We start from the raw sequence: 288,358 nt of genomic DNA, 5'->3' as shown, positions 1-288,358 counted from the left end.
ACCTGCCAGATGTGCCATTATTCTTTTCATCTTTTGAGGCAGATGCATTTTCTTTTCCCAGTGATAGGTTCTACCCTGTTTCCTGACCTCTTTCACACTTACTGTCATTTTATACTGATTTTCTGATGTCCATATCTGGTTAGATACTGCCTTTCCTAATTCATTTGTATATTAATCTTTGTCAATCTGCCCAATACTTAAAAAGCCCATCCTGATTCTGTTTCCCTCCAAGATCACAGAATGTGCTATTTATGCATCCACATTCTATTCTGTTACAAGCATCTGATCTTCACTGCTGTTATAAACCCCTTCAAACTGACTTCTGACCTTGCTGCTAGCTGAAACCACTCTTACCAAATTACCTAATGATTCTCTTAGACAACTGTTCATCCTCCTATCGCAGTCAGTTTTGATCTTATTAAATAATGCCATCTCTCTGTGTCTTTGGCTCCATTCTTTCCACATAAATCCTAACTCAGTCCTTTATCCTTGGAAGATGGGCATGATTTAATCAGGGTTTCCCTCTTGGGCTCCCTTTACTACCTGATTTTTTCAGATACCATCTTGTCTGTCAAGCTAGTTAGATGGGTGTTATGTTTGACTCAGACCTCTTCAGATTATCATAACGATGCTTTATCTACATATTTCAGATTCCTATCTTCATAGCAGATCTTAAATATAGTGCTTGATCCCACATTTGGTGAAGTTCTCTTACAGTTTATCTACGCAGTGTATTAAAGAAAGCATGAATTCTAAGGGCCTAGCAAGATATCTATATAGATTTTAGCTAGACACTTCTGGTAGTATTCAAAGAAAAATATTTCATGCAAAATAGCACATATGAATGGATTGTGGGACTTTTTAAGGATGCATGAGTATAATGCAATTTATATAGGGCTTGGGATAAGAGATGGAAAAGTTGCAGTAAGTAAACTGATCTCAGGAAGTCTTCTTCATAATAAGACTTGTATTTCACCATCAGTGTTTTTTTTTGAACTTTTTTCTTGCCTTTCAGCTGCAGTCAGCATGTGAAGTAGACATTGCTACAATATTGTTTAGCCACCATTTCAATTATCACTGAATTTAGTTTGATGCTACCGTACATAGTTGCACAACAGAGGAAACTTAAGGATGAATCCTTTGCTCTGAGTTTCTGTATTTTGACAGATACTAGTCAATATTGTAGCTCTGGATTTGTGTTGCCACATTAAATGTGCAGTAAAAAAAATCGCTCTCCCTGTAAGGCAGACAGGATCCTGAAAATTTACATGTTGTTCACCTGGTATGCTTTCACTGCATCGCAAGATTAAATACGCATCCGAGGCTGACAAATAAGCCTAGATATATCAACATTTATGCCCGTTACGTACTAAGAAATGTAAAACATTTTCAACCCAATGAAGATTCTGAAACGTAAGTAAATGTTCAGAACTAATTTCACTGTGTCATGGTCTAAGCTTATGTGTATGAATTTCTGGAATAGACAGTTGGCTGTATGAAAGACATAGAGAGAGTAAAGATAAAGAGAAGGACAGATTATTCAGCTTCCAAACTGTTTTTATTTTGAAAACCTGTTTTCATTTAAAAAAAGTATGTAAGTATTTGCGATAGGATTTGTGGCAGTACTGATCTGCAGATTACCTGGTATAGTACAGCAAAGCAGAGGTGACACAGTCCTATTGCACTCCTCACAGTGACAGAGGTTGAAGCGTTGTGTGAGTAAGGGCTACTTCAACACTTAAATAGTGTTGAGAAACTATTTCAAAACTCTGTAGTAGAATTTACTGTAATCATACCAGCAATGCATTGATATACATTAATATAACAAAGATACAAAAATGCACTGGCTATTAAAAATGCTTGCTGATATATTTAGTCTATGCACGGAGTAGTGGTATACTGAAAGCCTTCATTCAGTGTAGTAGTATAGCTGTGGCCAGAGGATTGCAGTAATTTTGCATAGCTGTAGAACGGCTTGCAGACCTTAACAACTTTTAGCAAGGTGGAATCTGAACTGGTTACATGAAGATGAAAGCTCTTATGGTCTGTTATTGATTCCTGATTCTCTTTTGTCTCTCTTCTTCTCTCTTGCTTTCAGAGCCCCAGACAGTTACTGTTAAAAATCTCCACTACATTAGTAACAAAACTAATATCAAAAGCATTATAAGGAGGTTTCAAGGTTAAAATTCAGTATCTATTCCTGTTTCTTAGCAGAGAGTGTGTATTTGAGAACTATTGGTGATAGGGCATAGTTGGACTGGACGATCTTGTAGGTTTTTTCCAACCTTGGTGTTTCTGTGATTTTAAGATTATTTCCACATTTATGAACACAGTCAAGTGTTTAATTCAATTAAAGAATAGTTTGTAACTCTACAGCATGAAAAGTCATGTAAGACCCCAAAAGCTCTGAAAATTGGCTCCAGATCCACTTAGCTCATGCAGCAGACAATTAAATAAAATGGAAAGGGCAGTCAGTGGCAAAAATTCTATGCAACACTAAACTGTAGACACAGAGTTAGCCAACCAGGAGTTACACAGGCCCCAACTGAATCCCTTCTCTACTGTCACAGAGGGCAATATTGGTAGTAGGTGGATGGTTGGACTAGGTGATCTTAGAGGTCTTTTCCAAACTTTGTGATTCGATGGCACACACCATGAAAACCTGTGCTGTTCCCACTTTGCTACTTGAAAGTCTTATGAAATGTGCATGTTGATGAAAAAAAACAGTGACCTCTTTTCAGGAGAGAGCTGTCTCTGTAGCTACCCATAAGGATTTAAAAATGAGACTGCAGTTAGGTGATTATTAATCATTAGACTGTGTTGATCATTGTTAGCAAATATCCACCATCAGAGTAGTGTTCACATATTGGATTTTATGCTCAGATCTGTCACTGTCAGCACTGCGTTATCTTTTAACATCTTTGATTCTCATTTTTTTAATCTGCATAATGAGTGTGTTATAGTAGTGAGGCAGTGTATCCCATCTTACACATGGTGCAGCGACGCCAGGCTGCGTGCTCAGGTGCAGGCAGGCAGAGATTGGTTCTGCATGCTGCCCAAGCTGGCTGGCTGGGAGCCAGGTCTGGCCGATGGCTCCTAAAGCTGAGTTAGCATAATCTTCTGTCTGAGCTAATTAATCCCTGACTGAATCTGTGTTGTAGCTGGCCAGGTTGGAGCATGAGCAGAAGAGCTAGGATCTGTTACATCCTTGGAAACGCATAAATAAGTCCAGAAGGAGAGCTGGGTGGCAAAACAAATCATCTCGGTGAAAACAGGTTGGCAGCTCTCATTCCGCAGATCCCAAATTGCATAAACTCCCACAGCTTCTGTTGTATTGGCAGGGGCGTCCGCTTTCCAGCTCCTTGTGTGGGGTCACGCGGGGTGCCTCGCTGCACAGTGTAATGCCCTCTGTGCTCTGTGTGTCTGGCGGCGTTCTGCTGGAGGAGATCTCTGGCTGCTGCGGAGAGAACAGGATGTGTCCCTGAGTGTTTGTAACACCCCTTGGAATTCTGCAGATGAGATTTGGAACACGCATGCAGAGTGTTGTTCTTACAGTGATATTCTGAGGGAGTATTGAATGTATTCAGGAGGATGAATTTAAGCTGTCGTGCCGTGGCTGGATTCTGTCTAGGTACAGTCGGAACAGAACCAGGAACCATAATGAGAATCTGTGTTTGAACAAGGAGTTTGAAACTGCTTTTTAAAAGATCTGAAAATGTGTTTTTCACTCCCCTGATCTGAATTTGGCAGCAGTGTAGTCCCTGGGGGCTGCCATTTCAATGATAGCTCCAACAGGAGCCCCAGCCTAATGACCTGTATCAAAGTGAGAACAGTGCTGCAGTCAGACATGCAGAAAGCTGCTGCTGCTGGGAGGCGCTGGGAGCTGTGGCTGGTTCTTAGAGCCAGTCAGATATGGATTTTGCAGTCAGCTCTGAGCTCTCTTCAGAAAAGGGCGCTTTGTTATTTGAGTAGAAGAAGCAAGAGTAAAAGCACAGGAGAATTTGCAGTGCTTACAGTGCGCTGTGAAAAATCCGGTGCTGCTCATGTCTTTTGACTGCAGCTTTGATTTCCTTCATCTGTCTTTTCATTTTCATATTCTATGTTAAATAATGTTATTTATAGGCCATTTAAAAGGAAATAATTGTCAGTGGCTTAGCTTTCAATTATTAAAAAATAAAGTGATTTCCATTCCTAAATTAATTAGGGCAATGTTTTCACTGTTTGGCAATCTGGAGTTCTTGCTCGCTAAGCTCTCTGAGGCATTTTAGACTCTTTATTTTCAAGCGCCTTCCTGGATAGCCAATGCTGTATATTTGTCTTAGCCATAAGCTATAGAGAGGAGAGATGTATCTGTTATTTGTCTTAGTCTTGAAAGAGATCAGAAACATTCATCTGTCAATCAGGGGAGTCACTTGTGGCACTCAGACTGAGTGGAGTTAGGGATGTCCTTCAGGGTAGAGCAGCTAATCTGGAGTGTATTTACTATTCACTTAATGTGTTGCTGTAGTTTGGTTGCCCAGAGAGGACCTGAAGTGTCTTTGTCTGGAGATATTCAAGACCCATCTGGACACCTATCTGTGTGACCTGTTGAAGAGAACCTGCTTTAGTAGTTGGACTTGATCATCCCCAGAGGTCCCTTCTGACATCTGTGATGGTATGATTCTGAAGTCGAATATGCTAGTTGCTAGTTCTCTAATGATATTTATTACCATCAGGTAAGACATAGATGGCTATTGCCATTGCAGTTATTTGTACAACCGTAATGTTAAACTATATGCTTCTACTGCTAAATGTGTCTTGTTATTTTTATAGAAGAGTTAGCAGTTGCCACACCTATGTTGTTATAGCATATTCAGAAAGAACAGAAACTTTTTTGGCCCATTAGTTTACTCTCAATCATTGAATAGTACAAATCTACTGTACAGCAGGTATAATTTTACTCCTAAGAACTAGCCACTGGAACCACCACAGGAAATTTGATAAGCTTAAATACAATTTTTTCAGTGGCCTTATTTTACTTGGATAGCATATTAGATATTTGTTTTAGAAAAGCAATTATTAATATTTTGTATTTCTTTAAAAGTTGCTTTCTCCATTGGAAGCCAGAAGGACCCACACAAAAGTTAGGATAACTGGCTGCACATGAAGAAAATGTACCAAACTGTAGAGAAAAACATTTTGTTTCTGATTTTCATAGCTGGTTTGAAAACAGCTTGAAATCTGCAGTCTGTAAGATGTGATCTGAAGTAGGTCACACTGGGCTGTTCACGCAAAGGACTACTGCTAAGTTTTGCCCCACTTCCCTCCCTGCAATGTCTATAGGACAAAATCACAGCCTTTTGTCCTTCCATGTGATGTGACATACCAGATGCGGCCCTGCTCTATGGCTTATGCACACAGCTTACTGCTATGTCTTCCAAAAAAGTTACAAATTAGGTTTTCTTGTTCTGTTCTAAAGGGAGGAATTCACCCAGAAGGTGGAACAGCATGTAATTTACTGTTCACCAATTTATCCAGTAGGTTGAACAGCAAGTGATTTACTATTCACCAGCTTATCCTTTGTATTCTGTTTCACATTTCTTTCTTAAACATTTTGCTTCTTAAAAGCTTCTTCCTTGTCTGTGGTTACAAGTATTAGAAACTGGTTAGCTGTCAGTTTGCTTCTACATTTTCAGGTCCTTACTCATCTTAAACCTTTCCACCAGATCCACAGCATGGATTTCAGATAAGCAGCTTAAACGACGTATTAGCTTGGCTTTCATGAATAAGAGAGCATTGCCAAGGGTGCTTCCACACCATGCTGTTTGCTACTGGACCTAAACCACTTAGTACAAAGGCTGCTGGGTCTTGGCATGCAGTTACAGGCAAACAGGTTAACAGGATCCAGGATCCAAATCAAAACAGTGGTAGTTAGCTGGAAAACATTCTACTGCTTTCTGCCTAGATCCCTCTATTCCTCTCTCAGGTGCAAATTAATTAATACAAGTAGAGCAAGGGAGAGAGGTGAGAATCACCAACTGTGTTTGTGTTTACAGTTTCATTGTTCAGGGGCAGTTCACAGTTTAAATAAACCTCTACAGCAGTCCATAGTCCTTTCTGCTGATATTCCTGTGAAGGAAAGCAAAATACTCTTTGTGAAATGTTGATTACTTAATATACTCCCTGCAGGAACTCAGGATATTAGAGTTACTGAATGCACATTCCTTTATTCAGTGCCTTTGTTAAGTGCCTTAAGCGCTGGAACAAAATACACAGAAAGGTGGTGGAGTCACCATCCCTGGAGTGTTCAGGAGAAGAATAGAAGTAGCCCTTCGGACATGGTTTAGTGGACGTGAAGGGAGGTTGTAGTGAGCTGGGGGTCGGCCTCTTGTCTCGTGTAACTGGTGGTAGAACTAGGGGGAATGGCTTCAAGCTGCATCAGGGGGAGAATTAGGCTGGATGTTAGGAAATACTGCTTTTCTGAAAGAGTGGTCAGGCACTGGAATGGGCTGCCCAGGGAAGTGGTGGAGTCACCGACCCTGGAGGTGTTCGAGGAATGGTTGGATTTTGTGTTGAGGGACGTGGTTTAGTGAGTACTATTGGTGATAGGTGGATGGTTGGACTGGACGATCTTGAAGGTCTTTCCCAATGTTGGTCATTCTGTGTGATTCTGTGTGACATAGTGGTGATGGGTCGGTGGTTGGACTAGATGATCTTAGAGCTCTTTTCCAACTTTAATGATTCTGTGATTCTATGATTCTCTAATTCAGTGATTTTCCTAGAGAAGAAAGTCAAATATACTGGTGAAAAAATTGCACAGGATTTTCCTATATACAGCAATCATAGTACTACTGGTGTTGTCATTATCTCTGGAGGTATTTAAGGACAGGTTGGATTGGGCTCTGGGCAATCTGATCTAGTGCCTGATCTAGCATTTGGCAATCCTGACCTCGGCAGGAAGGTTGGAACTGGATGATCTTTGAGGTCTCTTCCAAGCCTTCCCACAACAAAGAAGGAAAACAAATAGAAAAGAAAATATAATGAGACACATTGTAAGATGGAGTTAGGATAGAATAAATAAAGATACACATTTAACATCTGCCAGACGCAAGGATAAGCTTGCTGATTCCGTGGTCATTTGCAAAACAACTTCCCACTTGCAGGAGACATTATAAATGATCAGGTTAATGTGATAACTGCACTGGTCAGTGCTGTCTTACCATTTCATCTTAGGGAACAGAGTGTTTACATGTCTAAAAAGCTTGTTGTTTTTACAGATAAATCAAACTATTTCCTTTTTTCTTTTATCCTGGCATATTTTTTAGAATGATAAAAAAAAGAACACAGGGACTATTGGTGTTACTTACTTTGACTTGACGTAATATTTTTAATTGTCACATTTAGCTGTAGTCCTTTTTTCCTGTCAAAATCCCTACATCTAGTTGCAGTAAGCAGTTAGCTGGGGGAAAGATTTAATAAAGGAATCACACCAAAGCTCCTCTTTACAGATTTTAGATTGTAAAATCAAAGCCAGGGAGCACTGCTGTGGGATGGTCACCTCTGCCCTGGTGCTGCCTGAGTCCATCAGCCTTCCAGAGAGGCCACTTTCCTCAGGGGCACTGGGACCCAGGTGGTGCCCCTGCCCACTGCTCTCTAAGCAGGCCTTGAGGAAAGCTGGGAAGAGCAGCCACAGACCGCCGGCAGTAGGAGCAGCTGCAGAGCGGCCAGAGCAAGTGACCTTCATGTAGCTATCACTGGGCGTTCTCTGCCTGGAGCTGAATGGCTCTTGTTCTGATTTTCTCCTTTCCTCCCTGACTGACTCCTTGAAACACTTTTGCTCTCTGCCTTTCCTTACTTTTCACTCTCCTGCTTGCTTTCAGGGTCCAGCCTTTCTACCCTTCTCCCTTTGCACTCCTTTGTCTGTGCCAAGCCTCCCTGAGATGTGTCCAGGTGGTAATGGCCCTCAGTCTGGCTGTGTGTGCTCCCTCACACACCTTTTGCCTGCTCTGTCTCTCCAGACTCTCAGTTTTCCTGGCAAGTGCTGCCTGATGCTCCTCACTCCTGTGCTGTGTGCACAATGATGCCATCGTCTTCACTGCTCTGTTCATCTGTGCAATTAAGGACAAAATTACTGTTAGATCATTTGAAAAGCTTATTTTAATTCATTGTGAAACTATTTCATTTTAATGTTACGGAATATACTCTCGTCCCTGAGCTGAGGGTATAGATAGATAGATAAATATTTTTTTAAATCGATCTTAGTCGCTAAGTGATTTTAAAAATGTCCCCCTCATGTTCTGTCTTCTCCATCTCCGCTTTGAAATGAATGCACCTACTGGTCCCACAGTCTAATAAGAATTTAACAGTCTTTTCATAATGCATTGTCATTTCCAGGGCTGTATGTTTCTTCACTGCACTCTTCTTTAGAAAGGAACAAAATGAAGTGCAGTGTTCAGGTGTACATTCTACATAAGTTAGCATTGTGTATTTGCCCTTTATTTTCAAAGTCGTTCAGTATAGTGTTTGAATTTTTTCTTTACTGTACAGAGGGCAGGTTAATCATCTACTCCCAGAGCAGGATGAGTATTAGAGCCAGTAACTCTTAAAATATGAAAGGAATTGATGAAATACTCTGGGTACCGGGAAGGATTGCAAAAAATAAAAAACAAGGCAGAATTGTAAAAAAGAATAAATTCTGAGCAGATTCTTGTCTGCAAAAAGGAAGATACAAACTTTAAAAAGTAAGCAAATACTGTAAGATATGTGGACAAACGTATTTGTTTCTGAAAAAAGTGAAGATTGAAATAGATTCTGGGGAAAAAAAGAAACAATAACACACAACAGAAGCAAGAGAAAACAAAACAGACAGGTATGTTTGGCCTAGTAGCCGCTTTTTCTTACTAAAATGTCTTACATTTTATATTCACAGCATCCACAATTCCCAGTGTCACACCAACACAGCTTCCAAGAAGGCTGGCAGGCCCTAGGGATTCGATGAACTCTTTACTGGGGGTGACAAAGAGTGCTGCAGTCAGCAAGCAACCCCTTGTTCCCTTTGTGCCTGAGACTGTAGGCCTGACTTCTGTAGTGCCTCTGGTTTCAGAGCTGCAAAGCTGCCAAGATAAACATGGTTCTGACAGTGGTCTTTAAAATATGTGACTAAGAAACTAAGTGGAAGAGAAAACAACAACAAGTTGCAATGGCAAAGTTAGGCTGAATGTTTTCTGAAGCTATGTAAACATTTTCTCTGTGTATCCTTTTTCTTGTCATTTGTTTTTCATCATTATTAGGGGAAAGATCTGTGTCAGGCAAAAATAAATTTGCATCTGAAAATACTTTTTCTTGTATCGCACATCTTCTATATCCCAAGTGCCAAACTTAGCATTCTTCCCCTGAATTCCATCTCACCTGACAGCTTTTTTACAGCAACTTTTTCAATGTGTATCTCTTCTTTTTCCTAAATTCCATATTATCTCAATTTATTTTAGTAGTTTAAAGTCTATTTACTTGCTTTTAAACCTGTGACCAAGTGGCTGTTGTAATTCTCATCTACTTATTTTATTTAGGATTTAGATTAATATATTTGTCATTCCTCCTCTACCTTGTGAACTGTGAGTTCTTCTGGCCAGTTATTTTTTTCACTGAATACATGGCATATGATTAGGATTTCTAGCAATCTGTAGTATTATATATGCTTAGAGAAGTGGGATTCTTATCTGTAATAAAATTCACAGGTGTTGCAATAGTAATAACAACATAATTAATGTTGTCTAATTATTATTAATTTGTCTAATTAATAATAATTAAGTCCTATTCCTTTATTTGCTTTTCTTTGTTCATGAGTTACAGCCATGAAATCTGGCAGACTTCATCATAGAGACTTGCCTTGTGAGCTAAACGTTTGGGTCCCTAGGACAGGTCTTTGTGTAGTTCCAGAACTGAAAATGTGCAAATACATGTTAATTTTATCTTTAACGATGTATTATTCTGTATTATTTATTCAGCATTAACACAAGGCACTATTATTAGGAAGCTGTTCTTTCCCCAGACAGTGTACAATCTAAACATTTGGAGCAAGGCAGGCTTACCCTCAGTAAAGGAGGGTGTTGGGGAGCACTTAAACTGTATGTACCTAAGTGCGTAGGACATGACAGAATGTACCCAGAAGTGCTGAGGGATCTGGCTGATATTACTGTGGAACCACTCTGGATTATCATTGAAAGTTATGGTGTCTGTGGAAGGTCCCCAAAAAATAAAAGGAACCCAGTATCACTCCTGCTTTCAAAAAGGGCAAGAAAGATCTGGGGAGCTACAGGTAGGCCAGCCTAACTTCAGTTCCTGGGAAAAGACTAAATCCATTTGCTGGAGAGGAATGGCAGCTAAACTAGATGGTGCTACCATTCAGAGAGACCTGGTCAGTCTAGGGAGTTGGGTAGAAAGGAATCTCATGAAGTTCATAAACAGGAAGTGCCAAATCACCCACTTGGGGAGCAGTTATCACAGGCACCAGGATACACTGAATGCTGTCTGTCTGAAAAGCAGCTCTGCAGGGAAGTGCAGGGGAATTTGGTTGGACAAGAAGCTAATTATGGGTGAGCAATGTGCCCTTGTGGCAAAAGGGTCCAACAGCACCCTAGGCCACGTTAGGAGGATGGTTGCCAACAGGTCAAGGAAGATAAACCCTTAATCAGAACTGGTAAGGCCACACTGGTGTGCTTTGTCCAGTTCTTAGCTCCCTGGGACACTGGTACAATCCAACACAGAACAAGGAAAATAATTAAGTGACTGGAGCAGTATCAGGGAAGAGAAAGCTCAAGGGAACTTATCATTCTGAATAAATCTATATGGGGAGGGAATGAAGAAGAGGGAGATAGACTTTTCTCAGTGACAGAAAAAAATGTGCAAAAATGAAAACACTTGAAATTCCATCTGAACACAAGTGTGTGAGGGTGCTTAAGCTACAGGTTGCCCACTGAGCTTGTGGAATATCCATTGTAGAAGATATTGAAAACTCAACTGGACAGGAGCCCTGGGCACCTTCTGCAGCTGACTCTGTTACAGGGTTGTACTAGATGAAATCAAGATGTCCCTTCCATTATAAACAATTCCGTGATTCTGCAACATACAAAACTGTTAAGCAAGCAAAAAACCTTCTGGAATATGAATTATATTCCTGAGTGAAGGCTATACTTTTGCTCAGGTACCTAGACATAGAATCATAGAATCATAGAATCATAGAATCATAGAATCATAGAATGGCCTGGGTTGAAAAGGACCACTTTTCATCGATCATTGATCATTCATTGATCATTGAGTTTCAACCCCCATGCTATGTGCAGGGTCACCAACCACTAGACCAGGCTGCCCAGAGCCACATCCAGAGACAGTACAATAGTAATTACTTACTTATATTGTAAATAGAATAGTATACAGAAACTGTATTATATAAACTGCTTTCATAGCAAATTACTAAGAAGTTAGAACATAATAGCAAAAAACAAACGAACAAAAAACCTGCTTATGCAGCTATAATTAAAACTCTTTTACAAAAAGTCATATGAGAAAATCTTCATTTTCTTGATCATGTTACTCTTCTTTCCAGCCTCTGCTTCACACAGTACATAGAATCACAGAGTGGTTTGGATTGGAAGGAACCTATAATATCATGTAGTTCCAACCCCCACTGCTATAGGCAGGGACACTTCCTTCTAGGCTCCAGGGAGGCATTCAAGCAAATGACATACATTACATTCAGGCAAATGACATACATCATGTAGTGCTATATTAAATAAATAATTCAGCATATTTTTTAATATTTACATTTTATGATCTTAAAATGTTCCAGTGAAGATGAAAATATTAATTTTCTTATTGATTTCTCAGTTAATTGGTGTTACACTGGAGCACTTGCAATAGGTGGTTGAGGTAAAGTGTGGTACTTTCCACATTTTCATTAGAAAACTGAGGCATAAGAAGAATAAGATTTACTTATTTGAGCTCATTAGTTTACAATTCCAGGTTTTTCAGAATACTTAGTGTTGCATAACACTAGGTATGACCAACTCCAAGTTTCTGTTGCCCTTAGGAACAGTATTTGATGCTGATGTTTCTGGCAACCAAGCTCTGTTGTACTCTGTGGTACCAGGTACTGTTAATGTCACCTGCTAAGCATTTGATTGAAATGAGCTGACTGTCATGATCTAGGATCTCTGTAGAAGCAGAACCAGCTGCACAGTCTTCAGGCAGAATTCAGCCACCTTAACTTATCGGCTCTGCCTTATTCTGCTCTAGTTGTGCTATACCTAGAGGATGATAACCTCATGCTGACATCAGTTACTTCATATGCTTGTTTGGTAGTAATTAGTGCAATAGAAAAAGTAATTCCAGCTTGGCAAATAACGGGTCTTGGCAACAGGAGGCCATATGATCAAATTCTAAGGATTTTTATTTGCTCAGAAAAACAGAAAATATTTAATGACAGAAAAGCCTTTTAAAAAAATGATCTATATCTGTCATTTCTCAGACTTCATGGTCTGAATTATTAAGCTTAGTGTAAACTTAGTTTTTCTATTCTGATAATGGAAAAGCAAACCTAGTTCTTAACACAATAACAATGGTAATCCAAAAATCTCCGTTCTCTAGTGAAAGTAACAGTGTAGGATTTTTTTTTTCATGCTTTTATTTGTAAAATATAATACTACTACTAATAATAATGTAGTACCTTAAGCTGTAAGCACATTGTTATTTTCCCTATTTCTTTTTTTTATAATTCCTCTTCCAATAAATGTCACTTTTATCTATAATTATATTTAATTTTGTGATACATTATGACACAAGAAGAATGTCTTGAAATGGCATACAAAAACTAACACCAATTTAGAAATTGATCATGATATAGTCTGAAAAAGGGAAAAAAAAAAAAAAAAAAAAGTAAAAATGGGTAAAGAATAGGAATTAACAAAGAACTGGCAAAAGTACAGGAAAGTCCGTAATTTATTTCACCTTGATCAGTCTAAATGAGCTAAATGTTCCTTCCAGCCTGAACACCAAAGAAATATTTGACTTTATTTGACTTTAGTTTCAAACATTTTTTCCTCATCAGTAAAAAGTTTTACAAGTCTGAATCATCTCTTACTCACAGGTTAGTTTAAATGTTATATCATTTATGCCATCTAACTCATCTGATTTTTTCAAATATGTTGGTGTAGTGGAAATGCTAAGTCATTGCTGGAACCACTGATGGAGCACCTGGTGGGAAAGCAGAGCCAATCCAGGGTAGCTCAGGTGCATGTAATGCACCAGGGTGACAGGAAGGGGTGGAGTCAGGATTTAACCCTTCCCAGACTTCACTTGAGGGTTGGCAGTGGAAGAGGAGGATCTCTCTGGAGTTCTCTGCTTCCCTGAGGTCTTCTTAGGGTAATCAGATTTTTTTTCTTTCATTTCTCTGTCCACGGTTGTTGTTTTTGGGCTTTTACTCACTTGCTGTAGCCTGGGACTTTGCTGCCCTGCTATTGTTGCTGTGCTTTTCATTGTATTATAGTGTTATGATTGGTTATATTACTGACCGGAGTAAAACTGAACTGTTGCAGAATCATGAGAGCAAATGAGTTCCTGAGTGCTTCTGTTTGTTCCAGTAGTTGTGCAATGCACTTACTTCTCTCTGAGTTTGAGTGATGTATAAGCATCTCAGAATGTGGGAAACATTATTTGGTGAAAATAGGTGGTTTGTAGACCTAAATCTGTTGTTATATTTTTCTCTTTCCATTACTCTCTCCCTCTCCTGTCATGCTGTTTAAACAGAAATTGCCTTTCTTTAATATTTATTAAATATGAATGATGGAGTAAAAGGAGAGAGAATGCTGCACTCTGTTGAAGGACTTTTGTGTGTACATGTGGAACTGGCATGAAGGAATAGGTTAGATGGGTAGAAACTCCTTCTGCCTCAGATACCTGCTACATCTGGGAGCAGCAGATGCTCAGCTTGGCGAGTCAGAGTGGGGCAACCTGGGAAGTTTGTATAGAGCTCTGTAAAGGCAAGTTTTGTGTGTGTGGATTGTGTTATGAAGAGCTGAAGCAGTCAGCGAGAGAAGGCAGTACTTCCTTGTGATATTGGTGAGGCAGGATAATGGCTTTATCCAGAGGGGCTGTTGGGAACAGGTGGGATTGGTCCAATACAAGTGTTAGGATAACACAAGCCGTCCTGAAGGAGTTGACAGGTGGACAGAATCAGTGAAGAAAAGCTTCAGGAGAATTTCTTTGCACCTGGAGGACTAAATGAATTAGTTGGTTGAGTTTATGGAAGCAGTCTTAACTCTGTATGGTTGTGTGTATGTATGGGAGGAAGAGAAAGAAAGGTCATTTTGAGGTGGGATTTTGTCTGAGGAAGAGACTGTGAAATTCCCAGCTCTATTATGTTTATTTTGAGCATTGTAAACGTGCTGTATCATGTTAGCAACAGGGATTCTGAGCCTGAAAAGGAGCCAGGTAATTCAAATCATATGAATGGAAAGCCAAATAAGCTATCAAAGCATTAAAATGGACAAATTGGGATAAGAACATCACAGTTATGTATCAAGAGCTTTGCAAAGAAAATCTCAGGATGTGAAAATGAGCAACATAGAACTCTGTGCGTTGATACTCCCACAAAGGGTATTCTTTTATTTTTACTATGTTAGGAAAATGGTACGTGATGCCCTGGCAGCAGTCGAGGTAAAAGGGTAATTCTCATTCCAATGTGTCTTTTTCTTTCTAATTTTGTCTTAACACAGCAACACTAAGGTAAGAAACATACAAAGTCAAACACCAAAAAGTGTGATTTGATAGCCTTGTAGCAATGTAGTGTATGTTAGTGTAACAGGATAGGGAATTGTCCCTTGTGGCTATGGATTTATTTTTTTCAGATAATAAGCAGCCATGTATCCTTGGGCTGTGGAATATTTGTTTTCTTACTGCTCGCTTGTATGTGCTCTGAGCAGACTGTGTGACAGTTGAAGTGGTGATGTTCCAATGTGGTGCACGTAAAGCCAGCAGGTCTTTGTACTTTCATTCTTGTGCTGTCTGTAGTACTGGATTGTACCATGCTCCTAATGACCAAAGCTAGCAAACCGGTACATAAAGCTTGATTTCCTTAAGCAGCAAATCAGAAGGAAACTGGAATTGTGTGCTTCTGACAATCTGAGACAGGAAATCAGAATACTGTTATTAGTGGAAAGTAGGTTTAAACTCATTGGTATTACTTTTAATAGAAACTAATGGCCACATCTTCTGTCGTCTTACTTCCTGAAATACAAACCAAACAGATATGTTGATTCTCTCACTTTTGCACATCTGTAGATCTGTAGATTTTTTTTTTTTTTTACTTCAGTAGAGTGAGTCATAATGCTGTCAGAAAAAACTGGTCTCAATATGTGTGTCTGTACAAGATAAGTGAAAAGTACCCTGGCTCACTGTCTGGCCCTCAGGACAAGTGACAAAGCATAGCTTTTGTCCATAGGACTAAACTTTCTTCTTTGCAAAACACGTACCTTGTCTGTAGTACATATTGGGAGCTAGCTGAGCCTTGCCTTTCCCTCTTGCTCAGGTTTTATCTGGAAGAGTGCTACTTCCCATGAGTAAAATCTATGCTAAGTAGTGTACTGGCAATTAAGTAATGTGGACAGTTGCATGCCGTAGTGCCCTGGCCCTATTTGGTTTGCTAGCATAATGGTTTACTAGACTGTCTGCAAAGGAAGTTGCTGGTGCAGTACAACCAACGAGTTTTAAATGCTGATTTGGATACCAATTAATTGGATCTTTATGGGATCAGCCTTAAATCAAGGGAATTGAGGGTAATGTCTTCAGAATGAATGGCACAGTGATAAGTGAGTTCTAGAGTAAAAAACATGCCTCAAATACTGTAATGAAGCACTATGCTACATCCTGATACTGCATTAGGAAAATACTATTTCAATAGCATTTTTACAGTACCTTTATCATTCTTACATGTTCAGTTCCTACTGTCAGTTCTTTTCCATAGAAATATGGCTGTTTCTTATTAGCCAGTATTTGCTATACATGCATAAAGTTACCCAGAGAAACAAAGCAATGAATCTGCAGTAGCTCATTTTTATTTTTCAGCCCTTCCTTGCTTTCATTTCATACATACATACATGAACAACTTTTTGACTTTTTATCCATCTTCAGAAGCTTTGAGACTCCTGCAAATTACAGCTAAGTAGATGCTTTCCACTTCAACAGTTGTGAAGTTGTAATGACCAAATGATTCAAATATGTTCTTCATCAGGAAAAAAAAAAAAATTGAAATCTGTGATTTCATGATTCAGAAGTTACCAGCCTGAACACTCAATAGCTTTACTTTTTCCTCTAAGGTTGAGTGTATTTTATTACAGTGAGATATACATAGATTCAGTGTATATTGAGTGTAGAGCATTTGCACATACAAGATTAAATGAGTCTGAGGGATGCGCATCCTGCTTTAACTTTTTGTACCAGAAAACAAAGATATTGGAAACGCAAAAACTGAAGGATCAGGTGCTTTTTTTTTATTCTATTTCTTTTCTTTTGGAACCTAGATGGAAATTACATTGGGATGTATTAAGGTAGAAGGCAAGAGAGAATTGAACCTGATTGTTACATGTTCTGCTTCTTGAAAAACTCTTAATAAATAGACTAATTGCTTATGCTTATTCCGTATTCACTGAGGTGGTGGTAAATTTAAGTCAATTCTGATGCCAATAAGTATGCATTTGTGTGTCATATGATGCAGTCTCAGGTATCTCAAAAGGAAGGCTTATTTACCACTGCTACTAAAACAGAAAGAAACATTATCTGGCATAGAATCAATCATAGAATGGTGTGACACTGAAGGGGCTTTAAAGACCATCTACTTCCACCCTATGTCGTGGGCGGAGTTGCCACCTGCCAGATCTGGTCCAACATGGCCTTGAGCACCTTCATGGATGAGGCAACCACAGCTACTCCAGGCATCCTTTTCTACTTCTACAAGTTACCTATTACAACAGCTGTAGATAGAGGCTTTTAATAATAATATAGTTTCCCTAAATCGTTGAAAAATTGAATGTGTAGAGACTCTCTTTTAGAAATGGTCTCGTGGAGTCTATTGATGCTATCAGAAACCTTATGGGAGAACTTAAAAAGCAGGGCGTAGAACTTTGATACCCTAAAGATACAGAGCAAGATAATTTAGTGCTAGTGTTATTTTCACTACATGATGTTAAATAACTAAGCTTTGAAAATGAAGTTATATGCATTTTGTCTATAAATGGTCATCAAGTTGTTTGGAATCAAATCTGTGGCACATTAAGAGGAAAATGACGTTAACTCCTAGGTAAGAAGCAAAACTTACTTAGAGCCCTCTCTTTCCTCTGGACATCTATCCTGAGCATGCTCGCTAGAAATACATTAGTTATTAGTAACTGATAATGTATTCAGAATAATATAACAGATTTAAAAGTATTGAAGCAAGAAGATTTTTGAAGTAATATATTCTGTCTTTTATAGGACAGAAGGAGCTTTGCTAAAAATTAAGGACTCTATCAGTGATCTGATATTTCTTCTGATTGAGGAAACCGGTCCCTAAGCACCATTATAATAGGAATAAGAAGTCATGTGTAATTTTGTTACCAACGTCTTTTTACTAATGGCAGTAATAGGTGGATTTCAATAAGCTCTGTTTTAGTTATACATCTATTTCTGCTAATGTTTGCAAGATGAGTTCATGCTGTTCTCTCTCTCTCTTTAAACTTGACTAAAAATGTGATTTAATGTTTAAGTGGAACTGGTTACGCTGTTCAGTTTTAGGTTTTGTTTAAAAGTCTGTTGGATACTTGACCGCTTGTATGACCCCTTCAGAAAATTAGGGGCTGCTTGTTGGGGCTGCATTCATTATGTGAGGTGAGAACAGGTCTGCGTTTTATACAGTTCTTGCTTTATTGTTACTGTACGTGGGGTTTCCTATCTCTGCTGTGGTGTCAAGGTAGATTCTCTCCCTGAAATATATTTCAGACAAAAGTAACTGGAAAAACAAAAAAGCATCTGTTTTTTGGGGAGCTTCTTTTCAACAGGTTTCACTTTTCAGAATCCTGTTTGAGGAGAAGAAAGATTGCATAGTCTGTTGTGATCTGCTCAGCGAATTTTATAAAATGGCAATGAATGTTATAAATAGCAAATCACCCTATAGAGATAGCAAGCTGATTTGTCTTAGAAGATCCTATGTGTAGAAGTTAAGTGCTTGCCTTACTGTTAGTTTCCAAGATGAGTAGATAAAGAATTATTTCATGGAAACACTCCTTCTTATGTAAACTGGTCTCCAGTTTCTAAAAAAATGTCTGCCTGTATGAATATTTGTGTAAATAATTTCAAGATAATTTCCCTATCACATTTGACTGCGGAAGATGAGACCACAAAATATTAATTTTAATCAATAGAGATGAAAATTGTTGAGGAAGGAAGAAGTGATGCATAGCTACAGTCTTTTTTTTTTTTTTGGGGGGGGGGAGGGATACAGTTGTTTTCCTTTATATATTGATAATTTCTTCTAGCATATTTTAGCTTATGATAGCTATTTCCCTCTCTTGCTCTCCCAGTAGCAGCTAACAGTAAGAAAGTACAAAATATGATTTCTTTGGATGATGTCAGGAATACACCTGCAGAAACAGCTGGAGAACTCAACAGCAAACAATAATCATAGCTCCTTTAAAATTCTGTACAACTCATTATAAACTTAAGGCAGATGGAGAGAATTTATCCCCATGGAAAAAGTGTTTTACCCCAGGCTCTTTCTCATAAATTTTTGGCCAATTTTTTTGGAAGTGCTGAGCAGTTGCAACTATCATCTTTGACTGATATTTAAAAAAAAAATAAAAAAATAAAAAATAAAAAAAATGCTGATAGCTCTTGACCTCTTCATTTACTTACTAAGTAAGAGCTAAGCTCTTTGAAAATTTGCCATCACAATTATAGTGAGCTTATAGAAATGTGATTACAAGTTACAATTGCATTAGGATGTCTAGTTTTTGATTTCAGGTATTATCTCTTTGAGATTGACTTCTGCATCAGAGAACAGAAATCTGGGAATAGCAAGCTCTTCTGTTGCATAAATCAAATTTCATATCAATGGAAGGAGTAGCATTTTGAATTGCTATTTTACCTTCTCCTTTCATAAATACATTTCCCCCCCCAAAAGGCATTTCTTTTTAACAGGGCTTCACTTTACTACTCCCCCGTATGAGAAGAAACATCTTTGAAATGTTTCCAGAAAAAACAGGTGTACAAATTATTCTTGCTAAAGGCTTCATACCATCAGCTTTCAGCAAGTAAACTGTATTCTCTCAATGAGACTAATCACATGATACTGGGCATAATAGTGATACTGGGACCCACTCAGGCTGGCAAAACTGAATAAAAATCAGACCAATCACTTCACTGGGAACTATTCCAATCTTATTTTGGATTAAAATCAACTTTCTCTGAACTATTTCCCTCTATTCTCTACCTACCCTCTCCAATCCTGTTCATCCAAAAAAGAGAACAATAATTGACAGCATATCTGATTATGCTTCTGGGCACCCAAAAGAGATTGTTTGTAACCAAGGATTTTTTTTTTTTTCTTGGAGTACCTCAGCAGCGGTATTTCTGATGGAAATGCCAAAATGCCAGCTCAGCTATACAAGACTAACTTGTGTAACCTGTTTTTTTAAAAGAAAACTAAGTTTGTAGTATTATATGAGACTAAGTTTGTAGGTTTCGGGGCTTCTGATGTTATCTTGAAACTAAGTTATTCTATCGTGTGTGGACATAAAAATACTGTGATGATGGCTTAGGTTTAAAGGTTTGCCCTAAATCCTAAATTTCCTCTCTGTTTTGTTGTTGCACGCTTGATTTGTGTGCTGTGGTGTGCATGTAATTGGAAGCATTCTGCAATGTATCAGGATGAAAGCTGCAATATAAATGTAAATTATTATCTTTATATTTTTAAAATGTTAATATGATAACGTGGGAGACAGACTTATAAAACCCATTTCCAGCATAGACTTATGAGGAGTGGCTGAAGTAGCTGGGATTGTTCACTCTGGAGAAGAGGAGGCTCAGGGGAGACCTTATTGCTCTCTATAACTACCTGAAGGGAGGTTGTAGTAAGCTGGGGGTCGGCCTCTTGTCTCATCTAACTAGTGATAGAACTAGAGGGAATGGCTTCAACCTGCACCAGGGGAGATTTAGGCTGGAAGTTAGGAAATACTGCTTCTCTGAAAGAGTGGTCAGGCACTGGAATGGTCTGCCAAGGGTGGAGTCACCAACCCTGGAGGTATTCAAGGAATGGTTGGGTTCTGTGTTGAGGGATATGGTTTAGCGAGAACTATTGGTGATAGGTGGATGGTTGGACTGGATGATCTTGAAAGTTTTCCAGTCTTGGTGATTCTGCGATTCTGGGACTTCCAGTCCATGTAATTCATTAATGAGATTGTATATTTAGATGTAACAGACTACTTCTGCAATTATATCAAGTATAGTATAAAATAGGGCACAAATGTGACACGATATCTGAAGCCTAACGATCTTGGAAAAGTAGTATCCATAGGTTTACCTTCCCACTCCCCACAGATCTGTCCTTCACATTTTCTGCTTTCATTATGAAAGTATCTTGGAAAGAATATGTAAATCAAGACAAAGAGCACCTTAAGGATTGAGAAAGGTTAGTAGAAAAACCCACTACCAAGTCTCTGGTGGGAAACAAAGGTGAAAAACTTTACCCATTTGTGTGTCAAAGTTGTGGACAAAAAGAAGGAAAGGAGCAAGGTGTTTTTGTGACAGCTTGAAGATGTTATTCATGGCACTTCTGCCATAATGCTGATAACAGCAATGATGTATAAAAATACTTTTTCATCCACTTGCTTTCTGATTTCTTTCTGTAGCAACTATCCATTAGCAGATCCTGAATTGGAAATAAACAAATCCAGCTGTCCACAAGTATCACCAGTGATACTTGTCCACTGATCCACTGATCACCAGTGTCTTCAGGAGATTTTGATGATTTTGAATTAATTTCTGAACTGATTAAAAATTAGTTTGAGTAAATTTATCTTTCAATGAAGAGTATATTGCCAAGCTTTTGTCAGGACCCAAAGGATACCCACAGTCCTGCCCAGCTTCCTCCAGGTCCTTCCTGACTCTGTCCATGGGCAAGGCCCATTTCAGCTTAGCCCCATCTGTGCCCTGCTCTGCCTCCATCTCCATCCCTTGTTCTTGGCTGATGGCCATATCTCTCAGCTTGACCTCAGACCTTCCCTTATCACTTTGAGTTTACTGTGGTAGTCAAATTTTTAACATACAAAAAAAAATTAAATCTGTTTTCAATGTCTGACTCACTACTAACGTAAATGCTATAAAATTCTATTACTACATCTAAACTGCTCCTATATTATTGAGAGACAAGAAACTCCCTGGTTTTCTGCCTTTAGAGGCTCTTCAAAGTACAAGCTGAAAGAAGTCTAGTAAGGTTATCTGGCATGTCCCTGGAGCTGTCAGAATAGGGGAAAAGAAGACTGAAGTTATACTGCAATTGATCTGGGGATGTAGCCAGTCTGATACCATTTAGAATAGCTTTGAGACTCCTTTAGATGACATCTGAAACCAAGCTATGCTCCTATGTCAGGGAAATATAAATAACTTCCTGATTTCTCGGCTATATATTGAGAATTTTCCTTAAAGAGAAGGACAAAAAGTGCAGCTTTATGAAAAATGTATAATTATTCTCTATATTTTAAGGAGTACTATATATTCAGCACTTTATTAGATGGACAGTATTAACACATTGATGCCCTTAGAGTGGTATCCTATTGTGCTATATGGACGATGAGTAAAAATGGTACCTGCACAAATAAACTATCTGAAGAGACAGGATGGGAGTTTTATTACTTCCTTGTCATAAAAGCAAATGGAATGAAGAGACTGGCACTGTGCCTGATGTCAGTGCACAGCCTGAGGGTGTCACCTGGGAGTCCTGGGTCTGCCTGCTGCCCTCTCTGCTGCCGACAGCCACCCAGCTCTGCTGGGGATGGAAATAGGACTCCAGGTCCCTTGCTGGCATGAGGCAGGGAAGCTTGTATCACCTTCCTGCATTGTATATTTTGGTTTTACAAACAAAGTCAGTGCCTGAGATTGAAAGGGACCTCTGGGTCCGTCTGGCTCAACCCCTGCTCCAGCAAGGACACCCAAAGCAGGATAGCCAGGATCGTATCCAGGCGGCTTTTGGAGCTCACCAAAGAGGAGGCTCCACAGTCTCTAGAAAACTTGTGCAAGTGCTCTGTCACCTGCAGAGCATAAAAGTGCTCCTAGTGTTTGGATGAAGCCTCTTGAATTCCATTTTTTGCTCGCTGTCTTTTGTTCTAGCACTGGGCACCACTGAAATGAGCCTGGCTGTGTCCTCTTTTCACCCTCCCTTCACATATTTGTAGGCACAGAGGAAATCCTCTGGTCCAGTGATGAGACTACTGCTGTGGTATTTGCTATGCAGGACAGTGATCAGTGGCACCCATATCATTGTGGTGCAGGAAAGCAGTTTGAAAGTCTTGGATTTTTTTTTTTTTTCTTAGCTTCAGTCTTTCTGCTTTTTACTGTAAGCAATGGGGAGCAATAATCTAAAAGAGAATATGAATTATTTTTCAGATGGATTTTACTTTGTTTTGAAGTTGCTGGGTGAAGGACAATTTTCTTGTTGTTGTGATGCTATTAAAAGTTGAGTTCTTTGTACAAGCCTAGGAGATCTCACCTTACTGCTTAGCCTTGTGTATAAATTACTGCTTGCACTTTGGCCCCTTGTTTTTTTGCTTTTGCATGTATGTTTATCTTTTCATAGGGGGAGTACAATGAATACAATAGCAGGCACAGGAACTTTGAATGTATATAAAACACTATCTAGAACAGAAAAGAATAAGGTCTCCTGTGCCTTGCTTTATTGTATATGTTTCTAGTGTACCTTGTACTTTAGTTTGATGACCACTGTTGAGTAATGAAAGGAATAGTCATTTGCCATTGACTATGGTTAATGTTTCCTGAAGTGTGAGATTTATTATTTAATGAAGTTTGAATTTTTAGTGGAAGTTGTGATGCTGTCATGTGTTGTCATCTGTAAGATCCTTACATAGGAAACAAAAACTAAATTTTTCTCTTTGAAAACTGATTAGAAAGGTAACTTTCAAATATTAACGGAGTGTGGTTCAAACAGTGCTGGGTGGATCTTTGGAAGAGTATTTCAATTCTTGCCTAGCAAGTAAATTCTGTTCTTTTCATCATAGTTCAGATAGAGATATTTTAAATTTCATTACTGTTAACTACTTAAAGGCTGATAATTGTTCCTTAAAAAAAGCTTGTCTTGTTATGGAGATCTCTTCTGTCTATGGGAAAGAAAACTCACCGTAAGGTCCAATGAGGCAAATCCAAGGGACTTGTCAGAAGGTGGAGTGATGTGGATGGATAAGGAAACTGATGGTCCTGAGTAGAGAAAATGTGACTATTGTCTAAATATCCGCCTTTTCTGTTAATTACACTGTCGTTGCTCTGGGATGGCTGAGCTCTCAAACTTTTCTGATGTCCCTGAATGTACCAAGTTTGTCTAGATAGTCTTATCGTCTCTGCCCTTATTTCATGTAAACTATTTTTCATTTTATTTTTCATTAAACTAATATATTAATCTATTATATGATGCAGTTACTGGGCAAACAGAACCTTAATCAGAATCCTGAGAAGGACTGCAGAGGATGGCTGCCTGCTTGGCACTGCCTGCCCTCAATGTCCCTGCACTCTGTTCCATGTGAGCCTAATAGCCCCTTGTCATCTGGAGGTCTAAGTGACCAGGGGACACTTCCAAACACATCAGAGCCATCTTGTGGCATTGTGAGTAGTAGCGGGACTTACTGATGGAGCTGAGGTGTTCTGTTTAATATGGGGACCTTGCTTCTGAGTCATTAAACATTAAATTTTATTGTTATTATTATTATTTTCTTTTTGAAAACCAGATCAGGTGAGGTTTTAAAGTTGCTTATTTGGCATAGGAAAGTAACATGAAATAATACATTATGCCCTGGAAGATTACACTAACAAGAATTGAGGAAGGTTGAAGCCTGAATTATTTTCTCAAATCAGTAGGACATTCTTCAAGAACTTTACATCCTGCTGACATAATTTTGGAAAGACTTCCTAATGTCTCTTGGAGCAAACCTGGCTTTGTCTTCTAATGCTTGAAACCCCAGTGTCCAGGATGAAAACTGGTTGTGAAAAACCAGGTTTTGTACTGATGCCATCAAGGTGACTGCAAGTTTTCTAAGTCTGTATCTGAATGGCATTTTGCAAAGATTGTAGGTGCAAAGTACTAGAAACACAGGGGAATAGCAGCTTTGTTGGTCAGTTCCCAGGGACTAAATTACTGTTGGTACGAAAGTGATCATTTGAGTCAAAGGAGTTTTATCACTGGCAAAACAGACCAAATTAAAATTTGACAGCACAGAAGTAAAACTAAGGTTTTACTATTCTTAGGGGTATTTTCTTTGTTTCCTTGCGTAAGTGACACTTTAACCTCTGCCACAGCTAAAGGACATTCCTGCAGTTGTTCCCTAGCAAAGCAAAATTTTTGGTAGCCTCTGCTCCCACCTGTCAGGGGACACGTCTGCAAGCATCATCTGTTGTGTGTTTTGCTTCTGTGCACTTGTTAAGGGTGTCCAGCTGTGCATCTAAGTATTTCTTTCCAAGGGAGTTATTAATATTAAATAGATGCATGAATTTACCTGAACATTCCAATGTGATAGTTCTATATAATGATACAGGAAGTCATTATGAGCTGCTGCGTTCTTTGGGTTAGTAGAACAGACTTGCTTCAGACACTTTTTACCTACTCCAGAGAAGTGTTATTTAAGCACGTTACTATGTTATGCAACATATATAATTTGTATTTCTTTTGTTTAAGAGTAAGGGAAACAGCCCAAGGAATGTAGTGTAGCAGCTGGCCTAGACTCTTGTTGTGTGATTAATTTTAGTGAAGATAGAATTTTAAACATTTTGGTGTACGAACCTTGTGAGCAGAATTCTTTCTGAAATTGTGTATTTTTGCTGTGCTTGCCTGTTTAGATAAAAGGCCTCAGCAGTGTGAAATTAGGATTTTACCTTAGCATTCCGTTAAGACGGGTGCTAGAAGATACGTGGGTAGATTTCATTTGCTTCTTCTGCAATCTAGATATCTAGAACTAAATGCCTTGGGCTTCCTTTATAGATAGCATCTGCTGTGTTGCAGGTATTTTCATTCAGTCAGTGAATGTTAGCAGTCTGAAAAAATTGAGAGGTGTAATGTTTGATGTAAAAGGCTTTAGAACACTTGGCTCTTCATATTAGCAGGCAAGTTTATAAAATAGTCTCTCTTTAAAGCTACTGCTATAGCTGTTTATGCTTAGTGGAACCATATTCATCAAACATCACTGGCTGTAAGGGGTATTGCTCTTGGCAATGCCAGATATAAAACAGAGCTGAGAGAGCAGTGGCAATACAATTTAGAAGTTATATTGTTCAAGGTTAAGTGAGAACTTTTTTTGTGTGTGACCTTAGCTGTTCTATGGATAGAGTCTAATGAATTGATTATTTTGCTATCGTACCGTTTATGTGTGTATTTGTCCTCGTTAAAAGGCTTAGTGTCACAGCCGCCTTTAGTTCAGTGTTCTAATCACTTCTAGATGTAGATTTTTTTGGATCCTGCTACCTTCCGCACATATAATGATGCGTAGAGTAGCTTTGATTTCAACATAGCAAAGAAAAGCTGTGTTTCAGTGGCATCTCTGCTTCAATTAGCAAGCAAATGCTTTTGCTGAAGTTCGTTTCTGTTAAGGTCTGGATGTTTTTCACATTTAGGGCAACAAAAGCTGCTTGGAGAAGGAAGCATGCCTTAAGTAGACTTATTCTGTTGCTTAAATTGACTTCTAATATTACCAGTTAACATGGAAGTTTTTGGATTATTTGTTGTCAGTGAACGTTTAAAGGTCGGTTAAAATATCTGTAATAAGCAGACTGTTTTGTGCCATGTAAACAGGGTTGTAAAGAGTAGTGTGTTACACGTACATCGCATGTTAGGAACATAAAGCTGATATCAGCAAATGAGAGAATGTTGCCAATTGTTGCCTCTTTCTTGAGTGCAATCAGTGTAAGAGTCTCTGAGATGGGCAATTACCTTAACTGCCTGCCTGAAGCAGCCAGTTGCATCATCAGTCACTCTAGTGCAGAAGATTATACACTCCCCACTACTTGATTCTGATACACAGTATGCACTGATAGCTCTCATGTAATTCCAGTGTACTGCTTTTAAACTTGCTCAGAAGCAAAAAAAGAGCACTAAGATAACCAAGCAATGGAAAAAAATATTTCATTGATTGCTTCAGTTTCAGTGATGTGGTGACTGCTCAGAATCGGACTGTGACACCTTTCTAATAAAAAGTCTGAAACTTGATCCTTTCTCATTTACGTGCATTACATTAATTTAACTGTTTTTTCTTTGTTCTACTTGGAGTAATGAAAACAAACAAACAAACAAAAAAACATTTTTAGAATGCTTCATAGTACAGAATATCCATCTCTAGTTGTGGTATTTCTAGCAAAATGAAATCAGGAATATTCCTAATCCTTTGTTTCAGTCTCTACTGTTTAGTAATCTGTAAGGGAAGAAAGCCAAATAAACAGCTGGCGTGTTTTAGCAGTTACTGCTAGCTTCTCTCTTGGCTGTCTCTGTCAAATGGAAGGGATTGCCTGGTGAATTTAAACGCAGGGCTGAGTGCCACACTTCCTCATTTTACACTACGGTTCTGCAGTCACGCCGAGCAGTTCTGGCACAAAGGAGCTCTGCAAGCGATGTGGCTCCTTGGTGGTAGGAGAGAGCATGCCTTTTCCAGGGCTGATCCAAAACTGGGAGGCAGACTCCTAATACGGACTGCCACAAACCTTTGCAGAGCTGTTTTTAGTTTAGGGCCTGCTTCTCTGGCTGTATTTGCTGAGGTGGGAGTGTGCCAATAGGAGCAAATAAAAATAAGAGAAGTAACATACTTCTGTACTTCCAAGAGATGAAACCATGTTGTAGCTCTGCTAATTTAAATCACACATTGAAATACTGGGTGTTCTGTATTTCTTCAGCAGATTCTCAGTCTGGTCTCAACTGTCCATACCCTCATACTTATACATTTTTAGTTTATGCTGTATGAATCCCGATTTATGAACTTGCTAGTTCTTTATCTTAATTGGTACTACACTTATTTAGATGTAATACAAAAGAATGCATACATAATATGTAATACTTTTCTATATAAAATTAAAAAAAAAATCATTTTAAATGTGATAGTTTAAGTCCAAGTATTGGAACCATGTTCATGTATGCAGACTTTTAATTGATGACATTTTACCTTGATTTAGACCCTGAGGATGAAAATACTGGCTTCTATAGCTAGGCAGCTCAGACTTATTTCATAGCAGCCTGCTCTTTGTGCCCTAATCTATACCATTCTAAGGTCTTATACTCTGAATTCTCTTTACCCACCATAGCCTGTAATAAGCTATGCTGTGTGGTAAATTATACTACTTTTTGTTCCTGTTTTCATTTCATACGCTTTTTCAGTTGATGCTAATAAATTTAGTTCCCAGGTTAGCTAAAAGGTATAAATGCAGTTGCTTTCTCAGTGCTGCGATGCAGGCCATTCAGTACTAGAAACACACATCCCTTTTTACTGACTGGTTCCTTTTTACTTATTCTGGTGTCACTCTTGATTTCATTAATTTTTCATTTTCTGCCTCCAGGAAACTTCTCTCTGATTCTGGCACGTTTCCCTCTTTCTCCCTAGTGAGCATACTTGAGACAAAGAAATCTTTTAGCTTTGCAGTGCTCTGTGCCTCATCTGTCATCAACTTGCCTCCATCCATCACACCAAGAGACTAGTCTCCTCAAAATCCTCCTGATCCTTATCTATTTGTAAAACCTTTTGTTTGTCCTTCTAACATTAACTAGAATTTTTCATATTTATGCTTTCTATTCTGATGCTTTTTACTGTTTTAACAGGTACACATACCTCAATTATAGCAATAATCAAGAGTATTTGGCTAATGTTTGTAAGCACAATCCTGGGAGGAAAAAGAAAGCATGTAGGTAATAGCTGTAAAGTGCTTTAGGAATAAATCCTTCCATAGATTTTGTACAAAAATATTTATTGACTTTTCTGCAGTAGCAGAAGGCTTGTTTTTTTTTTTTTTTTTTTTTTTTTAAAGCCAAATTATGCGCTGCTCCCTGTTCTGGCATGGATACCAGTCTGAATTGCGTGTGAATTTAGCCACAGTAAAGATCCTGGTTTAAAGTTTCTACTGGTTTGATATAAGGTTTGAAATAAGATAAACTTATTTCTTGCAGTGATCTATTATGCAACTAGGGAAACCAGAAATAATCTATTAAGTGAACAGAACTCTCTGTTAAATGAATCATAGAATGTCCTGGGTTGAAAAGAACCACAATGATCATCTAGTTTCAACCCCCTTCTATGTGCAAGGTCACCAACCACCAGACCAGGCTGCCCAGAGCCACATCCAGCCTGGCCTTGAATGCCTCCGGGGATGGGGCATCCACAACCTCCTTGGGCAACCTGTTCCAGTGCGTCACCACCCTCTGGGTGAAAAACTTCCTCCTAATATCTAACCTAAACCTGCCCTGTCTCAGTTTAAAACTATTCCCCCTTGTCTTCTCACTATCCACCCTTGTAAACAGCTGTTTCCCCCCCTGTTTATATGCTCCCTTCATTGTGGAAGGCCACAGTGAGAACTCTGAAGCCTTCTCTTTTCCAAGCTAAAATAAATGAAGCTTGCCTTCCTAACTGTATCAGCCACTGAAGATAATGAGAGAGATGGTTATAGTGTGCCCAGACTCTGAACAGAGGCCAGTTGCCACATTAAATTTCTTGCCTCTGCAAGACTGTTGGATATTCTCTTGAGGATGAGTCATTTGAAAATTTCAGATAAACAGGGAAAATACTCAATGGAATATTTTCAAAAACTTACTGAAGGCTGACCTCTCTGCACTGCTACTACAGTCTGATGTGGTATGCCAACCAGTGCCTGGATGTGAGGTACAGAGCAGGTGCTCATGTACTTTGTAGATGAGCAGTTTGGGATTAACATACAAAGTGACAATATGAAGCTACCCACTAGAAGCCTTTGTTTTCAGTAGGTTCTCATGAATCACATGAAAAGGCTTCACCAGACTTAGAAGGCAGGGGTTAGAATCTTTGAGCTAAGCTCTTTTAGAGGTAATCTTTAAGTAATAGACTTACAATATTTATTAAACAAGTTGATATAGCTTTTGTTAACTTACTGACTTGGTAGTATCTCAGTCTCAATTTGTGGAAAAATATATCTGTGCCTTGTATCAGCAAGGGAGATCAAAGACACATCAAAATACAATCCTTACTATAAAGAACTAGGTCTGTAGATACTGTATAGCTGGTGAGAAGCATATTGATGGTTTGATGAAGTTTGAGCAAATTGGAAGACTTCCTTGGTCAAACTTGTAAAGCAGTGATCACAGTATACATGCTGCAGTTGCACTGTGGTGATTGGTGCATTTAGTTCAGAACTTTTTTTTTCCAGGCAAGAACAGTCTGTATGGTCCTGACTTCAAATTTCCTGTGATGTTTCAAACCTTGTATGTATGAGTACTCATAATCCTGTACGTAATTTTGTTTTCATTAACTGATCATCATCTTAGATTGAATTTTTGCACTTCTGAGAATTTTGCTCTAGTCTATCAACAGTTATGTTCTCATCTAACTCCTTTGTTTATGAATATATTGTTTTATTTCATATGTTTCTAATGTATAGTAATTTAATGTATAATATATATTCTAATAGATAAATGCAATACTTACAGTCAACTGAAAGCCTCAAACCATCTTTACTATTTCTAAACCTATCTAAAATCATATTCAGAACTCATCTACTCTCTGAAGTAAACATTTTCCTAAAGATTTTTCCAAAGATTTTCTCCAAATATATAACTACAGATTCAGAGAACAGCTGAGGTGGGAAAGGAGTTCTGGAGACCTCATCTAATTGCACAACTTACAGCAAGTATACTACAGCAGGTTTCTCAGGATCATTTGTAAAACCTTTCTGACGGGCTTTCGAATCTCCTTAGACTAGAATTCCACTGTTCTCTGGCCATTCACAGAATCACAGAATTGTAGGGGTTGGAAGGGACCTCCAGAGATCATCGAGTCCAACCCCCTGCCAAAGCAGGTTCCCTACACCAGGTCGCACAGGTAGGCATCCAGGCAGGTCTTGAACATCTCCAGAGAAGGAGACTCCACCACCTCCCTGGGCAGCCTGTTCCAGTGCTCCGTCACCCTCACTGTAAAGAAGTTCTTGCACACATTTGTGCGGAACTTCCTATGCTGCAGTTTCCAGCCGTTTCCCCTTGTCCTGTCTCCACTCACCACTGAAAACAGTCTGGCCTCGCCATTCAGCCCCCCAGACCTTAGATATTTATAGACCTGGATCAGGTCCCCTCTCAGTCTTCTTTTCTCAAGGCTGAACAGACCCAGTTCACTCAGCCTTTCTTCATAGGAGAGATGCTCCAGGCCCTTCACCATCTTTGTGGCCCTCCGCTGGACTCTTTCCAAGAGATCCTTGTCTTTTTTGGACTGGGGAGCCCAGAACTGGACACAGTACTCCAGATGAGGCCTCACCAGGGCAGAGTAGAGGGGAAGGATCACCTCCCTTGACCTGCTGGCCACGCTCTTTTTAATGCACCCCAGTAAGCCATTGGCCTTTTTGGCCACAAGGGCACACTGCTGGCTCATGGCCAACCTGTCGTCCACCAGGACACCCAGGTCCCTTTCCGCAGAGTTCCTCTCCAGCAGCTCATCCCCTATTGTCTTCCAGTGTTGAATCACCCTCTCGGTAAACAAAATAACAATTCTGATATTTATGGAATTTTCTATATTCAGGTTGCCCATTGCCTATTTTCCTGTCACTAGATATCACTGAAGAGAGTCAGGCTTTCTCTGTTAACTTCTCCCTGTCAGGCCTTTATACACACTGATACAATCCACCTTGAAACTTCTCGTCCCCAGGCTTAAACAGTCCCATCTCCTTCAGTCTCTCCAAGAAAGATACTTTCCCTTCCTGAAATTTGTCACATACATACTCCCGAGGTTGAAAGTTTTTACTTTTTGAAGTACTTTATGTACTCCTATGTGGTCCATTATTTACTGAAGTATTGTGATCAGAATCAGTTGTGAGTGAACCCAAATTCTAGGGATACTTAGATACAGATTTAGTTCCTTATCTCAAATTGTTTTGGCTTTATTTCATATTAAACAATAGTAAAACATTTTCTGGTTCATAGTCTCAGACAAAATTATCTTATTCTGTAGCTGTGTTTGTGGATGGTAGGATAGAGTAGAGTTTCACACACACCCTTCTGACAGCATTCCTCAAGTAAGTTATCCTGTCTAGCCCTTTGTGTCATCTTGAACTTTCTGGATGTATTGTTGAATCACTGCATCTTCCCCCAAAAAAGTTGAGGTCCTTCTGCACCCTTTTGTACCTTTCAAGGGGCCCAAATTAAGATCCTCTTGAGTTGCCCAGTACAAGTCCAGAGAGGATGACATGCACTACAAATTTATTTTAAGACACTTGATGCCTTCATGAATGGTAACCTTTCTCAAAAATCTGTAGTCTAGGCAAGAAATTGAGGTATGTCATTTATCATCATGCAGTGTTGCTGTGTCAGGCCTGCAAGTGCAGCAGCTACTAACCCAGAGCATGTGGTCCCTGGATGAATTAAAAGTATGCTCTATCACTGGGGAGTTGTTAGTTCCAGAACTTTGCCAAATTCCTGCAAAGCAACTTCTTGTATAAAGTTACTTGCCTGCTTGGCCAGGTAGGGCTGATGTTTGACACCTGACTAATCTGGGATTATGTGATAAATGACAGAAACAGAGAAGGTCAGGGAGGACAACATTTATGTGAGATGGGGAGCCACTAAATATTCCAGGAAGTCCTCAACAGGCCTGTGGGTGACAAAATGACATCCTGAGAGAGATTAGCTGGATAACAGGAAGGTTGGAAGGCAGAAAGAGGTGGAGGACATGAAAAATCTCTCCAAAGAGCATGGTGACATAAACACATCATCTTCATGCTATATGTGAACAAGAGAAAACTACTGCTAGTATCATATCATCAACTTGCTTAGGGGACGCCACACAGAACCAGCGAAATGCCTTCTTCCAGAAACAGATGATTAGCAGATGTAGACCATAATAAGGTGGTTACTCGGCTTTCTGCCCAGGGTTTCCCCTACCTGGTTCCAGCATGATCTACTCAGAGAATACCACCTGATACCGTCAATCTCAGACCACCATCACTTAGCACATGTCCACTAACTCATAGCTGGATTTTGAGGGAAATTAGTTCCCCTGCTGCTTTAGTTGATGTGGACTAAAGGCGCAGCATTTCTAGAATACTTGTTCCAGTGTCCCTACATGCATAAGGCAGAGTAAGAATACTGATGAGTCTTTCCATATCTTTTCAGATTTAAGAACTGGAGGCCAGGCTGTAGAGTACAGGAATAAAACTTTTAGTTATAGGTTACAAATGAGAAAAATGGGGCAAATATGGGATATATTCCCCTGAACAGGCCTTATTCATAATTTTACAGTATTGCCATTACACCAGAGGCCCTTAGATAAGAAATCGTAATATAAATTTTGTGTAAAAAAGATTATTCCTTATTGGACACAAACAGTGATATTTTTCACAACATATCTTAATTTTTTTTCTTAAGAACTATTTTGAAAATTAAAAATTATTTTAAAAAACTATTTTAAAAATGGCTATTTTCTGGACCTAGTGAGATTTGGACTTAAAATTTACCCTTGTCTTCCAGGTAGTGAAGAAATGTGCTAGCATTGTCTACCCTTATTCTGTGTCGGGTTCTTGCCTTCTAAAGTGAAAAAAGCATCCTCAAATGACTCTGAGAGACTGATTGAACCAAGAGTGCATTTGCAAGATAGAGCAGAAGCATCTGGTGTCAGAGCCAGTGAGCATACTGAGGGAGGTGAAATGCTGAAGACTGCGTGAGTGGCATCCTCCAGCGAGGCACTCAGAATTGGCAGGTTCATGGGGCAACTGTCTCCTGCTCCATGTTAGGCAGTGAGCACAGCAGTGGTGCCTACTCACTGCTTTTGCAGGTTCATAGTCATACTTCTAGCATGACTACTGGAGGAGGGCCAAACAGGAACAGATGGGTAGGGAATGATGTGTATGAATATAGATAGTGGAGACAGCATATAAGTCTTCATGCAGAGGAGCTTAGGGTACAGCTGAATAGTGTGATGTAGAACTTAACTTTTTCTAGCAGTTTCATGGACTGAGAATCTGTCCATTTCCACTGTAAATTGTGTCCTAACCTTTGCAACCAGACAGGAAAGAGAACTGTAATTGTTTTTCCTCTTCCATACTGTGTTGAGTTCTACAAATGAACAAGCATTTCAGTATGAACAAATGAACAAATTTCAGTATGGGTCAGATGGTACTTCTCTGCATTTTATGGCAAAACCTGGAAGAGCTCATTAATCTCAGAGGACAGTAGATGGGGAAAAAATGTATTGTAATGGTTAGGAGAAGAGGAAGAAAGTTTTAAAAGAAATGATGAGAAAGATGAGTTGAGAATGGAAGCATGTCAGCTTTGAAGAAGGTAAGTTCAGAATTGTGGTTGTGGGTATGGATGTAGAGGAATAATTTCCCCGAAGTACTTAGAGTTTGGGTTTATATGGTTTTCATTTCTGAAACAACGTCCATCGTACGTTGAGTCTTTCTTTTGTGGAGTGCTGAAGATTAGATGTGAAGTCTTGTCAGTCAGAAATAATTCAGATCTTTGAACAGATGCAGACAGCAGATTCATCAGAGTAGAGCTACTGTGGCTGTGAAGGCAGAGTAACTTCTCAGCTGCTCGTGGGTGCTAGGGCTCTAAGCAGTCATGTGACCAGTGTTACGTGTGAGATATCACATGATGATCATTGAGAGCATAGAGTGTGGTAGAATGATCTTTCTCTTGTGGCCAGTAGTAAGGGATAGTATCTGGTACCTGAATGCCATGGTGTTCTCCTAACACAGCCACTAGGTTTCAACTAGCTGGTGCAGCGTCCTGATGAGTTTGATTGTCGGTTTTCCATTCTCAACTGTTTTGTAACAGGCAACTTCCAGGGATTAATACAATTTTCATCTCTACTGTGATGGGATACAGAGGTAGGTATGCTGTCTTCAGTGCTACTGCCAAGTTTGGTGTAACGGGCCAGGAAGATGATCTTTCATGTTCTGAAGTTAACAACTCATTTAAAGTACAAAGTGCACATATAATGATATATCAACAGTGTTGTTAGATATAGCACTACTGATTGTGGTCTACTAATTACTCAGTCTGTTCCTGCTTAGACTATAGTGAGGCCTCTGCCTTGGCCACAGCTAGGTAAGACGAGAGGTGGAGAAGGCTCTGTAAATAGGTTCAGGGCTTTGGATGTGGAAAAGACAAGTGCCATATCTGGTGTTGTCTCATTCCTGTGTGTCCTGAAAATGACTGCAACATCAGTGCAGATGGGGAATTCCCATCTGGGAAGCAATGTACATGGTGTTGAAGAAGGTCCCTCCTACAGATGTGAGCTAGAAATGGGAAATATTCTTGTAATTGGAATATTGTAATGCTTTTTTTTTTTTTTATCCCTCATACAATGAAGGATGAAGCATCACCCGAACACTGTTACAGAAAGTATGGTAACTTTCTAGTCTGCCTTCACACAATGGTTTCCAGCTGAGTGGAGTTGAGAAGGGAAGCTTAAGTTGTAAAGAAGCAGATACGTTCCTTCTTTCTTTGTGCTAAGATGGTCAGGTGTCTTGTGCCAGCTCAGTTTTGCATATACATCATGATGCTAAAGAAAGGCACGTCCTTTTATTCCTTATAATGCTTTAAAAATGTTACATGATACACTTTCTGTACTGGGGCTTTCTAAGCTGTTTTCTGTTGATCAGTACTATAAAATACTGCAGTTAACCTTGTTTTTAAAGTTGATCTTTGATGCATTAGAATTTGTGGCTGTTGTTTTGTTTCATTTGGTTTTCATAATAAAGGAAGAAAAATCCTGGCTGGAGCCTGGAATGAAATACATGCAGGTGTACTTTATTTCCACATGAAAGTTCACTTGCATACTTTCTTGTGATTTAAGGTAACTTGGAGTGTAATCTGTATTTTTGCTTAAATTGAGGTTTCTACTTCAAATTTAGCTTCTTGGCTGTATAACAATGCGTATGTTTGTTGCTGTAGATAGTGAGAACAAAGGAATGTATTTCCACAGTGACACCTAAGAATGTAAAAGGGCAGTCAGCCTTCTGTTCTATTCTGTGTGTCACCATGGCACATTGCTGCTTAAAACATTATGAAGAGAAACTCATATGAAGCAAGTAAACCATAACAGCATCTTACTATCACAAGGAAAACATAACCTTAAATAGCTTGCATTAGTATATTAATAAAAGTACGGATAAGGTATTTTGATTCCTAGCTTCCTTCACTAAACATTAATTAAAAAATCATTTCGTAAATAAGTGTGGAATATTTCTGCATATCTTATTCTTTGTTGGGTGCTGACAAGCATTGAAAGCTTGTGCAATTTATTTATAAGCAAGTATTTATAATGGAATATGTTTAATAAAGTAGTCCTCAGACAAAAAATAAATTGCACAGAATTTGTTTTAGATTACAATTTACATATTTTTTCAAAGCTATTGGTATACAGTCTTGTGGGTTTTTTAGTGTTTATGTTTGGCAATTTGGCAATATTTAAGTCAGTATGTAAGACAACACAACTCTTATATAAATGTTACAAACAGCCAGAATGCAGGCTGCAGTTTTATTAGTGATGATAATAAGGACAATGGCACACGTGAAATAAGTACAGAGACCTCGAATAAGGCAGTGTAGGATTCCTAAGGCATACTATCCTAGCCCCATTAAACAAGCCACATGTCTCTCAAAGAAAATAAAAGCATCAGACATAGAAAGCAGAGCAGAAGCACTAGAACATAGCAGTGTGATGGTCAAGGGTTGATTCCCTAAAGAAGATTATTAGGCTTTCAGAATATACCCAGATTAAACTCTGGAATGATGCCAGTACTACAGAGTCCTTAAGAGAATTCAAAGGTGTAGCCTGCCAGCCTTTACCTTTGCTGTGCTGTGTCATCTCTTTAGGTCTTGTTATGATGTTAACTACTTCATCCCCAGATGGAACACTGTTATTATTTATAATGCCAATTAGTTATCTGAAATGACTTATTTGCTTTCACTGAGTAGAACAGTTTTATATACTTAGTAATAAGATATAAATGTCTAGTTACTTTTACTCGCTGATTCTTTTTTTTTTTTTTTTTAAGATACACAAATTATCTGTTCAAAAACAGCTTCAAAAAACTCTGCTGTTTTATGAAACTTTAGCACTGTACCTGACTGAGCGGATAGTAGTCTCACTGAAAAATGGCACTGTTTGTTAGGGAAGTAACATTCATGTGGAAAAAGTAAATAAAATAGTAAACTAGAGTATTTTTTCCTTGCATGCGTATTGTCTGAACACTTCTTTATTTAAAAGGCACATTAAGCATCTGTGACAAAAAGTGTGTACCAGTTAATGCAAGCAGACTAAGCTAAAATGCCCTTGAAGCACATAAATTTAGGACAGTACATACAAGTACATATAGATGCAAGTAGCTATAAAATAATGACAAATAATTTCTTTCTCCTTAATCCTCTGAAGTTGTTACAAGAAACTGATTTATATGTGGAAAAACCTATGACTTGCTGTTCAGATTCTTATACCTCAGTTGTATGCATAGTTGAGGATATTAAACGTTTGGAAGATCAGGCTAAGATGATGAATCTTAGTTATACACATCTCCTTTTAAAATTATTCAAGTCTTGACCTATAATTGTTTGAGATTACAAGCAGGGGGGAAGACGGGGGTGAGCAGATTAAGCTACCTTGCAGCAGTGGATATTCATGCACATCTGAATAGCAGATATTCAACAGCAAAGGTCTGTGGTCCACCACAGGAATGGCTTTACATGCATAAATTCCACTGAAATCAATGAGACTAATAGCAGCTGAATAAGGGCTGTTGACTTGTAATTGGTACAAGACGTGAAAACAAATATATGCCTTTGCAGATCAATTTAGTTTACTGGTTTTAACCCTCAGTATTTTTTTTTCAAGTTTTGGAAGATGTACTTAATTTGGCTTAGCTCATGAGCATTTCTTCTTTACGGTCATATTAAAGGTAAATTTTGGGTGTCTGCAGATTGGAGCCCTAGAATCTCTAAGATGGCAGAGAGTCACAGGACTCAGTGAACCATATGGATGTACAAGTAGTCATGAGAATAGCTGTTGTTGGTTCTTAGCACAGTGCATCCTACAAGTAAGGGATTAAATTTAGGAATTTTTTGCTTCCATTTTTGTCAATGCTGTCACATTATATTATCAGAGGCTGAGATTTCAACCATTACTAAGTGAATATAATTCATTTTTTTTTTTGTCAGAGTTTTGTCAGAGCATATAGTTAATCCTCAATTCGCAGTAAAGTTATTGAATATTGCCACAAAATAAATGATTGTTGAAAATACAACTTCATTCATTTTATTCCAAGGAACAGTGATTTTTAGTTAGACTGTATCTTCCACAGTGCCTTGATGCCCCAAAGCAGTTGATCTAAACAAATAAAAATCATGAGTGGGTTTTGGTTTACTGAACTTAAAGTAAATAATTTTGATATCCAAAGCATTGTGAAATGTTATGAAGATCACAGTGATTTGTTGTTGATGCTTTTCTGTGTTTCTTCCTTTGAAATATTGATTGAGGTCATAAAGTCACCATGAGAGTCTCCTGCTGATTTTGTCATCTGTGGCTCTTTAAGCTGCTGCTTCTATCTGACAAGCTGTCCTAGAAACCCTTACTCTTTATGAAGTGTATCTTATGAGATATGTTGTGATTTCTTTTGAAAGTTAGGGTGCATTCTGTACTTCCTAGTACATTAGTTGTGTTGTTACGTACTGAAAGAAAACATACCAAATTCTGATGTTGGTGAGAAGGAATTTAAGACTAGCAGAGCAGATAAATTTATAATCGCTGGTTAGAAGAGTAAAGAATTTGCCTGAAAAGATCGGGTGACAGAATAAACTTCGTAGGAAAGGATCAGTTGATATTGAATATGATATAGAGATGACAAAAACAACCCTAATATCTGAATTTAAAACAATGTAAAAGTAGTTGTCATAGTTCTCTCTGAATGGATTCAGACAAACATAAATCCAGTATCTCGTAGTACAGTCCAGAAGGTTATGTGAAAAGAAAACCCATATAAACATAGAGATGTCACAAAAATCTTACACAGAAAATTCTCATATTTGATTCAAAGTGGAGCGTCATTCCAAGTTATGTCATTTTAATGAGATTTCAGCTGATTGTATAGTCTAGTTATTGAAGAAAACATTGTTGGAGAGCACATGTCAAAAACACCTATAGAGTGCGCAATTTTTTTTAAAAACAGGCATCCATCTATCCATTAAATTGGAAATACAAGTGAATTAGAGAAGTAATGAGAAAATAACATAGAGACTTCTGCTGAATCTAGGAAGTGTCACAAGACAGAACCAGAATAGGTAAAATATACCTGAAGACTTTTGTTGAATAGGTCTAGCTCATAGAGGAAATGCAAAAGAAAGAAAGGGGGGAAAAAAAAAAAAGTAGAGCACGTGTCTGTATGATGCATTATACTTGCCTGTGAAATAGGCTTGCTGAAAGAAGAGGGAGAATAGCCTTATGTTGTACTGGATCTAGGAAAAAAAGGAGATCTTCCAATCATCTCCATAGGAGTGTGAATTCCAAAATGCAGCTATGTACATATAATAAAGTGCATGTACCTTGACAAAGAAAAGATAATCCATGTACAAAGAAAAAGTAAGCCAAGTACAATGATTGAAGAGTACCTGTAGCATAGACGAGTCCTAAATTAGTTTTGTTGCAATGGTGGGAGGGGAAGCCAGGGTAGCTTGTACACTGTAGTGTATCAGTTCCCAGTGTGACGTAATGGTAAAAAGGAACTAATTCCTATCCAGTTTCAAGTTTCAGAAGGTTATTCAAACTGAAGTAAATTCTTTCCAAATTTAGACAGAAGACTGACAGAGCTGTTGAATGAAATTGAGAAATTAATAACTAAAAAGCAAACAAACAGAAGTTTTCCATGAGAAAAGACTAGACAAAATCTATTTATACTTAGTTTAGTTTAAGTAACAAGAGGTACTCTTGTGGAATACAGGAGGTTCTATCTTAGAACACAAAAGTCTCTACTTTAAGAAACAAATTCTGGAACTGGGAGGCTTTGGCTGCACTTTATAAGAGCTTGTTTTAACATGGGAGTTATTTTGACAGTGGCTTCTGGCTGCATTAGGTACTGCACATGGTGCGGATTCATATTTTTTCTACCTTATTTGTATATGCAAGATGTATAGATCTTTAAGAATCTGTTCAGGTACATACTGTTTTCATAGGCTGTTAAAATACATATGAATGAGAAAATAATAAATTATGTAAACGTATAAATGCTTATCTATCACTGCATATAGAAATGAAATACACCAAAAAAAGTGACAAATGTAAATTGAGTTTCCACTTCTGAGGCAAGGAGAGATTCAAGCACTGAAGCTTATAATTCTGTCATGAGTATTTTCTTGAGCACATAAAATTCCCTTCACCTCAAAGATGAGGTGGTGTTTTCAAATGTAAACACAGAAAATAAAACATGTAATTGAATACAGTAAGATTGAATCTACTTAGCAGGTCTAACAGAGCAGGGAAGACACAGCTGTTAATCTGATGAGACTTGTGAAAGACTATAAAAAAAAATGCCTGTGTGAGATTAATATTTGCAGAAGAATGTATGTCAAGTATTCAAGTAGTAGCAGTCCTTTATCAGAGTGTGATAGGACAAGGTGCGGTGGGTTTATATTTAGAGGGTGGATTTTAGATTAGGTAGTTGGAAGAAATACTTTGCTTTGAGAGGAAAAGAAGTGCTGAGGCCCTGGGACAGGTTTCTTAGGGATGTTCCATCCCTGTGTTTGAGGTTAGGTTGGATGGGGCTTTGTCATCCTGGTCTTGTGGGAGATGTTCCCTACCCATGGTTGGCTGGTTGGGATTGTGTGATCTTTAAGGTCCCTTCCAACCCAAACTGTTCTTTGATTCTGTGATTGTAGCTGGGCTCACTGCTGGTGATTAAAAATACATAATCTAGATGCATTTTGCCATAATAAATACTGGATTTTTTCTTAAATGTGTCTCCACATGTGTGTTAAAAGTACTGGTTAGAATAATATGGTAAATGCTGAGAAAATGCTGAGAAAGAGGAATCGCATCTTTTCCGTAGGTCTGGAAACGGAAGTTTAAAGAAGCTTGAAAGTAGATAAACAATTTCCTATTCTGAAGACAACAGATCAAGCTGAAATCTTGCTTTACTGGCTCATCTGCTATTTCGTACTCACATTTGGTTGGAAGAGGTTTTATGGTACTGTATGTGGTTTCACACACACCACTGGAAATACTTGATTGCTTTTGAGCTTGTGAAGTACTTATAGTGAACATGTGTTTCTGTGGGACCCATTCACAGTAGGGCAGTTTCAAAACCATACTGAAAACTGTCTGCATCATGTAGCATAACGAGCCTTCCATTTTGTGCTCCCTTTGTTCAGAGTATACAATAATCACTGCTTATACTCATTATGTGATGTTATTCTTATCTTAGACCTGGCAGTAACGAGACTGATGCAAACCTTTCCTCAGTGGGGTAGGGTGGAGAAAGCGTGCACCCGGCTGTGCTTCGGATTGGACACTTTACAGCTCTGCTGGGTATTTACAAAGTGCATGGAGGGAACAGCATCTGTCCTTGGTTCATAGTCAGAAATGGCAGACCTTAATTATACACCTCAGCAAGACAGATGAACTTGGCAGCAAGAAATAGTGCTTGCCTTTTTATTATGGCTAAGTAAACTAGATGAAATTGATGCAATTGATACCTGAGTCTGTCTCACTAACCTGACCTCTTTCCATAGCGAGGCTCACAGGAGAGCCACAGTACAACTGTGGCAGGCCAGTTAGGATAACATTCACTGGGACATGACATTTGTTCCAGCCATCTCAAACTTACCTTTCTGACAACTACTAAGAACTTAGAATACTTCTAATAAGACAGAGAGACCTGGACAGATAATTCATTTTTATGATAAATTATGTTTTGTGGAGGAATTTTGGTGAAGATGAGCTTAAATTGGAAACATAAAAGCCAATCTGGAGAAAATATTTTCCTTTGAGCAAATACATCTTAATAATTGTATAATTCTGTAGTCCATAAGAATTTTTTAATGTTGCAATTTGAAGATACCTCCATAGTGTACCTGTTGCTTAAAAGTCATACTAACATAATGTATTAGTTTTTTAGTAGTTGCTTGAGGAGACATTTGAATGGTGTTAAATTTCTTAAGGTAGATCTTCTTTCCAAAAGGATTTCTAGATTAAACTGAGTATCAAGTCAAACTACCACAGCATCCGTATATGTAGTTTGCTCTGAAAGTGATGCCCCTTGTTTATTTTCAGGGAAACTACAACTGATACAAAGAGCAAAATAACACTATTTGTTAGAGCAAACTTTCAGTTACAAAACACTGTTCTCCAACATAGTCGGCATTTTCATGAATGCTGAGCTCATAAAAATCTACACCAGTGTAGTTTACCAGCTTTTTCACAGCTGTTTTCATGGCATTGTTGCTAGGAAAGTGTTGTCCATGCAGTCCATCTTTCATCAGCTTGAACAGATGAAAGTCAGAATGTGCCAAATCCAGACTGTACGGTGGGTGTTGGGGGACAATCCCGCCAAGGTTGGAAGTGTGCTTCATTGTCTTCAAACTGGTCAGAGGCCAGATGTTACTGTGTTGAAAGAGAAATGTTATCTTCTCTCACTTGACTCTGAAAGTTTGTGCTTTCAACTTAGTGTCATGATGCAGCAGTCAGAGTTGATGGTTTGTCTGGTTTCCAGGAAATCTACAAGGATCACTCCTTTCCTATCCCAAAAGACACTGAACGTCACTTGACGAGGGCTGCATCTTGAACTTTTTATTTGATAAGGAAAATTCACATGTCACTACTCTGTGCACTGCCATTTTGACTCCAGCTCATAGTGGTGACACCACGTCTCATCACTGGTAATGATGTGATCCAAGGAACTGTCGCAACCTTGTGTTGATTCAGTATGTCCTGACAAACTTACATATGGTGTTCTTTCTATTTCTTTGTGAGCATTTGTGGGACCCACCTCATGCAAACGTTGTGATATTCTAACCTCACTACCATAGTTCTCAATATAGTTTACATGTCAGTCAAATTCAATGGGGGTCTGATGGAAGTAGTTTCTGTGTCTTACATTTCAGTGAATTAATCCTAGTCATGCTTGGTTTTATTCCTCCCCTGGTGCATAACTGTGCACTTGTCCCTGTTGAACTTTAAGAGGTTCCCATCAGCCCATTTCTCTGGCCATTCCAGGTCTCTCTGAGTGGCAGCGTAGCCTTCTGGTGAATCAGCTATTCCCCCTGTCAAATAAAAAATTAAAAAAAAAAAAAAAAAAAAGCAAAGAAAATTTGAGTACAGATCTAATTTATGTGTAGGTACTGATTTGACTTCTTCCTTTCTCTAATTTCAAGAATGTTCTTAGGTGGGCTTTAGAAACAAGGTAGGTCATTATATGAAACATAAAGCATTAATTAATGGTCTTTTGGATAGCCTTATTTATACCTTCTGCAGAGGACAAGTACAAGGGGACAGTCAATGCACTTGAAAACCGATAATCCAAATGGGAGAAAAAAGAGACAGCAAGAAGAAAGAATAGAATTAATTCTATTCTAAAACCTCTCCTTGGCTTGTACTCCTTGTACTCTGCTGTCAGATAGCGACTGGACTTCCCTCATACAACAATTTTTCAATTTTGTTACAATTTTTCTGTCATTTATAAACTTTTAATAATACTGCTGCCTTTGGTTGCAGTGTTGTTTGGCTTGTGAAAATATGACTTCTTTACCTATGGATCTTATCTTTCATACTATAAAAAGACGTATTTCCTGAAGTCTGAGACTAGTACCTTTTAACAAGTTATCAGAAGTGTAAGCGTAAGTGGAAGGCTTGCTGTTAGAGTCTAGGCACTCCAAATTCTCTCTGCTGGGGATTTAACCACGTACCTTATGCATGACAACTAGCTCTGGTAGCTACAATTTTAAAAACTAATAATATTTTTTGAGTTAATTTGTGGTTTACTTCTGTGGGTATCAGTAGAAATTTTTGATAGAGGATAAGATGCCTGAAAAATAAGCATGATAAGCATTTTCATGTCTTTTTTTTTAACTGAAGAGTAAGCACCTGTCATCCACAGAGTAAAAGCAAATAAAGTGATCTGGAAAAAGTACGTGTGGAGTTTACTACAGGATTTTTTCTTTTAAAGTAGATAAACTCTCTAATTGATTCACAATAGGGGTAAAAAGTTCCAAAATACTCAGTGTACTGAGTGTACTGTGGTAACACTTCATGTGCTCATTTTGGCATGCCTTTGTGTTCACTTTCTCATGGAAAGAATTTCTGGTGACATCCCTTCCTTTACTAAACAAAAGCAATGCAAATTGACCTTTCAAATAAAGTTCTTTATTAATATTTTGAAGTACTTAACAGAAAAAGTTGCCACTGTTATATAGGTGAGATCATTAGTGACCTATCTGGGAAATTGCAGACTAGTAATCTATCTGTGAAAATAAAGTTAGAACTCTCACCTCCTGAATCCTTATGCTCTGTAGGTCACATTGTTCTGTTAAGGAAACAGAAGCACTGTGCCAATTAGTTCTGATTGTTCTGTACTGCATTGATTCTCCCCTTTGGGAGATAAACCCAAAGCTCACTCAAGCTAGCAAGTCTTTCCAGTGAGGTCATATGGTGTGGAATAAAATAGATGGTGGTTGGTAATACATTATCCTTCTTGTAAATTGTGTGGTAGACATCCATGTGTTCTTAGAATTTTAGGACTGGATCAAAAATTACATAAAGGGAAGACAAAAATGTGTATGCTAAGCTTGAGCCTTTATTGAGACTTACATGGAAATGGTAGTGCTTTGATTTCAGTTCACTCAAGTCCTATCAAATGGGACCATTGGGGGGAAAAAAAAAAAAAAGGAAAAAGGGTGGAGGGAAGGACAGAAATTCAAAGTGGCTGGCATGTCACACAGTTTAAGTAGGATGTAATGTTAAACATGCCCTCTTTCCTGTCTCTGTTTAAATTCCTTTCCAGTATTTAATATTTTAAACTGGTTTCATAAGGAAATGAGGCTTAAGAAGTCTCATTTTGTCTATTTCACTCACCTCATAGCAAAAATATTTGGAGATTCACCTCAAATAACAGAAGAGAAGTTTCTTACATCAGTCACATGTGTTGCTCGTGAAGACTGGCTAGTAAAGGAAAGAGATTCACTGAGGTGAAGTCATGCAGAACTCATATCTCTTGTGTTCTGGGAGAGTGGCAGGCCAAAATCATACACATGTACGCTGGTAACCAGTACACAAGAAAGGTAATAATTGAGAAGTTAGACTGGGTCAAGTTTATTTACACTGTAATTCTGAAACTCTTAGAATGCTTGCTTACAGTCATGCTTCACAGAAGGGATTTAGAAGTCCCTTGAGGTAGTTGAAGTCATAGCAAATGTGGTTGATGTTAGTGGAGACTTCCCTAATGGTTAGCCAAACTAATCTTACAGGCCATTATTTAAAAGCAACAAGAGTTGCTTCAAATGTTTCAAGAGAGGCACAGCAGTGAACTCGAGACAAAACAAATTGGTTGCCGTACAGAACTAACAGAGAAGTATAATCTTAAGCTAATGAAGTGAGAACAGAAAATAAAATATAAAAGTGTCGTGACTTTACCTTAAGTACCTTCCAATAACTCAGTCTGGACACTTTTCTCTATGCGTTGCAAAGTAAGCTAGGCAAATGTAAAGCTCCACCTCCAGTCTTGCAGCTACTCTTTTTCTCTGCTTTGTATGTGGCTTTTTTCTTTTTTTTTTTTAGAATTTAAATTAGTCTCCTTTGAAACTGGATTAGGTCAAGCAGCAATAAAGAAATAAAATCCCTTTGATGCACAGAACACCTATCCTTAACAATTTTCTTGTGTAGATGATACTTAATACTAAAAAATTGTGCTCTTAAGTATGTATTCTGCCCTTTCTCAGTAGATTGTTTAAAAAAAAAAAAAAAAAAAAAAAAACCAAACTGTTAGCTTTCTTCAGAATAAATAAATAAGTCTTCATTTTAAGGATTCTGTTAAGACTTTGAATGGATTCAGAGACCTTCGGACTCTTGTGGGAGGAGAAGTTGGCTCTGTCTGTTGGCTTAATGTCATATTTTAGGAAGACTTTTTACATTTTGTTCTATCAGTAAGTGCTCTTTTCTTCTCTCTGTGCTTCCTTCCTACCAATACATCCATGCATGGGTGCTGCTCATTTCTCAATTTTGAGGCTGTCAGTTTTCTTTCTAAGCAGCCTTCTGTGCTGGTGACTGCTGCTATAGCACTTTTACTTTGGCTGGGCAGGCAAAGTGAAACCCAGTGAAGCGGTGCATCAGTTATGAAACTCCCACCAGAAATTTTAATATCAGCACCTGTGATCAATGAAGCCAGTCTACCTGTCAGTGTTTGGAGGATTTTTGTACATAATTTTCATAGCTTTAAAGTGAGCTTCTCACATAAATCCTCAACACAGTAGATCTGTGTGGGGAGGATGGATTACTGGAAGAAAAGATAGCATATAGTATCTGCTTCTTTCAGCATTAGCATCCTTTCTCCTTGTCTTACAAGGTTCCTCTTCCCTGTCACTGCCCTGTCCAGTACATGTGTAATCTAGTGCCCCAATTTAGTCACAGCTCATCCTTTTTTCTGTATACCCATGCACATTTATGTACATGTCAGTGTAATGCATGCCTAAGCCATCTGGTATCTTTCCTTGCAAATGTTCACACAGAAAATTGACTGTGAGTAAGGTTCTGAACCTGCCTGTCCAAATGGTCCATATTTGTTTGATTTCTTTAGCAAATGCATAGATCCTATTAGAAAGACTGATCCAACATATTTCCATGTGTCAGCTGTACCTGCTGCAAGTGTCATTCTGTTCAGTGATAACAGGGCTTGCATCCTAAAATAGAGAGAAAACAAGAACATCAGGTCCTTTTGAGGATCTGAATTGCTTTTCCTACCATCTGCTGACCAATGCCTTGAAAGAAAGAAAGTCTGTGTCTGGATTGACACCTTTCTTCTTTTTAAAACAATAAAAGAATGGCCTGTAAAAGTGCCTAGACATGCTGTATTTGCAAGAAAAGCTTATAACATAAAATGTCATTGGTATCATATGATCACAATTCATGTTGTGTGTACAGGAGGTGATGTAGGCATTCTGTTAAATATATTTTTTATCCTTTGAAATTGATTAATTGTGATAAAACTATTTAACTGTTATTTTAAATGAAATTGTATGCTACAGAATTTAGACAAGAAGTTACATGAGAGAAGAAATGCACCTGGAGCTTGAACCCATTATTTCATTGTTGCAACTATGAAGATAAAGAGTTCAGATAGAAAATGTTCTTGTCTGGATAGTTGTTTCATTAGTAGGTACATAGATGAAATTAAAAATTGTAGGAGTTAGAAGCTGTGCTGTATGACCCAGGTTAATCATCAAGTGTAGCCAGTAAAAATATTTGCATGGTCAGAAGGAGTGTTAGAGACATGGGAATCCTCTTCTCTGAAATACCAGATGTTAGCCTGAGAGTAGTACTATGGTAGATGGACAAATTGCTTGTTCTAGCAGCTGTCCTACATTTCGTATATGTAACTACACACCCTCTCTTCATCGATTGTTTTTCTTTCATGTGAAATCAGTTTCATCTGAAATCAACCCTTATTCAATTTCATGTTATTTGTTATCCAATAAGACACACTCAATCACCCAGAGGAAGGTAATCTTGTGTTGTAGTTCAATAAGACATATTTTTGGCATAACACGTTAATTTCAGCTGTAAGCATTTTATTAAAACAAAATACACTTCATAGTTACTCTCCTGCGTGCAGTAGAATAACAGCACAATGAGATCTTCTTGATTTTGAAATGACGTGTAACTTGATGGAAATTATTTCATAATCTAGCATTAATTGCATTCAGTCATATTGAATTACAGTGGAAATGTCTACAGCTTGTACCCTCACAGCAAACTCATCCACTGTGATTTCATAGCGTGATTTCATAGCGTGATTTCGTACTTTCTTCAGTGCACTGAATGTGTACAAGACATAGACCTTGCTATTCTGTAAGGCAGAAACAAGGGGCAGGTACTTAATTTTTTTAAGGTAAAACAATACATGCAATGAGTCCATCTCCAGAAAATAAATGCTAACATCCTGTTATGAGGTAATTACACAATTAGATTCATTTTAAAAAGAGTTGCGTAATAGAGAGATACTGCACTGAAAAGTAAGTTCTGTTCATAGTGTTAGATCTAGCACACAAAGCAACTTTGGGATAGTCATCCTATCTTCCTACAATTAATTTCTCTATTGTGAAGTGGGCACTATGATGTGCAGGTCTATTTTAAAGTGCCCCAAGGTCTACAGTTAGAAGATAGAATTACTATTTGAATAATATATTATAGTACCAATTATTATGAATAAAGTAAAAATAACCTTCAAAAAAATACCCATTGCACAATGATGAGGAGTGATATTCTGCCTGGATGTTTTGGTTTAATCCAGCAAACAGCTGAACACTGAAGAGTCATTTGATCTTTCCACTTCTCCCAGTGGGATGGGGGAAACAATCAGAAAAAAATGTAGAGCTCATAGATTGAGATAAAAACTATTTACTAAGACAGAAAAGGAAGAGAGAGTTAACAGTAATGATAATAACCTGTATCATATCCATTATTCCGTGTTTGTTACACAAAGTGCCTGATGCTCCATATGGAAAGGGCCACGGTAGCTGAGCCACCATCTATCTCCTCATCAAAGAGGATTTACTGTAGCAAAACTAATAAATTTTGCTATAATCTTTATACCACTTATAGGCTGATGAAACTCTTTTTTGTTTCTTCCAGTATACCTTGCATATCATTAGCACAGAACTTGAATGATCTCTACAACTCTTTGTATTACATAGGAGTAGTAAATAACCATTTGTATTTGCTGCTTTTATTAGGACAGACACTTGACTTTTTGCCATGTGCCTACATGGTATGTTGCTGTGATGTTGTGGAGGCTCATGACCCAGAAAAATCATAACTGTGTTAGCATGACTAAACAAAGGCTAATTATCCCCTGCTTTGATTACTCTAAGTTGTCTGACTATCCTACAAAACCTACTATTACTGTTCTGCCTTTGGTGCCAGAGCTAGCTAATCTGGTGATATCTCAGAGGAGGGAGCTGGGGACTTCTTGCGGCAGTGTACTGCAAAGCATAGGCATATGCTTGATGTCATCACACACACACTTATTCCCTTCCACTAGGGGCTTTTTTTTTTTTTTTTTGTCCTTTTCAGTTTCAAGCTCTTTCCCTTTGGATTCTTACCTCCCAGTTGAGCCTACTTCCCTTTATCTGTCAGCTACCCTGTCTGCTACTCCAGGGCCTACCTGCCTCAGAGACATTTCATTACTTCTGTTTATAACTTCTTGCTCAGTTCAAGAGTGGGTACTTACGGCTGCTGGTGCCAACCTCCTTCTTCACTTGTATCACTGATTGTGCCTAGCTTCTCTTCTTAGTTCTCTTACTGCTACTCAGTACTTCAGCAGTCGATGTTCTTTTCTGCCAAACATTACCACCTATGTCTCTTTTTCTGGTTTATATCTTTTGCTCAGGCACAGGAAGAATGTTGGTAAATGGTGAGGACATGAGGGATCACAGCACTGACCTCCTGCCTGTTCCACAACTATGGGACAAGTGAAAATTGAGAAAATAATTTAGGCTGATAACCAACCAAAGCAGATGACACCAGCTGCATTACTAGGGGGCCAGAGAATGGGGCAGAAAGCTGCAGCCTAAACTAGATGTTAGGCTGGCCTGGATTCCAGTCAGATTTTCTTACTTCAACACATAAAAACTCTGATTAACCCCCTATTTTAATACTTATGTATTTGCATGTAATAAGAATAGCATATTTCACAGTTCCCTTCATCATGAAATAGAAGCCCCACAGTTACTCATGTTTTCTCTCTGTCTCACAGCTTGTTCTCCCCTGCCCACCTCAAGCCTTCTCTTCTTCTCTTTGGCTGTCCTACGTGCAGGCTAGGGACTTCTAGCATGTTCAGAAACTCACAGGAAAGGATCTCAAAAATACTGTGTGACTGTCCCTTGCTAAATCAGAAGAAAGAGGTGTGACTCTAGGAAATCATAAAGCAGCGATTAAAAATAACAGGTTTTGGAATGTATCAAAATCCTGTTCATTGAGCATAGTTTGACTTAGCAAGTACCGATCTTTTCATGTTAATTCTCCAAAACTATATCAAAAAAGTTACATACAGTAATTAATACTTCTGTCACCAATGTTTAAATATTCTGATGTAATTACTGTTGTAGATATAATTTGCTGTTCTTCATTATCATCATTCATTGTAGTATAGAGAGATTATGGGAACGTGATTGATGAAGACAGATACAGAAACATATTAAATAAAAGGATGTTTAGCTTTTTTTTTTTCTTTTTTTTTTTTCTCCAAAACAGAGCTAGAACTGAAAGTATGATTTCATCATTTAAAGGAATTTTCAGTACTGAAAGAAATTTTCAGAAGCCTGTTGCAGATAAAGCTGGAAATGCAATAAGAATGTGTAAGCATGGCTGACTGGTTTTTCTCCTAGGGATATTCTACATCACCCTTGGTCTGTGACTGCACAGTTGCATCTTACAATGTATAAATTTGGTATGCTAGTGAACTAAGGACAAATGGCAGTGACGCAGAAGATCAGCATAGTGACAGCAGGGATGTCTACTGCTACCATCGGAGAAATAGAGCCCCCTTCTCTCCTTCTGTTTCCATCTCTGCTTTGAAGTGATGAGATTTTATGCTACTTGCTTTATCTACAGGGAAGCTTGTTTGCATTCCAAGGAGACTTCTTATACGTGATTGTTTCCTGGTGATGACTTTACTAATGTTGTGTGTATGCATGGGCTGTTAACATTAAGTCAGTTTTTGGAGGAATAATAAGACAATTTCATTCAATGCATTTAAGCATTATTTTTGAAAATAATGAAATAAGGGTGAATGAACAGCATTTATTTCATTTCAAGTAATTTGTTCCATATGACAGTGATAAAAACTTTTTTAGCTTGAGGTTGGTAGACGTCCTGCAAAGCAGAGACAAACTCCACATAAAAAGTACGAGGTAGAAGTGGGATTGAAGATAAAAATGAGGAGTAAGGGAAGGTGGTTGTGGTAACACACAACTTTGTTGGGGACGATAAATTTGTTCTCAGAATTATCATTTGATTTCCTTAGCTTGTTTGAAGAAGAATATGAAGTACTATTTGCTCCTTACCTGTGCCACAGGTCACTCTTCCTTCAGTTACACTAAATCACCTAAGTGATGCTTACTTGAAAATGAAAATAATCTGTCAAATTAGGGATAATTTCAATGACTGTGTTTACACCTTAATGCTGCAAGTATTCATATAATCAAAATGCAGCACAGGTATAGAAATGTGGAGTTAGATCAAGAAATGGACTTCTTAAATCTGTTTCACTGCTGATTTAGCTCCACTGGAAAAAGCTATTGACCTTCCTGTTGTAGTCTTCTTTCCCTCCTAATTTCAGAACTGCTAATATTTTCTGAATTTGGTGAGACACAATTATCATCTGCCATGAAGGTAAATGAAGTTCAGAAAGTCTGAGGAGTTTGGCCAGACCAAACCATTAATGAATCGAATCCAATGTCAGGTAGAACACTGGTGAGCTACCACTGCGTGATTAGGCAATGCTCAAAGCTCAGTGTGATGTTCTTGACATACTGACCTGCCTATTTCAAATAAGTGTGTGATTTGGTAACTCTGTTTTGTACAGTCATTTAAGTGAGATAACATAATAATATGTTTGGTTTGCTGACCTTGTCTTTAAGAGATGCTGTCAACAGCGGTTTCTTGAAAATTTTCTTCCTCACGTGAGCTACAGTGTGGGAAAGAAATCTACATTTGAGTGAAGGCTGGCTTTGTAAAACCTACAGGCTCACAGTACAGCTCTGCTGCCCCTGGGAAGCTGCACTTCACAAGGCCTTATGAGCCTGCCTACAGTTGGACTAAAGTTTGTCATCTTTTAGTAGGGATGTTGGGTACTTGCTTAGGCCCTGTTGTCAGTCTCTATTGACATTTAGTAATTCCATGACATGCTCTGCTATACTTTTCCTCATGGAGAATGAGGAATTTTTTATGAATGGTCTATCCATTCTTTAAACCAAGGCCTGCGCTCGATACATCTTTGAACATTAGTATTAGAATTTTATTGCCACTCATAACTTAAATTGCAATTTAAAATGTAGAAGCTTCTTGATAAGTAGGGAAATCAATAACAGGAAAATTAGGTTCTGATTTAATTAGCTATAACTTGCTTAATTATTATTTTCACAACGCCATATAGTATCTGTATTAGTACCCTGAGCAGCTTCAGAATTATGTAAAGCCTGATTTTTTTCAGTTTTATGTATCTTCTAAGGCAGGAGTTTACATGAACTCCTTTAAGGTACAGTCACAATTGTTTTCTTTGGCTCTGGCATTATGTGTAGTATTATATTATGCATATTTTTATTCCTGTGACAACTGCCTTATGTATCAGCTGTTCAGAGATCCAGCACTGTGGTGTGAGATGGATAGCTGTTATTTTTCCCTTGTGTTGGGATTCCCACTCATTTCCATGGAAACCTGAGAATCTGAAGGAATGTAGCATGGAAGTTATTGCTGTACTACAGTATTGTGCTGTTTAGAAGAGCAGGCATCACCATGGTACCTGTGAAGAGAACATAGTTTTAGGACTGTCTGATTTTGTATTCTAAAATCTGTATTTTAAGGAGATTCTTTTTTACAGTTATCTTTTATTCAAACTTAGTTTTACGTCCTTCATGTGGTAAGTACACCTTGCTATATACATAGGTTCATTAACTCTAATAGAAAGGGCAGACATACATGTAAGTGAATACATATCTGTATATGAGTATGCATTTATATATATATACAGATGTGCACATAAAATAAAAAAATAATATCTTTAAGAGTATAACTGGTTTACAAAGTAATTGCAATGGCTGTCACTTCAAAGGCTTTTCTTAGTCAAAAGCAAACAAAAACACATAATGCTGTAATAGGTTCTTGAATTGATAATGAAATATCTGTGAATAAGACTACATACACTTCTAAATGAAGTAGCCTAAGAAATATATCTTCTCCACTAAAATTCAGAAATGTAATTATTTAATTTCCCCCCCAAGCAGCTGGTGCTCTACAAATTCTATAAACATCCAGCAGAGATGATGAAATCAGAGGTGCAAAATAATTTAGTGAATAAACAAACATGAATAAACAGATCAGAAGACAGAACTGATCAAGGCAACCATTTTGAGTACTACTCTCTCTGAGCTTTCTCTGTGAAACTTTTCAAATCTAGCTGATAACTCCAGGTAGTAGATAATGGCAATACACTGATTCTATGGTGTTCTCCAATTTCTGCTAATAGTTGTTAGTCCTTCCTTTTATGTTTTAGCAGGAATATCTGATTATGTTTTGAAATGATCCCTCCTGTGATACTCTATTATTGCTTCATCCACAAAAACACAGAGATTTTATGACTGAAGGAATGTGAAAATGTAATTTGTAGATGCTCAGTATGATTAAAAGGCAGTTTCTCCTTTTAACTGTTTATGCTGTGATTTACAAGAGGGTATGAACTCTTGAAAGAGGGAAGAGCAAGTGGTTGCAAAACTGCTGTGTTATAAATTATCTATAGATGTCCTCAGTGATTTCGAATAAATAACACTACTGAAAATATGGATTAAGTATAAAGAAATTTAGCTACATCTGTATTCATTTACCTAGAATTTTCTACACTCTGGATTTCAGCTCTATGTGCCCCCTGATAAATAGTACACATAAGGTGTGGGGACTTATGTTCAGTTTAAGATTTGTGACTGCATCCTTTATCAGGCAATGTCGTAAGAGTACTATTGAGTGTTAACTCTGGAGAACTTTGAAAGAGAAATAGAGATTTACAGGAAGAATCTTCATCTCTGCTTAAGCATGAAAAGAAGCCTGAAAAAAAAATGGTATCACAGAATCACAGAATTGTAGGGGTTGGAAGGGACCTCCAGAGATCATCAAGTCCAACCCCCCTGCCAAAGCAGGTTCCCTACAGCAGGTCGCACAGGTAGGCATCCAGGCAGGTCTTGAACATCTCCAGAGAAGGAGACTCCACCACCTCCCTGGGCAGCCTGTTCCAATATTATCCAATAATATTAGATTCTTCTCTGAAAGACACCATATGCAGTATCTAACAGTTACAGAAAAATCTAAGCTTTCAATTCAAACAATAAACTTTTTAGGTCGTGTGGCTGCATTTTATAATCTTTATGAATGTTGGTAATTTACAGTTCTGTTTCAGTAGATCCATAATAAGGGAGTAAATTAAAAATTCCTGCAAAAAGAAGTTCTGGATAAGACTTAATGCACCGTGAATATCTAGCTACAGGAGCTCACCTACTGACTCAGTTTCTAGAATTGGAAAGATACAGCTTTAAGAGAAATAAAAAAGCAGGGCAGAAGTATTGTCTGTCTTTGAGACCACCTGGCACTGGATGGCTCACTTAACAGTAAAAGCTCTGCTGTTCCAAAAGCAGGGTGCCCGATCATAACAAATCTATTGCTCATAATCTCTGTCCAGTGATCAGAGTCCTGTTTTGGCATGGGTTGAAATCATAGCGAGTTCATGCTACTAATTTAAAATTATAGTTAATCAATAGATAATCAAGTACTTGTGTTTGAGTCTAGTTAGTCATACTATTAATTTCACTAGCAAAAATTTCTGAAACTTTTGTGGAGTTGTGGTCAACAGTGGCCTTTGGAAGAAGATAAATAGATCTTTATTAATCTGTGGAGAAGCCTGATGCTTTTCTTCAAATAGAGTTTACCAAAAATATCCAACAAAAATATTCTGATATTGGCTTTCTTTGTAATTTTTAGTATTTTACTAATCTGTCTTTTATTTTACTACTGTAGACAAGAGTACCAAATGAGCAAGAAAGAACTAAAATGTAGTAAGCCTCTCCTTTGCTGGATTCCCTGTTGGGGGTTATTTTGCGTAGGCTTCTATTGCCCTAGTGTACCAGTTCTCTTATCTGAGCATCAGAAATTTTAGCTTATAAAAAAGTGAAGTTACAGGTAGCACACACATCACATTTTTAAACGCATTTGGAAGTGTTACCTTCAGTATTACTCTACTGCATCAAGTGGCTGTCAAATGTTTGCCAAGTGTTTTTCTGATCTGCAGTTCACCTTCTATTGAACATGCACAATTAAGAAGGAAAAAAAGAAATGTATGTCATTCATTGACTTGTTATGAAGATGCAATCCCTGCCTGTTTTGGCTAAATGAGTCGTGGAATTTAAAAATTTTCATAATTACAGTGAGTAATTTTAGCTGCATTTCTCTTTGGCTGCAGTATTAGAATAACCAGTAACTAGAATATCATCAATTCTCAGGGGCTATTGAAGAGTTTGTTCTAATTTACTGAAGTTTTAAAATTATATATATTAGTTTATATGCTCAGGAATTTTATTTACTTAATTTTTTTAATATAGAATTTATATATATTTATATATATTGGTGTTATATTAAAGAATGTCTTGTCATTTAGTAAATGGGCAAAGAATGGCCACCCGCTTGGTGAAGAACTATCTCCTGATGTCACAGAATCACACACACACAATCACAGAATCACCCGGGTTGGAAGGGACCTCAAGGATCATGTAGTTCCAACCCCCCTGCCTAGCAGGGTCGAACCCTTCCTTTTGCAGCTTTGTGCTGTATCCTTCCATTCTGTTATTGCTGAGAGTGAGGAGATCAGTGCCTGAGCTGAGCTCAGTTGGGGTGTCTTCGAAGATCTCAACAGATGCAATTTGAGCTGGGAACGAGAGATGAGGTTCTTCTGACTTATTTTCTCATAGGAAAACAAGTTTCTGTATGATGTCATTCTATTTTGGAAATACTTCATTAATTTGGATTCTTAATATTAAGCTTTGTATATTTTTGAACTGTAAAACTGCTGAAAAGTTTAGTAGGGAGGAAAGGCTGAATAAGACCATCATGTCCAGACTTCTCTTAATCTTAGGAGACTTTCTAGCCTCTTTTAAAATAATTCTTTTCTATATAGAATCATTTCTTTCCAATATTCTGCTTTTTTTCCCCTTCAGTCTGAATAATACCTTGTTCAATTAAACAGAAAACTCTATTTTTGACAAGGCTATTTGTATTTCTCTATCTTTCACAACTCTGTCTCTCCATAGTGTTTTTGTCTTTAAATGTCTTTCAGGCAGCTGTAGCCAATCTCCAGCTAGATTTTTTGCTGCTAGTGGCTTTCTTCTCTGTTTCCATGAAAACAATAGGGTTCTGTCATGTAAAGTTCTTCTAGGATGTATATTACCCACCTTTACCATAGTCTTAGGGAGTTGTTCATCTAAGTACGTCTGCTCAGCTGCAAAAACACGAGTCTGTGTGTTCATCATTGTACCCGTACTTGTAGTGCTCTAGCGCACGTGAGCTGCAATCACAGTCCAGAACTTTCATGTTGCCAAATGCTGTACAAACATATGCAATGCCCCAGAAGACTTAAAAATAAACAAATAAATATGTTTCAGTTTTAATGTCAGTGGGACATGGCATGTATTCAAGAATCTGCATGGAATATTGCGCAGTAGACTGGTATGATATAATCTAAAAAAGCATGGCCATGTATAAATTTATTGGCAGTGTATACTTAGCATATTAGTTATATGATGCATTTCAGGTATTTTTAACTGTTTCATTTGTAATATACATCTATGTTTGCGTATTAACAACATGAGTTTGCATGCATGCTTAGTTTTAGCTTTCTGAGTATGTGACAGTTTTGCCTGACTGCATCACGTATCCACTCATATGGATGTACAGCTCAGAGAAATACTTCAGTATTATATCGCTCTATGTCTGTGTAATATGTAGTGTTAATTGAATTCTTTTGATAGTTCTTTGATCAAAAATGGACCTTTTTTATGTTTTGTTTTTGTTCAGAAGGTCTTCTACAGATATGCTAGCTGTTGGTTTACGTAAAAGAGCATCATAAAATCACGAAAATAAGAATCACAGAATCATATGGGTTGGAGATCATCAAGTCCAACTCTGTGCTAAAGCACAAGGAGCAATAAGCCTTTTTATTGCTGCAAGTTTTATAAAAGCAGATTCTCCTGCTGTTGGTAGCTCTGTTCTTTTCCATAGGTGGAAAGAACAAACAGAATTTTGGATGTTCTGCTTCCCTGTCTTAGGGAGTTAATAGCTTATCTGCATTTGCTAACATTCGCTCACCCAGACAGTGCAGTATCACAGAATTACACAGAGCCTCAGAATTGCAGGGGTTGAAGGGAAAACAGAGAGAAATCAAGCAGAGCATGGCTGAGCAAGGGCTTGCTGGCCACAAGCCTGGTGGCCTTCTACAATGGAGTGATGGCATTGGTGAATAAAGGAGCAGCACTTGGACTTGTGCAGGGCCTTTGACATGTTTCCTGCATGACATCCTAATCACTAAATTGGAAAATTTGGATTTGAAGTCTGTACTATTCATTGGATCAAGAGTCGCAACCAGAGGGTTGTGGTCAATAGCTCTGGTGTCCAGATGGAGGCTGGTGATAAGTGGTGTCCTCCAGGGATCCATCTTGGGATCAGTGCTCTGCGACATCTTTATCACTGATACACATGATGGGATTGATTTGTACCTTCAGCACGTTTGCTAATAATACCAAGACAGGTGGTGCAGTTGATATGATAAGAGGAAGGGATGCTGTCCAGAGAGAGCTAAACAGGCTTGAAAAGTGGGCCTTTGTGAATGTAATGAGGTTCAACAAGCCAAGAGCAGGGTATTGCACCTGAGTTGGGACAATCTCAGATAATGTGAACAGACTGGTAGAAGAACTCCCTTGAGAGTAGCCCTGCTGAGGGGGTTCCTGAGGGGGGGTTGATGAAAATCTGGACATGAACTAGACTAGTGCGTGCTTGCAGTCAGGAAGTAGTATCCTGGGCTGCATCCGAAGAGGCTGGCCAGGAGGGGGGGGCGGAGGTGATTGTCCCACTCTGCTCTGCTCTCATGAGGCTTCATCTGAAGTACTGTGTCCAGGCCTGGAGCTCCCAGTGCAGGAAAATGTTGAGCTGGTGGAGCAGGTCCAGAGGAGGACGTGAAAGATGGTCCAAGGGCTGGAGCACCTCTCTATGAAAAAAGATTGTGGAAGCTGGACTTATTTTACTGAGAGAAGAGAGGCTCTGGAGAGAACTCACTGCAGCCTTCCAGAAATTGAAGGAGTGTAGAAATAGGTGTGAGAGTGACTTTTTACATGGTCTGATAGTGATAGGACAAGGGGAAATAGCTTTAAGCTAAAAGAAAGGAAATAGAGTGAGTCACTGGAGCAGGTTATCCAGGGAGGCTGCGGATGCCCCATCCCTGGAAGTGTTCAAGGAGAGGTTGAATGGGACCCTAAGCAGTCTGATCTGGTGGTTGGCAACCCTGCCGATGGCAGAGGAGTTGGAACTATATAATCTCTAAGTTCCCTTCCAACCTAAGCCATTCTGTGATGCTATGTGTATAAGAAGTAGTACTTGAGTGTATCTTTTTAGGTTTTTCTTTGTTCCTTAAGGATGAATGGGGAGACCTTTTAATGCAGAATTGAATGCAGAATTTTTCACTTCAGTATTTTCACCAAGTTGTCTGAACAAAACCTGATGATGCAATTTCCCATTTTTACAATATGTATCATAGAAATAAAGCCTCTACACCATTGGTTGTGAGTGGATGACAGACAGCATATTACAAAACTGACATTAGGCATGCAGAATTATAATTTTGAAAGCCTCAGTTTTAATTCTAATATCCTAATTCCATTATCATAGTAACAAATTCTTTCCCACTGTTCTGTGAGTAACTGTATTACCTTAAGGCAGGAGGCAAATCTCAACTGAGGGCAGAATACAAGCGTTCTACCTATTTGTTTTAGTTGATCTGAATTACAGTATCATCAAAATTTGTTCTAGGTCTTAAAACTCCTTCAGACAGGATAAACATCCAAAGCATGAAGTGTCTTTTGTGCCTAGTTGAGAAAAACTGCATTTTTCAATTTGGTTTAAAAACGACTTTATACAAAATAAGAGAAATTACAGATACTTCAACATCACAGTTATTGTAAGAAAGGAGAAAGGACAGAAAAATATAATGCGCTGTGCCCTTGCTGCTAAGATGACCGCGTTCTTGACTGCTTCAGGCAGAGTATTGCCAGAAGAGATGTGATCCTTCCCCTCTGCTCAGCATTGGTGAGCTCACCTTGAGTGCTGTGTCCAGTTCTGACCCCGCAGTGCAAGAAGAGCATGGGCATACTGGAGAAAGTCCAACACAGAGCCACCAAGATAAGGTGGGGATGTTGAGCTCCCAGCCAACCTCAACCAGACTGTGATTCTGTAATTGTGTTAATATGTAAGTCTTGGGCAGAGATTTACAAATTAGCATTCACTATTACTTTCTTCTGGTCTCATTTTTTTGTGTGTTTTTTGAGTATAGTGTAGTATTGTTTTAGGGTTAAAAGAATGCAAGGTGTTGAACAACTGAAGTAGGTGCTCATTTTATGCAGCTGCTGCAGTAATCTGTGATCCAGTTTAATATATGCTAATTATGTTAGCAGTGCTATGATTGATATTTTGCTTGTCTCCCTTATTAATTTATCAACTAACTGTTGCAATTCTAATAGCTGTAAGCTATTTATAACATAATCTTTGATAAGCAGAAAGATATGCACACTAACAGCAACAAACATTTCTGATATTGTGTGGTTCTGAATTAGTTGCCATCACTCTAAATAGGCAAAAGCTAGAAAACGAAAGTTTTCATTGTTATGAACTAGTGAATGAGAAAGAAAGGATGCTAATCCGTTTACTTACTACCAACATTAATTAGCTAGTCTTAACAGATTATTGTGTTACTATCCTGTTTTTATTGTAAAGACTGGTAATCTACTGAACTGTAAGGGCTGCATGGTGATCTATGTGTGTTTTTAGATTATTTTTTTTTAATGAGGGTTTCCTCTTGGCCTCCATGAAATACTTGTGATTTTTTGTGTGGTACATACTCACTAGACTTAACATATACTTAGTTCACTAGAGTTAACATAAGTTTAATCAAAATCTTAAGCATAGGACCCATCTTTTTAATAATGTTTTCAGTTCAGGTGGTGCCTTGATCTGCTTTTTTTTTTTTTTTTTTAATTTGAAATGCTCACAGTTTTCTTCAGTTATTGTCAGTTTGAATCAGTGTCGTTGTTGTCTGCTGTGGATGCAATATTGGATCAGCAAACTTTAGCATATGAATCACTTATGGTGTATTTTTGAATTTTAGTTACTAGATGCCACATTTAAAAAGCTGTTATCCTAGTTTTTATATGCACACAAACTACATGCATGTATGCTGTCACGTAATTACATTCACTGGTATCTATTTGCACACGCTGTGACTTGGCTGATACAAAGGCCCATTGTGGACATCTCTGATCACACGTATTAGCGTAAGCTCCTCAGTGAAAAACATAATGCGTGAACATCCTAGATAAGCTTAAATTGTGTTCAAAGCTCATCTATCTTCTCCTTGGTTTCAGAAGAATGAGTGTTTTTATATATTCCCTATTCAAAAGGTGAATCAATTAAAGGCAAACCAACAGATTCCTCAGTTTAATTACAGGCTCAAATAATGTAGGTCAGTTCTGAAGGGTAAATCCAAACCTGATTAAAAACATGCGCAAGATAAGCAAACAGGCAACATTTTTGCTTCAGTAGCCCAATTCCCTCTTCAGGGGACAAAGTCCTTCACTTGCTGTGACAGAGCTGGAAGTGAAATTTGTCAAGCAAAGTGGGGCAGATAAAGTCTTTGTTTCCCCTCTCATTTTCTGCAGTGATCATTTGGTTTATAGCTCCTAAGAATTACAGCTCTTACAACTCTGCTGCTGACTGAACTGTGGGGACATATCAGTGGCTTTATGTTTCTGCTGAGCTGTAAGCTCTTTTCTAAGTGGCTTGCCAGGCACAACCCCGGTAGGTGTGATCAAAGGGCCTCTAGGCCTGAACTGAATGTGGGTGATTCAGACTAGCAAAGAGGTTGAAACACAGCATGATCATGATTACAGTCATTAGGAGATCCAAAGCTGAAGCAAAAACCCTGAAGTTATCACCACTTTGACCTGAATTTCCATGATTGTGCTTTGGCTTTTCCTTCAGTGGTCTAAGTCCTGTGTATGATGATAGGTACAAAACTACGTGTTCCCCAATGCTGTTGCAGGTTATTAAGAGTTTTCCACAGTTGGTTTGTTCTCTGTTCTCTAAGGATTTAATGATAATTTGAGAATGTGTAGTGCTAATACCTTGTATGAGATTTACAGAAGAGACTGGGTTATATGGCCTTTGAAAGTAGTTACATTTCAGCCAATAAAATAAGTACTTACAGTAATAGATCTTCTAAATATTAGACAAATAGAAATATGTATACTTTCATTTGGTGTACTGTACTCAAAAGACCATAATGTATTTTTATTTATTTTAAGTAAATGTGTATTTAGATATTGATGCTTATTCAGAACATAGACTTCTGTGAAATTTATCTAACTCTTAGATTCATAAACTCATAGAATTATGCAGGTTGGAAAAGCCCCGTAAGATCATCTAATCCAACCATCCCCACTATGCCCACTCCCATCAAGGTCTCCCAGCTATTAATGTTTAAACCCTGTGAGTTAAATGTAAACCTGTATTTTGGAACATGTATCCCCTGCACGTACACATGTGCACAGCTGGACAGGACTCCCCCAATCCTGCAGCCCACCCCTGTGCTCTCACTTGTAGAGACACAGCTGCTCCCATGCCAAGGGTTGCCTCCTAGACCTACTCACTCTCTAGCTTCCAGGACACTGCCTACTCAGCAGCTCATCCAGCTTGGTCTTTGCTAGTGATTACACTTGCCCTCCCACCTGCATTTATTTCTTTCGGCCATTAGCAGCATGGGCACGCTTGTCCTCTAGCCTGTGTTCTGACCCCAACTGCTGCACTCACAAATGGTGCAAATTTGGTTCAAAATCTCCATCAACAAATTAAATTGCATTCTGTCTCTCATTTCTTGAAGTTCACAAAGGCTTCAGCTGCTTGTCTACCCACTTTAGAAGTATCGTGATATGCTTTTGTTCATGACCACAAGAAATTCTGGTTGTATAAGTTCAGAATATTTTTTGGTCTATTGCTTCTGTTACATCCCATAAATATTACACTCAGTTTTAATCTGTACTTCTTCTACCTGCTTCCCTGACTGGTACACAAACCAGTTCTCTCTTTTATTTTATTTCATTAATATAAGGCCCTTGAATCAAGAACTGTGCTTTTGAGTGTGTAGCTCCAGCATTAAGAAGCACAGATTCTTGTTTGAGCCTATCTATAGGGTTGAGATAAGAATTGTTACAGCAACAGCAAAACCTTCACAGTGTTCTTTTCTTCATATATGAAAAATTATATAATCTTTTTTCAGTCAGAAGAGCTTATATATAGGTTGATAAAAATTCAGTATTGCACGATCCCTGTTAGCATACACACTCATAATCCTCATTATTAGCAAAAGAAGCATCATGGAACAGAACCAGGCTTGAGGACTTGCTGAGCAGATACAATGTGTTTATATTCCAGCTTCACTGTTGTGCAAGCCTTTCTTCTCAGTCACGTGAGAAGGCACGGGCTAGGTCATAGGTTTGAAATTAGGCATTAGGTCTTGATATGTGATGATGAGTTTTTTGAGGATAGAACTGATTATTTTAGGAACCATGGGAATTTGGGGGGATTTGAGTTGCTGAGCTGCGTAGACATATTCCAGATCTCCCTGATAGGAATTTAATTCTGTGTAGGTTTATGTCCAAAAGCCTACTCAGTGGTTATATCCAAAGAGTCTTTAGGGAGCTACAGACTGAAGAATCTTCTCTCCAGGTGCTAAAGAGCCAGTGCTGTTTCTCCATAACTCTAATTACTATTCTACTTTCTCATCCTTCATAACTATCAATTTAAAAACAAACAAACAAACACCAAAAAACTAGTAAAAGAAAAATTGCTTGAATGAGTAGTATGCAGTTTGGCTCTTCAACTCTAAATGATAGGAAGCCAATGAGAAATACCTGAAGGTGTTTCCTACCTTCCCTCCAGAGTGTTTTGGTAAATCCTAAACGTGTTTCTTTGCCAAAGGAATATGTGGTGAACATGTAAGTTTACCAAAAGTCCGCTTATTCAGTTCTGCATCTACAGATTCAGGTGCAGCTAACAGTGTTCATCTGAAAATAGAAAAATAGGATTTCTTCTCTGCACCACAGCAGGTAATGAGTCATATGCAAAGTTAGAGAGCATGTCCCAGGGATATGTTCTGTTTTTCGGACTGTTTTTCAAGGACTGTCCTTGATATTAATAAATGTTTGCACAAAGGAGTAATTTATGTTCTAGCCATCAATTTCATCACATGCTTATTGTGTCCATTTGTAATGCATGCCCTTAACTTCTAACTTTTATCTTCATAAACTTTCCCCTTGAGCTCTTCTTTAAGAGGATCTAACTGTATGTTGGTATCTTTGTGAGGGAAAGATTAAAATCTGATAATTGTTTATAAAGCTTGCCGTTTTACCTGAAAAGGGTGTTTTAAAATATTTGAACTAAATTTCAGATGTCTGTACCAAGAAAGCACCTAGGTTGATGGAAAAAGGGTCTGAAAGGACAGGGAAATTGCTTTCTCTTTTTCCTGATCTTTCCTTAGGCACTCGAGTATCTTCTAAATGTGACTTTCTCTCCTACATTTTTTTCTCTGTTTTGTCTTGTAGATTCAATCATCAGAAATAAGTGCATTAAACATTTGGGTGAATCTTTCAAGTTTTCTGTGAAAATCAAGATCCTGAGTAAGAGGATTGAAATACTGAGAACAGATTTCAAAGGACTGACTATGCATATAGAGTGATAACGGGATACAAGAACTGTACCAGAAGTCTTGTTAAAGTTGAGGTAAATGGCATCTACTGCTCGTCTTTCATCCACAAATGCAGCTATTTTGTCACAGAATGCAATTACTTTACGGCCCTGGGATTAGTAAGGCATAAGTTAAGGGTCAAATATTGTTAGTTGTTTTTTTTTTAAATTATTTTTAAGTTTTATTTTATTGTTGTCAGTTCAAGCTTAGTATATGCTAGTGAAACTTGGGGAAGAGAAAGATCTATTGAAGCATGTTGTTATAAGCACTGTGTCACTAACTCCAACTGAAAACTCAGTTGATCAGGAAGCTCTGCATTGACTGCAGGGATCAGATCTCTAAAGTAAAGCTAGTAAGATTTCGTGTTATGTGCAAAGTTAAAGTTTTATACATACACAATGAGAGCAGGGTTACATTAGCTTGATTTGCACATATTAATTTCCCAAAATCTTCACCTTATTTTTCCCTTCTGCTTAATGATAGCATTTCCGGATGAAATGATATATCTATGACCATGTTTGTTCAAATAGTTTATAATTCCAACTTATTTTAAATTTAAAAAAAAAAAAAAAAAGCCCAAATCTTGGATCATTCAACGTAAGAATACACATAATCATAGAATGGTTTGGGTTAGAAGGGACCTCAAGGATCATGAAGCTCCAACCCCCCTGTCGCAGGCAGGACCACCAACCTCCACATTTAATATGAGACCAGGCTGCCCAGGGCCCCATCCAATCTGGCCTTGAGCACCTCCAGGGACGGGGCATCCACAACCTCTCTGGGCAGCCTGTTCCAGCACCTCACCACTCTCATAGTAAAGAATTTCCCCCTGACATCCAACCTAAATCTTCCCTCCTTCAACTTAAAACCATTTTCCCTTGTCCTGCTGTCATCTGCTCTTTCAAAGAGTCGATGATCTCTGGAGGTCCCTTCCAACCCCTACAATTCTGTGATTCTGTGATTCTGTGACTCCTCTCCTGGAAATCAGTGTGTACTGTGGGCATTTGCAGACCCTGGTCAAGTAAATATTCTTAATTTTCTCTTGAATAAATTATATTCTGAGTTTTGCATAGTGTATCAAAATTTTTTAGACTCCATCTTATTGCTTTGATTCTTTTCTGACTTTTCTCAGTATTCAAACACCCTCTCTGAAGTTGCTTCTCTGAACAGTTCAATCAATACTGTTAGAAACTGAGTGTGTCTTAATGCAAATTAGAATACGTTATTTATGGAATAAGCTGTATATCAGGAATAGGTGAGTGGTTTCTGAAGCATTTCGTTATAACAGCAGTACAATAGCAAGCTTGGGAAGGAAAAAAAAAAAAAAACTGATTTAAGGCTCTTAGCTTCTTCATGTCTTTTCAGCCCTCCAATGAATTACAGCTATAGTGAAACTGGAATACTTCACTAAGCACAAGTTGGCTGAACTAGTTTTGGAACTTTAGACTGAACATCTAATGCTGCACGCCTTTAGCAAGAAATTCAGAGAGACTGACAGTCTTAACAAGAAGGATCATTTTCTGGTCTACCTGTCTGCTGGGAAAGAAAGTCTGAATTACCTCCTTGCTAGTGAGCAAAACTTGCCATTTGTCCTGGAGTGGAGCCCAAAGCTCTGGATCCTTCACAGTTGGCAGCCCTGAGGAAGCACATATGGTAGCTACATGAGCACAGCTAGAGATAGGTAAAGTGGTGTTGACTGTAGAAACTTTTGGAAGCTTAGTTGCAGCTGAAATATGATGAGACTCACAGGCTTAAATCTATATACTGAAAAGTCTCCAACATGGCATCAAGCAAGCTAACAGAAAAATAGGTATGGTTTTGATGAAAACTTGCCCTCTGTTATCAAAGTTGCTGACCGTATCTGAGTACTTCAGTGGCTTTCTAGAAAATTCTTATAGCCTTAAAGTTTGAGCAGCTACAGATCACATCGTGCCCTTTAGCTAAAGCAGTAATTGCTCGTGCTCATCTGCAGTCCAGATCCTCTTCACTGTTATTGCTTTGCAGATTATGAACTTTGGTCTTTCAAGCATGGCCTACATTCTTTTTTCATAGATATAGCACCTTGGAATTGGCATGTTCTTTAGATGAGTTAGACCTGCCAGGCAGTTCAGGCCAGATACATGTAATTGGCCTGTCTCCAACATTGTTTATCACTCCATTAATTTCTGCATATTTCAGTAACATATAAACTTCCAGAGAACTGGTGACGATACTGAATATTATAGGGCTGGAACAGTGAGATTATATTTGAAAGGCTCTCACTGAATATGCAGTTTTAATTTTTACAATTATTTTGTAAAAAAAAAAAAAAAAACTTTTTTACACAAAACATTTTGGTTTTTTTTTTTTTTTTTTCTGGAGAAATATTTGTTAACCATTATAAATATGCTGATGTTACAAATACTTATCTGAATAATCTATAAGAGAGTGTGAAATGTTTAAAAGATGTACAAGTACACAATATCCTAATGCAGCTACCTTTATCAACAAATTTAGAAACGTCATTCGAAAGCAATTTCAAGTGTTCCTGACTACAAATTTTCCATGATAAAGTGTTGACTGATGCTAATTATGTCATTATCTTGAATCCAATATCAGTTCTTATATGATGTTACTGAGGGTCAAGTAAAATTTAGTAAATGTGCCACACCATTCTCTCAGCGCTCAGTAAAGTTTGGTTTAGAGTGCTACAATTGCGTTTGTTTCAGATTTTTTCTTCAGTTCACAAGCATTTCCCAAATATTGCAGTATTGTTATTTATCAATAGAAATGTCCTGGAGATTTACTAATACTAGTGTTTAATTATCTCCAAATTAAAAAAAAAAAGGGTGTTTTCTTCCAGATACATTTTTTATCTTTTTGGTTTTTTTTTTTGTACTGTGCTGATATTTACTTACTGAGATTAGATTCTGTACATAATAAATGTACTTGTCTTAACTGCCTGTACCCTAGTGACCACAATATAAATACTTTTTTTTTTTTTTTTAAATTCACTCAAAAAAATTGAGCTTAATATAGAATGTTTCTGTTTGTTTGTTTAATATGAGAAAATCTGCATGTGAAATAAATGGAGGTTGGACTCCATGACCTCTTGAGGTCCCTTCCAAGCTCTACAATTCTCTGATTCTGCAATTCTGTGATCTGCAGAATAACATAAATTGAAAGTTGTGAGGAAGTTTGCATTTGTATGAGCTAATAGTAGACCTTGGAGCAGAATACTGTTCCCTGGCCACAAAAATTCCAGCAGTGCATTCAGGGCTTCCTATGGTAGAAGGTAGTTGTCATGTAGAATTTCAAGAAATTGCTCCCAGAATCAATCATTGAATACACTGGGGTGGAAAGACTGAAGATTTGATATGACAGAGTTTTGAAGAGCTGTGAGTGAACATATAAATAAAATTCCATTGCCTAAACACCTACCATTCTTTGAGATGTCCTAGAGCATCCAAGACATGTGTTATCATATATGAATAGGCATCTAGGTCAGAAATACAGGTTTATGCCTTTCTGGAGGAACATCAGGCTACATAGAATACACGTGAGAATTTAAGATAATCCTGCATGCCTGGAGCTTTTTCAGTTGTTTTTTTTTCACTTCTTCGAGCTGACTGTAGATCTGGATTATGTGGGTCACATGGGGGCTTTTCCAGCTTAGTGACAGGATGAGGTGAAATGGCTTTAAACTGGAAGAGGGTAGATTTTGACTAGATATTGGGAAGAAATTCTTCTGTGAGGGTGGTGAGGCACTGGAACAGGTTGCCAGAGAGTTTATGGATGCCCCCTCCCTGGAGGTGTTCAAGGCCAAGCTGGATGGGACTTTGAGCAACCTGGTCTAGAGGGAGATGTTCCTGCCAATAGCAGGAGGATTGAAACTATATGATTTTAAAGGACCTTTCCAACCCAAACCATTCTATGGTTCTATGATTCTATGACTGCCAGTATAGTTAAAAGCAAACTGTGCACTCTTGAAATGGAGAGCTCATTTAGATTTTGAAGGACACACTAATCTATTTCATGGTGTGCCCCTTCTTAACAACTGGGGGAGCATTTCTAGGTTTTGTTCATAATAGTTCTTCCAGCTAGATAATATTTTCTAAACTTCTTTAAAAAACATTTTAGGCTAAAGATCAAGTAGCTCCAATTTTAGTGTCCTCACATAGCCTTATGCATTACAGGAGTTAAAGAATGGTTCTGTTTTCTTGTTAATGAAATGAACAGTATCATCATCTGATGGCTAATTTTTACATTTCGGAGGTGCCATTATGTGCTTTGGCAGAGCAACTTGAAAATCTTGTTTCTTACACAGAAGTGTCAGTTAACTGACTTACAGGGTCATTTGTCCCATGCTGAAGACTGATGGGTTGGGACTAAACTGCACATTGTGTGCACGCCTCCACAACCCTACTTCTTTGGTGGTCCCTGTGAGTTAATGGCATAAACCTGCTACAGAATCCTTTTGGCCTGCATATATAGTTCTCCTTTAAAAGGAAACCATCATTGTTCATTTTTGTTTTCATTTTTTGTTCAATATTTTCCTGACAGAAATTGCAAGTGACGCATTCTCTATGCAACAGGAATGCAGTAGGTCCTTGAATATTTTGAAACTCAAGTTCACAAAGTATTTGTGTGGAATTAGGACATACAGTTGATTCACATCAAGACTTAAGGGTTGAGAGCCATCAAAGTGTGAACTGTGAACTCAAGGTATAGAACAGACACAGACTGTGTTCAGTGTTGGCATCATAGTGGGTATCCAGAGGCATGCCAGGTATCTTGGAATCAACAGAACACTATACAGTGGAGGCAGAGATGCCTACAGTCTGATTGAGCCTGTGCTAAAACTATGCATCTAGACGATGAGAGGACTTGTTCCCTAAGCTCTAAAGGCGATGCTGAGTGGGTGAAGTTCAGGCACAGACAGCAAATGCCATTTCTGATACCAGAGGTTAAAACATATACAGAGAGTCAACAAATACAGCAGAGGGTCTGCATGTGCCCTTTTGTATCTTTCTAGACTGGCAATTAGAGGCTTGATGTGTTGCCTTACAGTACCTCAGATAATACCACTGGTTGACTATGATGGGAGCCAAAGCTTTAAATATATATTCACACAGCTATACAGAAGTATCTTAATGAAACACACTCTAGATGATGCAGGGGTACACACTGGAATTGAAGCCCCTTAAGTAGAGGCTGCTGCTGTAGTAGCTTTTGTGATTTGTGCTTATTTTAGAAGGTCATCCCTAAAGAGTGGAATAAATCATGTTGCCAGGAGCCAGGTGATGAATACCAAGAAGCAGAGCTAAAGTGGCAGCACAGAATCTTGTGGAAGTGGTCCTTTCTTTCTGCTAAACGCCTGCCACCCACAAGTTTTATTGCTTTGGCTCTTTCCCTGTGATACAATAAGTTGAGGGAGCTCTAAACTGCTACTTGTTTTTATTTTTTTCCTGAGAGAACCAGAGCCACAAGGTCAGTGCCTGTGCTTCCTGACCTTTTTAATATCATCTCTATGTATAAACTACCACAGATCCATTTTGCCGTCCCATTTTTTCTGCATGCAAAGTAGCTGGTAATGCAGATATCGCATAGATTTTCAGGGACATGGTCTCTTAACAGAATTCAGTGCAATCTGCTTGCATTGTACAATATTATAAACACTACTAAGCCTGTGCAATTTCACCTTTGAAAATCTAGTGACAACAGTATGTGAAGATCAGGAAAATCCTATTTTGGCCCTATTGTGACTACTACAGATCAATGTTTATGCTTTCAGCTCTAATCAGCAGCCCTGCCCCTACCTGGGAAAGATTTAAGATTTCTGTGTATTTATCACTGCAAAAGGAGTCATGTCTGATAGGAACAGTGTTTATAAAATGAAGGTAAAGATTTAAACGTTTTTATTGAGTGAGCACATTCCTGAATCTGGAAATACATATCTAAACAATGAAACATTGCAAAGGTCATAGCGCTATACAAACAGACAAGAAATCCGTGAAGTTCTAATGATGACTCTTTATCTCCTTTTCGGTCGCTGTTCTTTCCTCTCACAATGCAACGTATTTGGTTAGAAAGCAACCCATAGTGTGGGACCCATTGGCTTTTAACTTTAAACTATATAGGAATCTTTTGTGCCCTTGTTTCAAAATAAGGGTGTTACCGAGGCTCTCTGTTAGAAATACCCTTTAGAAAGGAAGAACTAGCAATTTGTTGCATAAAATGTGCTATGAAATCAGGGCATGCAAATGGACTGATTAAAGCAGAAATTACTGCATTTTCTGTTTTTAAACAAACGCAAAGATCCAAAAAATCCTTTGTAAGGTGGACTTTCCCTTACGGGATAAAATGGAATTAAAATAGTGTCAATAAATTGTGTGAGAGACTGTATCAGTCTGTGCATTGATAGTCTGTGCATGCAGGATAAGAACATTGACTGCCTGCTAATCTATTCCCAGATGGAGGTGGATGCAGACGAGAAGCGCCATCGCACACGCTCCAAAGGTGTTCGAGGTATGTCTCCTGCTTCAGTAAATCACTCAAGGCCCCCGCTCAGGGTGACCTTCATTGTCCAGAATCTCTTAGCACGATTCATTCTGACCCTTGCTTTTACACAACCTTTCTGGTAATTTTCTGTAGAAGAGGGGTACTTGTAATAGATGATAAATCTTTATATATTTTCCATCTCTCTGCAGTTCCCGTGGAACCAGCCATACAAGAGCTGTTCAGGTTAGTGCTCTGAGTGTAAAATGTATCCCCATTAGCAATTTAGAAAATTCATGCCTTTTAATGGGTATAATGCACTTTCAAGTTCATTGGTGGTTTGCTCATGCCCTGCTGCACTGATGAAATTAATTCCCTCGAGACTTGCTAATAAAAAGCATCCCCTCTTTTTTTTTCCCTTCAGTTATTTGATTTCTTTCTCTGTCTTTGTTGCCCTCCATTTCTGTAAAACCTCCTGCCTGCTTTTAGTATAATTTTTCTGCAGCACGCCCGCACCTTTATAATTAATACTCTCCCTTTTGCAGCTGTCCCACGCCTGGCTGTGATGGCAGTGGTCATGTTAGTGGCAAATATGCTAGGCACAGAAGGTAATATCTGTAATTTTTCATAATTATTGAAGAGATTTGGTAAACAAGTCAGTTGGCATGAAAACAAGTCAGCTGGCATGACCTTGATAAACCAAACAATGATAAAAATTTGAAATTAGACCTAGAATCTGTCTGGATTCATATATTTTTTCTCTCCCCTTTTTTTTTTTGTTTGCTTTAAGCAGTGCTTTTTATTTGTCTTTTTTGCACTGTGTTATTTAAAACCTTTGAAATTTCTACCAAGCATAAGCATCACATAAATTAAAAACTTTACAAATGCAAATGAGGTCAGGTCCTAAGCCCTCTTACAATACTCACAGGACCACTCTGTCCATCTTAACCATGGAGGTGAATTTCACACGTAAACCTAAACCAAGTTTTTGCTTGAGGAATCTTGTTCTTGTTTTCAGTCTTCTCTCAATTTTTTCATGCAGCTCATATGTTGCAAAGTAAAATTTGGCCTTGCTGACATGTTGGTGCCATTGTGATTTCTGTTATTTAATGAATTTCATAAGTAAATGAAAGCTTCTGAACACGGCGCGTTTGATGATTGGGTTAAGTTCAAAGGTCAAAAGCTGAAGACAAAATCATTGATAATAAGACCTATGGATTCAAATATTACACTATACTTATAGATATACTTGAGATTCTGAACTATGATACGTGGAGAGATCTCCATTAGGAAAATATGTTTAACCATTTACTGTTAATAATATAATTATGTTAATAGCGTAATGTTATACGTGTGTACATGTGCTTCAAATTAATTTACAACTCAATATTTAAATTTATCTGCAGTAGGAATGTTCAATATTGTCTTGTATGTCTGTATAAAGAAACATTCATTTTCTAAATCCTTCATGTATTATTTTGAAAAAAATATCAACGTTTAAGCTAGAGGACATGTTAATTTTTCTTGTTTGCAGTGCATTTCATTTAACGTATTTTATACAGCAGACTGTTTTAAGTGGCTGACATTTTGGCCATGTGAAGATAAATGTGTTCAAACTACTGTTAAATTCTCCTGGTACGACTTTTTTACTATCAACTTATTCAGATTTTAAAGCATTCGTGGTGTTTACACTTACTAGAATGCATATTTAGCACCAAATTTGAGAGATGATACATGCATTTTATGAATTAAATGGAAATTATGCAGTTGGACGTGATGATACTCGTAGGTTCCTTCCAACTTCTGTTCTGTTCTATCCTGTTTTATCTTGTCCTATCCTGTTGTATCCTATTCTGAAAAATGCAAAATAGTGAGATATCAGTCCACTCGGTGTTAACAATGAATGAAGCATAGGGACAAATCAAGAAAATACTTAAAAAATTGAAACAAGAAATGGAAGTGCCAGATACTAAAAATATTTTGAATTACATTTCTAAAATATGAAGCATTAAATATTTTTATTTAGATTTATTTTGTTAATCCTTTTTTCAATCATAATATTTTTGTGATAGTTTGAAGGATTTTGGTTACATTGGAGCACTGATACATATATAGCCAAAACCACTCTTTTTGAAACTATAGTGATTTCTCATTTCAAACCATGTTTTTCTTTCTCCATTTTATTCGTGTAAATGCAAGCTTCATCAGTAATTAATGAATGGCACCAAATCCTTCTCTTCCTTCAGAAATTTCACGAAGAGCTAGCAGTTAAATTACATGATTATAATGTCCTTTCTAGTTACAAGATTGTGACTACATTCATTTCTTTATGCTTCATGGGATTTGCACGCTGTTTTCAAAACCAATAATTTTGTAACCACACAGAACAAAATTTCTTAGCTTAAAAAAAAAATCTAACTTTTTTTCTGAATTACTCTAACTTTCAATTGTGTTTGTCTGATATCAGTTTTTTGGGGGGTAGAAAGAAGGGAAAGATACAAGGTTGGAAAGGATTACAGGCAGTCTTGAGGCATCAATTCCATACTTTGTTTTCTTAACATGATTCTTCTTTGCCAGTACACAAACAGATAGAATCTTAGAACTGTTAATTAAGTGAAATTTTAGGGTGAATGTAGAAAAAAAAAAAATTGGAAATATATCAGAAATTATTTTCTTCTTATGAATTCTTAAGATTTTTTAAATTGTTTTCTTACCACTCTGATTGCCATTCCACTAATCAAAATATATGTAACTAATGTATGTCTCATTTAGTGTAAAAACAAAAATTATTTGTTGAGGCATACAACGCACCTATTTCCTGAAACAGCAATTTTTTTTTTTTCTAGTAAAATTACCTAGTAATTTAGAGTTTTTGAACATTTTTGAAAGAATTTTTTTTTCTTCTAATTTTCTATTTGGGTGGGAAAGACCCTCCAACATTTCTTCCAAAGAAATCAGACTATCTTATAAATTTTATGCACTCAGGTGCTGCCTAACTCAATTCCATTTAGGCCCGTGGAGCATGAGGTTAATGAGGTTAAGACTTTTCCATTCACAATATCAGACTAACTCTTTATAAGAAATGAAATGTATTTGCTTTCACTAGATGCAGTCAGGGCTCTCTAACATTATTCTGTTTGGAGGGTTTTTTAAATAACATCATGAATTCTCTGGAATTTTTGGTTTTGTTATGTTTTCAATTTATTTTTGTTAATAGAATTTTATCTTTGTATTACCAATATTACAGTGAAAACAATGTTCAGATGCTACCTTAAACTTCAACTGAAACAAAAAGATCCTTTCAAATTTTCAGGCAAATTTAGGGATGAGACATTGTTCTGCTGAGAAAATATCAAGTAGAAGTCAAAGGAGAGTTTTATCAATGTTTCATTATGAAATTAATTATGAATGGGCTGCTGACAAGTTCACAAATCTACACCATAACTGTGCAGTGCTAGACTTTGCCAAGGAAACAAGCAGGCCTTATAAGCCATTGAGGTGCAAAACGCAAGGCTGGTTCTAGGATAGGATAAGAGTGTCAGTGGCTTATTGCATCATTTCCATCTTTTTGGATTTTTTTTTAGAAGATCTTACTGTAAAATTAAACATTGCATGACAGTGAATACTCTTAGCTCTTAAGTGCAGTGCTTAATTTAGTTTGCTAATTGGGCATGCTATCAAGTCAGCTAAGATGGACAAGCTGCTCTTCTGGGCAGTTTTAAATGCAAGATGCTAGCATCTTTAAAATTAACTTGGAGGAAGCATTTCTCCCAAATGACTACATACAAAGCTCAGAAAGCATCCCAGGTTTGGGCATTAAGGAAAATGCTCAAAATTGGTGTCTTAAGAGCAATCTTATCATTTTTCCATTTTAGTAATACCTAGAAACTTGAAGGACCATGGATTCTCCAGCACTGGCTGGGATGCACAGCAAGAGTCAGTGCCTCAATGTTGTACTTTACACAAATATCATTTGTTTCCAGGTAGCTAATATCAACTACAATATGCTGTTAAAGAAAGGCTTGTCTTTGTGGGAGAAAGCAACAAGAAAGGCATGAGTTGTGGAAGATATGTGAGGAAGGGAGGAAGGGAGAGAGGGAGGCGTGGACACATTCAGTTAATTGTGGAGACAAGAAAAGAATTCCGATCTTAGGAGTGAAAAGCAGAGTTTCTCCCTGGACCATACTCCTAATACTGTTTATTTTATTTCCTTAGTAGCTCTCCAGGTCCACTGTGGAGAGTGGCATGATAATGAACAGCTCTCTTGCACTTCCCAAGCTGTATATTATTTTTGGACAATAAATGTGTTCCAGATCCTTTGAATACTTTTAGCTGTGATCAGCCCACCTCAGTATATTGCAGTTGAACATTGCCCATTTGGACCGTGCTCTCAGCACTGTGTTTGGGATGTCTGTCAGCTAAATGTCTAAAGAAAAAAAATTAAGATTTGAGTGTTCTTGCATTGCAATTAGAAGAAACATGGCCAGTTTCATTGCTCAGCTTCAAAGACAAAAGGATTCATGTTCTGTGTATACTAATACAAATGTAAAAGCAAGTCCAACTTTGTGCCCAAGTTACGCAGGTAGAAAATCCATAGGTTCTCTAAAGTAACTGAGCACCAACTATGGCCTGTTATTTACCAAGTAGATGAGAGTGGTGGCTTTGTAAGCACTGCATACTACCATGTTGTGATGAACTTAGCATTACTTTTTTTAAGTAAACAACACATTGTGTATCCAATAGATGCTTAAGGTTTTTCATGTAAATAGACTGTAAAAATTATAACTAGTTTCCACTAAAAAAAAAAAAAAAAAAACAAAACCGAAACTAATTACATGCAGTGGACTATTTTAAAAGCTTCTTAACGTTGTTTAAGCTATTTTTCCAGTAACAAAAGCAATTAAATTCTTTAATGGACTAATCACTTGCAAAATATGGCATTCCTCAGAAGAAAACACATTTTAATAAATGGGATCCCTAAAAAGAATCTTAAGCTGGTATGTAGAACTGTATGTATTAATTTAGGATTCTTTTAATGCACATACTTTCTATAAGTGAGAATTTGAAAACAGATAAGAACCATTGTCTGAAATTTTATTCTGAAATATTATGTATCAAATTTAAGTGAAGAATGAATTAGTAGGGTCAAATGACACATCCTTCAAATTTAAAATGGAAATACCGATAGAGCTCTCACTATATAATGAATTTCAATTTGATGAAAATAGGAATTCAGATGAAATAATGCAACTTATAGGTTTCATCTACGAAAAAAATTGTCCACAACTTGTCTTCCACTCATATTGCATTTGCACAGGATTTTTTTTTCATTAATCTCTGTGGTGAAAAAAAGCAAGTCTCAAAAGTGAGGAGAGGAGAATAATGCCTGGCTCTATAGTATATGAATTGTCCCCAGCCTTATAGGTTGTATTGTGTTTTACTTTACCAATAAATGCCTTGAGATCAGCCATTTCTTTGTTGCTTTTTGAGGCCATATGTTTCTATGTATTACATTATGCAGGCAAAATTGTTTTGATTGTCTTTTAATATTTGAGCATGAGATTTGACACTCGATACAACAGATTTATTTAAATCTATAAATACCTTAGAGTTTAGCATTCTTCTGATCATGAAAATTTCCCCACACCCTTGTATGTATTACGTTGGCATTATATACCATAGTTAAGTCATCTATATTTTAGAACAGAGTGAGAGAAATAATTTCGACTCCCAAACTTCAAAATTAAAAGGCTGAAATGTCTCTCTCTTATTAGAAAATTATTGAATTTCTCTGACTTGTTGTGCCATATTTCTTATTCAAATTTTTTCGTTTCATATACCTTTTCACCCACCAGTTTGATTGCCATGGCTGCAGCCGTGGGTGAATAATTGCCTGTCTTCACAGGAGCATGTTCTGGAGCTAAAGTCGAGTGCTTGCTTCCTGATGTATGCCTCATTTGAATTCTGCCGACAGCCTAGGGGCTGTATTATTCATGCCTTGACAGATAGCACTCACTAAAAGCATTGGAACAGGGCCAGGTACTGGCAGAGAGATAGTGGAGCATTGCAACTTGCAACTGAGAGGAGCATCTATAATACAAAAAAGAGAAATCCTCATACCTCCCTTTTACTAGTCTCACTTTGATGGAAAATTCATTTGCATCAAAATAAAATACCCTAAAAATAAGTGCATTTTTTTCTAAACCATGCTTGAAAGTTTAACACAATTTTCCACATTTAATTGCAAAGCTGATTTTAATTAGTAAGGCCCTGCATGTGAAAAATGAAGATTCACTTGGGTGAGTGTAACACATTGCAGTGTCTGCTGAATGCTCTAATTAATGTATGGCTGCTGTACAACAGGGTGCACTGTGGGATATTTATGAAAAATTCTTTGCACGCAGCCAGTCTATCTGTATTTTAGCTCTTGAATCCACAAGAATAAATAACTTTTCCCCGTTTATTCTTTATGAGGATATCATTGTGCATGCCATCACTCCATCCATAAACTTTATGGCATGCTTGTCCTTTTTAGTATTTGTCAATGATATTATAAATCAGAAACGGGGACATAGATATTTTAACATTAATGTGATAGTAGAGCACGGTTGCATGATGGGCAGAACCCGAGGTCCACTGATGCATTTATGTTAAAACCTAACCACAAAACAATGAGGTCCTTATTGTTTCTTGCCTTTATGGTACTGTGAAAAATCCCACTGAATACTGGAAGTGTCGACAAATGTATATTTATTTCCCTCTCAGCTGAGAGACAAGCTTTAATATAACGTTAAATAATGATAAAATGATCTACAAAATATTTACCTGAGGATAATAACGTACTCAGGCAATTTCATTCTTTCATTTACGTAATGTAATTCACCGTTCAGAATTTGTTAAAAAAAAAAAAAAAAAAAAAAAGGTTAATAAATGGAGCTTCATCGCTTTGTTAAATCCAGCAAGAGCAAAATAAATAAATAAACAAATAAATAAAATAAAGAGCATGGGGATTTTCAAGCAGAACACTGCAAACAATAAATAAATGTGCTGACAGAGAATCCATAATGTATTAGAGATCTGTATTGGCTGCTGTCTGGATTCGGCAATATATTCTTTGTCTGATTGTTGATTAATGATTAGGAAGGTACAAAGTTGGGTCTGAAATATCAACCAGATGTACACCAGCAATTGGTGTGTGGCTCTGCATGCTAGCAGCCATTGTCTAAAGTTTCCAATACAAAAGAGCCACTGCTTAATTCCTCATAGAACCTTCTGGATTAGGAATAGCAATTTCAGTGGCAGGAAGTTTCCAGATCTTCGTGTGCCAGGAGTACTAGCCTAATAAAAGGGGGAATAATAAAAATGAAAGGCAGGGGAGTGTTGCCCCAAATGTACAGTGACAGCAAACAGCAGGTTTTGGATGAGCTTTCTGCTGTGGGTCCCTAGGCTCATATGCTGCTGAAATGGTATTGAAGTGGTGGGTGCTGAGAATGCTTATGCAGCAGTCCACTTGCAACTGAAGTGTTTTCTGTGGTAAGGTCTACTTTGAGGTTTCACTGTGAACCACAAAGTAAATGAAAACTATGCAGGAATAAATTTCTTTTTTTTTGTTGTTTATTATTATTATTTTAAGATCACGCAGTAGTACTGGGGAGATCAATTTCCTCAGGAAGATCTTGGGAGTACTATATACATTTTTCTTTTGCCTATGGGAAATTTATTTAGTTGGCCTGCTAAGATTATTTTGTTCTCCTAGCAGATAAATTACTTGAATAATTTGTGTTTTTCTTGATGAAACAGGATCTACAGAGTTTACTCACATTTCATCTACATATACATCTGTTGCTCCACTTGTAAACAAAGAGAGAATTTCAAGCATCTTAAGATGTAAAGAAAGAAGCATATATGGGGCCCAAAACTCTGTCTCTTGTATTTATCTGGTATTTAAATGAAGGCCCTTAAGCGAGCATTGACATCAGGAGAATTCTAACTTCATACTTTCTGGATAAAAACCTTTTTCTGTAAGATAGAGAAAAAATAACTGATTTGTAATGATACAGCAATTTTACATTTAGAAACAGCTCCAGTTCCCCTATTCCAAATTTTGTGAATTACTTCTTCCTATTCTGTGAATTTATTCCTCACGTATTTCTGTAATAATACTGACTCTGAGATTTAAAAAGCTCAGAGTATTTAAGGCATCTGTTTGTTTTTGTGTATTTTAGGGATGACACAGTCATAGTTACTAGCCTTACACTAAACCAGAAAAGTCATGAGTAGCTTTGTGCTCTGGGCTTTGGGTCCTGTGGAACAGCCTATATCCTCCTTATCAGCATGTTTTTCTGAGCAGCTGTTGTGTCATTGGGAAATGGTGTAGATGGAAAATTCTCAAGTCAAGGTTTTGGGGGCAGGAGAAAGACTGATGTCTACTGGCAGCTGGGTAGACAGGAAAATTGATTTTGTTCTTTGATCCAATGTCCACAATAATATGGCTAACATAGATGACTTGGAAAAAAAATTATCCATTGGTGGAAGCATGCTACCTAATAATACCACTGCCCTAAAACCTTATTCTCCACCCCAGTCAGAATTACCTGAATTTTGCCAGAATCATTAAAAATTGGCAGGGTCATAGTAGTAAAAGATATTTCTTTCAAGAGAGCAGACACTGTGGTATTACCTGGAGTAACAAGAGGATGTAAAGATTACAAGAAATCAAGAAACTTACTATAATACAAGGAAACCAGAAATGAAGGTCTATCTACCTTCTGAATGGTCTTAATCAGTAGACCATGCTAGCAGAGCATTGGCACAAACTGCTCAGAGAGGGTGTGTTGTCTCCTCTTTGGAGATCTTCAAAAGTTGCTTATTCCTGGTGCTGTGCATCCCTGCCTGAGCAGAGGTTGAGCCAGATGGACCCAGACGTCCCTGCCAACCTTATCAATGCTTTGATTCTGTGATAAAGGAGGGAAATGAGGCATAAAAAAGTGAAGAAGTAAGAGAATAAAAACACACTTAGAGGAAAAAGCCAATAAAGAATAGTGCTTCTAGGGTTTTTGTTTGTTTTGTTTTGTTTTCCTAAAAATACACTGATATATCTTTAAAGACTTGCATTGAAGTTCTTCAATAAGTTGAGACAGTTCTTTCAAAGACTTCACTTCTTATTAGTGGTTGGTATGAAGTACTGCTTCTCATAGTGTCAGCTCAGGACAGGGAAAGGAGAGGTACTCCTGAGACATCTTTGATAATAATAAATCTAAGTAAATATATCCACTGTACAAAGTCAAATGCCCAGAGGTTAAATATCTCTTGACGACATCTTCAGCACTATACAGCTCAGGACTCTGTAAAATCTAATTGCTTTAACCAGATGAGTAGACCTACCATATCAGTTTCCTGGCTACTCACCTGAATCACCTTCCCAGGCAAATTTTGAAATTGGCTGATTACATGGAAAGGGATTACAGAACTTTATGCCTTTTTGCAATTTTCAGGAATCAGCAGTGCTGCACTTTGAGGACGAATGGTACATATGGGGAAGTGGTATAATGCCGTAAATATTCCTGTGGCTGAATTCAAGCTTGTGTGTTAAATCAATGATTTTTCGTAAAATTTGTAATGTTGCAAAGCTAAATGAGATAGGACAGGATATGGTTGACATTTAGAGCCAGTGTCAGCCTCTTAAAGCAGTTGGCTTTAAATCTTAAGGTTCAGATGCACGGGACATGAAACAGATACTTCTGCCTTCATTTTTTAATTTTTTTTTTTTTAATTTAAAGTAATGAGTTGGGCAGTAAATTGTATGAACAAATAGTGAACAAATGATTTCTCTTCAGCTGATACTTGTTGAAGAAATCCACCTGTAATATGCACCTGCATATTTTCATCCTCGTAATGTCTCCAGGGGAAAATCGTATCTGTTTTGCAAACAGGGAGTAAGTGTTCAGAATAAAGGCTAAAGCTAAAAGCCGTCATGCATTTCACTTCACCTTTAAGTCACCCAGTCCAAAATGAGGACCCTCAAATTCCCTCTCTTATTTTGTGTCTCACTCTGAAGTCGAAGCAGATGTGTAACTATAGACTTATAGAACTATACTGTAAGATTAAACTTCTCAAAATTTCTAATGTGCTGCTAAGAAACGTTTATATGGGCATCCTGATACATACTTGATATTGCATCCTAAGCATAATTATTATATCTCTAATTGTGTATCTGATTGTTCCAGTGTAGTTTTTCAAAAACGTCCAATTTTTGATCTGTAAAAACGCCACTCGCTATTTTATTCCTTATAAATAAGATAGAACTTAATAGAAAAACTTCTGTTTACTGTGAAGAATGTTAGTATGTCAGGATGAATTTTTACCTGATGTTCTTCATCTGCTTTTGTTTTATGGACAAAAATGCATCCAAAAAAGAAAGGAAAGAGTTTTGTAACACTGAGAATAGAGAGCCCTAATTCCAGACCCAGCATTAGTACTTCACATAGAAGACAGAAAGCGATTTTAAAGAGAAATAGAATTCAGTCTACACAGGCAGTAAAGATCATGTAAATGTTGTCTCTTATATGAAGCATTAGTGGGCGCTCTCAGTGCAGACTGCTACAACCTTCTGAACAAGCAGTCTTTTTTGATGTGTAAAATGAAGCATCAGTTACCACTAGCAAAAAAAAAAAAAAAAAAAAAAGATAGTAAACTAGTAAACACCAATTTCTCACACATTCCTATATGCTTCATATTACATAATGGTTAAGGTTGAGATTCCCTCTCTGATGATCTCTTACTGAAAATTCATCTGAATTCATCTGCTTCTGTAAGAACAAAAGGAAGGCTTAAGATACTTCCACTATGAGTGGAAATTCCCCAGTATAGGAAATAGCTTCCTCCATTCCAAATTCTGCATCCAAATTCTTCTGTGTGGTAAGTGCTTATATTTCCCCAAATAGGCAAAGAGCATGCATACTTCGCTGGGATGTTAGAATTCCACTGTGCAGCTCTGCGTAGAAACAGAGCTGTAATAATTCCCTTGGTAAATAGCAGTTCGTGACTCTGCTACCACATGATGAATCTGCGTCACAGCCAGAAGTTGAGTCATGCCTCTGAATTCTACTCCAGTGCTTTTTACATTAGTCCATCCATCTCATATTAAAAGTTCATTTATACAAATATTAACAAATAAGTATTTGTTTCTGAGTATCAGAAGTGACAGTAAGCATGTCCTAGACATGATGGTGCATCTTTAATGCATAGGACTTGCTTGGTAATGGTATTTTCTAAGATCATCAATTAGGATTAATTGTATCTTGCTTCTTAATAACTGTAAGAGCTATTTCAGGAGAAAAGGACAAGCAGACAGTCATTTCAACAAGAGTATGTCGTGACATATGTGATAAATGCAGTCTAAGATGTGAGTCTTACAGATATTTGTGTGTTACTGGTGACCACACTAAGAAAAAGTGTGGTCTATTTTTGAAGCCTATTTCTCATAGAATTCTCTAGATGTCCTCTACTTGTGAAGGGAAATAGAAGATAAAAATTCCTAAGTAGATGGATGGCTGCTCTGCAGACATCCAGCATTACAAGAACTATATTTTATCATTATAAAGCTTTTTGAACTGTTAATTTGAAATCAATTCACAAATGTTAACACAATAGCCTCAATGTATCTTGTGATGTTAAGTATTCTATCTCAAATGACACCAAGGGCCGTATTTCTTATGATGTTGAAATTTATTTGCAATAACACATTGACTCAGGACTGGTCATAGCAACTTTGGAAAAGAAAAAGCTTAGGAAAAAAACAGAAGAGGTTGCCCCTCTGAAAATGTAGAAATAACTCTGACAATGTAATTGCATGACTTAATTTCAAGAAGGACTGGAATTAACACTTCTGGTTCCTAAACCACAGACACTTAGCCCTTTTTAATTTCATGCAGTATAAGGTATTTCTATCATTATGGTCTTCTGTCCCTTCCTCAATGGTGAGCTAAAAATTTCTTTCAGTGCTACTGGCAAGGAAAGTCTATTACTTTCTGAGTCATAGCACTGTCTCTGCAGCACCTCAGTGTTCTTTGGATATACTGACACACTCAGAACTGACGTGCCCTGGCTTTGCTTAACTCGTGACTTAAAAAGAGACTTTAAGAAATCACACAGAAAGACAGACTCAGGAATTGAGTCAGAATTATAAAACAAATACCATTTTAGAAAGAATACAAATAAAATCTGACTACTTTTTTGACTTCATATCTTAGAAATCAGGCTTCCTTATTAACATGAATATTGCTTGCTTTTTAACAGGATGTAGGAGGAAGGACTGAACAGTTAAAATGGCATTGACTAACTTGTTTAAAATGTTAGTATTTAAGCAGAACTATAAAATGGGGAAAGCATTCAGTATTTCTATCTACTATAATTGTGATCGTTCATTGAAAATAATAGCTGTCAGTCAGATTTAGAAATCATGCTCTACTGGACTGCTTGGGTAGAAACACATCAGAACAATCATGGTTAATTAAATTTGGTAGTAAGATTTTTTTTTCCCCTACTTTTCTGTGTGTACTATGGATTAAACAGATCTTTTGCTTAAACAGGACTAGATTTTTTTCCTCTTACATGAGATGTGCTTAGTCTAGTTTATGTTTGTTTTGGTGATTTGAAGGTCTGTTCAAACCGAAATGACTGTGTTTCTGATCTAGAAGTCTGTAAAATCAAGAACTCCCCAAGAAAACAAAAAAATGTTGGCTGTTATGAAGAACGGGCATGACATCACAGTTCCTGTTTATTAAGCTATAATGAAATTTACCATTTTCTGATTCACAGACAGGAAAAAATAACCTGCTAGTTAGATTGCAGTATACTTTAGCACAGTATCTGAGAACTTGAAGTGACATCATGTCTACACAGCACATACAGCATCACAGAGTCACAAAGTGGTTGAGGTTGAAAGGGATCTCTGAGTCCATCAGCTCCAACCCCTGCTCAAGCAGTGACACTGAGAGCAGGGTGCTCAGGTGGCTTTGGAATATCTCCAAGAATGGAGATCATTCTTTCCTTCTAAGTATTATGGACACTAAAATATTTTTTGATTCCTATTCCACCTTCAGTTCAGAACATATACCTGCTACAGAATGAGAGAAGTGTTCTACCGTTACATTTCTGCATTTGATTTGCATGGAAAGCATTTACACTTCTAAACCAAAATATAAGCACAAACCTCCACAGCAAAACTTAATGAGAACTTTGGTACTGAAATGTAAAAGAAAAAAATCCTGAGTGCAGTAACTGGTAATGGAAGGCGCATTTATGTAAGCTCAGAGGTGCTGCCAGCTTAGCTGAGCTATGTAGCTCAGTGCTTTTTACACGCTAGAACATTTCAGATTTGTAGACCACAGATAATTACAGCACAATCCCCTGATCCAGTAGAGAAAGAAAGCCTTCTCTGTCACCCTAACATGCAGGGCACAATTCTGATTTCTATAGTGTAGTCATCATGTCCCCTTTCTGGACCAGCTAACCTAGGAAGCAATGAACTCCATCAATTTCTACATCAGCCTGAGGAACAAGGACAATGCTGATTCCCAAACCAGAATCTTGCTAAAAAGTGGGTAAAGACTGGCTAGGATGAGGCTGTCTTCTGCCCATGCAGTGGACAGGAGAGAGTTTTAGGTTTTCTAGAAAGAACAGAAAAGGAGAGAGAAAAAGAACTAGGTTGGTGATTAAAAGAATCCTCTAGAGAGACCAGACTTACAGCCATGACAGTGAAGTGATTTCAGCAATGCTCATTTAATGGTGCTTCATATTTCCTAGCATAGTTACACCACAGTCAGCATGCTGAATATAGAGACTCCTATGCTCACGTACCTGTATGTTCCCATTGGGTGATTTATTCAGTGAGGAACTTAGTCATTGAAACTTAAGTATTTTAAAGTTAAGCTTGATGGCATTTAACTGCTCCCCTTGATGATCTGTGCCCCAAATTATGTAGGGACCATTTTTAAAAATGACTAACACATTGCTAAATGCCTTTCAATGAGACATAAGTTTTAAACATCCAATACATCAAAGTATTCCAGTAATTAAAAGCTGAAGTGGTGTACATGTTCTAAAAGCTTGCTTTTCATCTTCTAGAACTGAAAAATCTATTCCTTTTCTTGCCATATTCTCACTATATGCTTATTATTCCAGCCATTTCCCAGTTTTACGTTTTGGTTTCTAGACAGTATGTCATTCTGGACCTTTCTCTTTTCACTCACTGATCCTTGCTGCCTTTCCTGTCTGTTCGTCTTTAAAACCGAATGGCTGATCTTCAGAGAAGGATAACTGCCTCATTTTCCTGTGAAACCTAGCCATAGGAGGTATATTGGCAGCAGATTTTCAATGGAAACCGCCATTTCCACCCACAGCCCAGCTGCCACATTTAAATCATGCTGTGTGGGGCTTCCACTCCCTTGGGAGGCTATTTTCATTTTCCTCCAGAGACTCTTCTACAGTCTAATAGAATTCACTGTCAGATATAATAAGTAACGTTATATACTGTAGTATTTTTTTTTTTTTTAATTGTGATATGAGTCAAGTTGAAGCTTCACTATTCTGGACTGGAATGTGATGGAATTTAATTATAATTTTTTGGCCTGAATGGACATCTTTCCTTTCATCAGATGTATCAAAATGCCTAGTTTAAGGGAAAGGCCCGTATCTAGGCATCTGGCTTTTGGAGTAAGGTGATTAAGCCAGTAGGTAAGCTTTTATTTTTAGATCAGAGTATTTCTAATTATTTTAATCATGAATAAAACTTTGAGAGAAAAAAATGAACTGAATGTCAAAGAGACAGTTTTGTTCTTTAATTCTGCCAATAATATTCAACCAATTTATCCAAGAGAGGTGAGCTTCTATCTTAGCAAAAATACTGCCTGCAGGACTCTCTGATACTACAACAAAGCAATCTCTGTGCGCTGCAGGAGGAGACTACTTTGATTGGCTGTTAGCACAAGCAAATACACACCTTTCAAGGTGTAAGTCATGGCAGGTGGATGGAGCATCATTTTCTCAGAGGGGAGAATAATGCTCCCCAGTAATGGCCCTCTACTTCTATGGTGTTGAAAATCTTAAGCCATTATATTTTTGTCTCTTGATGAATGTACCCTATTACTGCCACGCAGAGCAAAAGTTAGGGCAGGACTAATGTGTGAGCATAGAAGGAGCCTTGAATTGCTCTAAAGCATCTCTGATAGAAATTGCTGATACTCCAGCGATAGTTGAAAACTAAATAATACTGAAATAGCTGTGCCCAAGAGGGCCACAAGAGGCCTTGGATCTTTAACAAAGAAGGGCAATACAGCTGACAAGGAGTCTGGAGTACAAGTCTTATGAAGAGCAGCTGAGGGAACTGGGATTGTTTTGTCTGGAAGAGACTCAGAGAAGACCTTATCACTCTACAACTGTCTGAAAGAGTATTGTAGCAAGGTGGGAGTCAGCCTTTTCTCCCAGGTAACTATAGAGAGAGAGGGAATGAGAGCTGATGGCCTTAAGTTGTACTAGGGGAGGTTTGGGTTGGATATTAGAGTCATAGAATCATAGAATGGCCTGGGTTGAAAAGGTCATCTAGTTTCAGCCCCTCTGCCATGGGTAGGGTTACCAACCACTAGACCAGGAAAAAGTCTCCTCAGAAAGAGTGGGTAAACCATTAGAACAGGCTGCCCAGAGAAGTGGAGGAGTCACTGTCCCTGGAGGCTTTCAAGAAGAGGGTAGATGTGGCACTGACAGCGCAGTGGTGTTGGGTTGATGGTTGGACTAGATGGTCTTAATCTTTCCCAATCTTTTTTTATTGTGTGGATTTTTTTTTTGTTTTGTTTGTTTGTTTGTTTGTTTGTTTGTTTTTGTGTGTATGTGTGTGCATGTGTTTCTGTGTGAAACACATCAAGAATAAAGGCATCTTTAAAAGATAACGTAGGGACTAACCTTTTAGCTCCTTCATAATCATATTGTGAATATATTAATGCATATTAATAATGGTATGCATTTTTTTCTGAAGAGAATTAATTATAGCTACAGTTTCATAATGCAGTAAAGTGCAGGGAATGCTGTCATTTCTATTCTGTCTTAGACTAATCATGTTGTCTGTGCTGTGGAAAGCCACATTCTTTTTTCTTTTTTCAAAATAAAAAGATTTAAACATCTCAATCCTCTAGCAACCAGAATGTAAAATATTTCACACTTGAATGACTCCTTACCAACCATGCAATACAGAGAGCAGTGTCCTGTAGCTTATTCTGGAGGTGAGAATCCAGTACATAAGCACTGAAGTGGTTGCATCTTGTATCGTTTGGTTTTTGTCATTTTTTTTTTCCTATAATTTCAGATGTTAACTGATGATAGACACATGCTTGCATTAGAAGGCTGGCCCACAGTATTATTTTTTTTTAATATTCCCTAGCTGTTTGCTTTTTGGATAAGTAAGATACTTACTGCTATAGTTACAGGAAAATGGGTGTATCGTATTTCTTAATTCTGTGCCATATGTCGTTCTTGCTTAAAATGAAGCTGGGAGACAGTGCTGTTGTTTTTTTATGTAGAGATGACAGAAGGCGCATTTCAGATAGAAAACAGGAGCTGACAGTCTCATTGTAGTAGCCTTACACTAGAGATACAATAACTGACAGCATACTTTGTTACTCTACGTAAGTTCATGCTGGAATGATAGTTTGACCTGTTGTGTTGTTGTTTAATATGATCAATCAAGTCTGTGTCTAAGGGTGTTGACTGTACTAATGTGTGTCTGGCCATGTTGGTAAATGATTGACAGTATAACGACATGAATTGTCTTTGATGTCCAGCAGTTTATTTCTCTTGATTTGTGATTGCTTGAACAAAGCATGCTGAATTTCTTAAAAGCAATTGCTTTTAACCTGTTGAAATGGAAATGTTTCATATAATGTCCAAGTTTCAAACCTTGTGACTATGTAAAAATCCATTGTTGCTGATAGATGCATTCTTGCAGCATTTTCTAACCCTTTCAAATTGGTGAACGATTGATTCTGAAATTTTCCCATTTTATATTGTTATCATGAAGAAAAAGGAACCTTCCCTGCTCTCTACTTGTAAACAGAGTTGTCATTACCACTGAGTTGAACACTCAGGAGGCACACAAATCTGGATGTCGTGGCAGCTTCTAGATACTACTTTGAGTTAGCCAACCTCAATTTTATCTGTGGAAAAAATAGAGTGTTTTTATTCCAGTTTAGACATCTAACCTCGAATGGAGTGGAGTTTACAATTTGACATTATTACAGAAATCAGTGTTCTTTGAGTTCATGCAGAAAAGGTCACTGGCTTTGTGTGTTTCCATTTTTACATATTTAGGTTACAGCAACATAAACACTGAAGTGTTCAGAATCAATAGCCACTTAGAAAAACTTGATTATATGCATTCATCTAATGAATCAATATGAGACATTAAGCCTTTTCCTTGTGCTATCCTAGTGTCTTTGGTCAGTCCCTATATTCACAGGTCTGGCAATAAGATGTAGTCCATTGTGGCTTTTGGCTCGTGAACACAGTTGAGATGGGTGTAATTGTAGGATTTGAGTGCAACCACAGCTTTGTCTGATATGTGTCATGCAGGTGTTCTTCAAAAGATAGGTGTTAGAGAAGGAGAATTATTCCTGTTAAGTGATACAATAGGTGTGCAAAGGAAGTAAGCTTTATTTTTTTTCTTTAACAAAGTATTGTGGTGCCTGTTCTTAAAATCTGCTAAGTATTATCTTGGTTGGAGATGGACATACAATAGTAAAAACAATGAGAGGGTCTAATGGGATGGATTTCTCAAATGTATCAGGTTCCTTAGTGGTAGAAATGTAAGTTAAACCACCATTAAGTCTCATTTTGTTAGTTGAAGGAGATATTCAAAGTGTCTAAGAAAGGTGAGATTCCACTTCCTGTGAGTTGACTATAAAGGGAGCTTAAGATGACTGGAATTGACTTAGATTTTAGCAGCCCAGGGGTAGGTGAGAGATGAAGCCCATCCGTGACATCCTAAGTCCGGGAACAATCAGATATTATATTGATTTATTTACATAAATACTTTTAAATAATTTACAACTACAGAGCATGTGCTTTACTAACCCATGCTGCCACATAGGCTTTCAGTCTCATGATTTGTTACATTTATTTTTTACACCTTGCATTAAATGAGCTCTCCAGAACTGAGCTTTTTCCTGCATATTTGTTCACCACCACTATACCCTGTTTTTTTTCACTTACTAGCTATTAGAGTCAACTAATTGAATAAACCTATTGTTTAAGTGGGCCAATCATTGCAAAACCAAAATTTCCGTTCAGTTTCCTTGTTCCATAGGCAGAGATCTTCATGATGGGTCAAAGAGCAGATTTTCCAGTAATTTGATACTTTTCATCATGTGGTTCAGTTACCCCATTTTGAGGTCTTAGTGAGTTAGAGTGGAAAGGTACTGAACATTTAGGATGCATAGGATCCAGATAAATAAAAGATCTTCACTTTGACTTAAGTTACTGTTTCTGTATTAACTGAATCAAAAAGTTCACTTTGTTTTGTTTAAAAATATGTATTTAGATTCTTGAACTCCTTAAAAAACTTTTTAATTTTGAGCTCCAAAAATCGGTTCATTTACTTTTGCCCAGTGTTATTAGTCCTAAACACTTTTTGCAATGCTTTTTAAAAGATACTAATTATTTAGTACTTATTTAGTTAAATGATAACATATCTGAGTGGATCTGTGGTGTGTTTGAGGTTATTCATATGCTTTTAATGCTCTGAGGTACACAAGGATTTAGTAGGTGTTTAGAGCTCTGTGAAGTAAATAGCACATCTGCTACCTTTACCTTTTAAGATCCAGTATGCTCCTCTCCTATAGAGAGCCTTCCAGAACTTGAAGGGAACTTATAAACAGGAGGGGGAACAGCTGTTTACAAGGGTGGATAATGATAGGACAAGGGGGAATTGTTTTAAACTGAAACAGGGGAGGTTTAAATTAGAAATTAGGAGGAATTTTTTCACCCAGAGGGTGGTGATGCACTGGAACAGGTTGCCCAAGGAGGCTGTGGATGCCCCATCCCTGGAGGCATTCAAGGCCAGGCTGGATGTGGCTCTGGGCAGCCTGGTCTGGTGGTTGGTGACCCTGCATGTAGCAGGGGGTTGGAACTGGATGATCATTGTGGTCCTTTTCAACCCAGGCCATTCTACGATTCTGTGATGATTCTATGAGTCCTGAATGCTTCCATATTTTTTCTTACTTTTCAGTAATTGTTTCAGTAATTTTCAGTAATTCAAATATTTGAAATTCTTGAAGGAAGAAGGGGATGACAGAATGCAGTACATTTCACTCACTCGTACAAGTCAAGTTCAGACGAGTTCAGATAAATTAATGATTTTCACTTAGCGGTAATACTATTGTATACATGCCTAATCTGTACAACTTAAGGAAGTAAAGATGGTGGTTTTTGACACTTCATACATAAAAAGCACTTCCTGCTTATAATAATTTGATCTATTGAAATAGAAGCAGAAGCTGGTAGCAAAGCCTGAAGTACAGCATAGCTGCAGAGGTGAGATTCCTGTATTTTAAATTGCATTTTTGAATTTATAGTTTAAGTAGGTAAAGGCATACATGGTCCCACTTAAAAAAATAAAATAAAATAATATATATATATATATTTATGTATCTCAAAACATGTAAAATGGGGATGGTAATGTAGATATTCCAATGCACTGACTGAATTAGTGCCTGATTCCCACTGGGAAGACAGAGGTGAGGGGCAGTTGTTCTGCAAGCAGCATTTCATGCTAAAGTGCAGTGGTTCCAAGAAGGGTACCTGATTCTGGAACAGTATTCAAGGGTCTGGGTCAGCTGCCTGCAGGTTCCTGGAAAGCAGAGTCCTCTAGATTGGATTTCATTACAGACGGAATAAGAGTAATTTTAATCTGGCTGCTTGGAAGCACCAAAACATGTCCTAGCTCTGTTTTGTAATCTGCAACTAGCCATCTCTGTGAAACAACATCTCAAAAACGTATATGTCCTTCTTGAGCTTTGACCTGTTGCTTTTCTTATTTTCTCTTCTATATCTTACTGGTTAGTGTGCTGGATTTGAATCAGTACCTCTCATATTCCAGGATAGTACTTAGGCTCTACACTGGATTTTTTGGGGGCAGAGAAGTCTCCTGATCATATGGCATAGAGATAATAAAATGACTTCCTATAAAGAAAACTTCCTCCGTTATCATTGTCTGCTCAGGTTATAGCTGTCTGTAGTGACTTGGCACACTTTTAAGCAGTCATTTAAATGGGAAAAGAAAATTGTCCTCAGCTGAAAAAGTTTATTCTTGCAGTTGAGCAGGCAAATCATTAGGCTGGAGTAAATCTCTTCTGAATTTTTGATTCTTTCATTGCTATTAATTCAGTGGTCCAGCTTCAATGAGACAGCTACCACTTCTTCCTCAGAATAGCATGTGGCTGGGTAGGGCATCCTCCTGGAAGGCAAGGAGTGTATGTTCAAGACATAGGATTTGGTGGAATCTAAATATCTTATTTTCTGGTCAACTGTCACCAGCTGATAGTATAAGTCCTTTAAAGCTAAATGTGATCATTGTTTTGAGGGTGATTTAATAGCATGCAGTGTTATGCAAATTAATTAGGTTTGCATACTCTTTGAAGACTGTATTTGTTAGAGGAATTATCTGTGAATTACCTTTTTTTCTGAATACCTTGAAAGTCAACACATGCAGATTTGGAAGCTGTGTAGTGCAAACCAAAGTAATGCTTATGGTATTCAATAGGATAAATGTAAGTGCCTTGGAAACATTCTGCCTGTAGCCTTACGCAGAAGTCTGCTTCCTAATTTTCTTTCCTCAAGTTGTATATGGTAAAATTTCACCTCAGTGCCACTTCAGATACTTACATTCTTTATTAAATGCTTTTTGATAACCTCAGAAGATGTCTGTATAGTACGTTTTTAGGTTCTATTACCTACCAAATGTTATGCTTTACGTTAAAATAAATGCTGATTTATTGATGATATGAAATAAAACAATGGGAGCACTGTTTCTAAGGACACTTTTTAGGTTGAAAAACAAAAAAAAAACCAACTTTCTAACATTTGTTATTAGTCTTTTAAGCTTCCTTGCTAATCTATGGAGGTAACAGACTATCTAGAGGAATATTTCCTCCAGATATAGGTGTTATGTCACACATTTCATATGTGCAGTAGCGTATAATCTAGAGGAGAATATTAATCAGTAATCTGACTTGTAAAATTTTGTGCATTTCTCTGGTCCTATACAATATATAATCAGATATTTTAATTGTTATGGCTTTAAAATATTAATTATACTAATTATGTTGAAATTAATGTTATATTGCTAAAACAATATATTTGCAATCAAGGAATTCAACTCTGGGAAAGTAATGTGTATTTTCTGTTGAAGAATTGTATTCAATCGAAGAGTGACACTATGTTTTTTAATGATGCAAAATCGTGTGAGAGTTAAAAACATACCATAAATCATCTTCTAACTAAATTCATATATTATTTCTTCAATTATTAATATCTATATGTTCTCTTGGAGCTTATTGCTATGAAATTCAGCAACATTCTTTCCACAAGAATTATTCATGATAGATGCTGAAAGACTGAGACATGCAGCCAAGAAGTGTGGAATATTCAAAAGTGTATTTCAGAAAGCCCCAACAGATATTTCACTGAAAGCTAAGACAGTTGAAGCGTGAGGGGAAAATAAGACAAACATAGCTGACGAGGGAAATACGTTGAGAAAAAAAAAGAGAATGGACAAAGGCATACACAGCAGATAAATCAATGAGGTCATTGCTTTGAGCAGGGATAAACAAGTCTTAAAATAAGTATACAAGGGAGTAATCACAAAAGACAAAATTGAAAATGGGGAGAAAATTGCAGGTGCTCTAAGGATAAACAGTAACAGATTTTACAAATACATGAGAAAGAAGAGGTCAGTGAGAGAAACTGTATTCTCAGTATGTGATTGCGAGAGGAAGTCAGAGCCAGATGAGGCACAGACTGCTGGGAAACTGAATGCTTCCTTTCCCTCGGCGTGCTCTCCAAAGAGACCAAAGGGAAAATGCCAGAAACAGAGAAGTGTCCTGGAGGCAGAATCTGAAAAATTAATGAAACAAAGGCTGATAGCAGAACAGGTTAAAAAGGGAAAAGAAAACAGGGCAGCTGAATAGTAGGTTCCAGCTCTGGCATCCTCTTTACCAGCTTTCTGAAAAGACTTCAATAATAACTTTTCAACGCTCACAGACTCTGAGGTCAGTAGTATATGAGGTAAATATGACATATATGGGGTTTATAGCTGAAGAAGACTCCAGTATTTTAAGGTTTTATGAGAGACAGTTTTTAAAGGTTTAATGAGAATTGTTCATACAATTGTAGCTTTATAAACTATTAATCCACACACAGGCAAAAAAAAAAAAATACAGAATTGTAGGCAAAATGGACGACAAACAGCACAAATTGTGAAAGAGAGGACAAAACCTGAGTTAGAAGTACCTGACATAACTGATTTCATTGGGAAAGTGGCATGTTCCTTAGTCCTTCATTGTCAGTCCCAGCCTTAAAATGTATGTTCATTTCTCTTGTAATTCTACAAACAAAGACACTGAGAGTATATACATGAAAAACTAAAGTCAATTTCATAACGTTACTTGAATATTTAAGTTGCAAATAGTTATTTAATCAGATTTATAACAGCATCACAGCAGATCAGGCAGCTGAGTTGCACTGATTTCCATTGCTGGTTATGCCCTTTCAGTGGGTCCTAAATCCTGAGTAATATCTTTCATTCTCATATACTTTTAAAAATATGCAAAAAAGCATAAAGGCATTAAAAAAAAAAAATTACAAATGACCAAAAACAGTGCTGACAGTTTCTTTTTACTTTGATTAATAATTTGTACCTTAAAATTCTTGGGGTTATATTTAGATGCAAAAATTAAACAACAGATCTATTCAGAATAGATCTAGTTGTTATTCTGTGTTTTCCTCCCCAGTTCCCAGACTACTGGAAATTTTAAAAGGCTGAATTGAAAGGTACTGTTAATTGTCTTGATGGACCAGAGGCTTTGTAGAGGGGTTTAGGTATGTTGGAACATTGGACCATCAGCAACAGCATGAAATTTAACAAGAATAGCTACTAGAGTTTGAGATGGAGTAATGCCAAACACAAGTACAGACTGGGAGATGACTGCCTGGAGGGCAGCTCAGCAGAAGGTTCTGGCAGTGTTAACAGACAGAAGGCTCAACATGTCCCAGCAGTATGCCTGGGCAGCCAAGAAGGCAAGCTGTGTTTTGAGGTGCATTAAACACAGCATACCAGCTGATCAAAAGAAGTGATTCTCCCACTATATTTAGTGTTGGTACAGCTTCATCTTGAATATTGTCTGCAGTTGTGGGCTCCTCAATATAAAAAAAGAAGTTAGGGTCCTTGAAAGCGTCCAGGGAATGACAACAAAGCTGCTAAAAGGATATGAAGTCATGTCCTGTGGGGAGAGGCTGACGACACTTGGGTTGACTTATCTGGAAAGGGGAGATTGAGAGGCAACCTCATTGCTCTCTGCAACTGCTTCAGAAGTGAAGAAGGATGTGCTCATCTTTTCTCCTTCTTATTAGTGACAGGATGTGTGATAATTGCTCAGAGCTGTGCAAGGGAGTTTCAGACTAGACATTAGAAAAAGTTTATTTATTGAGAGGTTAGACTCTGAAATAGGGTTTGTAGATAGGTGGTCATTGCTCTGTGCCTGTCCATGTTTAAGAGGCATTTGGATAATGCTCTTAATGATATGTTTTAAATTTGTGGCAGCCGCAAAGCAGTCCAACAGCTGGATTCAGTGATATGTACAGGTCCCTTCCAAATTAAGCTATTCTATTCTGTTCTAAGTTATGATAAGAGAAAGAAATGAAATCTTGGGGATTCTTGAGGCTAAGCCTACTCTCATCTATGGAAATAAAGATCAAGAATTTATGAAAATACCACTTAAAGATACTGGCATTAAAGAAGCTACAGTGAGGGTAATATACCTTGTAAGGAAAAAAAAAAAACGGAAATCAAGACAAGCATGACACGCCCATTCAGGGAATGTTATTCTGCCTTCTTAAATTGCATTTAATTGATATACAGGTTTCTAAAATCTTCATGATAACCATGCTGTGATCCATACATATTCTTCAGAATTGCAACCTGATAGGCACTTTAGTGAAACAGGTTCCTCTATCACGATCCAGACATTTCCCTGGGCGCTATACGCACCTTGAAATTCCAGTTCTTAAGAAAAAACTTCTGCCTTCTCTCAGAGTTCTATATAAATGGTTTGGACATACAGCTCCTGAATTCCTCACATAACATCAGGGAAAGTTCCAGAATAATCCTGCAATAACAACAGTGCTCCTCTTTTGCCCCATGTTTTAGATATGGTCCAGACCAACGGAGACTGGACTCCTGTTTCTGCCCTGACTGTAACTATGTGGGATATTCTCCATGGAAATACATTTTGCCTTTCCTCTTGATTCTGAGCAGCTGGAGCTTGACTAAGGATAGGAGTCACAGGGCAAGAGGCAGGGCTGTCATTTGACAGAAAGCAGTGGCAGGGAGATAGGGACAAGATATTTTGCCATTTTTATAGGTTTTGTTTTGCAGCATTTTTGGGTAGAAGCAAATATAATACAAAGAGAAAACACCAGAAACTTGTGCCTTCTGCCTTTCCAGGTTTTAGGACTTTTGATAGTAGTCAAGATTGGGGATTTTGTTTGTCTGCTCTTTCTCAGAATGTTTCTTGGAGCTCATGTTCTAGAGAAGGGTGCTCTTTCCTGGGATATGCCACATTACCTGCTGGCTGGAGCATGTTTCTATGATCTGTACAGTGTGTGTGCTCAATTTCGCTTCTAGTCTGCACAATTAGACCTGAACTTCAGTGTTGGTTGCTGGAAACTACGTACTGGTAGTAATACTATCACCTGCTGTGGTGCTGAAGTAATGTAAAGAAATGGCGTATGGGGTTGAGATCAGTTCACATGGCTTCCTCTCTGCCCCTCATTACCCCTCATGTGTTTCCCCAGCTCCACCATGAGCTCCCCTGCCAGGAACTCCTCCTGCATGGCTGCCCCACAGGCTGCAGCTTCTTCCAGGACACACCGCCATGCCATGGCACGCTGTGGTGTTTGGAGCACCTCCTCCCCTCTCCCTTTTCTGACCTTGCTGGCTGTAGGGTTGTTTTTTCTACTCCTCTCTCACACAGCACACGTTTTATCCTCTGTTAAATACACTTTCCCAGAGGCACTGCCATCTTGGTTGTCAGGCACAGCTGAGTGATGTGGTGCAGCCATTGGAGCCAGCAGGAATCAGCTGTGTCCAGCACTGGGCAGCCCCAGCCTCACCTCGCACAGGGGCCTTGCAGCCCCAGTCCATGTACCCCCACATGCCCTAAACACAAATGAGGATGACAGGAATCTATCTAGACGGAGGAGCTGAAAATTTACTCTGTATTTTTTTATAGTGTTAACGGAAGGAGGATGAAGTCTAATTTAGACGTGCTGCATTAGACTTTAAAGGTAACTATAGTCCCTGCAGAGGAAGAGGTGTCTGTGATTCAAAGGTCTCCCTAATCAAGTTTTCCAACATGGATACCCATTTTTTTTTGTGACTTTGCATGATTCTCAGGTGTATGTGTGGTAGGCAGATTGAACCAGCTGTCCTGTGAGCAAGTACCTTAAAATTTGTGTAAGACTATGGCTGTTAGGCAACTAGATAAAATGGACTGCTTTTTTCTTAAGTGGCATTTAAGTAATTGGGATGTGTAGCTGCTGGGATGTCACAATGAGATGCAGGCACCACAAAGAGGCCCTCTAGTCCTCCGTAATACCCTTCTCTCTGTATTGGAAAGATATGGATTTGACAGATAGGGATCTTTGTTCAATGAACAAAGAGCTGGTTGTGAGATCATGTCCAGAGAGTGGTGGTCAGTGGCTCAGTGTGCGAATGGAGACCAGTGATGAGTGGTGTCCCTCAGGGTTCAGTACTGATACTCTTTAACATCTTCATCAATGATATTGACGGTGAGATTGAGTGCACACTAAGAGAGTTTGCAGGTTACACCAAGCTGTGTGGTGCAGTCAGCACACCTGGAGGACAGGAGGCCGTCCAGAGAGACCTAGACAGGCTGGAACAGTGGGCTCAGCTGAACTTCATGAGGTTCAGCAGATCCAAGTGCAAGATCTTGTACCTGGGTGATAGCAACCCACACTACCAACACAAGCCGGGGGATGAAAGGATTAAGTGCTGCCCTGTGGAAATGGGAAGCTGGACATGAGCCAGCAGCGTGCTCTCATAGCCCAGAAAGCCAACCATATCAAAAGAACCACGATTAGCAGGTCAAGGGAGGTGATCCTGCCCCTCTACTGTGCCCTGGTGAAATATCTCTGGGAGTGCTGTGTGCAGATGTAATCATGTTAAAGGGTAGGAAAATATAATGTAAAAGGAGACATAAGTAGATTTGTGTAAAAGGCTAGGAAGAGCAGTGGAAATGTCACAAAGCTACTTAATCAGAGGAAAAAGGCTAAAAACCTATGTGATTTGAGTAGCACTTAAAATGAAACAATGAAGAAATTAAAAGAAAAAGCTTTTTAACAAATAAGTAATTTCTGTGTGCTGTCACTCAGTGTAGTGATAGGGGTTACAATAAGGGTGACCATATTCAGGAAATACAGTCACGCAACTTTGAGAAACTGGTGACTGGCTACTCTGGTAGAAGAACAAAACTCTAAGGTTCTACTTATGTTACAGTGAATTAACACGACTGAAGAATAAGGTGTACTAAGCTTTGAAAAGTTTGTCTTTCTGTATTGACAAATAATTTTATAATTTTCTTTTTTTTTTTTTTTTTTTGTGAAAACACTTCCAACATTGGCCTCAAAAACTTATTTTTTGTTGCACTGATGAGCATTCATTCCCATTTATTCAGCCTCATAACTTATAATGAAGAATTGAGAATTTAAGAGCAATTCATTATTTATAATAACAACAAACAATATTGTTAAGAATGCAATCATATTTTCATTCGTATTTTCAGTCATTTTTCACTCAAACGTATATTTGTTGTAAACGATCAAAGTAACCGTAGTAAGTGTTACAGAATTATGAAGCACTGCTTTTTTCCTAATTGTTGTATTGATAGCTAATAGGTAGTATAAATATGCTGTTTTGTTGTTTGTTTGCTTTTTTTTAAACTGTATTTAAAACAAGAATTTAAAAAGAATGTCATATGAAGAGGAAAGAAAAAAATAAAAAGCACACAATTGTATGTGTTCTGTAACTGCTGTGCTGGCATGTATATGTGACCTTTATCAATAATAATTGTTTACTAGTTCACAGTTTTTGTAAGTCTTCTTCACCCTGGTCATTATTGTCTAATAAGTATTTTAATTTGAAAACATGTTTTGAGAAGAGCAACTAATTATGGTGTAGAATTTGGAATGAATGACTAAATGATGTGTGTTATACAGTCTGACCTACAGAAATCTTTAGAATAATATAATAATTTGCATACTTTATTTTTGCAGTGTTTATGGCTGTCCTTTGGCAAAAAAACGAAAAACGCAAGATAAACAACCTCAAGAACCTGCTCCCAAAAGAAAACCTTTTGTGGTTAAAGCAGATAACTCTTCTGTAGATGAGTGTTATGAAACTGATGGAACAGAGGAGATGGATGAAAAGGAAGAAGAAGAGGAAGAGGAGGACGAAGAAGAGGAGGAATATTCTGATGACAATGATGATCAAGGTGATGAGGAGGAGGATGATGAGGAGATAGATCGAGAAGAAGAAGAGGAGATTGAAGAGGAAGAAGAGGAGGATGAAGAGGAAGGTGAAGATGTGGAGGATGAAGAGGAGGAGGAAGAAGAGGAGGAGGAGGAAGAGGAGGAGGAGGAAGAACGTGGTAATAATCAGAGTATTAGTAAAAAGTAAACACTGTATTTTCTGGGTTAATCTTTTAGTGTGGTGTGTGAGGATATAGCTATGAAATTCTCATTAAAGCTAATGGAAGTCATGCAGTTAAATCTCTCTGCTCCACACTGAAAATATACCCCACTGTGTTCTCTTAACATTTATTTTAATAAGTCTGTCTTCCGAATATTTTTTAATACACCAGCACTCACATTTCAAACAAGGAGGGTGGAGGTATGTTTGTGCAAAAAAAATACTTGCATAAGATATAATTGTGGATTAATGCATGCCTTTACCAAGAGAATATTTACAAAGGTACAAGCAAAGCATCAGCTACAGCTGGATGCCTGTACTGATTGTTTACAAGTGTTTTTTGCTGGATCTGCTTATATAATGTCAATGATTGCCCACATAAAACATATCACAAGTTTTCAGATATTATTTTCTGAGCAAAAATGGGTCTCTTCCCTTCGAAAATTTCCCCCCATATTTCCCAGCCCCACCCTCTGCCAGGAAACTTTTCAGAATTAACTGTAACTGTATACTTTGGTTCTTTGAGACTTGGATGCTGTGTACTTTAGTTGATTCTACTGAAACTACAGAGAGAGAAAGGTTTACATAGATAAAGTCCTTCTAAAATCTATATGTATTAGTTATGGTACCTTGGCATAAATGCCCATTATACATACAGGTCAATGGTAGTAACCAAATTAATGTAGTAGTAATGGGATTAACCGATTCAGCTTTCTCTTTTTTTTTGGGATTTTGGACTCTATATAACCAGTATTTTCAAAATATATGACCAGTGTCCATTTACTCACGAGTCCATATGCTGATGACAGACATCATAATGCACTGGGGTGAAATTAAAGAATCATGCAAAAATTAATGAGCTATCTAAAAAATATTTTGTTCCCATTTCCAGGGAACACGTTTTTGGTTGGGTAGATTCACCTTTCTAACCAATAAAAATATAAGAAAAGCTTTCAGCACTCCTCAGTTGGATTCCTCTTAGGAACCAGGTATGAAAGTTGTATGACTTTTGTTTCAGCATTCTGTAAGGTCAGATCTTAAATCTCACAGAAAGACTTTGGAAGTGTTGTTTCCACTTGGGCAAGGTGGTGGCCAGTTGGGTGACTATAAGTATTTTCTAAGATATCTGAACTGTAGCATTTCCTCAATTATTTAAATTTGCAAACAGAATTGAAACATATATGACCAATCTTTAAAGTTATATGAGTTTGATGCAATAAGGAAGCCATTTCATTTAGCAGGGAACTCTGCTGGATGAGAAGCTTTGATAGATCAGTCTGATGTGCAACTGCTATTGCTGTCCTGATGGGCAGATGCAGGAAGTTGAGCAGTTTCTTGAAGAGATAATGGTTACTGAGCTTGTTGGTACTTAGGTTATGGTGCAACTGGTTTCAGCTATCATGAGAAATTCTGAATCTACACTATCAAAAATGTTATAAGGAAAAAAAAAGCAAAACTCAAGAGCTCAAAAAAATTGCTTTTGGCAAGCCGGCAGACTTGATACTCAGCATACGAATACTATCATTATGGAACACAGTGGTTTACTTATTCCAACACAGTTATGCATGCAGTTAGCCATCCTAATCAACCTAAAGTGGCTGACGTTGCTTTTTGACTGCTTTCCTTCCATGTATAGTAGGCTGTGGTTAAGAATAGCAAGAATATTACAGAGGTGCCTTTATTAGCTGCTTTGCATATTACTTGGAATTAAAACTCACACAGGTCAAGTTTCTCTTAGGATCCCATGTTACTCCTGTAATAACACATAAATTCGCTGATCTCTACATATATCTCTGTGTATAAGTACTTTATGACAAATGTTAGTCACTAGGAAAAAAGACATAAAATGTGAATAATGATAATATTTTATAAGAAAAGTATTATGTGATCTTCTGAGAGTAGACATGGTCATCATTGTATGGACAGACTTAGAGCAGAGCTAATCAGATAAAAGATAGAGTTAGCATCAATTCATGAGGAAGATAATGTGGGGTTCCTTGTAGCTTAAGGCTGTAGCCTTATAGGCCGAAGGGTGTAGATGAGTAAGAGAGTTTGTTTTTGGTGAGGTATAGAAGCTAATTAATAAACCGGACATTTTTAGATATTCATTTCTTATAATTTTGAAAGGGATCTTGATGTTTCACTTTCTTCTGCTCATAGCATACACAACACTGGTAGAATTTGGAACTGTTGATTTTCCATGCAAATAATGCATAGGTTAGGGATTCTGAAAACACATGGGCTGAATATGGCGCTTTCCTTTATCTGTTGAGTACATGGGAAAATTAGGTCTGTCAGTTCCTAAGTGAGTTGTCTGAATCAGTCACTGCTCAGTACAATTTAGACAGTGTAGTAAACTGTCATCCACCTTTTAAGAAACCATAGCAGGAAGTCTCAATGTATCCTACTGTTCTTTTGTCTAGAAACAAAATGCAGCATTGTGCAGTAGACAGTAAGATACCTGCACAATTCTCTTAAACGTTTCTTTTACTTGTGCTATAGATTAAAGCAGTTCAGAAAATTATTGTCTAAGAGGAGAAAAGTATTGTCAAAGAAGAGAAAAAGGTTAAAATCTAATAACGCAAGTATTGGTGATAGAAGAATTCCATTAGTAGGTATAGGACTATGGAGCCAGCAAGTAAGGGGGAAAAAAAAAAAAAAGGAAAGTTTTTTTCCCATTTCATAGGCAAAATGCAGTCTTCTGTTAGAAAATGACTGATCTTGGGAAACTCTGCTGGCATCTTGTTGCTCTTAGTTAAAATAAAGTGAATTTTGATGAGATTCTCAGAGAACTTCAGGTAATAAAGATGCAGAATTTTTCCTGAAAATACTTGGATTTTCACTGAACCCATCTCAAACTTTTTGAAAATCACATCTTTCTATCCTTGTCATTGAAAAACTAAAGAACTTGAAAAATAAGAAAATATCCTAAAGCAACACTCTTACAAATCTCAAAATACCAATTTTTTTTTTTTAATTAAAATAATCTTTTAGATGTGAGGCCTGAATTCTTTGCTCATATTTCTCTGTATAATCCACCAAATCAAAATTAATCCTTAAAATTTTCTAGTGGTGGCCAACATATTATCTTTCAGTTTCCATTAAATGTACTCAGTGTCTCTGTAAAACATCTCTGTGTCTGTGAACGACTGTTTGTTGGGAAGCCCTGATATTCAGCTCCATCACTAAAGGCAAGATGAATCTTTCCAGTCCCTCATACTCGAGAAAAAAAGGGCAAACAGGTGTTCTTTTTTAAGATAGGCAAATCTGTAAATTGTAATACAAATGGGAAAAGAAAGTAAGAAAGAGTAAGAGAAAAGGCTGATTTTAGATTGCCCCTTCTTTGTGATGGTAACTGTTGAAACTCTTTGGATTAAAATCTGTAAGGCACGTTTGATTGGCAAGGCACACTGAAGTTCTTCCTCCTGAGATGAGCTCACTTCAGATAGTTGGGTCCCAAAGACTGTTTCATAAAGCTTTTCTATTATAGAAAGAAATCTCCGCTGGAGGAGCTTCCGGAACAGATGTTCCAAGGCACCATTTAGCCCATATCATATGAAGACATTCAAGATGGCTTGTACTCCAGGTATTTCATAATCAACCAGGGTCAGGAGGAGGCTTATTCTAGGTCTTATTCAGGCTTATTCTAGGTCTAGAGAAACTTGATTCATCAATCAAATCCATTTCATAAATGATACTACCAAAATGAATGCAGCTTACCAGGAAGTGAAGTGTTAGGATGTATTAAATTTTTAGACTCTCCCTTACATTTTCTAATCAACTCAAATTAGCTGGCGTATACAATGATATACAATGTAGCAATATATGGTACTGTACCTAATTTATCAGGTGAAATACAGATGTAAAAGTAGCTGTGAAACGCAAATAGTATAAATTCAAGGAAATATAATTTTTTTTTTTTTTTTTTTTTTTTTTTAATGAAGGCTAGCATGCGAAAATAGGGAGAGATGGTGTAGCAAGTTTCACATTTTTTCGAATTATGGAATTAATTTTAACAGTGTGGTAAAATGTTCCATTTTTCCTCTACTTGAATGAGCTAGACACAGACACACAGGCACTCATAATTTGAAATCCACTTATCAATGTTATTACTGTAGTTAATGCTTCCTCTGTCTTCCTGCTGCCTTCATCAGATTGCTTCTGTAGCACTTATGTATGTCCCCTCAAGCAAGGGGAGACACAAACACCAATCATGTGCTGAGGAAATTGTGGTAGCATACAGCTTTCCAACTGTCCTTGCAACTGAAGACACTCGCCATCTTGATAAAATAAAGGTGACAGCTCTGTATTGTCAAGATGGCCTATCAGCCTTCTGGCCATTAATCATTTAATATTATTTAATAATTTAAACTATTGTCAGGAAAGTGGTCATCTGTTTAGTGAACGCGATGTTCAGCATTAAACAGAACACAGAGCTGGACATATCATTTACCTCATAGGCAAAGCATCTGAAAGAAGAAAACTGCAGCTTTAAGTGAAGAGGCCAGAAAGCATCATTTCACTGTTTGGAAAGATGCATCTGGATAGAAGTGCATTTTCCAGGCCCAAGGAAGAATTAATAAATACCTAACAGCCTCAAGAGGGTAAGCAGATATTAACCATCTGCTAATAGACTCTATTGCTATATAATTTCATCTTCTTTATAAAAGAAGATACCTTGTGCATAGGATATCTCACAGATAACAAAATAAAGAAGAAGAAAAAAGAAAGAGTTGCAACTGACAGTCATTTATCCTATCTGACATATTGATTTTCTCTAAATAAGAAGTTAAAGTTGCTTTAATGAACTAGTTATGAAGTACGCAAGCCTGGAAGTGCTTGGGTCAAGCCAGCACAATTTTTATTGATGTCTTTTTTCTCCATTGAAGATACAAATGTAGACTAGAAGTTCTGATGTTTAGCAGTTTATATTATTTCATGTGGAGACACAGGGACTAGATGATTTCTTTGAAAATTTTGATTGGGAATAATGTGATTGAGAGATTTGGAACAGATAGCTCAGAGCTGAAAAGTAGGTAATGCCAGTTCTTGTGGAAAAGGTTTGAATCTATTTATTTTAGTTTTTGTATATTTGCAGTTGTTTGGCTGGTGGATTGCTGTGGTTGGCTGCTATGCTAGAGTAGTAAATTTTGCTTGTTGGTCCGTTGCTCTGCTCAAGGTGTTTACTCTTCGCTGCTGATAAGAGAGTACGATTGGTTAAAGGCATTATTTAAGTGTTATTTTTACTTCTCTTAAGTGATATAGGGCCTGTGACAGAACTTGTTACGCGAGGATAAAGAATAAGCTCATACCTTTTAGCAGTCGGTCCTTTTAGCAGTCCATTTCCATGTTGAAAGTTAGGAACGTACTTTAGTTCTTTTCTGATATGGGGTTTTCATATTTAGCTCCTTTCTTTACAAATAAAAGGCCTTAAATGAGATGTGAACTTTCTGATCTTTCAAGAGCAAATGATTCAATTATAGCTTTATGCAATGTGGAAAAAACATTGACCTTTGATGAGACAGATTACAGATTTATGTCATACACAACTTCTGTTGACATAAGCAGAAATTCTGTAAAGGACACTGAGATACTTAGGGAGTTTGAACTAAAGGCTGTGGTAAAAGCATCTCACTATACATTCAGCAATGCATCTGATTTTAATACTATTTTGTTCTGAATTTATTTTGCTTGTGCATGGGGTTGCTTACCTGTATTTTTAATTCATTGACTCTTTCCTTCATTGTTACCTGAATTTGAGTTGTTGTGACTATTGTAATGTCATTTCAAGGCTTATATGTGACTCAAACTTTATCTAATCTTGCTAGAGAAGTTGATCTGTAAAGGAACCATTTATCTCAGCAGTTCTGCGTAGGTTTCTCAAATATTACAGTCCTCAAGAAGAGGCTGCATAGAGGCTAACTTTTCTGTATCTCTCTTACATCCTTCTGTCTGCAAATAAATGCAGAGTGGACCCTCGACTTCCCCTCTTTCATTTGTTATCTGGCAGGATGATGTAGTAAAATAAATTATTTCTGAAATTAGATGGAGTGGAGAAGAGATTCAGAATGAAAAGTACTGTAGCCTTAGAACTGTATTTCTGGTCTTTCTCAGATTCTCCACAAACAGTTAATCTCCAATGATCTTTTATTTTTGGCACAACTGTGCCAAGAGGCTAGTTGCTTGTGCAGCTTATTTCTTTTAAGAGCCAATAGTATACTCAGTATGGATGGTCTTTGCATCCATATCTGCGAACAAAATCATCTGATATTGCTGTATAAAGTCTTACATCTGGGACATAGCACTTTGGGAAACACTCCCACAGGTTGTGCAAAAATGAATTCTTTACGTTCTCTTTGAAATCCTTTGCCATTTACAGTGCTGCTTCAAAGATACCATTTTCCAGACTGTACTACATCTCAGAGAATACAGACCCTGTATAAATCCTTCCTGATACTGCAGATGTAAGAATTCCTTAAAAATGTTTCATTTGCTCAGTGTTATAGGTTTCTGTTTACCTAAACACTCTTGTGTTTAGATCGTAGCACAGAAGACAAATTTTAATCATTGTAGTCATTCATAGTTCCTGCCGGACTGACAATATTTGTCCAAAGAGTGAACACAAGGGGTAATTTTTTACTCTGAAAAGTAGAGAACCTCATTTGGTTGTTGAAGGGGTAAATTTTCCACTATAACATGTCCTTCAGGAGATAAAAAATTGAAATAAAAGTCCATACTGGATTGATTATTTCTTTTGATGCATATCTATTCTCCTGAATAAATTTTGCAGTCCTGGCAAATTGCTCCTGTCACAGAAATTTTATTAAATTTAAAAATATAAATTTACAAAAAAACACTCTCAGAAACAAAAAGTTTTGATGCGTTACAAACATATGAATGTAATTTCATCCAAACACTAGGAAGCCCATCAGGAATGGTTTATTTACTGTGCAGGTGATGAGGCACTGGAATAGATTGCCCAGAGAGGGTGTGAAGTCTCCGTGGAGAGACTCTTGGACACTCTGCTTTGGATGTCATTGCTTGAGCGGTGTTTAGACCAGATAGACCAGATAGACCCAGAGGTCCCTTAAAAACTCAAACAAGTCTATGATTCTTTGAGTTGTGAAGCATTTATTTCCCCTTTTACAGGTTTCTAGATGTTTCAGGCTTGTTCATCATCTGTGCTGCAAATGACATAGTCCTTTTATATAATGGGAGATACTTCTCTGGTTTAATTTTTTCTACAGATAGTCTGTGAGAGGAAACTGTTGGAGCTACAGTTAGCTAGCTAAACAGAAAGGACGATCAAGTTAGGAGAAGGTGAAGAGGGCTAATGTGGAGAAAGAAGCCACCTGAAGTACTTCGGTAGAGAATGTATAATAGTAATTAGGGAAGGCCTTAATTAGATGTGGTGGTGGAGCTTTTTTCACTGTTATTATTATAATCCTCAGAATTATTTGGAGCAGGATGACTTCATACAGAAAGTGCTGAAAGTAGTCAGTCTGTAATATTAAGTGCATCAAGTATCCATAATGCCAGAGTTACTGGATTTTTTTATCATGTTATTTCCAAGGAATCCGTGGTAGATACTATATGCTCTGTGCACTAAATATTCCTGTTTTAAAAGAAATTTGCATTGGCTCTGCAAGAAAAAGTTGTGCTAGCTAATAGAACTGACCTTTCAGGACTTAAGGTGAGTTGATTAGGTAAATAGTTATTTATCCCTAAAGGTTAGTTTTGCAGGCTATATTGTTAATAAGGAGAGTCCTAGTCTTAATGTGTTAATAGGGAGAGTAATAGTCTTATTGTGACACCAGAGAAACTTCACGGGAGATCTGCATTTACAATTAGAAAGAAAAGCAAGAAATCATGTCTACATTTTTTTCCATGTTAGATGTGGATAAATCAAAGTAACGGGTGTGAACACGAGTACAGGTGTAGCATGAATCTGATGGACTGAGATAAGCTCAGGCACATAAGCTGAGTGTGAGAAGTGAAATGGGAGTTCAACATCACATTTTCTTCTTCTCCAACACAGAAAGTTAGCAGTTAAACCAGAGACTGCTTTGGATAAGCATTGCTCTTAAGCACTCTGCTGAACCTCTTGTCACTCCTCCAAAAAAATTTTCAAGAACTCCAGCAAACTGAAGAAGGTCGTACTTCTGGGAAAGCAGGACATTATATATTTCTTTCTTGCTCCAGAAACACTCTAACCATATTATGAATTGACTGTTTAATATACAAAAACAGTCCTGGGAGCAGAGATCAGAAACAACATTTTTTCCCTTGTAGCTGAGTGCCCTTGTATACTAAGTACAATGAAAGCAGTACATTTTTGCATGACACAAATAACTTGAAAGTTATATAGTTCTCTTGTGTTTTCTGCTTCCTAGTCAGTTTGCATCCAGTCTTTTAATATGGTGACTAGCATACTTTTTTAGTGAATTTGATATTGAACCCATTCAAAGTAAGAAAGCTTTTACTCTTAGTTTTCTGTTCCTTAATAGCAGTACTATTAAATGGTTTTTTTTTTTTGTTTTTTTTTTGTTTTTCTGAGATGAAGGGGGGTTGAGCGAAGGAAGGAAGGAAACAGTTCTTCCTTCAACTATAACTTATAGCAAGTTGATCAAAGCAACAGCTTACAATAAAGTCTTATTCTGTCTGAATTTGTCTATAGACAAATTGGGTTTCTGTAGGAACTTGTATCCGAAAATGGCCAGTATCTAAAATTCTTCAGGGCTTGAATGGATGTAGCTGCAGAGTTTCTTAAGACTGGAGATATTTGGAGAGAATTAAAAGCAGAGCCTTCAACAGATAATATGTATTTGCGGTGTTTGGGTTTAGAGTTCAGGTGTGTCCTAGGTTTGAATTTAGTAGTTGTATCACCAAGAGAAATGGAAATACAACTATTCCTATACAAGTCACAGGAGAATTTCCATTTGAAAATGGTATAGAAATCTCTGCTACTATTCACAATAATTTGTTTTTGTTGAGCAATTCCAGCTGGAATGTCAATTAAATAGAATGATGAGGTGTATTGCTCCAAAAGCCAGAGAATCTTCTGATGCAGAAACAGAAAGAAAAAAAAATCCAAGTGTAAAAGGAAGTAAAGGACTTATGCAGGAAAAAAAGATTGCAGGAAAGCATAAATAAATTATTAGGAAACTGGCATGGGAGTACAGTAGAGAGTAAGTGAAATATGTTAACATTCCTTCCTGGAACAGCAAGAAATGAGGAAGACATGAAAGCAGCGATCTATATTCTGCACTGTGCAGAATAATTAAAATAACAGTGCGAAAGCTTTAAGAAGCATGGGTCCTTTTACAATAGAGTTGATCAGGATCAGGGTTAGACAAAATATCAACACTCACATGGAGTGCATTCTATTCTGTTGTTATATTTTTGCTTCCATTTTTCTGTAGTTCATGATGTGATGTAATGTAACATCCATTGTAGTAGTGTGACTTCATACCATACTGATAACATTTTATATTATTGATATTGGTAGAATTACGACAAGAGAAATGCAGTACACTTTTAAAAGAATAAGTGCTGATTCTCTGAGACTATTTATTGCATGGAAAACTGAGATTATTCAACTTGCCTTGATCTTTGGAACAGTGATGAGCCAAAATTAGTAATTATTTAGAAATAGTCAACTAAAAGAAATAAAGCTAGGAGTAGTGTGGAGCTCCATCAAGGGAGGATTGGGTTGGGTGCTAGGCAAAGGTTCTTCACCTGATAGTGATTGGGCACTGGAACAGGTTTGCTAGGGCAGTGATCATGGCCCCAAGCTGCCGGTGTTCAAGAAGCGTTTGGACAGTGCTCTCAGACTTAGGGTCTGGTTTTGTAGTTGTGCTATGTGGAACTAGGAGCTGGACTTGATGGTCTTTGTGAGTCCCTTTCAATTTGGGTATTCTATGATTCTATGATGACCAAAGAGAAGGTAACTGTCCTTTGAAAATATGTGTTTTGCTTGATATTTGCATGTTGCAAATCACTAAGAAGGCAGGCAGCATGGAAACAATGTACACAATTTGAGTTTTATGAATGTATTTGATGTAGTTTCATTTAATAAATCATTTGGAAATCAGAAAACATAATACAGCACCAGATACAGAGTCACTAAATAGTCTAGATTCGAAAATAACTTCAGGATAATCAAGTCCAACTATCAGCCTGGCCGTCTCAGTCCCATCTCTAAACCATGTCCCATGCTTCGTCATTTATGACAGAAGGAAAAAATTCACATTGGATAAATTATTTCATTTGGTTTTTAGGTAGCTCGCATACTTCAGTGTGCATTCAAGTTAATGAGACTGAAAATAATCATACAAGATATAATTGAGAGGGAACAGTGTGTTGGGGGAATTCAATATGGTTCACCTGGTGAATCCTTGGAGACAAAAAAGTAATCTCAGTCAGAATTGACTCTGATCTCATGTACCTTACTTTCATGTGTGAACTCCAGTTCGACGGTTCCTGCACTGTTTCTTGAGTCCAGACTCAGACTCAGGATTTAGTTTTGTGCAGATTGTCTCTCTGCAGATTTTCTGTGTGTGTGTTTTCTTGAAAACCAACTACTGTGGTTATTTGTTACTTTGACTGATCCACTTTGAAGTTTGTCATTTCTATGCAGCAAGCTGAAGTAGGAGTTCCAGCAGAGAAGTCATGCACTGAGATTGCACTGCTCTAGTCTATGAAACCACTGCTATTGTAGCTCGAAGGTATGTCTTTAGTTAGAAATTTATACAGATTTATGTAAATATGTAGATGGTTGCATTTTTCCAACAAAAGTTTTCTTTTTATGAGAGACAATCTTTCATCATCAGGACAAATATTCCAGTGCAGATCTGAACAGCAGTAGGAAATCTCTCCTGAAAGAGGAAGTGGTGATTTCTAAGTTGATAGTTCATTTTCTAAGTCAACTGTGCATTTTTGAGGTGGGAAGACAGTTGGAACAACCTGAGTGGAAAAATCCTTACAGATACAGAAGCAACAGAAAAAAAATATATATATACATCTGTTACCACAGCAAACATTTCCTGCATTTGACTGATCTCTGGTACTCTAGTCTCTGTCCTGAACATGTCTAGTGTTACAAGCCATTCATTTGCACAGTATAAATGGCAAATAAACAAGACATGTAAAGATTCCATAGCCAGCTGAGATCTAGCTGCACTATAGAGTCACTACCTTCTGCTTTGTGAGAACTGCTGTGTGCATGATTGACACTGACTGTTTAGAGTAGCGTGGTTACAATAAGAAGTTCTAGTTTAACTTTTTCCTTTTGAAATTCCAGCTGACAGTGTGCTTTCCAAAGATCCTAACTTACAAACTCTCTTGCCTTGTTCCACTTCTCTTCAGCTGGAGTAATCAAAGCCTACATCTATGTCTGTGAATAAAACAGGCCATAAAACAGGTCTACTCATTTAATACTGTGTCCAGCTGCTGCAGTCCATATAGTTACTCTTTAACCTTTCAAAATAGAATGACCACATCTGGATTGCTTCCTGGGAATGATCCCTAACTAGTACCACTGTACTGTGCCTGGACATTGTTGGAAGGATGCTAGATTATTCAAATCAAAATCATGCCAGGGCTTCAATAGAAGTTTAACAGTATGAATAACTAAATGTCAGTGCTTGGTCGCCTGTCCTGCCTCTGATTAGTTTACACTAGAATGACTATAACCTGAGTGACAAATTCCATTTTGTATTTGCTTTCTCCTTATTTTATGGCGTGTTATTCACCATTCTCTGTCACTAAAAGATAGGAAAACAGAGAGATGTAGATAAAGAAGCTAAATAAAGTGATAAGGGAAAAAGGAACAGACCACTTAGCGTAGGATTTTGTGTTTCAAATGAAGTGAAGTCTGTCACTCATTCACAAATCTTTGTCCTTCCAGATCGTTTGCCACTGAAATCACTGAGGGCATAGAAAGAGAGACAGGAACAAGAAATTTCAGCGATATTACATTTTGCAGTTCTCAGTGAGATGTGCCTCTATCTCCTCTGGCAGTTACATCAGATTATTAACATAATCTGCATAATCAAGCACAGTCAAATATAATTAATTAAACTTATAAGGTAGATCAGTCTAATCCAATAGGATGCATCTCAGTCCATGTAATTCATGCAGTCACAAGCATCCATCCTATCTGAGGCATCCATAATACCCCATCAGCCTTTTCCTATATAAGTTTGTCTATGTTTACAATCTAAAGATGGTTCTTCTTGGGTTGCTCCTTTATTCCATCCTCCCTGCAATTCCTTCTATGTCATATTAGTTATATTGTTAAAATTCAGTGAAGAACAATTTAAAAGCTCTGAGTAAAAACAGTTGGAATAGAATTCATCCCATCAACTTCATTTATAGCCAGTCAAGAAAAATAATCAGTTTTAGGGAATAATTCAGCCAATATATTTCAGATCCCCATCTTAAGATAAGATAAATCACACCCTGAAGGTGCCTGTTTATTTTTGTCCACTGCCTGTAGACAAAATCTGGATTGCTAGTTCACATGAAAACGTGTTCGGTATGGACATCTGCATTTAGTCAGATATCTGAACAACACTAATGAGAACAGATTATGTATGCCTACAGTAACAGTTTCCCACCTGTATTTCTCAAATTTGTATGTGAAAAAGAAAATATTAGTTTATGAACTGAGAACATGTTCTCCGGGCTACAGCTTTTGCAAAACAATGATATTGGAGACGGATGTAGATAGGGATCACTGTCTCCTGAGAAGCTATTGCAGTAGCTCCATGGAAGCTTCATATCAAGAGTTGTCTTAGTGGCTGTTCTTCCATCAGTACAGCCGGTCCTCTGCTCCCCTGCTGTTTCTCTGCTATATCTCAGCATTTGGAGAATAGCTTTGGCTGCTTCATTGTGTGCTGCCCTGCTGAGTTCTGCAAACGTGAGAGAAAGGAAGAAACTGCTGTACTCCACTGAGTCATTATGAATCTGTGAGAGAGAGCATCTCCTTTCCCTTGTATATACTTCTTGGGGAGCAAAAATAGGATTAAATGAATACCAGTCATCAGCTAAAGATGCCTCGTTATTTGTCAAATTCTGAATCAGGTTAAAAAAGTTAATTGACTGACCCCAATTATGGTCCCCAAATAAGTGTGGTCTGAGCATTGGTTAAATTGTATTGTCCTGGCAAATCCAGTGTATCCATCTCTGATCATGGGTACTCTTGATGAGTTCCTTCTCAAACCTAAACATGTGCCTTGATACCAAATACTGCAGATGCTGCAAACCATTCATAACTGGACTGACTGGACAGGGCTCTGAAAACCCTAAGAACTTCTAAGTCAGCCCTTTTTTCAGCCAGGGTTGGACCAGATGACATCCAGAGGTATGTGATAAGTTCTAAGATCAAAGAAAGGCAAGGAGTATCTTGGGAGGAAAAGAAGAAATCCTAAGCTGACCACATCATCATGGGCCAGAAGTTAGATTTTTTTTTTTTAATAAATTTTTGTGTGTCTATCACTAGAAATAAAAATGTCACAGACGTGGTTTTGTAAGAGAAGCTTCCTCAAGTGCCTCTAGAATCTTTTTCCAAAACTGTAGGGTTTATTCCTATATCAAGTAGCTCATGGATGATTAACAAATAACTGTGTTTTAAAAAATATGTTGTAAATTCATTCTTCTGGATGATCCAGTCCTTCATCTGAATTCCTACTTGATTTTATGATATTAATCATAAATGGGAATGACTGAAGAACCTCTGTTTTCTACCAATACTTCACATGAGTACTTAGAGATTAGAATGCTAATCATGGAAGTCTTAACATAAATAAGGCATAATAAGAGACTGAAAGAATGGTTTAAGTTAAGAAAAAAGAGTGTTTAATGGCATTTGTTATATACTTATGCATTGAGATGAGAATACACTGCTTTGTATTGTAACCAAAGTCTTCAAAAAGGCTTCTATGCCAAAGTATTTTATCAATATTAATATTTTTTTAAATTTCAAATATATTTTAATACCAAAAAACAAAAAAAACAAAAAAAACAAGGAATGCTTTTGTATATCAGGAACCACTCCTCAACAAACAAAATAATTCAGATCTGTAAGGATGCCTTTTAGTCTTTAGGATAAAAAAAAATAGTAATACTTATTTTTCCAGTGAGCACAGCAGGGTAAAATGTGGAACACATAGAAAATAAGAATTTCAAAATGTAACAAGGAAACAATGAAAGAAGAAGAAAATACATGGTAAGCCAGTAAACTATGTTCAGTTTTTGAATGTCTATACAGGCTTGCTCTGTATTCTTTTCACTTTCTTTATAATACTGAATCCTACTGTGATGTGCTGTGTTCTTTTATCTCAGACCATCCTTGCCATGACTAATTACTCCTATTCTTAATTTATTTTACTTTGAACATCAGTTATTATTTGAATATTGTAGTTAATACAGGAGATTCAAAGAAGTAAAACCCACTATTATAAGTGTAGCAATCTGAGAGGGTGGGTTTTGATACACACACACACACACATCTAATGTAATGATTGAAGTGCATCAAATACAGAAGTGAACAGTTATTTTTTTTTTCTTTTTGCTGTCAGTAGGTAATGTAAGGTCCATAAAGGAATTGAAAACTGTGAAGATAAATTGTTTTGGTCTTTACCTGAAGCAGTGTAAGAGAATTCAGGAATTGTTGCAGATATGAAAAACTGCACAAGGCCAACTTCATTTTTCAGTGTGTGCCTCAAATAGGCAAATTTAAAGCCTTGTGCTCTGGTCCAAATCTCAAATCAATAGGAGTATTCGATCTTCTAGAGATTTTGCTTAGTAGAGTTGTATATGTGTTCTATTTCTTCAGTGTGGAGTGGAGAAGAAACCAAAACCCTTTCAGAAGTTGCTGTAAGCTCACTAAGTTTTCCACATTCTCAGTTTCCTTACTCTTAAGATTCTTCCATTTAGTTGTACATTCAGTGTACAAAGAACCTTATCCCATATGATGTTGTAACGTATAAGATTTGGAATTTGTGTCAAGATTGTTTTTGCATCTTGATATAAATATGCATGTACCTCATTTTACAGCTTAGAAGAGTAAAATGGCAGCACATAGTAACATATGCTGAGCACTTAGGAACTAACAAGAGGCAGCAGCAAGAGCAGTGAAGTATCCTACAACAGGTGATGCTGCATGGATAATGAAGCCATCTATCTGGGCGGGAAGCCTACATGTAGATTCAGCTTGTTAGCCATCGTGTTTTCCCATGCTTGGGAGAAATTGAGTAATTTGATACACAGACCACACATTTGGAAATTCTTGTTTCAGAAGTCTTTGGTCTTCAATAGGTTGCTATTATTACTGAAGTATCATTGCCTCTCTCTGCAGAATCTCTCAAACTAACTGCTATATATTATCATACTCAAAATGAAGGTGCCATTTTGCATTCCTCCTTACACTAAAATCATAGCAAGCCATTTATTCTGTCAAGAAGTTGTTCACATAAATAAATGATAGAAACAAAAGGAGGTAGCACGGATATAGAGGCTACAGCCCTTATTTGCCAGTGACTCTTTGTATGACATAGAGTCACTCACCTGCTTTGTACCTCAATTTCCCATCTGTACAATGGGCTTAAAATACCTACCTCACAGGGGTGTTGTGAGGCTTTTTAATATAATGTTTGTAAAGTGCTTTGAGATCCTTGGATGAAAGGTGTAATAAGAAATCAAATTATCCACATTTTTATTTTTTACTGCCATACAAGACTGCACTTTTGTTCAGATGGCTAAAGACTTCCAGCTCTTAAACCTATTCCACATATTCCTCACCATAATTTGCCTGACATTTGTTTTATCTATTGGGGGATAAACAAAACAAATTTTGCATTCACTAATTACTAAATTGTCATAGTATTCTGGGAATGAGAGCTAAAATAATCTAATATTTGTTTTAAACTGTGTTGCATATTCCTTTTCCATGCAACCCCAAATCTTACTTGCGGCTCTTCATCTAATTAGCTGACTTGTTTCTTTTTTAGACACTCGGATGCTTCTCCAAATAAAAAAAATGTGATTTGAGTCAGTGGTTCTAAAAGTTCTGTAAGGAATAGATTAGGTTGTTTAGTCCTACATACTTTGCAGTCATTTAACAAAAAAGCTATTAAATAACATCATGTAAAGGTTAGTAGAAGTTACAGGTTAAATCTAAGGAAGCATAGAAACATGAAGTCTAATCAAGATTAGATTTCACTCAGCTGAATAAAAGACACATATGTTCACACAGAACTGCGAGGCTGGCATATTTTGTGGAAGTGAACTAAGACACAATCTAATTTATTACTTAAACTTTTAGTTTAATAAACAAGTGACAAGGATGCTTCACTAGACTAGGTCAGTAGGCTCAGCATACAACAAACTATTATTGAGGAGATGATACAGTATGCATAAACAATGTATTTGTTGGAATTAACTGCTTCATAGTGATAAGAAATGTGTGAAAAATAGTTGTTAAAAAAAGTAGCAGATCTAAGAAAAGGACAAAAATTGAAAGAGGAGGAATGAATCTAAATTAAAATTGTTTTCCTGCCTCTCTCATCCAGGATTCATGCTTTACACCTTTCTCCTCCACCACCTTTTTTTCTTCTTCTTTTTAGGACTGAACGGGCAGGAGCCCTGAAAAGGATATAACCAAACAGAATAAAAAATATTATAGTTACAGCTTTCACCCAGCTTCACCTACTCAAAAGGAATTTACATGTCTTCATTCATACAGTATGTGACTCATATTTTGACTTTTTACTGTTGTGGAGGCAAGCTATAACACATTCCTCCCTTGATAATCATTTACATGACTCTTACTCATGTAAAAGTAAACACAAAAACCTTTATGTAGAAAACAAACCCTCAAATTTATTTAGTTTTTTACATTTTAGGAGTTGGCCTAGAGTAGTCACTTTTTTCCTGAACAGTTCTCTGGATGGCTTTTGAAAACATATTTTTTCCCCATGCTTTATTTTATTATCCTGAATTTAAGTTAAATTTGGACTGATTTCATCAGTTTTTCTCTGTGTTTCATACTAAGCCTGAAGGTACTGCTTCTTTAACTATTTTGATAGTCCTTTTTCTACATCTAACTGCCAATCACATCTAGCTACAAGAAGTACCCCCAAAACTGCTGCAGTTTCTACTTAACAATCTTCTTGGCAGTAGGTTTTAGTCTTAAATCTAAATAAATGGGGTACGTACATTTTGCTTTAGAAAATGATCACTAGTGTATTGAAAAATTTGATTTTCCGATAAAGCAAACTAATTATCCAGTAATCCTTAAATACCTACTTCTATGCAGACATTCAGGGTGAATTTTTTTCACATAGGAAGCATAAGTGACATCCCTTACTATTAAAAACTGATACTCAGATATTTGTAATTTTTAGTAGACAGAAGCATGAATATGAATAATGATTATCTTGAGAGTAACAGCAACTAGAATAAAACCATCCTTAATGATAAATAGGTAACTCACTGCTGACTAAGAACATCTTGTTACGTGAAAACAACATAATACGCTTTCCTGCTAATTAGCCTCCCATTGTATTGAAATGTAACAGGTAATATATAGTAACTTCCATGCAGAATATATAGTAACTTCCTAGACATAGCCTAGTCATCTATCAGGTCTGCTGCTTAACTACAGCCTACTATCATCCCAGGATCCCTAACCACTGTGTAGAAGCAATACTATCTTGTGGCTGAAATATTAATTATTGTGCTGTTGAGCTTTGTATTTAAAACTCTGATTTACTCTCTTATCCACTGACCTGAAAATTACTTTTAAAAAAAATCATTTTTCTGTGATCAAAATGTTAGTATACAAGCCACCTACTAGCTGAACTTTTTCCACTTTGTTTTGCTTAGCCCAAAACATAAAGTCACACTTTAGAAAGTGCTGTATATTTAGGTGCACCAGTGATGCAAATACATCTGAGCAGAAAATATGATACTAGCAAGTTGATGGACTAGCTTTTGACTAGGTTTTAATTGTTGGATCTCTACTGATTTCTTTGAGTTTGCAATAGATTGAAAAACTGGCATAACACGTCAACATAATGACAGACTTAGGAAATTTCCTTTCAGTTTGTGATGCTAAACATTTAAATATTGCTTGATAGTTGATCATAAACAACAAAATTTATGAGACATTTGTTAGTAAGCCTTGGTGAATGTATATCTGTTTTAAGAACGGGTCTAATAATAGCATAACTTCTGAGTGAACATGAGATATCAGAAAGTGCTCTCTGGATGATATTCATCTGACCAAATACAGATATCTTTAAGGTAGGCATCTGCTCTGAGCCCCTTTGTTGTCAATGAAGAGAAACAGGCACTTTTAGTAAGTAATTCATTTAATTCTGAGGAAGATACCTTAGCCAGATCAGGTGGATTATACCCCTATAGTGTCTGCCTCTTTTACTGATCAAGGACAGGAATATCGAGCAGCTTACTGGGATACAGATGCCTGCCTTACTCATGTCTAAAGTTAGGTGAAATGAATCTCACCCTTAGGGCCTCACACTGGCTCAGTCTTAATACATATTCCCCTTACAACCGCTGCTAAATCAAAGCTAAGTAAAAAACATGCACCTCTGCACCTCTATGTTAGAATGCACAGGGTAGTAGATAGCAGCCCTACCATACATGTATGACCATATAATTTGGGCTAGCATATTAACTTAAAATTGCATTATGCATATAGTTACTTCTATCTTCCATTCATATAACAACTCTTTTAAAATTTGTACTTCTCCACAGTTGATGTAATTAAACTAATAGATTGTGATTTCTGCTCTTGGATCCACTAAGTAAAATGTTATTTTGATCTTAGCATGTAGTCATTGGTTCTACTGTTAATGATGTGTATGATGTTAAAAAAATAACCGTTTCCTGTTTGGTGTATATTTTTTTCTCTTCTGGTGAATTTTATTCATCATTAAGAGAATAAAACCAGTAGTGTTCACTCCTTTCCCATTTACCATATTTACAGAATATAAAGGAGTGAGACATATTTGAAACCTAGGCAGTTACGTTATATTAGTAATATGGTTGCAGTAAACCCCATAAAACTAAAATTAGAGATGAGAAAGAGAAGCTGAATTTTGTATGCCATAATATTTTATCATAGTAGTAGTGAGCACTTTGATTGTTTTTATCTTATCAGTACTGTGAAATAAATTTGTATGAATAGCAGAAAAACAGAAATAGCCCTATGGACTATAGAGAAATTCACTTAATAAAACTTAACTGCACATGGGCCTTAGTTGAATAGAATTGCTGTGTAATTAACAATATCTGACATGCAGTTTGTTTTCTGTCCATGTGATTGCAACAACAGTTCCAATTGTAGCCACTTTTTTTCTTTTCTTTTCCTTTTTCTTTCTTTGTTTCTTTCTTTGTTTCTGTTTTTTATGCAGAAGACCATCAAATGAATTGTCACAATACTCGAATAATGCAAGACACAGAAAAAGACGATAACAATAATGATGAGTATGATAATTACGATGAACTGGTGGCCAAGTCATTGTTAAATCTTGGCAAAATTGCTGAGGATGCAGCATACAGAGCCAGGACAGAATCAGAAATGAACAGCAATACATCTAATAGTCTGGAAGATGATAGTGACAAAAATGAAAATATTGGTCGGAAAAGCGAGCTGAGTTTAGACTTAGACAGTGATGTTGTTAGGGAAACAGTGGACTCCCTTAAATTACTAGCACAAGGACACGGTGTAGTGCTATCAGAAAACATTAATGATAGAAATTATGCAGACAATACTTCACAGCAAGATAATAGGAATATGAACTTTGTAATGTTAGGGAAGCCTGTGAACAATGGACTTACGGAAAAAATGGTGGAGGAGAGTGATGAAGAGGTGTGTCTCAGCAGTTTGGAGTGCTTAAGGAACCAGTGTTTTGATCTGGCTAGGAAACTCAGTGAGACAAACCCACAGGAAAGAAATCAACAGCAAAACATGAACACTCGTCAGCATGTCAGGCAAGAAGATGACTTCCAAGGAAGAACACCAGACCGGAATTACTCTGATATGATGAACCTAATGAGGCTTGAAGAACAGTTGAGCCCCAGATCTAGGACTTTTTCTAGCTGTGCAAAGGAGGATGGTTGTCACGAAAGAGATGATGATACCACCTCTGTTACTTCAGATAGGTCTGAAGAAGTGTTTGATATGACAAAAGGTAACTTAACCCTGCTTGAGAAAGCAATTGCTTTGGAAACTGAGAGAGCAAAAGCCATGAGAGAAAAAATGGCAGTGGAAGCTGGAAGGAGGGATAATATGAGATCATTTGAGGAACAATCTCCAAGACAACTTTCTGGGGATGACAGGAAGCCTAAACCCAGTGACGGCCATGTCAAAAAGCCATATTATGGTAAAGGTAATATTTCTATATACCGTATGTTATGTCATGAGAAAGTATGAACTAACGTGTTAAGTTTTGCATAGAATTCTGAAATGAATTTATAAATTCCACAAAATGGTAAATTTGTTTAAATTGTGGTAGTATGGCATGATTGTAAAATAGTTTCATGCTGTGACTATGAAAAAAAAAATCGTTCTGCAATGTTAGAAATATGCACAGTATTTCAGTGAATATCATTTGGCTAAACTGAAAAAATAAGTTTTCGGGGAAATAAACAAGAGATCATGTTGAAAGAGGCAAAGATTTTTCTCATATTTAATATATTTTATAGTGATTATAAAAAACATGAGAGAGTGGAGTTTTATGTAGCAGGTAGTCAATCAGCTTTGAAGTGCATATTTTACAGGTTGGATTGGGTAGGTGGCATTGTGATTTATAAAATTATCATCAAATGACAGTTATTGATGAAGCCTCTCCCATCTAAAATGTAGAATTGCCTGATAGAAATTGAACAGTATCAGAATGACCGATAACACAAGATAGGGGCAGTGACTGCACATTAATTATCTTAAGATAGTAAGGTAATGGAAACCATTTGCTATGCAAGGCATGGTGTGGCCTGGGCTGAGATCAATAGCAATTTATTTCTTATGTGCATTCCACTTCACTGGTTTCATTCCATTGTGGAAACAGTTAAGGTGCTGCCTTGACCATAATTCAGTATAAAAGATACACACACAATATATACACACAGAAAAAAAAAAAAAAACTTAAAAAAAAAACTTAAAAAAAAAAGTGAAAACACCAAAAAAGGCAAACTAAAGGTTTACTTTAGAATGCATTTTAATTTATGGGATTATCCTTGTTATGGTGTGTTTATTTTACCACATTCCTCTTTAACATATCTACATCTGTACTGCAGGGCTGTGTTGTATAAATTATTCAATACCTCCTGAAAGTGAACAAACACCTTTAATTCCCATTGACTTTAGTGGAAGTTGAGGACATGCTATTATTTCTTGGGAGCTGCTAAGTAGGGACTAGGTTTATCTTGTATTTGTTATTATAATAATAGATTCATCTCTGAAAATGAACTGAGATGTTGAGCATTTTCCTACTTTTTTATAAATCATTGTTTTGAAAGACTGATATCAGCCTGAGACATTCAGGTAGGCAGAAAGCATCTTGGTCCAATCAAGGTTTTGATTTTTTTACAAAACTTTAAGAAAAGTAGTGTCCCGTCTCTTAGAAAAGCATGGAAATTACTATTATCAAAAACTCTTGTGAGATGTATTATAGCGAAGTGTTGTTGGCTTTGACTATATGTATATGTATATATATATATATATACACATATATATATATATGGTCTAATGAAGGCTATCGTGATGTTGGGTATTTGGGAAAGACAACTTTAGTTTAGTGTATTATTGCATTTCTATTTGGATGTCATTCTAAATGTTGTTCACATATGTCACATATGTTAGGTGCCTTTTCCCTTTGAATATGTGTCTGTAATAAAACTACAGAAAAAAATGGAAAAACTATTAGTTTTTCAAGAGCTTTTTAACTCTTCTGTTTTTCAATCCTTCCAATCTTTATAGACATAGACTGTATGCATTTATGCATATAGATCTGCTATCTCCCAAAAGACAATATAAGTCCTAAAACAATATAAGTAAAAGACAATAGCAATAGCGTGGACTTAATATTTCACTAAATTCTAGGGCTTCTTTGAAACATCCTGTCCTTTAAGAGCTGTAGGCTGAATTGATAATAGGTCCAAACCCCAGCGAGGGAACCAAAAGACCGTGCTATGTGTTGTGGTCATTTGGACCAAGAATGCTGTGGAAGTTTGGACCAAGATATGTTGTGGAAATTTGGACCGAGAAACATTGTGGAGTGGATAGTTCTATGCTTTCTTTAATTAAGGTAACAAGAAAAAAGTTTATTCCTTCCTTACATTAAAAAGGTAATTGTTGAGAAAGCAAGCTTTAAGTTAGACAGTTGCTTATATCATTTGTTCTCAACTGATACACTATCTTCCAAATGCTCCTAAAAGAGACATCCACAGAGATAAATGATATGATGAAGTGGAAACTTTTGGGGTACACAGGTTTGCAATGAGAAATACTTCAAGGCTTCTGTCTTGAACCATTAAGGGACCGCTAACTATTTTTTCCTTGCTGTTTAGAGCTTTTGTCTGAAAATTTGTGAATTTAAACACCTTTTGAGTGCTCTAACAACCATCATTCAGGCAATAGGTCTAGTGGTTGGCAACACTGCACATAGCAGGGGGGTTGAAACTAGGTGATCACTGTGGTCATATAGCTGTTGTGACATGGAGTGAAGAAATGTTGCAGAATTAAATAAGAGTATGCAATATTTCTCCCCTTTGGCAATGAAGGATTTGCAGAAGAGTATCTAGTGTTCTGTAAAAAGTTATGGAAAGTTTAGTCAGATGTCTTCCATTAAAAGCAATGGGAAATTTTATGTAAGTTTTGAAACAATTATGAAGAGTATACAGCATCTTTTCTGACTCATTAGACCATAAAGGCTCCTAAGTATCTGATAAGTACTATACCTTTCCAGCATAGTCTTGAATACAGTAAAAAATTGTCTTGATGCTTTAAGATTTAAGCATCAGGATCCTCAGTTGCTCCAAATTAGAATATCTTCATTAACCTCTGTGGAGCTCTGGCAACATGAAGTAGCTAAAGTTCCTCTAGATTAAAATCTATAAAAAGCCGTTATGGTCTATTAATCATCTACATTTTTACAGTCCTCAAATATTGTTATATTTATATAATTTGTATTTCATTTATGTTACCTTTTCATATATCTAATAGTTTTATGCATTCCAAAGTTCTTGACATGAAGAGTTGCTTAGAATTGTGTATGTATGTAGCTGTGGGCTTGATGTTCTAGTGGTCTCAGCACAGGCCTATTTGGAAAGACCTCTAATCCCTCCTTTGACATTCACTCCTTCTGTGGCCTTGGTTTTAATTTTTTGATCTCAGTTTCCTTAAGTATTAGATTATGGTATTTTCAGGAGTGTTGTGATAACTCTATTGCACTTTGAAGATGGATTTGTGTGTACATTTATTATTAAAGAGAGTAAAGCAAAGAACTGTATTTTACAGTCAACATACAGGCTAAGTAAAATAAAACTTTTGCAGTTAGGGATTCCATTTGCAAAAGTTAAGTTTTAAATGTTGTATTAAAATGGAAGAATGTATTTAAGACATGGAGAGTCACTTACAGTGAACTAAAGTATTTCGCTAAAATGAAGGTGTTTCTGAAGGACGTGGAATGTAAGAGTTTATTTGCACAAAACTACCAGAGGGAAATCAAGGAAAAATAAGTCCACAACTGAGTATGAGCTCTGGATTCTAAAGATTTAAAAAATGGATTGTGTGTGAAGATCTGCAAATATTGAAATTGCCACTAATCTAATTGCACTGAGGGTTGCATTTGTTAAAACTGGGATGGCATTTAACGTAAGAAAGATCCTGTGGAAAATGCATAGCAAAATTTTCTTTTCCAGAGGAGAAAGCATAAATCCTGAAGCAGAGCAATGATGAGAACAGGAAAATATACTTAAATGAGGATAACTCTGACTGGGTATCGAAAGGATGGTAAACAGAAAAAAAAAAAAAAAAAGGAAAAGAAAGGGAATATCAGTTTACTTTGACCCAAAATGGTAGCAGTGAGAGTATTCTGAATTCTATTCCTTCAATACTAATGTAAACATTTGTACTAGTCTCAAAGTTTGACTACTGTGGTCAAGACAATGTGATATGATATGTATCATGTGCTGGGCAGGAAGGCTAGTAATGTTATTTACAGATGTTCTGTAAAAGGAAACCAGCTGATGAAGTATGCGAACACATACTAGTTCAGGATTAATTTCACCACCAGTTCCACTACTTGGCAGAAAACTTTATCTTTCTGAAAAAAAGTCTCTTCAGACTTTTCATTGATTTGTAGACAGAAGATCCAACAACATTCTAAAAGATCGTTAACCTTTTAAAGTTATGAATATTCAAGCAGCATACATGCATTTTTGTTATGGCCCAAATTTCCACAGCAAATAGTGTGTTTTGTAAGTCTGATTACAACATTTACCCCATCTTAATTTATTGAAGAGAAAGGATTATGTACCTAATTTATACTGCTTTATAAGGAATTTAAAGAAAATAGAGTAATCTGCTCAGAGTGCAGAATCTTTGAATCATTATGCTAAAGAGCTGGGTTTGCTACTGTCAGGAATTGAACTTCTATGACAGTATGTTTGTAGACTTCAATATATCAGGCAAGTAAGAATGTAAAGATGGGAAACTCCAACTAAACAGTTTCCAAATGACCTTACACCCTTGAGCTGATGCTTGCCAGCAGAACATTGATTGACAGTGGTATGGCTTTGCTATAAAAAGGTCACTTTGCAATCACTCTGGATGGTTATTGCTGTGATTATAGGACTCTGCAGTCTGAAAATGATATAATGGGATAAAAGTTCCAGAACTGTGTTAAGCAGTAGTGGTTTCTTTTTTTTTTCTTCTAGTTTTCTTATGAACATTTACCAAAGAGTAAATGACATGATTAAATGAACCTTCTTACAGAAATGTGGAAAGCATCATTCACTTGACACATTTGTTGTAAATTATAGATCCCTCAAGAACAGAAAAGAAAGAGAGCAAATGTCCTACCCCTGGGTGTGATGGAACTGGCCATGTAACGGGGCTTTACCCCCATCACCGCAGTTTGTCAGGATGCCCACACAAAGATAGGGTCCCTCCAGAAAGTAAGTTCACATTGTTTCATGGAAACTGGGGATAAAACTACAAGGATTTTTCTAGCATGCTGTTAAAACTTTTTATTTTCAAAGTTAATTTTATTTTTCAGTATGGTTTGTCTCAACTTAGTTAACTGTTCTGTGTAACAATTTTTTCCTTTATTCCATCGTTTCCATTCTCTACTAACTTTTACACTAAAACAACAACTTTTAAAGCTGTATTCTTTGATTTTAATAATGCTAGGTTATTCATGTAGATTTATTTAGTCAACAGACAAAAAGGTTTCATGAAGATGTGCACTGCTTTTACTTCTGCGTGCTAATGTCATATCAGCTGTCTCTTGTCTTGTACAGGAATAATTTTATTTGAAAAACTTGGAACCCCTTTCCTCTGTTATTGTTGTATCTTAAACATAATTTATCTTAAACTAATTGATATTATTAAAAATAACAATTTGGCTATATACGCAGTTATAAAACTCAGGATTTTGAGCAATATTTCCCTGTCAGTTACATGGATGGAATTTCCTGTCATGTCAGTGGATTCTGTGCAAAGGAAGTTCACCTGTCTAGGCATAGGTATTAACATAAGGCATAGGGCTCCATTTTTGGAATTCACCTCCTTGATTGGTAGAAATGGCATAGTTCTCTTGATGATAATTGCTCTATGCTGCTATACCCCAGGCAGGTGTCTTGCTAAGGTCCGATTTCAAAATGGAGTTATTCTGTTGAATCCTATGGGCCTAAAATCCCTGTCCATTGGCACTTACTTCTACGGAGTTTTAAGAGGCAAAAGGAAACATTAAAGACAGGATTGCAATGATCTCCAATTTCCCAGGGAAACTAGATGCTGAAGGACAGGAAAGTGGAAATAGATCAGCACACCAAGAGAAGCAGAAATAAGAAGTCTTCTCTTTCATAGTAGTTTCTTCCAGAAATAATGAGGAAGTGCTTTAGGAAACTTTGCTGCATCTTGGTTGATCTCTGAACGCAGTAGATCAGATAGACTTATTCTTCACTTTGTAAGACCCTGTAAGTTTCTGCAACACAAGTATTCTCTCAGTTGCTCAAAGTTCTCTCATTTTTATAAATGGTAAATAAAAAGCTCTGTAGAAGACTATGCAAATCAAAGAAGAATATAGCTTTAAACTGTTTGCATGCTCTTGTACCTACTAAAATGGAAAAGGTGAGCTCATCCTTTTGTTTTTTTCCTGTGATGTTGGCCTTGTGAAGCATGTTTCAAGAACAGCCTTAAATAGTAGGAATTTCAGAGTAAAACTGCATCTGTACATGTTTTAGTACACTGATGATGGGATGATGATGATGGTTATCATTTAATCAGTATATGTGGTTTAAATTTTCAGTTCTTTAAACAGTATTTATTCCATTTTTTAGTCAGTCTCATTTATTGATTCTGTTAGAACTTTTTTTTTGAGTGAGAACTAAATGCAGATTTCCAGACTAGTGCTTGAATGAGAAAACGAGGAATTTGCAGGAGTTGGATAGCCTCTTTCCATAGAGTGATATATTGTCATCCAGCTCTGAGATGTGGATTCAGATACGTCTCACCTAACATGGAATTGTCTCATGTAACAAAAAAGCTTGTGATAATTTGGAACTTCTTAGCTTGAGTTTTGATTCAGAAAAGACCTGCTCTAAGCAGCTGTAGGAGTTAATTTTCCATCTAGTTTGCAATGGAAGCAGATGTAAACCTGTTTACTAGCTTAAGCTTGTTCCACTTGTTTCTTTTTGTACAAAGGTTGGGTTGTTGTTGGTTTTTCTTTTTTTTTTTCTATTATTATTATTATTAGTTGCTTTTTTTTTTTTTCTTTTTTTCCACCGTCCCTCAATTTTTTAACTGCTTATTTTTAATTTTTAGTCTTTTTTAACAAAAATTCTATCACTTGCAGTTTTCATGTCTGTGAAAAATACAAGTTAAAATCTGAAAGGGCCAATTCTTCTCATCAAATAGACATAGCTATGTGGATGTGGGCAGAACTGGGCCCTACATCAATTGGGTTGTCTTGTAGTTAGTATCAAATTCTAATCAGTGTTGCATTGAGGCGTATTTCAAGCAATCCAGTGTTCCACCAGTATAACTTGAGAGCAGATTTTCATTCTCGAGCTTGATACTGTGTGCGTAAAGTCATATATTCCGAGTACATACATTTTCTGGAAGAATTTTTGTAGTCCATGACTTTTTAGTGGACTGTTGCTAGCTCGCTGTTCGCTGTTGAGCAGATCTTTGCTCAGTGTTTTTGTATGAGGATGTGGGAAGTCTTGTGCTTCATTGTTGCACTAGAGACACATTTGATTACAGGTTCTGTAGCCTTCATAACTTTCACTGTTGCCCTGTGTTAGAGTATAGGGTCACAGTACTTACTTCCCTCATCAGGCTTTATTGGCTATGTGTGTCATGTGTATTTTGAGGAATGCTGGTTGTTAATGAATCCTGCTTTGTTTTAAAATGGTTTCATATATACTGGGATTTGATTTTTTTTTTCTTGTTTTCATACTCTGCTGTTTTCTCTTACTCTCCTTGTCAAGTTCTTGCCATGCATGAAAATGTTCTTAAGTGTCCTACACCAGGCTGCACAGGCCGGGGCCACGTAAATAGCAACAGGAATTCCCACCGAAGGTAAGGATGCCATCACTGGACACCAAACTAGAGGGAACAGTGCCTCCAAACTGCAGCCCTTCTAGCTGTCCATGGCAGGGGGGGAGTGTGAATGTGTGTTCTGTTGTGTTGTTTCTAAGATTGACAGATGGTGCATCATGTGCTTTATCTGCTTTAAAGAGTTATATTTTTTCATGTGTTTTCTGAGGAGGATAAATGTGCATTTGCCTCAGAATGGATGAATTGATCTGCAGAACACATTTCAAGCATCCTTAGCTTTTGGGGTGTTTTTTTTTTGTTGTTGTTGTTGTTTTTGTTTGTTTTGGTTTGGTTTTTTTTCTCCTTTCTGTTTTGGTATTAGCAGTGATGTAAAATGAGTATGACTCCCTTACGGGCATGTCACAAGGAGACTGAAGGATCTGCCAACATCATCAAGACTAGGGCAGAGTTCTTGTCTTCACTCTCTTCAGAGATTATATTGCATGAAAAACTCCACTCTACTTCTAAAAATGATTTTTTTTTTATACATGGGAAACAGCATTTTAGGTATACAAACATTGTACGAGATAACTTTTCTACTAAAAATGTACTTTTGACCCTGTAGTCCTCATTCACAACTAAGAAAGATTATGAAAATGTCTCACTACATTAAAAAAATTAGAAGATAAAAATGTTCAATAAAAAAGTCAAAAGGAGATCAAGAAAAAAGGTAACTTTTCTGTAGTTTCCGAAAATTACTAACAGAATCTTACAGAAGGGATGCAATTTCCTTTTAATTTTTTTTAGACAAATAACAAAATTATCAAAATATTTCTGCAACTTTTAGTAGATCACAGTATTCTCACAAAATACAAGATCTTGCTTATTTCTTTATAGTTAAAAAAGAATAGGAAATATGAGTGGAGGGTATCAGGATGCATGGTTCCTATTTAATTTCTTTTTTACTGTTAACTGTAGCATCAATGCGTAAGGGACTACACAGGTACTGAATGCACAGTCTTGTCAAGCTCTGCCTTACTGGAGCCCCGTGTATTTACTGCATGCCTCCTGGAAGACTCTTGTGGGTACCTTACCCTGTACAATTTCTTCTCTGTAGTGGTGCTGCTGTTAGATGCGGCAAAAATCTCTGAGAAGGCATCATGGGATTTACTACTGCTTGAAGCAGTATTCACTTCTGGTTGAATATCTACTAGATTATTAGAGGTGTCTGAAAAGAGCATGTCAATAGAGAGCAGCTGCCCTCTGACATGACTCCAGAGCCCCCTCGACCCTCTGCAGAGGTAGGAAACTGAAGAAGGGCTGAAAGGAGCAGTCTGCAGTCTCTGCTCACCTCCTTCTGCAGCTTTTGGGGCATTTTGCTCTGCTTCGCTATTTTATTTATTTTTTTTTTCCCTGTAGAGAAGGGAACATCTGGGAATGCACTGATTTGCCTTTCATTTTCTTTTCCTGTGGAGAACACAGAGAACTGCAGTCGCATAAACACGCAATAGACCATGACAAGGAAAGGATCCCCTCCATTGTCAGGTCACAGGTTTTTACAGCTTCACTAAGAGCACCATCTGCTGGCATCAGATACTTATTTTTTACTGATTTTTTTTTTTTTTTTTTTTTTTTAAAGGCTTATTTTAGTCACTGCAATAGTAGTTCAGCATTTTCAAATTAAATTGAATTTCAAGTGCAGAATTTCCTTTCAAGTTGTATCATCTATTATTAGAAAACATACCTTAGTGCTTGAATTTCATGAAAAATCACTAGGCATAACATATCTGAGATGTAGATTTAGAGACCTTAGACCAAATTTTGCACTCATTTATATAACTTGCTTTTGATGAAGGTGAATAAAGTGTGAAGCAGTGCAAAATTTGGCCTACATGGTGTTTAATCATCCTTAAAAACCATTTCATTGACAACATTTGTAGATTCATAAAGGTTACAAGTCTGCTAACAGAGCTGCACAATAGATCCCAGGTTATTCTCCTCTTTTACTGGTATGTTCACTGGGTGACATTCATAAATAATCTACCCACATACAATCAGAGAAGAACAGTTCTAAGATCTACCATGTAACTTTGAAAACAGAAGAAAGGAAGTCTATAGAAAATCCACATGACCAAAAAGCTTTTGGAAAGTCTTTTCCTTCAGATTCATCCTGATACACGCTAAGGAGGAGAAGGAGTAATTGGATCAGTGCTATAATGTGAAACTACGCAGGACAAGAAAATTAAATTTCCTTTCTGTAATTGCAGCCTCTCTGGATGTCCTATTGCTGCAGCAGAGAAACTGGCTAAAGCTCAAGAGAAGCATCAGAACTGTGATGTGTCAAAATCAAACCAGGCATCAGATCGGGTTTTAAGGTATTAGAAATCACTATAATACTTATTATATGCAGAATTCATCACACATTCACCTAATCTGAGAATTTATATTTATATACATTGTATATACATATATATCTCCTTTAAAGAAGAGTTAGAATTAGGGCTTCTGGATCCAATTCTCACAGAGTATGTTTCCCACTCAATTTACATGGGGGAGGGTTGGTAATTATTTTGGCAAATACATGTAAAGCTGAAAAGCTCATTTTTGTCTTAGGCATTGTTTGGTGTAAAGATGACTGCTGGAGTGCAAAGTCTAAGAACAGTGTGAAAAAAGTTGGTATCTTTTGGGAATAAACTAATATTTACCGGTAAGTCTTGGTTTTTTCAGCAGGCTTTTACTAGTAAATATCAGTTTAAATTAAACCAGAAGCCCTATTTGCATTACCAAAATGGTTGCAGACCTTTTTAACAGGACACTTGGAAAAATGATGAATACAGCTTAGATCCCAAAATAAAGTCAGGTGTAGTTCTTTGTTCCTCTACTCACTTCCAGGAAGGATGAAAAGAAAGAAAATTTGTGCTAAATTTTATATGATCTTGAACCTCTTTGACACAATTATACTCCTTCTCTTCATCCATATATTCTTTATTAATCCAAAGCTATAACTGGCTTTCCACTAATGTCTCCTCTTTTGAGATGTATGGGTGGAAAAATACTGTTTCTAAGGAGCTGAAGTGTGAAGGATACATGTGAAAGAACTAGACTTCTGCATGATTATTCCAGCCTTGTAGTGATGATGCCCCAAGAGCTGCAGAATTTCTCAGTGGATACTGCGGTATTTGTGGGCTGGGATAGGTACATCCCTCACAGCTGTCAGGAGGAGCATGGAGGAGCTACCATAGCTTTAGTTCCCAGCATTTCCTATTTATCCCATTCATTTCTTAGTATTGGATTATCTTCTAGATTTGAAATCTGATAGGGTTGCTTAAAATGAAATTTTGTGTTATCAAGATTATTCTTTGCATATTCTCTAAAGCTTCATCTAGTCATAATATTTAAAAACAACAACAACAACAACACCGTTTGGACAGAACTAAGAACACAGATTTATTGCTCACATCTGTGGATTTTTTTTCTTGGGCCTATTGACTTCTTTCCTTGGATTTTTTTTTTTTATTTTTTTTTTTTCTTAACTACCCCCAATTCAGATTATTCTACTTTTCATGTAGCATCCCAGACAGTTTTCTTAGAGAAAGATTCTTAAAGCCTATTAATAAACAAGAGCTTATGTGAGAATAGCACAGTTTCTCATTGGTGGAAAAAGGCAAATAAAAAAATACAGTGGTTTTTATCACTGTTCATTGGGGATGCCATACAAAGAAGGCAACTGCTCAAAAGCAGCATCCAGTTTGCTGGAAAACTCCCTAGGAAATTACACTGCAGTCTTAATGTTGCTTGTGAGTCTACCCTGTGTTTCACATTTTATCAGCAATGCAGATAATGCTTTCATCTTATCTCTTACTTCCCTTTTACCTTTAAGTCACTGAAGTCTTTGAGAGGAAGAACTTGGGAGTTAATTATAATATTTACATGCAGGCAACTAATAGGGAGACAGGGATGTTCCGAGACTAAGTCTTGAATATTTGTCTTCATCCCAGTTTCCATCCCACTTTCATTTAGAATTTCTTAAAGAGAAATCAAATTCATAAGACCTCTGTTCCATAGAAATTTTGGATTTACACTGAATATACAAGAATTGAACTACATTTTATGTTAGCTGAACGTGGATTGTCTTGAGGTAGTATCAAAATAATATTCATATCAGCTCATTGTGTTAATGCTCCCACTGTGCTTTGGAGGAAGAAATATCCAAAGAAGTGAGCAAACATAAATCAAAGGAAATAGTATGACTAATGTGATTTTTTTGGGTGTTCTTTACATAAATATCCTAAATTATATGAAAATGAATTGGTTCAGATAACACATAATATTCAAAACCTAATTCTTAATAGATAACACATTCCATTTTGCCAACCTTCCTCTGGTCTTGACTGAGTTTATGATCTTACAACTGTTCCTTCTATTTCCACTGGTTGTAAATGCAGTAAAGAAAAAAAAAAAGGAGAAAAAAAAAAAAAAAAAAATTGACACTATGATTCTTGATTCCAGCAGAAGCACCTAAGGTGTACTGTTCATCATCTTTACCTCCTGCTAAATGCAGTGGGTAGGCAAGCATCACTGCATAGAATCTGCTTGCTATAACCCATTTATATAACACTTTCTTGTGTAGGAAGGGTTTGCAAGATCTGACCTTGCTTTATACACTGAAATCTAATGAGTTCTGTGTCCACATGCAGAAGACAGTGTGACAGTGGAGAAGTTCACTACAGCATTCCTTCACTGAGATTTCAAACTTTCTTCAAGGGCCTGAAAGAGATCAGTTGGGACTTTTCCTGACTATCTTCTCTGATCCTAAAGGAAAGAGATATTTAGCTGATATACATTTATTCTGTATTCACTCAGATAACTTTGCTTGAGATATTTGTGTAGCAAGATTTTGCAGCTCCTGCCCAAACCCTGCATTTAGGGGTGAGCAGGACACGTGAGGCAGCTGGAAGTCCACAGAAATAGTGAGAGTATCCTGTGTATTTCTCAGCATCAACTCTATACTGAAGGATGAAACAAGACTAACTCCTTTGGAAAACGTACAGGAGAACAGCATGCAACTCTGTTGAAAAAGATTTAGAGGAAACTCCATTAATTAAATCGAGCTTCCCATGCTTTTTTTTTTTTTTTTTTTTTTTTTTGACATTTGAAGGAATTTGTTCAAACTTCTTCTGTCAGTTCACTTGTCCTTTTTTGATTCACCTCCCAAAAAGAAAATGTTTGCTATGTGATGCAATTACAAAGGGAAAGTGGAACCCTGGGGTATTTTAAAACAGAATTTTAAAATACTTTTAGATACAGAATACATTTAGCTGTATTAGAATTAATTTTGTCTAGGCTTTGTTCAAGAAAATATGTATTGTTTGTCTGCTGAAAATAACCAAACAAAGCAAATGCAATAATCTATTGCTGTCTCATGAGTGCAAGAAATAACTAAGATTTTCTAATCTGAACTATAAATTATGCACAAACACAGTAAACTGAACTGCGTCTAACAAACTTTACATATCTTTAATTTCTAGGCCCATGTGCTTTGTTAAGCAATTGGAGATCCCTCAGTATGGCTACAGAAACAATGTCCCCACCACCACACCCCGCTCCAACTTGGCCAAGGAACTAGAGAAATACTCTAAGACTACGTTTGAATATAACAGTTATGACAACCATGCCTATGGCAAGAGAGCCATAGCTCCCAAGGTGCAATCCAGGGATATATCCCCCAAAGGATATGATGGTAGGAGGTGCACACTCTTATACATGAGAGACAAGTTTGCAGTTAACCATGTTGTTGTATATGTAAACATCATATAAATAAGACATGTTTTCATGTTCATATAGTATTATGAGGAATGCTGTCATGTGTAAGTTCTTTTTAAAGGCCTTTTTAAAAAGCATTGTTTTATATGGTCCTTGCTTCACAATTGTTGCACTGGCAAAAGAACATCTCCAGCTATTAAGCTCCTGGGATGTGTTGTGATTGCAGTAAAACTAAGGAATAGAACTAGTTCTTGTGATGCAGGAACACTGCATTATGTTGCTGTCTGGGAGACCTGGCCTCATGGGTCACATTAGGATTCTCATTTCTGTACAGCAGTTCAAGTAACTCATAAAGATAACATACGTACTCTGTGGGGATGTGGAAGTAGAAAACCTGGATCTCATTGCACTTCAAATATCTATGCTACTTACGTAATGAGGCATTTGTGCTCATCCTTGTGAATTTCTGCTTTTATCCTTGTGCATACACCTGTAGAGTTCTCTGGGGAACCTCACATTACATTTAGAAATAGACTGAAAGTGGCTTCAGTTCAAATGAATAAAATAGTGTCCATCAGGCAAGAGGATTTTCACTAGAGGACAAAAATGAACTACACGATGAAGAATGCAGGATTTGGATTGTAACTTATGAGGACATCAAGATTTTTTCAGAGCAATACTAATTTGATATAATAATAAGTGTCTTTTTTTTTTTTTTTTTTTTGGTTGGTTGGTTGATTGGTTAAAATATTTGATGCTATTTGCTTACTACTGTAGGAAATTTCAAGTAGATGCCAGATTTTTGGTTAGGAAAACAGAAATAAATGCACTAAATAAAATATACTGTTGTCTGAGCACAGACTCTGACATCCAAAAATAGGCAAGTGGAAAAAGGGAAAATTGATGCAGCTCCCACCTTTTGGATATTTTGTTTTCTTTAGAATCAACAGGCATATTTTTCCACTGCAGCAGAAAGGAGAAGAGTTATGAAAGGCAACTTATTTTTGAGTAAAAGTGTCTGTTTTTCTTCTCTTGTACACTCCTCACATTTGCCTGTCAGATTAAGGGCTTGAGCGTTACTAAAGGTAATGCACTAACTGTAACTGTGGTTAGTAAGTTAATGATATAAGAAAAACTGTTGCATATATCTTCTGTCTACTCTTGTAAAGGACAAGAAACAGTGTGTTAATAGGGAACCTGTGAATATGCATATGTATGGATTGAATTACTGATGTTTGAGCAAGTAATGCATATTTTTTCTCATTTAAGACCCTTCAGCAAAGAAATAGAATATTTCAGCAAAGAGATAGAAAGGGTACTTTTTTCCAAATCATCAGAATTTATAAATACAGGTAGCATTAAACACCAGTTCAACAGTGAATATTGAGTGATATACCTATCTTTCTACATTCTCACCTTCCTTTGATATGGATTAGAATTTTACTTCGGGAATCTTTGGACTGGGACAAGCTTGTTTCACTGCTCGGTTATCTAAGTCACAGGGGACAGAGGGATACAAAATACACATGATTCATGCTAGTACAGCAAGTATACATTCTTCTTGTGTACTGAGAAAACTGTTGCTCATTACAGCTGGAGCAGGTTGTTTGACAAATGAAGGCAAATTTCCAACGGATTTACTCCATACTGCATACTCTGCAGGAGGTGGCACATGCTGTAGCTGCATGTGATGTGTGTGTTGTTTGACCAGGCAGATATGCTGACTTGATCCCAGGCATCATTTGAGTTTTTGTTTGTGATCAATCAGTGATATTCACAAAACCTTTAGAATCCATAGATCTTTAATATTACATAATCGCTCCATCATGTTTGTCTTAAATGGACAAATGGCTTCAGAGTTCCTCAGGAAAATCAGTTAAAGAATAAGCAAAATTCTGACACTGACATTCAGCAGGACAAAGATTTTGTTGACAGCTATTGGAAATAGTTGAATATGAAGGCAATTTCAGGAAGAGTCTCTTAACTTAAAAGAGACGCTTCCTCGAGAAATTTTGCAGCATTTCTAAGTGATTTCATAGCTGTGTGTAAAATAAATTATTGATTAATTGTATCAAGACCACTATGGAGGTACTGTGTGTGTACTTCTTGTGTGTGTGTGTCGGCACATACACATTTATGTAAGAGCAAATTATGTTTTGAAAAGTATTTTCATCTTGAAAATACTGAAAGAAAGCCTGAATTTTCTGGGGAACTTGCATCTAAGCAGCAGTCTATTTTTTCTGACCATGTAAGAGGTGACAAACAGTCTAGGGGCATGAAAAATCAATACCTTCATGTTTCAGTCTTATTTTTAACTGTAAGCAAGCATTGTATTTTCATCAACAGAGAAAAGGTATATGTTCTAAAAGTGTATGGCTGCGAGTGACATGAGCATAAATACATCCTTCGTGTTGTTTTCTTGATTTTTTTTCAGTAATCTTTAACAACAAACAAACAAAAATGGATACTTTGTATTGTGAGATAGAATGCTCCAATAACTCCTGAAGAATAAGCCCTGGTTGTGTTTGTGTATTTGCCTTATCTTTTATACCAGTTTCATGGTTGTTCACATCTTGGGGTTTATTGGGTTATTGGTATATAGCAGCCAACATAAAAAACAGCTAGACTCAGCATGCAGAGGAGATAGCAGCCCTCCCAGTTTCTCAGATGATGACAGAAACTCCTCTCACCCCACCAATAATGGTGGGACCTTCTGTCAAAACATTGAGAAAAAATGTTAGGGTGGGATTCGTCTGACCATATCTAGAATTCTATTATGTATACCACCTATATCTAAACTAATCATTTTCAGATCCATAGAGAAAGATAGATGCTTCTTTGATGCCGTTCATCTCTCCTGAAGTACACATTTAAACTAGGTGCATCACTGCTCAGAAGTTCTAATTTTTTCTATTGCTAATAGAGAAAGCTTATAGTGACTAGATCAGATACCTGAAATAAGGTGAGATTAATCTCACTGTGCGAGTAATAAAAATCATTGAAACTGTAATTAATGTCCTTAATAAGTTCAGTATATAGGCAATACTGGGGATGGGGTTCTCTGAGTAGAGTTAAGTTCCATTCAGAATATCAGAGTTTGCTCCTTTAAGTTGTTGAGATATCTCCCACTCCTCTGTTGTTAATTAGAAAGAGGAGAATGTAGACTTAGAGACATTCTCTGTAATTAGCCCCTAGATATGCTTGGTAGACAGCCAGTATGCTAGAAATACAGTGGATTGGACTTGTATCTATTATTAATGGAATAATAATAGATATTATCATATCCATCTTTGGTTTCACTGCTGGATCATAAAGCATAGGTGGACTGGAGAGCTCCAGAATGTGGTGTCACAGAGTTGGGCTATGTAGCAAGCAGAATTGTGATAGTGAAACAGTGTAGTTTCCCCTTCCTTAGCAATGGACTTGATTTAATTCATTATAAATTGGTGATCTTTGTTTCTCGAGAAAAGCTAACATGGGGCGAGCAGTCTGGGCTATATGACTTGTTTTAAAATGTGCACTTACAGTTAATTTAAAATAACCATGGCCATTTCTCTCCAAGTTTTGCTTAAATCATTGGTTATCTAAAAGCTAAGAACTGTGTAGCATGCATATAGCACTTTAAGCCTTCAAAGTGTTTTGCAAGTGAATCACAACACAACTAAATTTTAGAAGGAATTTTCTATTTATAGGGAAAATGAATTCAAGGGATAATATAGCTTGACCAAGGCCACAGAGGAGTCCATATCAGAGCCTGCATGAGTTTCTGATGGTTAGTCCTATGTATAAAGCTGCCTATTTCCCCCCTTTAACACACATTGTTACATATATGATTTCACATGTAGTATGTCTCTTACGTTCATTCAGATGTGACCTCCTGTGAGAAGACTAGCATTCTTTTGCAAATAACATAAGCCTTATTTGTTCGTATAAATTTTGAAAGATATTTCTAATTTGACATGCTTAGCTGTACAGGGTGCTTGCTGTGTTAACACAGGAGAAACTGAATTATTCAATTGTTTCCTTCCTTAAATATAGAAAAATTCTTGTGTGTGTTGGATGGCATTACAAAGTAAGAATGGATAAATGCTGAATTTTTAATGACTGCCACTGACTACTGTATTAATAATGAAACTCTGGAGAAATTGTTCGCAGGTTTATTAGTAGTGGATACCCTGCAAAAGCAGTGCTACTATGTGTTTAAAACAAAGAAAAGTGATGAATGTTCAGCATTAGCTTCGCTTAAAAAAATCACACCCTGTGCATTATGTGGCTTTCCATCTGTTATGCATTAAGTGAAACACTATTTCCTTTACAGTAAAAATAGCACAGTGATTTTTTCATTTTTTTGAAGAAGAGAGATGACATAAGCTCTAGCAGAGATATTTTGCTTTCTGATTCTTCTTTTGAATACTACCTGCCTAGCACAGCAGCCTATGGTTCACAAATGGGCTATGCTCATGGGAGCAGATTATTATATGTACGTCTGCTCAGACAAATGCACCTGAAGAGTCTGGCATTTAAATGGAACCCATCACAGAAGAGCTCTAGCTAGAGTCTGACCTTTTTTGTATAGCTCTCTAATCAGCATGCTAGTTTGTTATTGTTATACTGTGCTATACGGTATGATCTCTGCAGTATACATTTCCATCTTAAGGGGAAATAGTCATGGTAATACCCGTTTATGTATCCTATGACCTTGACTTTTATGTGAGAATATGTAAACTTTCAGATTTTGGAGACTAGCTGACACCTTCTTGCATCTTATAGAAGTGCTTTTAAATAATTTATTTGGGGGAAGGATTGGAGAAATAAGTGGGCTAATAGGACTGTTTTGCATTATTATTATAATACATTTGGCTGTAAGGAGCATGTTTTAATGCAGTGCAGCAGTTCTACATTGTATTTAAATAGAATGGAAGTGAGCTTTGTCAGTGTGTTAGTGGTTTCTGCCAGTCAGAATACAGTGCTCTGTGTCTCAGTATGAGCAGTAATGAGCATCTTTGGCCCTTACTGTTTTTATAAAGAATTGTAAGCACTTGAATGTTTGAAGCTGGGGGTGATTCACTTAAGATTGTTTCCATTTATGCAGCTACTGCTTTTGCCTGTGTGAGATCCGTGGAATAACTTACATGTGGCCACTTTTTTTCTTCTTTCATCATGTTCTTGTCTTCCTCTCCTTTCTGATGGCCAGTCTCCTAGTGTGTATAGGAAGAAAAATCCTTTTAGGAAGTGTGTAGTGTTAAGAATATATGGTTAGCACTTTGGTCCAGAAACCCAAGCCCTTTCAGCGTGCTTGATGTCCAGTAGTCCTCGGGAGTCTAGACCTTAATAGTACACTTGCTCATGTAGCTATTAAAGATTTTATAATGTTATGTTGCCCCTCTTTAGTAAAACTGAACAAACTGAGCAGATTCTACCTTTTGTCTGATTCTGTATATGGGTAAAAGCAGTGTTTCTTTGAGTTTTTATTGTTTTCTAAATCCAGCCTGTTTGTCAGAAGAATTCATGATCACATCATACAGATTTGTATGGGGGATTATTTCATACAAACTCATATATTTAGCATATAAAAATCACAGGCAGAAATCAAGAAATACAGCCATCATTCTTATTGCTTTTTTTTTTTTTTTTTTGCATTGGTTACTGTTGCTCATTATAAATTTCACCTCCAGCAGTTTGTTTTTCTCTTCACTTATGCAGAATGCTAGTTCGTTTGAGTCATACTTGTCATATTTCTTCCCACAGCTAAACGTTACTGTAAGAATTCAAGTCCAACCAGCAGCACAACAAGCAGTTATGCCCCTAGCAGCAGCAGCAATATGAGTTGTGGTGGAGGCAGCAGTGCCAGCAGCACCTGCAGCAAGAGCAGCTTTGACTACACTCATGACATGGAGGCAGCACACATGGCTGCTACTGCAATTCTGAATCTCTCCACCCGCTGCAGGGAGATGCCTCAGAACCTCTCCACTAAGCCTCAGGATCTCTGTGCAAGGGTAAAAATCAGTAATTCTGTATGTTGATGAAGATTCGTCTTTACTGCACTAGCTTTGTGCCTCTGATAGAAAGAAGAGTGGTTTTTTTGTGGTTTTTTTTTTCTTTTACTCAAAATTAACATAATCTTATGTTTCTGCTAAAGCAGTAAAAAAAAAAATAAAAAAGGAATTTGCTCTCAAATATCTTGGGAAAACCCGATCGGTATATAATCCGAAAGCATGATAGCATGTACTCCCTCGTTTTTTAATTTGTCTCTTACTGGTGAGATCTGTAATTATAAAAGATGTTTGAATTGCTCAAGTGGTATTAATTGCACTACAGATTTTTTGCTAAACACTGTCTGATTCATCCATTTTGTGAGAAGATCAAGATTTAATGATATAATTTCATTTAAAAGTTGTATATGAGACCTCAGGTTGTAAGATCTATTAAAAAGAAATCTATGCTGCTTGTATGTTAGAATTTCTTGCCTGTGTATGGTATCACAGTTCTTAAGTCACTGCATTAAGCATTTGAAACAAACAGTAAATCCTCCAGTACATGTGATTTCAAAGGTGCAGATGTTCTGCATGTTCATAGTTTCAGTATGTTATGAAATGACTGTGGAGACAAATAATAAATGTTGTTAAGCTTTATGTACTAAGAAAAACAGTATGCTATTAGCATTCAGTAAATATTTAGCAAAATATTTGTTTTTTAATTTTAAACATTACTTTTTGACTCTGATAGCTATTAAAAGATTAGTATTTAATATACATCAACAAGCAGTACAGTGATACCTATGGGAGACCACTAGATGGCTGAGTAGACAGATGCAGTGCAGTGGGAAGATTTTTATTGTGCTTATAGGAGAGATTTTGAGCTGGCAGACATGTTCTTTTCTTCTTCATTTAGACAAAGGTTTCTTTATTTTCCATGTAAAAGCCTCTAGAAGTTTCTTAGGAAACTAAACCCTTAGCAGCAGATAGAACCCAATTTAATCTGAAATGGTTGGTGACTGTTTACAGATGCTGCTTTTTACATTGATGTTCTTTAGTAATATTGAAGAGGTAAATCTCCTTCTGGAATGTAAAAAAATACAGTTGTATTCTGTATCAAAACAGTGTAAAAAGTTGGAATAAAATACCTTTTTTCTTATATGTTAAAGACAGAAGGTGCCTCTATCCTAATGTTTCGCCCTATCTAAAACCTGGATGAATGACTCCAAGAGAATTCACAAATATTTTCTAAATAAAACTAGAAGGGTAATATCAATTGTATTTATGTTATGAGAAAAGGCAGTAATTGATCAAAAAGGGATTTGCATTCACAATGCTTTCCTGCAGCTCTTTTGTTACTAGAGGGAGTCTCTAGACATACAAGGAGTCAGTAGCATTCACACCAGCTTTGAAACCAAATTTCTTGTGTATTTCTGTATTTCGCAGTATCTCAGTTGCCACAGAACTTGTCACAACTATTGCATTATATAAATTTATTCATTATAAAGGCAGAATACAAAATGCTAATACTCTTATATCTGCAGTGAAGGAACAGTGAAATTTAAAGGCATTTCCTGTTCCTGTAACGTTGCCTAATATTGTCCAAAAGACTTATTTTGGTGCCCTCTGTTTATTTTTAATTCCTTGACAGAATCTGTTACAAACCGACTGTTAATGCTGAAGACACAAAGAAACAAATTTATTTGATGCTAGCTACTTTTTTTCCACTCTAATCACCTGGTCAGGTGTCAGGACTTTAAACAAGAATTATGCAGATATTAACTCAGAGGTATTCACTTGTCACAGAGCAAACCAAGAAGATAAAGGCAACAACAAGAAAATATCTTCAGAGATTTCTCATTTTCACCTGTTTTTTTTTTTGCACCTGTTTTTCTGGGTGGTGGGAGAGCATAATGAAGGCTCTTGCCCTGTCCCCTTAAACATCAGATTTAGCCATTCAGGAAGAAATCTACTAGAATAGCATTAATGTTGCGTAATAGCATCATGCTATGTGTAGGAGGGGGCTCAATGCTTTCAATCTATACAGGAATGGAAATACATTTTATTATTCTGCTAGGCAATCAAATATATTGAAGAACACAGAGAGGCAGCAGTTTGATAGTGTGAAGCTAAATTAACAATATTTTTCTTCTTTTGACAGAATCCTGATATGGAAGTCGATGAAAATGGGACCTTGGACCTGAGTATGAACAAGCAGAGGCAACGAGATGGTTGCTGTACCATTTTGACACCACTGGAGCCAATGTCACCACAACGACAAGCTGTGATGAACAACCGCTGTTATCAACTGAATGAGGGTGACTGCTGGGACTTACCAGTGGACTACACAAAAATGAAGCCCAGTAGGATAGATGAAGATGATTCCAAAGAGATTAATGTATGTCTTTTTCATTTAATCGTTCTCATTCAGTCTACTTTTTGTAATCCATTGTATTTCTGGTATTTGGGGGGAAAGAGGAAACAATAGGTGTTAAAGTGGTGGTTTTCTACCAAACTTCTGCTGGTTAATCTTTAGAAATACATCATGCTGACACACATCTGATCTGTGACTAAGTTCCATAAGACAACATTTGAACCAGGAATTTGAATCATGTTTTCTAACAATATCATCTTTTTAACAAATATTTTCTGCTGAAAAGATGTTTCACTTTATCCAGATTATGATATTCTATATAAGCAAGTTGACAGAACTGTGCAATACTGGGATAATCGGCTCTCAAGATCAGATATCCCACTGAATCTGAAAACCATAAATGATGTGCTGAATGTTTGAAAGTATGTATTGCTTAGAAATCAATTTAAACAAAACCATCAGAATGTAATGTAAGCTTTCAACTATTTCAGCTAATCTTCTTCTAGATTACTTGTGTACTCCTGTTAGCTCTGTGTGTGAAAGTGCCTGTATTAATGAAGTACTTTGTTTAAAGAATTATACAAAGAAGGGATATTTGAAATTGGTATTACTTTCCAATTCAGAATACTAAGATAACAGCAAGACCCTTTAAACAGAAAAGGCAAATAAACACAATAAGCTAGTGAATTTATGTTTCAATACTTAGATCATGTGGGATGTGTTCTTGTGTGAGCCAAGACACTGAAATAAACCTGCTGACAAGTTTTAATGCCACTGATTTTGTTTGTCAGTTTTCAACTCTTATCCGCTGTATAGCTTACAATGCTACATTCAATATATAATAGATGTTTGGAGACTTCAGTACACTGTTCTTTGTTTTTCCTTGGTGTAAACTATTAAAATTAGGCTAATAATTTGTGTGTGATAGATTTCAGGCCTATTTTAATTAAAACTTAAAACTAAGTTCAATGCCTTTCACACATATAACAAAGTAGCATTTCCACTGTGTACTGCATACATTCTATCTCTGGTATTAGTCACAGTTCTGTTATTAATTTCACTGGAATTAGGAAAATCTATCTTTATCAATGAAATATGAGGTGAAAAATACAATATGAAGTATTTCTCAGTGCAAACATCATGATACATTTCTGCTGTGGTGTTTGTAGCACCATCTGCAGGAATCTCTAAATCAATGCATTTAACCACTTAGTTCCTGAAATAGATGGTTTTGAATTACCTAGTGCATCAGTAATGTTAATTTTAAATTATATGATTACATTTTGCAAGACAGATCCATTGAGGTTTGCCCCAAACTTCCAGTTGTTACATTTGTTCCTATTTCATCTTTGGTGTGTTCTGAACTATTAAAGTTATTAAGATGGCTCTTTGATGAACCAGATGCTACATTTATTCTTTATTCCTATTCCTCAGTTTTGCAGTGTCTTTAGAAAAAGTATTAACTATTTATCTTAAATGAAAATAATACATCAGATATAAAAATAAATGTTTTGCTTTTTTTTTTTTTTTTCTTTAATTAAATAGCCTAATTATTTCCCACACACTGCAAAGAATGCATCAGAGTATGCAAGGACTGTTTAAAAGTTTGGTAGGTGAAAGAATATGAAATAATTGCATGTTTTTTCTTCAATTAAGTAGGATAAAAAAGGAGATAATCTCTGATGACTCTAATTTGTAATATTTTATGAAAGTTGTGACCTCACCTAGCTGAGACTAATGCTCATTTATTTGCCTGTAGCCAGAAGATTTGGATCCTTTCCAAGAGGCACTCGAAGAAAGAAGGTATCCTGGTGAAGTTACAATCCCAAGTCCTAAACCCAAATACCCTCAATGCAAAGAGAGCAAAAAGGATTTAATAACGTAAGCATAATGTGAGGTGAAATTATTTTTCTCCTTTTAACCTTTTCTCCCTTGTCTTTTTTAAACAAACAAGTACATATACGCCTTGCAGTATGAGCATGCAACATTTGCAGCATATAAATGTTTCAAACTGCCAGTTAAGTAAAGTGATAAGCTAATGTGTATTTGCTTGTTCTTAATGATGCTATATTGTATTGAGACGCCATTTTCATTTAATCCTGTTCATTTTGCAGCTTTTCAATTAGGATGCTTAAAACCCCTTGCAGTCATTGCAGCTAAACTGGAAACAATGAAACTTTTAAAAGCTTTTTTTTTAAACATACTTACTATTTTGGCTGTTTTTGTTTTTGTTTGGTGGCAGATGTCCAACACCAGGGTGTGATGGGAGTGGTCATGTGACTGGTAATTACGCCTCACATAGAAGGTGTGACTTCATTTTTTTCATGGTGGATTCTGTCTTTTCAATTTATTGTTTTCAGCTTACCTCAACAATGCTGTCAAAGTAAAACGTTGAACTATGTGTTAACCCTTTGAGTAGTATATGTTGATCTTAAAAGCATGCTAATTTGTGTGTTGTATAAGCGTCTTTTATTTTTAAATAGATTACTAAAATTTCCAAAGCATTCTAAGCATTTAAGTAGTTAACCCAGGAAACACAAATATTTTTGTTACATTTTACTAGTTTATAGAGAAACAAAAAAAAGAACATTTACAGTATGTAATTTTGGAAGTAATGTTGATATCTAAATATATTCAGAGGGTTAACTATATTACAAAATTCAATATTACAGCACTTGCCCCATCGCTTTTCTGCATTACAAACTTTTACTTTTTAATTTTTATGTTGTGTTTGTTGGGAACGTTCAGTTAATGAGAAGATTAATTTACTTGTCTGTCCTACCATGTCTTGCAGTTTGTCTGGATGTCCCTTGGCTGACAAAAGCATTCGAAGTATGCTGGCCACAAGCTCACAAGAACTCAAGTAAGATATAAAGAACAAATATTTTCCTTATAAATATTTATTTTACCACAAACAGTGTATAGTTACATCAGAAATTAGAAATGCAGTCTATCTGGAGAGCTGCTAGATGCTGCAGAGGTGGTTGGTCGGTGCTTGAGAAGTGTGTGAATTCTCTAGAAATTCCACGTAGGCTGGGACTATACGTAAATCTGTTGACGTAGTGTTTTCTTTTGAGTATTCATTAAGTGATAGTGGTGAAATTCGTCTAGATGTCTGAACTCCAGTTCTTTTCTGAACATTTGAATGTGCTAGTTAGAACAGAGAATTCTCATGAGATTAGACTGATGAAATACTTCTGACTACATAACTAGTGAAATGATATTTCTCAGAGTTAGACTGGAGGGGAGAGGAAACAGTCTGTTTCTTCCTAATGCTTACATAATCTTCCCCAGGTTTGTATCACTGTTAATAGCTTAATGCATTTTCTCATTTGACTGTTTCTTAGTGTCAACTTAGTTATTCTCCTACTTAAAATGCATTCCTCACAATTTTCTTTCAGTTCTTTGAAATGACAGTTGTGAGCCTTGAGAATTAAAGAATTGTGAGACAGATTCGATCTGTCTTCCGGCACCATGTGCTTGATTGGAATTCTGTATGTTGAAGAACTGTAGGGTTTGTTAGTGCTACAAGTTAGTGGTATTCCTGAAATGGTAGTATGGTTAACATGGAAAGATTTTCATAAGTAGCAAGAAAAAAAATGAGTAGGAAAAATATGAATGGTAGCTTATGGTTCTATGCTAAGCATTATTCTGTCTTTACCATACATTATTGCCTTAACTAGGATTTCTTAAGTTCAGTACTTTGATGAAAAAACAAACTTTAACTCATGGGAAAGATAAGAAAGCAAGCATGAGAAACCTTCTGAAGTTAGATATCTCTCTAGACTATTTAATCTAGTCACTAAGTGCAAGAAAGAGGTACAGAATTCACATGTATTACCCCTCTAGTGTAAAGTTACTTTTTTGAAGTGTCAGTTCAGATCATATTGCTATCTTTTGCTAGAAGACAATGTGATATGCAAAAGGAAAGGCTGTAAGTGAGGTCACTGAACATATATATTTATATATATTTATATATATAAGCAGAATGTGGGTAAATAACCCCAGAGAAACTCAGATTTTGGCCTGACTTTTTGCTTGGGATGTGTTATAGATGATCAGGGAACTGCAATTACATAGGTAAAGCTGTTACATAGACCAGAGTGTTGGGGCAGCCGGCATAATACTTTAAGTACATACTTTGCTGCTTTAATCCTTTATAAAGTTTAGTTAAGTTGGGAAAGTGTTACGGGATGATCCCATTCCTCTACTTTTCTCAAATATCTACAGTCAAGCCTACTTTATGTAGACCAGAGAGAATAAAAGATCTCTTGAACTTGATTCCCACTCCTTTCTCTGCCATTTTCTCTACCTATTTTGAAAGCAAAGAAAACAAGGTTAAGTCATACTTAAAATTACAGATACAGGTTTAGCTAACCTATAATTCCTATTTAGTTAAGTGTTATTATCACAGTACCTACTGCACACATTAAAACACAGTTAAAGTAGTACAAATTTTAGAAAGTGATAGAATTTTAGACAGGCTAACTTAACTTGGATCTCTTTTGCGTCTTCATTACAAGGCAAATCTTCATTTTTTGATCACTTATTTTTCCGTTGGATAACAAATAGTACGTTGCACTGGACAGACAGTAAAAACTTCTTAAGCAACTAATGGATTTCCTTTGTTTTCCTCATTATCCCATGTGTGGCCCCGTTTGTTCTTCACTGCACTTTTCTCAACCTGTACTTTCAGGATATGACAACTAATTCACTCACATACGTGTCACTAATACCACACCTGAGTGTTTCCTTATTAATATATCTTGGTAATAAGGGGATTCATTTATTTTCACTTGGAATTAATTTATTTTCACCTGCAATTATACACTGAAATAAGTCAGGGTTGATATTAACACTAGTTTAAAGCGAGAAAATTTAACCATATCATTTTAATTGCTCGATTTGATACTTACAGGACTCACCTAGCTCTTCACTCTACAGGGAACTATATGTATTCAAGGCCAACTTCCCAGTGAATTCTCTTGGAGCTGTGGGAATTAGGCAATTCTACACAATGAATGGTTCACCATTTGTGAAAAGGAATGAGCTGTACAGAGAAAGCAGAATAGAGTCTGGTGGTCCAGAACAGCAGTTACTTTCTCTCCCACAAAACTCTTCATACAGTCCCACCTTCCACTCAATCCAGTCACTTTGTCTTATTTCCTTTTTCATTTTTTTTCTACATTTCTCCATGTTTCAAGCTCCTTGTCTCATCAGCCCATCCCCTGTCTCCATCACATTAATATTCTTATTGTTCTCTGCTACTAAGCCATCATACCAAAGTTGGTACAAAGGCATATATTCAAAAGCGGGGATGTAGGAGTCATATGGATGATAGCATCCTTTATACAGCTCTCATTTCTGCTCTTGTTCTCTGCCTAAGAGGGGAGGAGATGTGATCATGTAAATGATAATGCATATGGGCACAAAGCAGCTAAACCAAAGCTACATAAGCAACTTTGATTTGAAAATTTTTAACTGTGAAGTACTTCATTTACATTTGTTACATTTTTGTGTGAAAGGTTTGGGAGAGTAATTTCCTTGCTTTTAAAAAGAGCAAGCTGAAAAGAAGCAGAAAGTCCATAGTGTGGGATCCTATTGGCATCTTGAGGCTTTTGGTGTCTGCTGTATAGATCACCTGAAGTACTGTGATAGAACACAGCAGTGAAAGGTGTAGCACTCTGAATAGATGGGCACCAGAAGGAGGTGGGGAATGTTGCTAATGCATTTCATAGATATTTGCTGACAGCAAAAGAGGAGTGAGTATCAGCAGATCTGACTCCTGCCCTGGGCTTCAGAGAGAAGTATAAAGGCATTTTTTATCTGTATCCCAAGCCGAGATCCCTTCTGTCCTGCTCTTTCCAATCTGTACTGTTACTGTCTCTTCATCTTTTATTCCTCATTTTGGTTTTCTTGCAGTTATTTCCAGTCATCTATAAAGAGTTCAACTCTTCAAAATTTCTGATTAATACTGTTCTAATGTTAGATAATATTAGATAATGATTGATAGCTTAGCATAGAGTTAATAGTGTAGTGTAGTGACTTTTTGTACTGCATAATTTGGGATACTTTCATATTTTTTTCAATTTGCCATACAGCTCACTAGCTCATAGAGAAAATACTGCATTTGTGCTAGCACAGCCTTTATTTCATGTTCTACTAATCCACAATATCCCTGTGTGTACTGTAACAACACAAATCATAGTGCAGCTTTCTAACTAGAATTCTGCTAGCACATTGGTGGTGTTGTTTTTTTTTCAACTCCTTCGTAAACTAAAATATAGCACACACTGGAGACTTCAAATAACTCTTATGATCTAGTCATAATCAAAATAACTGAAGAATCAGTGAAGGTTAGAGAAGAAGTATCTTCCTGTATTGCCTTTTGGTTATTATAGCTCTAAAAATTCCATCACTCACATTTCCTGGCTTGCAGAAAGATGACATTGTCACTCAATTAAATAGTTCCAGGGTAATCCTAATTATTCCTAACCACCCAAACTTCACTTTAAGACTTCTTGTTCACTTAAGGCTGTGAAGATTGTGTGACTCTCCTCTTTTACCCAAAGTCCAGGTGAAAACTTCTTTCTTTGTGCATAGCTTATTGACAGGTCAAAGCAGTTAGACAGCCTCGTCAATGTTCTCACTGGCGTAACAAAATAGAAATAACAAAATAATTTATTTGGTTTTAATTCTGTTAAGGGTTTGATTAAGAGTTTCTGAAGAAATTAGTATCTGACAGGAATCCAAGCCTTCCAAATTTTAATATTTTGGTTATAATGCTTGTGAAAAGCAACATACTGATAAGTAAACTTGACTATGGTGGCAAAATAATTAACTGCCCATCTAGTGATAGTTAGCAATATTAAAATATTAGTAATTTTAATCTAGTTTAATCGTACCTTGAGGCCTTTCCTAACCATTTTTCCTTATTTACTGCTTATTGCAGAAGTTCTTACTTACAGAACTGTAATCCTATTGTAGAATTAAAAATACTATAAAAAGGCAACATTTGAAACACTTTTAATAGTATTTAAAAGAAAAAAGAATTAAGTAAATTTTTAAATCAAGTATTTTGATTATCCATAAATCAATCCCAGACAATATGCAACATGCTGACAGAAAATTTACACTTAGATTTCTGTTAACCCACTAATCAGAGAAAGTGGCTACCAGCGAATACAAGGAAATTACGAATTTTGTTCTGATCCTATTTTAATGAAAAAATAGCAATTCTTTCTCAGAGGCCATGGATAGCTAAGTATTAGCTTGGACTACTGTCAAACTAACTGTCAAATTATCAACATTATCCTTTGTCCTTTGGGTCAGTTTTCTGCCAGGAAAACACATTAGTACTTATACTCAAGAATCTGAACCTCAAAAAGGTTTGTAGTTCAACCAAGTTCAACAAATCTTTATGTGTAGGTGATACTGTCATAATATTCCGTATTTCTGACCCACAGCACCTGTCTTTATGTAGATACTGCATGTCATTATTGTTTCTGTGGTGATCATCTTTTGGCATTATCCTATGGCACTTACAGGGTGGAGAACAATCTCATTACCCTCTATGCAATGAAGCCTGAAAGCTTTTATTTTCCACTTCTCTTCTTAACTGAAAATGTGGAGCTCGATCTGTTTTTATACATTTTCTACAGTAAAGTAAGATTTGGAATTTCTGTGCCTCCTTCTTTCCATTTCACTCTGCACTCATTTCCATATGTTTGGTAGTCATCTTCTGCTCTTTTATCTTTTATCTTCTTATCTTTTATCTTAATCCTTGTCTCACCATTTCCAGTTGTGTCATCCTAAACTTAGTCCTCCATAAAGTCCAGATTGAACAGTGAGCTTCTCTGACGTTCTCCTTGTTTAACCACAACTTTTCAAGGAGGAATGACTGCATACAGTACAGTTTTCTGGATAGAAAGGATATGATATTCTTAGCTTACACTTACAGGGAAAATCTTCTTAGTATAACTTTTAGCATTCACTTTGTATTGGTGTACCAAATAATTTTATTGCAGTTTCCTCAACAAGATCTAGCAACTGGGAAGAAGGGATATCCTTAATAGAGATGGAGAAGCTTGTTTTGTATTTACTGTGATTAACAGTACCAGAAAAAAGATACTGTTTACTTCCTCAATTTAGTCATCTGGGAAAAAAAAAGAAAGCATAGTAAAAAAAAAAAAAAAAGATATGTTAATAAAACACTGTAGAAATATTCCCATCTTTAGACAGATAACCAAACTATTACTGGGCATTGGTCAGTACCTATCCTCTTAAAGCCTTGCTAGCTCTCCCAATATGCAGTCACATTTTCTAGTCAGAACAGTTATTTCTGCAGAGATTTATTTAGCTGCTGAAGTGCTTTCTCCATCCACAGTCTATGTGCTCAAGATGTTCTGGAAGTGTGTACCTTTGTTGTTTCATCTGTGCAGGAGTACTACCCCTTGCCTTGCCTTCCCTTCCTAATTCCCCGTTCCTATCCTATTTAGCCTACATCTGTCCTCCTATAAGAACTCAGTAAGACCAAAATTTGGAAAGCTGTGACCCATTATACAGTTTTAACTCACTTTTGTGTTAGAGAATTACCCTTTATTGTGAGAAAAATAACCATTTCCATCGTTATTATCACTTTTTTTTCCTCTTTCCCAAGTTTTCTGTTTATGTCCTCTTATTTATTTATTCATTTATTTATTTATTACTATGTGATAAGTTGTCATTTCAGTTTTTTCTTGAATACTAACATTGTTGACTCTAGTAAGTAATTATGTGATGTAATACAATACTTATTAGATGTTAATTATGTATCCTTTGGATCTTCAAAAATTTTTTAAGTTCCTTGATGTTTTATCTAACTTCTAAGTGGAAAATGTGGTTGCAAAGACCAGACATTATGTATTTGGTATAATGTTAAAAATGACTAGAGCAAGTCATTTGTAAATAATAGTATTTCATTAACTTATCTGCAATGTTATGATAAAACAAACCGGTTTATAATGTGTTATTAAGTTAGTGTGCAAGTCTAATTATTAAAAACAAAACCAAGGAGCATAGATCCCCATTATTAGTTCCCCTGTAAAGGATAATCTTTCCCATTTTGTTCAACTAGATCCTTGGGCCAAGTAAAATTAGGAATCTCATGTGGTTTCAGTGGGTTTTTTTTGCATTTTTGTTTCCTGTATTTATTGCAGATTTCCACTTGGATACCTTATCTTTGATGGCAGCATGCATGCCTGGCCAGAACAGAACACCTTGGGCTCTGTTCCTGCACTTCTCAATACTCAAATGGGCACTGTAGGTTATACCTAGCATTTCCAACCTCATGTTGTGTGGTGTTATGATAATGTCCTTTGTACAGAAACCCATCATCTGCAGCAACCTCATCTCTATAGTCGCAATAAGTTTTACATATGGAAGTGGCTGGGCTTTTTTTCTGTTAGAATAACTCCATTCAGACTCTGGTAAGGTTGAGTCATTCCATTTTTCTCACTTAAGTTTGTCAACTTTTGTCTCTAAAATGAATAATACTTGAGTTCTGTTTACATAAGACCCTTCATTGTTGTTCTCATTACTAAAAGGTAGTCTTAAAAGCATGTACTCTCTAAAAAGCTCCTTGCAAGCCATCTGTCTACCAGTACCTCTGATACTGTGAAATGTTCCATGCAGGCACAAAATTGTTTGCATGAAGCACCTTGCAGAATCAGGGCCTTAGTAAGTTTTCAATACTTGAAATACTCTGGAATTAGAGGCTTTAATTTGCAAAATGGCAGTTAAAATATTTAAATAGCTTCTGGCCTCTTCCTTAAATATATTGTTAGCTTTACTTCTTCTGCCGTTTGGATTATAATCAGTGTTTAAAAGCATTTGCTGCTTAGTTTTAAACTGGAATAGTCTCAATTCAGATGAATATTCACCGAATTAGAGTAATTTTTATTCAAAACAATCTGTATGACTTAAGTTCACTTTCAGAAGGAATGTAAGCACTGGGAATCCACATCCCTTTTACTTCTGTATGCCTGTCTTTGAAAGTGGAATTTAGCATCTGCAATAATGACTTAAGCAGTTTTAAATATACTATCCTAAGTTTCTAGGCTCTTTGCTAATCACCAAATGCTTCAGTGTGAATGCTTATTTGACGGTTCAGTTTAATTTTCAAAACTGTTCTCTTGTCAGTCATTCCAGTGCCATTCCATGCAGTCCCTAAGCAACTATTCTGAGAGGAGCACTTAATTGTGATTATCTATGAATTTGTTTCGTTATTTTAACATGCACAGTGAATCTCTCTAAGGCCTTCTTGTCTTGGAGTCTTTCCATTTGTGCAGTTGCCTCTGCCATCCTTGGGTTTGGTCATACTTCTTTGTCATTGAATGTGTCCCACATCACTTACCTCATTCAGCCTGGCATTTGCTTGTATTCAATCCAGGGGTCTTTTCTTTGGCACAATTTGGTTATTGTGCAAACTCCCATTGTGATGTTGATCATTTTTTGCTTCAAACCAACAGATCATAACCAATTGCTCATTCCATCCAGATCCGCAAAGATCTGCAACATGATGCTGTGGTATATCCCAAGTGCTGAGGCAATCCCCATGGGAAGTTGCATAAACTACACAGTTACTAAAAGGAGAATTAAAAGTGCAATGTTTTGCGCTTTCTGTGTTTGGTCAGACTTGCCAAAACCCTTAATATGTACCACAAAATAGAAGTAATTTTGTCACTTGAAGTCTTAAATATGATTGTCTGGATCCTCGGTTGGTGTAAATTAGCATAGCTCCATTGCCTTCAGTGGAGTTACGCTAAAATACAACAGTGATGATCTGGGCAGATGCCCTCAGCTTCTCTCTTGGGTTAGCATTCATGTTTGATTGCCTTTTTTAAATCTTTTGAAGTTATAAAATCCCTTGCATTGTTTCTTAGAATGGCCAATTGCTAACTCGATTTCTTGGTGTCTGTATCTGCACAGTAACATCTAATTTTGCCATGCAGTTAAGTTCATCCCTTTATTTTTTATCTGAGTGCTATTGGGACTTTATGTGGCACACATGTTTTGCAGCACTGTAGTATCTTTATCAATGTCCTATATCCCTAAAATTTCCCATACTCCTCATAAGCACCTCATCATAATATTCTTTTACAATATTTTTGTATTCCCAGTAAATGGAGTTACATTTGCTCATCTGCATGTAAAAATTGCTCTTCTACCCTAAAACACACAGAATTTCCACTGCTTCAAAGTCTACTGGTTTTTCTCCTTTTACAGATAACGACACTGTGCTCTTTCAGCATGAGCTTACTTGGTGTATACTGTCTGAAACAGCCTTAGATTTTGAGGGATGCTTTAACACTGTCCATCATTAATTATTTTTATATGCCTAGCTGTGTTTACACTGCACACAGCCCCAGCAGTATCTGTTTTCTGTAATAAAAAAAAAAAAACAAAACAGAAGAGGACTGCTGTATAAGCACATTACAGCTTTATTTATTTGTATTTTGGACTGTGGTCAAAAGGGAAAAAATAGAGCCTTGAAAAAAATCTTTTTTTGGTTTTCAGTGCAGTTTTCAGATGTATTCTATTTACATAGTCTTATTAAAATGATCAGCTGTAAAGTGGACAATCAGAGTGATATTTAAAATGCCATCTTCAGACTTAAGAGTTAATACTATGCTGAGATGAAAGGAATCTTGCTCACAAATTTTTAGGCTGCAGTTTAATGGAAGTGTCATTACGAAAGCATATGGTCATCTTAAAAGATGATCATTTAAATAAATACAGTGTATTCAAAAGAGATTAGATACTGGAACACTTTTTCTGCAGTAAGTAGCAAAGGAATCAAAGCATACAGACAGTTTATAAGAAAACCAAGCCACAGTTGTTCTTTGTTCTCTGTTTTGTTTTGTTCTTTTTTACAGGTAAATAGCTATTTTTTCCAGGCCACACAGTCTGGCACTTTACTTGAACACATAATTTGCACAGAAAGCATTTGAAAGCAGACAGTGTATGAAAATCACAACTTGCTCATTTTGCCTGCTATTTTATGAGCTTAGGGATTTTTTGTTTCCCTGTATAAACTGATGAAAGCTAAAAGAACAAAACTGACCCTGTGTTAAATGCAGTCTGAATGCTGAATTCAGCTCAGTAGGTAAACTACATATAATTTACCTTTGACCATATGATCCAAATCTGTAATGCAGATACTGGCACATGATAGATAGAAACACGAAATGCTATTTTGGCCATTTCTTAAAAATATATATATATTTTTTTTTAACACCAAGGTTATACTTTAAAAGGAAATGAATTAAATATGTGCTGTTTTAATTACTGTGCACTTCAATAATAAGTTCGGATATAAAAGCTGTGAATGTTGTCTGTGCTGGGCACTGCAGAGATACATCGTATTTTTGTTACCCTTTAGGAAAAGTTATGATGAGTAAATTATAAAAAAAAAAAAAAAAAAAAAAAAAAACAGGAAAAAAACAGAAAACAATATATTAAAATAACTGAATAATTTTTTAAAAAATGATAGATTATGAGTTTCTTCTCAAGGCTTCTCCAGGAACCATTGTAGGTGGTGATTTGTTTTCCTCTGATGCACTAATCAAGAAACATCTGTCAGGAAAGCGTAAGTATGTTCCATAAGTATAGGTGCAATGGAGGAGGGGCAAGAGCCTTGTTTTTCAATAACACCCATGACAGCTGTTGTAACTTAAGTGTGCAGAATCTGAAAGAATTGAATTATTAATTATTTTTTTCTTTATTATTTAAAACCAGCTGAAGTTGAATCCTCAAAACTCATTCAAAGAAAAAGACCTTCAGTGTTTTTAAGGCAGTCTTGAGACTTGGTCCAAAGCTCTCTTAGCTCGGTGGAGCACCTGCTTTATGTGGTTTTGAATCTGAGATCATGTTCAGTTTCAGCAAAAAGTTGCAACTTCTGGAGTGAGAACAGTATTACAAGGCCAAATTCCATGCATAGCTCCACAAGCAGAATTCGCACTCCTTACTCTTTACAAAAGCAGTTTCATGTTGATATTGTGATAGACAAAGTCCCATTAAATCATTACTTGTTTTAGAAGAAAACATTTTCAAGGTATTAATAAAATATTGGTAAAGAAGTACTGTAACTTTTGTTTGAATTCTATTTAATAGAATAAACCTCCTCAAACCAAAACGTGAATAATATTTAATGCAAATGTGAGGTGATTGTCTACCAACTTCTACACATATCCTCTATCTAAAATGAAATGTTTTAACTGTTTTTACCTGATTTTAACTCAATTTTTGCAAATGTTGATATTAACTGTGCTGAACCCACAGAAAATGCTATTGCTTTACAAATAGGTAATAGGTGAACACATCAGGACCATTTATTTACAATTTGTGCAAAATATCTTAGCAGTGTTAATGCAGAACAGTCCAAATGTTTTATATAATTGTATAAATCTTTATATAATTAAAAATTAAGTGGAAATGTCTCTAGGTCAAAGAAAAACTTTTCTGTTTGTTCACATCAGTGAAAACACTTTCCATGCAAGAGTAAAGTAGCTATAATGAATTTATAGTATTTATTGAAAGGGTGATTTTCTTTTTTCATAAGACCAGACTCATTCATAAATTTCCTTCAGCATAAAAAGAGGGAATATGGTATTTATCAAAACATTGTCAATAATTAAATTCTTTGTGAGAGACACAGTACAGAAGTACTGGGAAGTGGCAGCCTATAGCATATATTTCTGTAAGGTGCAGTTTGCTGGCTAACCTGTTCCACTCCCTTTCATTTTACCTTCCTGAGTTGCTATAATCATCTTGAAGTTTGCAGATTTTCTGGGACTGTATGGATGCTCAGACTGGAATTCTGCCTGTCCCTAATTCATAAGATGCTCCTCTTCTCTGTACTGTATTGCTGAGGAACACCTCCTCTGAGTTAAACAGGACAGATAATTCGTGTTTCAGCTACATTCCTACCCATGTATTATTCTCCCAAATCCTTGTCAGGGGGCAGTTAGCAGGAATGTTTGTGCTTTAAGCAATAAATGAAACATTTCATTGTAAGATGCAAACATTCATCCTGAGAATAGAAAACCTGGAATAAGGAAAACAGTCATCAAGAGAGTAAGGAGCAGTAAATACTCAGGGATATTTGGCAATAAGCACACAGAAACAGCAAGTAATTTTGGAACAGGAAGTATAGTGTTAAAAAAAAAAGAAAACAGTTGGAAATCTCTTTTTTTTTTTTTTTTTTTTTTAAAAAAAAAGCACATACGGCAAAGTTGTTATTCTCAGACTTAAGGCTGTTTTTCTAATTCTAAAGAGCATCAGAGCTCTGAACTCCAAGGTATAAAAGAGCATGAGCACTTCTTTCTGCCTACATTCCCAACCGTGAACAAAGTGTTTCTGGGAGACAGAGCTGATTTATACAGTGCAGTATGCAGCTTCCAATGCCCATGTGCTGTGCAGCCATTTATCCCTGTTTGTAACCTCTGGCCTTTCCAGCACTCTGCACAACTGTTTATTAAGCTATTCCTGCAGCTATTAGACTTGGAAATTAAAGTGGTTCTTTCATGAAATGTTTGCAGTATAAACCAAGCTTGCACTGCCTAATCATATGGGAGTTTCGAAAAGGGAAATTGTACAAAAGCCTGGGCTTTCTGCCTTTGTCAACTTTAAGGAGAAAGTAAGGAGGGCCAAAGAAAGAAAAGACACTAGAGAATATCACATGGCAATAAAAAGCACAATTCCTTTTCAAATGCTATAGTTAATGATAACTTGGAACATTCTTATTAAGTTGGAATTATTACTTAAGTGCTGTTCAAATACCATCTTGGATTCCAGCTTAGCTTGGAACAGTTTTAATGGTCTGATCAGAGTTTCTTGCCCTCACTGAAGGGATGTCTCCTTTGTTCACATTAAGTGCAAACTACCTCATACAGTCTGACACACTCGGGTGAAATAGCACCCATTTCAGGTAATTGAATACCATTCTAAAAGCTCCCTTATTTCGTTTAATGCAGCCCAGACAGCTGCAGCATCCTGTCAGGAGGAACAGAAAACTTAGATGCAGAGGAGTAGAAACTGGGATATTGTCTCAGAATATTGTCTTTGAATGCACCGATTTGAAAGTTTGGAGTGAAGTTTGGCTACCTCACTGAGAATTTCTGAGCACTTATTAGCTCTGCAAACTTGACTTCAGAATCATGATTTTTAATTGAATGTTTTTAACTTCTTAATACAGAAGAATTGGGTGATGTTTGATCAAGGAGGGATGGAAATATGGTGGTTGAGCTTAAGGTAGCGTCTGTGCTCTGTCCTACAGCTGTGCAGTTCTGAGAAAGCTTTTGCTATGCTTTCACCACAGTCTCCTGCCAGGTATTTGTAGACAGTAAGATTGTTTCTTACACTTCCCTTCAACAGTAGCTCTTGCAGCCTCTTCTATGAAGTTCTCTAAGACCCTAACCATCCTGCTGTATCACTCAGTAATTTGCAACAGACTTGCAGCTCAGTGTTCATAGACCTGAAAGTGCTGGGAAGAGTACAGGATATTGTACCCTCTTAAGTATTAGTTCATTAGGGCTGATTTTTCTGTCCACTGTTAGTCTTCTGAGACTACCTCAAAGCAGTAGGATGGCGTACTCATAGGGATGGGTTTACCCATGCCCAATCTGATCCCCTTGCAGATACAGGTTCTTGTCTGGGCTTGCACTAAGAGTTTTCCTTTCAGCGTACCAGTAAACCTTGCTTAACGTTGCAGGGCTTTGGTAATTTAGGGCTCAGGCAAAAGGTGAGGTTATGCTTCAAAGTCAGCGTAAGTAGAATTTGAGCCTATCCCACCAAAACTTACAGCATGCCTGAGAAGCTGCTCAAAAATGAATGTAAGCTCACAACAGTAAATCAGTGAACTAGATTTCCCTTAGCTATACTGTTCATTAGCCTTCTCACTAGACCAGACTGCCTCTCACAGTCTGATATAATTCACATGGTATTTCCACATTTCCTCACTTGGGCTTCTGGCAAATGTTTGTAGGCCTAAAGGGAAAAACCTGTTTACTTTCATAAAATGAAAGCTGAAGGATTTCACTCTTTTGCTGATGACTCTTCACCCCCAAAACAGAAAGTAGTACCTCTGCTTCAGCTGTCTGAGGAAATGAAACCCTCAAAAGTTAGTTCCCTTTTTCAAATGTTAATGTGTCCTTGTTACTGGATCACACATGTTTTCAGATAGAAACCATACATTCATATGAGATTTAAAAGTCCATCCAATATAGGAACTTGATGGTAAAAATGTTCTTCTTCATGTTGATAACAGGTATAGCATAGTGGCTGCGTATGGAACAAAGGCTGAATCTTAGCCTTAAATACATAGTTAGTCTCATAAACACATTTTACACTAAATTACTGTGCTTACCTTATCTTACCTTACTGAATATGCACTGAAAAACATATTAGTTGCTCTTTTGTAGCAGAAGCTGTTGATGTTGTGAAGAAGATTCCAACCCATTACATTTGCTGTCATTTAGATGGTTTTTCTTCTTTCAAAACTTCTGGGCCCTCATTCTGCTTGTTACATATTTTATATAACTCAAAAGTGTTTACAGTACTATTCATTTACAGTTTTGCCATAATGCTAGGCTGAGAGAAATATTTAGAGGTGGTACTTCTGTTTCTTTCTGTATTGCACAGGCAGAAATACACAACTAACTGCTTTTTTAGGCTGTCTTTCATACCAGTTTTAATGAACTAATTTGGAAGAGAATATATAGATTGAATCTCTTCATGCTATTATTCTTTCCATCCTTTCCACTCAGCTTTTCCTTTCTCCTTTACTTTAGATCTAGCTGTCTCTATTGCTCTGCCTTTCTCTTGACGAATTATGTGAGAGCGTACAAGTTGAATGGTTATATTCAAATGAAAAACAGATAAACAGAGTAACTAGAGAAAGGCTAAGGCTGGGTTCTACCCATTCATTTCCAAACATCAGTGATTTGTTAAGGCACAGTCTATTGAAAGTTGTTAGTTTATTTCCTTCGCTTCCAGGAGTCTAATCTGATAGCTTTTCTAAGTGTTTCTTGTGGAGTTTCTGAACTTTTTGAGTGTTCTAGATATATGAATTTTGAAGTCGTTCAAAGCCTCTAGGAAACTGAAGAATCTGCAGGTTCAAGGTCATACTGCTGTTATCTTTGGTATTAGTGTCACCAGGGAGAAGATACACAAAGTATGGAAGAGTACACAGCAACACAGAGATAGCAGATCTAGAATTATGATGCTGTTAATTTTATGGTGTTCAAAGCATCCAGCGGGCTACTGACCCAACTGTAATGTAAATCTTTTGTCAGAGAAGAAATCCCTACTTCAGATCATTTATTTTTCAAGTATTCAACATCTGGCATATTTTAATTTAATTTTGCACTAAAATTTCATTTACTTCATAAGAAATACTTGGCCAGCTGTAAGATTTTTTGAAGACAGCTCGTAAGGTGAAGAATACCAGAATAGTAAAATACCTGTCTACCTTCTTCAAGTGACCTGACCAATTTTCACATATAGGAAGTGAGTGAAATCAAGTGTCTATTGGTTGTCTGCAGGCCCTAATTGGAATTGTTGCTGTGCCTTGGCTAAGTGGTAGATACTCCTGAGGGGCTACCCATTTTAAAAGATTAATCAGGAATAAGATGCTCCTCTTCAGAAGCAAATGTGTCCACCCCAAATTACTGAAGAAAAGCCTGTTTTAAAAAAATACCCTTATTTTGAATGAACTTTTGAGCAAAGGCTTGAAGAAATCTACTGTGATACAAAGAACTTGAATGGCTTTGTTCCTAGCTGCAGAGTATGTTGTCTTCGGGCTGTCTCCTGCTGTGTTTTTCTCCCTGATGCTATAATTTTATATTATTTTTTCACTATAAAAACTAAGCTTTTTTCAAAGAATGATGTGTTTGGAAATGAACATTTGAATTCGCGTGTGTTGGAATTGGTTCATTCTTGGTGCCAGGAAGTGCTCTCTGTTGCGAGGAGGGGATGTGCAGCTGGCCAGTGCTGCCTCCAAGGCAGGCTGTGCTGGCAAGAGAGAAAGTGTGGGCAAGGTGCCCAGGGAGAGAGCTGATTCACAGCTTCCCTCCGGCAACTTCTGTGAAAGGAGCACCCCCTTGGTAGCACACAGAAGTGATTTCACATTAGGCACTTAGCATGCCTTTGGCAACTGGCATGTTAGGGTCTATATGCTGATGCTAGATGTGAGAACAGTGGGCAGCACACTGTGACAGTTGCTGTGGGGAAGCTGGGAAGTCCTGACGGCTATCAGAACAAGAAGCATGCAGAGGTGGTAACTGCAGGTACAGGATTTTTTTTTTTCTAAAGCAGTGTAATTAATTTTAAAGTGTCATGTGTGTCTGTGCACGTGACTGCACAACAATATTTTAAATGCCAGCATGATGCATTTTAGTCTACTTATAGGAAAATGGATTTCTATTCAATTAAAAAGCAAATCATGTTCTTTGTCACACACAGTTTAAAAAAAAAAAAAAGAAATGCAAAGCACCAGGAGTTAAGGACACAAAAATTATACAAATAATAAAAAAAGAAGTTAGGGTGTTATTAAATTTTACATAAAGAGTATGCAGTCAGCCACCCCCAGCTCAGAACCATTCAATTGCTGGGGATTTCTAGAGGTAAGGAGAGAGACAGAGCAATCTCCTAGAAGAGATGGGAGACTGAAGTTACTTCATGAATCCTCTGAGCCAAAATTATTTTGTCTCATGCCTGGACTAGCTCCATAGGCATCATTCTTTATGGATAGAAAGACCACATAGTGAATATGGTAACAACAAATCATTCCATTCCACATTTCTTTCCAATTTCCAACTTATATTTCTCCTGGTGTCTTCTAAGAGAACTTGGGAATGAGTTCTCACACCAGGAGTGATCCCTGACTGGATCTTCTGTCTCCTTCTGGAACTTCACTGAATCCAGTATCAGTGAACAGCTGAGAAGATGAATTTTTCTCAATTCACTCATTTGCCATTCTAACGCAACTGGAGGAGGAGGGAGTTGACTCCATTGTTTTTCCTCAATTCATTTTCCTTTATATCTAGACTTTTTTTTTATATCTACATTTCTTTCATCTGATAGTTTTGTTTTTTATTTTTTTATTTTTATTTTCCCGCAACCGGCAACAAGGCCTTTCTTGTCAGTATTCTGCTTTATAAAAAATATTAGCAATATTTTTCATATGAAAAAGTAATATTTGGCACTTTTGCTGAAGAAAAATACGTGGGATTAAGTACACCTTCTTGTTAAGCTGAATACAGGAAACTAATTAAAATATGAATCTAAATTTAGCTCATTTTTTATTTTCGGCTTACAGTGCACCTTTGTGAAACTTTCATATTTTTAAGCATGTAGCTTCACGTCCTTTCAAAGATATATTTGTGAGGAGCAAGTCACAGGTTTTGCCTGGAATATGAGGCTGTAGATTCAAGATCCACTAAGATCTGCATACTTTTCCCATAGAGTTCTTGTCACCTCTTGAAATGCTCCAAATGAGCTTCAGACAAACTACAAATAGTTGTCAGGAGCTCCTATTGCTAGCATGATTTTACAACTTTTGAAGCCAAATGATAAAGAACAGAAGAGTGTAAGGTGCAGAAAACAAAAGAATGTAAGATTGGGTCAAGGCAATCGCAGATATGTTTGAAGACTGGGAGAAGAACTTCTTTATAGCAGCTCTGTGGAGAAGGACTCGGGAATTCCAGTTGGAAATTGGAAAACCTTGTGAGTCAACAGTATGTGCTTGCAGTGCGCTTGCAACCTGGAAGCCAGCTTTATCCTGGGCTGCATGAAGGATGGCCAGTGGGGAGAGGGAGGTGTTCATCCCCCTCTCCTGTGGGGGCACCCATCTGAAGTACTGTATCCAAACCTGGGGCTCTCAGCAAAAGGAGGATGAAGAGCTGTTGGAGAGGATCCAGAGGAGGACCACAAAGATGATCCAAGGGCTGAAGCACCTCTCCTATGAAGAAAGGTCAAGGAAGTTGTACTTATTTGGCATGGAGAAGAGAATGCTCTGGGAAGACCTCATTGCAGCCTTCCAGTACTTAAAGAGAGCTTATAAACATGAGGGGAAACAACTTTTTACACAGTCTACTAGTAATATGGCAAGGAGGATTGCCTTTAAAATTTAAGTTAGATGTTAGGAAGAAATTCTATACTCAGAAGCTGATGAGACACTGCAGCAGTTTACCCAGACTGGTTGTGGATGCCCCATCTCTGGAGGCATTCAAAGTCAGGCTAGATGGGGCTCTGGACAGCTTGATCTGGTGGATCGCAGTCCTACCCACAGCTGTTCTACAATTGTGCAATTCTGAGAATGACTCACTGTTTCTTGGCAAATTCTGTGTTAAGATTTCACAAGTGTTTTCTCCCTTGACACAAAGTATTTGCAGTCCTTTCAGCTATTGGATAGGGCCAGAAGCAGTGAAAACTAGGGGAAAAAAAAAATCAGCTGGAAGAAAATATCAGAAAGACAAGAACGATGATGAAAAAAGAAGTAATGGAAAGAAACAACTTAAGAGAAGGAGGGAAGAAAGAACTGTGAATGTCGAGGTTATCAGAGATCAAGAAATGAACAAAGGATGAGGGAGGAATAGAAAGTGGAGATATCAGAGAAAGGAGAGGAAAAAAAGATGTTAAAGAGACAGAGAGAAAATTGGATATATTGATAATGATAATGAGACAGGAAAATGGAGGGTACAAGGAAGTTGGAGCCAAGCTCTTTTCAGCAGTTCACAGTGCCAGGTGCAGAAGCAATGAGGAGAAACTGGAGCATAAGAGGTTCTCTCTGTCCATCAGACAGCACTTCTATGCTGTTCAGGTGACAGAGCATTGTCACAGGTTGTCCAGAGATTGGGGAGTCTCCTTTTTGGACATCTCCAAAAGCTGCCTGGATGTGGTCCTAGGTAAATTTCCCTGGATATCCCTGCTTCAACAAGGAGTGGACCAAATGGTTCCAAAAGTCACTGCCAACCTCATCCTAGTGTGATTCTGTGATTCTGTGAAAGGATATGGAAAAGGCAGAAGTAAAATGTGGAAGAGATACACTGAGGAGGAATGTAGATGGAAATCTAACTGTGGACAAAAGCAAATGAACTCCCTACTCCACTGAAGGAAAAGGACAACAGGTTGAAAATAGAAAGAGGCACTAAAAAGGAAAATGGAAAGAATAAAATGTGACAAAGTGAAAAGAAGTGAAGAAGTGAAAAAGGTATGTAGACGTGCAGCTTCATTGAAACTACAGGAAAATAAATCCATCCTAGCTAAACAGTTTTACAGGTTTTCATTGCAAATTCAGGTAGGTTGTGTAGGTTGAGAGTTTCTGTCTAGGCAGTGAATGGAAATAGTAACACTTTAGGAATTCAGGAAACAAATGCTGTGGTAAGAAAACTGAGTAGGAACAACAGAGTAATAACGGGAAGGCATTCATGCTTCTACTGCAGTTAAAACAGATGCTATTTTCTGTGACTTCATTAAAAATGGGATCGTCAGAATTCTTATTTTGCACACTTAATTGGAGCTTGACTGTAATGCCTGCAATGCCTGAGACAGAAAATAGGATTCAGAGATTTACAGAGATTGCTTTCAATGTCTGAATGCTTAGGAAAGTAAAAGCAAGGTACAGTTAAAACCAGAGCCCAGTTCCTGCTAAGTAGGTATTTTCATAATGCTAACCAGAAGTCTGACTGATACTGACACACCTGTGGCCTAGAAGTCTCTGCTGCGGACCACACAGCTGTTTCTCAACTCCCTTCTCACTCTGCATGCAAATCAGCGGTGAGTGGTCTAGGAAGAAAACGGAGAAAAGCTTCTTTTCTCTCTCCTCTTTGAGATAAACTGGGTACTTGTTTGTCAAGTGTTGTAAACATACTTCTTTTTTTTTTTTTTTTTTTTTTACAAGAGCTCAAGTTCATAGAAACATAGACATAAAATAAACTCATCATACCTTACACAAAATTCTATTTTTTTAATTTGACAAGGCTTCTTATCCCTCCCCTTTCTTGTCTGCTCCTGTTTTCCTCTTTCTTCACACACTCAGTTCAGGCAACTGCAAACACAGCATTTTTACAGTTTTTACTTTTGTAACCTTTGGTTTCTCCACTACCTGACTAGAAAAAAAATAGTATTTTGTTTATGAATCTATATATAGTTTCAGAAGAGATAAAGCTTTATAGATGCAAACAGAACAGTGAATAAGCATCTCCTTCTGGCCTATTTTCCTCTTGTGTGTAAAGTCATTTAGCCTCTGTATGCTCCAGTTTTCATCTGCTAAATCCTTCCCTTCTTCAAAGCTCTATTGTGAGATTTTTTCCATTAATGTTTGTAAAGTACCTTCAGATCTTCAGATAAAAGATGGGAATGCAAAGTAATATGGTGTCTATTTTCCAACCTCCCAACCTATGAATTGAATTTCTAGTGATGCAGTCAAATAAAACAGAATCCCAAATACCTAAAAACCACCAGACAATAAAAATATTCTATGTTCTGCTATGAAAAAATCCCACCGGAAACAATTATATTTCTCTAGGCTTTTTGAACCTCCAACAGAAAATCATATCTGTAGTGTAGAGATTGACAACATGGTCAAAATAAAACTACGGAGAAGATAGATATAATTTTCTTTTAAATTCCAATTCCTTTGCAATGTGCAACAGTCGAAGGAACCGATCTGAATTTTTGTACATTTTGTTGGTTAATTCCTTAACTCAGTATGATTTCTCTTTTGGATGGCTAGCTACATCTGCTTTAAATATTTAATAACTAATTGATTGGATAAATATACTATTTATTCATTTAGTTATAGTAGTAAGTTAATGCTCTAGGGAAGATTGGATCCACAGTGTAGTGGGTGCAAAGTGGTTTAAAGATACAATAAAGATAGCATGAGTCTTCAGAGTGGATAAACTAGCTTGCTAATAACAGATTATAAAAGATATTTTTTATCTACCCATTACAATTGAAACCTAGAATAGTTTGGTAAGTTCTGGAAAGGATAATTATCTGATGGCTTCTGGTGTGGGTACCATGAGAAAAATTAATTTCAGTTCTGTGGGAGCAAGTGTCCTGAGTACAAAAACAGTGTAGAAGGAATTTGACATAGCCAGAATTGGCATTCCATTTTTATTAGTGACTTATTACTTCTTTATTTGTGGAGTATCTGTAGAATGTCCACTGAGTGCCAGAAAGCTATAGGTAAGAGGCAAGTACACAGATAACATACAGACCTCCCAGTTCATGTGAAAACTGCAGCGTAACTCAATAACATGACCTTTTCATGTTGAAAACTGGGCAACTCGGACTGAATGATAAGGACAGTGAGGCTGAAATGAGCTCCCAGTGAGCCAAGAAGGCATACTTGGCACACAATGTAGAAGAGACCAAGGGTGGTTGAAAGGGAAAGAGACATAGGGAAGGGCAGCATGGAGACAAGAAGTTACACTGATAGCAGTTTCTAAAACTGTCTCTCATGATTATACTGAACCCTACTAGCAAAGAATGTGATCATGTTAGAATAACCTGGCTTCTGTCTGGGTGCTGTGCTGAATTTGAGCTTGCACAATCCTGTATCCAACATTTCCATTTGGATTTATATAAACTTGTCAAGCCCTGAACACAAGGTTTGACTGAAATGGAAACAGAATTCATTGTATTGCTGAATCTCAGCTGGGGGTTTCTTAGAGAGAAGAAGCCTAAGCTTGAGCCTGAGCATAAGCCTATGCCCTGGGTTATGCTCAGACTGTGCACTGAAAAAATTTCCATGAACTCTGCCTCGTAACAAGGGAAATAGAATTCTTCTGATTCCAAAGAGCCACTGTCACTTCGTGGTAAATACAGGGAAAAAAAACTTATTCATTATATTGTAGATTACTATATCTTTGTTTTATTGGTTTATTTTAGAGATAATTCATGTCATAAAATTCAACCAAAGCTATACACAGTAATGAGGACAAAACTACTATCTTTGCACCTTTGTCTAACAACCTGTTTAATGTCACATTACCTGATCCATATTGCTCCTGTAGATCTAAATGAAAACCTGTGAGTATAGGTTTAAATATATATCTTATTTGTAGTCCACTGTGCTGATGTTTTTTCTTCTGAGCTGAGCTTGCACCAAGACTTTAAACTGTTGGCATCTAGAAAAACCTTTCCAGAGCCCATTTGAACATCCATTTCCTTGCCAGTCCCGTGAATCTCGTTACATTCCTTCAAGTTCCTAGAAGCATTTTTTAATTGCTGCACACTTTGCAGAATGGGTGTTAGGCATTACGTGTCGTCTATCTTAGTTTGGCTTTCTCCTTTGCTTCATTCCTGCTATTGAGTCTAAGCTGATACTGATTCCAGCTTCTTCGGCTGTTGCTGTTCTGTTGCGTTTCTTGCTTTCTGCTTACATTTATGTTCCCACAAGATCTTCTTTGGGATGTTCTGTGAAATGGAGGGGGCAGTGCTGACTGCATTCCTCATCACTGACAAGCTCTTCTACTGGATGCTCTGATTCTGTGTAAAATGTTAGTGTTACATGGTCTGAACTTTATTCTTTACAAAGAGAAGTCATTTTGTCTTTACAGTACTGCAGTATTACTTACTCAGTCTTTACAGTACTAAAGTATTCTTTTGGTACAGTGAGCTGTTAGGTAGAGTCTAGAAATAAGTTTCTGATTCTGTCAAATTACGTTCACTTCAAGTTACTTAACTGCAGCATTCCATTACAATAGATGTAAGGTTCTTCTAAGCACCTATGCATTCATCTTCCGGGCATTCCTGTCTGCACGTGAGACCACTTAAGTCAGATATCTATAGTTACTTAGGAGTTTACAGCAAACATCAAGTATATACAAGTCCTACGTATGGTAATACATTCTGAAAATCCAGTCCCACAGTTTTAATGGTACAGAGACTTGAAGTTGTCTCCTTATCTAATTTATTTAGAATAGCAAATAAATAATGTAGTAGCATCATAGTTGAAACAGAATGTTGCATATCAGCATCTTTCATAGTGGCTATAAGCACTTCTCATAGAATGGAAACAGGAGTAAATAGAAATGTGCTAGGATTTTAAAATACTCTTATCAACTGCACTAAATGCTCATTTCATCTTGTACAGTTAAGTCAGTATCAGCTTGTGAGACTTGAAACAAATTTTATAGTGCTAAAATCAGAAAAGTCTTTCTGATAAGATTCTTGCCTACATGAAAAACTCCTTCTGGTTTAATCAAAACTATGATGATAATATAAAAAAAAAAAACTGATGTGAACAGTACGGAGCCCTGTGTGAAGATTCTCAGTTCAATCTACAGCAGGATGATTTCTTCTTTAATATCAATTGCTTAAGACATTTTTTTTTTCCAAATGACACAAAAAAATAGGCTAGTTTTCAAATTACTTAAGTGTCCAAATGGTTGAAGTGTAATTGTCTAATTTTAAAACTGACTGACCAGTTATATTGCTGCCTCTTACAAACCCTTTTTGTTAAGACACTATTAATCATGCCTGCCTGTAGTAAAAGTATTGGAATAGATGAGAAAAAAAAAATCTTCTGTTTTGATAATAGTTTATTCTCAATAGAATTGAAGAATTTCTCTGTGGATGCAAATTTGAAACTTCAAATAGTACATATTCATAAAAAAGGGATCTTTGTGTACCTCCAAGAGACTACAGAAGAACAGTCTGATGGCTCCATTAACTGCTTTGTTCATTTACATGCAGTGGATGTTTACATTCAAAGTGTACTCAATTTGTCTAATTAAATCTTATTCCAATATATTTTGGTACGACAGAGTTAGAGGCTTCAGTGAGGCTTGACAGAAGTAGGAAATAAGTTTTCTGCATTAAGAAAGATCTCAGAATCACAGAATTGCAGGGGTTGAAAGGGACCTCTAGAGATCATTGAGTCCAACCCCCTACTAAAACAGGTTCCCTACAATAGGTCACACAGGTGGGCATCCACATGGACTTTATATATCTCCAAAGAAGAAGACTTTACAATCTCTCTGAGCAACCCATTCCAGTGGTCCATCACTCTTACTGTAAAGAAGTTTTTCCACATGTTCATATGGAACTTCCTGTGTTCAAGTTTTAGATCATTGCTATTTGTCCTATCACTACACACCAGCAAGAAGAGCCCGGCCTCATCCATTTACCTCTCTTTTCCCTTTAGATATTTATAAGCATTAATCAGGTCCCCTCTCAGTCTTCTTTTCCACAAGCCTGAACAGACCCAGATTACTCAGCCTTTCTTCATAAGGGAGATGCTCCAGGCCCTTTATCATCTTTGTGACCCTTCACTGGACTCCTTCTAGGAGATCCCTATCTTTTTTGAACGAGGGAGCTCAGAATTGCACAGCATATTCTAAATGTGGTCTCACCAGGGCAGATAAGATGGGGGAGGATCTCCCCTTCTTCCACCTTCTTCCACCTGCTGGCCACGCTCTTTTTAGAGCACCCCAGGATCCCATTGGCCTTCTTGGCCACAGGGGCACACTCCTGGCTCATGGCCAACCTGTTGTCCACGAGAACCCCCAGGTCCCTCTCTGCAGAGCTCCTCTTCAGCAGGTCATCCCCTAACCTGTGCTGATGCATGCAGTTATTCCTCCAGAGGTACAAAACTCTACACTTGCTCTTGTTAAACCTCATATTGAGATTGAATAAATATTTAATATTTAATCCTGATAGATATTAAAATAATAATTAAAAAATAATTATTAAAAAGCAGTTTATCTGAAAAAATACAAAAATATCTAAATACCTATATTTGAAGTATAAGAAACTAAAAATAAGACCCTTCCTATTTATTTTTTAACTTAAAGCACTAGCCAACCTAGAATCCAAGATTTGTGCTAATGATGTGCAGCCACAGTAAAGAACGAGTGGTAAGGGCTATGGAGGAAAGAGCTATGATTTGTTCAGTGTATTCTTATGTAGGTATGTGAGAAGGAACTGCACAAACATTTTTTTTTTTATCTTTCTACAAGCAGAAAGATTAATTTTTTTATGTCAGCATGGGCGTGGGTCTTGAGATATTAAAACTCACAGCAGTACTTACACTTTCTAATCAGGGTCATGGTCTTATCATACTTGGTCCTATGCAAAGGCATTGTAATAGGGAGTCATTGTGGCAAAACCTGAATATACAAGTGAAGTAAGCCAGTAAATCAAGAGAAAAAGAGAATTATCCTTTAGGATTCTGTTGTCCAGTGCACACAGGCACTCTGTTATGTAGAAGAGAAACTTCAGTGACCTAGTGAATTCCAGAAGTTTTACTAGCTTACATCCTGGAAGCCTTACTGTATTTTTATGTTTTCTATAGAATAACTGAACTGGTCCAGAAGAAGACCATATGAGAACTCCATTTAACAAATTCCAGTTTAATTTATCTCTTTCAAGCTGCATTAATCATGTTTGAGGTTTGGCCCTGCTGAGCTCCTCTGAAGTAGGTAATGCTTATTAGCGTTAAAAAGCTAAAGATCAGCCTAATGGAACATGACAGCCCCAGTGCCCTGAATTCCAGGTTGCTTGAAGTCCTGATATTAAGAAACTTTCAAGTCTCTGAAGAAAACTTTGGTAAACCAGTTTATCAGTACGTACCAACTTTGAGGAAAGCACGCAAGTCACTAAAAGGTGAAAGCCAAAATGTGCATGAATTCTGGATTCAAATAATCAATGAACTCAATGCTATGGAAATGATGTTCTGGAATGCAACATCTGAGATTGTGCACATGCTTTTTGAATTAGAGTGCTGACTTCGAAAGGTGCTTTAAAGCACCTCTAAAATTCAAAACTAACACTCAGGAAAAGTGAATTTTTGGAATTCGTGTGGCATTTAAGTGTTCAAATGAATATAAATCAATGAGTATAAATAATATATGAATTATGGGTATAAATTAAGTCTTCTTTTGTCTTTTCTCTGATTCAGTGTAGCCATTCAAGTACTGGTTAATAATTATACTGACATTGTAAATTAGCCTATTCTTAGCGATCATAATAATCTTCACAGTGTAGAAACACCCATTTTCTTTGATGGCTCTTCTGTCATTCTATTATTATAAGTTCCACTGGTGAGTGTATCTGGTTGCTTGAAGTTTGGGAATGCTAGGTGAGTTATTGTTTCTATGCAAGAGATACGTCTTCACATTTCCTTTTCATTAGGCATTTCTTTTGTTTCCTGGAATGGTGGAGGGTTATCTCCATGGTGCGCCAACATCTCATGACGTTGTGTTATGGGATTAGAGCAAGAGCCTTGATGGAAAACGAAACAGCTCACTTGTAATCTTAGCCATTACCTAAGAATACATGTTGGGATGTTGCATTTGCTGTCACCCCTACTAATTCCTGATGGTGAGAGAATGTCAGGCTGCTCCTGGAAATCTCCAGTAATCTGCCAGTGCTAGAGGTATCCAGAAAATGTTTGACTGGGCAGGCAATGCGTATTTAATAGAAATATTTTATGAGTGAAAATAGTATGTTTGTCCCTGGTGTAGAACTAAGCATAGGTCTAGGAATGGCTGAAGGTCCCCAAGGCTGGCACCTTGTGGAAACAGTGGTTGAGACAGCTAATATATATTTAATATAAAATGGACAGCTATATTTTACCTGTCAGTAACTCTGCTCTGTATCTTTTTACATTATTATTCTAGGTGTCCAACTCCTGGGTGTGATGGTTCCGGACATATTACTGGAAATTATGCTTCACATCGAAGGTATGTAAAGACGAGTGTTTATTCTATAAATCAATCAAATAGAGGGCTACGTGCGAGTTCAACAGACCTCTCTTCTCTCTTTCAGCTCTGAAGTAGTATTGAGTGCTTTATGTCAACATATGTTGGTCTAAGTCATTCTACATATCATGAATGAGTAACATTTCTCAGTTTCAGCATGGCTCACTACCCAAAAATGCAGGAAGATTTTTGTTAGTATCTAGCAGAATCTTTGTATAAAAATGATGCAATTTTTTCTCTCTTCTCTTTTAGCCAAGAGAAGTAATTAAATATTTATAAATTTATATTGCTTTACATTCTGAATAACAACTGTTTTCTGCAGTCTCAACCATTTCTGGACTAAAACGCTGTTCCTGGTTTTTTTTCCCCCCGATTGTTTTTTGTCAGTCACTTCAGAATCTCTCCGTATTTCTTTAAATGTGAAATTGAACTAACTTATTTACTGCCTCTCCCACCTGAAGTCTTAAATCATTGAATCATAGAATCACAGAATTGCTAAGGTTGGAAAAGACTTTCAAGATCAAGAAGTCCAGCCTCAACCTAACCATACTACCCTAACTCTAACAACCCACCACTAAATCATGTCCCTGATCACCGAAGTACCTGTTGCATCTGCTATGCACCAGTCTTGTTAATATACTTCAGAATAAAGTTTGGTTTGTTTTTAAATCATGATTAATTACTTATAATTATGTGAAGTCTGAAGAATGGAAAGAGAAAATTATGAAGAAAAGCTGTTACATTGTCTGCCTAAACTATAAAAGGGATCCTTACCAAAGGCCAAAGGAAGCACATGGGGCCTCAGAAGGGCAGAGTAGAGGGGGACAATCACCTCCCTCTCACTGCTGGCCAACACTCTTTTCATGCAGACTAGGATACAGTTGGCCTTACAGGCTGCAAGCACATGGTGCTGGCTTGCATCAATCTTTTCATCAACTGGAACTCCCAAATCTTTCTATGTAGGGCTGCTCTCAATTAGTTCTTGTTCCAGTCTGTACACATATTTGAGATTGCCCCAACTCAATTACAACACCCAGTACATGGCTTTGTTGAACCTCATCAGGTTCACGTGGACCTATTTTTCAAGCTTTTCCAGATTCACTCAGCTTTGTGTCCTTGCTGAGGTTGCATTCAATCTCACTATTTGTCAAGCCATTGATAAAGATATTGAAGAACACTGATCCTGAGACTCGCACCTGGGGGACACTACTCATCATCAGCCTCCATCTGGACATGGAGACATTGACAACAACCATCCAACCAATTCCTTATCCACTGAATAGTCTATCCTTCAAATCCAGATATTTTCAATTTAGAGATAAGAACATGATGTGGGATCATATAAAAAGTCTTGCATAAGTCCAAATAGATGATGTTGTTTGCTTTTCCTTTGTCCACTGGTGCTGTCACTTCATCATGTAAGGCCAGCAGACTGGTCAGGCACAATATGCCCTTGGTAAAGCTGTGCTGTCTGTTTCAGATAATCTCCTCGTCTTGCACGTGCCTTAACATAGCTTCCAGGAGGATCTGCTTCATGATCTTCCCAAGCAAAAATATTATGTTCATTGGATTGTAGTTTCCCAGATCTTCCCTTCTACCTATCTTAAAAATTGGAGGGTTTTTTCCTTTTTCCAGTAAGCAGCCATGGCTTTTAAATATAATGGAGATTGGCTTGGCAACTACATCAGACAGTTCTTTCAGGATCCTGAGATGCTTGTCATCAAGTTGCATAGACTTTTAGACTTTCAATGTCATCAGGTGGTCTTGAAATTGCTCTTTGTTTACTCTGGGGGGGGATTTAACTCCTCTGTCCTATACGTAGATGTTTAGACTTGAGAGATGTGGGAAGCCTTACTGCCAGTGAAGACCGTAGTAGAAGAATTCATCGAGTACCTCAGCCCTTTGTCCATTGTTGCCATTTCTCCCTTCTCAGAAGAAATACATTCTCCTTGATCTGTGTCTTCTGACCAGTGCATCTGAAGAAACCCTTATTATTTTTCGTATCCATTGCCAAGTTCAGTTCTATCTACTCCTTGTCTTTCCTGATTCTATCTCTGCACATCCAGACAGCATCTCTGTGTTCTTCCCAAGCCACACATCCCTGCTGTGCATTTCCTTCTTATCCCTCAGTTTTACCTGTAGGTCCTTATCCAGCCATGCTGGTTTCCTTCCTCCTCTGCTTGATTTCTTATGTTGAGGGATGGAGAGCTCTTTTGTTCTCAGAAAGGCATCCTTAAATTGTTGGCAGTTGTGTTCTGTTCCTGTGTCCCCAAGGACAGTTTCCCAGGGGATCTCATCCAATAATTCCTTAGTCAGTAATCCTCTCTCTTGAAGTTCAGGGTCCTGACTCTGCTCTTTGCCAGGCCAGTATTCTTTGGGATCAAGAACCCAACCAGGACATGGCCACTAAAGCCCACAGTGTCTTCATTCTTAACTTCTTTAATGATCTCCACTGCAGTAGTAAGCACCAGGTCCAGTAACACTTGACCTCTAGATGCTCTGCCCAATGCCTGGACCAGGTATCCTTAATGGACTCCAGGAGTCTCCTAGATTGTTTGCAGCCTGCTATTTTGCTTTCCCAACAAAAATGTGAGTGGTCAACATTCCCCATCAGGATAAGCGCCTGTGAGTGCAGTGCTTCTCGTAGTTGATGCAAGAAGGCCTCACCACAGGCTCTCTGTGATCAGGCAGCCTGTAGTAGACCCCAACCACCAGATTTCCTTTATTGATCTGGCCCCTAATTTTAACCCAGAAGCTCTCTACCTAATCATGGCTGTTTGTCTCTTGTAAAATGCTTGTAGCCCTTGTTAGTAATATTCCAATTGTGCGATTTTTCCCACCATGTTTCTGTGTATAGCAGTTAGGTATAGTTCTCTAATTGCACCATGGCTTCCATCTCCTCCTGCTGAGTAATATTGTGTGCATTAGTGTAGAAGCACTTCAGCTGGTCTATCAGCCATGTTAACTTCTTGGAGAAGCCCTCCCAAAGTCCTCTGGGACAAATCTGAGGTTTTCCTTTGTTGCATCCTGAGGTGACAGCGTTTCTTGGCTCTTTTGTTGCACTCAGTGGTACATCTCCTTCCCCATCCCCTAGTTTAAAGTTCTGCATGGTAGTATTGACCAGGAAAAGAGGAACATCTTTTTTCTTAAAATAGCCAGTGTCCCCAGGAGACTTACTGCATTTACACTGAGCCAGCCCCTCACTGTTCAATTCATTATATATGTCAAGGCCATTCCCTGAGGCGGTGAGGCCAGCAAAAGGCACCCTTTTTAAAATGGAAAGAAACCAGTGGCCTAAATCCCAAGCTATTGAGTATGGAAGATTCTGCAGCACATCCATAGTTAAGCTGCTTCCCACACTGAAAATCGTCATTTACCTTGGCTTGCATCTGAGTCAACATTTTTATTTGTATTTTATGCACTTAATTCTTTCAGTTTTATCAGAAATTGCTTGAAAAACTTATTTCCTAAATGGCTGTCATGATGTTCAGGTATCATTTGTATTTAAAATGGCTGCATGCATAATGTACATAAAGGCAGATTTAACCCTGCCATAACTTTCTGCAGTTTCACACAGACATTTAATGCATGCAAGATGTATGGGCATATACAGTCATTTGAATTCTCTAATTGTCTTTTATCTTCATAGATGAGGAATTAAACTGAAATCAAAATGAAGTAATATGTTTGCTTTATAATACATTTTGGTTAACACAGGATGAAAAATTAAAATGAAGTCTCATCTTTGACATATGTTTTCTTGGTGAATCTGCTATCAGAGGAAAAATGAATTAATCATAACCCTGGAAGATGACTGTTGGAAATGTCTGCTTAGAAGATATGAAAAGTCTTAGAATTTCCTAATAAATCATAGTGCCAAAATAGAAAGATCTATTGCAAAAAGATGATGCACCAAAACACCAATAAATAGGTGAAAAAATGAATTGATTTAATGTGCCGTAAGCAATAGACTGCTAATTCTCACACAGTGAGTAAAACTAATTTAGCAGTTAACCTGGGGATATCTGTAACTCCCAGCCTTTTGCCTTTGTTTTTTTTCAGTCTACATAATGTGAATCAGTAAAACAACCTGTTCCAAACAGCATCCTTGCTCCATACCTTGTTTTCACTTATTCTAAACCCCTCTTGCTTCTTTGCTCCTGCCTTTGACTTTTTCAGATTATGACATCATTATTTTCAACAAAAACTATTCTTCAATGGCAAGGGATTTGTACATAGGGAACTAGGGTACTTTGGTGGGTGCTGTAAAAGCTGCTACAAAGCAGCTACTTTCTTTAAAAAGGAAAATGACCAACTACATTTGTATTATGGCATGGGATGAGAACACAGGCTACACAGGTTGGTTCTTGATACAGGCAACACAGTTGTCTATGCTATTAAATGGTTATAGTGTGCCCTGTCATGGTGCTGGCCCTGGGCCAGTGGAAGTTTACCAGGCAGTTCTCAGAAATTATTTGGAGCTCCACACATGTCCAGATCATTCTCTCTAAGCAATATGAGTGTGGCTGTTGTGTTTTACAGAGAAAGAGGGTTGAGTTATATGGATGTGAACTAGCTGGTCTTGGGTAACAACAATAGTTCTAGGTCTTTTCTGTTTATCAATATAGATGTAGCCATGTCATCTCACTAAAAGTTGCTAGGTAACATGCTCTGTGCCAGTATCTTGTGTCAGCATTCCTCCTTTTATTTAATTGAATTATCTACAACTTCACAGTATACAGATTGTTTTTTGCCTATGGTTTATTTCTTATTAACCAACACAGAATTCTATCCATGATTGCATAGCCCTTTTCGCAATTTGTACCTCACAGTCCTCTCTCTCTTTAATGAGACAAAATATTGCGAATTTTTGCTACCACTGTTTCTATCTCTTCTTTTTGTATACAGGACCTACAGGACCATAGAACACTGAAATACTTTATGTCATGCTGGAAACAAAAATCTACTCTATTTTATTTACTTCTTTCTCTGAGACAAATTTTATAATACAACTTTGTCTTTCATTTCAGTACATTTGAAGGTGTTGCCCTACCATTGGATTTCTTTGTATATGTTCATATGTTAAGATGGAAATAACATTTAAGGAGAGCATAAAGCATGGTTTTTGTCGGGTTCTCAACAGAGACAGCAGCTACTTAAAAAAATATTCTGCCCATCTTTGAATATCTCTTAAACTCGTGGCCAATTCTACTAAACTGCTTCTGTAACTAATTGTTTACATGCAAAGAGAAAGTTGAACTTGTACATCCTGGAATAGATTGATATTTTTCCATCTTTTGTAGTTAAAACTGCATTCTCAGTGTTTAGTTAGAAGTAGCATAGTTTAGTCTAACATATAACTTGTCTGGGCTTAGCGTTCTGAGCACTTAAATTCTTTCTAAAGAATTGCACAGCTCTAAGCTCTGCTATATTTTTATGCAGTAGATCTGTAGGATTCTTACATGGCATTTTAGTTTTGACAGTGTCCCCAAAAGAAATCTTTTGTCCTACTGACAGAGCCAAAGGCTCCTGAGTTCTGACCTTCTTGGTTCTCAGCCATACGGAGCATGTAATGTCTCTGAGCACTGAAACACTTCTATGCCTCTCAAAGCTGCTGCTGCTGCTGAGTCAGCTGCAGGGATTATTAGGCAGAGAGCTAGGAGGTTCGTTTTCCGTGCCTTCTCAGGAACTGCCTGTGTGTGTGGTCTACACAGAGCTTACAGTCTTGTCCTTCCATCACAGACTGAGTTGCTCAGATTCCCCATTGTGATTATAGGCTGCAATCCTCCCTATTCAAACTACTGAGCATTAATTTTGGAAACTGGACAGGATTACCCATTCTGCCAGTTTTTGCTATAGAAAGTATATCCCTTGTTACCTGTACATAGAGTGAGAAATTGTGGTTTAAAATGTCTCCTTTCACTCAGTCTTTCAGGCTGTCCGCGAGCAAAGAAGAGTGGGATCAGGATAGCACAAAGCAAGGAAGACAAAGAAGACCAAGAGCCAATTAGGTGAGAACAAATATTGTTAAAGGGCCTTCACGTGTTCTGTAACAGATTCTATATATATATTCAGCTTTTAAGACAAATGTTTTGGTTTGTAGCTATCCGAGAATATGTGTCTTAAGTGTGAAATAGTTTTGCTTAATAAGAAATACAGAGCTCTCTAAATCCCAAGGAATCTGCACTGGGCCATCTGAATTCAGTGACTGCAAATCAAGGACCCAAGCTGATTTATTCTTGCCAAGGATGTGATCTTCTCTAATTTAAAGCAATCTAATTGTGTCTTTCACAAGAAATTCACAAGCTACATAAATGTTTATCTTCTAAAAAACCCTACGAAGTTTATGTGCTGTAGACAAAACATGCATGCTAAACAAAATAGTTGCAGGAATAGAGAATTAAATACTTAGATGAAAGTACTACTTAGAATCTGACTGCTTATTCAGTTTGTGAGAAGAGGAACAAATACTTACCTATAGGCCTTTGATTTTTTCTTGAAAAGTGCTCTAATTTCAGCAACTGCTGCACCCGGCAACTTTAGTGACTACTCTGAAACATTCAGAACTGGCTCCTCCATGTACTGTTGCAGCAGTATTTTAGCGTAGGACAGTCAATGAAATAACAAGCCTTGTTTTGGCCTGTGCTATGTAGTGGCATACTAACTGAAGTATTTTCTTTAAACATTTTCCTTTGAGGATATCTTCTTCCTTCTAACCCTGAGTATTTGGTTTTTTATTTGTTTGTTTGCTTGTTCTTAAGTATATAGGGCAAATGTAAGGGGATTCCCTAGTAGCAGATTAATATGGAACTGTCTTCACCGATCTCTTTAGGCACGCAGTGCAAGTTCGTTATAATCTCTCAAATTCAAAGAGTGCTTAAGTTGTTTCACATTTCTGATGCAGTTGGCACTATGATTTTTATAATCTCTCATAATCTGACTCTTGATTTTTAATCTGACAACATCCCTTTAGTGCAGAAAAGCATCACTTACTCTGTTCACACCTAACATTTCCAGGACTTTGGACAAGGGATCTTTAGAATCCATACACATACTTAAAACGTAACAAGGAAGACACTAAGTAGGATTTTATGGTCACAGACTTTTTATGGACAATTTCCCTACTGAGTGGAGCTCCATAGGCACCATTCCAATTCCAGTGTGCTATTTACTTGTAAGAAGAACTTTTTTGTGTATTAGCAAAGCTCAATTTGTAATTTTACTCACTGGAGGGTATCTTGACTATTTTTAAGACGACAGTGCATGATTGTTCTTTTCATGTCAGGTTTATTTTGACTTTGTTGTAGAGGCTACCAGGTATATGATGGCAAGACAATAAAGTTTATCTCATCTATCTGCTATCCAGATGTCCAGTTCCTGGTTGTGATGGTCAGGGTCATATAACTGGAAAATATGCATCCCATCGCAGTGCATCAGGGTGTCCTCTAGCTGCCAAAAGGCAAAAGGATGGGTACCTAAATGGCTCACAGTTCTCATGGAAGTCAGTGAAGACGGAAGGAATGTCATGTCCAACTCCAGGATGTGATGGCTCAGGACACGTCAGTGGTAGTTTTCTTACTCATCGTAGGTGAGTAACCATGGTTTATATTTTTCACTTAATTATATTATTTAAATCATATTAACAATATTTGGAGTACAACTTTTTGTCATGAGATTTCTCTGTTCCTTTTGACATTCATTATTACTTCAAAATAGGCTTCCCATTTATGTATTTAGATAACTGGAAATAAGGACTCGTGATTTCTTAAATGAAAATCTTTGCAAGTAGAGACCTGAATCTGAATCTATAATACACAGAAGATTTTAGGGAACAAAATGTGCATAACAATAACTGTGAATATGCTACTGCTTTATTGAGTGACTCTGAAAAAATTGTTTTGGTATAGACTTTGTAAAACACATCAGAATCCACCTTGTTTTCAGAGATGTTGAATATACTGTTGATTCACAAATGAGCATGGAATGAAAGTATTTTCAGAAACCAGTTCTATAAATATGATGTACTTTTTACTTATTTGGTAATGAAAATGTTAGCTCAAAATAGTCAGGAGATTACAGAATAGAAACCCAAACAGAATACACCAGATTATTTAAAAATAATGGAATACAAATATTTGAGAAAAGGAAAACAAAGCCCTATTTTACATAAATTTAGCAAAAATAAGAGAACTTCAGAGTCAACATTTTCTGTAGCTTTTAAGAGATTAGTGGATTGTCTACCAGGGATAAATTTTGTCCGTCTTTTCAACATTAGCTTATGAAGAAGGGTGTTTTTGGAACTTTAGATGGGAATCTGAGTGGGAGCATGACTATAGTGCCAGGGCAAAGCTCTTCTTTTATTCGATAGTAACTAATATTACTTCAGATATGTCAGTCAGTGTGCTTAATTTGTCACCAATCAGCAGAGTTAGAATCATAGAATCATAGAATCACAAGGTTGGAAACGACCTACAAGATCATCTAGTCCAACCGTGTCCTCATCACCATTGCCACCACTAGCACTAACTAACACACTAGTTCTCTCAGCATACATATTAGCTAGATGCAATAGTGTGTTTTATGTATTATTTGAGATTTTATATTCTTCCTTTCATAAATAGACATTAATGTTATGTTATCCAAACAGCTATAACACTTGGAGACTGAAACAGCAAACTGGCTTGTGAAAATTATGCCAGCTATTAAATCAGTTATTGTATAGAGAGAGAGGTTTCTAAGGCACAGATTTCTTAGAGCTGCTGTTGCACCTTGTGCTTAAGGTATATTCTGCTGATAATAATGCCCTCTTGAGATGATCCAGAAAAGATGGGAAATCAGTACTTAGATTAAAAACTGCTCCGACTGTTAATCAAATAGTCTGGAATTTAAATATATGTATTTTTGTACATACATACCTCTGAAGAAGGAATAAGAAGTCAGTGGAAAAAGTCACAAACTTCAGTAAATTCAGACTCCTATACTCCTATCTTATGTACAAAAGCACCAACAATGTGCTTGTTTAGTGTTTGCTTTTCCTGTCCACAGAAATTTTGATAAATTGTTTTGTCAAGGAATTTTGTGTAGGAAAGAATGGCAACAAAGAGATACGAGGAGGGATTTATGTATGGTTCACAAAGGAGACAGGGCCAGAAGGAAAGGCTGGTGTGAAATAAGGTTTCATATTACTAATATGAAAATGAATTGGAAAGAGTCTGTAGATAGGTAAATGAAATAGGATATAAGAAAATGCAATTTAGTTATTACACAGTGGAATTCCAAGATCTGCAAGCAAGTTTATAGAATACGATTTATGCTTGAGCAGCAACAGCACGTCCCTGGATTTGCAAACTGGGTTTGCAAAACGCTCAGGTATGATTGAAGAAAGTAATAGGCATCACCTAGTGCCTTTTATCTGCTGAAGAAATTTAAGTAGAAGTTAGAAGGGGTTAGAAAAAAAAAGGATTATTTTGGACTGTCCACATTATACATAGGAAAGCCTAATTAATTGTAAGGCTGTCAGAAAGCCTGTAGGAAGATAATAGCAGTGCATTCAGTATACTCAGGTATACATCCTGAGGTGAAGGACCACAACCTGGTTTATTTCCTCTGAAAATTCAAGGTTGGTCTCAGCTCTGAGTTGTGCAGCTGCATTGCTAAGCCTATGAATAGGCAGGCTAGAAGATAAAACAAAGCTCAAGACAGGAATATTCTTCAGCAGCTACTTGCTGGAACCAGACTGATGCCTGCACTCATGCACTTCCTCAGAGAACCTCTGAGCTCCCAAACTCACAAGGTACCCTTGACAAATGAAATGACAAATGTCAGGAAAGAAGGATGGAGCTGTAGATTGTCACGTGCAGATCGTTTTTCTCATTAAATGTTTGCTAGAAGCAGACACTGTTTAAAAGAACCTTTAGTATCAACTTCCACTACTGAAAGGTAGGTTTGCAAGTACCTCTATGGTCAAATCTCTCGGTGCTCAGGGCTGTAGCCTGAGTCTTTGTCCAAAGGATAACATCTCAACAGAGGGTATGTCTGTGGGCTATGTTTGTGTGCAGAGTGTTGAAAGGGAAGTAGGTCTATAACCCAGACACTTCACATCTCTAAACATATGCTAGTGGCTGCAAATTCATTTCTAAATTGTTGGAGACTTTCAATTTGTGTGCCTGAAGCCATCTTGTCTCTTACCATTAGTATTTCTTAGTTTTGGAATTTAAAAGCTAAAAAATACTTAGCATTAGCTTAGTGAATGTGACCCTTAGAATTGAGCTGTATTATTAAAGAGTACAGCAGCGGTTATTTAAACAAAGTCAGTTCTGCAGAGCCTTAGACCTGAAATAGCTTTTGATGCAAATCAAGGCCCATGAATAGACAGTAGGGTTTACGTTGATCTAAGTTGTCTGAGATACTATATGTTAGATACTCCTTTCAGTTCATGGAGAAATGAAAATGCCTAGAATTTAGGTGGAGAGCAAGAGTCAGCTCCTTGGTTTAAGCTTATTTGAAATAAAAGCTCAAAGATGTAAGAAAAAAACATATTTCTTATATTTGAAAATAAGTGCAAAGATGAAACTCAGAAGCTTTATTAAATGAATGAAAAAATGCTGTAAAATTAGATGAGGTCAGATACGTATATTGTAATCTGATAACACAGTTCACTATGGGCTAATCCAAAGTAGAGTCTTGAAAAGGTACACCAATATTTTTCTGCTAAACCATTCGCCTCAGTACAACATTGCTTGAACACCTCCCTGGACTCAGCCACCACTCTGGGCAGCCCATTCCAATGCCTAACCACTCTTTCAGAGAATAATTTTTTCTTAATGTCCTAACATCCAGCCTTTTAAAAGCTTTTATTGTTTTTGGTTTTGAGTGCCTATTCAATCTCCACCATTAATTTATTTTTTTCTTCTTTCTAGTTCTTACTTTTTCCTAGAAGCTGTAGGTTTCATTTCGGTGGGAGGAAGTCATACAATCTTAGCAGCACAGAAGAATTAGTTAAACTTACTATGTTTGGCAGTAACTACAACTAACAGGGACAGGTGTCATCATGGTGACATTACTGAGGGATGAGAGACATGTAAATGGACCAGCAGATTTCTAAGAAGTCAAGGAGATGATCATGGCAATTAAATATAATAATAATATATATAAAAAGAAGAAAAATATGAAATTAAAAACAATATAGTCTGATCTGGATTTCTGTTCATCAGTTGCTAAGTCAGGCTCCCATGCTATTTCAAAACAAGCAGTAGAGCAGACTAGAAACCTTTACTGAGCCAAAGATACAGCATCTCATGTTTGGACATCTGTGCCTGTACGTAAGAATTTGGCTCTATATAAGCTGGTTTTTGGTGGCCATGAACTACGATAACCAATGAAATGGTGCCCAGGCCATGTTGGGGTGAATGTTATTTGGCTTGAGCTATGGCATATGGACATGGCTTGAGGTCATGTCCAGGTCCTGTCTGGTTGAGCGGTATAGATATCAATATAGATATCAATCTTCTAATGTGCTTCTCCTGAGCACTGACAGAACAGATCACCTGCTCTCATGAGCTGTGCTCCCAGAAGCACCCTCCTTATCTGTGCCATTCAGCCCTAAACATGGTTGATGGTAATGAAAGGCCCAGAGCATCCCAGTTTTCATACAGACAAAATAAATCAATTATCTGGCACCCAAATACTAACACCTATATGCTGCTTATGTCCCAGTGACAGATTGTCAGAGGTAATTCCACCAAATACATGTTCATTTTCATGATGACAGCAGAATTTTTCTCTAAATTCAGAAAAATACATCATGAAACGTCAAGTCTCACTTTGAACAGAAGTATTTACTGAATTATTGTTTTTCGCACTTCCTCTTCAATGTAAACAAAACAGTTGTATACAAATAAATTCTGAGGAATATTTTTTTCCTATAACATTTGGGAAAAAAATGAGCCCAAGGCAGACATCTATTGTGAAAGACTGCAGTAAAATCAGTTAAAACTTGACAAAAGTCAGAAGTGACTAAAAGCAGAGCCTGGTCCTTGAAAGAGTTAGGCTCTTAAACTGCAGCTAGTTCTGCCAGCTCTTTTCATTCCAATCCAGAAGAATGATGGAATAACATTTTAATCAAATGCACAGTCTACTAAACTGATAGACCCCTAACAGAGAGGTAATCTAGAAGGACTTAAGAGGCTTATTTACCTTGGGAAAGTCAAGGAGAAAATAATATGAAATTCATATTAGAAAAAGCAGACTGCACAATATAAGCAAGAAAAATCACTTAGCTGCACAGAGCTGGCTAATGACGGTAGTAATTTGTACATGTGCTTTCAGCGTGACGTCTCCTTGATTTCAGGCAGTTAGCAGAAGCTCTCTGGTTATAAGCCTGTTTGTCCTCGTTATAGACACAGCCCATAAAAAAGTAGGTATCATTGCATGGCTTTTTAGATTACAGGTGGGACAAATTTTCCTCTTCAAAGTTCTGCTGTCTCTCTGGTGAAGTTTGTAGAGAAACTGTGCTTCTAGCTGGACTTGGTCACTAAACAAGTTGCTTGAAATTTTTTGGCTACTCACAAAAAATAATCAAAGGTATGTTGCTAGAGATACACCTTACCTATTACACATATGCAAGTCTTCACCTTCATAACACTATTTGATTTACCAGTAAACCCACCAGTCTTCAGATCAGCTGTACTGTTATGTGCTGTAACAGGACAGTAGAGAGACTGATAAACTTTGCACTAACCAGAGTTGGGCCCCTACCTCTGGGAAACTGTCATCAGTGGTGCTCTGTTAAGTGCCTTCATTGTCCCCATAATTTATAGGGCCACCTTCACACCTGTAATGTGCTGCAGTGAAAAAAAAAGAGAAAAGTTTCTCTTTTGCTTGAGAGCTATGCAAGATTTTTAACAGTTATTACATCATTGGGCAGCCAGCAAAAACCCTTTCTCTATTCGGGGATGATAGAGGTCAGTGCTCATTGGCATGTATGAAAAGCCCATCTACAGAGCCTCTACTGACTAAGCATCTTAAATTAGCAAAATATCATGTAGATTTGCCACAGGACTAAATATGCCCAGCTGAAGGACAACTTTAGCAGTGTTCTTGCAATTCCAGCATTCTGAGATTGACTCAAAAAAAAAAGCTCTCTCAGCTTGTGTGTATCATGGCCATTCACTCTATAGCTGTCTGTGTGTTGCTTGACCAACCAGATTTTAGCACTACTTTAACCCTCCCACTCCAAACTAAGAAAGTTGTTATTTGCAGGAAGTCTTTCTGAAACAATGATCAATTATAATTAAAATGATATCAAGAAGTTTACATTTATTTTTAATCAGGCTATATTTTTTCTCTAGCCACTTAGGTAATATTCTAAGTGTTTTTAGTTCTGGAACCAAAGCAAATATTTATTTAAACAAAAATCAAATCTGAGCTACTTTCCTTAGCAACTTTGTAAAGCATCTTGCTGTAGAAACTGCTACTTAACACATCAGGATTTTAGTCTTATTTTCCCTCGTGACTGAAAACTTAAGTGAAAGTTTCCACACTAGCATTTAGGTGTGAGTTGTAAGTACACCAAAAATGCTTTAAACAGAGAATAAGGCTTAAAAACCACTTCATTAATCAGAAATTATTTTTTTCTGCGTAAAGAATTATGAAATTGAGCTGAAGAGATGGTTTCTTCCAACTCAGCACAAAGGCAGCTGGTGTTGTGTGGCTGGTGGGGAGGTGATTCCTACATGAGTCCCGGTAATCTCCAAGCAAACAGAACTACCTTGTTTGCAGAACCTCTCCATCACTGACACTCCAGGGCTCCCTTTATTTCACAGTTCAGTAAGAAGCTGGGGAGAAGCCAATCACGCTTGAATGTAAATAAAAACGAGTGCTCAGCCATGGAAGGTTCCTTTCATCTTTGGTGGTGCTGTTCTCAGAGTATTTCATCCTTTAAGGTGAATAGCAGAATTTACTCATGGAAATAAGGGAATCTCTACAGCTGGTACTCTTCCACATAGAAAAAAAGCGAGTGTCTCATGGATTTAATATTAAACCAAGGAAAGGGTCACTTTGATCATTGAGTATGATCTCTTAACTTGAACTTCAAACATTACCAAACAGCTCTGGAGCTTAGTCAGAAGAGTAAGATTTCTTCCATTAGCAAAATGAAGCAGTAGTTTTCACTGTGATCTGTATTTAGCTGCATTTCAAAAGGATTTTCTCTGGGGCTTGTTTTGAATCTATCTGTAGTTAACAGAGGTCCTGGGACATATTCCTTTCTTTACTCTATGGATGATGCTACTTTTAATAAACAGGAAAAGAGTTTCATTTTCTTAACTTTTCCCAAAAAATGCCAAAAATGAGCAAAAAAAAAAAAAAAAAACCAAAACAAATAAAAACCAGCAAAACAAAAATCCCACAATGATGGTGAATCTGTAAGTGTTTATAAATGAATCTTAAAGTGTTTATAAATTTTATAAAATTAGCCCTCAGAATACTTTGTTATTACTCCAGATAAAGCGTCTTGTTTCTTTACTTCCTGTTCTTTCTTTCTCTGTAAACTTCAGCACTTCACAGACCAAATACAAAAGCTGCATTTTATTTTGACCTATGTCTCCTACTTTTCCACATCCCCAAATTGCTACTCGGAGAATGTTTTCTTCACTTGACGGGAAAAGTACAATTCCTTTATCCTGAAGAGCAACCAGACTATGTCTGTCTGCTGAGACAAAAAAAAAAGAAGTGACAGCTAAACTCAGTCACCCAGGCAATTACTCCCTCCACTTGGTCAGAGACCCCTCCATTCAGATGGCTTTTCTTCCTTGTACCCTCAAAGATGCTACTATATTCTTGATACAGTTCAGCATTTTAGCCCATGTTTCATTGTTTTAAACTAGACTTTTTTTGTAAATGTGTACTAACTACTAGTGAGAAATCTCCTTCAAACTTTTTCCCCCGGTAATTTTTCTTTTATTTTGGGACCAATTCAACTTTATTTTTCAAATCTAATGATTATATGACTATGCATTGGTTGCAATGCATAGACTACTAAAAAAGAAAAAGAAAATGCATTCTTAACATTGTATTCAACTCTTAAACAATGCAGTGACCATATGCACTTTATCCTAATTTTTGCATGTAGTCTTTCTGCATACGTCTTAGATGACTGGGTTTCTGTAAATTGCTACTCTTCATTAAAATTGGGCCAAATGCAAATGTAACTCTGTATGGATTGGGCTTATTTTGTGGATTGTGGGACTACTTGTACTTTACCTCTGCATTCCTCCGTTTGCAGAGTGTTCCTGAAAAAAAGAACCCCAATTAATGCAGGAGTATAGTGTATAGAAATGTCTATTGCATCGACAGTGCCATTCTTATAAAGCAAAACCTGCATGTGTATGTCCCAATCATGCACCTCTCTATCTAGCACCTATGCCCAACAAAAGCAAATTTCTGATATAAATGATGTCAGATATACACAGCCAAGAAGCAAAAATTGAGGCTTGCTCAAATTTTAGCACACACCTTACAGGCAGTTTGCAGGACATGACCCCAGGTCACTTTAATTCGACAGTTTAATTCACTTTTTCACAGGTTTTCTGTAAATTGTTGCAGTGGCTCACTTTCAAGGATTATATACAACACTGCACTTTTCTTTCTCAAATTAAAGAACTGATAGTAGAAACTCAGTGAGAGCCAAAAAGTATGGCATCTCAAGGAGACAAGTTGCTGATGACCACCAGCAGAATCTCAGCTCCTGCTGAATCAGGAATTCGGAGGGAGACAGGAGTTGAGTATTGCACTTCTCACAGCTCCACCTGAAATGCTGGAGCTTCAAGCCCTGGGGCATCCACAGTCAAACAGAGATAAATGATGCCTCATGTGTAGACTGTTTATTACACCATACTCCCAGAATGTTGTTAGAAAGCCTTATTCATTTTTAATAGAGAAAAAAAAAAAGCTTGTATTTTATTTTGCGTTATTTTTCATGTGTATAAGAATAATGAGAATAGTGGCAGTGGCAAGTGAGATAATGGTGATTAATTTTATGAGTTCTTTACTGGAATGAACAAGCTCTAGACTTTTGTGTACTAGTCAGTGGAAGGTTTGTTTAAAATCCAAAAAACAAACCAAAGCAAGAATACACATACACAGTAATTTGACTTGTAGCAGAAAAATCTGTGACAGGCTTTAAAATTGATAGTATCCTTATCAGAATTACTAGCTAGCTTGTTTGTCTTGGTCTTTATATTTTATTTTTTATTTTTCAGGTATATGTGACTTATTTTCCTTAAATCTTTGTTGAGATTTAGAGCCAATAGAGAGCTATATCCAACACAGCCACTCACTCCCTCCACAATAGGATGAGCAAAAGAACTGAAAGGGCAAATAAATTTGAAAAACCTTATGGGTTGAGATAAAGAAAATTTACTAGGTAAAGCAAAATCTGCATGCACAAGCAAAACAAAACAAAACAACAAATTAATTCACTACTTCCCATCAGCAGGCAGATATTCTGCCCTTTTCAGGAAAGCAGAGCTCTCCACACATAATGGTTACTTGGAAAGGCAGTGCCATAATGCCAGAACACACCTTTTTCTTCTCTTCTTCCCAATTTCATTGCTATGCGTGATGTCATATGATATGGAATATAACTTTGCCCAGTTTGAGTCAGCTGTCCTGATTCTGTCCTCTCGCAGCCACTTGGCACACCCCTAGCTCCTCACAGGCAGAGTAATGTGAGAAGCAGGAAAGTCCTTGGCTCTGTGAAAGAACTGCTCAACAAGAACTAAAGCATCAGTGTGTTATTGTCACTAATGTGTTTTTCATTACATATCCAAAGCGTAGTGTATAGCTAGCATAGTAGGGCTAGCTACTATGAAGAAAATTAGCTCTAAAACCAGTACATTATTAAAAAACTGAAATGGAATTTACTTGTGTATGATAAAATCTAAGGATATTTGAGACCAAAAAAAAGATCATACCTGTGCTTTTTTTTCCTCCACCATTTGTATTATGTCTTCAATTTTCTAGAAATCTGGAGCTGCTCTCAGTTTCACTAGGACCTCAATTGAAGCTTTTAGTTAACTGTATACCTCTGTGATGTTCATTTTTCATACCACTTCTGGTGTAATGCTGACTTGCCCATTTTTCTCATCTTACCTTCCATATGTCCTGTCCTTGTTTGGTTATTCTCATCTTAGAAAAAAAGCAAGTAATTAACTGTATGTGAAAGTGCAGTCAAGAATCATAGAATCAAAGAATGGTTTGGGTTGGACGGGATCTTTAAGATGTTCTAGTTCCAACCCCCTGCTATAGGCAGGGACACCTCCCTCTAGACCAGGTTCCTCAAGGCCCCATCCAGCCTGGCCTGAATGCTTCCAGGGAAGGGACATCCATAACCTGGCAACCTGTTGCAGTGTCTCACCACTTTCACAGTAAAGAATTTCTTCCTGATACCTAGTCTAAATCTACCCTCGTCCATTTTCCTCAACTAGTCACTACCTGCCCGTATAAATAGTCCCTCCACTGCTTTCCCCTTCAGGTACTGGAAGGTAGAAAGGAAGTGTTAGGATGTCCTTGCAGAGTGGAAACTTGTAATCAGAACTCTTATTTATTGTTTTATGATTTAAAGCTCTATGATTCTATGAAAGTATTTATAGATACCTTCATTAATAGCAGAGCAAAGAGGATGCGTATTGATATCTTTGTCTTGTGCATTTCTGAAGAATGTAGCCAAGTTAAATATGCTTTAATAGAACTCAGTCTGCTAATTTAGCCTACTAACTTAATCACTGCTTCATTAAAATTATAAGTGCCTGGAAAGGGAACTTACCAGTTACAATACAGTATGGAGCTAATGGGGAGACAGGTTTGCCAATAAAGACCTGCAGAGGAGGTTGATGGCATGGTCTGAATTTGACAGCTTTCTATGTGTTGAGTTTGGTGCCTTTAGGAGTATAAAATGCTCCCTTAAATTAATCAAAGCTGCAGGAAAAGCCAGGAGATTCTGTTCATTCATGACTTCTTCTAAAAGCAATAACCTAACAAGCTAAAGGTAATCATAGAAGTACAGTGGTGCATGTGTTAAAACTGTGTGCATAAGGGGTAGGGAGGTCAAAAGAAGAAATTGGCTGTAGTCAGTGGTTTGGGCACTATCATTGGAAGAAGCCCTTTTAGTCAAAGCTCTCTTCCATCTGTTATATTAGATGACTAATGAGGAACAAAACCTTGGATGAAGGCACACAATATCAATTTTTGCTGCTTGTGATTACACTTTGTTTTGTTATTTTGGGGTTTCAGATACATGCAATTCTAGCATCCAATTCTGTGTAGCTTTACTTATGGGCTATGTTGAGAGAGAATTTCATTTTAAGAAGTTCCCTGGTTGGACAGCTATTAAAGCTTTTGGAGAGGAAAAGGCTAAGGATCAAGATAAGAGTAAACTAATGTAATTGTTGCAATGCACATACTGTTGTTATCTTTAATTCCTTTCCCTGCACTGATGTTTGTTTGTTTGTTTTTCCCAAAATACACAACCTCCTTCTCTTTAATCTTCCCCAGCACACCCATTGTCACTTTAAGAGGAGGGTTTTTATGTAGTCAAGCCTTGAGTCTGGAGTAAAGCTTGGAATACTGTGTTATCCTACTACTTAGGCAATAGTGAAAAGGTATTAGGTCATGTGCTTTCTTGATACTGCCAGGGTTGTTTTATTATGTATCTTCTCAGAAACAAGTCTGGATGTTGAACACTGATTTTTCTTCTGAGGAAATAAATTTAATTTTTAAACATTTTTCTGGGAAAATTGCCTTTTCTAAATGCCTGCACTTGACAATAGTAGCCCAGGCTTTTTAAAGAAAAATTCTAAATAATTATGTATTGTACTTAATTTTTTTTTTTGTATGGGAAGTTGGATCTGTACCTAAGTAAATGCTTTTACTCAAAGATATCTTTCGCAGAAACCTGCTCCATATTGCAGAGATATTATCAGGAGGCAGTGACATGTGTGTAACGTTTTTCAGTTCTAGTGTTTATAAAATCATGAGTCCTGAAGGAGTATGGAATTGTTTAGTAAGTTTCAGAAGTTTCAATCAGATTGAATATATATTTAATCTTACTTGTGATATGCATTAAGTATGTGACTTACAAAGAACAGACTGCTTGATGTATATAATTACATAAAAAGAGTGAGCATTTCCCATAACAAAATCTGCTGAGATTGCATTTGACATCAAATTATTTTGTGTGATGTAATTAAAAGTTAAAAGTTTTGACAACATGAGAGACAAGCAGTAACTGAGTCTCCATCTGTAAGTGTATCAAATATACATTTTAAGAGATTCATATTCTAAGGAAAGTCATTTTTATGGGAACATTTGGGTCATTTCTTATGCTTCAACAGAAAAGTGACACACGGATACTGTTTTTTTTTTAAGAAGCAGTTAAAGAAGAGCAATTTACTCAGCTCAGTACACTATATTCACTAAGAGAAGCGTAGTCTGTAAGGGTTAATTGTTTTGATGCTCCTCAATTAATTAAATGTTTGACTATTAATTAACATGGGTGGAAGTTCAGAGAAGTATCATGTGAATTTGAAGTGGAGGAGTAACTACTTTTAAATAAAAATTTTGAAGAAGAGCATTAGAAAATTGGACTGCTGTTCCTTGGCTTATATCTTTACATGATATATCTGACTTTTATGTTAGAGTTTACACAAAAAGAAATTGTATGGAAGAATAAAATCATGAAATAACTACTGGTAAGACTTTTTAATTTCTTTTTTTTTTTTTTTTAGACTAGCCCACTCTTTCAGTACCGGGCAATGACAATAAACTTCATCTCTAATACTGTTTTCTGTCACAGCTTTGGAGTAAAGATTTATTTTCAAATATCTATCAAAATTAATAAGCTTTTCAATGTTCACAGTTTATCAGGATGTCCCAGAGCTACTTCAGCAATGAAGAAAGCAAAGCTGTCTGGAGAACAAATGCTAACAATAAAGCAGCGGGCCAGTAATGGTAAATTTTTAATCATTACCTTTTAATACAATATTTCATTGGTAGCTAAAGTTGTCACTATGGGCTCTTTTTTCTCTGTGTGTAAACCTTCATATAAACTGGGAATTCAAGGTCAGTAGAATTTAAACTGGGCTTTGTGCTGTGGAAATCTGAGTCTCAACAGTGGAGTGAGTCAGCCTGGGCTGTTACACTCAAATAACTCTAAAATATTTCAAAGTAGAGTACACCATTGTAATTTTCTGGTCCTCTGATTCATATCTCATTCACCAAGGCAGATGGGTGACCTTATGTTGTTGCAGGATTTAAAGGACGAAAATAATTTATATCCAGAGGTGTCAAGTCCTTATGAGGTCCTTTGAATTCGGATTTGGAGTTGGGGTTCTGTAACCTCTCGTGCCATTTCGTATCCAATGATCTGCAGTCTTTCCTGGGAAATTTGAGTTGCAGGAAAGATGATGCAAGTACCTTCAATGAAAGTAAAGATGCTACCTTAGTACCTGAAGTGCAAATAAAGCAAACTGTAGGGGCTTCAGATAGGTAGTGCATAAATGTCTTGTCTGGGAGGTACCTAAGTCCTAATTTTTCTTGGAGAACTTGATATAGTCGCTTCATCTGTGACTGTCCATGCTTAATATGCTGCCTTCTTAAATGCTGGCATAAAATGTATTTCAGAGCCAAAAAGCATTTATAGAAAAAGCTTTCTGAAGAGCCTTTGCAACCCACATTGCCAGCACAGCTAGAGAATGTGTTGGTTCAGTTGCTACTATTCAGGGAGGTAAAGGTCTGGGCGTAATTTTCTCTACCACATGCCTTATCCATGAGGAAAGCCTTCAGGAATGGGATACAGACATTTGGGATGCTTACAGAGACACACAGCATTCTTCCTGTTGTAGTGAGAGATAGTGGGAAAAGATGTGTAAGAGCAAGCCAATGGGAACACAGATTCTCTAGTTTTAGGACTTAAGACTTTAGCAAAACCAGACACATTTCTTCCTAGAATTGTTATATGCTTTGCTATGATAATTAAATGAATAAATAAAACTACAGAGTTTATTCATCTCTGAATTCTTAAAGATATAGGTACCAGTTCTTTAAATATTTAAGCCATAAAAGTAAAAAATCATTTCCATTTTGCAAATAGCCCTGAATATCATTACATAACACTCTTAACCATGCAAATATTAAAAGCAACAGCAGAATCGCAGTATATCCTAATGCATCAACAAAATTTTACTGTGTTGGGAAATGATTTTGACAGCTTTGTGCTATGGAAAGATGATCATGTTAAGATATTTTCTTTCCTTCAGAATATCTATAAATTAGGATAGTCCTTCAAATAAGTTAAATAAGATGTGGAGCAGAATTTGTTGTTCCAGGTGCCTTTCTTTTAATGCAGTGTTAAAATCAGTGTGTATAAAAAAAAAGTTGTGGCATACTGATTCTCCAGGCATTTTCATAACACGGGCTGGAAAATTATTGCTGATTTAAAAGCTGTGGAAAATATATTTAACATTTTAACTTCAGAACACAAGTTTGAAGAGCATTTCCTTCTTCTATATTTTTTTCTCTAAAACTTTTACTTGAAATAAATTATATTTCAAATATGGAAGTAATTAATTTGCTGAACTCTGATTTAAAGCTTTGGTATTTTAATACATCTTTTGTTTTTATATCGCATAGGTATAGAAAATGATGAAGAAATTAAACAGTTAGATGAAGAAATCAAAGAACTAAATGAATCCAACTCCCAGATGGAAGCTGACATGATTAAACTCAGAACTCAGGTAACAGTTTTATGAAGCCCTAAATTCAGCTGCTTTTCCTACATGACTGATTAAAAGAAATATGGGAAATATATTGTAGTGTTTTGTATTCCTCACATACTAATATGTGAGCCATTTATAAAATCAGAAAACAATATTCAGAATGCAATTTCCACGTCAATTACCACCATTAAAAAAAAATTAGCCCTAGCTAATTATACTTTCAAAAACAATGACAAAAGCATGACCTGTCAGCTTTGTATTTCCCCTTGATAAAGAAAGCTACATATACATTTCTAATAGTAGTTAAATTATTAGGTTAGATCATAGTCATTAACATAAGAAGTCACAAGGTGAAGGAGCCCAAATGAACAATGTGGCTTTTTTCAGGTTTGTTTTACAAAGGAAACTTAGATATGGAAAGGAGTACCTATTACACTTCATCACGTAGAGCAGCTCTTGGCAGCAAGAGTGGTTTCACAGATCCAGCTTAGTTCCTTTCAGGTTCCCTATAAATCTGTTGAAAACATGGGGAAACTGATGTTAAAACCTCACTTTATTCTCACTTTTCAGTCCTAATGCTGGATGGAAAAGGCAGAGGAAGGAAATAAATTGAATTCCTTCCCTGACATTTTCCACAGTCCAGCATAGTTTTTGGTGCTGTTTTATTCCCATGATTTGAGTACAGACAGCTACAGAGAGCTTTACTGCCATTCCCAGTATTTTTCAACCTTTACTCCCATGATGGTAACAATTAAAGTCACACTGATCCTACCTAATGGAAGTAGAGATGGCTGTTCCTTGCTACTTCTTTGCCTATTGCTTGTAGAGAAGTATACAGTCTCCATTGTCCTCGTCTTGTATACTCAAAAATAGAGAAAGAATGTGGCCTTTCAGCGTGTTTTTGTTTGACTTCCAAACAGTAGCAGAATTGGTATTGAAACCTCAATTCACTTTTATTCAGGGTTCTCTGCCATTATTTGATCTTGATAGGATTTTATGGATGTTTTACAATTTTCTAATGTGATCAAGTAGGAAAAAAAAGAGGGCAAGAAGACTACTCAGTGGCAGAAAATCTATAAATACAACATTGGCAGAATTTGTTAGTGAGTTTTGAAACTGGAAGGTTCTAAGCTACCTTTTCTTTTCTTTTACTTACATGAGGCTTCAATTAAGAGTTACGACACTCTCCTGAAGACATTTCCAACACAGTTACATCACAGTCACTGTCAATCTATTAAGATTATATCCAAGTCAACAGTTCCCTCTTTTTAGAACACTGAAATTATATTAAGCATGACAAAATATTTACTGATAAATCTTTAGAAAATCATCTAGATATCAGTAAAGCTTCACAGAAGTTTATACAATGAAAAAATAGTGTAAATTTTATGAACACCATAAATAGCAAAAGTCGTGTTTCTTGAGGTCTTGAATACTGTATGATTTTATGTGCCAGTGAAAGTTTTTCCTACAACAAGGACTTCTCTTCCACATAGAATATTTCATATTTAAAACAGTGGGAAGTTGTATTACAGACTTTATCTCATTTGGGACACTAATAACACTTTCCTATACCAGCTGCATTTTTGCATAAGACTTGGAACAAAACATTTTTAATTTAAGATATTCTAGTAAATTTGTTTGATTTTTAACTTGCAGCTCCAAAAGTATGAGAGGAGTAGAAACACATGAACATAAGATAGGGAAAGAAAAATCTGCAAGTAATTAATTTTCAAATTGTCAGCATCTCCCATGACACAGCCCAAGGGAAAAAAAATCTATTTAGGTGGCAATACTCAATTATAATTTTTAATAGATTTTCTAGGTATTTAAATTACTGTGAGACAGCAGCATCATGCCATACTTAACTAGCTTTCATTGACATCAGGCTCTTCATATTGGTCTCTAATATAGAATTGGTTTTTAGGGTAAATATTGGAGCATGGCTGACTCTAACAAGCACTTACAGAAAACGTTTTATATTTGTATGGAGTTGCTCTCTAGTATGCAAAAGTTGAAAGCAAAACAAAAGAGGAGGATATGTTCCCAGTTCCAAAACTGAATAAAAGTATTTGCCTGCTATACTGTGTTGTAGGAGTAGCTAATAATCAATTAATTGTGACAGATCAAGCTCCTACAATACTGACAGCATGGATTAATTGCTATATATACAAGTGTAATCAAAATCAGATCCACCTAAAGATTGTTTTATGTGTTGCCACGTGTCAAAGTTGCACACTTGTCAAAGTTAAGTCTGTAAACTAACGGGCTGTATTTCCATAAGCAGACTTAACCTCTGGGTCTGGAATAAAACAACCTGATTGTGCCAGCTGTTGCCTAAAATTTCCCTTTCTCATGGCTCAGACACTTCAGCTCAGTATTTACAGAACCACAGAATTACAGAAGAGTAATTATAGGGGTTGGAAGGGACCTCTAGAGATTATCTAGAGGTCCTACTCCCCTGCTAATGTGGGTTCCCAAGAGTGGGTTTAAATTCTATCCTTTCCATTATAGCAAAGTAGAAATAAATTAAGCTCATTCTGATAATTTAAAACTTTGTGTTCTTTAGCATTTTTCCATTCCTCTGGCTTCTTTTTCCATTCTCTATTTTAACCTACACAGACAAACACACGCTGCACAGTTTGTAATAGATGTTAACAGTTGTCATCCAGTGTAGAAAGTTAGGACAGGTCTACAAAGAAAAGTGTAAACAGGTACAACTGAGCTCTGAATGTGCTCTTGATAGCTGAACATGAGCCAGTGCTCGTCTGAAATCCTTACAACTTTGTTAGTACTGTGCTCTGTATCAGCTTGGGTAAGTTGCCTCCACAATGATTTTTAGCTCGAGCACAACATAAGGCTGCAGCTATCTTGTGTCTCGTCACCTGGGGACACCAGCAGCACACTCAGTTGCAATACCGTACATTGGTCAGCTTTCAAAAGCAGCCCTATGAATTTGGATAGAAAAAAAATATATATAATTACAAAAAACTGACAACACTGACATGGAGCTGTGCATGCTTAACTAGCAATATATGTATTGCAAAAAATATTAGAAATGTACCACTGACAACTAGGCTTGTAGGAGTGGAACTGTTAAATCACACGGGTGAATTTGCAGAACTAAGGTTCTTCTTAATGCCCTTCAGTGCAAAAAGAAAATCTCAAAAACAGTAAAACTAAATCCAACTTCGTTCATTATTGCCAATATTATAAAAAACAAGCCATTCACTTGCACTTGTAAAAAGATGCGTTTAAAAATGATAAGAATTTCAGACCCTTTTTGGTTTCAATAATAGATATTTTTCTCCTTTCTCTGGTATTTCTATTATTACTCCCTTTGAAGAGCACATGCTTTATAACAGCTTGCCTTATATTACATTGTACACAAATTTGTCCATTTTAGATTACCACAATGGAGAGCAACCTGAAGACGATAGAAGAGGAGAACAAAGTAATTGAACAGCAAAATGAGTCTCTTCTTCATGAATTGGCCAATTTAAGCCAGTCTTTAATTCATAGTCTAGCTAATATCCAGCTGCCACATATGGTAAGTGATTGAGAGCACAAGTTAAGGAATTTGGAGATCTTCAGTTCACTTCATACAATAGATGTCTTTTTTTATGTTTACGTTTCATCAACCAGTTGGATATTTGTGGTAACAGCACTGAAACCATAAAGATACATTTAACTGCTAACAAAGACATGGAGGGCCTGTTCCGGTGTATCCTGTAAAAAAAATTAAGTAAGAACTAAATAGGCATTTTAAATATTATAAAAAATGGTGGCAGTTATGCCTTGATAATATGTTATGCTTAAATGAATATACAATTAAGAAAATAAAAGTTGTATATGAACTACTATTTAATATCTCGTAGGAACCAATCAATGAACAAAATTTTGATGCTTACGTGACCACTTTGACGGACATGTATACAAATCAAGATCGTTATCAGAGTCCAGAAAATAAAGCCCTACTGGAAAATATAAAGCAGGCTGTGAGAGGAATTCAGGTCTGAACAGCTGCTATAGTGGTGAAAGTCTTGCTTAAAAAAAGGATGCCTCTTGTTTTTTGCTGCTGTAATTTACCAGAAAGTGTTATATATTTATTTCTGTTTGAAACAGTGTTATGCTTACAAGACTTCATAATGATTTTATGTCTTGCTTTAAAGATAGTAACTGCAGAATAGTTTTTTGAATACATTCACATTTTGTACGTTTTCATATAAGCTGACATAGTGTGATATGCCATGTAATGTTTATAGCTGCTAATGTATGCACATTTTTGGGGTATATATATTTCTGAAGAGGTAAGCTGATCAAAATAAATAGAGTGTAAATTCTTTTTAATGCTTTAGTGATTAAATGTTTTAGTATTTTGAACTGAAATGGACAAAAAAAAAAAACAGCTTTGAATGACAATGTTGCGGTCTGCAGCCACTTTTTAAACACTATCATTTTGCCTCATGTTGGAGGATTTTATGGGATTTAAGAAATACATTTTGTGTGCATATTGTTTCATAGCAAGAATTGGTTGCAAAAATGCTTTATTTTTGAACAATGCTTGAAAATATTATGTGACTTTTGTTTTTGGAGGATGGTGTGTGGTGGGGGCAATAAAATGAGGTTTTTTGAATTCCAAGAAAATGGCATGGATTAGATGTAAGATACAAAATGGGTAATTTATTGTAAGACAACATCAAGCCATGGAAACTTGACAGAAGATTCAAAGCAGCTTAAACAGCACTTTTTAATTAACTTCTAAGCATTACATGGTATGAATATGGGAACTTCCATTATGAAAAGAACTATATCAGAGGTGGACAACGTGAAGATTTCAGCTTTTATTTTCAAATAAACTTTGGAGCCAACATTCTCTTACCTCTGCTGGACTGCTAGTGCCCCTCTGAATTATCTGTTATAGCAATGTAGTTCATCTTTCAGAAATTCTGTATTTCCAATTCAAGATGGAGGACAATATTTTAAAATTAATATTGCCTTTTCACATCTTTAGTTTTGGGATAAACACAAATGGTCTGCTTCTGTTAGCATTACTGAACTGCATTCACTGCTCTCTGTAGTGGGAATGCAGTTCAGTAAAGACTTCTCCTTTTGTTTGGCCAAGCATTTGATCCCATTTTTAATATTTCAGCATTTATGTTTTGCTTTTAGTTGAGAACAATCATTACTGCAGCATTCACATATGCTTTGTATTCGTTCTACTATTACCTATTGCAAAAATGAATGCAATCAAATTTTTAATGTAACTAAATATACTTCAGCACTTTTTTTTTTTTGCTTTAAACTGGATCATTTTAAGATAAAACTTATTTGTATCTTCAAGATTTGATTGTTTTCTTCAAAATGACTGCACTATATGTATGCATAAGACCACTTTTTATTACTACATTTTTCTTTTTTTAAGTAGTAAATTTGGTGATGTGTTGTGTTTTACGGATGTTGAATTTATTTAAATTTGATAGCATATCTTTTTCCTTCCATGTCTTGATGTTATGCAGAAAGTACAAAAGTACTTTAAAATTTTGTTATGAAAAAGATGGATTTTGTAAAAAATAAAAATATTTTTAGCAGAACAGGACTTACAGGGTCATTGTCCCCACAATGTGCCAGTTGACTATTTGCACTTACCTTGCCCTATATATCCATACGGAGGTGTGCAATTTCTTGTGTCATTAGCCTTGTGACACTAAACTAGAACAAATTATAGTGGAAGCCATTATGGCCAATCCAGTAATATTGCTAAGGGAGACTACAGGGATCTCACAACAAATATTCTGATACAATACTCAACCTCGGTATATATATATATGTATAAATATATGTATATCCCAGCGGCACTTTATACTATTCACTGTACAAAAGCTTACAGTTTTCCACGAGGACTTTAATAACTAGCTGGGAAAAGATTATGTAATTACTTTGGGGCTCTGCAGTATCTTATCTGTACAGTGCCCTTTTTCTGTTGTGCTATTAGTTGTAGCTGCCATGCTCAGAATTGCCTTTTTGAGAGCTGAAGCAAGGTGCTTGTTGTTCACCTTCTGCCATATATATTGTACTTTTGCCCTAGCCTCCTTTTAGGGCTTTCATTGTTCATAATGGCATATGCATTTTTCCACTGCATTGTGTCTGCAGCTTCTTTGCCAGTATAGTAATGCTTTCAGTAGAGTAATAGATAGTATCAGTTTTGGATTCTTATTGTTATCACCTATGTACAATGGAAAGGGATTTTAAGCACAAATCTGCTGCTCATCTAATGTTGGTACATAATATCAAATCAAAAGTTATCTGTGACTATTATATAGGGATCACAAAAGTGTCACATATTAGAATGCTGACCTTTCATATGAAATTATTGTGAGTCATCAGAGTTTATTTATTATAACTTATTGTTCATATTCATTTCTAAGTTAATTTAAGTAATCATTTATTAAGACAGAATTTTGTATAAACTATTTATTGTGCTCTCTGTGGAACTGAAGTTTGATTTATTTTTGTACTACACGGCATGGATTTGTTGACATTTTAATTTTGCTATAAATGTGTGGAATCACAAGTTGCTGTGAGACTTCATTTTTAAATTGTGAACTTTGTACAAATTTTGTCATGCTGGATGTTAACACATCTTACTCTAAATAAATAAAAAAATGTGTTGCCACATTTGTAGCACAGTGGTTCTATGATCAGTTTCAGAATTTCACTTTATCTAGCACATGGCATCTACGAAGATATTCTTATAGACAATTTTTAATAAGTAGCCATGGTCTCTGATTCCTCGAGCTCTTCAGGCAGGATATGACTGCCTCTTTGAATTATGTCCTTCCTGCTTGATAGAAATTTGTAAAACCAAGGAGAAGTTTATTCTAACATTTCAGAATATCCCAGATGGAAATTTCATAATGTTTCCCTGGCCTGATAAGTGTAATGGAAGGATTATACATTTAAAATGAAGTACACTGATAATTAGGTCCTCAGACTCAAAAATGATGAATTGAACATGAACTTCAGATGGGATGATTTTCAATTTCTTTTGACCTGCAGTAAGACTTTTCAAACCAGAGCTTATGTAGCCTGTCCACTGAAGAGGCGAAGGACAAGGATCAGTTGACACTTTTGGTAGGCGCTGCTTGTGGCAGGAAGAGTGACCTTCAGTAACTGCTGTCATGTTCAATATTAACTGTGATCTGCACCACAACGTAACCAATGTTATGACTGCAAAGTGCTAAAAACTGGTTTCAATTTCATTATCACTTTTAAACAATCTAATTAAAATATCTTCCTGGGAAACAAACAAAAGTAATTACACAGGAGATTAGCAATTAATTGATTTATAAGCTTAATTATGACTTTACCAGATGCTTAGTTCCTGTATTGCATGCATATTATGTCCAGCGTTATGCAGTGTTATCAATAATTAATTCTGCATGCCATTCCTCTTAATTGAATTCCTTTGAGATCATCTTAAGTGACCAATATAGGGGCTGCCAAACAAATTCTCAGCTGTCTCTGTCTCTAGCAAATGCTGGTTGGTTGAGGGAAGGGAGTGAATACAAAGGGTCCAGGTCAACTGGCAGAATAGAATGCAAAATGAAAAAAGCAGATAAAATCATGTCTGCCAACTGAGGACATCGCAGCAAGGAGTATGACTCCATGTGTGAATTTGTTATACACAATGCAATATGTTTATATTTTTGTGTATGTAACACAACTTTTTAGAAAAGCTCATATTATTTTTTAGCATCACAAAAATTTATTATCAATCATGATCTCCCAGATCTCTTCTGTTTTTTGTTACGCTTACTATAAATGAAATAATAGAAAGTTTTTCACATTAGATCCTGATTTTGTCATCTTCTTGGGAGACTTTTTCTGAAAGTAACAACAAAATGGAAAAGTTAGAAAAAAGAGGGAGAGACTGCAAGAGGTGAACATGTGGAAGAAGTGAACATCTTTTAGAGGACAACTGTAATCTTTTTCTAATGATCTCTATCAAACAGTAATTTAAGACGTGGCCTAAAAATGCATGTAGAAGACTAATGCTCTGCTTCATGTATCCAACAGATAGGTTGTTTTGTTGGTATCAGGATTATGCTAAAGAAAATCAGCAGAACAGGCCATGGAATAAAGAAAGTGAAAGAAATTCTGAGAAAAATTGAACACAAAGAAACTTCAAGATGCACAAAGAAACTTTTACATGTCATTCAAACACAGTTCAAATTTTTGTTGTCACCAGAGGTGCTAAAAACTTTTCACTACATTATTTCACCAAATTAAATAATAACAAATGGAACAGAGTTGTCAGGCAATTCTCAAAATTTTTGAGACCGAGAATAGCCAAAATTCAGCTTTTAGAGAAAGATGGGTTTAGCAGAAATTCTAAGTCATGGCCTGAACCAGTGATGGAGCACCTGGTGAGAAGGCAGGGCCAACCTAGGCAGTACACCTGAGTGACCAGAAGGGGATGGGTCCTGGTTCCACCCCTTCTCAGACCTCATTTAAGGGTTGGCAATGGAGTCAAGGATATTTTGCTGGAGATCCCTGCCCACCTGAGGCCTTCTATAGGTAAGCATAGTCTTTGTTTCTGTATCTATAGCTGCTGCTGTATTTGAGCATGTTCTTTCTTGCTGCAGCCTAAGAGTTTGCTACTATGCTGTCATTGCTGTGCTTTCCATTGCATTGCAGTGTTACAATGGGCAACAGATTAAATATGTTAGTACCCTAGACCTATGTCTAGTGTCCCTGTTCTTGTGGAATGAAATTATTTACATAAAGCCTAAAGCTCAAGGACAAAAGGCTTAAATATGGCAATGTTCTTTCATGGGAAGAAGACAAATCATTATACATCAACTATAAGCATGTACTTAACTATTCTTTTAAGCCTGAGATTTTGTTACCTCATCTCTAGTAAAATGGATCACAGTGACCAGAAAGCAAGAATGCCCAATGAGACCTAATTCATTGTATCAGTGGGCATGATGTTCTCTACATTAGTAGTCAACTGATCAGTGATAGCTGAAGTAGTTAATATCCACTTCTAATTTCTGTTTCCTTCGAGTATTTCCACTGAGAAATCTCTTGCCAAAGGACATAAGCCAACTCCTCTACTCTCACAAGACTATCTTCCCACTGTTGTGACCAGCAGGCCCTTCATCATGCCTGTAGACATAATTCTTCTTGAACTTTCTTAAACGTAATCCTTCTCGACCCTACTGTGCCCAGTATACCAAGCAAAGCTTTCATACATAACATTAAATTCCTCTGTTGTTATTAACCCCCAAGCCCTCCATATGTTGTTACATCCTCACACTTTTTCTGTTTTTCTTGCCTGCTCAATAATGACTCTTAGATCTGTGATCAACTGTTACATTTTAATCAGGTTTCAGAACATAGCAAATATTTTCTATTTGCCCTAAGCAATGTACAGCCATCTCCTTTTAATTTACTCCTTCCTGTGATTAAGTTCTTCATGTACATCAATTTGGTGCTGATTAATTTTTCTTTTTTTGGTCATTTATTTTTGTTGAAGATTATGAATCAGATTATTTGCCACAGCAATACCAAACATGGGGGGGGGGGAAAGGATTGTAGAAACTACATTCACAAATAACTCTGAGCCCTTTTTGTCACTCATGTATGGTAAGATGGTTCACTTCATTGATAAAGGGAGAGTTTATGTGTAATGGAACACATGCAATCAGTTCTTTGTTTAACACTTGTCAGGAAGGAAGTCAAATCTTATTTTGGTGCAAGAGTTTGCATTGGAGGCACTTTTTTTCAATGGAGGCATTAATCTCAAACAGAACAATTAACCCTGCCAGAAGCATGCTGTTTGTTGTTTTTTTGTTTGTTTGTTTTTTAAATCTACCTCCCTTTGACTGTAAGGAATAACTTGTGGATTCCCTGTGGCTCACAATCTGCACAGTGAAAGTCACTCCTCACAACTGCTTCCAAGGAGCATGATCAGCCAGAATGTCTGTAGGAAGGAAAGAAACAGAAAAGAAAAAAGCTGCAGAACAGGTACACAGGGTCAGTAAAAAACAAATGTAAAAAACAGGACAGAGTCAGACCATCAAAAACAACAGTGTTCTTTTCAGCACGTAAACTGGACAGAATAACGCAAAAGACAGAAGCATCTGTACCATGGAATCAATACTACCAGAAGAAGAAGAATGCAGGCACACTCAGTAGAAGTTATGAAGCCATTTTGTGTTTTCTGAGATTCACCTAATAGCAATTGTATTTATTACTTGTTTTTTGCACTAAACTCCTGGCTCTGCTCAGTCTGAATTTTTTCCATCTTTTGCTACACAGCTTAGATTGCTGATGAGAGGAGCTTTAATCTTAAACTGAAATGAATCCTTCTCTCATGATCTGAAAACAAGAAGTTCTTAACACTCAAAAGTCAAACAAAAATCGTGTCACTGGAAAAAAAAAAAAAGTGAATTATATACTGTTTCCTGATGTGCACTGGGCATTAGGGCCAGGAACACTTCCCTTTGAGCATCTGTCTCAGGAGTGGCCAACTGTACCATTGGGACTGCAGATTAATAACTTTCTCCAGCCCAGAAACTGTGCATGTGTTGCCTAACCTTATACTTGTGGGCTCCCATGATTTTGCTCAAGCTTTCAATGTTCATTTGACACTTGAAAGAATGAGCACTGCCCTGAAGAGTAGAGCTTTGAGCCAGGTTTCTGGAACAGATAGTGTAGCTTCTGCTAAGAGTGTCCCTTGCTCATGTCTCCCTCAGTGGTGCTTGTCCTGTGATGGCTCTGAGGCTGCAGATGTGGAGTGCTCCTCAGGAGCTGAGACCAGCAACCGCTTTCAGGCAGGGAATGTTACTGGGTTGACCACTGCATGAACTGCTTCAGATTATGCCCTAGAGAACACTTAGTTTAGGTCCTCTTTTGTGGCCATTTGTCATGGGAAAAAATGTCGTTGATTTACAGTGACTATTTATAACTGGAACAGAACAAATAGCTGTATGCTTTTCCCAGTTTTTGTGGTGATCATGGCAGGCTGAGGTGATTTTTAAATGATTTTGTTACTTCGGAATTAATTTAAGTAAATATGTAATATTAAGTAGGAGGATCTAAGCCATGTGCTGTTAGTATATAATATAGTTTATACAGAATGAGCCATTTGATGACCTCCTAACATATGGAATTGCTTCTATCCCATTCTCCAGTGACCACAGCATTTACAAGGAGAGAACAGTAATGCACAAGTCATTACTGGATTCACACAGGCAGGTTTTGAGAGCTTTACACATTTGAATCTTTCTTTATACAATTTGAAAGACCTGAAATGTCTTTCTGACAGAGATTTACTCTCTCCATATGCATGAAAGCTTAGATTTATTTTTTCCTTGCAACATTAACACAAGAGACTACTGTATGCATAACTGCGGGTAAACCCAAACTGGAGTTTGCTGCCTCATAAATCTCTGGCCTTGCCCCAGGGCCCTCAGGCTCTGCCCAGATGGATGCCCCAGATATGATCCACTTCCACATTTAATCAGATCACATGTAAGAACCTCCACCAACAGGCATGTTGAAACCAAGGTAGAAGTATTGTCTGCATTCTGACATGAGTAATACCTTATTGTTAATGTGTAGTTTAAGGAGCTGAAGTACCTATGACACATTACTTATTCACCTCTCATGTCTGCATACCGAGACGCATTTTTTGGAGGGCTCATTTAAGTGATGAAAAATGCTGATACTCCACAGCTTCAAGTTTCACAAGAAAATGGATCAGGTATATCCCAGGAAATGAAATTTAGCATTTAGCTCACTTTTCTCTGACAGGGGTACTTCTAGTAAAGTGCAGAAATAAATGTTCGCAGTAAAACCTAGTTTTGCAGCTCTACCCGGGCAACTAGCATGTCAACAGTAATAGCAGTAGATTTAACTAATTTAAGCCTGTTTGAGAAGAAATGCCAGGTTTCACATTTTATCTCTTTTGTTTACATTTTATTTTCTTGTAAGAAAAAATAAACAAAACAAAAAATAAGTTTTCATCTTTCGAATGGTGTTGCCTGTTATCTTCCTCTTCATTTTCTGTGTCTGTGATTATCAGAATAAATGTGAGGACAATTTCTGAAAATAAATGAAGCTGGATCTATAGGACAGGAGGGAGGTCTGGAATACATTCTTTCTGAAAGAATATTTCATTCCACGAGAGAGAAAGGGGTCGTTTTTCTAAACAATTGCATTTCCTGTAGGTCAGCTGATGCAAAATACTTAAAATGAGGAACAAAATTGTCGTGTGTGTGTGTGTATAAATATATGTGTCTGAAAACAAAAATTGCATGGTTAAACTGCTGAGTTTGTGCACTCATCTCTTGCATGACTGTACAGGGTTACAATCCCTTTTGAATTACCTTACATGAAAGGAGAATCTCTTTTTTGCAGGTTGGTAAATCATCAGGGAGCAATATCGATGGCAAAGGTTGTGTCTGATTGGGCGTGTTGATTCAGATGGAGTTTCTAGCATTGCACATGGTGTGACCTTATCTGTAGAAAGAAATCATGCAAACCATTACACATGATCAGAAGCTGTCTTAACAGAGCTGCATCATGGAAAACTTTTTCTTAGTACTTTGGCTAAACCTTGCTTTGTAAAGCTGTAATTTGACTTCACCCACTGTTTCCTAAGAGATCTCATAAACTTAATTAAATGCTGATTGCAAACAAGTCCGTATCTAAAATATGCATGTGAATATGCTATGTCATTATTAGTACTCCTCTACTAAATCATCTGTTTTGAACTTACCAATCAGCCCAATTTCACTGAAGTCAAGAGAACTGATGAGAGTAATGAGCAGGACTTTGAAACATGAGTGTGACAAGGTCCAGAGCTGGCTTTGAAGGTGATATGCCTATGCATTCTTCTTCTGGTAAGATCCCCATAGAAGACCAAAAAAGATTTTAAGCACAAGAAAACAGGTTTTGAGCAAGAGTAATTCAATTTTTAAAACAGGCAATGCTTCAGAACACCTTGAAGAGGAATAAAAAGGGTGGTGAGGCATTGGAACAGGTTGCCCAGTGAGGTGGCAGGAGACCCATCTCTGGAGATGCCTGAGGCCAGGCTGGACAGAGCTGCAAGCATACTGCTCTAGCTGTAGGTGTCCCTGCTCATTGAATTGGGGTTGGACTGGATGGCCCTTAAGGGTCCCTTCCAACTCAAACAGTTCTGTGATTGTCATTCTATGTAGAACACCCTCCAGCATTCTATTTTTTTAAATCTAAGACCTATAAACTCTGTACTTTGGAGAGAAAGGGCAGGGAAAACATTAAGAAGGATGAAACAGTAAGTCTGAAACAAAGAATTGATGATTGTTTCCTTTTAATCCTGGTGCCTCTTGGGAAGTTACAAAATAAAATCCTAAAAGCACATGTTTCAGTATGATTCTATGAATTACACTGAGATTTATTTTAAGGCCAAATGCTTTTTATTTAAATGCCAGTCAATTATTGGGTGCCTCACAGATTCCTGTTAAAAGAGGACAAGTTTTCTTTTGTTACTGTTTCACCCCAAAATTCAGGATTAGACTTCAGCTAACTGAATTTCAATTCAACTATTTCAGAGTAATTGAAAAAATGTTGTGCAAATTACAGTATAGCATCTTGCTAATTGCTCTCTCTATATTTGTCAAGTAAGAAGCCTTCAGTGTACATTTCAATAAAAATGTTTTCATTTTTGTGGTTGATAAAGAAAATTAAAATTTCAGGTAGGAATATGGCATATCTTTGCTAGAAAACATTTGAAGAGAATGGAACATTTTAATCACTTGTTTTTAACATTTCATTTTTTGATAAAAGAAAAAAAGAACAATTTAAAACAAGAACACTTTCCCTTTTCATCCTCGCTAATTTCTGTTGGTCTTTTTTAGCTGCTGTTATCCTAGGAGAAAAGTATAAAAATAGGGAGGAACAGGATGAGAACTGATGACGGAACAACTGAAAGAAAAAAAAAAAATCTAAAATTTTCCAATTTTCTCAATTTTTTTTTTTTCCACTAAGGAACATGCTAGGACTAGATAACTTAATCCTAGTTCATTGACCCAGCCGTATTTTAAAGATACTGTCACAATCAGAACTTGATGGGAATCATTTTGTTTTCCACAGACTATGGAAAGAAAACAAACAAACCAACAACCTAATGCCATATTTGTGAATGAATGTAGGACAGAATGATTAGTGGAGGAGTGTAGAATATTGAGAATATAGTTACTATCTCTGTAACTGAAGATAATTTTTCTTATTTTTTTAGCGATGTTGATTTACATGCAAAAGGAACCAGCATTGCTACTGGTTTCACTGGTGCTTTCTTCTCTATTTGTTTCTTAAGACGGCTGTCTGTTCTGCTCTGTTTTATCTAAACCTGGCATCTGGGAGGGCAGCGGTGCTCTTTGATGAGCCACTGTGAAATGCAATAGTCGGTAGGCAGATAGCATCATGGCAGACATGAAATTTTTGTCACAAAACAAAATTCCAGTTACTAATCAAGATCCATGATTTCACTGCTACTCAGAGCAAAGAACACTTCTGCTGCTGTTGTTCTCTTTTTAGCACCTAATTTCCTTACACTTTCCTTTGCAGAAATGTCTTACTCTCTAAAATGACTTAATCTCAACTAGAGATCCTGTAACAAACATCAACAGAACATCAAAGGTGACTAAAGGAGAAAGATCAGACAGAAATTAGGCAACCAGGAAGCAATTAGAGGACAGCAAAACTACCCTGAAGGAGAGAACAGGAATGAGCTAGCCCACCCTGGCTGAACTCTCCCAATTGCTTTGATCAGCATGAGCTAAAGGAGGTCTGCTGATAACCAAAACACACACTCTCTTGTCTCAGTATAGCTTAGTATCCAACCTGAAAGTCTGAATAACTATTTCTAATTTATTTTTAAATACTTTTAAAATAATAATTTTAAATAATATTATTATTATTATAAATAATATATTATTTATAAATATAATTTATTATTTATATTAATATATATTATTATAATATATATTATTTATAATAAAATATATTATTTATATTAATATATAATTATATTATAAATATAATATTATTTATAATATTATAAATAATATTAATAAATTTTAAATTATATAGTAATAATAATAATTTTAAATAGAATACTTTTTAAAGTTCACTTGAATGTCCTCTTAAACTATAACCTTACTCCATTATTATTATTATTATTTTCAGAGATATTTCTTTAACTACTCCTTTAATCTAATTATTTGAAATTGGTTTTGCTCCAGAAGAACTGTTGCATTTTACTGGAAGCTGAAGCCATAGTGAAGGCGATTCCTGAGTCAGAGTGTGTCATACTGGTGAACTGCTAATGACTTGCCCTCTTTTAGGCTGGTGAGGAATCTTATCTGAGCTGGTAACAGTGAGAGCTGTGCTATTAGTCAGAAACGTTGGCTGGAAAGGATTGCTGAAGGTCTCTTGGCCAGCCTCCTGTTCACACCAGGACCATTGCCAGCGTTACCTCAGACCAGACACAGCTTTGTCTAGTCAGATCTTGAGAATGTCTCAGAATGGGGTTTCCCAGCATTTCTGCTAACATGCCGCCATGAGGAAAACTGTTTTTCCCCATAGTCCAACCTAACCATTTCCTGTGACAATACAAAACCACTGCATCTTGCTATGTACACCATCTTCCACTGCAAAGAGTATTTCAGCTTTATCATTTCCTTATATCTTCTAAATGTCATAAGGTGCTGTTGGTTTGTGCCATTGCCCCCACCTCAGGAGATGGAACAAGCCCAGATCCCCCATCTCACAGGTTGTGCATTAAAGGCCCTTGGGTACCTGAGTAGTCCTCTGCTGAGCTCCATCCAGTTTCTTAAAATTCCCCTTGATCTAGAGAGCCCAGGAAGGAACGTGTACTTCCAGGTGGAGCCGAGGGAAGGCAGCTCTGTGCCCTGCAGGGGATTGTGCTCTGAACCATGCAGCACGCGTCTGGGAAATGGGCACAGCCCTAGCTGCACTGTCTGTTCTCAGGGAAGGCGCTGCTTTTATATGTGTCTCCAAAACATGTGGCCGGGTGGTTCTGATCTTGGCTGAAGCCTCCAGGCACTGCTGTAGTACAAATAATAGCCTGGAATCTCTTCCGGGTAAGGTATTTCCTCTGTGCAGGCAAGGGATTAAACTAATAACACCCGATTTCCCCTTATGCTGATATTAAGGAGAACTGCTGTGTGGGAAACCAGCAGCTTATTGGTATGAGTGCATTTTTCTTTGGGAAAGTTTATTCAGGAGAGTTTTCTTGTTTTCTTGCAGGAAAACTCTTCCTGTAAGTATGTTGGCTAGCTATTGAGCAATGATCTGTGTTTTCAGAAGTTTTAAGCAACTTTCCAAAGCAGATCCTAATCATATTTTTCATTTTTATTGAATATTAATTTCTAGCATATCATTTAAAAAGCCAGGAGAATAAAAGTGCATTCTTTTAGTGGATAGTGGACATTACTATTGGATAATCCAATATGAGTTTTGCTCCCAATACATTATCTGTGATAGCTGTGTCGGATTAAAAAAAAAATAGAATAACTTCTAATTAAGAAATCCATACTGCACTACTAATTAGGAAATCCATGCTGCACAGTTATTCAAAATCCACTTTTTGGGAATTTCTCTAAATATGAGCTGCGACTCATACCTAACCTAACAAATGCTGTATTTGAAAGCAAAGGCATGCTAAAAAATGTCAAAGAGTCAGAAATATCTGGCAAATGTGAGTTACACCAGCTGATTTCAGATACAGTAAGCATCCTTCCTTGGATGCATCTAAAAGCAGCGGACAGCTCGGTTGAAGTGGAGATTTGAAAATACTTTGGAAAACAACCTGTGGGGTTTTTTTTTATTGCTAGTTCACATCGAACCTGCCTAAGGAATTCCTCATTATAAAGAAGATAACAATGTGTATTCTGGTGATCTACAAAAATGAGGGGATTAAATATATCCTAGTGCATTACAGAGAAAATAGCACTGCGAAGAAACCTTTTTCAAAATGTAATCAGGCAATGACTAATTTTCACTGGAGATTAATATTTTATTGAGGAAAGGAAAATGGCATCTTTAAAAGATATTGATAGCATCACTTTCCCAACAGAGAGGAAGGATATGGAATCTGTCTTCTGTGCAGATGACATCCTCAGTCTTTGCTGGGCCAGCAGATGTCAAACTATTGAATGCTCATGGTCAGAGAAATTATATTCCATCTGACTATGGAGAAGCATGCAGTATTTAGCAAAGTATGTGTCTGAGCATGATGTAGGCTTTCCTGGATAGCTGAGAAAAGCTTATAAGTGTTAAAAGTGTTATTATAAGTGAATAAGTGTGTTTAAAAGTAAATAATTGAGCTGATACCCTTAGTTTTGCATACTTGCTCATGTTCCATCCAGATAAATCATGACAGTCAGTATGCATGTGTAATAAAAAGGAAGGCCGTGATTATATGCTCTCAAAGCAATCTTGAATTTTGCTTCTGCCTTTCGAAGGTTAAAGGTCAGATATGTTTAGGGTCCTGTGCAAGCATACTGTAACAAAAGCACTTTACATGTGTTTTTATGGTGCTTTTTTTTTTTTTTTTTTCTTTTTTCCTAAATCAGCTATTTTTACAGTCTATTTCTCTTAGCTGTTATGGTTACTGCTGGCTAAATTGGTCCTAAACAATAAACTGAGTCACACTTCTGTCTCTGCTAATGTCTATGGTTTCTAATGTCAGGTGTCTGAAGACACGCTAAAATATCTTCAATGCCTTGCTTTATATCCAGAGGTAGAATGCTAACTATAGAAGTGAAATCAAAGAGGCTTGTGCCTATATTTCTTATATCTGATCATTTGATTCATATGAAAGCATTTCTTTTTTACTACCTCAGCAAAGCAAAAGCAGTGTAACTAAATTATTAGTACAGAGTAAAACCAGCAAGTGGCAGCATTTGACAAAAAGTCTGGGCGATAAGTAGGAAACACAGAAAAAAGACAAAAGAAAAAAAAAAAGGAGATTTTCGTTGCATCTAACAGTAAGTTAAGGGCTTCTCCCAGCACTCAGAAAGAAAAGACTCTTACTTCTGGAATAAATATTTTATCTTTTGCTAGACCAGCTCCTCAATGAGAGAACTCAAAGTCAGTTTCTCACCGATATTTATATACATGTTGAACAAAAATAATCCTACACATTTTATAGAAAATATTTTATTAAAATTGACCAGGAACAGATAGATGTATCAAAACAATTTGGAATTTAATTGGAAACTTCTCTGCCATCAATTCAGAATAACATGCAATCAATATTAAAGTCATTATACAGTGTTTTTGGCAGTGCATTTTAGGAAAGAAAATAAGATACAGATAAACCAGATTGGAGACTGGGGGGAAGATTTCTGTAATTTTCAATCATGGAATCATCGAATTGTTTGAGCTGGAAGGGATTCTCAAAGGTTATCTAGTCCAACTCTCCTGCAGTGAACAGAGAAATAATAACAAAGCATTCAAAAGCCAAAAAGGATGCCAGCATTATTATAAGTATGAACTATGGAGTGTTGTCTGGAGTATGTTTGGAGCACCAAAGGCATGTGAGGACCAGAAGACAGAGGGGTGAACCAAATTCACAGAAGAGTAAGACTTTCCCCAACCTTTAAACGCTATGGTGTTTCATGAACACCATAAATGGACAGAGAAGCGTCCTTCAGGCCTGCTTTTCTTCTTGTTGAAGTCAATGAGCTGTTTCTCATTGATTTCAGCTGCAGCAGCCACAAGTGCTTTGTGTCTCAGGTTTGTTCAAGACAAACTTCTTACCCTTTTTATGTTATCACAGTAGAGAAATAGTGTTTTGAGGTTGAGAAAGCAAACATTATAAAACTTAGGAAATTTGTCTTCTTCCTGTCGCAGCTGTATACACAGTCTTCAATAAAATATGTTTTTCCACAGCTTTGTTTAGTTCAGAAAATAAATCATGACCTAGCTATAAAAACTCACATGTTAAAGAAAGTTTATGAAGAACAGTTAAGAAGCTGTGAGAAATTCCAAAAATGAGATTAATTTCCAACATGCAGTGGTGTAAACAACTTTACTATGCAGCTTTAAATAGAGTAGGTTTCCTTTATGACCCACTCTCTAAACATCTTTTTAAACTCCCTCATTACTACTTGAGAAAATCTCTTGAAAGCTTTTTTGGATCTTCCTATTCATCTCTGAGAGGACTTCTCCACCCACCCACATTTCTCTATTCTCTCCCTGCCAAGCTAGTGTGCGTTTTATGAGCTGAAAACAAGATGCAGTCTTTGGCCTTGGGAAATGTGGCCTTTACGTTTGAAATTTTAATCAGCACACTGACAGAACTGACTGCAGTCTCAACATCTCAGTGAACGTCAGGTTAATCTGCAATATGTTTTAATTAAAAGCAGTAATATTCTATGCTGTTCCAGTGCTCAGTTAATTGCTTACCACCTCGCCTACCAGCAGGCTCCACAGGGCATGAACACTACATCTGAAATGCCTTATGAGGAATTCATAACGCGTTAGCCAAGAGCCTGGAGGTTACACATAACTTAAAGTAAATGGCAAGGATGCTATGTAATATGCTAAGGCTAAATCACCTGATTTGGAGCAAAATATCTACTTACTTGGAATCATAGAATCATTAAGGTTCGAAAGGCTGCTAAGGTCATCTAGTGCAACCATCAGCCCACCCCCACCATGCCCCTAACTTCAGTGCCATAACTCCTCAATTCTTGAGCATCTTCATGGATGTGACTCCACCACCCCCCTGGGCAGCCTGTGCCAATGCATCATCACTCTTTTGGAGAATAAATGTTTCCTGATATCCAATCTGAACTTCTACTCTTACTCTTGGAATAATAGCTGTATATCAGATATTTCCAATGCATAATGCAATAGCCTAGTCAGTTCCCAAATGCTATAAACAATTCAGAACCAATTTAAATACCTGCATAAAGTTTAATCAGCTTTGGCTGTGTCCTTAATTTTTGGATGAGAACCATCATAAAGTACCACAGTACCACAAAATAAACTAATATAATAGTTTCTTAAATGCTATGAAATACGGAATCATAGAATAGAATCATAGAATCATTTGAGTTGGAAGGGATGCTTAAAGGTCATCTAGTGCAACTCCCCTGCAATAAACAGTGATCTACAGTTAAATCCTCACTTAGCAGTAGCTCTGTATTACTGTTTGATTATCTAAGCTCACAGGTTCTGCTTCTTTTCGTATGGGCACTGGGGGATGACAGATTTACAGAGGCCACAATGCTCTCATGTGAGTGGCATTTCCGGGAACAAAAACTAACTTTGCCAATACTTGCACTGTGTAGGTCAAAAGTGTCCAAGCTTTTCCTGGACCAGGAAAGAAAAAAACTATGATTTTCAGACTGTATACACGGTCCAGCACCGATTACAAATGCAGAGGCAGTGATACACACAACAGATGCTTGCTGAATCCACACCGAGGTGATGCACACTCTAACTTCTGCTCCAGCAAACTCTCACAGCCTCTCTTCTGCTTCTGCCTGCCATCCTTCACTGTACAGCACAGCTGACGTTTATCTGAGTTTCTGTGTTGAAGTAACAGATTAAGCCCAGCTCTACAACAACATTTAGAAATGTACCAAATTCATTGTCAGAGTGTTAGGAGCCATCCAGGAGCCTTTGACTCTCCAATTATCAGCACTGAGCATCCCCTATCTCAAACAGATTTGGGCTGCTTTAATGGACTTGGGGCTCTCTAGAACAAGAAAAACCTGTCTGTGCTTCCATCAGCTAACTCCTTTTTAAGAGACAGGGAGTCATGTCTCACTTTAGGGAAGAGAGCTGTAATATCTCAAAATAGAAGCATGTTTTGGTCACCAGAGTGGGCCCAGAACTGAGTTCCAGCACTCACAGTGCTCCTCAGGCTTTGATTTCTTACATTTGGTGTTCAGTTTGGTGCAGGAAAAAAGAAAACTCTGGATTCGTTATCTGACGTGCTAAAACCAAGTTCTAACAGAGAGATTTGGAATAAGAAGAATCACTACAGCTGTTTTAGCCAAGAATGGTCTCTGTTTTTTATTTATTTATTTATTTTAAGAAAAGGGACTGCAGGCAACCCTGCAGAAGTGCCATGGGTTATATCTGTGGTGGGATGAGTTGGTGACATCCTTCATCTGTAAGAGTGTGTTGTTGTTATATGCTCAATAGGTGAGCTGTGGCCACAGCTGTCACAGAAAGAACTCATCGTTGACTCCATCTGGGAGAGTCAAAGCCAAAAGGGTGCTGGAGAAGACGTGTCTGACTGCTTTGGACATGACTTCATGGAAGAATAACACTATTCTGAAGGTAAGAAACCTCAAAGGGAATCTAGTAGAGTATTTTGGGGAGGTGCTGAGATTGTGGCAGATGAGGCTGCAGACATAGTTCCTGTAAGCTTAGACACATCCTGGTGGTCTTACACCTCCTGGGCTGTGTATGCACCAACCCAAAACAGCTGAGCGCAGTTCTGTGGAAATCCCGCAGACTTGCATGGTCCAACTCTGAGAAGGAACAGTCTGGAGTTGTGTACATGGGAGGAGTGGCATTAAATGCGTGGAACTTGCATCTTCCCACTGGGGTAACGTGAAGTCAGCGCTGTCCTCTTTGCCCCAGGGGATAAGGAGCAAAGGGGACGGAGGTATGGCTGCGAGCAGCGGTCACAGCGGGTGTTGGGAATGAGCACTGAGTTTCTTGTTCACTTTCTCCCCCTTGTCTTTCTTTCTCATTTGCCATCTCCCTTTCTTTTCCTTTTCCCTTCCTATTTTCTTCTCCCTCCCTCCCTTTTCCCTCCTCCCCTCCCTCTTCCCTGCTACCCCCCAGGGTCACTTCCCCGTGCGCACGGCCGAGCGGGGAGCTCGGCTCGGCTCGGCTCGGCTCTTAGCGCGGGGCTGCGGGGCGGCTCCCAGCCCTGAGCCGGCCGGGGCGGTCCCACCGTCGTCCCCTCCTCCTCCTCCTGCCTGCGCGGGGCAGGGGAGCGCCCCGCCGCCGCCGAGCACAGCGCCAGCTGCGGCGTGGAGCTGCTGCCGGACCCCTTCCTCCTTGTCCTCCTCCTCCTCCTCCTCCCCCCCCCGGCAGCGCATCATGGCCCCCCCCGGGCTCTGCCTGCTGCTCCTGCTCCTGAGCAGCTCGGAGCTCGCCCCCCCCGCCTCCGCGCAGCCCCCGCCGCAGCGCGGCAGCGTGTGGTGCCCCAGCCGCTGCCTCTGCTTCCGCAGCACCGTGCGCTGCATGCATCTGATGCTGGAGAGCGTGCCCGCCGTGTCGCCGCAGACCACCATCCTGTGAGTGGCTGGCAGCGGGAGGGGATACCTGCGGGGAGGGAAGCACTCGGGGCGGCGGTGGGGCCTCGGCCCTTTGTTTGCAGCCGGGGGAGGGGGCTCGGCCCCGCTGCGGAGCTCCCGGAGGCTGCGGAGGGCCGCGTTTGGGCGCTGCGGAGGGGCTGGCAAGAGAGGGAGCGACGGGACGGGTGGATGAGGGCTGTCCGCTCGCTGCGGTGGAGTGGTGTCCGTGTAGGAGCAAACCGGGATTCAAACGTTGGCCTTACCCGCTTCGAGTCACTACAGAACTTGAGGACGTGCAACCCTAAGGACCGTGCGGTCCTGTGCTTAAAGCAGGCGGGACTGAACTGTCAGCTGAAGCGCCCATCCGGTCCTCTGCGGGGTCAAGGCTCGGCTCTTGGGAGCGGGATTGCGGCAGGAAGTTGGAACTAGACGATTTTTGAGGTCCCTTCCAACGCAAGGTATTCTGTGGCTGTGGTTGCATTGGCTGTAAGATTTGGCGCTGCAGAAGCTCAGCACTCACGTTGGTCTTATTGAGGCGGTCACCTTCCCGGCCATTTTTTTCCCCCCTGACAATAAATGCAAAGTTTTAAGGAAGCATTGTGTGCAGGTTCCTGTCAAGGGAAGGGTTTGTTCCGCTGATCCACTCGTGTGCTGTTGCAGTCAGAACTCCTGGCACCAGCCCTGTCCATCTCTGCACAAATGCACTCGTGAAAGCAGTGCTTGGCCCTGGGAATCTTCTTTCTGGGCCTCCTGTAATAAATGGACTTGTGACTTTGTCAGGTATTTTCATAGGGGATCCATAAAGCTGTGGTGTGTTTCAGCTTGCAAGTGTTGTTTAATGTGAGGAGTGCAGTCACTAATGTTTTAACTGAGTTCCTCCTTGGCAAGGAGCTTGTCCTTTTGGCAGAGCCCGATCGGTCCGGCAGCACTTGTAAGCCTTTTAGGGAACAATTCAGGAAGTGGGTGGTTAATGTTTCTTACATTTGAAATAAAGTACATTCACAGAACACCTTCTGCATGGAACTTACAGGAAACCATGTAAAACTAGTTGTCCAAATCGTCTTAAACAAGTTAAAAATAAAAAAATACAAATTATGAACTTTTGAGTATGGAGGGAAATCTTTTGTTTCACAGTAGAGGTAGCGAGAAATAGAAGAGCTGCCATGGCACAAAGTGTTTGATGGCCCTGGCCAGGGCAGAGCTTCCCTTATGGTGGGTATTATTAATCTTGCAGTGACTCAGAGCAGAATGTATGAACAATGTGAGCATTATGTCCTCTAACACCACTAATATATCATATTGTTTAGTATCCCAAATCAGAGTGGTCATTTTGGCATAATGCATCCTGCAATGCTGCAGAAGTAATTAAAAGGAAGTTACGGGGTTCTTTTTCAACTTGACGAAGAACAGTAATTCTCCAAATAGGCTGTGGGTGACCATTGTTCTTCAAAACGTAATGGGGCCTTACTTTTCATCTGAGTATTGGTATTTTCCTTTTTTTAGTAGCTGACAAGGGTCAGCTGTAAATATGCTAAAGTCTTCAGTAGTACAACCTTTATAAATACACAGTTACTTCTTTTGCTAGGGTTCTGCTGAATGGGAGTGGAGAGGAGATGAAGTGGAAGATAATCTGGCAATATGTGTCTCTGGGACAAAGAACACTGATACAACTTGTTTAGCAACAAGCATGGCCAGGTTAGATGCGGCCCTTGGCAACCTGATCTAGTGGGTGGCAACCCTGCTCAGAGCAGGGGGTTGGAATTGGGTGGGCTTTAAGACTCCTTCCAACCCAAGCTGTTCTGTGGTATGATTCTGTGACTGTATGTAAATATACTTGCCTACTCTATGAACTGCTTACCTTTAGTTCTAGGAAGTATGGCATCTGTCTGAAGTGCTCGTTGAGTTACCAGGTGATGTGATGACCAAATTTACCTTACTGCTTTGTGGAACTGCAGTTTCTTTTTTTCAGCATGAAATCAAAAGCATTTATTTCTATGCCGGTTTGATTGTCTTCTGTTTGGAGGCTGTATGTTAAATGCTTTTTAGTGGCGGTGATGGTAGCTAGGTAATTAGAAATAATGAGTTAGCTTCAATAGAGCATCTTTGGCTTTAAAACAAGGACTTAAGACTTCCGGAAAATTGTGTTGCTAGTGGATTAAGCCCATTTTACAGACGTTTGTAAATTCTGTATTTGTGTCTGCTTTATTTATTTCTTAAGACACAGGTTACCTGTGAGGTAATGTTCTAACAACATTGTGTTTTCTTCTTTATAAGCATGTATTTATTTTATGTTTTTCCAAGCTTTGGTTCTGAAAGCTGTTGCATTTTTGAAAGCAGAGTTGACTTTGTTCTACTTCACATATAATTTTTTCTATGGATTAAAACAGCATGGGGCCAGAACAACAGTGCAGCCAAATGTTTTTTCCCCACATATCAAAAATATCTACTCATAATCCCAGGCTCGCTTTTGAAAACTGCTTGTAACATTGCTGGTTGCTGACCTTGCCAGTGTTACTCCTGGCTGTACATTTTCTCACTCTTCCTGCTTCTCCCACTTTTTGGCACTTCCCCTTCCCTGCTGCAGGCTGGGATCCATGGCATAGATTTCTTTCATGCAGGGGCTTCTCGCAGCTTCAAAAGTGCTTATGGCATCTTATATGAGCACATGATTTCACCTACGATGAGGGGATTGCCCTTCTATACATAAAAGATGTGATCCTCTTTGTGTAGAAGGAGGTCTAGCATCCCAGTGATAGAATCATAGAATGGATTGAGTTGGAAGGGACTTCAAAGATCATCTAGTTCCAACCTGCAACTGCGGGCAGGGTTGCATACTGGTAGATCAGGCTGCCTATGGCCCCATCCAGCCTTGGCCCAAAACTGATTTTTCCTTGAGAGTGAAGCCTCATTTCCAGAGTCGATTGCAGAACTATTTCATGCCTTCAGTGTTGTTGTGGAAGATTCTTCACTCTAACTGAAAATTAAGTGCTGGTGTACCCACATAAATTGCTTTATATTTGAGACCATTGAAGTGGTTGAGGGATGTAAAATTCTGAGTATGGAACTGCTGCTGTGCTTTCTTCCCTGATTGTACCTAATCTTACTTTTGTTTAGAAGATATTTTAAACACAGAAATCCCCTGGGATTTAACAGCCATTTCTAACTCATGGCATTTGTAATTCTGACAGGAGGCCTTTGAGTGTTGAAGCAGTATGTCAGTATTTGCATCTTCTCTCAACAGGACCAAAACTCAAACCTGTCTACAAGCCTGGCTACGCACACTCAAACCAGTACTGAAATTTGTCCAAAGTTTTACTTGGCAACACCTGGATATTCATTCGTTTTTTTTTTTGTTTGTTTGTTTTTTTTTGTTTGTTTGTTTTTTTTTTGCTGGCTATGTAATGTTTGCATGCTCTATGAGCATGATTGTATTCCCTCTAGTTGGGGCTCAAAGACTGAAAAAGAATAGAACCTCACTGTGTAGTAAGCAGGTAAGAATTGACCAAAAGTATTTGTAACAAAAGGAAGTGGATTTGATCTGCACTAAGAATGACAGGCAAATTATTGAAAAGGAAAATACAACTCAAGTCACTTGTAGTAGTGTTTGCTAGATATATAACTGCTACTTCGATTCTCTTCTGTGTCTGTTATGAATAGCATAACAGAATAATCATATTTGAATTAGGAAGTGTAATTTCAAGTGATCAGAGTTTTGTAGGACTTTTTTAATTGTAATCCTTCTGGGTGAGTTGCTACTGGAAGGGAGTCACTGAAGGTGAATTGAAAGCAGCAATCTCAGTGACACTTGTTACTTGTTACACCATGCCTTCGGTCACAGTTCCAACATATTCTACAAATTGGATAGTTTACATATTCTTTGAGGGCTGCTTTGAAAGTAATGCCTTCTATTTTATGATATTGGCGCATGACATCAAAAGCTTACATTGGTAGAGTGGCAGTAGAGGTTGAACTTTCCCACCAATATTCTCTTAAGTTTTGTTAACGTGTGACAGATAGCAGCACAAGGGAGGTCTGACAAAATGGAGTCTGACGTGGAAGGGCATATGAAGCAAAGGTGTGGAATTGGGTTCCTTCGTGTGGAAAAAAATGACTCCCAATGAAGCTTGCTATATGTTTACGTAGAGCAAATGGTCAATGTGAGCACAGTGAGGTGGTGGGTGGTGCATTTCAGCAGTGATGTTAGTGATATGAAAAGCAAGCCGTTCCTGTCAGACATACATGTCACACCACATAATTCAGCTCATCTAGGTGAGCGGGCTAATGTTGGTGACTATCTTGAGAAACAGTATTTTGTAGCTGAGAATTTGCTCTATGAAACAATGTTACTTGTGCTCTTTGTATCTATAGTAGTTTCCATCCAAATAAATAGGAGGCCTTACTTTTGGAGTGACCTACCTACAAATTGGAAACTTTTTCCTTTTTTTAACTTCCATCTTGCAGTATAAATGTCAAGGATTCATCCAAAGGAAAAAGAGAAATTATTTCTTAAATTCCCTCCAGAGTTTCTAGATAGTAGAATAAGAAGTATTTATATTTGCCTCAGAGTTCTGTTATAATTTCTGTGGAATCAGGTCTTGTGTATTCAGAATGCTAGTGAAATCCATTCTTTTCAAGAACATCTGTCTTAATACAATTGGAAACAAGAAAAAAAAAAGAGAGACTGTATTTCACAAATCGCATACATCTGGAGTGTAAATGAATTACCAAAGAGATGGGGGTAATGGAAACTTAATGCTGTTTTTATATTGATTTGTTGATAACATTATGTCTCCTAACAGAGGCATTTAGGAAAAAGGAATAGGCAATATGTAAAATTTCTGTCAATGCAGGAGTCTCTGAGCTATTACAGTGGAATGATGTGTGCTACTTGCAGATCTACTGTTTGCAAGTAGTGCATTATCAGTCAGCAAAGCATCATGTTATTCTCATCTCAAAAATGCAGGATTCTTGCTTCCAATCAGATCTTTGAAAACCTTTTAGAGAACTTCCAATAGGCTAAGGAATTAAAGAGACCGAATAATTACACCTTGACGCCGTGAGGGACAAAGAGTTGTAGTCTCAAATCAAGGCTATGAGTAAGCTCAATCACTTGGCTGCTGAGTATCAATTTAGGCATAGGACATAGATGAGAGATATGCCACCGGTTTCAGATTTCAGTTAAAACTTGGAGGTCTAGGTATACTTAGAGTTTAAAAAAAAAAAAAAAAAAAAAAGTATTGAAGTATTTGAGAATAGCTGAATGCAGACATAGATCTTGTCAGACTCTCGACCAGGCCACGAGCTGCATTAGATGCCAACAACAATTTCCTTGAATTACTCAAAGCGAGGGAATGGTATAAAATTATTTTAAAATTCCTATGAAGGAAGACCTATTACCAACTGCAGATCCAATTTAAGATTAGAACATCTACATTTATGTGTCTCTACTTAGGGATCCAGAGCCATATTAGATTTTCGAACTTTCCCTATGTTGAGTAGCAATCTACCAAATGAAGTCAATTGACCCTGGAGAAAGGTTCAGATCACCCTGAAGGGAACATCTAGGACTCAATTCATTTTCTAACTGTAAGTATCTAGCACCATTTGAATTCCCTTAAGGAAATCCTTTCTAGCCTCCATCTGCTTCTCCAAAAAGAATGTAGGTTAGGGTACACATTGGGCCTGTGTCGTACCTACTTGCTCCCAGCAGTTGTTTCAGCTGAGGACAACTTAAAACAGTGGATACCACTGAACTGAATGAAGCTGCTGCTATCTGGGCAGTTTAGTTGTTCTCCAGGTTACGCTAACTGCGCTAACTAATCTTCTGTTAACAATAATGGGAGTTTAAACATCTGTATGTAGACATCTGTATTTATTTGTCTAAACAAAAGTTTGAAATGTTTTCAGAGGAAGATATTTTCATGATATTTTCAACAGAAGGAGACAGTTTACAAAAATCAGAGGCTAAGGAATACACAATGCATAGAATAATTAATTTTCAAGGTTGCTAAAAGAGGAGAATTTCTACTGGCATGCCCATTACACCCTATCCTCTGAGTACCAACAAGTCAAAATGATGCTAGAAAGGATACTAAGCCTCCTCAGCAAAGCAACTTTGGAGAGTGTGTAGGATGTGAATCCTGCTAAAGCCATTCCTGGGCAGTCTATCTGTTCTGCTGATGGAATAAGACAGGGCCATGGTGTGAATGCACTGGGACGTTTCCAGAACTTGCAGAATGTGTTTATCCTTTAGCAGGGCGAAAAAGGAAAAATACTGATACAGTGACTGGCATTTTCTGGGAGATATCATGGAAATCTGCTAAAGGATGTAGCAGAAGACCCAAATGAGTCTTTGTTTCAAGAACATGTCTTCAGATAAGTAGATTAACCAGTGGGGAAGTATTTCTGTCACCTCAGTAGAGAATTAACCTTCATCAAGTTCTTTGTTTAAGATTGGGGGAAAAAGTATGGGGTAAAATCATATCCATCATTTCCTGCAAGTATCTTACTGTAGATTTAATATCATAAACTGTCACGAGAAGAATACATTGTATTATACTACAGTTAATAAATACAATTTTTGGTTTCCATCCTTTTTACTACAATATATTTTTACTAGTAAATATATAACATATATTAAAGTGATAAACACATATATTTTTTTAATGGCAGATGCCCATATTGAGTAATACAAATGATCCATTTGTTCTAATACCTGTTCTTTCAGGGTTACTGAATGTACAGCTTGTAAAAAGGCAGGTAGCATAGAGTAAGCGTGTAGTGGTTCACTCCTATAATTAATTTGCTAGTAATGGATTTTTCACCTAAAAAGACAATTTCAATAGTAAGTGTAAGTCTCGATGGATTTCTCTTCCACAAATTGTTTAGCCTCTTTTTTCAGCTAATTAAACTGTAACTTACAGTCATCACTTTTGGTGTTAAGGAACCTATACAAACTACATAGTGTAAGCTGTTGTCTTCTAATGTGTGAAGCCTCCAGGTTGCTTGCTTCATTTGGTGTCTCTCAGCTTTGAACGTGAACCAACGGTGTGTCTCTGTGGCCAAGATGGCCAATGGCATCCTGGCCTGCATCAGAAATAGCTTAGCCAGCTGGAATAGGGAACCCTCACTACAAGAACACTGAGTTGTTCGAGCGTCTGAAGAGAAGAGCAACAAAGCTGGTAAATGGACTACAAACCAAGACTTGGAAGTAATAGATGGGGGTATTGAGGTTGTTTAGTCTGGAGAAGATGAGGCTGAGGAGGGACCTCATTGCTATCTTCAACTGCTGAAAGGATGTTGCAGTGTGATTGGTATTGATCTCTTTCCACAGGAGACAAGTTATACGACACAGGGACATGACTTCAAGTTGTGCCAGGGGAGATTAAATTGGACATTATGAAGAATTTCTTTGTGGAGAGTGTGTTAGGTGTTGGAGCAGGCTGCCCAGGGAAGTGGTAGTCAACCTGGAGGCATTTATTTAAAAGATTTGTGGACATGGCACTATGTGTCATGGTTGGTGATTTGCCTCAGTAGATCAGGCTAATGAATGGACTTGATGATCTTGAAGATCTTTTCCGACTTGTGTGATTCTATGATTTTTTTTCTTCTGGAAGAGACAATGAATATTCAGTCCCTTTCCACTGTCTCAGTGCCAGCCTGTTTTCAAAACAGAAAAGTCTTGTTACTGAAAGGTCAGTGTTCCCGAGCTTTCATCATCTAAATTTCTCCTTCCCCACTCCACTCTGTTTTGAGGTGATGAAATTATAACTTTCCACTGTATTTGCATGGAGATTTCTGGTGAGTTAATGGGGATTATAGAGCAGCTTTGCAAGTCTGTTTTTGTTTTCTGTTCCTTTCCTAGTAATTTTCAGCGTACTACCTCCATTTCTTGAACTGTTGTTTTCACAGAATCATCAAATGTAGCTAATTATTGACAATAATTAGCAATGATTAGTTCTAGTCTCACCATTCTATTTGCCAAGCTTGCATTGTTTTCTCAATCTATACTACCTTGTATTTATGTGCATTTAGTCTATGTTTTAATTTCTGGACTAATGGCAGGCCCTTCCCAGTCAGACTTTGTGAAAATAAATGAATGTCATAAGGAGAAGTTCGTCATCTCATTGTTCACCTCACTTTTACTTCTGAATGTACTGAACAATACAGAACTCACTACAGATAACTGAAACTCTACAGGTGACTTTGTTTTACTATGAAAATTTACCAATTATTGCTGGTATCTCTTTATATGATTATCAAGACCATGTAAAATATTTGTTTCAAGTAGCTGCTTCAAAAAATTTTCATTGGGAGTTTGGACTGTAGTCAGCCTAAAGCTTTTTCTATTGTTCTGCCAAAATGTTTTAGAAAACCATGAATTTGATCTAGATCTGTGGATCGCTGTTGCTGTGTAAGCCCACAGTTGAAATTTCCAGTTGAAAACCCACAGTTTTAGATGTTTTTGTTTTCCCAGTTCTGCTGATGGTTAACTTCAGTGCTTGTGTTGCTACTCAGTTTTTCCAAACAACAAAATTAAAAGAGATGAATTATATTATTTTTCATCATTGCTTTGGGGAATCTGTAGGCATGAGGGACATTGAAAAGAATACGAAATTTATGAGTAGCAGAGATAAACATGGGATTAGTTAGTCACTGGAAAGAGTAAGAAAATGAATGCTTGGACACGAGTGAATATACTCTTTCTGCCCCAATTCCCAAAGAAGACTGATGGGAAAACAACAGGGAGATGCCTATCTCTTGTATCATCAGGAGTGTCTGTATCTGAAATAGAGATAGGAGTGAGTTTCATCTAACATTCCGGTAAACACATACCTAAGAGAAAAAATATGATGAATAAATATTCCAACCTCCTCCATTTTTCTGAGTAGGTCTTACTGACTTCTCTCCCAGGTGATGTCAGTACTCTCTTAATGAGAAGAGATGGGAGTGTCATTAGCCAGCAGGAAATTATAGAATAGTTCAGTTGGACAGGACCTTCACAGATCAAGTCCAACTGCCTGACCACTCCAGGGCAACCCGAAAGTTAAAGCTTACTACTGAGGGCATTGTCCAAATGTGTCTTGAGCACTGACAAGCATGGGGCATCAACCATCTCTCTTGGAATTCTGGTCCAGTGTATAACCACTCTTAGAGTACAAAAATATTTCCCTTGTACCATTTCTGTATGTAACTTTATCGTTTGGATTTTAAATAAAAGTTAAGATGTCTGTGTGTGCTCATGGATTGGCTTTTAAAGAAACTGAGTTTGAATTAAAAGGTTAGAAGCCTAACAAAAAATAAAGCAGAAAATATAGCTGATAAAGAAGAGATAAAGATAGAAGGAAGTGTGAAAAGAAACGCAGCATAGTATAATAGGATAAATTGCTGTTATGAAAAGTAGCAAATAACAATTTTTCAAAAAATAATGAAGAGAAATAGTGTGTGATGTGCAAAATTTCATAATTTTTATTATTTGAATTACAAAATATCCTTTTACAGGAAAAATTTCTTTTGTATAATGGTAAAATTAAAATATTCTATCAATGTTTTCAGGCCCTAATCTTTCTTTGAACAATGGAAAAATGAACTGTAAATTTTCACTGATCTTGATTCATCTCTCAGAATGGTATTTTTTTCAATTACGTCTTGTTGGATTCATATTTCTGAGTCTTTTAAAGCTTACTGTTTACAGTATTATTTCCCACTTCATGTAATATTTTGTGATCAAATATTTTTGAACACTCAAGCTTTCAACTTGCAAAGTGATCTTATGGTTAGTTTTGTATTCCTGAGTACTGCTCAGGCTTATAACTCTTCCTGGACTTGGACATTTACTGAGTCTCTTTTGAGCAAGTCACGCTATGTGTATACAGTCTCATAGGCTATGTAATTCTTCATCTTACAAAAAAGATCCATTTATGAAGGTGGCATTTAAAATCATATCACACAAGGTAAAAGAGTTTTATGTATAAAAAGTGAGTTCATACTTTAAAAACTTGTGTGCATGTGTTTTATATGTGCTTATGCATGCTACACATACAGCGTGTATCTGTGCGTGTGCACATATACACACAGTGAAGTGGAAGCAACTGAGCCAAATTGTCAATCATTTGTTCCATTTGGATTTGATGAAAACAAAACAAAAATAACTTCACTTTATTACTGCAAATATGGGCAGAGTTTCAAGGCAATCCAAAGAGATGGTGCAATGAGGGCTGGCCAAGCTGGAATAGAATGACTCAAATATTTCCTTTTGCTTCCTCTGCTTATCTGGCTGCCAGATTTGACTTTTTTTTTCCTTTTATTTTTGGTATGGAATTATTACTGTTGCTAATGAGAGTCAATTGAGTCTTTTAAAAATAAAACTGAGTGGAAGTTTGATTTATTGCAAATAACAAGGATTGTTATTGGTGTGAGCTTTCAGCTTCACCTCCTTTTGTTTAATATAGATGTGTGTACTAGTTACTTGTAGCAATGATTAGGATATTTAAGGGTTTGGACAGTGCCTGGCACAGCTTTTTAAACCTTGTGAAAGATTCTAGAATGAATGCAGTAAAGCTTGGTATAGTGTAGTGTTCTGTTCCGGTTTTCTCCTGAGTTTTCCTAAGTAAAACAAGAAGTATATTAACTCCAGAATTTGTTGTAATGGCCATGACATGGCTCCCTTTTCTGGTATGATCTGTTGTTGTTTGGACTTTCAGGTCTTTTATTCTGTTTCCAATTACCACTCCCTGAATCTTTTTGAAAATTTTTGTTTCAGCATTCTTTCCCCTTACATCACCTATTACAACACTGCTCATTGCCTGGCTGCTCTGAAAAATGAAAACAATAATACTTTGTCCATGGCATTACCTTAAGAGTAATAACTGCTTTTGGCAAGCAGAATGGCAACTGCTAAATGTCAGCATCATGTTAGCCAGACTGATGGATTCAGTACCCTCTTATTAGCTATTTGGCTACAGGTTTCCCTTATTGGAGATAAAATATAGCATGACTGAGTCCGTGCTTGCTTTGTTGTGTCTGCAGGCAAGTGCAAGCATCTGTGGCTCTATGAAATGCAGTACAGGTTTTCAGACTCCTCAACACAAATTCAGTACCATAGAATCATAAAATCAGCAAGGTTGGAAAAGACCTCCGAGATCATCCAGTCCAACCATCCACCTACCAGCGGTATTTCCACACTAAACTATACCCCTTGGTATAATATCTAGATGTTCCTTCAGCACCTCCAGGTAGTCACTCCACCATCTCCCTGGGTAGCCTATTCTGGCACCTGGCAGAAGCTTACAGGCTCTGTTCAAGGTCCACCACATTCTACAGATGGTAAATATTTTGTCTTTCCACAGTTTTGATTGGCCACTTGAATGTAAAGTCACATTTTTTGATGTTGGATGTTGCATTCTATTTAATGACCGATTTAACAAATCTCTCATCAATAAGATTCAATAAATGTCATCAATATTCTAACCTTTGAAGTGTGTCTGCTTCACAGTCTTGTAATGTTTTGAAAGTGGGTAAGAAAATTTTTTTAAATTATATTTTCAAAAGTATTTTTGAGAATGTGTGGTCTGGTGCAATGGTAACTCTAGAGAGCCAGTCTAAAAGCAAAATGAATACTTTGTGTTTTCTCTGTATGCTGTTCATGTTCTGTATTGCTGGAGCAGCAATGTGGTGGTGTGGCATCGTGTGTATGAAAACCACACAGCGACTTGTTGCTGCTGGGAGGCTGCATTTGAAGGGATATTTTGTCATTGTTTAGCGTGGAGATAATCATTTGAGTTCAAGAAAAAAGTTTTTTGTTTGTCATTTTGATAAATGTTTTCTGAGAAAGTTGAGAGATAGGAGTATTTGAGGGTATTTTTTCAAGATGTGAACTAAAACATAAAATTCAGTTATTTGACCTAGGTGACGTTCTCTGTTTCCATATGGAAAGACCCAGATGTTTGGTTTCAAGAAACGTAGAGCTGTGACAGGGCCTCAAGAGCAGTGGGAGCAGTGTGGTTATGGGAGAAGTTGATTTGCTCTGGCCAGATTGAAGTCATTAACTTGCCGATTTAATTTTATTAGCCTAGGTGAAGCCTGAGTAAATGTAATAGCACTCATACAGGGTACTCAGCTGAAGCAAATAAATTAAAATATTCTCTCATTAGACTTAGTTTATAGCTAATGCTAGCTTTACATTTAGATTGAAGGCGTAGCTGATTACTCTTAGGCATTCTGTGAAGACCTTTCTTTGTATACACTTCCCCTATGCTTTGCTTAAAGCAATTTTTTAAAACTCAGATTAAATCACTTGAAATTTCTAAAATGTTGATATGTATTGGAACATTTTTCTTGACTAAGTAAAAGATGATTTTGAAAACATAGATGGAAACTCTTCTAGTCCTCCATTATAATGCAAGTATTTCCTGAAGTGTACTGGGCTGTGGGAACTTTGTCTTTCTGGAGCAGAATTTTCCGTTTGACACCTTCTGTTTTCTTCATATGTTTTGGATACATCTAGAATGTGAGGAATTGCACAAAAACTAATAGAAACTGAAGGAAGTTTGTTGAAAATGTCTGAAATGGAGTGCTCTTTGCAGATTTCCAGCTGAACAGTCTGGCAAAGTAATGAATGGTAGAAAGCAATGTTTATAATAATAATTAAGCAAGCATTCAATGTCAGTCTTTATACTCCTCACAGTTGTCTAGATGATATATATCCATGAAAATATTCAAGGTATAAATGTATTTTTGAAAGAATTTATGAACAGGCCAAGCACTTTACTGACAGCACAGGAAGTTTTCTATTTTTAATGAATTTACGAAGTGAACAACACTCAGAGAATGGGTAAAAGAAGTAGACAAATATGATGGTTGCTCTGAAGTACTGCCTCCTGTTTTATGATGTTGGCCCATGACATCAGAGGTTGATGGTGGTATGGCATTGGAGGTTGAGGCTTCTCAACAGTATTTCATTACATTTTGTTGCCATGTGACATGGCAGCTGAGGGGCACTCTGACAAAGTGGTACCCAACATGGTAGTGCATATGAAGTAAAGGTGTGGCATTGAATTCCTCCATGGGGAAAAAATGGCACCCACTGACGTTCACTGATGCTTGTTGAATGTTTATGGAGATCAAACAGTGGATGTGAGCACAGTGAGGCTGTGGGTGGTGTGTTTCAGTAGTGGTGTTGGTGATATGAAAGATAAGCCGTGGCCTTGGTGGCTATGCAGATTGTTACAAGCATGGCATGCAGGCTCTTGTTCATGGCTGGTGAAAATGCATAGTTAATGGTGGTGACTATGTTGAAAAACAGCATTTTGTAACTGAGAAGTTCCTCAAACACTGTTATTGTGCTCTTTATACCTGTTGCAGTTTCCATGGAAATAAATGGGAGACATGATTTTCAGAGCAACCTAGCCCAGGTATTCAAGTACTCAGGTTTATGAGGAGGATCAGTTCTTTTTAACAATGTGGTATGTGTTTACACTGCCTCTCACATAAGGGAATGAAGTATGAATTAGCTGTGGTCTGGAACTCACTGTTGAACAATGTCAAGGTTAGTTTCAAGGCATTTTGTTTTCAAAATAGTTTTCTTTTCAATCCTTTAACATAATGAATTCCAAAAGTATATGAAGCCAGTGATATCTGAACAATCCAGATCCTTCATATGACAGTTTTCACTCACCTCTCATTTACCTTTTTTCTGTAGATGTCCATAATAATTGTTTTTAATAGGACTAACATGGAGTCCAACACTTACCTTGTTGGTTATTGTTTTTGATAGAATAGCATCTTTTTTTTTTTTTTTCCATAACTGCTTTCACGAACTCTGTTCTTTAAAATCAGACAAAGGATAAGCTCATGTATCCTTAGTACATAATAATAAATGCATTTTTATCTCTTACCTGATGTAAGATTTGAATCATATTGTGGTGGTTTCACCTTATGTGCAGCTCAGCTCCACCATTCCACACTCACCCCTTCCTCTAAGGAAGAGCAGGAGAAAAAACTATGGAAAAGAGCTAGTGTTAAATAAAGATAGGGATATTGCTCACTAGTTACTGTCACAAAAAGACTCAGTCTAGAGATAATAATGTAAGTTACTGCCAAATACTCACAGACTAGAGTAGCAAGAGCTAAATTAAAAAAAAAAAAAAAAAAAAAAAAAAAAAAAAGCAGGTGGTTGTGGTGAAATTTATTTGTTTTATTTTTTGAACTTTGGAGATAATTGCACTTGATGTTAGATGCCCATAAAATACATTAATGTTGAGATCTGGGTCTGCATGTAAGAAATTCCTAATGACTTTAAAAACTTGTTAAATGCTTTCTTGGATTCCAAAGAGTGATTTTTTTTTTTCCTATTGGTTGGTCCCATAAATCTGCTGTTTTTTTACTGCAGAGCAGCAACTTTTCAGTGGATGGGACCTCAAATGTCCATTCAGCGTAGTGTTATCCCTAGATCTATGGACTGAACATGGGAAGGCAGCCCCTCTGGAGACCAGGGCAAGTCAATGAGCAGGCAAAGCCTGAGGATGAGAGACTGCAGCCACAGCACAGCTGTAGTAGCACAGTGCCTGCTACCTGAGGAAACAGCAGGAGTTTGTGCTTTTCAGGGACTGAGGGCTAGGTTTGTGGCTTGGACTCTTCAGCATCTTAAATTCTACATAGACATCCTAAGTGATGTCCATCCTAAGTGATGCTAAGAAATCCCAGCCTTAAATTGGCATCTGTGTGCCTCTGGCTTAAAGGATGTATTTGTCATCCAGACTGGTCTGGCCTTACTGAAATTATATTTCAGCATGAATCTAGAGATATTTTTTGTTTGCTTGCTTGTTTCAGGTAAATAATTATTTATTATTATTCGTCAAACAATCCTTCCAGGAAAGATTTTTTTACTGAACTTTATGGCCGTGTTCTTAGTACTAGTGGAAATATTGGCCAAATATACCTTACCAAGATGTGTAAAAATACAATTTTGAATGGTAACAACATATTAAGGAGCTATGATTCATAGTTGAGAAGTGATTAGTAAGTATACACTATTGCTGAAACTATGATCTATTTAATGTTTGTCAGCAGATAGCACTCATGAACATCCAAACATATATATTTAGAGAGAGAGATGGATATTCATAGTGAATATTAAAAGAAAATTGTAAGTGTAATGTATTTAAGTAGCTCTTCTATTTAATCTATTAATGCTGGTATGTACCTGTGTGATTTATTTCACCCTATTCTTCGAGTGGTTGGGGAACTTTTGCATCATTATTAATTTTTGAAATAGGGATTATACCTTTTTATGATTAAAAGCAAAACCAAACCGGAAACAAACTCAAGAAGGAAAAATACCCTACCACCACAGAAATACCCCGTGAGAGGTTCTTGGGTTCCTTTTCGGTGCTGGCTGCCAGCTATAGTTTCTCATTTCTCTCCTTTGTTTCCTCCGTCACTTTGCGAAATTAGCTGGAAAATAAGGGAAAAAAAAAAAACAAGCAGCTTAACTCTGAATCATTTCCCTGACTTCTGTGTGTTGTGATAGATGCAAACAATGGTACTAGCCCCCGCGGAGGGGGATGGCCTGGAAAGGAGCAGGAGGGAAGGAACTACTTCAGCCACTTCTGCCAACTGGTAACTGGTCCCTGAGGCTGCTCTCCTTTTCACCAAAATAGTCATGACCTCAGGGAAAACCTTAGTAAGACAGCTCTGTAAAGCTTTGAAGGGACTTATTTGGGCAAAGAATAGTCCCACCAGTGGCTCTGCTGAGGACTTCTTGAAGAGGAGGTAATAGCTTGTATGTAACTGGAGTAATGAGAACCAGCATGTGAGTTGAAAAGCATTCAGAATGGAAACATCACCTTGAATTGTAACTTAAAAATGGCATTAAGCTGTGAACATTGACTTCACTTGTACTCAGAAATGAACTTCTTTGCCTTAGGAATAATGTGTAAAAACATTTTTATCTGCTTAATGACTCTATTTTTTGGACTTTATTAAGGTGATGAAATAATTACAGAAACATTAAAAAATGCCTTTTAATTAGTTGTTGACTTAGTCTGGCAATATTAGAACTGCAAGAAACACGGTGCATGACTTATGACAAGTAAATGTGATCTCCTGAGGCCACTGGAATTTGAAATAACAGGAAACATACGCAAGGTTAGAAAGACTGATTTGGGAATTTCAGACATATCTATAATTTGCAGTTATCCAATCTCCAGCATTTTTTTAACTAGTCAATCCTCATTTACTTCTGGTAGAGAAATCAGAAATGAAAAGGAAAAGAAGTTTCAGTTATTTTACCTAGTTGGATTCTATTGTCGAACGTAAAATGTGGTGGGTGTTAATTGACTCTACACATATGAAGTATTACAATTCCTAGTAATATTTTATTTATTCTCTTCATGTTTTCTGAAACATAAAATTTTCCCTAATGATTAGGAAGCAGAAGTGGGAAATAAGTAGTAGGGTGATATAGCAAATAACTCTAAACTTGTCTGAATTTTTTTAATGATGATTTTTATGTTGATGCTAGGATGGACATACCAAGAGGAAAAAGAAAGAAGGGAATGATCTTTATTTCCAGAGAGCCATTACATTGGATATTTCGTGATTGTAACCTTTCTTGTAAGTGTAGCTTATAATGCTCTTCATAGGCAGAAAACAACTCCTCCCCCCTTTTGATGGAGAAATGCAGTGATGCTTATACTAGGACTGTCTGTGCTGATGAGGAATGTGGAGACAAATATCAGCAGAGTTGTAACACAACTCTGTCACTCCCCATTCTTGCCTTGCCAGGAGCACAAGGAGCTGAAAGCAGAACAAGAAAATTGCAAATTTATCTACTCTGGCCTCCTGTCATTAGCCTCAGGAAGCAGAAAATCCAGTCCCTAGAGCCACTGCTTTTGCAGCAAGGTGACCTGGGATTTTCTCTGTAGCAGAAGGAAGAGCTGTCGTTTTGTATGACACCAGCAGGCTGCAGCTGAGTATCTGTACTTGTGTTTTTGTTTCTACTGTTTGTGCCAACCAACAGTGCTTTCTGTGTGACTGATAAAATGTCCTTGGATTCCGTGAGAAGAAGCATCCAGATAAATTCTAACAACACCCCTGAGTATGTCTGAATGCAGTACAGTATTGTATTAATACTGTATTAATAATACAGTAATGTATTATTGGAAAGTACTTACTGGTTGGAAATATGCTCTGATAAAGTCTGCACAGTAGAAGGGGAGGAGTGACAGATGGGTTTATGATTAATAGAGGCTTCTGATTTAAAGTTTAGATATTATTTTTCATTGCGGTGATTCCTTCAGCTTTCCACATTCTTTGGATTGACATTGGTCTTGTATCACAAGACATTTTGAATTGAAGGAAGCAAAAGAGACATTCTTTAATAAGGTCACTGGTGTTGTAGATACTGAATGTTATTCACTGATGTAATTAATTAATGTGAGCTCAACAAGCAGTGCATCAGTGAAGCTGCCTTCCCTGTTAAAAGACAAGTCCAAAAAATGTGGCGATTGGAAAAATTACACTTCTCACTCTTATTTCTTACTTCTCCTGCATCTGTTACTTCTTTCTCAGCCGTCATTCATACTCAGATTTTCAGTTACAGGATCTGTGAGTGTCAGCTTAGAGCTCAGTGCCCTCAGCCTCGTGGCCTGAGTAGTCTTGTAGAGAGGTGCTGGAATGGAAAGGTACAAGGAGGCTTAGGAAGGGATCTGACCTCTGCTACTTGGGTGAAACACAGATGTCTTCTGTAACAGTGAGTATTTTCTTTGAGTATGCAGGCATTAGCTCGTAGGGCACCTGAACCCATTTTCCCAACAGGAAAGAAAGAACTGATCCTCCACTGAGCAAAATTAGAAAAACCCTTGTTACGAAGGGTTGGATGTATATATATTTTTCCTGCCCACTCTTCTGTGTGTGTGTTTTAGGATTTTATTTTTTAAAATTTATTCTTATTTACTTTTAATAATTACTGCAAAAAAAAAAAAAATATATATATATATTGCCTTCCCATGTTCAAGTATGTGAACTTGAGTAATTAATTCCTCTGGACCTACTTTAAGAGAAATAGTCAATACTGCTTCTCTCTTAAAGCTGTTTACTTCCAATAAGTGGAATCTGATAAAGGGGGAAGATAAATCCATAAAACAAAGAAAAGTTAGACTGACCCATTTTTATCAGTGAACTGAATTAACTACCAGAATGAATTGAGTCAGGAGAAAACCTAATGGATGGTCTTTTTGGATCATGGATTTATATTGTTCTCAAACTCATGGTTCAGCTCTATCAGAAATAATTTTCTTAAGACAGAAACTCCTCTGGCACATGTCCTGTGTGGGAGGTCAGAGGGTGATAATCTTTCTTTCTGGCTTTCAATTCTTTCCTCTGAGTATATTAGTATTTCACAGAGAGAAAATTTAGACTTAAGTGTCTTTGTGAGACATAAAAATGCAAAAACATTTTGTAAAATGGTAGTTGAGAACAGACTAATTTATGATCATAGCTTCAAAAAGTACTTTTGAGGGGATTTTCACTGTAGTAGTTTAGATAACCATTAACTGTAAAACTAAATAGTGCAACATCTGTTGCAGTGATTCCTGGTATTCCATGCACTTGTCACTTTCCCTTTCGTGGTAACATCTTTAGTGTATTGCAGGGGATAATTTTAGTATTCTTTTTTTTCTGATTTAGAAGTACATTTGAAACTGTAAATATTGAGAAGTAAACTGAAAAGAAGCTGTTTCAGTGTAGTGCTATCTTTTTACAATACAGGCTGCCAGCCATCAGTTCACTCTTTTCTTGATCCAAGCTGCTCAGGTGCTTTTGTTAACACAGCATCATGCACACCTATCCTGCTCTATTTTATTGGGTACAGCATGAGCAAGGGGCAATAAAGCAGCCCTTTGCTGGGGATATTTAGTCAAATATCTTGAGTCATAACTATACTTTTATATTTTATATCTTTTATATTATTTAGTTTTAGAAATAAAATAAATGCCCTGAGGGGAAAAAAAAATAGATTTCACTTTTCCATGTTATTTCTTCAAGATGCACAAACAGCATTACATCCTTCAATAATAAAACATTTTTTCCCCCTTAAATATAGCATGAGAATTAGACATAATTGTAAAACTTCAAATTTCCATGTAAAGTTTTTCTGGAGTATAGGATTTTTGAAAAGTCTGAGGGTAGATAAGACAATGAGCCAAGATCATGCTGAAATAAGATTTCCGCATGTAATTCTCGCCAATTAAGCCTACATACCCAAAACTTTGATCCAGCAAATCCTGCTTGAGTCTTATTAAAAGCACTGCATAGCTGGTTGGAAAAATTGGCAACAAGGACAGCAGAGGGATCTACAGACTTAGTAAGACAATACTGCATTGCGTTTCATTGAGTTCACATTTAAATGTTTTCCTTTCAACTCTAATGGCAAAATAATTGTTAGTTAAAACAAATCCTTAGCTCTTGGAGAAGGCTAGATCATGAGCTTTCCATTCACCAAAACCACACCTGATAAAGATATGTATTTTTAAAACAGAAACTTGGAGTGAATTTTAACAAGTCTTACCTATTTGTACCATATAGCAACTATAGCATGCTAAATATTATTGGCTATAATAGCCACTTACAGTGTAAAAGTTTCCCATTTAAAGGCACGGTGGCTTTATTTTATGCGCACAGTATTGATGTACACACAATAAAAACTCTCAATTCAAATGAGAGAAAATCACATACTGTATTTAGTAACTAGACTGGGGTAGAATTCATCCAGAAAATGAATTGCTAAGGAAAGGATATAATTTTACTTTTAAAATAATCACTAAGGTTAAATCTTAAAATCAGGCAAAAATAATGTCTTCATATTCTAGAAAATGTCATGCTGCTAGTAGTGAGGATTAATATAAGTAGTGCAACAGCTGAAAGTGGGTTTTGTTTTTATTTTTTTTAAAGTGGTGGACTTTTCTTTGTTTGTTCAACAAAGTGACACTTTTTTTTTTTACAGGGCAGTAGTTAAAGCAGCATTAAAGTGCCATTGACATCATCCAGTTACTGCCCTGACTTGATTATATAACCTCTTTTGTGCAATTTTCATGCTCTGCTCTGTTTGAATGTTTTTACTATGCTGATGGCTGTTTTTCATTTCCTGCTGGGATGACCTTGAATAAAAAAAGAATAAGAATAAAGTAGACATAAGCAATATAGTCTTGCTGGCATTTGCAGTTCTTTTGTTCTCTGTTGAGAAACATAGTAGTTTGGCATTTATGGTATAGGTTATTTCTGCTGGGTTGTAATTAATCTTCAGCTATTGGAAAAAAATTAATGTGTTTCTCTTATTTCATTCTTTTGAATGTGCTGGTAGCAAAGTGATACACGTATGACGATTCATAGTTTTTTAGAACATCTGAAGAGAGGTAAACAAATGGTCCATGTAATGGTCATTCTTTAAAATAGATTATTAATAAAACCTATTAAATCCAGTAGATCTACTGATATTTATTCATCATTTCTTACATTTCTCTTTCTTTAAAGGAAAAATACAAGCATGCACTTTTCTCTTGATTCAATATATATCATGCAGATAAAAATAATATGTTGTCTTTAAAATCTGGATCTCCTTCAGACTTTTTATATCTCTCAGTTTCAGAGAGAACATCATCATTTGGAAGCATTTTGCATTATTCCTGCTGATTCTTATCAAACCAAAGCCATTGTTTCCTTTTAATTCACCATATTAAACTAATAAACATCATGTTACTGTACAGTTTACCATCAGTTTTAGAGGAAAACTACTTAAATAAGTAGTTTTCACTGAAGATTTTAAGTGTCTACCTTTGTGGTAGGATTTTGGTATATGGCTTATACTTTTATGGTCCAAATTTCATATTTTAGATCTTTCACTTTTTAAGATACTTAGGATAGTAGCATCATCCCACATATTTCTAGATTGCTGCTGTGGTGATTTTGTTTCTTTTGAACTCAGGAAATCAATCTGATTTAAGACGTAATTGAATTTAATAATTTTTATGTTGATGCTGAAATACTATATTTAGCTTGTGAAATGGCACAGTGAGGTACTTTCATTCACTGATAATGAAGTTTTAGAGTTAGATTTCATTTGTAAATATTGCAGTATTTTCTTTTTAATCAATATAATGAAGTCATTAATATGTCAGCAGCGCATTTCAAGCATCAGCATGTGATATGATTGTTTCATCCAAACTGTTCCCCCCCCCCCAAATTCAAATATTTACAAACAAAGCTCTGAAATCAGCTGCTTTTAGTATGACAGGCCAATATAAACGCTGATCCAAATCTGGATTTAAGTGTGCTGCTCTATTTTCCCAGTGGTAAATTTGAGGCACTTGTTGTATTCTGTTTAGACAGATGCTGTTTCTGATGAAATTTGGTAGTCATATTTTTGGGGGAATTTTTTTGTTACCATGTAATGCTTTTTACTATGAGGGTATGTATCTGATTTATACTTCATTATAATGAGAGCAGTACACTGGAAAAAACAGTCCTCCAGAGCAAGATTAACATATGTTATTGTAAAACAGCATTTAGTTTGCACTGTTGATTGCTTCCAATTATATTAAGTCAAAAAGTAGGTATTTTCATTCTTGGACAAGAAAAAATTATGCAAAATGATGGTATATTACAATTGATTAAAAGGATCACAGAATGATTTGGGTTGAAAGGGACCTTTAAGATCATCAAGTTTCAAACCCCCTGCTATAGGCAGGGACACCTCCCTCTAGACCAGGTTGCTCACAGCCTTGTGCGACAGGGCTTTGAATGCCTCCAGGGTTGAAAGTACCCACAACCTCACTGGGCAGCCTGTGTCAGTAAATTGCTGGATGTTCACGTTCAATGTATTTGAAAGCTGTATAGCTCACTGTATATCCTACTCTGTGATATTCATACTCTTAAGTATTCATCCATGCCTTTTGGTATATATTGCTTTATCTTATAGAATGCTTTTTTAAACTTATGTTGCATTTATGTGCCCAACTGTTGCCTTTCACATCAGAGTATGTTAAGAGGTCTCAAACTTTTTATTGCTGAGCACTGCCACGGCAAACTAAGACAAGGCATTGTGGAGTGCTGAGTGCTGCCACAAGAAAATTAGATTGTATATGGGATTAAGATCTGCATAATGTTCTTTATCATTTATACATACAGAAGCTTTCTCTTTGTTGAATTAGAAGTATTGTTAAAAATTATTCTAGATTTGCTAATTTCTTCTTATTGTTAAGAATGGATTTCCCTTAGAAGTGAAGGGACTAATGGATGCGTTTAGTTCAAACGGGTGATTTATGAGGAGCAAAGTTAATAATTTCCATCCAGACGAAAAGGTCTGCAGACCAGCTTGTTAACAGGAACTCTTTGTCACAAAAAGGAAAACAAATACTTTGTGTTAAAATTTTACATATCACAAAGAAAGTATAAATGAGAGGCATCATTTCAGATAGTTCAACAAATTAGACACAGAATATTCACCATTTTGTGTCACATGAAACCGATTGTTTATGTAGGGCTTCTGATTTTGTGGTTAGTTGTAGGTCTGTACAACCAGACCTGCATGACAAAACCCACACACCAGCTTTGCTGCACGCTGCTGTGTGCCTGAGGCAGTGCACAGGAGTGTGCCTCCAGGGTGTCCCAAGTGTCAGATGTGCAGTGTGCTCCATGGCACGTTCTTGGCCCCGCGGCCTCTCGCTCACTCAAATGTTTCCTGCTTGTGCTCCACAAGTTAGCACGGAGCAGTTGATACAGGGCCAGGAAAGTAATCCTGGGAGTAGGCGGCTTACCGTGAGTAGCTGAGATGCTGTTTGTGACTGAGAGCTGAGAGATAATATTAGCAAAGCACTTAGGGAGAACTAGCCTGAAGAAAGAAGCTTAAGAAGAGGACCACAACCCCAGAGAATTCCATACAGAAAGTTGCAGTAGCAGGCTTTTCCCTAAATGTACTTTTGTGTCAGATCTAGGTCAAATTTGAAAGTAGTAAATGTTTTCACTGTGAACTTTATAGTTAAAGACAAAATGCGAATTAGGAGCTAGGTATATTAGGTTTGTCTGAAGAACTCAAAGCATGACAATCACTTTTGGATTTTTATCTGAAAACTACTGTATTATCCTAAAATCCCATGCTGCCATTGCAAGGGCATAATTTTTACTGATTGCTCCATTTATTGCTTTTTTTTTTTTTTTTTTTTTTTTTTTTTTTTCTTATTTCACTGATAAATGGTAACTGATGAGGAAGGTGAAAAAAATGACAGTAAAAATGGAGGTGGGCTGCTTGGGGCTGCGGCTTCTGCCTGCTGATGCCACATGGCTGGTTGGTGGCTGTCAGGATTGTGGAGGCCTGGAGCACAGCACACAGTGGGGGTATAGTTGGTTTGTATGAGAGTGAAAAGAGAAGTGGGGGTGACGGGCGAGGGTGGAAGAGAATGAGGGTGAAAGAGAAGCGAATAGACAGGGAGCAAGCTTTTGAGAGTAACTAGGAAGGTGATGGCATGGTTGAAATGGTTGAGCAGGAGCTATTTTGAACAGTTTGCAATCTGCTTCATTCTTTATTGTAGAGAATTTTGTGATGAAAACTTAATGAAAACAATTCAGCAATAAGAGGTGTTACTTCCTCTGAAGGAAGACCTCTCATTTGGAGGAATGTATCAAAATCTTAGTTCTCAAATTTAGTCACATTAACATTGATTTGCTGGATTTTTCTTTTCTTCCAGTTTTAGTGTAGCTGTAATATTAACTTTAAACAAAACATAATTAATCTTTATAAGAATGTATTTTTGTCATCATAGCTTTCTGTGAAGTATTTTGCTTACAGATAGTTTCTGTTACCAAGTTCATTGGACTCTAGTGGAAATTTGGATGCAGCATTTTGTTACGGCTGCATGAATGCCTTTGTGCAGAATGAAAGCAAATAGTTACGACTTAAAACATTATTTAATCTCAGCAGGTTAATATCAGAAGGCAAATATTGTCAGGATTTGGGATGCACAGTATATGAATTATTTTGCTTGATGTTGCTACTCCAGAGATAGCATAGTGAAATACTGTAGAATGGATTTGACACATCAAAATTGTACTTGTTTTAATGCTGACATGGAGGATGGGGTCTGTTACATTCATGGAAGTTAAGTGCTTACTTATAAGTCTGTTCCCTACACTGCAGGGAGTAGACTTGCTTTCCATATGGATGAATTTTAGACATCTATTATCTTTAAAAAGACATTCTGCATTCTAGCAGTGCTTAGTTTGGATAAACATTGGGTTTTAATTGTAGACCTTTTTTAAGAAATATAACAAAATTTTAAGTTTCCTCTTCTTTAGGAGCTTGTTTTGAGTCTTTTGGAAAATATTCAGTATTCAACATTCAGTTCAGCAATATTGAATTTTTGCTCTTTTGATTATTTTACTTGAAACTTAAAATGTTTATTTGAAGCAAGAAAGATGAGCAGTGACTCTTATTAGGGAGCATAACGGCAGGACAAAGAACAGACTGACTACCGTCCCCTCTCCTCCAATCCTTATCTCTTCATCGAGTCTCTCTCTCATCTGTAGCAGAATTGAACATCCATCACCTATTACAAGGTCCTTCATTATGGAAGGGAACATACTTCATGAACACACAGTGAGCCTAGATGCAGCCTTCAACATTGACAACCAAGGCTGCATTTGGAGAATCCTCTTCCTAACAGTGTGGAATTGTTTTGCTTCTCCCTTCCTCCAAAGGTTTATGGATGGAGGACGGTTGCAGTGGTCCCGGAAACTTGTGCTTAGTTCAGTTTTTCATACAAAAAATATTTCATTTCTATTTGTTTTGTTCCTAATAACATATTTATTTATTTTTCTACAGAGATCTAAGATTTAATAGGATTAAAGAAATCCAGCCTGGAGAATTTAGACGGCTTAAAAACTTGAATACATTGTAAGTTATTTTTCAACTTTTCCCTTTTGATTTAATATGATGAACTCTATAGTGTGCCGAATTTGTTAACTTTTCTCAGATAAATAGTCTCATAAATTTTAGCTGTAGTATTTACACAGGTGAAGGAAGCAAGGTTTAGGTCCAAAGTATATGAAAGCGAAACTTGGTATTTGTCAACTGAAATAGAAAAAAAAAAAAACAACAACAAAAAACGAAATTATTGACATCCTAATTTTTTCTCTATTTAACTGCACCTATGAAAAATGTAAAAGTTTACTTCTATATATATTTCTTCCAAGTTTTGCTAAAAGATTAAGTGTAATATCACACATTAAATCATGCAGTCACAACAAACCTGTTCAAATATTCAGGTGTTCGAACGTGCTTCAGTTAAAAAAATATTTGGCAATCTCTGTTTCGTAAGTCTTGAGCATTCCTCTTCAAAGTGGTAGCCTTGAAGGCAGAATTTGGAAAATATAGTTCCTACTGAGCTTGCTTTTACTGATATTTCTATGAGCACATATGCTATGTAAAGTGAAGACCATGTATTGCAAACAACATTTTTACACACCCATAATACAGTTTCTGTTCTCTAATATATTAGCAGCCAAAAGGTGGAACTCACATGGACAGTTATTTAGAATTACAAATTTGAATTATATTATGGAAATGTGTGATCTCAAATAGAATAGAGTGGTATCAGTTAACTCTGGATTGTTATTTTCTATTTGTTCTGAAAGCATGTTATCAATAAATATTGCATTGTATATTCACGCCAGGAGGAAAAAAAATAAAATATTTCCCCCAAAGCTGTTCTACCAAGATGTTTCCACTCTGTGTAAGACCCTCTGTGTAGTTGTGGCACCAGGAATTTTTCCTTCATCTACAAAAAGAAAGCCTGTTCCAGTTTATAGATTTTATTTTTTTTTTAATTCTGTTTAATTTTTCCACACGTTCCTCTTCTAAGGCAGTGGCAGTGCAAGGCAGCTTTTTTTTCTTCAAAGTTACTGGTATCAAAAGAGACTTTTGTTTTGCTTTTTCAGTTTACGCGCTACATTTACACCCGCTATTTTACATTTTGTTTTTACTGTTCTTGTATATTAAAATAAACATATGTTTGTTTATTTTTATAGGCTTCTAAACAACAATCAAATTAAAAGAATACCTAGTGGGGCATTTGAAGACCTCGAAAATCTGAAATATCTGTAAGTTAAATGAATGTCACTTTTTTTTTTATCAATATATAACTGAGTATCTTCAATGAGAAAACGTTTTAATCTGAGATTGAATTTTCATCTGACTTGCTATCTCACGTGATAAGCTGCTTTGAATAAGATTGAAATTTGTTTGTGGATTGGAGACAACTGTGAATCTTTCTGTAAGTTGGTGGTTTGTGATTTCCTAATACAGGATTTCAATATATGTTTGTAGTCAGTGGATTTTGAAGGGTTTTCCAGTTACTGTTTACCATATGGAACATAGGTATTGTAGTGTCATAAGGAAAAGTATCACTCCACTGCCTTGGGTTATGGCCTTTATTATAGTGCCGGTTGCTTTAACATTTCAATATTTTGGAAACAACACAGGAATTTAATTTTTCATATAGTTTTAAAAGTGCAACCTAGGGATTTGGGAGAAGGCAGAAAAATGAAAGTCACATAAATTTGTGCAGGCACATTGTTTGGTTTTCAGAGCTGCATTTGATCACATTTCTTAGTGTTATTTTTCATGTCTTGTCATTCCATAATAAAATTGTTTACTCTCTATAGAAATAGAGAAAAAAATAATATTGAACAAACTATCTCCATAAATTATGAAAGTCCATGATGATTTGTTGGCAATATTTTTTACAAAACATGTTTGTGTAATGGATCTGGTGCTTTGAAACCTGAGATACAAAATATAAGTGGAGTACTTAAGGTCTCTTAATTCAAAACATTTCTTTTGGTTGTCAGCAGCTGTGCAGAAATATTACTCAGATCTTATTAGCTCTTTATTTACATATCCTTGCTTCTGCAAAGCTGCAGTAAATCTGAGATAAAATGGATATAAAAGGCTGAACAGAGTTAACTGAGTTATTGTTTGTTTCCTATGCATTAATGTCTGTTAATACAATATCTATGTTTTTAAGTGGAGATCTTTTCTTCTTCCAGTAAAATCTGAATATGAAGTTAAACGTGGTAGTTCATTCAATTCTGTAAAACCACTGTCCATTTTGCTAAAGTATTTAAGAAGATTTTTTGCCTATTTTGATGAATTGATATAAATATTCTACAGAATTGTACAGCCATAACATTTATAAAATGTTCAAATACCAGCACAAGAAAGCTGAAATATACCAAATAAATACAGTTTAGCTGTGAAAAGTTCAGTTCATTAAGCCCTTGTGAAGTGTATTCTATGGAACAAAGGAAATAATTTTTTTTCACAATGGAATGTACTGGAGTAGAAATTAGAGGGAGAGACTATATTGCTCTTAAAAAGATAAAAACATTGTTCAGAATCTAGTACTGTACAGTAAAATCATCCAGAATAACTGGCTTTGGATGGCCTGATCCTATAGATAATATGGATGTAACTTTTCTTCTTCTAATAAACTCATTTCATCATCCTATTTGATGAAATGAGTTTATTAGCCCATGGTGTTGTGCTAGGTGATGAATAATTTTGAAAATTTAGGCTTTGCAGATATTAGAAAGTTTTTGTTTCTCACGGACTTTTCTTTTTTAGACTTTTTTGGAGAATTCTCGAAGAAGCCCCTGCATTTTCAAATGCCTTTTTGCACTATTCATTTATGAAATTGAGTTCATAGTTTTAAGAGGTGCACCTGTTTTCAGAATTATCGGTCAGTAGGAAAACATTTTAACAGACAGTGGCATTTTCTCAGCTTTCTATGCATTAAAAATACTAATTGTTGTAAAAGCTGATCCCTAAATTATAAAAAGAAAATTGCACATACAGTTTTGGAAGCTTATTTTTTAGACTTTTTTTTTGTTGTTGTTGTTCTTTCTGTAATCAAAATAATGACAACTCTATAAACATATTTTGCATTACTATATGCAAAATTTTTATATGGTCTTATGCTGCTTGCGGTAATAAGTGGTCTGAATCCATATATAAATCAGAAGGTTTCAGATGTTATCAGCTTTTTGCTGTGAAACTGAAAGGATACATCTTTCTGCTTTTCTTTCTTTCTTTCTGATTTCTTGCACCTTAGTATTGGCAGTCTGGTTCTTTTGAAAGGATGGAAAAAGCAATAGTAGATTGGACCTCATCCATAACACAGTTTCTTTTGCACTTAAGTAATGATGTGTAGTGTTTTGATCTTACATTACCTGTTCTGTAAAGGGGGAGTGCTACTGGCTACAATAAACTTTTAGAGAGTTGTATTAATATGAGCAAAATAGTTGGTAATATTTTTGAAATTTGTTGCTGCTCATATGAGATACTTGTGGTAAACTGAATATATTTTATTGACTTTCTGGGAGATTTTCAATTTACTTTTTGCTTATTTAGTTAATGGAGTTACTCAGTTATTACTGAAAGAGGAGACAGAAAAGCTTCTCAGTCTTGCAGTGTAGCTGTTGGTGAGCTTGTGGAAGCTGTTAGATTGTTCTTGATCCTGAATTGTTTCTTCTCCAAGATAGAAAATAATTGGGAATTGAAGATGGAGATGTATTGCACTTTGAAGCTGTAGGATGTGGAAGCAGTAGTGTTGAAAGTGAGCTTAAGATAAAAAGAAAGGGAGTTTGAGGAAGATATATGGAAAAATATAAAATATAGCCTAGCAATTGCAAAGAACTTTTCAGAAAAAAGAGAAGGTACTTTACATTTACAAAGCAGTAAGATATAAGCTAGTGTGAAGGAAACTATGTACATTAAAATGGAAAATAAAAATTTAGTAAAACATTGAGGCACGTTTACTTAATGAGAAATGGAAAGATCAGGAATCAGATATTAGGGATTGTGGGAATTGAGACTGTATGGAATGTATCAGTTCTGAAAATATGTAGAAGGAACGATCAATATTTGCTTTGCAATTGGTGAATGAAGCCATAGTGGTAGAAGAGGTGTTGTAGGTTTGCCAAACTGCAGAATCGCTGATCTTACCTTTCCCAGTATCAGATTATGTCATGTTTTCTTCTGTGCCTTCTGCTGTCATTGTTGCTATCATGGTCATGTCACTTTTTCCTTTGAATGCCACAAGTGATTACTGATCTCATTTCTCTGTGTCTCATTTTGGTAATTCCACCAGCAACCTTCTTTATATTTCTACATTAATCTCTCTGCTGTTTTTATTTACTTCTCAGTTTTACTGCATGGTATCTGATACTGTCAATACCTTCTCTTTTTCCTCCTGTCCCAAAGAAATAGATGTGAATCTGAATTTCATTTTATCACATGACTTTTTATACAGTTCATTAAAAAAAAAAAAAAAAAAAAACACAAAACACAACTTTCATAAGGAGTGTAACAGTATCTTTGATTTGAAACTATTTCTTTCTGATTTTCTGAGAACTGATTACCTATTTGTTCATTTCCAAAGTGTATGATCAGTAACATTGTCAGCCTTACTTGCATTTCTGGCAAGTGTTGTTTTTGTGAACTCTTCTGAAAACAGGAATAATTTTCAGAAAGTAATCTAATATCTGAATATAATGTGTTACCTTGTCATCTTAATCCACTGTTTATTCATCCTTTGAAGAATTCCAGTGATGTAGTTGTGTTAATAGAGCTTTAAGGTAGAGTGATTAACTACTTTGTCCATAATTTTACTTTAAATCACTTTTCTGCTAATGTGACTGGATGATAAATAGACAGATATTAAAGGTTAGGGCAATGTTTGCAAAGTACCTTTCTAAAAGGCAAAGCAGCCTTTTAGAAACACAAATATTTTTTGTAAGTGTATTTTCTGCTCTCTTCTCATTAGGTGAGTATATTTTTTTGCCTTTCTGTTAATAACCTTAGGGAAACATCCATATGGCTAAGTAAATGTGTGGCTGTCATGTCTGTCATACTACATGCATATCTTTTTGTAACTTTGAGTTTGCTGGGGTTTCTCTCTGGATGGGGAAAAACGGTGGACTGAGGTCACTTGACTGTCCTGCATCTGAAGGCTTTCTGATCAACAAGGAGAAAAATGTAGTTTAAAGTTGAACATAGGAGAGAAAAAAAAAAAAAAGAAAAAAAAAAAAAAGGCTACTCCATTCTTGACAGTGTGGTAGTAAATGTCTGAAAAACCACAGTCATTTTCCCAGTCATCCACTTGCATTCTTCACTCTGCTTTACTTGGTCTCCAGAAAAATAAATAAATAGAAATTTTAGCAAGGATTCTAATAGAAATTATTTCTTCGATTGATTATTAAAGGTATCTGAAGCCACTCTCATTCCTGGGTCAAATCAGAATGTTTGCACTCAGAGGAATAAGAGAAATTTCCAAACTCCTGAGCAGGACATGTTAAGAAAGGAAAACAGCGCCTTGACTGTTCAGTCTTGCAAATTTTCTAAGGAGTAAGAGGAAATGATGTATTTAAAATTCTCACTATAGAAAAAGGTAGAAATTTTTACCATTCAGACAGGAAAAGTGAGGAGATAAAGACTAGTAAAGGCATAAAGACTATGCACTATTATGCAAAATAAGCATAATACACCTGTTCTCTCTCTTTTTACATGAATTTCCAGGTCTTTACAGGTATTTCATATGACCGTATTATTTTTCATGGTTTAATTTATGCAGTCTTTTGAACATTTTAAAAGCCTCACAACCTCTCTGCTTTTTAGTTATACTGTCATTGGAGGTGCTGCACGTTTTGTTTAGAAGCATATTTTTGTTAAAAGTCTATATATATTGTTGTGTTCAGATCTTGGCAACTGATTTATTAGAAAACTTTAGATTCAAGGAAAAGACATTACTTCATGCTGTTCCCCAAAGTTGTCATGATGCCTACAACTTCTCTTCTTGAGGCCTGTTGTAAAGTGTTAGCCTTTGTCAAGCCAGTTTAAAAGCTGCCACTAGTTCCAGCAGGGAAAATATTTTATCTTTTGCCTCAAAAGATCTCTGCAGTAAGTTAATGAAGGCTGTAACAATAAAAAAAAAGTCAAAAACACTACTAATAAAGCTAATAAAGCCAATTTTGGTTCCAAATCTCTTCACCCTTTTTTTTTCACAGACATCCATGCCTGATTAACTCAGTTTCAAAGCGTTTGTCAAATAATTATGACAGTTCTTACTGTGAATCTGTTCCTAACCCAGCCTAAAAACAGATTGGCTGACATTGAACCCATAAACTACAGTTATCAGCTAACTGTATGATTTTTCTGAAACATTCTCTCACTAAACCATCGTAAATATTAAAAGCTTGATGATAATAGACTTGAGCACATGCACCAATCCATCTAGAACCAGGTATTATAGCTCTGTGGAAAAGGTAGAGAAAGCACTTGTGAACATACTGGTACTCTGCATATGTTTATTCTGTCTGTATTATGAATGGGGACCTAATGTCCATCTTCTGTATGGGATAAAACAAATAATGCTGTTTTATTGATGCAGTATCAATACTCTGACTTGTACATTTTTTTGGTCAATATTAAAAAGGTGACACAGATGGCTTTATATCAGTGTTTGTTCTTGAAGTCCATTCAAAAGACAAATTATGTCACAATACAAATATTTGTACCAGTATTCACATGAGATGTTTTAATAAAATAAGAGGCGTGCTGTATTCCAGAAAAGGAACTGACACAATCTTGTCCCATTAAGATGAATTTCTTTTGATTTTTGACAAGCCCATCAAGAAAATGAGGGGCAGAGAAGCAATAAGTCATAACAGTGAGAACGGAGAAGCCAAAGATCAGCCAGGTGATAGCCTGCAAGGCCCCATAACTTGATTTTCTAGGCAAACATTTGGGATGAATTTTCAAAGGCAAAGTATTTTTATGTGTATGTGTTTAGTTTTTGTTTTGTATTTTTTTTTCCTAATATGTAGTGAAAAGACTGTCTTCATGTGTCAACTTAATTCTTCTTTCCCACCTTTGTGTAGCTCCTGTTTGTGTACTAATATTACTGATTGTTTCTTGTTTCAGCTATTTGTACAAGAATGAAATCCAGTCAATTGACAGGCAAGCATTTAAAGGACTTGCCTCTCTAGAACAACTGTAAGTGCCTTTTCTCTTCTGTGCTGTCATCTCCATGATTCCCCTGCAGAGGAAAAGTGCACACCCTGATCCGTGCATCCTGCCTGCATGCTCTGCATGTCTGCTGTCAATGGGTTGTTAGTCAGAGAGCCCCGTAATCATCTGCATGTGGAAAAACAAAATTGATCTCTGTGTCAAATTCCTCATTTCCGTGTTTGTCTTTTTTTTTTTTTTTTTTTTTTTTTTTATTTCTCATTTGCATTCCCCATGTTGTGAGATGATGTGGAAGAGCTTTGATGAAGAGGCAGTGTAATGGTGGAAAATGTTGAAAACTAATGTGTATTGCTTACAGAGAGTTTTTTTTTTTTATTATTTCATTTCTGTAGATTTTATGATATTGTGATTACTTTGCAGCAGTTACTTTGTGCCAGTGTAACTAAAGCTGAGCCAGTATCTTGAAGTTTAACTCAGTATTGCTATATTTTAAAACAAAATTAGATTTTAAAATTAAGATTTTAATTTTATTTATACTTGCTAATGATTGCTGTGTACAGACTTAAAAATAAGGACGTTCACTGCTTGTAATCTAGATGTTCTTTGTCTTATAGAAAGTTTGGTTAAAATCTTACTCTTTTTCCTGTATAATGACTGAAGATGAATCTCTTAAAATGAAAATGCAGTCAGTAGTATTACAAAAATTAACTGTATTGGTTCTGTTAGGTTTAAGTATGTGGTTTGCTTGTTTTCAAAAACAGAAAGCATTATTATGCATTCAGTATAACAGCATTTAAAAAAACAGCCATAAAATGCATAGCTCTTTAACAATCTGACTACCAAATAACAACACTGGACTGATGAATCTTGTAGCATGTGAATTGTGAGGGCTGAAAAACTCTATTCTACTAAGGTATGCACCAGTTTCCTTCATAGTATAAATACCTAGTGAATATTAATGGAAAAAGTGTGTATGTGAAATAAAATGGCATTCAGAATGTATACAACGTTGTTCAAGCTCATGTTAGAGGGAAGTGGATGTGATTTGTTTCCTAAGCACATTTCCTTTTCCATTTGCTTTAGAAATGATTACTGCAGTATATTGACAGCAACTGGTAGCGCTTGCATGCTTCTTTTCTGTGTAGAATTTTAAACACTGAAATCCATTTATTGAGTCTCTGATGATTCCAAAATATGACACAAGCCTGATATGCTGCAAGTGTCAACAGTGCTACATTCTTCTTCTCCTGGTTCCTGTTCATCTGTGTTAAGGCTTAAAAAAACCCACATATCATTGTGGATTATTAACATGTTCTCAATGGACTGTTCCACTAGGCTGCACTTGAGCCTCTCAGCCAGCAGTGATATCACATTGTGCCATCAATATTATTCTGTATAAAATCAAGCTTTTAACAAAGTCAGCCCCATAAATAGGTTCTGGCTGTGGAAGGTCTATTTTACCCCAATATATTTGAGGAAAGACAGTGTTCACAAAGCTATATTGTGTGAACATGTTCCCAAATCCTCCAGCTTTACATTGTGATAGGGTCAATAGCTCCGTATGATTTTTTTCGACTTGATTATTAGAGACACTTTGTGACCTGGATGCACTCATTTGGCCAATATTATTCTCCTTGCTCAGCAGAGTTCTTGGGGCAGAGATTGCAGGTCCACACCTCAGGGGAATACTTGTTTCACAGTCATATCGTGTGCTCCAGTGAAACAGAATGAAACTGACGGTTGATTTTAAAATTGTTTTTATTTATTTATTTTAATTGGACTACGCACTAAACATTTTTCTTGCTTTTTTTTTTTTTAATTCTAAAAATATATTTTGCTTTTTGCTTTTATTCTCCAGTAGTAGTGGGGAGAAGCTGTAAATACAGTTTAGCTTAAATAGACCACTGCATGTATGTAAGGGAAGAAAAAGAACAGCAGCCGCAAATGCTGCTCTTGGCAGTATCCCACTAAAACCTCTGCAAGAGATTCTTTGCTGCTGATGTAGTAGAAATACCTTTTTTTTTTTTTTTTTCTTCAAATTTCTGCCAAGACAATAAGATCTTTGAATCAGATCTTGAAACTCACTTGTGCTAGAGTAAATTCTAAGAACAGTTGGCAGTTTTAGGTGCTTGAACACAGTGAGAACTTGAGCCATACGTATTTCATCACGTAACTCTTCAGCCAGGCAGGACATGAAGGGAGAAAGCCATCAGATTAAAAGCAGACAGTTAGGACCAGTTTAGACCTTGCTGAATCTGCAGGATTTGTGTTTGGATCTGGCAAATATGATACAAACCTACAGGAAACTTGCATTTTTTGGAGCAGATGCTGGAAGACATCCAAGGCACTTGAAAGGCAGCCAAACCTGCCCTTGTATGCTTGTGCTTGTACAGCTCTGATATACCTTTGTACGCCACTGTATAAAACACTGAACTGCAATAAAATGTCACAGATACCTGTCTTGGGGGTGTTGTGAGTTTTTGGCATCTGGATCCCAGGTTTGAGCTCTACGTTCAATCAATTTCCAGATGCATGCACTTGTTGGTAGGTGGATTTTCTGGTGTATTTTTCAGATTTCAGTTATAACCTGTGCATGGATTAGGGACAGAATACTTTCTCTGCAGTCTGTAATTAGTGGGAGTCACATAAGTATTGTTGGGGTTATTTAAATCTGCTTTTTCTTAGTGGAATACTAATTACCCATTTTCCTTTGACTTTCATATTAACATACTAATTTTGCATTTTTAAACTGTTCCTGAAGCTTTGCTGCAATTTGTATTCACCTGTACATCTTTGTGGAAATCAGTACATGAAAAATATCGTCTTATATGCAGTGATGCAGCTTCTTACATTTATTTATTTTTCCAAATACAATTTTCAATAGCTTTTAGCTTTTGCTATGTGTTGGCTTTTTTTTTTTTTTTTCCTAAGGTTTATATTACAAAGAGCTCCTGCTTGTTACATAGACTTGTGGGGGTTCATGAATGTTCATCATAGTGGAGTCTGATTAAATAAATATGACTTGAGAATCATAGAATCATTAGGATTGGAAGAGACCACCTTAATCATCTAGCTCAACCATCATGTGCAGTACCTCTTTGTTATTCTTTGATAAGATTAGCTATGGTCAAGCAATCTATGTGGCTGTAATCTTGCTTTATTTTGAAAATCTTTTAAGAACAAATTCAATAATCTCCTATGCATCTTGTTCCAGTACTTTATATCATTATTGTAATATCTAATCTTAATCTCTTATTATGCTATGGAAGATAGGATTCAAAATTCTTTCCTGTGAAAGAGAACAGGACACAGCCTGTCAACACAACCCACAACCACAGACTTGGCACAGAATGGGTAGAAGACTGTAGAGGAAAAGGACTTGGGGGCGTTGGTTGTTACTCAGCTGAACATGAGACAGCGATGTGCTCAGATGGCCAAAAAGAAAATGGAATCTTGGTTTGTATCAGAAATACTGTTGCCAGCAGGAGCAGGTAGATGGCTCAGCTCTGGTGAGGCCACTCCTAAAAGTAGTCTGTTCACTTTTGGGCCCCTTACTACAGGAAAGACAACAAAGCCCTGTAGCGTGTCTAGAGAAAGGCTGGTGAGAGGTCTGGAGCACAAATCTTACAAGGAACGTCTGAGGTAATTGAGGCTGTTTAATCCAGGGAGGAGAAAGCTCAGGGAAGACCTTACAGCCCTCTACAACTACCAGAAAGGAGGTTGTGGCAAGATGGGGATCAGTCTCTTGTCCGGGTAAAGAGTGATAGGATGAGAGGCAATAGCCTCAAGTTGTGCCATGGGAGGTTCAGGTTGGATATTAGGAAAAACTTCTCTGAAAGATTGGTTAGACACTGGAATAGGCTGCCCAGGGAGATGATTGAGTTTCTGTCCTCCAAGGCGTGGAAACATGTAGATGAGGTACTAAGGGACATGGGTTAGTGGGTAACATTGGTGGTAGGTGAATGATCGGGCTAGATGATCGTAGAGGTCTTTTCCAACCATAATGATTCTATGATTCTATGAAGATGTGATGCATGTTTAACATCTGATTCTGTTCGCAAGTAGCCTGAGAAATTGGTCAGAATTCTTTTTTTGAGGTCACAATTTAAGAACCTGCCCTGCTACTTCATTGTGTGAAACGCCTGAGAACATTTGTTAGCTGGGTACCTTAATTAATTAATTAATTAATTAATTACTCCTGCAGTCAGCATGGTTTCTGATAATGTAAAGTTGACTGTTACAAAGTACTTCAGTGCCTGGATTGCTGCGATTGTATCTGCAATATCCAAGGATATGAATAAGGCAAGGTTTACAAAAGAATTGTTGTTTTAGTTAAACTGATTCATTTTATTTGAAGAAATAGATAACTTTTCAGACACAAAACATATTTTTTTCATCTTAAATTATTGGAGACTGGAATACTGAACAGCAACTAAGAGCAGTTGCTTTGTATTTAATGAAATATGCATCTTTTCAGCCATCCAAAAGAAGTGTCCTTTCTTTTTCTATATTTGCTGAAATCATCTCCAATCCAGGGACCTGGGAAAGGGACTGTGCTTCAGTATGCCTTTTCCCCCCAACCTTATTTGTTGTAGTAAGAGATACTACCTGAACATAGCAATCTTGCCTTGTCATTGCCAGAGAAATATGAGAAGCACGTAGGAAGGTTATTTTATTGAGTAGGTAAGAAGGTATTGGGACTTGTGGATAATAAAAATGCAAAGAATTACCGATGTTAAAAATAATAAAAAAAGAATTCCTGCTTGCTGCATAAGATGAAATGTGGATGTAATTTTTTATTTTTATATTTTTATCCAAAAGCAAAGCTGTTTTGGAAGAGGGTACACTGCTGTTATTGTCTAGCTGTGAGCAGATTGGGTGTGGAGAACAGTGCCTGAGGAGGGTTAAACACTGAGCCTACTCCACTAACCCTTCCTCAGGGCTGAGTCTCGCTGAGAGCTTTCTGCTGTTCACTGTGGAATTGGATGAAATGCATTCGAGATATCTGTTTAAGTTAGGGGAAGCTGGCCAGCATTTTCAAAAATAGTCTGTAGACTGATAGGCAGAAGCTTATTACTCATTTTGTGCTTCCTAATGCAAACAGGATCAGAATCTGTTCTCATTATGATCTGTGGCTGTGGGCATGCTTGACGCTCTGATGCGCCTGATCACATCTGTGTAGATTTTTTTTTTTTTTTTTTTTTCTTTCTTTCTGTCTTTCTGTCTTTCTTTCTCCCATGATCTCCATTCATTGCTGCCTGGCCTCGCTCACGCTCTGGCTGTACTCTGGGGAGCTGGGCAGCTGCCAGCCACGCGCCTGGCGTCTGTGCCCCATGCATCCTCCTGTGTTTGCAGATCAAGCACTCGCAGCCACCTCCGCTGGAGCTCGCAGGCCCTGCAGGAGCTCCCATGGCCTTCTTCCTATAATTCGTGCCATGGGATATATTTTTTTTTTTTCCAGCAGATTTGTCAGTCAGAGATTTTCTCTGTTTTGAAATGATGAGCTTTTTTCATTCTTCAGCCCGTGGTGATGTTCCTGAGTTTGTCAGAGGTAGCAGGAAATTTTGAGAGGATACATATGAATATAATTGGGATCCAAAGTCTATAAACACTTTCACAGTTTTCACAATTCCTTCAGTTCCCTTTTGTTCTCTCCTCTCCAAAGCAGTGGGATACCTACACAGCACAGTCAGGGCTGGCATGAACCTGCCATTGGCCCTTATGAATAGCCCATTGAATAGCCCTTATGAATAGCACCAGTTGCAGATTAATAATCTGGTTAATTGCCCTGTTCCATTAGACTCCTTCAGAGTTACAGGGTTAACTGTATAGTATTCGTTGCTGCAAAGTATTAATATCTTACATGAGTATCAGCAGTGTATCAAACAGCACAGCTGTGTTAGTTAACTGTACACCAGTTGCTGGGAAACCTTTCGTCTAGGAGTGAGTCAGTCAAAATAATTTCTTTTCTTACAATTTTTTTTTTTTTTTTTTTTTTTTTGCTTTTTGAGATTGGGAGATATCTAATAACTTTAAATGGCAGGATTCATGGACTAGCACAGGTTATTTCTCAGCATCTTTTGAAATTTTCACTTACTGTGATGAAAATGAAAACAGTTACATGCTAAAAATGTTATTCTGCAGGAAAGTAAATGTTTTTAAAACAACTTGTAACACTGTAAATTTGATAATTTTCTTTTTTACATGTGTACTCATTCAAGGATGCACACTATTGAAAGCTAGGTTTGGCAAAGTAATTCTTAAAGTAGTGTCTCCAAAAACCTCCGAAGTAAATGTCTGAACAATTTTTTTGCACGCATATCTGCATACAATGTATAGTGGTCTGTAGATCCTCCTTGTTTGTCACATCCCCTATTTCTCAGAATCAAGTACAGGATCCAGATTTCAGAAGAAATTTAAGCTGCTATGTCATGACCATCTTTTAGATGTGTAAACCAAGTTTAAGCAGTAAAAAAATGTTTTATAATATTTAGTTTCATTAAGGACACTGTTTCAGCATTTCTCTTTTTGTTTAACGTATTTTCAGGTATCTGCACTTTAATCAAATAGAAACATTGGATCCTGAGTCCTTTACCCATCTTCCAAAACTTGAAAGGCTGTAAGTTTGTTTATCTTGGGGTAAGATATGGAAGAGTCAGCTTGCTTCTTTGTTTGATTTTTTTTTTTTTTTTTTTTTCTCTGAATTTTAACTGTTAAGTAGCTTTTGCCAAGAACACCTTGTGCAGGCTGACCTTAGGAACATTGCCTGTGTTATATTTTTCTGTTGCAAAACTATTTGTCAAAGTAGTGGTGATTGATATTTGGCCTAAATAAATGTTGTGAATGGGGAAGATTTATATTTTGAACCCCCTTCTTTTTTTGGCTGATTTATTATTATGTTGCTTTTTTTCCTGTATGGACACACCAAATACACCTTAGAAGCTATCCAAAAAATCAGTAGCCAATGTTAATGAAAAAGATTATTTTAAAAATAATAATAATAATTGTAAGACTGCTTTCTCTTAAACTACTTTCAGAGTAATGTAGACAAAATGCATACATGTCAAAATCTGAAATATTTCGTGCATATTTCTGTGCTTTTTAACAGATTTTTACACAACAACAGAATAGCTCATTTGATTCCTGGAACATTTAGTCACTTAGAATCTATGAAGAGACTGTAAGTAAATTAAACTGTTAAAGTGTATCTCATCTTGCAGTGTTTGTCTTCCTTGACAAGTCTTTTCATTCAGTATTATAAATTTCAAATTATTTTTTTTACTGTGCTCCAGTTGCTTCCTTACACAGAGACAATTGTTTCATATCCTACCATCTTTAATGACCGACTAAGTCTTTTTGTTTGTTTCCTGTCTTCAAGTTATTTGTGGTCATATGATCATGTTCACCATCAGCCCTTTGTCATCTAGACTATATGATATACACAGCTCTTCTTTCTTTTTCTTCCTTACTAGGAAGGAAAAGTAATAACTAAGTATAACTTAAGTAATATAATAAAATAATAACTAAGTGCCTTACTAGGTGATCCTTTTATGTTATCCCTGACTATTAGATTATTTCAAGTGCCTTGTTTAACTGTTTTTCTTATCTGATTATAAATAATGTCTGTTGAAAGCTGCTCAGAGATGCGAGAATGTAATTATCACTTTCAAAACCCAGTTCCTCTTGAAATGCCATTCACATAGAAAATTAGAGGCTTCTTAGTCCCTCAGGAGCACTTCAAATTTTGGCTTAATCTTGACAGAATGCCTATTCTTAGCATCACCTAAGGCAGCCATTTTGAAAAAAACATAACCTTTTGTTGGGAAGACCACTGAGGATGGGCTGTGCCACACAAACTCATCGGCCAAAAGAGATCACAAGGGAAATAATAAGATGATGTTACTGCAGCGCTGCTACATTAGGGCCATTGAGCCAGTTCTGAAACCACACTTTTAACTACAGAGGAGAGGTGGAATAAAGTAAATTTTGATGATGTATCCACCTTCCTGGAGTAGTCGCTTCACTTGTATAGTGCTTGAGGTCCTGAGCAAACAAAAAAGGGGTGTTTCTTCATATAAAATAAAGGATTCTTTTGATAGTGACCAGTACTGGGATGGTGCACTGGGCTGGATTGACTTGCTCTCTTCTGAGCTGTTACAGCTTATCCCTAAGGCATTTGTAAGGCAGGTTGTAGAATGTTTTTTTTTGTTTGTTTTTGTCTGTTTATCACAGAGCAGCAAGGAATACAGAGTATCTGAGCATTTGAACTACAGGTTAAAAAAAAAAGAGAGAGAGAGAGAAAAAGTCTCCCAAAGCCACACCAAACTAAAGTTATTTTGCCGTGCAACTTGTTTTCATTAATATATAGAAACATTTAATACTACAGATTTCTGTACTTAATGCTTTTTTTTCTACAAAAAATACTTTTTTTCTACAGGGCTTTACCCTAGAAAGTGCAGTGTTCCACACAGTAACTGAAAGTCAGCCAGATTTATGGGTTCTCATTATAGGCAGGTGTGTTAGGAGGTTACTGACCCACTAAACTCAGTGAAAGCTTAGCCCTTAAATAAAACTGTGGCTCTTTGTGTCAGTTGCCTGATCAGCAAAATGGGAAGTTGTAAAACTGTCAAGTTAACTGTGAGGTTACTGCAGTAACAAGTAATAAACAGAAACAATGTGGGGAGAATGGTGTATGTTCCTTTTGTAAGCAAAGTTTGCATAATTTCTAAATAAATTCAGATTTTTTTGCATTGATTGTTGGAGTTAGAAGAGAGATGTTGTATATATGCTTGTTAGGTTGAACACAGGCCTACCCCTATTGTAGAAAGAATACATGTTTTTGTAATAAAGACTGCCAGAATGCATATAAGCTAAGTGACAACCATCTGTATCTGAGTCTGCCCTTTGTAAATAGTTTGAGATTGCTAACAAGAATTGTGGCTGCTTGTTCCATGCAGGCGTTTAGATTCAAATGCTCTTCACTGTGACTGTGAAATCCTTTGGCTGGCAGAGCTGCTGAAGACATACGTGGAGTCAGGCAATGCTCAGGCAGCTGCTACCTGTGAATACCCACGCAGGATCCAGGGGCGGTCTGTGGCCACGATAACACCAGAGGAACTGAACTGTGGTGGGTTTGCTGCTTTGTCCTTACTTCTTCAGCATATTGAACATAGCCAGACTGCGTTTTGTTGGTTAGAATTTGCTCTTCAGTTCCCTTCAGTAATACTGACAGCTTTGAGTTAGCTGTGCCAATTTCCAGAAATCCCTCTGTGTTCCTTCACTGTTTTTTGTCTGCTTCTGGCAGTATTGGTCATTTTTACCCTTATACTACATTTACTGAAAGAAGTATATTCACATTTGAAAATTGGTGTACAGAAATTTAATGTGATTATTCAGAAGGATATTACTTTTCATTTGATGTTTCAGATGTGATTGTCAGCCTACGTCTTTTAATGTTGTTGGTGTCATATGTTTCCTTTTTCATGGGGGAGAGTAAATAAAGGGAACAAACATTGTCGTTCCTGATTTCTAAGAATTTGTTGTTAAAACTTCTGTTAACTGTGTTGTGTTAGGTTAGGGTTTTCCTTTACTCTTCTGTATGTATAGGTTGTACACAGGCAGTGAAACCCTCTGTCACTACAGGATTACTGCACACCCAGGGCTTAGCTCCCTTTTTGAAACTGAAATGAAGGTTTCTTGCCAGGTGATGAGCATTAGCCTGTGAAGATATAATTAAATTGCCCTTTTGTTTGTATGTTGGGTACAATTCTGATGGGAAGAATTATGACTGTTGGTGTCTGCAAGGTTCTTGAATAATATAGCAAAAGGGGATTTAATGTGAGAATAATTCATATGGCATCATCCCAGCTTTCTGCACATCTAAGAAGCCAGAAGAGGGAAAATGCAGGAAACAAGCTGGACAAATTATTCTGTAAGAGGTAGGCTTAGGTACTGATACTTATCTAAAGGAAGTTATTTTAAATGGCACTTGTGCTTGCTGCTTTAAAGTTTGTTCTTCATAAACAAATTGAGCCTTTGTTCAAATAAATAGAACAGCTACTTTAGAGCCTGACACAAATTTGCACAATCCATTTCCAGTCTGATTAAAGTTCCTATGAAACAATGGAGGTCAGAAAGGCAGCGGTCACTTTTAGATAGGTAAAAATGAGTTTAATCCTGATTAAGCTCATAAATGTTTAATCTTTTTTTCTTTCTTTCACATTTGTGAAAAATATTTTTTGATAAATTTTTTTTTTACCATTCTTTAGTAGTTTTGAAACAAGTAAGGGATCCTTATGCATTTCATTTTTGATACAGAGAGGCCAAGAATTACATCAGAGCCTCAGGATGTGGATGTTACCTCAGGGAATACAGTGTACTTCACTTGCAGAGCTGAAGGCAATCCTAAACCAGAAATTATTTGGCTTCGAAACAAGTAAGTTCAAAAAAGGAAGAGAGAAACTTGATGCTAGTATGTTTGTGTGTGTACATTGCTGGGTGCATGACCAAACACATTACTTCTAACATTTGGAATAGTGACAGCAGAAACATATTCTAATAAAAAGTAGCATATAGATCAATAATGGCCTGGATCTGTTTTATTAGTAATTCCAAACTCTTAAGAGCTGATAATTTTAGAAAGTGATTATAATGAGTAAACTTTTCAACTGTAGTTATATAGTTGCTCTCAACTGTAAAACTTTAAATCACTTGAAAGTAAGTAGCAGACAATCCAACAGGATCACGTTGCATGTGCAGTTGGTAAGCTTAGCTAGTGTTTGAATGTGCAGCTTAGATGTGTTTACATTGTGTTTTGAGGCTGAATGATCGTTGCTTTTACACAGGTTTTTAGAAGGGATGGTCTTTGAATACCAGCTCCAAAGCAGGAAGATTTTCTCTGAGGTGTAGCTTCATCCCAGAAGAGGGAAGATTCCCCAGGCCAATAGATGGAGGGTGGGCACATGTGTACATCACAGGATTGTAGGTTAATTCTTGTGGAAGGGAGCCTCTGCAGGTCTCTAGTGCAGACTTCTGCTCCAGGCAAGATCAGCTGTGGGAACATCTCAAGTTGCTAAGGGCTTTATTTGATTGGATCTTAAAATCCTCCAAGGGTGGACGTAGCCCAAACTCTCTGGGCAACCTGCTTGAATGTTTCTTCTTGCAGCTTGAGAACATAGGGTCTATAAAAGCATGTGCATCTCCTGAGGGCCCCTGGGCTGACCTATCTGCCCAAGCTCTGCCCAGGTGATGTCTTGTTTTATCAGAGCCAGGCATACCAGTGCAGAACCAGCCACATGGCAACATTCACACCTACGTGAATTTACAGTGCACAGGTGATTTGTGAGTTATTAATTCCCTTAAGCAAATGGAGAACTTAATCTGGAAAACAGATTCCTCCACAGTTCATCTTAATAAGTGAACCATTTTAGTTTGTTAGTTTCTGATAAAATGGAATGAGGTGGAGTTGTAGTTCTGCAACAGTCTGCTCCAGATGAAACAAGGGTACAGCGTTTATGGAGTATGTAAAGAGCAGAGCATTAAACTTGGATGGTATAATTATTTCGTTAAAATTTTCTTTGGCTCATGAACTTATTATAATAAACAAAGAAAACATGTATTTGGAATACACATATGAAAGAGTTTTAAGAAGAAATTTGAGCTTGGGGTGTGGGATTATTGACTCTGGCTTGTTTCCTGGCTGCAAGAATGAGAGCAAAGCTTTCTGAAAGGTAGTTGAATATGGCAAGATTACAGTCAAAAGGCGTTAACCTGTTGAGTGGCTGTTGAATGTTGTATAGATCAGCAGTTGGTCTTGGTTTTGTACACAAGAAATGAGCTCTTCATCCTTCCTCTGTGCTTTCTTCATTGCGTAGCGAGGGATGGAGTGAGAGACAGTTCCTTCAATGCAATATTCTTACTGTACTAAGATCATATCAAGAAACGTTGCAGCCATGACAGCCTGATGTGCTGATCTTGACTTACATTTCAAGCCAGTGCAAATTGCAGTCAAGTTTGTAAGTGCTCCTTGAGCAATCCAGAGTCAGGCTGGCACCAAGATGGTCTTATATAACTAGTCCTCTTCATAGTAGAACATATTTTGATTATTAAATTTACCTAGTATACTTCCAGAAGAAACATTTGAAATTGTTTTGCCACTTAGAAAAGCCTGTATCCTCAAAAGAGAATTAGACAAGTTATGGTTTTTTGTCCCCCCCTTTTTTTTTTTTTTCCCACATAAGCTTTTACTCATAAAAATATTTTGGCTTTTCATTTTGAAGATGTGTGCTTGCAGAAAAAAAAAAAAAAAAAAAAAAAAAAGGATTATTTTTAGATTTTCCTCTGCTTTTTCTCTTCAGGAGAAAACTAAAAGTTCTATTTTATTTAATGCAGTAAAAAACTTAAATTTTTTCCAAGTTATTTTGGTTAATATAGTTTTTTATTATTTGGCAGTTTTCTGTGCTTCTGATTTAAAGGTTTAACTCCAGCAGATTCTTTTCTTCACAGTAATGAGCTCATTATGAAAGAAGATTCTCGTCTAAACTTGCTAGATGATGGCACATTAATGATTCAAAATACTCAAGAAACTGACCAGGGCATTTACCAGTGCATGGCAAAAAACGTAGCTGGAGAAGTGAAAACTCAGGAAGTTACTCTCAGATATTTTGGATCACCAGGTAAACCTTTAAACATAACTATTTGATTATAGGACTGCTAAAAACAAGATCGTAAGGTTGCTAAAAATAGGATTTTTAAAAATAAGAATTTCTTGCTTCTTGTATATTTTTGACATGCAGAATTCTTTTGCTCGGGTGAAGTACCAAATTAATGTGCAGAACTGCATGGTTGGTAATTGTTACAAGGGGATTTAAAGAAAAACAAAAAACAAACACAAACAAAAAGTTTAGGATTAAAGCATGCAGTGTTTGCACCAAGTTTAGTAGTACTTTGGAACAGAGACATCAAAAAAAAAAAAAAAAAAAAATTCCACAAACTATTGTAATATTTGGCCAAATCAATTCTCTCAGTTGGAATTCATATTTAGGCATTGTTGTTTTCTCACAGCCAGGCCAAGTTTTGTGATTCACCCGCAGAATACAGAGGTTTTAGTTGGAGAAAGTGTCACTTTGGAGTGCAGTGCAACTGGGCACCCTCAGCCACAAATTACATGGACCAAAGGTGACAGAACACCTTTACCCAGTGACCCTCGCATCACGATAACTCCATCAGGAGGACTTTACATACAAAATGTCAAGCAGGAAGACAGTGGCGAGTATACCTGTTTTGCAACTAACAGCGTAGGTAACATCCATGCGACTGCGTACATCATAGTCCAAGGTGAGTAAAATGAAACAAAGTGACATGCTGTAAAACATATTATGAAGAGTATATAACAGCAAATTGTATGGTTTTCTTTGTTTTTTTCTTTCTTCTTTTTTTTCTTTTTTTCTGAATGACCAGAACCAAGCTGAAACCATAAGGGTTTTTTTTCTTTCAATTACACTAGTCCACAGGAATGTTGCTCTTGTTTCACCAAGATTAAGACATTATACACTAAATCTCTGGCAGTGAAGTTTCATTGATTATTCACAGAAGTTAGCATTTGTGTTTTGAAATGTTTACAGTTTAGTTGGTTACAGTTTGTTTTGTTGGTTTTTCTTTTTGTGTGTGTTTTTGAGTGTCTAGCTCATGGAGGACCAAATTTTTTTTCTACGACAATTAACAATCCTAGAGATCAGTATTTATGCCTGGAGCACTAGAAAAAGAGTTTCAAATCTAGTTCCATATCAATTCCTTCTGTGACCCCTGAGTGAATGTGGGTACATTCTGCTGGTGTTTGTGGAAACAACTACTCTTCCAGCTGAGGCATTAGCAAAGCTTTTCTATCAAGAGCAGGATGTCAGAAAACTTTGTTCTGTACATACAAGTGGAGAATATATTTTTTCAAAAGTTTTGATGCTGAAATCTTTATTTGCAAAATGTTCTGATTAACAAATTAATTTCTGTCTTCGTGTTAAGACATGACAAACCATTCAGGTTGCACACGGTTGGTTAATGAGCTCAGTTTTTAAAGCTATGCAGAACCATCTGTCCACGTGGTTTGTTCATTTATCATTCACCAGTGGATAATTGTGTTTTGAGAGCTGAACAAATTCCTTCTCACACTGATAATGCCACGATATTATTGCAGAAACTGGCCTGCACTTCACTCTCTATTTTCCTTCTGAGTAAAGGCAAGCAAAAACAGCTAAGAAGACTTTAGACCACACTGCATTTTCTCCATAGTTTGTATGAGGAGTTTTTGAAAGACAGAAAAGGAGGGTAACCCAGGAACACTCTGATTCTTTAAACCTACCGTACATCTTTGGATCTGTGGCAGTAGCTCTCAGAGGCCTTCACTGATGCCAGGACACAGTGTGATGGGATGTTCCTGTTGCATAAGACATTGCCTTTAACTTTCATCCCTACATTGCTTATAATGTGAAATGGTCCCATTGGCAACACACTTCCCACCCTTATGAGCCTTTCATGTCACACAGAGAATTGTACATAATTGCAGAGAGTTATGCATTTTTCAGCTCTCATTTTTTCTCTTCTGTAGCTCTGCCTCAATTTACTGTCACCCCTCAAGACAAAACCGTGATTGAAGGGCAAACAGTTGATTTCCCTTGTGAAGCACAAGGCTATCCACAGCCTGTTATTGCTTGGACTAAAGGAGGTAAGTTTGTTCTGGTTGTACTTTTAATCTGCTAGAATAGAATTTGGAATCACTAATGAATTGAAGGGAAACGTGTGTATTTGTTCAGATTTGTTCAATCTCTGAAGGAAACAGAGTTCACATCTCCCTTCTTTAGCTAGAAAAAGCAACATATCCAGCAAAAGCTAGTTGCCCAAGAGTTCTTCAGTACAAAGGACTCAGTAAAATATATGCCTTTGTAACAGATTTCTGCAAAAATGTTTATGAAATGTGAGACAAAACACATGCAGCAATACTGCCAATTTACAACAGAAGAAATTAAGAAGTCTGTCACTGACTGGAGATCTAAAGTATGGTGGGATGCACTGTCTTCACAAACCAGACCAATCCAGGCTGCCATCAGTACAATTTTTGTCCACCACATTTCTGTCAGAGTAAGTGCAGTAAGTCCAGTACAGTGGGAAGAAATACTGTAGTGGATGTTGTAAGTAGAAGTAGATGTGCCAATTCTATGAAATGAAGTAGCTTTAGCAGGAAAAGCAACTTGTAAGGAACTTTGAATTATGATAGATAAAGCAGATTTCTAACACACTTGAACATTTTGATTCTGATAATGTTCCTGTTTCTCCCTCTGCCAAAGTTGTTCTAATCAATTGAGATGTCCAGAAAGGAAGAAGAGGGTACAGACACTGCTGTGCCTTTCATTTCCTTTGTGTTGTATTACATTATATTCCTTTTCCAGACCTGTGGGTGGTTATTGGTTCTCTAGATGTCCTAGGCAGATGAGATGAATTGTGACTGTCTTACATGTAACAATAGGAAATTATCATTAATACCAAAAGGCATTCTTCATTCTTTTCTTTGGTTAGGATGAAAAAAAAAAAAAAATTATGTTGCTTGGATGAAAGTACTTGTATCACAAAAAGTGACAGAGGAGAAATCAGAATTATGATTTTGTGTATTTATATATTTCTTGAATTTGTATTCTGTGATTTAAAGCTTTCAGAAGTTGTTTCTTTTTAAGAGACTTCTTTTTGTTTCCAGTGTTTTATCATATTTAAAATCTTCCAGATTTCCCTTTTACTGGAACAAAGAGACTTTGTTCTCTACTGTTATAAATAGCAAATGGTATTGCTCTGTATTTCAGGAGGCCAGTTGTCTGTTGACAGAAGACATTTAGTCCTATCTTCTGGTACCTTGAGGATTTCCAGAGTTGCCCTGCATGACCAAGGACAGTATGAATGCCAAGCTGTCAACATCATTGGATCTCAAAGGATTGTTGTATACCTGACTGTACAGCCAAGAGGTACGTTGTCCACATTAAAATATATTGTGTTTGTATTATTATTTTCTTTTTCTAAAATGAAGGCATAGTATGTCATACATGTGAATACGAAATAGGTTTATCTTACTTTAGAATTAAAAAAGTTTTTGAAGCAGATCTTAAATAACACTTGGGGTTTATCAGAACTTTTGCTGAATATTACGATGAATGTACGATGCTGGGTTTGAACTGTAAGGTATCTTACTAGGTCTTAAAAATGGAATGTGTGGGTCAGTGTGCCCAGATGGACTTTATTTAAAATCACCTGGAGAATACATAACCTTACAATTAAGCATGACGTTTTTTGATAAGAGCTTGTTAGAATGGGACTGTATCTTTTATTATTTAGAAAACTTGCTGTTCTGGTTGTTGCCCATAATTCACATTTCTCATCATTATTTCTGAGCACATCTATCCTTAGCTTGCAAGTAGTTTTTAATAAACAGCATATAGGGAGGCTTTATAGGATCTGAGAATAATGTTGTTCCTTTAGAACAATCTGTCTGTGAAAGAGGTTTATCTGATTTACCGATTTTTTGGTTTTTGTTTTTTTAATAAAAAGAATGGAGATTTATTTTGTAGATGACTGTATTCCTACGCTTGTGAAAGTATTTTGTTTTGAAAATGTTTACTCATTCCATGAGCAAGTTAGACTAAATTCTAAAATGCCTCTCTGCTGCTTACTAACAAAAATAATGAAAACATCATGTTAAATTACCAGAATGACCTTTACAATGAAGCACCACCCCTTATACCCAAAATATTAACATAGAAAAAATCCACCATTTTCGTCTGCCTTTCTTAGTAAGCTACTTCCACAATTTATTAGGATCATATTAATATTTATAATCAAAAGATAGTAGATACAATACTGAATGCTAAATCCTGAAATTGAAGCTCTCCATACATTAGTTGCAGTAATATTTTTAATTATGCAAAATAAGATAAAACCTTTTTTTTTTTCCAGGCTTCTAGCAAAGGGGCTTTTCAACTCAGGAATGTCTAGTCAGTGGTCACTATGGCTAATTTTGTATTAATGATCAAAGACTGTCAGAGTTGAGTGAGTTCTGGAAAGTACTTTTTCTGTAAAAGAAAATTCTCTGTTGTTGCTATTTAAAATTTAAAACTTTAAAAATTTTGACAGAAGTTGATGGCAAATTTCACATCATTCTGCTGATTTTGTTCTGAGCTGGTTATTCACAGGTGTTTTTTTTCAGAGCTATTAACTTAAGGATCTTAGTGTTTTTGGCAATTACTTACCTGTTTGGTAAGAAGCTACGTGTATGTAAAACATCAGCCTAAGGAGATATTAAGAACAAGGAATGATATCTTTAAGGCATAGATAGAAGCAATTAAAACTTGCATACAGAATAGATTGTAGATTAAGAAATGTTGGGTAACCAAAACAAACAGTGCTGATTTTTTTCAGATCATCATTTGTGCAAGTAACTTACCAATGTGTCTTTTTTGTTTTTCTAGTGACTCCTGTATTTGCCAGTGTTCCTAGTGACATGACAGTGGAAGTTGGCACAAATGTGCAGATCCCATGCAGTGCTCAAGGAGAGCCAGAGCCAGTAATTACATGGAATAAGGTAATAGAGCACCAGTAATATGGGCATTCAACAACCTATATATTTCAATAACAATTCTTGTGAATATCAGTTAGTATTCCCCCTTTCATTGACATAGCAATAAAAGCATTAAAGTAACAAAACTCACTGTAATGCTCAGTTGTTATAGACTGTTAAAGCTTCAGCCAAGATGTGTTTTGGTAATTTTTTGGTAGCCCAATGCTTTGAGGAAAAAGAAAATAAATAAATAAATAAATAAATAAATAAATAAATAAATAAATGAGGTTTGAAAACAAGGAGTGAATATGCCAGCATAACAAAACACTGTGCTTTGCTGCAGGATGGAGTTCAGGTAACTGAGAGTGGAAAATTTCATGTTAGTCCAGAGGGATATCTTACCATACGTGATGTTGGAACTGCTGATGAAGGTCGATATGAATGCGTTGCCCGGAATACCATAGGATACTCCTCTGTTAGTATGGTACTTAGCGTTAATGGTAAGGTTTATGAGTTGGTCAGTGGTATGAACTAGATAATTACTTTTATAATAATTATCTAATTTGTAAGATGCAAAAAGTTCATCAAATGCTGAATTTTTAATTTCTCTTGTGGACCTCTCATTTTTATTCCCATTTAACTCAGGCAGCCATCTGTACAGACATAATATAGAAATACGTCAGCCAAAATGTCTCTGGAACATAGGTTTGAAAACAAACAACATTCTGGGCTCTGGTTAATTATGCTTCTTTCCTCTTGAGTTATGATTTGGACCTGTTAAAATTTTCTGGTTGAATACACATTCTAATCTTTTGAGATAACTTAACAAGAACTCCTATGGCATTTTTCAAGAGGCACTTAAAGCTATTATTTGAAGAGGGGGCTGCAACCACTGTGAAATAATTCAGTAAAGTAGTAAAGTGGTAGTGCTCTTGAGAATGAAAAGGAGAAAACAGAAAAAAAGATGCAGAAAATATGATTTCATTCTAATTTTTGGGAAGTAATAATGGCAAATTACTGGATTAAGTTTAAGGCATGCTGGGAATAGATGATGTTTTTGTTGCTTAAAAATCAATTGATAGGCTTTAACAAGCAAATTGCCGTTTTTCTCTTCCTCTCAGAAAAGTAAGGCTTGAAAGGCTTGTATGGAGCTTTGACTTTTAATATCTATTGGCCTATAAAGCAAACTACTGTCAACAGAAAGATCAAACAAAAATAAAGTACTGTATAGTTAACATTTGACTAAGGTTTATGATTCAGCCTGCATGTGCTGTTAATCAAAATGATAGCTCTGCAGAACACATACCTAAGGTGAACACTGAGATTACTTCTATTGCAGGCAGCTTGGAGGAGAAAACCAGCTACTGTTTTCTTGTATCTATATTGGTGAAGTCCTAAGATGATTCAGGGTACACAAACACTCTCCAAAACAACTCAAACAAGGGTATTAAAAGCTGTAAATGATATTACATCATTATTATCAATAATAATATATCTCTATAGCTGCTACAGCAGTTGATAATTAGCATAGATCAAGGTTTATTCTAGGCATTGTGATCAGCCCATTTTTAGTGCATAGAGTATGTCAGTCACCCAAGGCAGCTGGCCTGAGGGCAGATCAAGGGGTTCCAGTAATACAGTAATACAGAGCCAGGTGCCTTTTATTTGACTATATTGATGGTTGAATTTGATTGCCCTTGTCCAGGCTCTGAAGCTCACGTAGACACAACCTAAGCTGCCAGTAATGAAGGAATAATGAAATATTGCCCAGAAAAGAGAAAAAAATGTCATTAAAAGCTTGTAAACAACAGTTTTTATATCCGCTGATTTTGTACATCTGCTGACTCTTATTCCAGTGTTTTTGCTTTGGACTTTTCCCCTACTTTTACCCTTCTTCCTGTGTGGCTTTCCCAATCTAAACATGCTGTGGAAATTGTTAGCTGTTACCCCTGGATCTAGTAGTTCTTGGGTTAGACTGAAAGGAAGGTTATTGGCCTTAGATGTTGTACAAACATTCAGTTGCAATTGAGCATGGCATGAAAAGGCCTGTGCTTTACTGTTCTGGTACTATGAAGAGTTGTAAAAGCCCTGAAGTATGTGATTTTTAACATAAATTACTTAGCTTAATAATACTAAAAGTGGAAACAAAGTAGTAATCAAAAGAAATAAAATGAATTACCAGGATGAATTCAGGAGTAAAGAGCTGTGTTAGTTTAGTGTAGCTGTAAAGGGAAAATACGCAAATCTGTATTTTTCCTTTTCAATTTTTTCCAATTTGATTTTATTTGTTTTCATGAAATCTCTATATTTATGTGATCTATGTGTTTTAAAAGGCAAAATTAATTCTATTAAGTAACATTCCTTTTAACCTCCTACATTCTTGCATTGAATTCAGCCATTTATTCAGTACTAATTGGATTCAAAGGGAAAACTTGATATTATTTAATTGGGTATAGATCATGTTCTTCATATCAACACTGGAAAGCTGGTAATACACTACAATCAAAAGGAACTTTTTGTTCATTTTTACTTACATTTGTAGGACTTGCTAATGAGCAGCTAAACCCCTTACACGTTTATCCTCACATTATTTTTAGAATTATAAGTAAGATGACTTTTAAATTCGTGTTAGCTATTATTTTAGCTTAATTTTTCTCTTCTGTAATATGTTTTGTTAGAACTCGAAAGCGGTTAAGAATTTTATATTCGGACAAACTAATGCTTAAAGAACAGGGGTTTACTTTGTACAACTGAAATGATGTCGTGTCTAGACTCTTTTATGGAAGTATCTTTTTGTGTGGGGTCATTTTTGCAATTACATGTGAATTCCTCTTTCTGTAGTCCCTAATGTCAGCCGAAATGGAGATCCTTTTGTACAAACATCAATTGTGGAAGCAATTGCAACTGTTGACAGAGCAATAAATTCAACGCGTACACATCTGTTTGACAGGTATCCCCTTCTTTTTGATGGATAAATCAAAATTAAAGTATATACTAGAAGAAATGGAACATTTAGTAAGCAAGAAGCCATCTTATTATTATTGTAATGAATGTTAACGTGGGATTATTTCTGGGAATAGTATTAGTTCAGCATGGAAGGATTCCTTCTATGAAATACTAAGTAGCAGAAATCAAATTTTTGTCTGTTGATCTCTCTATTCAATGCAGTAGTTTTTCTAGGGGCACAGTGTGTTATAATAGGCTAGCAACTCTTTATTTCCATATTCTTTTATTAAATATATATGTATTTGTTTTTGTTTGCCTTCCATTTTGAGATGAGTAATCAAGGTATGTTTTCATCATGTTGAAATTTTACTGTACATAGTGTTGTTTTACAACTCCTTTGTATACTTACCATTCTTTTTCAAATTATCTATTAGTCGTCCTCGTTCTCCAAATGATTTGCTAGCCTTATTTCGATACCCAAGGGATCCATACACTGTTGAGCAAGCAAGAGCTGGGGAAATATTTGAAAGAACATTACAGCTTATCCAAGATCATGTACAGGATGGTCTAATGGTTGACCTGAATGGAACAAGTCAGTATTCTTTCCTTATTTTTCTGTGATGGAGTGTATTTGCCTTCTTAAGTCATTAATGGTTCGAAGAGAGATTGCCAGAGTCTGGGTCCAATTGCAGAACCCTTATATCGACATCAGTGACTTCAAAAAACTTTACTAGAAATACATTTACCTATTCAGTCATTGGTTTGCACACTGCTACAATATGGTGAAACTCAATTTGATTTGATTGAGATCTCCTAGTAGAATGTTTCTACTTTTCCTCATGTAGACATATTAAAATTTCATTTTAATGAAATGGGTGTGAAATTCATGTTCAGATTCTTCTCCTAATCTTATTCGATATTCTGGAAGTGCCTAATGCATCATGTTTGCTAGCTGCTTATGTGCTAATTCATTAGGATCACTGTTTTATTGCGAAACAGATTTATCTGTTATGTATTGAAAAGGATCAGTAATTTATTACTATTTTTTTAAGTAGATTCATTTGGTGTCATCTTTCACAACAAAGGGGCTATAACAAGAAGAGTGTATATTCTTTACAAAACAAGGTTTCTACATGTACCACCATAGTATTCAAAGAATTATTTGCAACTCATTCTTTAAGTAATGTGTCAAACTAAGCTGTGTAACTCAGATCTCACATAGTGAGAAATACCTTTTTGCTGCTTTTTATAAACACCAAAAAAATTTGGTGTTTAATATTTCGACTTTTTAGATATTGAACTCCAAGTTCAAATTCATGAAGTCCAGTTGGAGCGCATACAACTACTGCGTGTAAATGTGTGTGGATAGGCTTGAGACGCAGGACTGAAGCATTTGGAAATAATGACAGAGTTTTAGGAGAGCTTTTGAGACTTCAGACATAGCCAAAAGCTACACTGAAAATCTAGAGGAAATATTTTTACTTATTATATTTCTTTTGATATTTATAATTGAGTATTTATTGTAACTTCCGAAAACTTTAACTCTGACTGACCCTGAACTATGCAAGTATTTATAAGACCAAAGACTGCAGGCTTTGTGTTATACTGTAAATGTGATAGTGAAAGAAGCTTGTTACTCATTATTAGAGCTGAATAAATAATTTGTGATAAAGTTAACCACAAAAACTTATATAAAATTATGTGTTTTATAAGAGCAACATGATTTAATTTGCTTCTCTGATTAGATGCATATGCAAACATATTAAATACAAAACTCATGCAGTGCAGTACAGCAGTAAGGATAGTTGAAAACTAATGTGTGAGAATACCTTAGCTGCTTTTCATTAGAATTTGTAATAGAAGAAATCAATCACTTAAACCTTTAAAAAAAATTAACATTAACACATGTAAATACAAGTTAATGAACACAAATTCAGGCAACTTTCTGAGATATTTCAAATTCTGTTCACAAGCAGAGCTTATTTTTCAGCCAAACAAAATCTATAAGAATCTAGCTTATAGGGAAACCTGAATGCTAGAACAAATCTGTTGTCATTTAAAAAGTCTAATGCTTAGATCTTAATACTCAAATTTGTCCATATTTGGTTTTATTTCCAAATACAGAACCCAGTGAAAGATGTTATTTAGCACTTTTACATGGGGAACAGTTGAAAAACTTGACAATTTCATATTCGGAGACTTTTTTGTAAAATCTTGGAATATACCAAGGAAAAATGGTGGAGCCAAATTCTCTTCCTCAGTGCCAGACAGTGTAACAAGGGGAATGGCCACAAATCACTGCTCTGGAAGTTCAGATTGGATTTTAGGATACTTTCTCACCAGGAAGCCAGTGCAGTACTGGAACAACTTATCCAAAGAGGCTGAGGAGTCTCAGTCAGTGGAGTGTTCAAGACAACTAGACAGGGGTACAGCTGAGCTGATCCAATCCTGGAGACTTCCTTGCTTCAAGCAGGAGCCATCAAATCTAACCCCTAGTTGAAATGTCGCCACCCACTGGAACGTGAAGCAGTATTAAGGTTCCAGATGTGTGTGGTGTGGATCCAAGAGGAAACCTGTGCCAAGTGTTACGCAAGCACTAATTTTTCTTTGCAGTGAAATACTGTGAGTAATGTGAATGCAGATTACTCCACACCACTTGTCTTACAGATCACTCTTCTGTTTAGTTAAATTGTTAAATTTAGTTAAATTGTGGTGATTTTCCTCTGTACTTTCTATTCTTTGTTCGTCTTGCAGCACTACAGCTTTTACTGTGATAAGCAATATGTTCACTGAATTATGGGGGGTTGGACTCAATGATCTCTGGAGGTCCCCTCCAACCCCTATGATTCTTTGATTCTGTGATTATCAAATCTTAAAAGAGAAAATTTCAAAAGCTAAATAAGTTGCTGAGTTTTCTATGAGTTTTTACTACCGTGAGGAATTTTTTTTCCATTCTTGGTGTGAGGCTGTTATTTCTGAAAATATCTATGCTTTTTTAGGTGACCAAACAAGAAATAAACTCTTTTTCTGAAAGTTCTACTTGAATTGTCCTTTTACATAATCCTTTCCTGATTTAATAGATGTTCCTCAAATGAGTGAACAGTGCGTTATATATACATTATTTGACTGTTTTTTTAAATGATAATCATATTAAAAATACAGTATAAAAAGTAACATTCTAAACAAATGCATGATCTTAGGGAACCATGACTCTACAAAGTCTTTGATTTTCTTTCTTCTCTCTTCTGGTTTCAGGTTATCACTATAATGACCTTGTATCCCCACAGTACTTGAATCTGATAGCTAATCTCTCGGGCTGCACAGCTCATCGACGAGTGAACAATTGCTCAGATATGTGCTTTCACCAGAAGTACAGGACACATGATGGAACATGCAACAATCTGCAGCATCCCATGTGGGGCGCTTCTCTGACAGCCTTTGAACGTCTGTTGAAGTCGGTCTACGAAAATGGATTTAATTTGCCTCGGGGAATTGAACCCAAGAGACTCTCTAATGGATATGCACTCCCAATGCCTCGCTTGGTTTCAACTACTCTGATTGGAACTGAAACCATAACCCCAGATGAGCAGTACACTCACATGCTCATGCAGTGGGGTCAGTTTCTCGACCATGACCTTGATCTCACCGTTGCTGCCTTAAGTGAGGCGAGATTTTCAGATGGTCAGCACTGCAGTTCAGTTTGCACAAATGATCCTCCATGCTTTTCAATAATGATACCGCCAAACGATCCCAGAGTCAGAAATGGTGCACGCTGCATGTTTTTTGTACGCTCCAGTCCAGTTTGTGGAAGTGGCATGACATCTCTCCTGATGAATTCTGTGTACCCACGAGAACAGATTAACCAGCTGACTTCATATATTGACGCATCCAATGTATATGGCAGTTCAGATCATGAAGCTCTGGAAATCAGAGACTTGGCAAGTCAAAGGGGTCTTCTGAGACAGGGCATCGTACAAAGATCTGGCAAGCCCCTTCTTCCATTTGCTACTGGCCCACCAACAGAATGTATGAGGGATGAAAATGAGAGCCCCATTCCCTGTTTTTTAGCTGGTGATCAGCGTTCTAATGAACAGCTGGGTCTTACCAGTATCCACACATTGTGGTTTAGAGAACACAACAGAATTGCCACAGAGCTACTGAAACTCAATCCACACTGGGATGGTGACACAATATATCATGAAACACGCAAAATTGTTGGTGCAGAAATGCAACACATAACATTTAGCCACTGGCTACCTAAGATCTTTGGAGAGGTAGGCATGAAGATGCTTGGCGAATATAAAGGTTATGATCCCAGTGTTAATTCTGGCATAACTAATGAGTTTGCAACTGCCGCTTTTAGGTTTGGTCACACACTCATTAATCCTTTTCTGTATCGACTGGATGAAAACTTTGAACCTATTCCACAAGGCCATCTACCTCTTCATAAGGCATTCTTCTCTCCATTTCGGATTGTAAATGAAGGAGGCATTGATCCACTTCTAAGGGGATTGTTTGGTGTTGCTGGTAAGATGCGTGTCCCATCACAATTACTCAATACAGAGTTAACAGAAAGACTCTTCTCCATGGCACGTACTGTGGCTTTAGATCTGGCAGCTATGAATATTCAGAGAGGCAGAGATCATGGAATTCCTCCCTACCATGATTTTAGAGTTTACTGTAATCTTTCTTCAGCTCAGACTTTTGAAGATCTGAAAAATGAAATTAAGAATCCTGAAATCAGGGAAAAACTTAGCAGGTGAGCCTGAGGTGAAGAAAAACAATCAATTATCTAAATGTGCATGTGAAAATAATAGATAAATGTCTTATTTGGGAGAAAGTATTTGTTAAGAAAGGTGTAAAGAGATTTTTTTTTTTTTGAGAAACATCAATCTGTATCAGGAAATGAGGAAATTTCCCACATGTAATTAGTTTCTCCACTTCTAGGTTTTGATGAGCAATATGAAGTTGCATACATTCATAAAAGTATTAATTTGAAACATCTGTTTTTATAAATGTTGCTAAATATGAATGTTGTTTTAATGCAAGTTCATGCACAGTTCTATGCAATCAGGAAACAGGAACTAATCTAAAACAGGAATATAATTAATTGTATATGCACTGTGTTTTCATGTATGCATTCTTCATCACAAGCGATCTGTGCTCCTTTAGCTGTGTCAACAACTGAAAATAAGTCTTCAGCTGTCTTCCATCCCAACCTTATTTACACAAAACCAGAGACTAGGCTAGAGTGAAAACATACAGAAGGGCAAGAAACATTTATTAGGCATCAAAAGAAAGCTGCTAGAATAAAGGAAATTGTGGGATAGACTCCCATATCTCCATGCTCTTATTTGTATGCACAACCTACATTGCAGGATTTCTTGTAGGTACACCACAAGTTCTTCACAAAAGATGTAGCACCAACACAGTCATTTTTTACCTTATGTTACCCATATATTTTCCCTTTAGTTTTATGGCATACTGTTCTTGTGTGTGGAGGTTTGTTGTAGTTTTGTTTTGTTTTAATAAATGGATAATGTTTAATGATAAATATTTGTATTTTTCTTTTTATAGGTTGTATGGCTCCCCCCTGAACATAGACCTATTTCCTGCTTTAATGGTAGAAGATTTAGTTCCAGGAAGCCGACTGGGACCAACTTTGATGTGTCTGTTAAGCACCCAGTTTAGGCGTATCAGGGATGGAGACAGGTAAATTGAAATACTATAAAAACTAGAGGTAATTTTAAATTGAGGGTGCTTAGAAGCAGTTGGAATGCTCTGTTTCAAGATTAATCTGCATTTATTATTTTCATTTGAAAGATGAAGAGAACAGGTTCAAAATATTATTAAAAGCTGTGATGAATTTGCTTTTACATCTGTTACTTTTTATGGTGAACATGCCATACTGAGTTTCAAAAAGTACCACTGCCAACAAATTCTGATTAATTATGGGTCACTCTTGATCTTCCCTTTACCAGTTACTGAAATCACTTACCTTTCTGCAAAGTGGATATTATTCATCTGCTTTCAATGATATTTGATAATTTTATTGACAAAGAAATTGCAATAACTAAGACGCACTATCTCTGCTATTAAGCTTGGGTTGAGAAAGTACTGTTATGTGCATCTGACTCCAGTGTGTTTTTCAATATAAGCAGTATATGCACCTAAAGTACATTTAAAACAGACAGGTTGTCTCTAAGAGCACAATTTGATAATTTTTCTGAAAGTACTTTGTGTGCATACTATGAGAAATTTCTCATTCTCAGTTTGTACAGTGCCAAGAATAAGAAAAAAATCACTGCTATTGTTACAACAGCTAGAATTCTTCTGAACAGTTTCAGCATACCGGTTTGGAATTTGAAAGTCATATTGTCCTCATTTTAACGCTGCGACCTAGAATCCTGCTTTTATTCTTCGTGAGGGTCAAAAGACTTGTACTGGTTAATTCCATCCTAATGAAAGAGACATAGAGGAAAAATGTAGGGAATTAGATTTGATTCACTTTATCTAATGTTAATTGACTTATACATGTTATGCAGTTGTTACTTAGGGTAACAACAGATATAAACGCCTTTTTATTTTTCTAGAAAATAATACATGTTTTTTCGTATATGTATATGTATTTTTTTTGTACAACAACTTTCTTACATCAAATCTGTTTAAACATTAAACTGTGAAACATAAAAATCTCATGCCTGGAGGCAAAGAAAATAAAAGGAAACATATGTAATATGTATTCCAGATAGCTGGTGATAAGTTCCTATATGTATCGCAACAGGAAAATGGTATTGCTTTTTTTCTTTTGTGCGACTGTACATTTTTTTCAGCAAAATATTTTTCTCCCCAGAGACAGAAAGATTTAGGAATTATAGGAAAACACTGAATATTTAGGGAATGGGATTCTGCTGTCCAAAGAATACAAATGTTTTGAAGCAGCATGCCAGAAAATAGTGAAATATTATTAGACATAATGAAAGCAACTCTCTCTTCTTTGAAAAGCATTTATAATGGGCAGAGGATCAAAGCTTTTAGCACCATGCAAAATATATTTGCCCATGCAGGGAAAAGGAGTGATGTTTGAAGTGAGCCTATCTTCATATCGAGATGGAAATTTCATAATCTGTTTTTCTGATTCTAGTGCTTGGAATTACATTGGCGACTGCCCAGTGCCTTATGAAAATGGTAAAATAAGTAGGCGAAATGAAATTTGTTGAGCGTTCTTCTAGGTCTAGCATAAAATAAGCTTGATGTAAAATTCAACATTAAAGAGCCTCCTACTTATTTTTTATCACGGTTGATGAAAAAAGTACCAATTTAGATTGGTATCTTCACAGGTTTGTGAAGATAAACAAAATCACAGTGAGTGATTCTTACATGTTAGAGTAGTGTAAAATCATTCCAAATCCCAGACAGTGACTTAAAATGTTTTCTTTCAGAAGGCTGGCTTCTTTCTCATAGTAATGTATTATTTATTTTTTGTATTCATAAAAGGCTTTTGGCCCTTTATGAATGAAAATCAAAATACATTATTCTAAGCCACAGCACTTCCCTCTTAAATCTCATGAATTACCTGAGCATATATTAACAAGACCCTAAGTTGATATGGTCATCTGAATGAATTCAAAGAGAAAATATCTTGACTAAAATTAATAATCTGTTATCTTAATCCTAAAATATGTATAGATTAGCTGTTCTCTAATCTGTTCACCAATTCTGTCAAATTATTTTAATATCCCTAAGAAAGTTATCTGGAGAAATAATTTGTATTTTAAAGCTCTACCTTTATAGAACCTTAATTTTGGTAGTCTAATACCAATTTTTATGTCCTAAGATACTCAAGACATCAAAATACAACAAGATGTCAAAGGTGCTGTTAATGATTTAAGGCCCTTTCAGAGTTTCAGCCCAACACTACCTTGGGTGAAATTGATGCCTTTAGGCATCTGGATCACACCCTCAGACACAATGTATCTGGGCTCCTCAATGTGAAAAGGATGTTGATGTCCTTGATAGCATTCAGAGGAGGACAACAAATACACGCCCTGTGAAGAGAGGCTGAGGATGCTTGGGTTGCCCAGTCTGAAGAAGAGGAGGCTAAGAGATGACTTCACTGCTCTCTGCCATTCCCTAAGGAGGGGAAGCAGAGGGAGGTGCCAGGCTCTGCTTCTGGGAACTAATGGCAGAATGGGAATGGCACAGAGCTGCACCACAAGAGGGTCACACTGCATATTAGGAAAAATTTCTTTATTCTGAGAGTGGTCAAAGACTGGAGCAGGCTTCCTAGAGAAGTGGTTGGTGCTCCATGCCTGTAAGAGTTCAAGAGGAATTTGGACAGTGCCCTCAATTAGTATGTTTTAACATTTGGTTACCCCTGGTCAGGCAGGTCAGGCAGCTGAAGTTGATCTTTGGTCCCTTCCAACTGAACTATTGTATTCTAAAGTAAAGATGTCTGAGATTATGTTCTATAAAAAAGCTCATTTACTTTTTAATACAGTATTGCAAGTTTTCTGGAAAAGTACATGTTTTGATTTTTCACTAGCAAACCTAACTAACTAGTTTTTGTGTGAGATTACAGGTTATGGTATGAGAACCCGGGTGTGTTCACGCCTGCTCAGCTCACTCAGATCAAGCAGACATCTCTTGCCAGAGTTCTGTGTGACAATGGTGACAACATAACCAGAGTGCAACATGATGTCTTTAAGGTGGCTGAATTCCCTTATGGATACAGCAGCTGTGAAGATATTCCTAAACTGGATCTCAGGATGTGGCAAGATTGCTGTGAAGGTCAGTAGTGTCTTTTTAACTCCTTCGGTAAAGTGTAATTATCCCCAAGGACAGAGAGTTCTCTGTTAAATACTTCAGAATTTAAGGCAACATGTAAAGAAGGGTTCTGTCTAGTATGAATTTACCATGAGAACAAACTCATGACTTTAGAAGTGAGATGGAAAAAAAATGCTACTGTAAGATGTTGCAAAATTTAGCTGTTAAGCTGATAATTATTTTGTCTTGTCTGGTAAACAACACTGAAAAACAGACTCCTACATAAGAAAAATCTTCACTGGAAGATTTAGTCCAAAATGCTGGATATCTGTGTGAGATGGGGAGAATAAGATACTTCAGATTTTGATGAAATCATGTGTATTTTTTCACTAGGTATCATGTCATGAAGGTTGTGTCCTAATTTTCACAAAGTTATTCAATTTTTTAAGCAATTCCTTTCCTAGGTTTGCCCTTCCTAAACTGATGATAATAGCTTATAAACCACTAGATATTCTTGAGTTTGTCATTTTACCAACACAGCACAAAGTCTTTCAGTGTCACTTCAAAACAATCCTCATATATACCAGAGGTATAAAGAAAAAATCAATTACCATTCTTCAAATGCTTTACCATAAGCAAATAAATTATGTTCTACCAGTTCAGAATAAGTTCACATTTCCAGGGTTCATGCAATTTGGCACACATTTTCACAAATACATTAATTACATCAATTTGGAAAACTTGTAAAGCTGATTAATTATGTGTTGATTCTCTAAATGTTATGTTATCACTGAGCCTGGTAAAGCTGTTGTTATCTTTGGAAAGTCTTAAGACTATAGAGCCATTCAACAGCCTAGCTTGTATTTTCATTCAAGAATGTTACTACCACAGTAATACTGGACTGAGTACAGTTTCACAACTGCCAGGCAAAAGAGAAGGTAAATTACTGTCTTTAAAAAATTGCCTATTTGTGTTCCCTTCTTTTGATTTTTTTCAAGTCTGTGCAGAGGTTAATGAAGAAAAAAAGTATTCATGGCTTGAACTCCTTTCTTGTGTGGATGAATGGGTGTAATGTTTTCTACAGGAATCTAGTGCTAGGCAGTTCAGTTTTCATATTTCATTCTGTGGTACTGGAGACTCAGCACTCATCTGAAGTGAAGTTCATACACAACATAGATTCAGGAAAAGCATTTAAGTTTAATACATTCTGTTTATTTGAATTTATTATTATTTTTTTTTTTCTCTTTTTAGAATAAAAGTATTTAAGCAATATTCTTTCTCCACATTTAAAATATTTCTCATCATTTTATAAATAAAATTATCCTAAACTCTGCTAAGTTAAAAATTAGAATAGAGACTCCAATGTCATTGCACTTTATGTGTATTTAAGAGGTGACCCGTATATTCAGCTGTTTTACTTAGGTTAACAAACACATCTGTTTTTGTTATCCTTCCTTATTTTGTTCAAGTTGAAATACTTTTCCACATAAAGAATAGAAAAACTTCTTAGTTATTAAGAGTTATTTCTTAGATCTCTTTTCTAATGCCAATATTTGTTTCTTATAAAGAAAAGCATTATTACCTTTTATAATAACAATAGCAGATTGCCTCTAGATTTCAGTTAATAAAACATACAACAGAATTACTAGTTTTCAGTGGTGGAAAAAACCTGTGTTCCACTGAAATACACAAGACTTTGTTTGATTTCCTTCACTTTCTATCTTTCTTTTACTGTTGGAGACAGAGGGAACTTCTGCGGAATTATTGCAGCTCTTTGTTTTAGCAGAGAAGATACAGATTTCTGGAACAAGCACTGTTGGTGCTTTTTTTTCAGGTTCTCAGACAGAAAAAATATTTTTTTTTTTCTTTTTTTTTTTTTAATTTTGAAAGAAGTATAATTTCTGTGGTTGCTGTTGTTGACAGTTCTGAACACAAAAATGATAAAATGATCTTTCCTCAAAGATGAGCATATTATTCTGAAACGTGGTAAAGGTTTATGGAATGAGTTATATGAAAAATAAAAAGACTACTTGCAAGCAGAAGGAAGCATAGTTTTACTCCAAATACATAAGGTGGAAATGTTTTCAATTTCTTTAAAAGTTATGCTCAATTTTTATAAATCAAAATGAAAAATATCTTTAATCATGTTTTATGTCAAGCAATAACCCAGTTGTAAGTGATTCAGACAAGACAAGAAGTCATTCCTGTAAGTATAAACTGATTTATGAAGGCAATTTTTCTTAACTGGATGTCAGTTAGCAACAGACTTATCTACTGAATCAAATCAAGCTTGAATTTAACCTAGCTGCTGGTGTGAAAAGGAATAAGAAACTCTTTTATAAATACATTAACAGTAAGAGGAGGACAAAGGAGAATATCCACTCTTTGCTGGATGAGGCTGGGAATGTGACCACTGAGGATAAGGAAAAGGCGGAGGTTCTGAATGCCTTCTTTACGTCTGTCTTTAAAAGTCAGACCAGTTATCCTCAGGATACCCCTCTCTCTGACCTGGTAATCTCGGCCGGGGAGCACACTAACCCCCCTGCGATTCTGAAAGAAACAGTCAGAGACCTACTGCTCCAGCTGGACTGTCACAAGTCGATGGGGCCAGATGAGATCCACCCAAGAGTGCTGAGGGAACTGGCGGAGGTGATAGCCGAGCCGCTTTCCATCATCTGTCAGCGCTCCTTGTTGACTGGTGAGGTCCCAGATGACTGGAGGCTTGCCAATGTGACTCCCATTTATAAGAAAGGTCGTAAGGAGGATCCGGGGAACTACAGGCCTGTCAGCCTGACCTCGGTGCCAGGGAAGGTTATGGAGCAGATCGTCTTGAGGGAGATCATGCGGCATGTGCAGGGTGACCGGGGGATCAGGCCTAGCCAGCATGGGTTCATGAAGGGCAGGTCCTGTTTGACCAACCTGATCTCCTTCTATGATCTAGTGACCCATCTGGTGGATGAAGGAAAGGCTGTTGATGTGGTCTACCTAGACTTCAGCAAAGCCTTTGACACTGTCTCCCACAGCATTCTCCTGCAGAAGCTGGCAGTCAGAGGCTTGGATGGGTATACTCTTGGCTGGGTAAGGAGCTGGCTGGAGGGCCGGGCGCAGAGAGTGGTGGTGAATGGAGTCAAATCCAGCTGGCGACCGGTCGTGAGTGGTGTTCCGCAGGGGTCGGTGCTGGGGCCTGTCCTCTTCAATATCTTTATAGATGACCTCGATGAGGGCATCGAGTGCACCCTCAGTAAATTCGCAGATGACACCAAATTGGCTGGAAGCGTGGATCTGCCTGGGGGTAGCGACGCCCTACAGAGGGATCTGGACAGGCTGGAGAGCTGGGCTGGAGCCAATGGGATGAGTTTCAACAAGGCCAAATGCCGGGTCCTGCACTTCGGCCACAACAACCCCAGGCGACGCTACAGGCTTGGGGCGGTGTGGCTGGAGGACTGCGTAGAGGAAATGGACCTGGGGGTATTGATTGATGCTCGGCTGAACATGAGCCGACAGTGTGCCCAGGTGGCCAAGAAGGCCAATGGCATCCTGGCTTGCATCAGAAACAGTGTTGCAAGCAGGAGCAGAGAGGTGATTGTTCCCCTATATTCAGCACTCGTCAGGCCGCACCTCGAGTACTGTGTCCAGTTTTGGGCCCCTCACTGCAAGAAAGATATTGAGGCCCTGGAGCGTGTTCAAAGAAGGGCAACGAAGCTGGTGAGGGGTCTGGAGCACAGGCCATATGAGGAGAGGCTGAAGGAGCTGGGAATGTTCAGCCTGGAGAAGAGGAGGCTCAGGGGAGACCTTATTGCTCTCTATAACTTCCTGAAGGGAGGTTGTAGTGAGCTGGGGGTCGGCCTCTTCTCTCGTGTCATTAGTGATAGGACCAGGGGGAATGGTTTCAAGCTACGGCAGGGGAGATTCAGGCTGGACATGAGGAAGTATTACTTTTCAGAAAGGGTGGTCAGGCACTGGAATGGACTGCCCAGGGAGGTGGTGGAATCACCGACCCTGGGGGTGTTCAAGGAAAGACTGGATGTTGCGTTGAGGGACATGGTTTAGTAGGAGCTATTGGGAATAGGTGAACGGTTGGACTGGGTGATCTTTTAGGTCTTTTCCAACCTTAGTGATTCTATGATTCTATGAAATATCAAAAATTGGATTAATTCAGGAAACATTCTTATATAAATTTGGACTAAATCTCACTGGATTCGTTAGAAGGGTTAAGACACATATTTCTTCTGAGTGCATGGTCTCCCAGTAGGGTAGACCCACATCCTGTATTTCAAGACCATACTACGAATTACGTTGTCTGTTGTGGCAGTATCCGCCACATTAATCTTTTTGATTTGAGAATTGCTTTAAGCAATTACTTTCACAAAGGCATCGGCTGAATAACTATTGTGCTTAAGTCCCAGATTAGAGCTTGTCTGGCTGTTTATTCTAGCTTCATATCTTATTATGCTCTTCCTATTATGCCTAACATCTTTAATGAAAATAACAAGTAATACAGGCTTAGGCACTAGATGCTGTGCAAGACTTTGCACGTTTCAAAATATGAACAGTAGGCTTGGGATGAGACTGTAAGTTTTTCTATGACAATGAGAATTGTTTAGTAAGAGATCTTCAAAGTATCAAAATGATGTAGTTTATGCCTGGCCATGTTTTCTCTTCATACGTATTTTGCGGTTTGCTTGTATCATGTCATATTAAAGTTTGCCTTCTACATCCAAATGGATATTTCTACATTGAAATTTATGTTTAAGGACAGTGTCGGTCAGCATAATAACGGTTCAGACTGTACCAGACTACTAAATAAAATTCCATGTTCTGAGATTTTAAGACCTTCTCTTAATGATCATTTTAAGAACTTCTTATTAGTTTGAATTGAAATGCGTTTATCATAGTCCTGCATATCTGTATGATAACAAATAAATATTAAAATATTTCATCCAAACCAGGAAAGTATCATTTTTTTCTACCTGTGGTCATTAATATAAAGTTGTAATTCCTAAACTAAAAGTCAGGAGACATTAATTTCTGACATTGCTGCATCTTTACTAACAGGAGTCTCATGCCATTACTTTCCATAGTACTAAAAAACTAGGGGGAAGCAGTAGGCTGAGATTTATTGTGTTTAAGCCTAAACTTCTGTTGGAGTATCCAGGGCTAAGACCTGTGGAGCTCTTCAAGTTCCACTGCAGGCAGTATGGAAAGAGATGCTGTTCAGGCTGCTATCACTTTTTACATTTGCCTATATCTTTGCCCTTTTACTGTAAAAGGAGCATTACTAGAAAAACATCGTAATGTGAGCACCTTGGCGATTCTGTGCATAATGAGATAATCAGAGCCTTTCATCAATTATCGATTGTTACTATCTTTCTCAGACGCTCATCCCTTCACAGTCTAATGGGCAGATCCGTACTTAGGGTCCTTAGTTTGCAAACTTTCATTTAGTTCCAACTGCTCTTTCTGTTTGTTCTTCCATATCTGTAGCCCTCAGATACATAATTTTAATTTTCATAATTTCCTAAATAATTCTGTTTTCTACTTGGAGAATTTGTCTTGCTTTGGTGTTTTCTTTCACCACATGAACCTAATAGATCTCCTTCAACTACCTGTTGGCCATCCAAAAGCTGCTTAGTTCACAAAAACAGAATATGCTGTTGAATGTCTTCAAGCTATCATTAATTTTACATTATTTGGATATTTTTTTTCCAAACAATGTCTGGAGCTTGTCTTTAGTAGAGTTAGTCTGTGAGCTTCAAGGTGAAGTACAGATGTGAGATCTCTCCTCAGCCCCCTCTTCTCTAGGCTGAACAGACCAAGGGACTTCAGCTGCTCCTCATATATTTTCCTGTCTAGACTCTTAACTATCCTTAAAGCTTTCTTCTGGACACTCTAAGAGTTTTATGTCCGTTTTGCACTGTGGTGCCCAAAACTGTGCGCAGTACTCAAGGTGAGGCCATACTGGTGCTGTGTAGAGCAGAACAATCTCTTCTGCTGCCCGGGTGACAGTGCTGGACCTGATGCACTCCGGGATACAATTGGCCTTCCTGGCTGCCTGAACACACTGTTGACTCATGTTCTACTTGCTGTTGACCAAGACTCTCAAATCTCTTTCAGCTGGGCTGCTCTCCAGCACCTCACCCACCAGTCTGTATGTATAGCCAGAGTTGCCCCTTTCCAAATGCAGAATCTAGTACTTGTTAAACTTCATGTGTTTGGTGATTGCCCAGATCTCTGATTTGCCCAGATCTCTCTGCAAAGCCTCTCTATCTTCAATGGAGTCAACAGCCAGCTCCTTCCAACTTAGTATTGTCAGCAAACTTACTCAAAACACTTCTTAGTCCTACATCCAAGTCATTTCTGACAACATTGAAGACAACTGGTCACTGGCCCTAAAAGGGAGCTACTAGAGCCACCAGCCTGATGTAACTCCATTTTGGCCATTTCCTGGGTTTCTCCATCCTTTTTACTAGTCCCACTGGCATGTCTGGGAGTTCTTAGGTTTGTACAAATGCTTATAGTAACGGCAACATAATTCACTACTTTAAATCTCAGAGAATTGAAGTATGGTCAAATAGAAGCAGTAGTTGCATTGCATGTCCTTTTTCTTCATGTTTTCTTGATCTTTCAAGTTGTTTTTAATCTATTGTCAGATGAATTCTTCTTCACTCAGATCTTGAAATGTGATTTGCTAGGAAGCAAGCTGGCTTAATACTTCTAAATGTCTTCTCTTTTTCCCATTCAGTTTATGTTATAGGTCCCAATTTAAAACCTTGCGGGAAGCAGGGCACTTTCTGAAGATATGTATATAGCTATCAAATACTGATGAACTATCTTGACATTTGCAGTATGACAATAACCAGCTTCTGGAAGAAAATGTTATCTGTACAGGAAAAGAGTATTTGGTTCAGATATCAGATATTCTTACAGATATTTTTACAGAAAATGAATTCAAATAGATACAGCTAATTTGGAGAAATTTGAGGTGGAATGGGAAAGAAAGCAGAAGTTTAGATTGCTTTTTCTCATGTATTTTTAAGGTATTTTTTCATTCACCTTCTTTATATATACAGTTACAGATGTAACAGTTGTACAGATACAAACACATGTATGTACAGGTATATATACAAATCTATTGGCTGGGGTTTTCTGCAAGCTGGTGCATTCTGTTCTGCACTTCTCAGCAATGATAATCTTCTCCCTTACACCAGAAACTGGAACTAGGAAATAGAGTCGTTCCTTTGAAAAGCTGGCACCTTTAAAAACTACAGAAATGTCAAATCTGTGTACTTGAAGCTGCCACTAACATATGGTTCTTATATTTACCAGTCTAAGGTTATAAAAACTTTCCCAGGATTTTGGTGCTTTGATTCAAAGCACCAGCATGTGATTGAAAAAACACAATGGGCTATTGTGCTATTATACTGAAGAAAACTCTGTAGTACAGAAGACGACTTCAGCAGTCAGAAAATAAAGGAAAGGAATAGAATCCTTTCAAAAATTGCTTTCAAGAGAGAGTAACATTTCTATGGGATGCAGGAAAACTTTAGGCAAAATATTGCTTTAACAAAAAGTTTCATCTGACAAAAAATAGATTTTTGTCCAGTCACCCTTCAGTATGAGACCTCTTTTCTGCCCATGCTAAGTACAGAAGCACTTAAGGGTGATCAACTATGTCTTCATGCGTAGCATCTTACAGACACAATGGTCTGTTCCCATCTGAAAGAGCTCAGTTTCTGAGTGATCAGGAAGAGGATTGTGGGAGAAACAACGGAACGCACAAGAAAAATGAACAATATGTTGGCAGTAGATACCATCTAGTTCTTGGGTGTTGCTGTAATTATAGGAGAAAAGGAATAAATGTACTGAAGAAGGGGAGAAGATACAAAGAAGAAAAAGGGAGGAAAATTGAGTGGAAAACTCTTTGAGAATAATCTATAGGTACTGCTTTCAAATTGAAAATTAATAAGATCATAGACTTATATTTTAAGAATAAATTAGTTATTCATTATTCATTATATTTATTATTTGAATTAATCAGGGTGGTTATTTTGTCAGTTATTTTTCTCTGTCTTAATTAATATATTTTTTTTCTTTTGAGATAGGAAAATAATAATAGTCTTACTTAAGTAAAATTCCAATACAAATAAAAATAATCTAAGATTACTAATTGTATAATCACAGAGTAACCAATGTCTTATTTGCTCAGTTTTCAGAGAGTGAAAACATTACATTTGCTCATCAGGTTGCTTAGCTGAGCATTGTTTTTTATGGTTTTTTTTGTTTGTTTGTTTGTTTTTCTTTTTTTGACTCTTAACTTGAAACTTGTGCAATAATTTGTGTTAATGCTTTAGGTATTTAGGTATTTGTTCTAGGTACTGCAAAATTCAAAACAAATATTTTCTAAAATGGTACTACCCTTTTGAATAGAGTTGTTGTGGTGCAAGTTAAGAGAGACATCCGGGAATATGACTTCTTCCCTTGTTCAGTTGCTGTCACGGTTCATTCTGCTAATACCAGACTTAACTATGATAATAGATCCATGGATCCCATTTTTCAGCTTTTCCCTTCTGGTTTCTTAGCAGACTCTCTACTTCTAAGAGCTGAACGTGCTTTTGGTTTGTGCAGCAGCCTGACCCATGACAACTGTTTGTTTTTAAAACCTCTGCGAACAGAAATAAGAAAACTTCATTTTCTAATTCTCTCCAAAGTGCTGTTCCTGTTTTGTTTTGTTTTGTTTTTCTTTATGGGACTCTTTCCAAATATTCACAGTTTTTGGAAGGCTAAATAATGTCAATTGGAAATACATACTTCATCCTGTGAAGTCATCCTCTTATGAGAAGATCTTTATTTTTTTTTTAATGATTGTTCTCAGGCTTGATACTTCTACTATACCATAGAAAATGTGTTAGTGTCTGAGTGACTGGTGATACTTTCAAATCCCTTAAGAAAGCCCTATGCCCAAACATGCGACTGTTTGACGAGCAAGGAGTCCGCAAATGTTCTCCAGGATTTAATTAAATATTCTCTTTCAAATGCCAAAAATAACAGAATAGATGAGGAAACATCACTTTTATTTTTCTGTTTCCACCATACTGTTTTTCATGTTTCCACTACTTTATTACAACAAGAAAACAGCTAAAAACCAAGAGTGGAAATTTTGGATATGAAGAGATTATTTAAAGCAGCAATGATATATTTGTGGAAAAGTATTATTTACTTATTTATTTCATACAATAATAATTAAAAAAAGGTCTGTGAATAATCAAATTCTGTGTGTCCAGCTGACTTAAGTACTTTATCCCTCAGAGGTTTTCAGCTGCATTCAAGCTGATTCCACATGGGTCAGTATATACGATTCAGAAGATACTGTAAAAATATATTAATATTATAACTGCAGATAGTGTAGTTTGTAATGTGTAATTTGTTATCTAATTTCAGATTGTAGAACTAGAGGACAGTTTAATGCATTTTCATACCACTTTCGGGGAAGACGTTCTCTTGATTACAGCTTTCAAGAGGACAAGCCTTTGAAGAAAATGAAAATGTCCAAAACAGTAAGGTGAGATTTTTTATTTTTAAAGAAATATGGAAAAGCAATTGTTTTCAAAATAGAATGAAACTGAAGGATTCCTTTGTAAAGGCATATAACTCTTTTTTCCAGTCTCTGCTTTCTCAAGTTTGTCACTGATTTATTTCATTCTGACACTTCTGCATAGCCATAACAGTAAATCACTTCTTTTCACACTCAAATTTGTGTAAGACCCTTTGTGTGTAACTCAGTATAGTACTTCTGTTCTTCCTGTGCTTTTCAGGAAAATAAGTCAATAATAAAGGGCGGTTTGGGGGATTTGGAATCCCACAGCCCTGCTGTGCCTGCAGGAACCAAACTAAATGACTTCCTTTCCTCCTCAGAGCTGCCAGGTTGTCCTGTAGAAATAGGAAGAAGCCAATTGTGGGTAACACAAAAAAAGTGTGTGGTGATGGTAGAGATTGTTTCCAGTACCTCATAGCAGGGCACAGGAGGACAGAAGTTTTACAGAGAGATAGTGTTGTTTATAACCCCATAATCCTCAAAATACTTCATCAAGGAAGTAGATCTGAAGGTCAGTAAGAAATAATCTTCACATGTCCCTACAGTTTCCAGGGAATCTATGAATTAGTGCAAGGAAATGAATTCTGCTCAAACTTTTTTGTGTGTGTGTGTGATATTTTATAAAGAATATAGCTTAAAATCCTTCACTCTCTCTCTCTTCCTTGACTAAACAACCTTTGCTTTTTCCATATGATGTGTGTTCTTTTAGCAAATAAAATTATCTGCTTGACTTAAAAGAACATTAGTTCACATTTTTCCAGAGTCTACCCACTCAAAGAAAGGAAAGTAAGGAAAGATAAACATGTATCTGAGAAGCATCTTGTTCTAGTTAATAAGCTGTTATACTTTTTTAGAGATGAAACTCAAAGATCTGCAGTAGTCGAGTACTAATTAGGACTACAGTATATGTAGTAAATTTACAATACTTTGTTTAGAGTGTAAATAGAGCCAAAGCAACAAAATTCTATCATTCCTATCAATTCTCATGCTCGTTGTTTTATTTAAATTACATTTAGATTAATTTAAATGGTGAAAAGATATTTGTCTGGTTTTTTTTTTTTTCCTCCTCATCTTCTATAACAAGCAGGTGGAGAAGATTAAACATTTACTTAGAAAGTAACAGCTTGTTCACTTGAATTTTGGCATATTATGTTGTTCTGATTTCTTTTTCTTTAATTTAGACTAAAAAAGTATGGGAAACTAAGTAGGTTGAACGCTTGCAAATAAATACTGTTTTAATTTATACGGAAAGATTATAAATTGTGAGTCATAGTACTGAAGAGAGTATTTTTCCTATCCATTTTCTGTGTAGTCCTTAGCTCTGAAAAAAGACATGGTAACAGAATAGGAAGGCTTGTATGGATTGAAAGATACTAATGAAATAAGTGACTTAAGAATTTGTTTTTTCCTAGTTTTGAATATATTACTTTTTAAGTCTTGCCAAACAAGGTCTTATGTATTACTGACAATTCCTTTGATGATTATGTACAATTTTTCCATCACCAGAGGGAGTTGATAAACACAGTTTAGTGTTGTGTGACTCTTACCGGATATCAGCTGGAAAAGGCAATAGACAAAGACTCCAGATACTGTGTATGACAAATAGCACTGACCTCAAATGTGAATTAAATTGGACAGAAGAATATGTCTATATATAAAAGCATTTGTTCTCATTTGTTTATGAAGCCTCTTCCTTTTTAAAGAAATTTCTTTAAATAGATTGTTTGCTAATGATTCTTTAGAAGAAAAAACTATGAATCTGAATGTGAAAGGTGAATATCATGTTTTCAATTACAGTTTTTAAGGCTTATTTTAAATTTCTTGGCTTTCATATTTAAATTCAGGAGTTTTCTTGATTCTTTTCCCAATCAGTTTAAAGTGATACTCTACACTGTCAATTATTAAAACTTTGTTTCCCTCTGCAAGAAATATATACATTATTCTTCTCAGTGGAAAGAATTCACTGTCACTAGTGATAGTAGTAATCTATAACTCACCTGACCTGAGGCTGTGTTCTGTACCAGTCTGGTGTACTATTGTGTTTCATATAGCCAACTACCCACTCTTCTTGATTGGTGTTCTTGTACTTTTTTGCTAAGTGTTCTGAAACATTTAGCTAAATAAAAGCTAGATAAATGTCCTGACATGGCATTCAATTTCTTGCAGTTCTGTGAAACAGAGTAAATATTTTCGTAATGCCACCTCAGCATCTGATGAAAATGCAAATATGCCCATAGTGAATGACTTCAAAGAATTTGTTTTGGAAATGCAAAAAACTATTTCAAGCCTCAGAAGCCAGGTAAGATCCTATAATGGATAGTTTCTAATTGCAGTTTTAATTTATAATGTTCTCCTAACATCACTCCTCTTATGTTTTTAATATTTAGACATCCTCTGCAGCAAAAAACCACCACATAGTATCTCAAACAAAAAACAACACAGAACATGGTGTGTTATTCTTTATTTCTATGTTCTTTTGAAATCATATTGAAATATTTTGAAAGTAGATCTTCTTAACTTTTCAATCTACAATTAGTCTTTCTCTAAAAATTTGTCTGTGGAGTTATAAAAAAAAAAATCTTATCTAAAATATGTAGAATCTAAGTAAAAAGTAGGATTACTTTAAGAAGGCTTTTACAATGTGACATTATTCAGAAAAACAGCAATAATGAAGTTCAGTTTCAAAAATATTTACTATGGAGGGCAGATTAATCAAAATAAACCAAAGATTTTGCATAGTAAATTCTTCTAGCGTAACTTTTCTGTGTAATCTACAAATAGCATCGTACATTTATTTACATTGTGGTTTAGTTCCATGTTTAGTGGTATAATTTAATCACTTGTGCTCACTCACGCTGCTAATCTGACAATGGTAATACTATGGTAGTCCAAGCTTAGAGTTTGTTACGTTACTATCTTTTTGGATGTAAAAATTGTCAAAAACTTGTGCATTTCTATTTACTGTTCCCAAGAGACACACATCCAGCAAGATACACTAATGATATAAAATGTTTTTTTTCATAATTAAGGAAAAAATATGGATAAAGTAGTCTAATTCAAGTTAACATATTTAATTGAGGTTTCGGTATTTTTTTTTTTTACCTCTTTTTTTACACACACATTTTGGAAAGATTGTATTTGTCTTCCCATGTAAACGTTAGATATAGTTTGTTTATCTCTGCAAGATGAATATTCCAATTATAGGAAAGATGTATCCTTTATTATTTGATTTTTAGTCTTTGAATGGCTATCAATATTAATTACATATCCAATTTTTTAAGCATTCTAAAATCTAAGTAGCCAGAAGTAAACCCAGACAAGTATTTATCATGAACTGCATAGCATAAGAGAAAAGAATATAGATTATCTATCAGATATCTTAGGAATTTTAAAACTTCCCTTTTATTCAGTTACTAACTTCTTAAATATTTTCAGATAAAAAAACTTGAATCACGCCTCAGTAAAACTGATTGCACTGATGAAAAGGGTAAATCATATTCCAGCAATGAAACCTGGAAAAGGGACCCATGTACTGTGTGTGAATGCAAAGTAAGTACTTGGAAATCCATTTTGTGATAGAAAATATATTAGGTTCAACTTCTAAGTCAGCATCTCCAGTTTTATGCTTGGTAATTACTGGGTAATAGTTTCTAATATTTCTTTTTTTTATGGATCTTCAGTTATTTTGTGCAAAATGGGATTCTGTTTCCATTTCTCTACCCCTGATAATTAACTGCAAAATGAGAGACCTTTTGAAAAATTCTATTAAAATCATTGAAAATCAAAGGCTCATATAGCTTATTGCTAAATTTTCATTTTCTTTTATCACAGCAGAATTTTAAAAAATACGTTCAAAGAAATATGTGGGTACTTACCATCCCAGTTTCATGCCTGATAATTAAATAAAACATTATGCTGCAGCATTAGGGAAGTTAATATACAAAGAGCCTTGTCAATATCAATTTCAGTAATGAAACAAAGTAGACAAAGTTAATTGTAACAACTGAAATCTTAGAGAGGTTTCAGCTACGTATGATAATGTGAAAACAATATTTCTTGCCTGGAAAATGTAGCTAAATATGGTCTGGCTTTGTTCCTTCTTTCCTGATGCAGGTTGGTCAGATTACCTGTTTCGTGGAGTCATGCCCACCAGTTGACTGTGAAGCCCCTATGAAGACTAAAGGAGATTGCTGTCCAGTCTGTGTCAAAGAAAGTATTAATAAAAAGAAGCCATAAGTCTTCTTTTATAGATTTTAGGGTGCATACTCTTCAAATCATATCAATGCCTGCTGATGGCAAAAACAGGTAACTACAGGCTTAAAACAGCAAGAAATCAAGATTTACAACATTCTAATGGTGCTGTAAGAGTATAACATAATATATCGTATTTTCTGCCCATGAAGGTAATCACAATGCAAAATTAACGAAAGGGAAACTAGCAAACAGGTCAAACTTAATTGTGTGTTAAACTTCTCAGGTTAGACAAATTTCAAACTGGTGCTACTTTAAAAAGAACTCTGTCAGGCAGTTTAGGTATCTAAAATGACTAGGCTTAAAACTTGCTCTTAAAATGAGAAGTTTTCTTTCCAATCTGTGATTAGCAATGT

General features: G+C 36.9%; 2 protein-coding genes across 4 annotated transcripts; both read left to right on the top strand.

The window, feature by feature from the left end:
• Window positions 1-69,944: 69,944 nt before the first annotated feature.
• On the top strand, window positions 69,945-194,453 carry MYT1L (myelin transcription factor 1 like; the record flags this gene model as incomplete). Of its 3 annotated transcripts, none has more annotated exons than XM_079532453.1 (20): window positions 69,945-69,999; window positions 70,182-70,215; window positions 70,515-70,577; window positions 97,585-97,955; window positions 117,442-118,413; window positions 123,074-123,208; window positions 125,747-125,837; window positions 128,063-128,170; window positions 131,324-131,535; window positions 137,307-137,554; window positions 139,695-139,931; window positions 141,667-141,788; window positions 142,702-142,770; window positions 168,581-168,643; window positions 174,589-174,672; window positions 176,028-176,249; window positions 188,577-188,668; window positions 190,349-190,452; window positions 193,841-193,984; window positions 194,313-194,453. In XM_079532453.1, 20 exons carry the CDS (start codon window positions 69,945-69,947, stop codon window positions 194,451-194,453), a joined length of 3,567 nt encoding a protein of 1,188 aa, XP_079388579.1. The 3 variants fall into 3 exon arrangements, with proteins under 3 accessions (XP_079388579.1, XP_079388578.1, XP_079388580.1); XM_079532452.1 differs by having other exon boundaries at window positions 117,442-118,419; XM_079532454.1 differs by lacking the exon at window positions 194,313-194,453 and having other exon boundaries at window positions 190,349-190,458; window positions 193,841-193,996.
• Window positions 194,454-212,589: 18,136 nt separating this feature from the next.
• PXDN (peroxidasin) lies at window positions 212,590-287,987 on the top strand (the record flags this gene model as incomplete). Its single annotated transcript, XM_079550556.1, has 23 exons — window positions 212,590-212,786; window positions 237,658-237,729; window positions 238,863-238,934; window positions 244,816-244,887; window positions 251,408-251,479; window positions 251,969-252,040; window positions 253,818-253,987; window positions 255,178-255,295; window positions 257,365-257,534; window positions 257,923-258,195; window positions 259,460-259,576; window positions 260,703-260,861; window positions 262,359-262,471; window positions 262,791-262,947; window positions 265,289-265,397; window positions 265,828-265,985; window positions 268,649-270,152; window positions 270,971-271,105; window positions 273,975-274,183; window positions 283,598-283,718; window positions 285,918-286,050; window positions 287,187-287,300; window positions 287,865-287,987. The coding sequence occupies 23 exons, from the start codon at window positions 212,590-212,592 to the stop codon at window positions 287,985-287,987; spliced, it is 4,440 nt and encodes a 1,479-aa protein (XP_079406682.1).
• Between the last annotated feature and the right edge of the window lie 371 nt (window positions 287,988-288,358).

Source organism: Tetrao urogallus, assembly GCF_951394365.1.
Source record: "Tetrao urogallus genome assembly, chromosome: 2".
NCBI lineage: Eukaryota > Metazoa > Chordata > Aves > Galliformes > Phasianidae > Tetrao > Tetrao urogallus.
This window is presented reverse-complemented; position numbering and strand designations above follow the sequence as displayed.